The 247,657-nt window shown below is 40.6% G+C and overlaps 7 protein-coding genes and 1 long non-coding RNA gene across 16 annotated transcripts; 4 read left to right on the plus strand and 4 right to left on the minus strand.

Annotated features, from left to right (window-relative positions):
• Positions 1–17,655: 17,655 nt before the first annotated feature.
• Positions 17,656–19,373, minus strand: LOC134208803 (uncharacterized). Of its 2 annotated transcripts, none has more exons than XM_062684756.1 (4): positions 19,139–19,373; positions 18,890–19,071; positions 18,164–18,543; positions 17,656–17,982 (listed from the first exon to the last, which is right to left on the minus strand). In XM_062684756.1, the coding sequence occupies exons 1-4, from the start codon at positions 19,148–19,150 to the stop codon at positions 17,741–17,743; spliced, it is 816 nt and encodes a 271-aa protein (XP_062540740.1). In that variant the 5' UTR covers positions 19,151–19,373; the 3' UTR covers positions 17,656–17,740. The 2 variants fall into 2 exon arrangements, with proteins under 2 accessions (XP_062540740.1, XP_062540735.1); XM_062684751.1 differs by having other exon boundaries at positions 17,657–17,982; positions 19,136–19,372.
• A 29,931-nt stretch (positions 19,374–49,304) lies between these two features.
• On the plus strand, positions 49,305–50,672 carry LOC134208817 (uncharacterized). The gene is made up of 3 exons (XR_009978703.1): positions 49,305–49,567; positions 49,629–49,788; positions 49,870–50,672. It is a non-coding gene; the product is annotated as an uncharacterized LOC134208817 (long non-coding RNA).
• Positions 50,673–64,480: 13,808 nt separating this feature from the next.
• On the minus strand, positions 64,481–66,175 carry LOC134205569 (large ribosomal subunit protein eL8). Its single transcript, XM_062680915.1, has 4 exons — positions 66,069–66,175; positions 65,639–65,759; positions 65,061–65,431; positions 64,481–64,872 (listed from the first exon to the last, which is right to left on the minus strand). The coding sequence occupies exons 1-4, from the start codon at positions 66,081–66,083 to the stop codon at positions 64,567–64,569; spliced, it is 813 nt and encodes a 270-aa protein (XP_062536899.1). The 5' UTR covers positions 66,084–66,175; the 3' UTR covers positions 64,481–64,566.
• Positions 66,176–78,329: 12,154 nt separating this feature from the next.
• On the plus strand, positions 78,330–79,954 carry LOC134205568 (zinc finger protein 595-like). Its single transcript, XM_062680914.1, has 2 exons — positions 78,330–79,030; positions 79,099–79,954. The coding sequence occupies exons 1-2, from the start codon at positions 78,470–78,472 to the stop codon at positions 79,747–79,749; spliced, it is 1,212 nt and encodes a 403-aa protein (XP_062536898.1). The 5' UTR covers positions 78,330–78,469; the 3' UTR covers positions 79,750–79,954.
• A 14,746-nt stretch (positions 79,955–94,700) lies between these two features.
• LOC134205567 (active breakpoint cluster region-related protein) lies at positions 94,701–231,018 on the plus strand. 8 transcript variants are annotated; one of them, XM_062680907.1, is made up of 13 exons: positions 94,701–94,836; positions 95,176–95,336; positions 106,347–107,583; positions 166,601–167,463; positions 225,883–226,384; positions 226,488–226,804; positions 226,867–227,023; positions 227,114–227,725; positions 227,791–228,294; positions 228,363–228,749; positions 228,818–228,987; positions 229,054–229,443; positions 229,645–231,018. In XM_062680907.1, exons 3-13 carry the CDS (start codon positions 107,260–107,262, stop codon positions 229,826–229,828), a joined length of 4,410 nt encoding a protein of 1,469 aa, XP_062536891.1. In that variant the 5' UTR covers positions 94,701–94,836; positions 95,176–95,336; positions 106,347–107,259; the 3' UTR covers positions 229,829–231,018. The 8 variants fall into 8 exon arrangements, with proteins under 8 accessions (XP_062536891.1, XP_062536897.1, XP_062536892.1 ...); XM_062680908.1 differs by having other exon boundaries at positions 94,762–95,336; positions 106,347–106,390; positions 107,146–107,583; XM_062680905.1 differs by having other exon boundaries at positions 94,762–95,336.
• LOC134205566 (protein suppressor of forked) lies at positions 220,560–223,116 on the minus strand. The gene is made up of 2 exons (XM_062680904.1): positions 222,965–223,116; positions 220,560–222,881 (listed from the first exon to the last, which is right to left on the minus strand). Exon 2 carries the CDS (start codon positions 222,855–222,857, stop codon positions 220,695–220,697), a length of 2,163 nt encoding a protein of 720 aa, XP_062536888.1. The 5' UTR covers positions 222,858–222,881; positions 222,965–223,116; the 3' UTR covers positions 220,560–220,694.
• Positions 231,019–240,063: 9,045 nt separating the features above from the next.
• LOC134208824 (prostaglandin reductase 1-like) lies at positions 240,064–244,433 on the minus strand. Its single transcript, XM_062684772.1, has 3 exons — positions 244,400–244,433; positions 242,511–242,753; positions 240,064–241,183 (listed from the first exon to the last, which is right to left on the minus strand). The coding sequence occupies exons 1-3, from the start codon at positions 244,416–244,418 to the stop codon at positions 240,291–240,293; spliced, it is 1,155 nt and encodes a 384-aa protein (XP_062540756.1). The 5' UTR covers positions 244,419–244,433; the 3' UTR covers positions 240,064–240,290.
• Positions 244,434–245,577: 1,144 nt separating this feature from the next.
• On the plus strand, positions 245,578–246,740 carry LOC134208829 (prostaglandin reductase 1-like). The gene has a single exon (XM_062684776.1). The coding sequence runs from the start codon at positions 245,637–245,639 to the stop codon at positions 246,627–246,629; it is 993 nt and encodes a 330-aa protein (XP_062540760.1). The 5' UTR covers positions 245,578–245,636; the 3' UTR covers positions 246,630–246,740.
• The last annotated feature ends 917 nt before the right edge of the window (positions 246,741–247,657 follow it).

Genomic DNA, 247,657 nt, shown 5'->3' on the forward strand with positions numbered 1-247,657 from the left:
ATTGTCTAGCGTTTGCTCCTTTCTTGTGCACCGGCATATGTTAGCGATTTTCCAGCAAGATGGGAATATTCCACTAGACAGTGACAAATGAAAACGATGAAGAAGGTCAACAAACAAGAATTTGTTTTTGAGGAAAGCAGACGGAATCCGTCTGGTCCTGGATATAGGACGACTTGTTTTGTTGCGGCCCAGATATAGCGTCAACGTCGACATCTAACACGCCTAATGTTTGGTTGTAATGGAACGTTGCTAGCTGCGGAGTCTAACTTGGTCAGCACTAATACGCTCATCGCAAGAAGACACTGGCAAATTTTTCGCGGAATAGCCCACGATCTCCGAGGGGTAGACGCTGTTTCACCGTATACTGCATTTAAGATGGCAGACCAGATTCTTTACGCTGTTTGTTGATGTAACTCCAAAAGATTTGAGGCCGCTGCCAGACTTATGCTCAATACTGTGCTGATAACGCAAAAGAGTTCTGACGCTGACACACTGGTATTCATGGTTGAGCCTCAGTACTGATCTCGCAGTGGTAGTGTCCGATACTTGAGTAAATTGCCTCAGAACATCTCTTAATCTTCAGTTTTCGTAATCCTTGTCTGCCAGGGAGTCGGAAATGTTATTCAAACTCTCTTTGGAACGTGCCTCGATGACGTACATTATGACATGTAAAAGAAGGCTAGAGCACCCAAGCAGCACAATTGTTTCACTCATTGTTTCACTTTGTTGCAACTATTCGGAAGAAACAATCTTTGCTAATGAGCCATCAAATATAACGCTCTTGCAATCTAAAAGCGCAAGAGGTGGAGCCTATGGAAACATCCTTTGATTGCAGTAAAATTGCAATAATGTTGCAAATACTACAGCGGAAGAGAAATTAAAAAATATATAAAACTGAATTCGAACTATGAATCTTGTGATTGATAGTCCTTCACTCTACCACAACACCATTCAACACTTCGAAGGATTGCATGTTAACTCACAATAAAAACCATACTATTGGAAGTTTTTACTCAGGTTTCCTGTTACTTGATTGCACCATCACAGGAAAAATGTGAGTTTCAAAACGTTGAAGATGCTAAATTAAACTGAGAGACACATTCAACATCTGCAGCCAATTTAAACAAACAATTAATTTTGATAGACGCATTGAGTTACATGGTAACAAATTGGCAACAATGATTTTGTTTCGTGTCTGCAACATGAGTGCAGTATTCTTGGTTTGTTTGTTTCAAATGTCAAACACGTACTCATTGCAATTTAATGAAACATTGATCCAATTTGAACGTTTTGTCATCTTGATGCAACTTTTTCGTGCTGATGTTTTCAAAGGCCTTTAATAGAAACTGAATAGAAACAAGTGCTTTTGGGAAGATGTTGCAGTGCTACTTGGCAGCTTCATCCACATCGTATGTATTGAGACATTTCCCAATCGATAATCAATATATATGTAATACTTAAGTGGTCGCTTTCTTAAAATCGTATGACTACGGGCGCAGTACGTTCGATGACGTCGTGTACAGACTGTATTCAATGCTGATAAGTAATGGAGGGTGATGAGCAGCATTTTTGACCAGTGCGCAAGGTGCTGGCAAGATGAGCGGTGCATTGTTCTGTCTAGCTACAAGCATAGGTCAAAGTGTGACCGTTTTCATTCTAACCGTTAATTTGGCTAAGAGTGGAGCTGTAGTTATCCAAAAGGCTGCAGCGCCAGCAAGTAGGATCGAATGTTCTGGATCTGGGTAAAGGAAACCGCTGTGGGACTGCTTTCAAGAGACACCAGTCGGTTGAAATCGCCCAGGACAAACGCTATCGATCAGATGTGCCGTTTCTATGACGCTAAGACTGACTGGCAGTGAGTATCGATGAGTTGTATGTCACGGACCAGATCAGGGGGATATACGAGACAGGAACGTCTTCGGTCACCCATCTCGATTGATACCAGACTTGTCGAGACTCCTCCAAGAATCGCTTTCAACTGGTTTGCTTTGATTCCGGAACGACGAAATCAAGACACCGCCACCAGTGAGACTGTTGTTGTTGATTCCGATCACACAAATACTTCGTAATCGTGACCAAACCTTTCTTTGGCTGGAAAGTGTTCTGGCGTCGAGCCATGTCTCTGTTATTATTATAACGTCAAAGCAGGAACTGGAAATAACGAGGCGGTACAGACCACCTACCATTGAATGTCGGAAGCCCCATCTCCGACTCAAACGCAGGGCCAGGACGACTGCTGGTCGCTGGCAGGTGGCTCGACTGCGATGAGTGGGATGGGCTTCCTCACTGAGTGTCAGAATGTGCGTCGGTGCGGAAGGACGGATAAACAGCCGAGGCTTGACGTTGATGTCGAGGAATGGTAGTGGTACTTGCAGGTGCTGCGTGCGCATAGATTTACTGCAAATCGGAGGATTTCAGACAGAAGAAGCTGATGATTGATAATACTTGCCAAAATTGGTTTCCGGAAGAATGCGTATTGGTATACTAGATCAAATAGGACTTGAACTATTTTCGAAAGAGATAACAGTCCTTTGGAGACGATAGACAAGGCCTATACTTCAGATTCTTGATAACGAAACGGAACAGTTATTGAAGGGACTCAATTTGGTTTCCTGGATCAAATAGGAATGAACTGTTTAAAATTATTGTTACCGAATACGATAACAATTTAATAGTTCCACATACTTGCTTGCACGACATTAACCAGATTAAAAAGACTAATTACATAGACCCCAAATTGTGAGACTATGCATGTAGTAGAAAATGGGTAGAATAATTGTATGTCAATTATCGATATGAGATTATTCTACCCTCACCGTGTAAATTGTACTAACGTTACCAAACGACGACTCGCCTTTGTGCGAAATACCGCAGGAACCCGAGATCGGGGCGAAGAAAGAGAAAAAGGAAAATAGGATTGTTGGATCGAGATCAGTCGGCTGGAACCAGGCAAAGCAATCCAGCGATAAAGTTTTGATTTCGAAACCACCGCCAAACCCGTGAGGTAGCATTTTGAGCTGTCAGGTGAAGCCGGAGGTGATTCCTCATCGTCGAGGACAGCCAGGACCGTAGGCATCCGGAAGAGTGTCCATCGTCCAGGGCACCCTGGTTCCCTATTTGGAAGGTTATCGTGAGCCTCGGAAGGCCAACATAAAGTTGCTTTCGACAACACGTGCTGTTACCTACATTCAGAAAGGCCGACGCGAGAACCCACGCCGTCGGTGCTCATAATACTGTACGGTGACCAGCAAGCTCTACCCGTGGAAACTCAGCCCCATTCCGGCGGTCGCCAATCATCGTGGCATCTCTGGTGCATGTTCTTCGGCTGAATCACCCGTGTAGCCCATCAAACCCCGTCGTCGGCGCTCGCCGATACTTTACGGTGACAGCCAATCTACGCCGTGGAAACGCAAGCCCCATTCGGCGGTCCGCCAATCATCGGTGGCATCCTCTAGTGCATGTTCTTCGACTGAATCACCGGTAGCCCATCAAACCCACATCGTCGGCTCGCCGATACTACGTTGACAGCCAAGCTCTACGCCGTGAAACGCAACCACCATTCCCGGCGGTCCGTCAATCATCAGTGGCATCCTCTAGTGCATGTTCTTCGGCGGCTCACCCGGTACGCCCATCAGACCCGTCGTCGGCGCTCGCCGATACCGTACGGGACCAGCCAAAGTCTACGCCGTGGAAACGCAACCACCATTCGCGGCCGCCAATCCTCGGTGGCATCCTCTAGCCGCCAATTCGAGCATTCGCAGGCTCTTTCGGCCGTTAACGAACGCGACACGGAGCCACAGCGACAATCGACAGCCGATAGGATACGAACCGAACCTAGCCACCGCGAAGTCTGACACTGCGATCGGGCGACACCTCCCAAGCGTTCAAGGTATGTTTGGATATGTTCTCCGCATGACACCGTAGGGCTAACTTCTCCGATCGGCCGCAACGTAAACTAGCAATACGTAACTAGGCATCAAAAAGATTGAGTATTGATTTTTGAAAGCTTACTTATTTTTCCTCGTAAATATAAACATGAATATAAATTAGCAGTCAAGATTAAGCTGTCTCTTCTTGGAGTAAGGAAGCATTTACTTACTTACTTACTTGCTTACTTACTTGCTTACTTACTTACTTACCTTGCCGCCCTTGCCTTACTGCCTTGCCTTGCCCTTGCTTGCCTTGCTTGCCTGCCTTGTGCCTGCCTTGCCTTGTGCCTTGCCTTGCCTTGCCTTGCCCTTGGGCCCTTGCCCTTTGCCCTTGCCTATGTGCTTGTGCTGCTGCTGCTTTACCTTGCTTATGCCTTGCCTATGCTTGCCCTTGCCACTTGCCATACTTGCCTTGCTATATGCCTTGCTTATACTTACTTGCTTATTATACTTATGCCTTGCCCTTATATAGCCTTGCCTGCTTATTGCTTGTACTGCACACCCTTGCCTGCCACCCACCCACCGCACCACCACCACCGCACCCACCCACCACCCACCACCCACCACCCCCCCCACAACCACCCGCCACCACCACTGCCCTGCACCTGCCACCTTGCACTTGCCTGCCACTGCCCACCACACACCTGCCACTTGCCCTTGCTGCTGCCACCCTGCCTTGCCCTTGCCTGCCTGCACACACACCTGCTTGCCTGCCTGCACCCACACACACACCACTTACCCACCACCCTGCCACTTGCCTGCCTGCACCTGCCACTTTACTTGCCTGCCTGCCACCCTTGCCACCCACCTGCCTGCCTGCCTGCCACCTGCCACCACCCTGCACTTGCCCCCACCCTGCCTTGCCCTGCCTTGCACCGCTTGCCACCACCTTGCCTGCTGCCCTTGCCTTGCCTGCTGCCTTTGCCTGCCTTGCCTCTTTGCCCTTGCCTTGCCCTATGCCCTTGCCTTGTGCCCTTGCCTTGCCTGCTTGCCTTGCTGCTGCCCTAGCCCCTTGCCTTGCTTGCTGCCCTTGCCTTGCCATGCCTTGCCTGCTGCTGCTGCCTTGCTGCCTTGCCTTGCTGCCTTGCCTTGCCCATGCTGCCCTTGTGTGCCCTTGCTGCCTTGCCTTGTGCTGTGCCTTGTACCCTTGCTGCCTTGCACTTGCTTGCCTTGCCTTGCTAGCACTTGCCTGTATACTTATGCCACTTTTATGCTTACTTGCCTATGCTTACTTACCTTGTACTATATGCTTGTACTTATATACTTATGCTTGTGCCTTGTATGCTGCTTCATAGCCTTATGTACTTGTAGCCTTATTGTACTTATGCTTGCCCTTATATATATAGCCTTAGCTATTACTTATACTTAGCCTCTTGCTTGCCTTGTGCCTTATGCCTTGCCTGTAGCTGCTTGCCTTGCCACCTTGCCACCTTATGCTTGCTTATGCTACCTGTATGTGTATATGCCTTACTTGTAGCACTTGTATGTATATACCCTTGCTTATTATATGCCATGTGTATATATATGCCTTGTACCTAGCGTACCTATATGCCTGCCCTATGCCACCTGCCATACCTACTTGCCCCTGCACACCCACCTGCCCTTGCCGCCTTGCCTTGCCACCACTTGCCTAGCCCCACTTGTACCACCCCTTACCCTTTGCCTGCCACCACCTTGCCACCACCTACCTGCCACCACCACCTGCCCTTGCCTGCCCTTCTTGCCACTTGCACCTTACCTTGCCTGCCACCCCGCCTTACTTACCTGCCTGCCTGCCTGCCCTTGCCTCTGCCCTGCCACTTGCCTGCCCTTGCCTGCCTGCCCTTACCCCCTGCCCTTGCCTACTTGCCCCCTACCCTGCCCACCTGCCACCCTGCACACCCTTGCCTGCCTTGCCCTTGCCTGCCACCACCTACCCCTGCCACCCTGCCTGCCTTGCCTGCCCCCCACCCCTTACCCCACCCCACACCTTACCACTTACTTACCTGCCATGTGGTATTTGAATGAACTGAAAAAGAAAATTGTTGAACGATCATCCAGTTCAATTCTATGGATCACAATCTGCATAAACGTTCAAAAAAGACTAACAGCTCTCAAGTAAGCCTGTACTTCAGGTAATCGTTGGTTGAACTCGGGTGCAACAATAGCTGAAGGTGTATCCATTTTATTCTACGGATCACAAGGGCATCAATCATTTTTACAAAGTTATTAGAGACTTCTGGTTATGCGTGTAGAACTTAAATCATGTGTTCCAGAAAATTCTTGGATGACTCTTTGAATCAGAAAGGCACAAACCATAGTTAAAAGAGAAAACTGTAAATTTGCATGTAGACCTTAAGACCCATACTTCAGGGAATTCCCGGATGACCTAGAACGGTGCAGTTATTAAAGGCGACTCCTAGCGGATTAAAAAGAGCATGACCCATTTAAAAAACAGCCATTAGCTACGCGTGTTGATCCAAGGCCTACCTTCTAGTAATTCTTGGAGTACCTGGCTATTGAAGGCGTATTTAATTTGGTCTAATAGATCAAATAGGGCATACATTATTTTCAAAAAGAGATAACAAATCTTGTGGATTGAAAAGCCTATTTTCAAAAAACTCTCGAATGTCGAAAAATGCGACTCTCCGGCGGCAGCAGGCGGATTCCGTGCCTGAAGATCCTGTGTGGACTATATTGTCATGCTCCGCATCATACTGGAGCAGGTCGACGAATTCAGAGTCCCTTTACTTGGGACTACTTTGCTTATTCATTGACTACGAAAAGCTTTCGACCGTCTCAATCACGAGAATATGTGGGGCGCCCTGAGACGCAAGGGGTTCCTGAGAAAATCATCAGCCTCATCGAGAGCTGGTACGAAGGCCTTCTCGTGTGAGAGTGCTGCACAATGGGGTCTTGTCCGACCCTATCCGGGTCGTAGCTGGTGTGAAACGGGATGCATTCTAACACCGTTACTGTTCCTCATCGCAATCGACGAGATTCTGATAGATGCGATTGGCCGTGAACCAAACCGCGGGCTGTTATGGCAGCCTATAACCATGGAGCACCTAAACGACTTCGAATTGGCTGATGACGTTGCACTCCTGCAGAGTACGCTCAACGACCTTGCCGAGCGCTCCTCTTCGGCAGGTTTAGTCATTAACGTCAACAAAACCAAATCGTTGGATGTAAACACGGTGACTCCTTCCAGTGTCACAGTAGCCGGGCATCCAGTGGAGAATGTTGAAAGCTTCCAATATCTTGGTGGCCAAATGGCGTAAGACGGCGATACCAAGATTGACATAGGCTCACGAATCAAGAAAGCAAGGGCTGCCTTTGCGAGTTTAAGAAATATCTGGAAAAACAGGCAGATAAGTGAACGCACCAAAATACGAATTTTCAACTCTAACGTGAAATCTGTGCTGTTATACGCTACCGAAACATGGTGTGTATCAGTGGAGAACACTCAACGGCTGCAGGTGTTCATCAACAGATGCCTGCGGTATATAATTCGGGCCTGGTGGCCTCACAACTGAATCTCAAACAACGAGCTTCATCGTCGTTGTCACCAGAGGCCGATAGCAACAGAAATTCGGGATCGAAAGTGGGGCTAGGTCGGCCACACTCTGCGTAGGGGCGGAAACGAAATCTGTAAACAAGCATTAAACTGGAATCCAGTGGGACATCGCAGCAGAGGCAGACCCAGAGGCTCTTGGTGGCGAAGCCTCAATAAAGAAATAAAAGAAGTCGACCGAAATCTAACCTGGCAACAGGTTAAAACGATAGCTGGGCATCGCTCAGGATGGAGATCTTTCAAGTCGGAGATGTACAGGATTCATAAGTAAGTGAGTAATTTTCAAAAAAAGAGCTAACAGCCCTTTGGGGGTGTGTGTAGACTTTGAGGCTTATACTTCAGGTATTTCTTGGATAACCTGAACCGAAACAGTTATTTAAGGTGCATTCAATTTCGTTAAATAGATCAAATAGAGCATGAACCATTTTCAAAATGAGCGACAGCCCTTTGGTTACGCCTGTAGACTTCAAGGGCTATACTCCAGGCAATTCTTAGATGACCTAGGAAGGAACAGTTATTGAAGGCATATCCAAATTTGATTCTACGGATTGAAAAGATAACAGATTTTTGGTTGCGCGTGAAGACCTTAAGACCTACACTTCAGTGAATTTTTGGATGACCTGAAACGGAACACTTATTGAAAGTGAATTCAACTTGGTTTCCTGGATCAAATAGGACATTAACCATTTGAGAAAAAGATATGAATCCTATGGTTACGCGTATAGGCCCATACTCCAGGGAATTCTTGGATGAACTGGAAAGAAATAGCTATTGAATGCGTATTGGTTTACTAGATCAAATAAGATTTGAACTATTTTAGAAAAGAGATAACAGTCCTTTGGAAACGCGTATAGACCTTAAGGCCTATACTTCATGGAATTCTTGGATGACTTGAAACGGAACAGTTATTGAAGGGGGCTTCAATTTGGTTTCCTGGATCAAATAGGGAATGAACTATTTAAAAATAAAAGATATCAACCTTCTGGTTACGCGTGTAGACCTCAAGGCCTATACTTCAAAGAATTCTTTGATGCACTGGAAAGGAATAGTTATGCATGTAGACCTTAAGGCATATACTCCAGGGAATTCTTGGATGACCTGAAACGGAACTATTATTGAAGGTGAATCCAATTTGGTTTACTGGATCAAATAGGACATGAGCCTTTAAAAAAATAAAGATGCCAACCCTTTGATTTCGCGTATAGACCTCAAGGCCTATATTCCAGGGAATTCTTGGATGACCTGAAACTGAACAGTGTTGAAAGTATATCCAATTTAGTTTAATAGTTTTGAAAGAGATATAAGCCCTTTGCTTATGTGTGTAGATCTTAAGGTCTTGGTTACGCGTGTAGACTCGTGGAAATTCTTGGCATACCTGGAATGGAACACTTGTTGAAGGCAATTGTTGAAAATGCGAAACAGCTACTTAGTTCTTTGGGTTTCTAGGAGCGTCTTCTTATAGTTTTACTTTTGGATGACAATATTGCTTAAAATTCTTTTTACGTCACGTGCCGTAAAAAGAGGGACGTAAAACGAAGTGACGTATAAAAAAGTGCCATAAAAAGATGGTTGAGTGTATCAAAACTTTTCTTCCAAAATTACTGTATTTTATCTTTGTAATATGCTATGCATTTATTACATTTTCTAATGAACGAAAAAGCCACCGTCAATCAGCCACCAGGTGGATTATTATGTTTTTATTATCTTTGAATTATAAATAATTTGTACTTTGTTTTATGAACCCATGCTCCATCCCTACCTATTGTAGCGAAGATAAAACTAAGCCGCCCTGCAAAACATAACATAACTATGACAGCACCCGGAAACGACGATGATGGCGACTGATGATTACAAATGCGTTGGATATTATTTATGAGCAATTCTAAAAGCAAACAGCCGAATAAATCGCGCTGCGAGCTGGAATCCTTCTGCTGTGTACACAAAGCGGATGTGTAGAATTCGCGCCTGCAAGGCACGAACATTCACATTGTCAACTAGAACTGTACCACAATTCATGATAAATGCAGCGGGGTTAATTCTGAGTAATGGGAAGCGATAGAAGGATACCTATAGGATATGTAAAATTTGGCATGATGATTCAACGCCGCCGCTATCAATCGAGCTTTTGAATTTTGACTAATGTCGTGTCATTCGTTTCGAAATCTAAGGATTTAGAATATCAATCATGCATTGCTGACGATATCAATTAATCTCGTCAGTTCTGTGTAAACCTACTGGATACATATGTTGAAAACAAGCGGTTTTTTGTCGGACAAAATGAATGAACGTCGCTTGCTCAAACTATCCTGACGAGAAAATCCCTACAAGTGAATCACCGTAAGCAGCGTTCGCGGAATAACCACCTGTCTGCCCGGTGAAAGTGAAAATTAAAAATTAAAATTTTCATTTATCAATGCTAACACGTGCAGTAATCCGATTCAGTTGAACCACCAGCAGCATATTTACATCGTCCAACGATAGGTCTAGCACCTGGTCAGATTCCCAGCAAGTTGAACGGAGTCGCAATGGTTAGCTGGGAGGAGAATCTTGTAAAGTAGCCCATCCATTCGCCATTCTTGGCGTGAACAAATAAAAAATATAAAGAAAATTATTCAGAGCTTTTCAGTGGAATTTCTTTACATGTCATAAGACGAGTTAGTACTATCCCGATTCAGGACCGATGTCCACCTCCACGTAGCGGTTTTACAACGCCACGTGCACGTAGCATTAAAATAACGCAGGTGTGCATCGGTGCGACGACGCTGCGTTACCGCTTTTTTCCGGTGCACATCTACGTCTTTTTATCGCCACGTGCACGCAGTGTCAAGAATACGCTACACGGGCATCGAGTCTTAAATCGAGTTAAGACGAGATACTGGAGACGGCCTTACTATTGAGGTCAAAATACTTACACCGGTGGACATAAGTATTCGTCATATTTTCAAAGTTATTTCTATGAAAACAAAACGAATACTATTAACCATCAGTGTATTTGTAAAAGTACATTCAAGTGCTATCAGAGACACTTTTTTGCCAAACTCACCTGTACTTAATCGTACGCTCATGAGAAGCGTTCTGCTATGGTGGAGTTCTAGCAAATGGGATTTTTTTTTCAAATCGAGGGTTTTTGGCCATTTTTGTATATTTTTGTGCTCATTCATCGACCTAAGTTGTTTGTTTTATAATACCGCTCGCGATTGCTCGTGTTTTATATTGGTTCTGCTTTGTGCGGCAGAGCAAATTAATTAGAAAGTAAAGCCTTCAGTTCGCATTAACTCGTGTTTTATATTGGATGCAGAACGATTGCACGATCAAGTAAGAGTTTGGTTCTCCTTTGAGCGGGTGAGTAAATTACTTCGACATAACATCGCACAAAATTATTATTTAGTCGCTCACCTAGGCGACTTCCTTTGCATTACTTTTTCATCTAAACAACTATCCCTTTCCATTGGCGCTCACGGAGATACAGATGGTTCCTTGGTCTCTTGTACCAATAAGTTTCAAACTAATTTTCCTCTCCTAATTCTGAATTGACTGCGCAGTCGTGGCTGCCATCTTCATTGGTCTTGTATTAATGAAACTCCAAAGCATGTACAATGCAAGTGTTTTACTAGCAACTACGAAGTGTACAGTCAATCTAGCTAAGCTAAGTTGATTGGTATATAATACCTTAAGAGACCAGAAGGCATCTTAGCCTTTTAGAGGCTGTAGCATTCGTTTATTTATTTATTTATTATCAGACTAAGGCCGGTGTGGTCTGTGCAGTGCACAGAAGTCTTCTCCATTCAGCTCAGTCCATGGCTGCACATCGCCAACCACGCTGTCTGCGAAGGGTCCGCAAATCCTCCTACTCGATATCGACTCATGGAAACAAATTATGTCACATTAAAAAATACTATCCAATACTCTCCAATAACAGTCCCACTATCAGTCCATCTAACTTTCAAGAATCTGTACAGATCCTATAAAGTAGTTTGGAGCACTTCATGCACATAACATTATCATGTATTCAGAGCAACTACAGCACGGACTTGCTGGTATTTTGGAGGACTCAAAATAGTACTTGGTACAAAACTTGCACAAAGCTCAAATAACTGAATCATATTGAACAGTACTGGTCATGAAGGCTGATTTCAGGACCATTAAATAGCCAAATAAGACCAGTTTTACATATCACTGCCTAAAATAACGATTTTCTGCCAGCTTGTTTTCTTCAGCATGGAAAGAGGAGGGTATGAAGCGGAAGGTTCCCGTGTACATAAAACTACAACTATTCACAAAAATATCTGAAAACCTCCAAAATACGTGGTTTTCATAATTGAACGTTCGTCCTGGTCAGACGTCCAGACAATTTGGAGAACCTAGAACATCTGCGTTGTACTTATTTAAAAGATGAAGCATTCGCATGGGCCCTTTTAACTTATATGGACACACTGGGTTGCTGTCGGTTTGATATCAGGAGTAGTTTGCATGGTTCGCCAATTGAATTCAACTCCCGGACAGTTTGGAGAACCTAGAACATCTGCAATGTACTTATTTGACTGGTGAAGCATTTGCATGACCTCTAAGGACTTCTATGGATACGTTGGGTCGCTGTCGGTTTGATATCAGGCGTAGTTGACATGGTAGACCAATTAAACTCAACTCCCGGATAATTTGGAGAACCTAGAACATCTGAGTTGGACTTATTTGAGTGGTGAAGCATTTTCATGGACTCTTAGGACTTATATGGACACGAAGGGTTGCTATCGTTTTGATGCCAGCCGTAATTGACCTGGTAGACCAATTAAACTCAACTCCCGAACAATTTGGAGAACCTAGAACATCTGCGTTGGACTTATTTGACTGGCCAAGCATTCGCATGGGCTCTTAGGACTTATATGGACACGCTGGGTTGCTATCGGTTTGTTACTAGTTGTAGTTGACCTGGTAGACCAATTGAACTCAACTCTCGGACAATTTGGAAAACCAAGAACATCTGCGTTGGACTTATTTGACTGGGGAAGCATTCGCATGACCTCTAGGGACTTATATGGATACGCTGGGTTACAATCGATTTGATACCAGTCGATGTTGACCTGGTAGACTTGAACTCAACATTTACATGGGCTCTAAGGACTTATATGGACTTGTTGAATCACTATAGGTTTATGCTTCAGGCACATAAAGTTTTAATTTATTTAGAGCAACTTCACCACAATCTGTCAGATGTATTGAAGGCCTTAAGAAAGGTTTTATTACAGTATTTACACAAATCTCATACAAATGAATCATATTGAACAGTTTTGTTTAAGCGGGCTGTTGGCACGGCAAATGCTGGGTAAAGCGTACCATTGGTATTTCTTGTACCTGAAGGAATAAAATAGACCCCGTCTCGCGGTCCTAAGCCTCTTACCCAGCAACTCCTATCCCTAACTCCCAGTGGTGCTGGCCCGGATACGAGCAACTTTAGGAAAAATCGGGTAACCAACCCCGGTAGGAACTATGGTCGTATGCTAACAGGAAAGAGGGAGGGGGGGGTTGCTCCCCTACCGAGGTGCAAATCTTACTGAGCGTCTGTTCTCCATGTCAGGATCGGCTCACAACAGCGTCTGTTCTCCATGTTAGGGGCGGCTGATCATCGTCCGAGTGCCAGCGAGGGACTCTATGTGAAACTGTGCACCATAATATACCGGAAAAAAGGAGGAATTGTCCTCCGGAAATTAAGGGGGTTTGGTGTCAGGCCCTGCAAGCCAGCAAAAAAAACTGACGCAACGAACAATCAGCAAGAGAGTACGGACCGGAACCATCGACAAAGACCACTGCGACGAAAAGGGACTAGCGATTGGAAACTCGGTTCGTGGAACTGCAAATCTCTCAACTTTATCGGGAGCACACGCATACTCGCCGATGTGCTCAAGGACCGTGGATTCGGCATCGTAGCGCTGCAGGAGGTTTGTTGGAAGGGATCAATGGTGCGAACGTTTGGAGGTAATCGTACCATTTACCAGACCTGCGGCAACACACACGAGCTGGGAACACTTTTCATAGTGATGGGCGATATGCAAAGACGCGTGATCGGGTGGTGGCCGATCAATGAAAAAATGTGCAGGTTGAGGATCAAAGGCCTGTTCTTCAACTTCAGCATAATCAACGTCCATAGCCCACACTCCGGAAGCACTGATGATGATAAGGACGCATTCTACGCGCAGCTGTAACGTGAGTACGACAGTTGCCCAAGCCACGACGTCAAAATCATCATAGGAGATTTGAACGCTCAGGTTGGCCAAGAGGAGGATATTAGACCGGCTATTGGAAAGTTCAGCGCTCGCCGGCTGACGAACGAAAACGGCCTACGACTAATTGATTTCGCCGCCTCCAAGAATATGGCCATTCGCATCACCTACTTCCAACACAGCCTTCCGTATCGGTACACCTGGAGATCACCACTGCAGACAGAGTCACAAATCGACCACGTTCTGATTGATGTACGGCACTTCTCCGACATTACCGACGTCAGGACATGTCGTGGCGCTAACATCGACTTTGACCACTATCTGGTAATGGTTAAACAGCGCCCAAAACTATCCGTCATTAACAATGTTCGGTACCAACGACCGCCGCGGTACGACCTAGAGCGACTGAAGCAACCTGATGTCGCCACTGCATACGCGCAGCATCTCGAGGCAGCGTTGCCGGAAGAGACTGAGCTCAATAGGGAACCTCTTTAGGACTGCTGGAATACAGTTAAAGCAGCCATTAACAACACAGCGGAGAACAACGTCGTCAAGGAGTCGCCGAAGAGTGCAAACAGATTCTGGAAGAGAAGGACGCAGCGCGGGCGGTCGCGCTGCAGCAAGGTACCCGGTAGTACGTGGAACGTTATAAACGGAAACGTGCCCACCTTTTTCAGGTGCAGAAACGCCGCCTGGAAGAAGCGGAGTGCGAGGAGATGGAACAGCTGTGCCGTTTTTAAGAAACACACAAATTCTATTAGGAGCTTAACACATCCCCTAAAGGCTTCTTTCCGCGAGTCGAAATGTGCGGGGATAAGAATGGGAGCATCTTGACGGACGAACGTGTGGTAATCGAAAGGTGGAAGCAGCACTACAAGGAACATTTAAATGGCGCTGAGAGTACAGACAGTGAAAGTCAAGGCAGCGGAGGAAATGAAGAAATGAAATTCAGCGGACGATAGACGCCAACCAGCCCCCACCTTGAGGGAAGTTAAAGATGCCATCCAACAGCTCAAGACCAATAAAGCAGCTGGTAAGGATGGTATCGGAGCTGAGCTCATCAAGATGGACCAGGAAAAGCTGGCCACTTGCCTGCACAAACTGATAGTCAGAATCTGGGAAACTGAACAGCTACCGGAGGAGTGGAAGGAAGGGGTTATATGCCCCATCTACAAGAAAGGCGAAAAGCTGGAGTGTGAAACCGGCTTCGTTGACGGCCACTCAACAACGGACCAGATCTTTACAGTACGGCAAATCCTTCAAAAATGTTGTGAATACCAATTCCCAACGCACCATATGTTCATTGATTTCAAGACTGCATACGACAGTTTAGACCGCGTAGGGCTATGGAAAATTATGGACGAGAACAACTTCCCTGACTGATCAAAGCAACGGTGGATGGTGTGCAAACTATGTGAAGATTTCGGGTGAACACTCCAGTTCGTTCGAATCGCGCCGGGGACTAAGATAAGGTGATGGGCTTTCGTGCCTGTTGTCCAACATTACGCAGAAGGTATCATGTGGAGAGCCGGGTGTAACAGCCGGGTACGACATGGACATTGGCAGCCGAACATTTGCAAAGGTGGCAGAACTGTACACCCGCCTGAAACGTGAAGCAACAAAAGTTGGGCTGGTGGTGAATGCATAGAAGACAAAGTACATGATTGTGGGCGGAACCGAGCGCGATAGGGCCCGCCTGGGAAGCAGTGTAACGATAGACGGGGATACCTTCGAGGTGGTCGAGGAATTCGTCTCGGATCCTTGCCAACGGCTGATAACAATGTTAGTAGTGGAATACGAAGGCGCATCATCTGCGGAGTGCAAGAAAACGGTGTGTGGCGGCGAAAAATGAACCACGAGCTCGCCCAGCTCTACGGCGAACCCAGTATCCAGAAGGTAGGTAAGTGATGAACTTCTTATAATTTCGAAAAAATCACTTTAATAAAGAAATTTAAAAAAAATCCAGAAGGTAGCTAAAGCCGGAAGGGTACGATGGGCAGGACATGTTGCAAGAACCGCAGACAGTAACCCTGCAAAGATGACGTTCGCTTCCGATACGAGACGGCGTGGAGCACAGCGAGCAAGGTGAACAGACCAGGTGCAAAACGACTTGGCGAACGTGGGGCGCATTCGAGGATGGAGAGATGCGGGCTCGAACCGTGTATTGTGGCGTCAAATTGTTGATTCAGTGATATCTGTCTAGATGTAAACTAAATAAATGAATGAAATGAAATGAATACGGGCTGTTAGACAGACTATTAAAACGCCAAATATTACCAGTTTCATATATCACTGTCTAAAATTACGCTTTTGGGCCACCTAGTTTTTTTACCATAAAAAGAAGAGAAGGGGAGGATTTGCATGTGCCTAAAAATACAACTATTCCCCTTGATTTTATTGAAAATTTCGAGTAAAAACTTCAGAGATATGGTTTTCAAAATTAAAAGTTCGTCCTGGGCATTTACCGGTTCCCGTAATGTTTGTAACCTCCAGTAAGACAACGACAATCTAAACTAGAACACAAAGATGCGGGATCACAAAAAAAAACCCTTTCTCTAATCATTTCTACACGTAAGTTAAAAAATAGCGTGTCCCCAGCAATTGTATTTTCGTCTATGGAAGAATGCGGGAGACTGCATAACCTGGGAGGGAGAAACAGATTAAAAAAATGTGTGTGTCAAGCCGAGCCGAAATCTAGCTGTCACGACATGTCAGTGCGAGCCGAGAACAAAACTCTCGTCAAGAAAATTTTGTAAGGCAATTTAACAACAATAACACGCAAAACCAAATTTAGTCATTATGGTTGGCGCCTCCGTTGATTGTGTTTTCTTGTTGAAAATTTACTTGTTGCTCGACAACAGTATTTATTTATTTGATGTGTAGTATCGAGAGCTCCCTCCCAGTGCATAACCATTAGTGCTGTACCTGCGACAGGCGGCATGATATGGCAAGCGCCATGGAACGCAGCAATTTAATTTAGATGTCTGCAATTTTAATTCATGTTCCATTAGGCTGATTTAGGGAGAAGCAGATAACCGTTGAGCAATATATGCACCAGTAAAATAGATCGTAACGATGCAATGCTTGTTCACACAATGCAATGTGTGTAGACGTAAAAATGTAACAAAAAATAATCTGCACCAAGAAAGTCTCATTGAAAGAAACTGTTCGCTAAGGTGCCATGAGCATCTTAATGTATGTGCATGGAAAGATGAATGCTCTGTCAAATATTTATGCAATCAGAACGAATTCGCACCACGACGCAACAAAGCCAAAGTATATACTTAAAGATTCCAAACATACAATGCTTTTGTGTTCTCATTAAAGACAAAATACGGTTTCTTCCTCCAACACGAGACGGGATGACTCTTCAGAAAATAATATCACACGGCGCCACCAACAGCGCCAACGACGAAGTCACTGCTGACAAACCATTTTCGCAACTGCATAACTGTCCTATTTTTATCCTCCGTTGTACAATCGTAAAAAGCAAGTGCCGTTCGTCGCTCTAGACTGCTAATATAATGAAGGTACCGCCAATGGTGCCCAGTTTGTTACTATTGCCGTTGTTAGTGGATATTGCCGCCAATGCTTCAGCTTGCATAGAAGGACACACGGGACACTTTACTGCTATCAGACATCTTTAATTAAATAGCAGTGCGATAATAATGTTGCACCAAAATGGCCTCATCTCGAGATAACTATCGTACAAAGTATTATTTTCGGCCACATAAAACGACACACTGCTCTCCTATTAGAACTGATGCTGAAGTCGGGAATGGCGAAGACAGTGTCATGATATCTTCTAAATCATAATGAAGATTTATTATTAACTACGATGAATTAATTCGAAATCGTTAGCAGACAGTCAGTTTTTTATGTAATAACAAACGGTATTTTCTCACAAATTTAGGAAAAAATGTGCCAAATACTTAACCGAATTGTTTTCTCTATATAATTCACGAAAGCTATAATTCGCAATTTTAGATACAGTAATACTAAGTGTTTATTATGAACTAGCTGAGCATTTTGTGTCACATAATCTAACCCCAAATTGGTTTTCCTTGACCGCCTGCGGAGAATCCATTAACCCACGGATTTTGCGCTGATACTGAGGACAGATCGTTCCATGGAGTGGCCAATGCACGATACAGCTGTGTCGTGGGAATCTGATTCCCGCCAAAGGTCAGAGGGGCAAATGATTCATCCTTGATGGCTATGACGTGGTGGTTGAGGGAAGCAGCATCCGAACGATGATGGGCGGCCAATTTTGCAGCTTCAATCTCTGTAATAGAGAGTGTAAATTAGTAAACCGACAGCTTCGGTTATTTTAATTTTAATATTGTTGCACAGGGTACAAACACACCCATTTTTTACACATTACTTTAATATTTACTATACGAATGGGACAGATTGAAAGCCTGTGCAATTTGAAGTTTTGTAGATTTGGATTGAAAATTGTTTACCGGCACGATGAATCTCAGCAGCTGCTGCCTTAGCCGAGCTCTGAATTGCTTGAGCAGCGAGCGATTCCTTGGCGGCAGCGATACGTTGATGGTGCGCTACGTTGGCCTTGGCTGCTGCTAACCGATGTTGAGCTAAAACCACAGATTGGGCTGCAGCGGCGGCTTCCGATCTTTGAACCGCTGCTGTGGCCTCACTCTTCTGCGATGCATAAGCAGCAGAAGCCTCTTTTTCGTTGGCAACCTTCTGTTGATTCAGAACATTGTCTTTGGCTGCTTGAACCTGCTGCTGGGCAATCAACACCTGAGCTGAAGCCTGTTTGGCGGCCGCAATTGTGGCAGCTATCTCCGCCGGTGATGGACCATGTTTCCACCCGGTATTTCTAAAAATGTGTAACAAAACAATCTCATGAGGCATGAAGCGGATCAATGAAGAAACAGCTGAGTGTTGCTTTTCTTAAAATGTGCTTAAGAAATATGAGTCCATAAGTAGCAATGCAGCCATTGCTATAGGTAAGCATGGATGCGATTGCTGGAACCTTACGATGGTTAACGAGACTCGATGAAAAGGGCGCTGACAAGATGTGACAGATATAAACGAGCGCCGTACATAAAAAAGTTCTCCGACAATCAAACATTAATCACTGGCTGGTCAACAACGTAGAACATAAAATAGACACGTTCTTGCATATCTTCAGTTGTTTAAAATTAACGCCATCTAACACTCACTGTATCCATGGTGCTGCACCGAACCTGGAAGATCCACCCCAAAAGTCCGCACCACCTGTATTGTGTCCTCCAAAACTGGAGTGAAAGGAATCCAATCCCCGTTTCACTGTATTTTTTACGGATGGTTCCTCCACTTTGACTTCACTGCTGCTGGCCACTGCAGCAAATGCCACGGATAGAACCTAAAACATCGGAAACCCAAAATCAGTGCCTATAACTAATTTTCCAACAAAACAGCACAATCACCACAATCTTCAACATCTTTCGCAGAAACTTTTCAAAGACTGTTGCTTGCCTCGGGAAAAACTCGATTCGAAACTGACTGAATAGCCTAAAGTGAAAATCAATATATATACCAAAGGACAAATCCCTTCCAAAAAAAACTTTTAGATCGAATCAGTAGCTTGATAACTTTTCATAGCAATTTCCAAACCACTCCAAGGCGAGCACCAATTTCCGTCCTCGTTGTCGGCGTCGTCGCTCAAATCAGCGGTAATCTAATTTGGTCGCGTCTTATCAAAAACGTTCATCATGGGAGAAACTATCCCGTCGTCATCGTGTTTATTTTATCCATCTTGTCTTGTGCAGCGGAGTGCTAGAACGTGCCTTCCGAGAGCTGTATGTCGGGCAGTGGGTGGAGGTTCGCACTTCTTGTTATAACCGATAGCCAACTAGAGTGATTGTATGCCATCAAAAAGCTTTTCCCGCTCTAGCGGAATTGATTGCTCTGCCGCGGCACCGGTCGCGTAGAATCGAGCCTAGTTTCGATTACGACAGGCAGAATTCCAACCATACCTCTGCCACAGCAGTTACGCTGACTATCACTAACTGTTACGGGAATTATCAGGTGATGATAGCAATTCACTATTTATGTATTAGAATATACAGCGCGGTGCTTCCAGGCAGGGGGACATAATTGTGTTAGGATATTGTGTAATGAGCTTTGAAAGGTGGATGGCGAAAAAATTAAAAGCATGCTGTAGTTAGCGGTTTATAATGCCGAAAACTAGGTCATGCTGCTCACTTGCTTACAAAAAAATGAACCAGGTCTTCAAACAAGAGTTTTGAAAAAAGCCACCTGGGGCCTGTAGCATAATCGAAATTTTACTAATAATATTAGTAGAGTAGCTTGTAACTTGTATTTTTACATTGCATAATGAATCTACAATTATCAATTTACAAGTCTAATATTACAAGTAAAACGCACAATTAACTGTTGCATAAAGAAAATACAAGTACAAATTATTAGCGTTGGCTTGTAGTTTCTTTTACAAGTATGAATGGTGCTGTAATTTAATTTACAAGTAGTTTTTATTTTATTATTTCAGCTGTGCAAAGTAAATATAGGGGGAATGACGGCTTTGGCAGGTTTTGTTCTTTTATTGGCAGGGGTTTTTTATGACTGCCTAGGCTCAAATTTGGCCAAAACATTCTTTGCATATCAAAGAATATTGTGGCCAAATTTCATAAAATTTGGTCGACAAAACCCCCTGCCAATAATAGAACAAAACCTGCCAAAGCCGTCTTTCCCCCTACATCGTTTTATAGTTGCCTTTCTCGTACACTAAGTGTACGTAAAGGCTATAATATTGCTCCAAAAACGAAATTTTGATAGGAGGCCCGGAGGGCTGATTCTTATATACCGATCGACTCAGCTCGACGAATTGAGGTGATGTCTGTATGTGTGTATGTATGTATGTGTGTGTGTGTGTGTATGTGTGTATATGTACAAATTTTGTAGACACACTTTTTTGAACTTCCCATTGTCCGATTTGCTCGCAACAAGTTGCAGTCGACGCGGAATTCAGTCTCATTGTTTGCTATTGAAAATTAGATCAATAGCTCATCGCAATCTGGAGTTATGGCCAAAAACTGTTTTGCGAATAAAAAATAGCAAAATGTTCTCAACTGAATACACCTAGATTCGAACTTCTGACCTCTGGGGCGGAAGGCGCTTGCCATACCACAAAACTATCGGAACACACATGGTATGAGTAAACCGAAGTCGTACAGTATTTATCAAATTAGTATGTGTGCATTTCTTTTCAAAGCCACAGAGTTCACTCTGCTAGGGTAACGGTGCCAATATTGGAAGTATTATTGAATCAATGAAAGAAAATATATATTTGATAATTCGAAATTGATAGTTTTAATGCATTAACAAATAGACAAACTTTGAATTTGCTAGAAATGAAATTGGATTCATTTCGTCTTAATAATTAATCTAAATTTCTTGGAGGTAAATGAGTTTGACTATACTGCCGTCGCAAGCATAATCGTCCAATATTGATTTTGCATGGAAGAAAATATGGAACAGTTACGCTTGCGGCGGCAGTATATAGGTAGGAAAGCCAATTTGTTGGAGAAATTATTGTTTTCAATTAATATTCATAATGGCACAATTACAACGTGTCGCTTCAAGTAAAGCAAACGTTAAGTAATGCAATGATGAACAATATTATTAAGACCCCATTGTCTCCACTGAGGCCATGATCGCCTTATAAGTGTTTATTTGGGTAACCTTTAACGAAAAGAAATGTGTTCAATAATTAATAACGTTTCTCTTTACTAAACGTAATCAGGCCCATTTTTTCTATTATTTTGCTATCATGCGCTCGCATACCCTACATTCGATCAGCGGCGTTCAATCAGCGTATGGGAGCGCAGCTGATGTGCGTGAGGACGCTATGCAAGCACATTTCGGCGGGAGCGAACGGCACTGCATTCGCTTCATTCGCTTGCCGTCGGATGAATATCGCAGAAGGAAGCATCACCAACACACCGCATGGCCCTGACGAAAGCGAGTAAACAAAATGGGGATGATGCCTTTTTATTTCACCCGGCAAGGGATATAGGACGTCAATTTTAAAATGGTTGTTAAAACGTTAAAACACATTTTAACCGAAAATAGTTGGATTTTTCAGGTTCGAAATTTAATTTACTTTTAGATTGGCAACACGAAAGCATGGCGGAGGAGAGGATATGTGATTGTACAAATCGTGGGTGGCTATACAATGCTCAATTGAGCAATCTACTGTATATTGTCGCAAATTGGTACTTGGGATTAGTACCTTTTCCTATACAGTAGCAGTTGTATACCTGGCCACGTCCTTACAATCACGGAAGGAAGGGAAGGAATGTTAGTTCAACATCTACTAGTGAAGATGCAGGGAACCCATACTACCTTCATAGATGTCTCAGGAAGGAAAATTTGTGTTAGTGGGAAAGGTGAATAATAGGGAGCTCTATTCGACAATATAGAGCGTTTGTCAATAACAGTATATGCTGTAAAAATAATAAAATATATTCATAAATTTACTTACGAACCGTCCTAAGGAAAACAAAACAAAACACAAAATTTCGGCAAATCGCGCGATCGTTCCGCCGTCCGAAACAAGAGCCAACTCGCACTGCACTAATTAACTTTATTAGCGACCGAGAACGGCAAACAGCAAAATTGCGGCAAACCGCGTGATCGTTCTGCCGTCCGAAACAAGAGCCAACTCGCACTGAACTAATTAACTTTATTACCGGCCGCGCAATGCAAAACACAAAATTTCGGCAAACCGCGCGATCGTTCCGCCGTCCGAAACAAGAGCCAACTCGCACTGCACTAATTAACTTTATTACCGGCCGCGCAATGCAAAACTCAAAATTTCGGCAAACCGCGCGATCGTTCCGCCGTCCGAAACAAGAGCCAACTCGCACTGCACTAATTAACTTTATTACCGGCCGCGCAATGCAAAACACAAAATTTCGGCAAACCGCGCGATCGTTCCGCCGTCCGAAACAAGAGCCAACACGCACTGCACTAATTAACTTTATTACCGGCCGCGCAATGCAAAACACAAAATTTCGGCAAATCGCGCGATTGTTCTGCCGTCCGAAACAAGAGCCAACACGCACTGAACTGGTTAACTTTATTACCGGCCGCGCAATGCAAAACACACAATTTCGGCAAATCGCGCGATCGTCCCGCCGTCCGAAACAAGAGCCAACTCGCACTGCCACTTTTAGATTGGCAACACGAAAGTCTAATTATTTCGATTAAACAACATGTGTAGATATGTAGCCTGATATAAAGGTGTAGACTTCGGCTATCTGTTGGTGGTGTTGGATTGCGTGGAGTGCTCTCGCCTCTTAGATTTGACGAATCGATGTTCTAATCTTTGTTTACAAACGCAGAGAATTCGTTTTAAAAATTTGGTGTTGAGTTATAGAAAATAAAATTGTTTAAAGTTCATTGGTATTATACTAGAAAATATGTTTTTGAAAAAAAAGAATAGAGCCGAACGAGCGTTGATCACAGGACTCTCTGAGTGAGGGCCTAGAACGTTACCCTCAGCTATCTTTACTTCTTGAAAGATTGGTGATCGAAGTATAACAGGTTATACGCAATTTGCACTGATCATCTGCTGCTTGTGCATTCGTGCGGCAACGCACCGGCTGCTGTGTTTAGGTTCCGTGGCATATTTAAATCATCTGACGTTGAAAAACATATACGATTGAGTTTACGTCATGTGCTTTTGTGTCAATTCATTCAGATAAGTCACCTAATATTCATAGTGTTTTGGTGTGCAGGGAAGCAACATCAATTTCAATATTTAATTTGAATCCACCAATCCAATCCATATTGGCACAGTATATGTAAAACATGGATGGTCTAACAATTAGTTTGTAAATAAAACAAATTATTTTAGTAAATGGTTTTGATTTTCTATAAATATTAATTTAGTATTATTCCTACCTTTTCGCTTGCATACCTTCTGTGTGGTTTTTGAAAGTTAATTAATTCATGCTATACATGAGTCCTAAATCTTGGACTTCGCTAGACCAATTAATTGTAACATTCATATAGTGACAACATATCTGTTTGAAGATTTCAAATAGCACTGGGATTATGTGGGAGAATCTGAGTTTCGGAAGGATTCGGAGAAAATTTTTCATTCTTGCAAGTCAATGAAAATGTATCCAAACTTTTCTACAATCCTACAATTTCTACAATGTTTTGGATCATGTAGTAATCTAAATTCGATCATTTAGTTTCTCGATGACTCATTCCAGAGGTTAAATTTCAAAACGTGTTTTATGGTGGACTTCTGGTGCGAATATTTTTCGACAGCTCTGTCCTACAGTTTATTGTATTAATTTAATTAATAACAGAGATGAAACACTAGCTTGTAATAACTTATACTGTTAATAACATTATTTTTTATTAGTTATTATTAGTCAGTATAAGTAAACAAAATGGGGCCGGATGATGCTTTTTTATTTCACCCGGCAAGGGATATAGGGCGTCAATTTTAAAATGATAATTAAAACGTTAAAACACATTTTAGCCGAAAATAGTTTGATTTTTCGGGTTCGAAATTTAATTTTCTTAGATTGGTAACATGGAAGTTTCATTATTTCGATTAAAAGCCATGTAGGCTACATATCTACACTACAAGGATGTTGATCATTTAGTAATCTGCGTTCAATCATTTAGTAGTTTGTCAATAACACATTCCAGAGGTTAGATTTCAAAATGTAGTATGGTGGACTGCTAATTCAAAGGTTTATTCACAACTCTGCCTAACAGTTCGATGTTTCAATTATACTGGTGATAGAGCTATAGAGCTAGTAGCAGTAGCTTATACTGAATGATTGGAATTTTGTTATCATTTGGTATAAGTCACTGCAACTAACACTGTAACTCCTTCAATGGTGGAATTGAAACATCGATATATTAGGCAGATATATAGAAAAACCTTCGCATCAGAAGTCCACCGTTTAACACATTTTGGAATTCAGCCTCTGGAATGAGTTATAGACAAACTACTAAATGATCGAACGCAGATTACTAAATGATCGATAACATCCTTGTGTGTCTAACATATAGGTAAATACTTCGGCTAGCTGTTGGTGGTGTTGGATTGCATGGGAGTGCTCTCGTCTCTCAGACTTGACAAATCGATGTTTTAATCTTTGTTTAAAAAATAAAAATTAAAAAGTCGTTTTAAAAATTTGGTATTGAGCTATGGAAAAAAATGAATAAAATTTATTGGTATTAACTAAAAATGTTTAAATTTAACATTAAACAAAAGAGAGTCAGGATGAGCATCGAACATAGACCCGCTGAGTAACAGCCTAAAGCGTTACCCTTGGCTCTCTCCGCTTCTTGGATATGTGATGATCGAAGTATAACAGGTTATACTCAATTTGCACTGATCATCGGTTGCTTGTACATTCGTGCGGCAACGCACCTGTGCTGTGTTTAGGTTCCGTGGCATATTTAAATCATCTGACGTTGAAAAACATATACGATTGAGTTTACGTCATGTGCTTTTGTGTCATAATGTCAGATGTCAGATATGTCACCTAATATTCATAATGTTTTGGTGTGCATGGAAGCAACTTCAGAATCAATTTCAACATTTGATTTGAATTCACTGTAATGCATTCTTCCTGGCGTTGCAGCAAATAATTCATATTGGCACAGTATATGTAAAACATGGCTGGGCTAACAATTAGTTTGAAAATAAAACAATTTATTTTAGTAAATGGTTTTGATGTTCTATAAATTTTAACTAACTATAATCGTACCTTTTCGTTTGCATACCTTCTGTGTTTTTGATAGTTAATTAATTCATGCTATACATGAATCCTAAATCTTGGACTTCACGAGACCAATTAATTGGAAACCCATTCATAGCGACAACATATCTGTTTGAAGATTTCAAATAGCACTCGGATTATGTGGGAGAAGCTGAGAAATGCCGAAATGCTCTCTATATGAAGAAAAGCAACCCTAGTAGAATTCTTCTAAGACTTTATTAAGTCGGATCAAAATCGTAAATCTTAATTGAAAAGTGGTTAAATGGCATTGACAAAACGGAACTGCTCATCAGCAAAAAATGAATTCTTATCTATATGATGAAGAATCATACTATTTCAGAAGGTGCCAGAAGCCTAAGCTGGATTCTGACTTCAAAACAGAAAAAGTTTGTCAATTGACCAAAATTATGGATCATATCACCGAAGTTATGGATCATAATCACGATAAAAATTGCGCAAAATTGTATTTTTTATTAAATGTAGTTTTCTATGAATAATTTTCCAAACATTTATGGATCATTTGTCATACGTTCATGGGAAAATAGCAGGAATGATATTGTTTTTCTTGATCATGTTTAAAGGTACATACTTATTTTACAATTATTTGATATATTTTTTTAGCTTAGTTATGCTTAGTTATGGATCTTAAAATTATTCTTTATGGATAAGCCTGAGCTATTTTTTGGATTTGAGGTAGCGTTTTATGGAACATTCTGATGTTATTTATGGATTTTTTTGTGCATTTAACGGTACAAAGTAAGGGCTGCCATAAACAAATTTGAAAAATAAGATCTATTTAGTGTTATATTAGACTTTTCTAATATGTTTGTCAACCCATTTGAACGAGCGAGAAAGGCATCATCACCGCTAGGTGGATTAATCAGGTTTTTTAACGACTTCACCGAGAAAGAAACTATTATTCAAAGTGCTTTAAATTACCATACAGTGAAATACTATGCACTAAGAATAAATTTCTCGTTCCAATACAAAACTGAGAATTATGAAATTTTTCAAATAACTCTGGAGAAAACAGAAATACTTCAAGTGCTAACATCAAGTATTCAAATGGTGGGGCGCTAACTCAAAAGTGGGCTGTTTTCGCTTAAACCGTACTTTGGCCCAATAACCCATTTTTGTGTAAAATGACTCTTCTAACACTACGTAGTTTACCTTAATCCACGTAAAAACATATTACCCAAAGCAAAGTTTAGTAACTTTAGTTTACCTAAAGTTGACTTCATTCAACTCAAATGTGAGTTGTTGTACTGAACAATCTCGGGTGGGGCCATGCATCTTGCCCTATTTTTGACAGCAATCATGGAAAAGACAGGAAAAACTACTTATTTTTTAATAAAATTTGATGCGATAATATCATCAATAAGTATTTTGAACTTAAATTTTGAAATGATTTATCTTTCAAGAAATCGCCTAAATTTTATAATAATTTCAACCATTTCAATTATTGGACTAAAAACAAAATCTAAACCCGCATAAGTCCCGCAAAACAAAAAATGCCAATACCACGAAACCGGTATTCAATAATCAATAGTCAATAAATTAAAAAGAGAAGAATAATAAATGCGTGTTCCGTATATACCTATCGCAGTATTCTACGCACAAACTTACAGAAAAACATAAACAAATCATTTATCGCCGCATTGACAGTGAACTGCCGGATGAATTTTGACAGGTAAATGAATCTGATAGACTTGTCATTTCAACCTTACTAATAATACAAGTACTAATATTATTAGTTGGAGAATCATTTTTATGCAACACAAATTACAAGTACTTGTAATTTTTTGACTTATAACTTGTAACTTGTAGCTAATATTATTAGTCTGATTATGCTACAGGGCCCTGGTCAGATTGACGATTGAAAACTGAATTGAGTTGTAATTTCGACGATTGAAAACGCATTCAGTTGTAATTTCTTTTTGTTGAGTGATTTGTGTTTCCGACTCACAGGACAACTTTTCCATGTGTTTCAGTCGCATTATTTTTTGTGCTTTTTGCATCACTTATTTATTAGTGTGCCAGTGAGTGAAAGACGAGAAAAATGTTGCCGGAGTCGAATGCTAGTAGCTCGTACCGAGATATCGGTCGACCTTCTCAAACTTGGAAATGATCTGCTGCATTAATCGATTCACCATATTATTCACAAAATGTGAGAGGATGAAGAACTGCCTACCGGCTGGTTGGATGACCTCATATGTCCAATCCTATCTATAAGAAAGAGCACATACTTACTTGATACTTAATGGGCTACAGCTCTTCGATGAACGGGCTTGGTAATCATATGGCTACTACTTCTGCCTCATACGCAGGAGGTCGTGGGTTCAATTCCAGGTCCGTTCCATTCTCCTACTTTGTATCTTTCTCTTTATCTCTCAGTTACCTTCTCCTATCTATCATATTGGCAGCTCGTTAACCAAGACGGTCCTCTGCCTCTCCAACCTAACCTAGAATTTCCAAAAAATACCGCATGAACTCGTGGCAAGTGCAGAGGTATATTCGGCTTGCAGTGGGCGAGTGATTGCATCATCATTTCCTCCCCCTTCCTAACAAATGAGATCACCAGTACTTGTACATTGAAGATGTGTGCTAGTCCCAAGCAAACATCTGTTGGTTCCCTGTGCAAGAACAGCTGATCTGGTCATAATGGAGTAACAACTACGAGCAGTCAATCAAGCTCAAGCTCAAGCTACAGCTCTTCGATGAACCTACGCCGAATGGAGTATCCTTCTCCACTGGACTCGATCCTGGGCCAATCGCTTCCAGTCCCCTGAACATTAAGCGCCCTCAGCTCCTCTTCAACTGCAAAAAGCCATCGTGTACGCGGCCTTCGACGAAGCCTGCGGCCTCTTCCGGGTTCTCTACTAAATATTATCTTCACTTGACGTTCTTCCGGCATACGAACAACGTGACCAGCCCACCGTAGTCTGCCGTGTTGTATAAGCTTAATAATATCCAGCCCTTTATACACCTGGTACAATTCGTGATTCATGCGACGCCGCCAGATACCGTTCTCCTGTTTACCGCCGAGTATTGTCCGCAGCACCTTACGCTCAAACACTCCTTTAACGTCCATGTTTCATGGCCGTATAAAGCCACCGGAAGAATCAGAGTAGTATACAGCGCGAGTTTTGCTTTCGTTTGCAGACTACGGGACTTAAGCTGGTTACGAAGTCCGTAATAAGCCCTATTTGCAGCTGCAATACGCCTTTTCACCTCGCGGGTAACATCATTATCGCACGTCACTAATGTTCCAAGATACACAAATTCTTCTACCACTTCACATTTTTCACCATCCAGCACTATTTCGCTACCACCACCACTAATGAACCCACGTTGATTGCAGCGACCATGTACTTCGTTTTGCTGGTATTGATCGTGAGTCCAATCCTCGCTGTCTCCCTCTTAAAAGGCGCAAAAGCCTCTTCCACGGCACGGCGATCAATTCCGATAATATCGATATCGTCCGCAAATCCCAGGAGCATATGCGATTTTGTGATAATGGTACCGCTTCTTTGCACCACCCTGCTTTAATCCATCTAAGGTAACAAATGACGTCGATATTTCATCCGCAACACTTACACTTGATTTCGATCCGTCCAACGTTATACGAATCAGCCGTATCAGTTTCGCCGGAAAACCATGTTCAAGCATAATTTGCCATAATTCATTCCGTTTCACTGAATCGTACGCCGCCTTGAAATCAATAAACAGATGATGTGTCTGCAAGTTGTACTCCCGGAATTTATCAAGGATTTGTCTCAGGGTAAACATTTGATCCGTCGTTGATCGGCCCTCACGAAAACCTGCTTGGTATTCGCCGACGAAGGACTCTTCAAGCGGTCTCAATCTGTTGAACAGAATACGGGACATAATTTTGTACGCCGAATTAAGGAGGGTTATTCCTCGGTAATTGGCGCACTCCAGTCTGTGCCCTTTCTTAAAGAGAGGGCAAATGAGGCCGTCCAACCAGCTAGCAGGCATTTCATTGGCATTAATTGGTCTAGCGAAGCTAAATATTTAGGATCTGCTAGATCAAAAATTAACTTTTAAAAATCACATTGAAGGCCTTCAAGCCAAATGTAACAAATATATTAAGTGTCTATATCCACTTATAAACAGAAAATCAAAACTTTGTCTTAAGAACAAACCTTTGATTTACAAACAAATTTTTAGACCAGCCATGTTGTATGCTGTGCCAATATGAACTAGTTGCTGCAATACCAGAAAGAAGGCACCTCAGAGGATTCAAAATAAAATTTTGAAAATGATTCTGAAGTTGCCTCCGTGGTATAGTACCAATGAACTTCATAGAATTTCTAATATTGAGACCAGTACTAAGATTTTCATTTTCATTGAGAGAGGTCACGCGATATTTACATTTTATTCTCTCCCGCTTTCAAAGAAAATATAAACAATGAAAGGAATTCTGCTATATTTTCACGGATTTTTATTTCATGAAAGCGCATCAAACTATTGTAAACAAGCTGTTTCTTCTTGAATAATGTTACTTCTAACTCGAAAATCAAAAACAATACAATCATTTTATCGACTACTCATCGTTATTTGCACAGATCTATTAGAACTATTTGGAAATTTAGATTTTAAAACAAAGTAACATTCCCATCATGACTGCTTGTAATGTGACAGGTGACTGGGTGACGGCTACATTTTCATTTGGTCTCTTGAAAATGAAAATGCAATGTTTTCGCTTTCACATGACAGTCACGAAAACTACCAGTACTGATTGAGACATTGCAACAAATGTCCAACAAAATAATTTCCAATTTTAGATAAAATCGTTGCAATCTTCTATTGCAACGATTAACTCCTTGTACCCTTTAGTATAAAATAGGTTAAGTTTAGTTTAAGTTGAAAACATTGTAATTCCTACATGGTTCAATTCAACCAGAGGAAAAAAAAATCTAACTGCCATAGGCAATTGAAATGTGTATTAATAATAACTAAAAATATGACATAGCAAATAAGGATGATAGTGTTAAGAAATAACGGAACACCTAGTCTAAGAGATGAAGGCATGTATTAGATAATTAGCAAATAAAATTAGTTAAAAAAAATAAAATAAAAAAAAAAAACAAAAAAATAAAAAAAAATAAAATTTTGACATTGCATTGCAACAAATGTCCATTGACATTGTCCAAAAAAATAATTTCCAATTTTAGACCAAAAACGTTGCAATCTTCTATTGCAACGATTAGCTCCTTGTACTCTTAGTATAAATTAGGTTAAGTTTAGTTTAAGTTGAAAACATTGTAATTCCTACATGGTGTGTGGTATGAATCAGTCTATAACATGGATCAGCCTGTGAAAGCCCTTGCGCACCCTATGCATGTTAGGTACAGCCATTACTGCTGGCAGTTGTAAGGAGGATTCTAAAGTGCAAGTACATCGAGCTGTGTTGGGTGATTCTCTGTTGAAGTCAAAGCTACATACAGGGGTTAGGCAAAATGATTGAGATAGGCAAAATTTGGCCCAAATTCAAATCCTTATAACTTTTTGAAAAAATGATGAAATTGGACGAAACCGGAAGCATTCGACGGCAAATTTAGTCAAGATTTAGGAACATGCATGGTCACGGATACTGGCCACCGGACACCGGAGATGTTCCGGATTTTCGGAGGCCATGTCAAAAACACATTTTTTCTGCCGCTCGTATTTTTGTGTGGTTTGAAGTTACATCGATAAACACTATTTTCCTAGAAACTAGATTTTATTGAAAATTGAATGCGGGTGGTTGCGCTAAGATCCGTTGAAAAACATCCGAGATATGGCCATTTCAGTAAACCTGGTTCCGGATACTATGGTCAATTATGTATATCCTTCCAATCACGTATATATTATCCGGTACCATATCAATATTGGTATCAAACTTCAAGATTTTTCTTGGAGATGCTTCAGGAAGCATATTCAGGACGATCAGTTGCCCTGACCACTCTGTAGTAGGTCCCAGGTGCCCCGGGGGAAGTGGCCAATTTGAAAAACGTTCAGAACCCTATCAATATGGGTATCAAACTTCAAGATTTTCCATGGAGATGCTTCAGGAAGCATATTAAGGACGATCCGTTGCTCTGACCGCTCTGTAGTAGGTTCCAGGTAACCCGGGGGAAGTGGCCAATTTGAAAAACGTTCAAAACCCTAACAATATGGGTATCAAACTTCAAGAGTTTTCATGGAGATGCTTCAGGAAGCATATTCAGGACTATCAGTTGCTCTGAGCTCTGTAGTAGGTCTCCAGGTGCCCTGGGGAAGTGGCCAATTTGAAAAACGTTCAGAACCCTATCAATATGGGTATCAAACTTCAGGATTTTTCATGGAGATGCTTCAGAAGCTATTCAGGACGACCTGACCACTCTGTGGTAGGTGCCAGGTGCCCCGGGGGAAGTGGGCAATTTGAAAAACGTTCAGAACCCTATCAATATGGGTATCAAACTTCAAGATTTTTCATGGAGATGCTTCAGGAAGCATATTCAGGACGATCAGTTACCCTGACCGCTCTATAGTAGGTTCAAAATGCCCTGGGGAAGTGGCCAATTTGAAAACGTTTAGAACCCTATCAATATGGGTATCAAATTTCAAGATTTTTCATGGAGATGCTTCAGGAAGCATATTTACGACGATCAGTTACCCTTACCGCTCTGTAGTAGGTTCCAGGTTCCTGGGGAAGTGGCCAATTTGAAAAACGTTCAGAACCCTATCAATATGGGTATCAAACTTCAAGATTTTCATGAAGATGCTTCAGGAAGCATATTCAGGACGATCTGACCACTCTGTGGTAGGTTCCAGGTGCCCCAGGGGAAGTGGCCAATTTGAAACTCGTTCAGAACCCTATCAATATGGGTATCAAACTTCAAGATTTTTCGGTGATACTTCTAAATGCATTTTAGAACCAGCAGCTGTCATGACCACTCTGTAGTAGGTTCCAGGTGTCCTGGGGAAGTAGCCAATTTGCAAAATGTTCGAAACCATATCAAAATGAGTATCAAAGTTCAAGGTTTTTCATGGAGATGCTTTTGGACTCTCCTGTCGAATAGAGTTCGCCGCAGCACGAAGTTGACCATCTACAAAACGCTCAATAAACTGGTCGGCCTCTATGGCCACGAAAGTTGGATGTTGCTTGCGAAGGACTAACGCGCCCTTTGAGTTTCCGAATGGAAGGTGTTACGGACCATCTATGGTGGGGTGCAGATGGAAGACAATGGAGGTGGTGGTGGAGGTCAATGAACCACGAGTTGTAAATGTTAGGAGAACAACCCACACGGTACAATTTTGGCGGTTACAGTCGGCCGGGCAAGAAGCCAGAATGACAGATGATAACCCGATTCAGATGATGCTTCGATAATAATCCGACCGGTACAGGAAGAAGAGATCACGGTGGATCGACCAAGTGGAACGCGACCTGCGGATCTTTCGCAAAAATGAAAAACAGACGTCATTCAGGATTTGTCATCATATCAACAAATACCTTGTCTTCCAAAATAATTTGATAATCGGCAGGCTTCACTTTGCCCTTAAGTGCCATAATAGGACCATGGCACCATGTCAAGATATAGCACCCCACACAATTGCTAAGTCATGCTTGCGACCTGCTGCCATTGATGGCAGGCCATCTTACACTTGGTCGATCCACCGTGACCGCATCGCGCCTCTTCTTCTTGTACCGGTCGGATCATTATCGAGCACCACCTCAATCGGGTTGTCGTCTAACATTCTGGCTACATGCCCGGCCCACTGTAACCGCCAAAATTGTACCGTGTGGTAGTTCTCCTAACAGTTACAACTCGTGGTTCATTGGTCTCCACCACCACCTCCATTGGCTTCCATCTGCACCCCACCATAAATAGTCCGCAACACCTTACATTCGGAAACTCCAAGGGAGCGTTGGTCCTTCGCCAGCAACATCCAACTTTCGTGGCCATAGAGGCCGTCCAGTCTAATGAGCGTTTTGTAGATGGTCAACTTCGTGCGGCGGCGAACTCTATTCGACAGGAGAGTCCAAAAGCATCTCCATGACAAACCTTGAACTTTGATAATGAGTATTGAGTATTTGATATGGTTTCGAACATTTTGCAAATTGGTCACTTCCCCAAGACACCTGGAACCTACTACAGAGTGGTCATGACAGCTGCTGGTTCTAAAATGCATTTAGAAGTATCACCTCGAAAAATCTTGAAGTTTGATACCCATATTGATATGGTTCTGAACGTTTTTCAAATTGGCCACTTCCCCCGGGGCACCTGGAACCTACTACAGAGTGGTCAGGGCAACTGATCATCCTGAATATGCTTCCTGAAGCATCTCCATGAAAAATCTTGAAGTTTGATACCCATATTGATAGGGTTCTGAACGTTTTTCAAATTGGCCACTTCCCCCGGGGCACCTGGAACCTACTACAGAGTGGTCAGGGTAACTGATCGTCCTGAATATGCTTCCTGAAGCATCTTCATGAAAAATCTTGAAGTTTGATACCCATATTGATAGGGTTCTGAACGTTTTTCAAATTGGCTACTTCCCCCGGGGCACCTGGAACCTACTACAGAGTGGTCAGGGCAACTGATCGTCCTGAATATGCTTCCTGAAGCATCTCCATGAAAAATCTTGAAGTTTGACACCCATATTGATAGGGTTCTGAACGTTTTTCAAATTGGCCACTTCCCCCGGGGCACCTGGAACCTACTACAGAGTGGTCAGGGCAACTGATCGTCCTGAATATGCTTCCTGAAGCATCTTCATGAAAAATCTTGAAATTTGATACCCATATTGATAGGGTTCTGAACGTTTTTCAAATTGGCCACTTCCCCCGGGGTACCTGGAACCTACTACAGAGTGGTCAGGGAAATTGATCGTCCTGCATATGCTTCCTGAAGCATCTTCATGAAAAATCTTGAAGTTTGATACCAATATTGATATGGTACCGGATAATATGTACGTGATTGGAAGGATATACATAATTGACCATAGTATCCGGAACCAGGTTTACTGAAATGGCCATATCTCGGATGTTTTTCAACGGATCTTAGCGCAACCGCCCGCATTCAATTTTCAATAAGATCTAGTTTCTAGGAAAATAGTGTTTATCGATGTAACTTCAAACCACACAAAAATACGAGCGGCAGAAAAAATGTGTTTTTGACATGGCCTCCGAAAATCCGGAACATCTCCGGTGTCCGGTGGCCAGTATCCGTGACCATGCATGTTCCTAAATCTTGACTAAATTTGCCGTCGAATGCTTCCGGTTTTGTCCAATTTCATCAATTTTTCAAAAAGTTATAAGGATTTGAATTTGGGCCAAATTTTGCCTATCTCAATCATTTTGCCTAACCCCTGTATTTGGCGATTCTGCCAGGATTTCAATTCTATTTATTGTAGTAAAAATGGAGAATCACCCAGCACAAGCTCGCGGTGATGGTGTAAAAGGGATTTTCCCACTGCTCATCTGAGCACGCAAAGGAGTTGTTGTGTTTTTGTTTTCATAACAGCAGTGCACGCACAGTAGTGAAAATCTAACAAATTGAATATGGTTCATTTTGTTATATTGATCAAGTACATCATTGTTGGTCGATGGATTTGATGCTGAGAATCTTGGATCTAGGAAGCGAATCGGCATAACCGCGCAATTAAATTTTGGAAGCGGATCGGGATGAACGCGCAATGGAATCTATATAGGAAGCGGATCGGGATGACCGCGCAATGAAATTTAGGAAGCGGGTCGCAATGACCGCGCAAAGAAATTTAGAAATCGGATCGGGCTGATCGCGCTATGGAATGTAGGATGCGGATCGGGATGACCGCGAAATGAAATTTAGGAAGCGGATCGGGATGACCGCGCAATGGAATGTAGGAAGCGGATCGGAACGACCACGAAATGAAATTTATGAAGCGGATCAGGATGACCGCCCACTTGAACGTAGAAAGTGGATCGGGATGACCGCGCAAAGAAACTTAGGAAGCGGAGCGGGATGACTGCGCAATGGAATCTAGGAAGTGAATCGAGATGACCGCGCAATGAAATTTAGGAAGCGGATCGGGATGACCGCGCAAAGAAATTTAGAAATCGGATCGGGATGACCGCGCTATGGAATGTAGAAGGCGGATCGGGATGACCGCGCAATGAAATTTAGGAAGCGGATCGGGATGACCGCGCAATGTAATATAGGAAGCGGATCGGGATGACCGTGCAATGAAATGTGGAGATCTGGAAGACCGCGATGTCAATGTGTATTGGGTAACTTGCGATGGCCACACAATGAAGTGTTGAGAACAAAAAATGATTGTGAATGTGGTCGTGAAGAGCCTCGTACTTGGAGTGGCTGGCCGCTCTCAATGTAGGCTAACTAGAGCTGGAGCAATGCAGAGTGTGTGGATAGAATAGTAATTTCTGCGGTGTGCTGCTGTGAGAACTAAGCAGTGATCTGTTTTCAATTTTTGAAATTCGCTCAGATAATTCAAATTACATTTAACTTACTAAGTTATTTGTGTGTCATGTGCACACCAATTGATGCAAAGCACCGACTTGGAAGATCTGCATCCTGGACGATGCCCAGCTATCGCCTTAATATGTGCCAGGTTTCGTTCGACTTCTTTTATTTCCTTATGGAGGCTACTGCCATCTGATAACAAGGACGATGGAGCTCGGTGTTTGAGAACCTATTGTGAGGCTACCAGCACCGTTGATGAATACCTGCAGCTGCTGACTCTCCCCTGATGCACACCACAGATTTCACGCATTACTTAAACTTACAAAACAGTCCCTGCCCTCCTTATCTGTGCGCCTATATCGATCTTGGAACCGCCGTCTGACGCCATTTGGCTTCCAAGAAGCTTTCAACATTTTTCACTAATTTTCCGGTCACTATAAAGTTGGAAGCGGCCATCGTGTTTGCATTCAACGATTTGGTTTTGTTAACGATGATGACTAAGCCTGTCGATTATGAATGTAAGGCTTCGTCGATCTTAATCTGCATATCAGATAGCCGCTAAGCTAGACGTGTAACGGTTTCAGCCAAATCGAAGTCGTTCAGGTGCTGTATGGTGGTTCGTGGTTTAGATCACGAACAATAACACCGTCGTTTACTGTGCAGCATGATGATGATAGAATATATCCTTACCTCACCAGCCAGCTGCGACCCGGTTGAAATCGAACAGGTTCCCGTTGGGCATCACTCTGTATGAGAGGGCCCCTTGCTTTACCTTAATTAGGTTGATGATTTGCTAACAAACCGTTTTGCGTCTCATGAGCATGAGCATGAGCATTATGACCGCACAATTCGTAGTTGCTACTCCGTGATTTACTGAACTTGCGAAATTGTACAGAGAACACAATGAATGGGGCTTGGGATTAGCTACCCATTCTCAATGTACACGTTTCGGGAGCTCAAATATTTAAAGTCAATGACGGCGCCACGTCCTTACGGTCATATAGGAATGGAAGGATTGTTAGTCCGACTCTCGTTGCTACTAGAGACCGAGTATACCTCTGCATCTCCACGATTGTCTTGAGATAGGATATCGTTTTAGTTACAAAGGATAATTTATCTGGATTCACTTCGGTAAGCGATGCGATCTATGGGATGGGAAAGGCACTCTGTACTCACTTGCTCACTTGCTGGCTACAGCAAACTATTGAAGAACGCGCTTTTTTCGACCGCGATCCGCATGAGCCACCGAACAATATAAATTAAATAATAGATATTTTATTTCTTTCCCGACGACTAAAACACGCACTGCACTTACTTGTTTGATAGCTACTCTTATTACCGGCCACGCAATGCAGAACACGATAATTCAGCCGATCACGCGATCGTTCTGATGTCAGAACACAATATTTAGGCCGATCGCGCAATCGTTCTGCTGTCCGAAACAAGAAAAATCACGCATTGAACTGACTAGCTTTATTACCGGCCGCGCAATGCCAACAAACCGTTTTGCTTCTCCTTGTGATTAAGTCGGACAAAAGATTTTTCGAAGTCAATGGGAACAAAATTGAAAGACTGTTGGAATCCGTTGACCGGATCCAGAATGATAAGGAGCGTGACAATATAAACACATAGGCTCTTCCCGCATGCAACCCGACCTGCTGCCCGCGGAGAGTCGGATCGATCTTCTCCTGGATTCGTTCTGGGATCACTTGAAGACAAGCATTATACAGTAGCATGATGCCTCGCCACTTGCCGCATACAGTCGGTCTCAGTTTTGGACGCCTTCACTGAGATACCATGCATCCGGTCGTCCGGGAAACTTGTTATGTCCCAGTTATTGCGGAGTAGACGATACCACAGTTGAGCAAATGTTATGGAATTGGCGTCTCGCCTCTGGGACTTTGTTCGATTTTATGCATTGGATGGTTGTATGGATCGCTAGCAGTGATGAAGCTTCGGAATTAACGCGTGGTATACGCCGGATCATAAGCAGATCATGCCAAGGTGGTGGTGGCTCGGCTGACACTTAGAAAAGCTATTCGAATAACTTGAACTTCCTTTTCAGCAGGCCAATTGAGTCGGTTAGTAGCTGACCAATCGCAGCTTTCACAGGAATCGTTGCATTCATCTTCGCCCCGTTTGCTGTGGCTTTCTCATCTTCGTTCGCAAGAGATTCCGTCCACTATCGCTTGTCCCGTCGACTTGATTGCTTTACATTATTTTCCAGAGCCAAGTGTCGTGATGCTTAGTTTTCTCTGCGTGATGTGAAAATTTGGTAGCAAGCCTCGATAAAATCTACTGCATTGTCGTGTGCGTGTCCATATTTTCTATTGAGAGTAATAAGTTCGATTGTGAATGGTTTCTTGTTTTTTCCCAAAATGCATAATAGTTGGAATTGAAAAGTTACCGAATGAGTATGAGTTTCAGTGCAGTTTGCGAGCGATTTAGTTTTATGCACTGATTATGAGATAAGAGGGAAGATTTTTTTTATTCCTTTATTTCTTTGATAGGCACTCTGTGTTACTTAACCGCTACTGTGCCGAGATCTACTGTGGTATTCTGCAGCCAGAATCCACACAGAATCTATTTTTAGATTTTTCCATTATTCATCGTTGTTGTCGTTGCTGGTCCATCTCGTCGTGAGTCCATTGTGTTCGTTTTTGTCCATGTCGTGTATCCAATGATCGTTGCATTGTCCGGTTGCCATTTATCCGGGTTACGTTGGAGGAATGCCTCCGAGAAGAACAAGTTGTCAGTCGTCATCAGGCAGCCGTGACGGTGAGGCGTCCACCCCAATGCGCCACCGCATATGCAGCGCATCCGGCGACTGACGAGGGTTTTGGTGGAGGGGCTGGGAATCGAACCCATGACCATTCGCTTGAAAGGCGAACGTGTAGCCAACTACACACTTAAAATAAATCGCCGAATTCGGTGAAATTTTACCGAAATCTCAACAGCTGAACTGTTTGGTAAATAATTTTACTGATTTTCGGTGATTTTGACAGTTGAACAATGGAAAAAATCACAGAAAATCTGTAAAATAATTACCGAACAGTTCAGCTGTTGAGATTTCGGTAAAATTTACCGAATACTGTGAAATGAGTTAAGTGTGTACGCTACGGGACCCCCCTTAAAGAGGGAAAATGTGTGGTATGAATCAGTCTATAACATGGATCAGTCTATGAAAGCCCTTGCGCACCATATGCATGTAAGGTACAGCCATTACTGCTGGCAGTTGTAAGGAGGATTCTAAAGGGCAAGGACATCGAGCTGTGCTGGGTGATTCTCTGTTGGAGTCAAAGCTACATTCATGGTTCAATTCAACAAGAGGAAAAATCCTAACTGCCAGAGGCAATTAAAATATCTTCTTCTTTCTATACATAAAAATTAATTTCTTTCTGTCTGAACCTTATTGACTCGGAAACTACTGAACCGATCGGCGTGAAAATGGGGCCGGAGGAGGTTCTTAGGATGGTTCGAGACCCCTCCCCATACAAATAAAACTGAAATTTCTGCATAACTCGAAAACTAATTAGAGAATAAAACAATTTTAGGCGAAACGAAGTTCGTCGGGTCTGCTAGTACTTAAATAAACTTGTTGTGGGTCAACTTAAATTGAGATTGTCCAACTTGACTCGTTCTTTTTTATTTCGGATAAAAACATACGCCTGATCAGTGCTCGTCCATGTGTAAACGTTGTCTGTGCACTCAAATTCTGCAGCTCCACTAACCATGCAGCGATGGTGACTTAGTCCGAATGACGACACGTCCAGTTCCTATGTTAGCCATTATGATGGGTTCGCGTAAAAGTTGAAAGGATAAGTTCACTTCAACTGTCCGTCCATCCGTTGTTGGGTGGTTGGCTTGGATGCCAGTTGTGCCATGACTGCCCATTTCCGGTCTTGTATGCTTCATTTGCATGCTGGCGGCGTTTGAAGGTGCCACGATGTTTGTTTGCTTAGCACTCGGCGCTTCCTGTGGGTGGACCGGGCACTTGTAGGAGTGTTTTTAGTTTCAGTGCAGTTGGTGGCAGCAGTTGGAACCTTACGTACTGGAAACTTTTTCCTTGAGCCACAAAAAACATATCCTCCTCACACACATTACCTGCAACGGCCAAACATCGCCTACATCAGATGCCACTAACAGGCGGTGACAAAACAGGAGTAAAGGGGTCAGAAAGTTTTCCTTTATTATGTCCACATGTCGGTGGAGATTGTTCGTCGGGACACGGCGCGGCAGGATGGAACCTTATTTGACCACCACTCGAGCGGTATGAGCTCTTCACATTGGATTGCATCAAGCACCTAGTGGGGCTAGAACTTATGGGAGGTAGTGCTTGAACTGTGGGATGATTTTTTTGTTTCTCTTCTGTATCATTGCACTGTCGCAGTAAAGTAAATTGGCTAGCACGAGTAACGATCATAAAAACTTTTAATGAATTCGAGCTGTGCCCATAATGAAAAAGTATCCAATTATAAGGTGAGAGTTGAAAGTATTGTTAAAGTGAAACAATGTTTTGAAAGATTTGTTTTACGTTTCTTTTAGGAGAATACTTACACAATAAAATATTCTTAACCCACTTTTTACTTATCCTATTTCTTACTTCTTTCGCCGAGATCTTCGTTTTTGTTTAATTCCAGGGCACTACCAATTTTATGTAAAAATTATTTTTGCAAAGAACTTTAAAAATAAATTCGAGCTTTGAAAGCTTTTGAAATCTAACCTAACCGCTTATTTTCTCTCGTTAATCAATAGTTCTGTTTTATTACAGCAAACATTAAAATTCATTCGAAGCGTGACATCCGATTCTGATGTTTACTCAGCAAGCACACTATTCATTTGTAACAGTGATTACAGCTCAAGTCACTCGGAAATGATTGAATTTCTTGTAATGCAACAAAGCGGAACAAAATCACTTCCTCCCATTTGCTGACAATCCTGGAGTGGAATGGCAGCATATGTGATTCAATCGATGCAACCGTCTATGAGCTTCTCAACCTTCCACTATTTGAATCGTCTCCTTTCCAGTTATACTTATATCCTGTTATTTGTCATAGTTGTTGATATTAGAAGCATCATATCACATTTAGGTATATCATCTGCATAATGCCATTTCTCTACACTCCGTTTATCGCACGGCAATATGCCACTACTCGACTGTTGCTTTTGCTATTTGCTTGCCATCGTCTCGGGAGAATAGGGTGCCTGCCATCTGCGAGGAAAAGCTAAAAACGTAGCTCCATGCGCCACCCCCAAGGGGATCCTCCCACGTTGTATAAATACATGTGTTAGCTCGTGCCCCGTTTGCAGCTGTATATGCAAACGGTGACACACAACTATGCGACGAAAATGATATTATTGTTTGTTGAACGAGTAAATTCTACTTCCGTTAGTTGGGAAAATATTTGCCAATTATGCATTTGTGTAGTGGCACTCGCATCACCGGATATGTGTTTATGGCATATCTGCAGCATTTCTCATGTCTGTCTGAATAGAGTAACCAACCAATAAGAGCAGATAACGTCACCTTCTCTGTCAGCGTTTGCAAGGACAGTGTCAGTCAGGAGTCAGGACAGATCTAGCCAGTGGAAAATGCCTTGCTTACCTATTAGACTGGCCCTGCTTAGTATGGGGAGAAAAAATGTCGTCAAATCCCACGGGGCACCCCCCAGGATTGTGTCACCGAAAGCTCTCCGGTCCGCCTCTATTAATGTCCATGCCTTATGTCCATAAAGGCATAAAGGGCCACTGGTAGCATCAGAGTTTTGTATAGAGCAGATTTCGTTTCCGTGTGCATGTTGCGGGGCCTAAGCTGGTTACGTAATCCATAAAAGGCCCTATTCGCAGCAGCAATACGTCTTTTCACTTCAAGAAAAACGTCATTGTCATATGTCACAGGCGTTCCAAGGTAAATAAATTCATCAACAACTTCAAACACATCCCCATCAAACACTACCTCAGCACCAACACCACTAGGTCTTCCTCTATCTCTACCTTCCACCATGTACTTTGTTAAGCCTATCCTCACCGTCTCCCTCTTTAGTGGGACAAAAGCCTCCACTACTGCTCTGCGATCGATTCAAATGAGGTCGATGTCTTCCATATGTGACCGTGTGATGATAGTGCCGTTCCTCTTCGTCTGCAATCCGGATACTTGATTTCGGGACATCCAGCGTTGCATGTATCAGTCTAATCAGTTTCGCCGGTAAACCATGTTCGGACATTATCTGCCACAGCTCATTTCTTTTCACTAAATCGTACGCTGCTTTGAAATCAATGAACAGATGGTGAGTCTGCAAGTTGTACTCCCAGAATTTATCAAGGATCTTCCGTAGGCTTCCGTTGATCGGCCCTCACGAAAACCTGCTTGGTATTAGCCGACGAAAGACTCCTCAAGCGATCTCAGTCTGTTAAACAGGATACGCGACAGGATACGCCGAGTTCAGAAGGGTAATCCCTCTGTAATTGGCACACTCTAATCTGTGCCCTTTCTTATAGATTGGGCATATGAGGCCAGCAAACCGGCAGGCAGTTCTTCATCCTCCCATATTTTCTGGATAATGTGGTGGATTGATTGATGAAGCTGCTCATTTCCGTGTTTGAGAAGCTCGACCGGGATCTCATCCTTCCCAGCAGCTTTACTGTTCGAGCAGCTGTTTGGGTTCGAGCCACTAGCATTCAACTCCTTGCAACATTTTTCTCGTCTGTCACTCGCTGGCACTCCTCATCAAACCAACCATTTCGTTGGCGTCGCTGTGCAGTGCCTCTTGAAAGGAGGCTTCCAAGCCTCTTGAAAGGAGGCTTCCGAGCTTCTTGAAAGGAGGCTTCCGAGCCTCTTGAAAGGAGGCTTCCGAGCCTCTTGAAAGGAGGCTTCCGAGCCTCTTGAAAGGAGGCTCTTGAGCCTCTTGAAAGGAGGCTTGAGCCTCTTGAAAGGAGGCTAGAGGCCTCTTGAAAGGAGGCTTTGAGCCTCTTGAAAGGGAGGCTTCTGAGCCTCTTGAAAGGAGGCTTCTGAGCCTCTTGAAAGGAGGCTTCTGAGGCCTCTTGAAAGGAGGCTTGAGCCTCTTGAAAGGAGGCTTGAGCCTCTTGAAAGGAGGCTTGAGCCTCTTGAAAGGAGGCTTCTGAGCCTCTTGAAAGGAGGCTTGAGCCTCTTGAAAGGAGGCTTCTGAGCCTCTTGAAAGGAGGCTTCTGAGCCTCTTGAAAGGAGGCTTCTGAGCCTCTTGAAAGGAGGCTTGAGCCTCTTGAAAGGAGGCTTGAGGCCTCTTGAAAGGAGGCTTCTGAGCCTCTTGAAAGGAGGCTTCTGAGCCTCTTGAAAGGAGGCTTCTGAGCCTCTTGAAAGGAGGCTCTGAGCCTCTTGAAAGGAGGCTTCTGAGCCTCTTGAAAGGAGGCTTCTGAGCCTCTTGAAAGGAGGCTTCTGAGCCTCTTGAAAGGAGGCTTCTGAGCCTCTTGAAAGGAGGCTTCTGAGCCTCTTGAAAGGAGGCTTTGAGCCTCTTGAAAGGAGGCTTCCTGAGCCTCTTGAAAGGAGGCTTGAGCCTCTTGAAAGGAGGCCTGAGCCTCTTGAAAGGAGGCTTCTGAGCCTCTTGAAAGGAGGCTTCTGAGCCTCTTGAAAGGAGGCTCTGAGCCTCTTGAAAGGAGGCTTCTGAGGCCTCTTGAAAGGAGGCTTCGAGCCTCTTGAAAGGAGGCTCTGAGCCTCTTGAAAGGAGGCTGAGCCTCTTGAAAGGAGGCTTCTGAGCCTCTTGAAAGGAGGCTTCTGAGCCTCTTGAAAGGAGGCTTCTGAGCCTCTTGAAAGGAGGCTTCTGAGCCTCTTGAAAGGAGGCTTCTGAGCCTCTTGAAAGGAGGCCTGAGCCTCTTGAAAGGAGGCTTCTGAGCCTCTTGAAAGGAGGCTTCTGAGCCTCTTGAAAGGAGGCTCTGAGCCTCTTGAAAGGAGGCTTCTGAGCCTCTTGAAAGGAAGCTCTGAGCCTCTTGAAAGGAGGCCTTGAGCCTCTTGAAAGGAGGCTGAGCCTCTTGAAAGGAGGCCTGAGCCTCTTGAAAGGAGGCCTGAGCCTCTTGAAAGGAGGCTTGAGCCTCTTGAAAGGAGGCTCTGAGCCTCTTGAAAGGAGGCTTCTGAGCCTCTTGAAAGGAGGCCTGAGCCTCTTGAAAGGAGGCTTCTGAGCCTCTTGAAAGGAGGCTTCAAGCCTCTTGAAAGGAGGCTTCTGAGCCTCTTGAAAGGAGGCTTCTGAGCCTCTTGAAAGGAGGCTTCTGAGCCTCTTGAAAGGAGGCTTCTGAGCCTCTTGAAAGGAGGCTTCGAGCCTCTTGAAAGGAGGCTTCTGAGCCTCTTGAAAGGAGGCTTGAGCCTCTTGAAAGGAGGCTTCTGAGCCTCTTGAAAGGAGGCTCTGAGCCTCTTGAAAGGAGGCTTCTGAGCCTCTTGAAAGGAGGCTTCTGAGCCTCTTGAAAGGAGGCTTCCTGAGCCTCTTGAAAGGAGGCTCTGAGCCTCTTGAAAGGAGGCCTGAGCCTCTTGAAAGGAAGCTTCCTGAGCCTCTTGAAAGGAGGCTCTGAGCCTCTTGAAAGGAGGCCTGAGCCTCTTGAAAGGAGGCTTCTGAGCCTCTTGAAAGGAGGCTCTGAGCCTCTTGAAAGGAGGCTTCTGAGCCTCTTGAAAGGAGGCTTCTGAGCCTCTTGAAAGGAGGCTTCTGAGCCTCTTGAAAGGAGGCTTCCTGAGCCTCTTGAAAGGAGGCTTCTGAGCCTCTTGAAAGGAGGCTCTGAGCCTCTTGAAAGGAGGATTCCGAGCCTCTTGAAAGGAGGCTTCTGAGCCTCTTGAAAGGAGGCTTCTGAGCCTCTTGAAAGGAGGCTTCTGAGCCTCTTGAAAGAAGGGTTCCGAGCCCCTTGAAAGGAGGCTTCCGAGCCTCTTGAAAGGAGGCTTCCGAACCATTAGATTCTAAAATTTAGTTTAAAATCATATTATTGAAATATTATTCAACATTTTGCTTCGATCAAATAGATTACATTGAAGGAAATTTTGAAAAATCGTTCATTCGACGTTTCATTCTTTTGATCTTTTTGCCCACAGCCCTTCATGCACTATGCTGTTTGTGGTGGGCAGTATTCAATGGACTTTGATTTACTGATCCCCATGCATATTATATACAATACAATGCTTCGAACTAAAAAAAAATACACAATTACCAAAACTTTATAAATAAGTTTTTATTGGAATCGCAATACATCCGCCATTACGCATTTTTGTCCGAGGTAGCCCCATGGGTACATGTACCCCCATGTACCCCAGGTTGAGAACCGCTGTTCTTAGACGTAATGTGCTTTGGTATGGTGTGTGCTTAGATTGCTTCCATGAAGCGATTAGGAGAGGGAAAGCATCTTAGAATAATAAAAAATTGTGTTACCCCTACTGATGCTGCAACCATATCTTTTACATATGTGTTAACTGGTAAAACATGTATCCAGTACATGTTGATGAGTTTACCGTTCTCATACTCGTTTTATCAACACCCACTTCTGCGAAGAGTTCGAAAAATTCGATGCATAATAATATCAGTTGGACCCGCTCTAGCCTCAATTACCACAGATGCCACATCATTCCAATTTAATTTATCACTCCACGCATCGTCACACCGACCGCCCAAACAAACCACCCGGGGCCGTTGTCGACACATTCTATATTTACAGGACAAAGTTCCAAAGTATGTATTACTTCTCGTTTCGTTTAAAGCCAATCACTTCAGAGCATGATAAATTGTGTTCCGTACATTATTGGATCTGCTCCAAAAGCTTGACAGATCCCATAGTCAACATTTGTCCTCTTCTGCTGACTGCGCGCTGCTTGGGTTCCCTTCCAATCGTTCGGTCTCACAGAGAGGCATGATTCGCCGACTCATGTGGGGCATCTCTATGTTTCGCCATCGAGCGTGGGCTACGTATAGTGTACACACGTTGGGAGTGTGTGAATCGCGCCACCGAAAACTTTTCCCATAAATATTGGAAAATTTCTGTACTTCATCGGGACGAACTTTTGCAGAACAACAAGTTTCGCGACTTGACATTGCTTTGGCAACTGGGCCGGAAGAGAGTTCAGGGTACGTTCTAATATAAAGGAAACAAAACTATCACTCAAGCGGGAAGGCGCCGTCTCATCCCTGTTGTGCGATACTGCGATGTAGATATAGTAAAGTAACCTTTTCAATGTTAAATGGTGGATCACATACATATATGCTATGCGTCTACACTAAAACTATTTCTAAGGAAGTCTTTGATTTACAATTGATTGGTGGGTGGAGTTGCAATTCCTCGTTGTTCATTGTCTGAACTGTTTTTAACTTAACTGTTTTTGACTTAAACTAAACTAATTAAAACTAAGGATACAAGGAACTGATCTTTGCAATAGAATTGGAAATAATTTTATTGGACATTTGTTACAATGTATCGATATTAGTAATTCTATGAATTAATTGCATATTATTCGGCAACTCGGCCGTACGAAAACCATTTTTTTTGCTAAATATCTTGGCTGTGCATATGCACAGCACATGTTTCGAAATGGACAAATTGATATGAAATTTGCGAAAAAGAATCCACGTGTCTTGGAGGGACTCGAACCCTCAACCTCCTACTCTCTAGATAGGCGTGATAACCCCTACACAGTAGGAGGTTGAGGGTTCGAGTCCATCCAAGACACGTGGATTCTTTTTCGCAAATTCCATATCATATCATATCAATATTCAGTATGGGAGAAATGTCACTTTTCCGTACGGAATATTTTTCCATAAGGAAAAATGAAAACGCTTCGAAGATGGATTGTTCAAACCGTGTGCAAGAAATCAATGTTTCTGCCAGCACTACCGGGCAGCCTATGGTTGTTAGAGGGCAAACCCCTTCTTCCTTCTTGTCCGGATTTTTACATTGAGAAATGATTCCGAATAACTCCAATTAGCTCCCCAGCCCTATAAGATCAATAATTTTAAAATAACACTCAGTTAAATTATTGGTCCATGTAGTTGTGTAGTGCTTTTAGAATAAACATCTTTTTGCATATGGTTTGAACTAGAGGCCTTGATAAGAGAAACGCGGTTTGATATGTGCCCCCAATCGAACCCTAAAAAACAGCAGCCAATCGAGCAAGAGCTGTCGCCAAAACTTCGGCTCAAATACTGAAAACGGCTGAATTCGATTTAATAGCATTTATGAATGAAGAAATTTTGAATGCATTATACATTTGTTATTAACACTTTCCCGCCCACGACTTTTTTCAAAGATTTCAATAGGAAGGAATCATCTTTGAGAAAAATGCTAGAACAAAAGTTATTTGGCATAGCTAAAATTAGTGGAAAAAGAAAAAAAAACAGTTTTTGACTGTTTTGATTGTTTTCAATAGTTCAACAATTCGTACTCATAATTAATTATATTTGCATACCGAATAGAGTAGAGTGGGGCAAGAGTGCGCGTGGGGTAAGAGTACGTTTTCGATTTTTTGAAGTAATAAAAAAAGATAAACTAGCAGCACTGCATCAGTTTGACAGGTACTCTGACCAACCATTATCATGTGTAATTGTAAACGATTTGAATAAACAACAAGGGAGATATGGAGTTAGATAACTTTTGGGTCATTTTGCTAAAAATTATTGGATTTCCGCAACTAGTATTTCATTACCATATATACATTCAATCAGATGAACATTATACCATTTCAATAACCTATTGTATAGAGTACTTTATGGTACAGAACACCAATCCGGTTGGTTTTCCAAGAAGTCAAAACCATTAAGGTACCCCGGGGCAAGTGGGACCTAAAAAAACGCTAGTTCAGCAAAATTGTTAACGCATACTTAGAAAACAAGTTATTTCAGAACATTTACCACTGATACACCATTATATGCTTCCATTGTTGTAGTGTAGAGGTGTTGGAGGCCATTTATTCAATTACAAAAATATTGGTAGTGCACGAAATAAATTTACCTTCAGAACCCACTTACCCCTTCAAACGGGGCAAGTGGGACCTATTCTGTTTTCTACTGCCCAACGAAACTAATTTGAGGAATGTAGATATTCTGATCATATTATTTCTGAGTATTAGTATTTTCAGATCATGGATGGAGATTGGTTGCATGACGGACTTTATTTTTGCAACAAGAAAAGGATGAAAGAAATGAAAACAAGACAACAGCCGATTTGCTGTTTATTTGGCTGTTGTCTTGTTCTTCATTAGCTTACTTTTGTACCAAATGTTTCAGGTGGCAAGGATAAGCATTCACTTTTCGTATGAATAAATAATATTTCTCTTTTCAGAACACAAATTATTACATAAATCAATACTTCAGAAGAAACGTTTTTATTCAGCGATGCGCAGTATTTTTAATTTGTAACAAAACAAAATAGCCAATTTATGTGTTAAGCAACTTATATATCTGAAAATCTGATGCGAAGTTTGAAAATAACAAATCACAAAACAAATCCTTTTGACCTATTGTAGAATAAATAGATTATTTGCACTGTAAACGGAAGAATATCGCATAGTTATAGCCATTGCTCTTCTTCACGCGGGAGATAATTTTCAGAATGTAAAATACACATTTGGTAATTAACTGTACAATACTTTTTAACAACGAAATCAAACATATGATATATGAATGACGAAGTTATTTTCGCTAGACAACCATCTAAAAACAATTAAAATAGCTTTATCGAAAATGTTATTCAAATATGTCCCACTTGCCCCATGTATGTTAAAATTCAAGGGCAAATGAAAATGGCAGATTTTGGCTTTAATTAAAAAATTTAAGTCGTTTTCGATGTCACACAATTATTTAGTTGCTCAAAATATTCACTTTCCACATCAATCATAAATGTAGAAACGACTATTTAGTTAGAAATCCATTGAATTAAAATAAAAGTAGTAGATTTTCCCGGTAGTCTAAAGTCATGATCAAGCAATAGCATTAGTATGGTGCCTCAAATGGTTTTGATTCCAAATATTTTTGTGTCGGGTGAATTCGTTTATAGTTCTGCTTCATCTTTCTAGAACATTGTTGCCATTAAAAACGTTCATCGATTCATCTGGAGTCATAGTACCCACTTACCCCGTATTTTCACTTGCCCCGGGGTACCTTACTTGAATAATTTTTGGGGCTGTGGGGTAAAAGTACGCAGGAACCGGTGGGGCAAGAGTACGCATATGAATCTTCAAGTTATGATGTCAAACCCGTATCTCCGGCCGAAATAAGACTTCTTCCAAAGCGTAAAGATTCACAACTTGTAACCGTTCGGTTCCAAATGTATCTTGCTGGCTCTACCGCAAGTCCAAATTCATGTCCCACCCTAATGAAATAAACTGACAGCATCATGACTCTCATTCTTTCCTTTCGTGACAACACTCATTTGCAGTGGTGTGAATGCTCTGTCAAAACAATAGCATGTCAGAATGATGTCAAGCGCGACACATAGAGTACGCCAGTGAGGCGCACGGATGTACATGTGAGGTAAGGAGGAAAATGTTCAATGTAAAATCAATTTATATTATGATTTTTGCATTCCGTTCTTACAAATTAAAATCTTATAAATACTCGGCCATGGCTAAGAAAGCTCTTTTCTGTCTCAACCAGCGGACGAAATAGTAGTGCGCGTCGTGATTAGCGAAATTAATTAAAAAGTATTCAATTTAAATGTTAAAAGTGTTAACTGATTAATTTATGTGTTGTTTCTTTTTGTAGAAGTACGGTTAGTGTTCCTTAAAAGCTATTAGTACGGGCAGTAGTACGTAGAAGCAATATTCGTAAAGAATTAGAAGATATAGTACGTCTATTTCGCCCATAATGTGCCCGATGTAAATGAAAACGGGTCGAAAAGATTAAGTGCTGTGATAAGAGAAAGGTAAAATGCCAAGATTTATTGATATTGTGGAAGATGCTGTATAAGATGGCGTCACAGTAGGGTGCTAATCCATGTGGTTAGGTCCATAAAGGGCCTTTCTCTTTATTTTCTTTTCTTCGGCACAAGTTCCGGCTAGCCGCTGGACCGACAAAGCTTCGCTAGATGCGCACGTCTATCCGCAAAGTCATGGATGAGCAGAAAAGGAAGACATTCGAGAGACCCCCCCCCCCACTTCGGGCAGCATACGTCGGAGAACGGTGAGTCAGCCATCTTGGAAGGCCTTTCTATGCGGGAAGCCGCCTGTCTCCGTGTCGAGTCGGGAAGCATCGATAACTGCCCCGAACTTCCGACGAAAGTATCACCAGGCCACTACGAACCACCCACCGACATCAGAATACGCCACCGGAATCAACAGCAACGCCATCTGTCAACTGCCACCTACAAGCCAAAACCACTACGGATCCGGATCCCAACCAACAATATACGCAAGTACCCTATGTGACGTCAGACGGTAGGAGAAGAGGTGTCCAAAATGGACAATTTGTTAATAAATAGTTTGTAATTGGAACTTAGTGGTGCCGTCTACTTTTATTAGAGCGCAGCCCTGAATTATTTAGTTTGCACTTCTTATTGTTTTTCGTTGTCCGTGTTCAAAAGGGAACATTCAAGCCTCGTCTTCCTCTGGTGAATATAAAATTGCTTTCTTACGGCTTTTGAGCACCCTTGTTGTAAGGCTTTATTTGTATGTCCGTCGTTCTCGTGCAAACTCCTCAAGCAAGTGTTGTTTTATCATTGTGTTCCCCGTGCCAATGAGCCTCACCAAGGAACTGAATGAGATTGGAAAGATGCTGCTCAAACGACCCTGTGATTCCTTCCCATCCGGTGAGCCGGCGGGTTTCAAACTAAGAAAAAGGGACAGAATTCGAAATTATCACAAGTTTTCAGGATAAGTTGAAGTAATTCGGTGTTAGAAAGGACTTAGCGAACAAAGCACTGAAGCGAAATAATGAAATTGTATTAGGACTTGTTGTACACCTAAACATAGTACGAAAACACAACTTCATCGAAATGATAATTTCATTCAATCAACAGAAACATTCATAAATTACGCAACGTTTAGCTGGGAGGGGCTACGAGATGTGTGACAATCCATATATTTTTTAGAGGATTCATACAAATAGTGTAAGATAGGGGGAGAGGGGTGATGAAATAACCTAAATTTACGTTACGTGATTGGTGGACTTTCTTTAAGGAAAATGCCTTTGTATATGCCACGCGAAATATGATATATATTTTTACCTTCGTAGTTTTTGTATACATAAAACAGATCAATCCACCTAGCGTTGGTGGTGCCTTTCTCACGAATTAAAAAATAAGAAATCACATAAGAGAGGTTGAAATAGCACTTTTGGGGGATAGATTTTACTTTTTTCATCAATTCATATGCATTTGCGGTAATTTAAATGCATAGCCGCAATCCTTAAAAATAAAAATTTGGCAGAAAAACAATGTTTTTTCAATAACTTTGGAACGCAATGACCGATCGGGCCAATTTTCAATAGGAAACAACTAGACCGCAATCCGCGTCGAATAATGCTAAGTACCAAAAAGTGTGTCTCACATTTTTTTACACACACACACACACATATATATACACACATACAGACATCACCTCAATTCGTCGAGCTGAGTCGATTGGTATATAACACTATGGGTCTCCGAGCCTTCTATCAAAAATTTGGTTTTTGAGTGATCCTATAGCCTTTACGTATACTTTGTATACGAGAAAGGCAAAAACAATGATTTTTCGTATGAAAGTGCACATTTTCAGGATCCCCTCCCCCTTTAGGAGTTACGTAATCTTTAAACATTCACTAATATACGCTCATTAAACATCAATTAGTTGTATTAACTCTTATTTGTGTTAATATATACTTAAAGCACATGATTGGATAAATGCGTACTCTTACCCCACCCGATGCGCACTTTTACCCCACCGGTGGGGTAAGAGTGCGTTTTTCACTTGTCTTGCCATAAAGGTTCTACTAAAAAGAATCTCAATAATTTCAATATTTTTTTCACTGAGTAACATAAAAGAGAAGAGTATATGAATCATCGACACTGATTTGATATGCAGACGCTTGCTTCATAGGGGCCACATGATCGATTGAAAACTAAGTGCGTACTCTTGCCCCACTCTACTCTATTGCTTTTTGTTGTTGAAACAATTCGATGAAGGTAAGAAGGTGCAAAATTTGATGGTGCTCCACAGACACCATGGGCGGGAGAGGGTTAATAATACACTGGATTCTGTTTTTACACGATTTAAATTTTCTCAATTTTCCACTCATCCTAAATGTTAATCGTATATTAATTATCATGTGATTTTTCTTTGATTTATTCTGGATTTTTTGGAACCTGTTGCAAAGAAATTGGTGGCAAATTGAAGTCACACGATCAAAAATACGAGCGAAAAAAAATCGTGTAAAAACAAAATCCTGTGTATATGCAAATCATAGATATATTTATAGATTATGAAATGCAATTGCTTTGTTTATTGGATTCTATTGTCATGTGATGTGAACACATGAAATAGCGGTACATATGTGAAATTTTACCTGGATAAACCATTTCTTCCTTTTCATGTGTTGTTCTTATCAAGGCCTCTAGTTTGAACAATCAAACTTTGAAGCTTTATAATTTTTTTGCGGACGTTCCCCAAGCAACCAAAAGTTCAGATTGTACTTAAATTTGTTCCTAACCGAACCAATTGATTCACTTTTGGTTCACATTCAGTTCCAAGCACCTTAACGGAACTTCAAAGTTTTCTTTTGCGCTCCCACCACACAAAAATAATACTTAAAATGCGAGCTGATTAAGCCAAAACAAAATATTGTGATATACTACGTATCTACCAGTCACTGTCACCAGTAGCTCATCCTAGTTTTCTGCTTGCGAAACTCACTAAAGGGAATTGGCCATTATAACTGTATTGTTTATGATGATTTTATTCATTTTAATTTAAAGTTGTGCTCTAGCTTCATTGCACAGTGGTTGACGCTAGAATAAATGTTGGACAAGATCTATAAAATGCATGGGGAAGTGAGCCTATCATCCACAAACAAAGCAAGTTTAAATTAAAGGCACTATAACACTTTATGGGCCCTCCTTAGCCGTGCGGCTACAAAGCAAGACCATGCTGAACTTTTCGTAAATTTCCGAAGTTTTTCCTGTAGAAGTTAAGAACATTTTTTTGTGAATATTCTGAAGTTTCCCATGTAAATTGCGACGATTTTTCTGCTGAAATTTCAAACAATTTTATTTGGGAAGAGCTTCTATTGGTAATTCTAAAAATTTCTTGAAAATATTTTCCAAATTTAGAAAAACTTATAGATTTTTCTGGATGCGAAATTCAAAATATTCTTCTTTAAATGTCTTGAAAATATTCCGAAAAAATGCAAAAACAAAATCTTTGAAGAACGTAAAAAAACGCCACGCCGATCACGCCACCGCCGACCAAAATTCTGACAAACGCCGCCGCCGACGAATATCGGACCGGCGCACACCTCTACTTGTACTTAGTTTTACAATGGTAGGTGCACTTTAATTGAATGACATTTTTTGTCAAATCCGGCTAAATGTATTCAAGAGTTTTGGTTTATGGTCAAACGAATCAAAAACTTACTAATAATTTAGGTCTTAGCCTGTTTTTACAAACTAATTTGGGAACAAGACAAAATTGATTTGGCGTCGCTTGTTTTTTAAGTTTGCGTAACACATCCACTTCAGATAGTTATTTCCACTCAAATGGCGAAATAATCCGACCAACAGGATAATTGTTCTAAAGAACAATAGCTGCAGTATAACGATTTTCATCAGCCGCAATGGAAAATTACTCGGTTTTCCTAGAACAAAAAGTTTCGTTTTTAAATTTGAGTAAGGGATTCGATGCAACAATGCAACATACACTCCGATGTGCTCGAGTACAATCGAACTGCGACGAAATAGATGATCGAGATCAGAAAGATGAACAAAAGATATTTTAGTTACAACACGAGTGGAACTCAACACAACTACGCGAATGATGAGCTATCAGAGTTTCCCGGTCCGGGCGAAGAAGATATCTGTGTGCTTAGTGGGCCAAGTTTTGATAAGCAGAACTGGTGCTGTGGGATGAACCAAATGTTACGGCGCCTAAATAAACGACGCATCATAGATACCATGAAAGGTGTTGATTGCTACAGACAGCAGGACGGTGGACATGGAAGTTATCATCCACTAAGGAGTGTGTAACAACTCAGTATCCCTGGTTCAACTCACCTGCCGAAGCCATTAGTCCTTAAAATGGCGCTTAAGTCGTTTGCCTGCACATTACCGCTATACATTCTACAAGTATTCTAAGTTTTTATAACATCGATCTATTCATGACGGTATTCTGCATAATATTATTAATAAATTCAGCAATCAGCACGAAATAATCATTCGCCATACTGATTGCAACAAGTTTAGGTATTCCTATTGTACAACCAAAAGCACGAGTAATTCATTGAAACCAAATAAAACGTAGCTATCTCAATTTTTGAAGTTTTGACCGCCTTGCAACTTTTATGCGATGTGCGGAAAAGGCTACTCATACTCAGCTACACCTAGTCGAGGAAAATTTAATTCTAAAATAAATTTCTAGTAGCAAAATCAGAGAGGAGAAAAAGGCACTCTAGAGTAGAGTTCGTATACAAAGCAGCACGTGTTGTTCCACCAAGGATAAACTTTATCGTTTTGAAGCCAACACGATAATTCGCTAGAGATGGTTATCATTGCCATCCTTGGCTATGTGGTTATTTGTTAAAGACGGTGTGAGGTTTGCAAAAAACAATACGGTAATGGCACAGCAGGCGTATAGGATTGGTAGCCCAGTGGTGCTCAGCTTTCGTTCAAGTTGTAACTTGTAAGGTGAAGGCTCATTTTTATTGTGTGACAAGCAAATCAAGGAAAAAACGCCCAAAATGCTGAGCTAACCCAGTGGTCATGAAAAGAAAATTTTGAGTAGTTGAGAAATACTATAAAATTTAGCCTGCCTTTACAAATTAGGGATAATAAAATTATGAAATTTACAACATATTGAATGATTTAAAAGCTATACTGCCGTCATACGCATATTTGTCCCATGTTTGCTAGGATTTCCTATATATGTACATGGGAAAGTTATGCATATAACGGCAATATAGTTTTTCCTTAATAATTGTCGATTAATCATCAGAATATACCCACCGATGTGAATCTAATTGAGTGTCTAGTATACCGGATACAAAATTTACAATAAAAATTTATTCATTCATTATGAATAATAATGCATTATAACATTATAATGCATCAATAGGACAATTCATGATTCGTATATTGTACTAATAAAAATTATAAGTTGTGGTTCAAAAATATGGTGCATGCTCTTTGTGGTACATAGAATAGAATGTGTGTGAAAAATAACTTCTTGGCCATCCAATAAATTCCTGAAGTAAGGCCTTTTGATCTACACGCGTAATCCAAGGTCTGTCGGCCTGTTTTAAATATGGTGCATGCTCCTTGTGCTACATAAAATAGAATATGTAAAAAACACAACTTCTTGGCCATCCAAGACATTCCTCGAGTAAGGCCTTTTGATCTACACGCGTAACCAAAGGTCTGACGACCTGTTTCAAATATGGTTGTGCGCCGGTCCGATATTCGTCGGCGGCGGCGTTTGTCAAAATTTTGGTCGGCGGCGGCGGCGTTTTCGGCGTCACGCCGAAAGCCATTTTAGCCAGCGGCGGCGACGACGTGAATCGGCGTGGCGATTTTTTCATTACGATTTTCTACGATTTTTTTTGCATTTTTTCGGGATATTTTCAAGACATTTAAAAAAAAAATCTTTTGAATTCGGCATGAAAAATCTAATGAACTTCTCCAGAAAAATCTATAAGTATTTCCATGATTTTTAAAATATTTTCGAGCAATCTTTGGAATTACCAAGAGAAGGTCTTTGTAATTCCCAAATAAAATTGATTGGAGTTTCAGCAGAAAAATCGTCGCAATTTGCATGAGAAACATCAGAATTTTCACAAAAAAATGTCATTAACATCTACAGGAAAAACTTCAGAAAATTACGAAAAGTTACTGTTGAATTTCTGTTGAGTATTCTTTAAAATTTTCACATAAAATTCTTGATAATTGTAGGAGAGTGCGGTTGGTAGAATGGGTGTTTAACCGTTGGCTTTCTCAGCCTAGAATAATAAAGATGGCTATCTTGGCATGGCCAACAATAAAACAGTAAATTCTCAAGAAATTCCGCGGGAGACTAAAGAGATTTCAAGGAAAAATCTCTGGAATGTTCACGAGAAATTGTCCGTAAGTTTAACGGAAACTTCTTTAGAATTTCCGCGGAGGATTGTTCAAAATGTCTCCACGAAAAATTGTTCGAAATTATTGGGTTTCTACGGAAAATTCTTTGTACATTAGACGTTCGATAACTGAAAGTAATTTAACTGCAATGCTTTTAACAGTATGTAACTATTTACATCAGTTTTGCAGTTATCGGACAGCTGAGCATCAAAACTATGTCAATATCGATGATAGCTGCATAGCGCTGAACAATCAGGTGCACTTCTATTCTGACGCCGTCTGACAATTGTTTTCCGTCTTGAATGCGTCGCAGTTATCGAACGCCATTGGCTAACTGAAACGAAAACATGTTGCAGTTATCGAACGACTAATGTATTGTCCATAAGAAATTGTTGGAAAATCCCATTGGCCGCAAGCGACACACGGCAGAACTGGTAATTTGGCCCAAATAGTCGTTTGCCCTAACAGGTCGTTTGGCCGAATAGGTCATCAGCCCAAAAATGCTGTTTGGCCGAAATGGTCGTTTGGCAGAATGGAATATTTGTCCGAAAATATAGTTTAGGCCAACAGGTTATACGGCCAAATGTCAATAACTGAACGGGTAATTTAATCCAAAATATCCATCCATTCGGCCTAATAACATTTACGTTGAAAAGGCTAATTTTCAAACGACCCTTTTACTTTTTAAGTTGATACTGGCCTTTAAGTCAAAAGCCATCTAACCAAACCCCATTAAGCGGAATTGATATTCGGATAAACGTCTTTTTGGCAAAATTATCAATTCAGCCGAACAACACTTTTCAAATAAGGTTGCAGAAAGTACATTTTTGGGCCAAATAGCTCTTTCTACAGAATGCCATTTTTGACCAAACGGCATTTTTGGTCAAATGATCTATATTCGGTCAAACGACTTTTTCATTACTATGTCTGAGACTCGATTTTGCATATGCACAACATGTGATAGATTTAGTTCGGAAAAGGTATTGGAGGGTAACCGCCCCTTCGGTGGGCTTTGACAGGTGCTTTCCCTGCCGAGTTTTGTGACAACAAACCACGTTGTGGCAAATGTTCTGAAAGGCATCGGGAGGAGTCCTGCCAGCAACAGGCAACAAAATGTGCTTATTGTGGTTTGAATCCTCCCAATGGTTTGCAGGAATGCCCGGTGTACAAAAGCGCACCCAAAAAGTGAAGCGCTCGTTGGTACAGCGCTCCAAGCAGTCGTATGCGGAAATGGTTAAGTCGCAAGACACATCCGCCACAGCCACTGCATCGACTGCTATTTCAGCCACCGTTAGTGTAAGTGATTATTATGATTCCATATCTATTGATGAATTGGACTCTGACGCAGCCGATATGGATGATTCTGCAGAGGTACACGTGCCCGAAAAGAGGAAGCAACCGTCTTCCCCGGGATCGCGCCGCAAGAGAACAAAATCATCCATAAAAGCTTGGCAAAATCTGAAGGTAATGGGGTTTATTTAAAATCCCGAAGCAACCTGTTCCTACTGCTTCTTTTGATCCTAGTTGCAGTAAGACATTCCTGCCATTGTTAAAATCCGATGTTTCGAAGAAACATCCGGCTAGAAGAATCAACGAAAGAAAAAAGTAATTCGCACTTCTAGTAAAAGTATTCCGTCCAAGCGAGGATTGATCTCCTTTAAGGACCTTGTGGACCGTTTTTTGAATTTATTTAATATTCCGAATTCATTGAGGCCTATCATTGACCTTTTTATACCAACAGTGGAAAGTTATCTGAGGCAATTGACTGTTTCATGGCCCCTTCTTGCAGGAATTGTATCTTTCGATGGATAATACGGCCAATACCCAAGATACAATCACTGTGCTGCAGTGGAACTGTCATAGTCTGAAAAATAAATTAGACGTGTTCAAGTTTTTGATTCGCAATTCCGATTGCGATGTATTTGCACTCTGTGAAACATGGCTTTCTTCTGAAGATGAAATCAACTTCCACGATTTTAATATTATTCGCCAAGATCGGAATGATCATTATGGTGGCGTTCTTTTGGGGATCAAAAAATGCTACTTCTTCTACAGAATTCCCATTCCGACTGTTCCCGGCTTAGAAATCGTCGCATGCCAAGTAAATGTGAAGAATAAAGATCTTTGCATAGCTTCAGTGTACATTCCTCCAAATGCCTCTATTAATCGTCGACATTTTTGGAGCGCAGTCTCCCTCCTATCATCTCCAGTATTGATATTGGGTGATATGAACGCACATGGTATTGGATGGGGCGAAACGTATGACGATTATAGAGCGCCTATTTTCTATGATTTGTGTGACGATTTCAATTTGAATATTTTGAACACTGGTGAAGTAACTCGAATAGGACCAATGTTCTTTATGTTCAAATTCACTATGATTAGATTGCACGTGGAAGGTAATTCAAGATCCCCATGGTAGTGACCATATGCCGATAGTCACCACAATTAAGAGTGGCTATCAACAATCTGAGCCAGTTAATGTTCCTTTCGATCTCACGAAAAACATTGACTGGCAAAAATTTGCATCGGCGGTAAAAATTGGTATTGACTCAACTGATACTCTTCCACCTTTGGATGAATATCGATTCCTTATTGAGTTGATTCAAAAAAGCGCACTAGAAGCTCAGAAACGACGCGTTCCAAGTACATCTGTCATAAGAAGACCAGCCACTCCTGGATGGGATGATGAATGTACTAAGTTGTATTCTGAGAAATCTGATGTTTTCAAGGCCTTCCGTAAACACGGAAGGTCAGAGCTTTGAAGAGTATTTGAGGATCGTAAGAAAACTCAAAAATCTTGTCAAGGCAAAAAAACGTAGCTACTGGCGACGATTTGTCGAGGGACTATCACGAGAAACCTCAATGACAACACTTTGGAAAACGGCTCGCAACATGCGGAACCGCATTTCCACCAATGAGAGTGAAGAATACTCCAATCGATGGATATTCAACTTCGCAAAAAAGGTCTGCCCAGATTCCGTACCAGCAGAACCGCTATTTCGAGAATCAGTCACTGATCCCGGTTCTTTGGGTGGACCATTCACAATGCTGGAACTTTCTATGTCTTTTCTTTCATCGAATAACTCTGCTCCGGGATGCGATAACATCAAATTCAATCTTCTTAAAAACCTCCCAGATATCGCAAAATTACTTGACCTGTACAACTGTTTCATGGAGAACAACATTGTGCCACCTGAATGGCGACAGGTCAAAGTAATAGCTATTCAAAAGCCTGGGAAACCAGCGTCTAATCACAATTCATACCGACCGATTGCCATGCTATCATGCATGAGAAAGTTATTGGAGAAAATGATCCTTTCAAGAGTCGACCATTGGGTAGAACAAAATGCATTACTCTCAAATACTCAGTTTGGTTTTCGAAAAGGTAAAGGAACAAACGATTGTCTAGCGTTGCTCTCTTCAGATATTCAGCTGGCCTTTGCCCACAAGGAGCAATTGGCTTCAGTATTCTTGGATATTAAGGGCGCTTTTGATTCAGTTTCCATAGAAGTACTGTCAGACAATCTGCACAGTAGTGGATTACCCGTTATTTTGAACAATTTCTTGTGCAATTTGTTGTCAGAAAAACAAATGAACTTCACACTCGGCACTCTGACAACTTCCAGAAAAAGCTACATGGGCCTTCCCCAAGGATCATGTTTAAGTCCCTTGCTTTATAATTTCTATGTTAAAGATATTGACAATTGTTTGGAAGGACAATGCACGCTCAGACAACTTGCAGATGATGCCGTGGTCTCTCTAAGAGGTCCATGTGCAGATGTCTTGCAAGGACCATTGCAAAGTACCCTAGATAATCTGACTGTTTGGGCCAGACATCTAGGGATCGAGTTTTCACCGCAAAAAACTCAGTTGGTTGTGTTTACTAGGAAGCGGTACCCAGCTCAACTGAAACTAAAACTGTTGAATGATGACATCAACCAATCTTTATCTTCTAAATACCTTGGGGTCGTGTTTGATTCTAAATGTAACTCCATTTTGAGTATTTGATACAAAAATGCCGGAAAAGGATCCATTTTCTACGTTCTATCTCCGGAACCTGGTGGGGTGCTCACCCGGAAGACCTCATCAAACTCTATAGAACGACTATTCTCTCTGTTTTAGAGTATGGCTCTTTCTGCTTCCTCTCAGCAGCTGATTGCCACCTGATCAAATTGGAACGAATTCAGTATCGTTGTTTGCGTATTGCCCTTGGCTGCATGCATTCAGCGCATAACATGAGCCTGGAGGTGCTTGCTGGAGTCACTCCTTTAAAGCACCGTTACTGGGAGCTCTCACTTAGAATACTCATCAAATGTGGAACAAGTAACACACTTGTTTTAGATAACTTCGATAAAATGCTTGAACTGACTTGTCGTTCAAAATTCCTTAGAGTCTATCTCAACTACATTTCTTCAGATCTTTGTCTTCCGTGTTATAATCCACCTCGAGTTCACTTCACCAACGACAGTTCCACAATTGAATACGATCTGTCCATGAAACATGCTATTCAAGGAATACCAGATCATCTTCGAAATATTTCTATTCCCTCCATTTTTTCTGAAAAATATGAACATGTCAATTGCAACAGCAGATATTTCACTGATGGTTCTCGCATTAACGGATCCACTGGCTTCGGTGTTTTCAATGTAACTTCAACCACCTTCCGAAAACTTCAGGAACCGTGTTCGGTTTATGTTGCTGAGCTGGCAGCAATTAACTTCGCTTTGGGGATAATTTCCAATCAGCCCGTAGACCATTATTTCATCTTCTCGGATAGTCTTAGTTCTATCGAGGCACTCCGGTCGATGAAACCTGTTAAGCACGCATCTTACTTTCTTACAAACATAAGAGAGCAGATGCGTGTTTTGGTCGAAAGATCATTCAAGATTACCTTTGTTTGCGTCCCATCTCACTGCTCAATCTACGGCAATGAGAAGGCAGACTCGCTGGCAAAGGTGGGCGCACAGGAAGGTGAGGTTTATGATAGACAATACTCGAGCAACGAGTTTTTCCCATTAGTCCGTCAGAGTACTCTTCAAAGTTGGCAAAGAAATTGGACACACAACGAACTTGGACGGTGGCTATTTTCCATAGTTCCAAAAGTTTCTGGGCGAGCGTGGTTCAGAGGTGAGGACTTAAGTCGAGGCTTCATTCGCACGATGTCGAGGCTTATGTCCAATCACTATTCACTAAACGCACATCTGTACAGAATAAACCTTGTCGATAGCAACTTATGTAGGTGCGGAGCCGATTATGATGACATCGATCACGTAGTTTGGTCCTGCTCGGAAAATGACGCCTCCAGAGAGCAATTATTGGATACCCTTGTGGCCTGAGGTAAACAACCCTTCAGGGAAGTTCGCGGTGTTTTGGGAGATCGTGATGTTGTCTATATGCAGGCCATTTATAGTTTTCTTTGTGCTTCTGACATAAATATCTAACATTTTGTTTTTTTTTTTTCTTTAAAGTTTTTTTGTTCTGTCTCTGTCTTTTTGTTCCATAGAGCTCCATAGCTCTTTCCATCCGGAAGATGCTCCCAGTCGAACCATTCCTCGAGCACGACGACACGCCACATCGTCGCTGACGCCAAATGCCCGGATGAGAAACTGAAATTTGAGAAGCTGATCTCAAATCCTAAGCCCCATCCATCCTTAAACATTGTAAACTAACCTCGAGTCGCCACGAGTACGCTGGCTTCTACCCCTCTTACTAACCGTATAATAAAATGATATTGATTGTATATATCACAAAGAACAATGGCTCCGTAAAGTGTTATACACGCCTGAGCCTACCAAATAAACGAAATTGGAAAAAAATATTCTATCTATCTCAAATGAAAAAAAAAAGTGCAACTGTCCATGGATTCCGCCGAGAATCTTCCAAGAATTCTGATGAGAATCCTTTAGTGATCCTGACTGGGACTGGGACCGGGAATCTCTAGATATTTCGACGAGAATACCGATGGGAGCCTCCATGGATCATGAAGGGAATCCACCAGAGATTTCGGAGGGAATGTTTCAGGAATTCCAATGGAAAAATTTCAAGGATTCCGACGAGAATGTACCAGGGATCCTTCACCCTCCAGGAATTTCGACGGAAATATTTCAAGGAATTTGAAGGGGAATATTCCAGGGATTTCGTCGAAAACCCTCCAGGAATTCAATATGATGGTTCCAGGTATTTCATGAGCAATGATCCAGGGATTCAGTTATTTCGAAAAGAATCCTCCAGCACTCCCGAAGGGAATCCTCCAAGGATGTTGAAGCAAATCGTTGAGGGAATTCGATGCAAATCATCAAAGGATTTCGAAGCAAATCGTCGAATGGTTTCAAAAAAAAAATACGTTAAGGGACTCTGAACAAAATCTATGAGAAATTCTGAAGCAAACCGTCGATGTATTCCGAAACGAAACGTCGAATGATTCTGAAGCAATTCTTCGCGGGATTCCGAAGCTAATCGTCAGCCGGATTCCTTATCGTCTAGAGATCCCAACGCAGATCATTTGCAAAACGTCGAGAGACTCCGAATTAAATCTTCAAAGGATTACGAAGCAAATCGCCGAAGGATTCTGATTTGTCAAGGTATTCCTAAACTAATCTTAAAACGAATCTGGAGATATTCCGGAGCAAATCAACAAGAGATTCTAAAGCAAATCCTCCATGGATTTCAAAGGGTATTTTTCACAGATTCCCAAGGGTATTGCTTAACAATACTGGAAAGAATTTTTTAGAGATTGAAGTGAGAATTCTTCTCGGATTCTGATGAGAATCCTTCTCGGATGCTGATGGGAATATTTCTCAGAATTCAGAAACAAGCTAATTTTTCTTCCACTCATTTCATTAAGTATGATAGAATGAATATGAGAGATAACTCTTTAGTCTTCAAACTTTTTCGGTAATTCATTATGCAATATGTTGAAAACTGATATCACTGCTAACTAACTTATCAAATCCTAGGGGGGCTAATTTTTTTCTAGGGAGGGCCCCCTAGCCCCCCCTTATTTACGCCAATGATTATAATCCAAGAAAAACACGATTATACGTGAACATTTTTACATGCACATTTGCGATTAAACTAACATCTACATTATGGTGATGTTTTGACAGGCAGCATTGCTTACAAGTACACAATATTGTTTCAAAAATCCTATAACAAATTAGTATTACTATTACAAAAATGAAAAATAATTTTGAAATTAAAGAAAATGTTTTTGATTTTTGGCCAGGATTTGGCTGAAATACTCCTCAGTATGATGTAGAGAAACATCAAATCTGATTGTCATGTGATAAAACTGAGGCAGTATCTTGGCAACGGAGGGTATTAACGCTCACCATCAGACGTGGTTCTGGTTCCATAATTCCTCATTTCTAGTACTCTATACTCGAGGTCAGCCTTTCGCATTTTAACAAATTCCATTCGTGAAGAAGGAGATCATAGTTGACATGAATCGGAAATAACATACTTTGGAATTTTTTTGGTGCATATTTCCCAAATTTAATATATTGCTACCGGATTTACATTTGATTTGGCACATAATAATAGTAGGCTGGGCCTTCCTTAGCCGTGCGGTAAGACGCGCGGCTACAAGGCAAGACCATGCTGAGGGTGGCTGGGTTCGATTCCCTGTGTCGGTCTAGACAATGTTCGGATTGGAAATTGTCTCGACTTCCCTGGGCATAAAAGTATCATCGTGTTAGCCTCATGATATACGAATGCAAAAATGGTAACTTGGCTTAGAAACCTCGCAGTTAATAACTGTGGAAGTGCTTAATGAACACTAAGCTGCGAGGCGGCTCTGTCCCAGTGTGGGGATGTAATGCCAATAAGAAGAAGAATAGTAGGTACAAATGATTTTTATTTTGAGCTTCATTACAAGGCAATGCAAAAATAGTGACTTTAGTGACCATTTTCCGAAAAATAGTGACTTTTGGATGCAAATAATGACTTGACTCAGAATAGTGACCAAATCACTAAAAAGAGACTTGCTACCAGGCCTGTAATAGATATACCTATGAATATTTAAATAAATACTTAGAATGCTTGTAGAATAGATTGAGCGATGTTCCATTCTCACCCTCGATGGCGGTTGCAAAAATAATAACAGACATTGCTCACTAATTTTGCCGATATAACAAACCAATTGCAAAGAAAAAAATCAAAATCAGTTATGCATATGACTGATTTTTTATTAATTATTGGTTTGTCCTCTACCCGGTGTTAGGCTGGAATGGTTACCCTATCAATAACATGACTTATGTGATATAATAAACAATCATAATTCAAATGAATAGTATTTAAAATAAACTAACAAAACTTACTTTTAGTTGTTTTATTCTTCTCTCATCAATGAAAGAAAACCTTACACAAGATTATACACCTAGCAGGTATATGCGACTCCTTTTACAACGTCTTCTGGGTAAGCTCACGAGCCTTGGCCTTCTCGAGCTTGGCGATACGGGCCATGCTCTTGGGTCCCAGCAGACCACCGCCCCAGTGCTTGCGGATCTCCTCGTACCGATCGTTGAAGTTCGTCTTGATGGTTTCCACCAGCTTGGATAGATTGGCGCGGTCCGAGTTATCAACCTGGGTCAGGGCAACACAGGTGCAGGTCTTACGGTACACCAACGTTCCCAGACGAGACTTGCTCTTGATGATGCAGTAGGGGATGCCCATCTTACGGCACAAGGCAGGCAAGTAAACGACCAGCTGAAATGATGGAAAGCTTAATTAGCTTCTATAGCTTAATGACTCGATTTTTCACTATTGATTTGGTTATTTCAGACTAATTGTCAACGTGAAAATATTTCGACATAGAAATTCAGGTGAAGAAATTCTTATCATCATTATAATAGCATTTGCAAAAACATAACAAAATGCCGATTTTTAAAACTCACCTCAATTGGATCAACATCGTGAGAGATGACAACCAGTTGTGCCTTCTTTTGCTCAACTAGCTTGACCACGGTGTTGATACCCTGACGCAGTTGGTTGCCCTTCTTGCTGGGCGGCACTTCCTTACCAGCAGCCTTGGCTTCGGCCTTGGCCTTCAGACGCTGGATCTTCGCAATCGGGTTCTCCGGGCGATATTTCTCCAGAAGCTTGAACAGCTGCTGGGCGGTGTGCTTATCCAGTGCCTGTGAAAACTGGTTGATTGGCGGCGGGATTTTCAAACGCTTCTGCAGCACAGCCTTGTGGCGCTGGATACGAATGTACTTTGGCCAGCGAACAAAGCGGGACAAATCACGCTTGGGTTGGACATTCTGACCTTAAATGAAGGAATTATAACATTAGTAGATGTTACTGAATATTCGAACACTGATTATAGAATCATTCGATAATCAGATCCACATATTCTACAGTATCGAAGCTGTCAAACTTCTGTCAGATTAAGCAAGCGTTGGGTATTTCAAATGATCATCATGGTTAAGATCCCTCACCTATTTACAGAAATTCATAACAGTTCTATACATACCAATTCCGTAGTTCTTGACGCGCTTCTCGAACAGAGGGTTTACTACTTTCTTAACCTCAACCTTCTTGACTGCCAGAGGAGCTGCGGCAACTTTCTTGCCCGCGACCTTTTTCTTGGTTGGCTGAAACAAAAAACAAATGCAACGTTAAGAACTTACGCTTTTCTTGATTTATGTTGAAAAATAGCAGAGGACGGAATGGATTTACGAAGCAACCTTCCAAACGACAACACTTCCATGCATTCACTGACAGTTCGGTAAGCAGACATTCTCCACACTAAACACAAACCGATGAATGTAAACTAAGATGTTTTTTCTTAGAATATCGCCAAAACACAGGAGAAAATCTTAACAAACTTCGTACCATCCGGTTGCCACGGTAAACCTATTTCATTCCACAGTCATCACAACTAATTCGACGGCCAAAATTACCTTCTTATTCACCATTTTAACGGTGCCGACTTTGAATATGCTCTTGTGTTTCGTGAAACCAAGATGGAAAAGAGCTAAATATGACGTCACGTCCTCACTAGTCAGTTCTGCCAACATACAAAAATGAAAACTCCATTATTTTGACAGCTAACAGGCGAAAGTTGAACTGAAATTTGTAAACAAACGGCGAAACGCACCATTATCCAGGGGTGATCAACAAATAGGCCTTTTCATGTGACACTGCCGAGACTGCACTTCAAGACAAAATTTTCAAAACGACTTATCTGCTTTTGTAAACAAAGATTCAAACGGCGATTTGACGAATCTGATAGCTCTCCAACGCAAACCAACACCACCAACAGATAGGTGAAGATTTCCGCTTTGTTTACAAAAGCAGATAAGTCGTTTTGAAAATTTTGTCTTGACTTGTTTACAACCGCTGAACAGGCCTGCAAGTCCGAAGCTGTCACTTTCATAGAAGAACTGTCAATTGACGATAAAATCAGCTGTTTTTAAACGTCTCGTGAAAAGGCCCATTACACGATTGGTGGTTAAAATAGGCCTTTTCATGTGACACTGCCGAGACTGCACTTGTTTACAACCGCTGAACAGGCCTGCAAGTCCGAAGCTGTCACTTTCATAGAAGAACTGTCAATTGACGATAAAATCAGCTGTTTTTAAACGTCTCGTGAAAAGGCCCATTCATTTTTACTGCGTACTACACTGAAAACCAAAACTACCCAAAAGTGGGTTGTTTGCACTCAAAATCGTGGTTTGGCCCAATAACCCAAATTTGAGTAAAATGACTTTTCTGGCACTAGGTAGTTTGCCTTTAATCACGCATGTAAACAATTTACCCAAAGCTGAGTTTAATTTATCCAAAGCGGACCTTAATCAACCCAAAATAAAGAATATTGAATTTACTCAAATTTGGGTTATTGGGCTGAGCAACCTCGGTGAGGTGTTTGCATCTTGCTCTAGTTTTTCTTATAGATAGTGGAATATATAGATGAGCGAAGATAAATCCTCTGTCTCCAAACGAACTGTCAAACGTGTTTCCAAACGAGCATGACGTCACGATTTCAATGGAAACGTTAAGGGCTGTGACGTCATATGCGCGTGTGCACGGGCAAAAAAATCGACTCAGCCGTGCTTTCGCTCATCTATAGATTCTACTATCTATAGTTTTTCTGCTCTATTTTTTTCTGCGATATTCTCATCAGTGCGTATATTGAACTCAAAGTTTGGGTTGATTTATCTGTCCGTGTACACATGCTTAGGTTAATAAGCCTTTTCATGTAACACTGGCGAGACTGAACTTCCCAAGTAACCATTAAGCCGTTAAAATCGACTTTATTTCAGCTCTATTGTCGCACTGAAACCCTGTCAACACTGTTTACAACCGCTAAACAAGCCGCGAAAACCCGAAGCTGTCACTTTCATAGCAGAACTGTCAATTGACGATAAAACCAGCTGATTTTAAACATCTCGTGAAAAAAGCCGATAACTATTATGCATCCCAAGATAAACACTCAGATCGTGATCATGTAAATCAGCCTCCGTTGAATTGCGCTGGAGCGCGCCCATTTACTTTACACACGGCGGCTACTCAACTATGGCAACCCCATTCGGCGGCCTATTAAATTAAACAGCGCAGACTCACACTCTGTGTAAAAGCTTATAGGCGCGCAATCTTTGCTTGCGCGTTCCCGCATAATAAAAAACAACATGTTATATGGTCAGAATCATTATGACGATGTAAGATATAGCTTCACAGTTTACGTTGCGGTTATCGAATACTTTTCGATCGATTCAACCATAACTGCTCGACATCATCACTAAATGTCAACATATAACATGTTGTCTCAGAAATGTTCTTTATTTCCTGCATTATATGTCAACATTTTATCATACTGTTGATCGAAAATTTTGCACGCGAAAACAGACGATTTTTATGGTGACATAACTTAACAACCCATTCAACATATTGTTATTTGTCAAATAACCGTACCACAAACTGTTAAAACTTTATATGAGATTGTTCATTTACAGTTGTCAACAGTAAAGGATACTGTTGTCGACCGCACGGGAAAATATCCATGTACAGTTTGTAATTATGCGGGTTATCACCGCGAAAAGTTGAGCATTAAAGAAGAACGCGACAATATTGACTTACACTTTAATCACAGACAAACAGACGTAACACTATAGAAAATACCATCAATCATTACTTAAACGACCAATTTGAATCCAGCATTTTACGAGCGCTAATGGCCGCCTCAATCCAACTCAGTTTTTGGTAGGGTGGAAACAGTTTGAAGTTTGGCTTGTGTCATGACACAAAACGATAAGTTTTCATCATCATAATGATGAACTCATGATGATGATGATCGCTGCGGTGTCATACGACACAAGCCAAACGTCAAATCGAATGCATCCTACCAAAAGGAGTGAAATTGTGGCTGCCATTCATTCATTTATTTAGTTAACATCTAAACAGATAACACTGAATCAACAATTTGACGCCACAATGCACGGTTCGAGGCCGCATCTCTCCATCCTCGGATACGCCCCACGCTCGCCAAGTCGTTCTGCACCTGGTCTGCCCATCTCGCTCGCTGCGCTCCACGCCGTCTCGTACCTGCCGGATCGGAAGCGAACACCATCTTTGCAGGGTTGCTGTCCGGCATTCTTGCAACATGTCCTGCCCATCGTGCCCTTCCGGCTTTAGCTACCTTCTGGATACTGGGTTCGCCGTAGAGTTGGGCGAGCTCATGGTTCATTCTTCGCCGCCACACACCGTCTTCTTTGCACACCGCCAAATATGGTCCTAAGCACCCGTCTCTCGAATACCTGAGTGCTTGCAAGTCCTCCTCGAGCATTGTCCATGTTTCATGTCCGTAGAGGACTACCGGCCTTATTAACGTCTTGTACATGACACATTTGGTGCGGTGGCGAATCTTTTCGACCGCAGTTTCTTCTGGAGCCCGTAGTAGGCCCGACTTCCACAGATGATGCGCCTTCGTATTTCACGACTAACGTTGTTGTCAGCCGTTAGCAAGGATCCGAGGTAGACGAATTCCTCGACCACCTCGAAGGTATCCCCTGTCTATCGTAACACTGCTTCCCAGGCGGGCCCTGTCGCGCTCGGTTCCGCCCACAAGCATGTACTTTGTCTTTGACGCATTCACCACCAGTCCAACTTTTGTTGCTTCACGTTTCAGGCGGGTGTACAGTTCTGCCACCTTTGCAAATGTTCGGCCGACAATGTCCATGTCATCCGCGAAGCAAATAAATTGACTGGATCTGTTGAAAATCGTACCCCGGCTGTTACACCCGGCTCTCCGCATGACACCTTCTAGCGCAATGTTGAACAACAGGCACGAAAGTCCATCACCTTGTCTTAGTCCCCGGCGCGATTCGAACGAACTGGAGTGTTCGCCCGAAATCTTCACACAGTTTTGCACACCATCCACCGTTGCTTTGATCAGTCTGGTAAGCTTCCCAGGGAAGCTGTTGTCGTCCATAATTTTCCATAGCTCTACGCGGTCTATACTGTCGTATGCCGCCTTGAAATCTACGAACAGATGGTGCGTTGGGACCTGGTATTCACGGCATTTTTGAAGGATTTGCCGTACAGTAAAGATCTGGTCCATTGTCGAGCGGCCGTCAACGAAGCCGGCTTGATAACTTCCCACGAACTCGTTCACTAATGGTGACAGACGACGGAAGATGATCTGGGATATCACTTTGTAGGCGGCATTAAGGATGGTGATCGCTCGAAAGTTCTCACACTCCAGTTTGTCGCCTTTCTTGTAGATGGGGCATATAACCCCTTCCTTCCACTCCTCCGGTAGCTGTTCGGTTTCCCAGATTCTGACTATCAGTTTGTGCAGGCAAGTGGCCAGCTTTTCCGGGCCCATCTTGATGAGCTCAGCTCCGATACCATCCTTACCAGCTGCTTTGTTGGTCTTTAGCTGTTGAATGGCATCCTTAACTTCCCTCAAGGTGGGGGCTGGTTGGCTTCCATCGTCCGCTGAACTGACGTAGTCATCTCCTCCGCTGCCTTGACTTTCACTGCCTGTACTCTCAGCGCCATTCAGATGTTCCTCGTAGTGCTTCTTCCACCTTTCGATCACCACACGTTCGTCCGTCAAGATGCTCCCATCCTTATCCCGGCACATTTCGGCTCGCGGCACGAAGCCTTTGCGGGATGCGTTGAGCTTCTGGTAGAACTTGCGTGTTTCTTGAGAACGGCACAGCTGTTCCATCTCCTCGCACTCCGCTTCTTCCAGGCGGTGTTTCTTCTCCTGAAAAAGGCGGGTCTGCTCCGCTTCCGTCTATAACGTTCCACGTTCTGCCGGTCACTTGCTGCAGCGCGACCGCCCGCGCTGCAACCTTCTCCTCCAGAATCTGTCTGCACTCTTCGTCGAACCAATCGTTCCGTCGACTTCGTCCCATATACACGACGTTGTTTTCTGCTGCGTCGTTAATGGCTGCTTTGACTGTATTCCAGCAGTCCTCAAGAGGGGCCCCATCGAGCTCACCCTCTTCCGGCAACGCTGCCTCGAGATGCTGCGCGTATGCAGTGGCGACATCAGGTTGCTTCAGTCGCTCTAGGTCGTACCGCGGCGGTCGTCGGTACCGAACATTGTTGATGACGGATAGTTTTGGGCGCAGTTTAACCATCACCAGATAGTGGTCAGAGTCGATGTTAGCGCCACGATATGTCCTGACGTCGATAATGTCGGAGAAGTGCCGTCCATCAATCAGAACGTGGTCGATTTGTGATTCTGTCTGCAGTGGTGATCTCCAGGTGTACCGATACGGGAGGCTGTGTTGGAAGTAGGTGCTACGAATGGCCATATTCTTGGAGGCGGCGAAATCAATTAGTCGTAGGCCGTTTTCGTTCGTCAGCCGGTGAGCGCTGAACTTTCCAATAGTCGGTCTAAACTCCTCCTCTTGGCCAACCTGAGCGTTCAAATCTCCTATGATGATTTTAACGTCGTGTCTTGGGCAGCTATCGTACTCACGTTCCAGCTGCGCGTAGAATGCGTCCTTATCATCATCAGTGCTTCCGGAGTGTGGGCTATGGACGTTGATTATGCTGAAGTTGAAGAACCGGCCTTTGATCCTCAACCTGCACATTCTTTCATTGATCGGCCACCATCCGATCACGCGCCTTTGCATATCGCCCATCACTATGAAAGCTGTTCCCAGCTCGTGTGTGTTGCCGCAGCTCTGGTAGATGGTATGATTACCTCTAAACGTTCGCACCATTGATCCCTTCCAACAAACCTCCTGCAGCGCTACGATGCCGAATCCACGGTCCTTGAGCACATCGGCGAGTATGCGTGTCTCCCGATGAAGTTGAGAGATTTGCAATTCCACGAACTGAGTTTCCAATCGCTAGTCCTTTTCGTCGCAGTGGTCTTCGCCGATGGTTCCGGTCCGTACTCTCTTGTTGATTGTTCGTTGCTTATGATTTTTAAAGGCTGGCTTGGTAGGGCCTGACACCAAACCCCTAAATTTCCGGAGGACCATTCCTCCTTATTTCCGGTGGACCATGGTGCACAGTTTCACTTTAGAGTCCCTCGCTGGCACTCGGACGATGATCAGCCGCCCCTAACATGGAGAACAGACGCTGTTGTGAGCCGATCCTGACATGGAGAACAGACGCTCAGTAAGATTTGCACCTCCGGAGAGGAGCAAACCCCCTTCCCTGTCAGCATACGACCATAGTTCCCACTGGGGTTGGTTACCCGATCTTCCCTAAGGTTGCTCGTATCCCGGCCAGCACCGCGGGGAGGTAGGGATAGGAGTTGCTGGGTAAGAGGCTAAGGACCGCGAGATGGGGTCTATTTTATTCCTTCAGGTACGCGAAGTACCAATGGTACGCTTTACCCAGCATTTGCCGTGCCGTGGCTGCCATTACCGCACGTAAAATGCTGGATTTGATTGATTGAGCGTTTCACAACTAGAGGCGCTAGCATCGGAATCCTTCGAGTTTGACATTTGACTCTAGCGCCTTCTGGTGACAATGTCATACGAAACATTGTTTCGTATAACATGCTCGCAAGATGGTGGTAGAGGAATTGAGCGATGGATTTTTCAGAAAAATGTTCAAGCTGTTACGTCTGTTTGTCTGTGCTTTAATGTAATTTAACGGGCTCGATGAACGAATTACCGATTCCTCAACAGCTGAGCTCTCGGCAGTCTGCTCAGTAAAAAGTTGAACTATTTACCGAGTGCTCGGTTTGCATTCTCAATGATGAACTCGCTTAACTTTTCAAAAGGACCTAAGTAACATTTTTTTCATGAATTAATTTGAGTACTGCAATCAAAAAAAATGTCAAAAAATACCGTGTGGATCTTTAACAGCTACTGAGCACTCGGTAAAAAAATGCGAATGAATTTGTAAAAAGAATTCCGACCTCTGTTAAGAATATTACCGACCAAATGTTATTGAGCATTCGTTTTTCTTAGGATAAGCAAAATAGAAGAAACAAATTTTTGATCGAATTGTGTTAATTTATTTATAAAATAGTAAATTTTCCAATGGTTTTAAACAAAACCGATCGACCCGGTGAAGATTGCTCTTAAACGTATTCTGATATGTATCTCGAAAAAAATCTTCGCCGGTATTTCTTCCATGTACATATTTATTTAAATGGGTCGAAATTTTCGATGTCCGATGTGTCAGGCTACCTTAATGGAGTGTTTTCTGTGCTCAGGTGGATCCATCAGAAGGAAGTTGATTAACAATAAACCATACGTGTACTGCGTGGTTGGCGACTTCAGCTTCAGACCTAGCTGAATGCTGGCTTCCTCTGTCAGGTACTCAAACGCAACAACCCCGATGAATGCAGTTCTGGCAGCATTTGTTTACGAAAGTAACAGCGTTGCTAAAATCGTCTGGGAAAGTAGTCGCACATCTCTTATTAACGCATTTGCCCAAAATTACACGCGGTGCTCCCTTTGGGAAACGACGCACCGCACTTTGTGCTGTCTGTATACTCGATTCTTATGGAGAGATAACATTGCGGCGTTTCCTAAGGTGCGGTTGTTCCTTTCGACTATGGAACGCCGCGTGGAATTTTGTGCAAATGCGCTTTTGGAAACATTAGAGCAAGATTACCGGTGGTGAGTTTAAGCCGTTTGGCAGCGCAGTATCATTACTTGACACTTTACCGGTCGCTACTAAACGCGCTTAGTAGTAGCGCGACTGACAGGTGACCAAATTTGGTAGCGCAATAAGAGCGCTGCTATTTGATGAACTGTCAACTGTCAAACGTCACCGGTACGGAACACAGCAACCAAATTGAGAGCCGAAAATAGTGACCGATACGGAAACGAGTGACGAAACTAAAATGAAAGCGCTGCGCGAGTGATTAAAATGCTCGCGACCGATAATGATGCTCTTACAACAGCCGTGCGATGTGTCGTATTGACAGCACCCTACAATAAGGATGTGTAGGATCCCTACACGTAAAAAAATAACCTTATATGTTATGGCAAAAAACCATTCGAAAATACTTATACTCTTCATTATGCCACCTAATGAGTGATCCCATATCAAAAAGCTAATAACATTCATAAGTTAATGAAAAGTATAAGTTTCCGAATGTATGTGACTAATGCGATGTATAAGTTTTTTCTTATACATGTCATTAAACGCTTGCTTTGGCAAAAAAGTATTAGAAATATTAATAACAAACAACATTAAATTTTTTTACGTGTACTCGCAGCTAATCGAATCTTCACCCGGCTTCACCATCAATAAGCCTTTTCATGTGACACTGCCGAGACTGTACTTGTTTACAACCGCTGAACAGGGGGGCAGCAGGGACTTTGTCCAAGGGCTTGACGACCCCTCCCCATGGCCACTGCGAGTTAGACCGGGACCATCGTCCCTAACCCCTAATCCCAAGGCGTCAAGCGACCCGTGCCGAGGGGATGCATGGCCAGGGGGGTGAAATAATAAGCTAGGCCTTTAACGGAGCCTGTGGGGTACCTGGGCACCCTCCACAGTAATTGTCCCTTACCGCGTTATGCTGGGCTCTGGCGTGGTGGACCTCTTTTCTCGAGCAACTCGTGGGACCAAAATGGAAAACCAAGTCAATTCTTCAATTAGTGGTAGTAGTGTAGGCGACAACCCCTTCGCAAGAGGTGGGTTGTTCAGGTCTCCGCCTAGGAGGCCAGAGGCAATAGTCGGCAGCTCAGTGCGCAGCGCCAGCAGGGGTCACTCAACCTTCCTCTCGGCTATAAAAACGCCGGTAGAAGTTATTGACGGCCCATGGCTTGTGAAGGCGATGAACCGCAAACGCGATGGGCTTTCGGCCTTCGAGGTGGCGACGGAACAGCTGGACGCCATCATCGACTTTGCGTCATCGAAGCGTAATATCAGCAAGGACCTCAAGAGGAGCTTGCAGAAACTTCGAAAGTCGATGCTGGACGCCAAGCTGGAGAGGGCGGTCGGGACGGCCAAGTGTAAACCCGTGAAATCGGTGGAGTCGAGGTCTACCCAGACTGAGGCCCAAGGATTCGAGGACTCGGGCAAGGTCGAATCGACCGAAGGCGTGCCAGCTAAGACGGTGGTGCCAAAGTCTACCCAGACTGAGGCTCAAGTATTTGCGGGTACGTCAGGGGTGACTGCTCCAACGGAGCAGACACAAAAACGGGGAGACAGTCTCCAGGGGATGAGCTCCCTGGGGCCGCTCCAAAACGCGGAGGTTACTACCCCGAACAAGGGTAGTGGGGCTGGGAAGCTGAACCCCGGTCAGGTACCTCCAAAACCGGGGGAGGATGGACCTGGAAAGGTCCGTCCACTCAGGCAAGACGGTGGTAAGGGGTTACGGCAGGCTGAAAGTTCTCAGCCGCACCAGACCAGGGAAATAGAGGGGAATGACGCCTCCTGGACCCTGGTCAAGAACAAGAGGAAACCGAAGACGTCAAGGGCCGAAAAGAAGGCCCAGGCGAATGAGGGTAGCAAGAAGTCTAGGGTAGGCGCCAATCGCTCCAGGGGCGATGCCCTAGTCATCACGGCGGACGAGGCTAAGTACTCGGATGTTTTGAAGGCGATGAGGAGTGACGTCAAGCTCGGTGAACTCGGTGCCGACGTACGTCGAATAAGACGTACCCGAATGGGCGAGATGATACTCGAGCTGAAGCGGGGCGTCTCGCAAAAGGCGCCGCCTACAAGAAGTTGGCGGAGGAGGTCCCAGGCGAGACGGTCAAGGTGAGGGCACTCACGACGGAGGTGAATCTAAGGGTTAAAGACCTGGACGAGATCACTGAAGTCGAAGAGCTCGTCACGGCACTGCGGCGACAGTGTGAAGTGGAGACGCCCACCGCAGCCGTTCGGCTACGGAAAGGTCCGGCAGGGACGCAGGTAGCATTGGTTCGGCTATCTGCAGCGGACGCCTCCAAGGTAGTCAAGTTAGGGAGCGTCAAGGTGGGATGGTCGGTATGCCCTGTGCGCATATACGAGCAACCTGAAGTTTGCTTCAAGTGCCTGGAACCGGGGCACAAGCAATGGGACTGCAAAGGCCCTGACAGAAGCAATCTCTGCCGACGCTGCGGATTGAGGGACATAAGGCACAATGCTGCACGAACCCTCCCAATTGTTTGATTTGTTCCAGCAAAGCTGTGAACAGCAAGCACCCCATGGGGGTTCGATGTGCCCGGCGTTTAAGCGTGCTGCAAAATCAAAGTGCAGGTAAAGCAGCTGGCTTGCTCGGCTTCGCCTGAGTGTTTGGTGCGCAGGTTTAGAGGAAACGGCGGAACATGTGTTGTTCGTGTGCTTACGTTTTCGCGCAATGCGTGACCACATGCTTGCCACATGTGGTCTGGACACTACCCGGACAACCTAGTTCGGAGGATGTGTAAAGACGAAGTTGGCTGGAACGCCGTTTTATCGGCTATCGCCCAAATCGTCTCGGAGCTACACAGAAGGTGGCGCGTGGACTCAAGCGATGGCTAGTTCAGGCGCAAATAAGAGGTGGTCAAGGGATCGGAGTCGGCTTCATGGGTCATTCCGGTGCCCTGTGGTCGAACTCGATCCTTTTTATCAAACAAGTGGCCGCGCGAAGAACAACATGGTATCGCCGCTTTCGCGGCGTCGGTCAACCAGGCGGGTTCCGAACCCGAGGACGAAAAGGGGTCCTCGTCAAGGCTGGGGCAGGCGTAGGCACCGCGTCGGCAAGTCCCTTTGTGTGATGGGCGAATAGGCCCTATCGCAGAAAGGTCAATTTTGGGGTGCACGCGGCATCATCATTCTTGATACCAGTCGTGCAGAGGGAAGCAGGCGCGAAGTCGACCCTTCCCACCTTCCGAGGACATAGGGCGTGGTAAGGCCACCTGGAAAGCCGGCAACGCGCTGGCACGATACCATGGTGTTCTTCTAAAAAAGCGAGTTACGATGTTCGGTGCTGCAAGGACACGCAGCTAACCTCGAGGGTGCGTTGTGCACTGCCCCCCCTTTGAAGCATTACTTTCTGGTTGTACCGAAGGGACTATGGGCTTGGCGGCAATGGAAACGCCCGGATAAAAGTGTACCATAGGCTCAACAGTGTAAACAATTGAATAACCATGCGCTCTACGGTATACAATAGGATATATAGTTTCTTGATGGTTGTCCATATTGTATCAACACCGTGTATATAATATGTCAACATAGTTCTCTAATGTAACAATACTTCCAATTGTTTTTAGAACATTTAGTGCATAAATTTTAATCATTGATAACTTCTGAAAATTTTGTTCAAATTGCATATAAGCCATATAATAATATTTATCCAATTGTCGCAAATATGCATTATTTTTCTTAAAATTTCATTGTTGAACGGTAAAACCGTCATAATTAAGAAATCCAATATCGTATTGTTTTAGTATAAAAATACAATTCAATCTAATGTAATTTGAACGGTTTTCTTCGGATATTTCAACAATATATTTAGGATACACTCTATTGTTTGACAAAAGAAAGTGTATGAAAAAATCTCAGATTTTGTATAGTTACGATACTTAACAACCCGTACGTTCTAATGCGAAAACTTCATTTACAATTTAATGAATGTTTCATAACAATGCATTCTATTGTATTTCTATTATTGAATCTACAATAAAATCTATTGTAAATTTATTGTGTTTTATAGTGATGTTACAATAAATTGTATTGTTTTTCTATAATATTTTTTATTCGGGTGGTTTAGCTGGTCGGGGATGCAGTCCTGCCTCCCTCATTGGAGGTGGCCCCTAACCCAGCACTTCCTGGTCAACCCAGGATGTCTGTTGAGCAGATTCCTCCTCCATTGTTTAGGAAGAAAAAAAAAAAACAACCGCTGAACAGGCAACGCAAACTGTCACTTTTGTCAATTATTGACGGTAAAATCAGCTGATTTTAGGGTCTGTCTCAATTGGATAATTAAACTGAAATTAAACTTAAAAGTGACATTTCAATAATTATCAAATAACCCTGCTCGCAGAGCAAGATTACTTTTGACAGATATCGAATCATTTTCCATCGATGTCCTATTGGAATTGCTGGGTAGCACCAGCCATTCTTATAACGGGGTGATTTTTTAATTTTCGAACTGTCATGCTACGTTTTGACAAGGCAAGTGAATTGAACAACTCAGTTGAATTCAATTGACTTGCCAAAAGTTGAACATGTTCAACTTTCTTTTCGTTCAAGTGAATTGAATTAAGGTGTTTACACGTTCAGTTCGCGTTCGATTCAAGCGATTTGCTCAATTCACTTGCCTTGTCTAAACGTAGCATTAGGCTCTGTCTCATTTGGAGAATTAAACTGAAATTAAACTTAAAAGTGACATTTCAATAATTATCAAATAACCCTGCTCGCAGAGCAAGATTACTTTTGACAGATATCGAATCATTTTGCATCGATGTCTTATTGGAATTGCTGGGTAGCACCAGCCATTTTTATGACTGGGTTATGTGCTAATTTTCGAACTGTCACTTTTAAGTTTAATTCTCCAAATGAGACAGAGCCTTAATGCTACGTTTTGACAGGGCAAGTGAGTTGAACAACTCAGTTGAATTCAATTGACTTGCCAAAAGTTGAACATGTTCAACTTTCTTTTCGTTCAAGTGAATTGAATTAAGGTGTTTACACGTTCAGTTCGCGTTCGATTCAAGCGACTTGCTCAATTCACTTGCCTTGTCTAAACGTAGCATAAACGTCTCGTGAAAAGGCCTATTTTTTCGTAGACTTTTTTAACCGTGTGTTGCATTGATTGTCAAAAAAACAAAATAAACAAAATTTGTGTTATTAAACAAAACGCAGTTGCTGGCAAGGCAAAAGTTTCAATTTAAAATAGGTATTTAAATAAATTATTAAATTATAAAATTATAATCAAACCAGCAATGTAATTTACAAAATGTCTAAAACAGTAGATCAGACTAAACAAAAACAGATATCCAGTAGAAATCTTTCCATTCTGACTGGAGTTTCCAAATCGAAAGTCACTCCAAAGTCGATAGTTTTGGAACAAAACGGGGAGAAAAAAATTCTGAAGAAAATAAAACTCAAAACTCCACTTAAAGTATCACCAGACTTGCGGCAAGGTAAACAATCAAAGCCACAAAACAATGAAGCTTCTAAACGAACATTGCACTGCACTTTCTGCAAAGCTACTTTTGATGACCAGGAAGCGCTGAAAAAACATTTTGTGAAACATGGCAGTGAATCTGCGATGGATAAAAACCCAGATCTTGCTACAGCCGGTTCGAGTACGAGCGACCAGCGCATTGATCTGATCGAATGTGAATGGTGTCCGGAAACGTTCACCCGACTGTCAAAAGCGATCGAACACAAATACCGCAAGCACAGCTACGAGAGCAAAAACTATTTCTGCACTTTGTGCGGAAGACTGTTTCCGCTCAAAGTTGCCCTGGACCAGCATCGGAACATTGCCCACAAGGATGATAAAAAGATGAAGGTAATCGATAAAACGCTTACAATAGTAATAGTAGTTATTTAATGAGGAAAATATTAAAAATTTTCTAGGTACCCCGATTGGATTTCATTTGCGGGTTCTGTGGAACTGCTTTCATATCTGAGTCAGCTTTAGATCTCCACGTTAAAACCGCTCACAATTTGGAAAAACGAATGATGGCTCATCCTTTTATCCCAAATCCATCAAAGAAAGTTCGGCTTAATCAGGCTGGCGAGATAATTTCCATATACTATTGCCATCTATGCGGTTCGGAATATATGCTTAAATTTAATCTGCTGAAGCACATCGAAGATCACCATTCCTACGAAGAACGATGTGCCATGCCGGAGGATATGCTAAAGTGTAGCACCTGTGATTCGATGTTCTACACGAAAAAAGCGTTCGACGCGCACAATGTGCATCACAAGCCCGAAGACCTGTACGTCACGAGTGAAGAGCAGAGGTTGAACATTGTGGCGAGGGTGGATCAGGACTTTGATTTCCGAAGAGTTCCGACGGCTTTGGACAAAGCTTTGGGATCGATTGGCACTAGTTCAGATTCCGCAGTCGTTCTGGCAAGAAAGCACGGAAACAAAGCTAAACGCGATAGAACCGCCTCATCCAGCACGGTAACGAGCGGGTCGAGACAGGACATGGCACCAATTCCCGAGGTGCAAGGTATCGACGTTCTCAAATTTTTACTGGAAGAAGCCGAAAAGTGAGTATTTTTTTAAAATAATTTCATATTTCTGATATGCGTTATATGCAATAACAATAGGTATAGGGCACTGCATAGACGAGCTGTATTTTTTGTCACTGCAAAGAAATTAGGAAACAACAAGGCTTCCACGATGAACAAAAACGAAATAGAATCGTTCGTGCAATGCTCTATTAGAACTAGTTTGCGAATAAAAATCAGAGAAAGTATTATATCGCAAAATGATTGATCCGAACTTAATAATCCCTTCCTGTTTGTAGAATAGACCTAATTGTTAAGGGAATCTTCACCAGTGGTCTACTCTTGGTCCAAATGTATACCACATTTGGATCAGGTCCAAATGAAAAAACCCAACTTAATCTACAGTGAATGGAACCCTTCGTACACTTTTAAAAGGTTGTGTGTAGGGGGAGATCCGCCAATGCCGGACATAAACGAATAAATCAGTATACCTATGGATAGCACTTCTTCTAGGCTTTGTGCTACAGGTAATTATACTCGATTCTGTGCTGTTTGAGTTGCGCACGAGCCGAAAAATCTCATGCAAATGCTGACCGCACGCCGACACTACTCTAACGTAGCAGCAAACAGTTTGCTTCATCGGCAAAAAATGACCAATGCTATTGTACATTTTTTTTGGCAATCTGTTTCGGATTGTTTGGTGCATGATATTTGACTGGATAAAATGTAAATATTCTCATTATCAGAGTGTTTTAATGTACATTTCCCAACACTGACCCGATTTACTTGTAACAAGTTGCACTTGACGAAGAATTCCATTGTTATTAAAAATCCCTATTCAAAATCATTCATTGTTTCCCTCTCCCCCTTTGGAAAATAGATTGCAAAATCGGAAGATTTTTTTTTTTTTCAAGGATGGTGGCAATGCCTAGAAATTAATGCAAAATGATAAAATCATCGCCACTACGTGACCAATTATTTTTGGACTAAACAGGACTCCAAACAAACTTTTCTTTTGGATTTCAATGCCGCGATCCAATTTTTCGCAACATTTTTTTCACTACCGATATTAAGGGATCCAGTGGTGTAGCCAGAAATTTTGCTGGGGGGGTTTGAACAATTTTTTTTTCGAAAAAAAAAATTCTTCTAAAAATGTTGTCTCTGGGGGGGAGGTTTATGCCCAAAACCACCCCGTGGCTACGCCACTGAAGGGATCCCAAACTTCAGTTAGTTCTTGGGATTCTATAACATTCCCCAGAAAACCACTCCTCAGAATATACGATTCACCAGAAAACCATTTCCCAGAATGAAACATTCCCCCGAAAACCATTCCCCAGAATGCACCATATCCCAGAATTTTTTTTCATGCCTTTAAAAAGATTCCTGCAATGACGAAAAAAGATTTTGGCAACTAAAAAAGAATGGCTCGGAAAAAACTACAAAGAAGTACAGTTCAATCTGATATAATATATTATGTTATACAAAGAGTTGTCCTTAGTCTTCAAACTTAGACTAATGAATATGAGCATACGGTCCATGGTTCGCCGTGCGGCGCAGCTTGCTGGTATGACATGACCGCTGGAAGGCTCTGCCACATCGATTTTCGGAATACTGCTTATGAATTGATTCGTGATTTTGGCCTTACAGTCACCTTTGCATACAATGGAGCTTAGTTGACCAAAAATGCTATAACAGTTTTCGAATCATTTTCACGCTTAAAATGTTCGACCGTGTACTCTTCCCATGGTCTTGGTTCGCTTGATGCGCAATGCGCGCCGCAATACTTCCTGTTTCGGCGGCATATTGTAAGGATACATTCACACTGTGAAAGCATTATTATTGTGATAGAAAAGTATTGAAGTCATTCCAATGTTTTAGTTGCCACCCGTTATAAGCTTAAATCAGTCATTGACAATGGGTGCTTTTCTAGAAGCGTTCAATTATGATTCACCTTATTCCCGGCTAATGCTTATAGTAACCTCCCTGGGATTCCTATGTACATGAGACAGTTATGACAGTCATAAATAACTCATTTTGCTATTATAATAACAAACCAATAGCAAAATATTTAAAGAAAATAAAATATCAAAATAAGTTATTATTGATATGTTGAAAATGCAAATGATAAATGAATAACAAACTTTGCTATTATTGCAAAATTTGTTCTTTATTTGTTATTCTGTTCCTTTTTACAATAGCATATAAATCAAGCTCTATCTGGAATAAGGGCGAATGTCGCAAGAGAGAATTCTCTTCGCCGACTTCCCCTCTTTTAAATTAAAGTGACAAGCAGATGATTTCGTTGCGGTTTTTTTTCCTCAGAACGAAAGAAAACAATGAAAACTTGCATTCTGAGGTGATAAACCGCGATGAAATCCTCTGCTTGTCACTTTTATTTAAAAGAGGGGAAGTCGACGAAGATTATCACCTGCGACATTCGCCCGTTTACCAGATAGAGCTTGAAATAACTAATTTTACTATTATAACAAAATTTGTTGTTGGGATGCTATTTTATGTTATTTATAAATAAAATAGGAATAACTAAATCTGATATCATAGCAAAATTTGTTATTATTATGTTATTTGTTTGTTATTAACCTCTACCCGGGTTGCCTTTTTCCTAGCAAATGCGCATTTTAAAAGAAGGAATTATTCGTTAACCTTATTTCGGGAAAATTCGTGCCTTTCAAGAAGGAATTATTTACTCATTTTTAAATTCTTGTGCCTTATTATGGACAAACGCGTGCGTAACACAAACATATTAAAGACTCCCTATACAGGAAAATGCGCGTTTTAAAAGAAGGAATCATTGACTTAATTGCATTACTCCGGGCAAATGCGTGGGTCCCTATATCAGAAAAACGAAGTACACCCAAGTAACATTTTAAGTTTTATTCCGCTCTAAGAATGGTTTTCAAGATCAATTTATAAGATCTAACAATAAAACCGAGTAATACACGGCAACCTTCTGATGAGCACTATAAGAGTAAGATATTGCCAAGTGGACCTCTCCAGATAACCACTATAAACCTATTATAAGAGCATTTAGAAACCCTTTTTAAACCACCCGCAAAAAAGGGAATTTGGCTGCGGCAGCTGTCAAAATGTTGCTTTTAAGGTTCAAATGTCATACAGCAAATCGACTTCTTTTTCTTGCTGTTCGCTTCTTTTTTTTGCGGAGAGCCTACTCATTCGCTCAGATCTGATTTTGAACAAAGTACACAAACATTTCATAAGGTATCAAACTCTATATATTTCCACAAAATATTAACGTCCTTTTCAATACCTGTACAGCGCATAGATTATGGCGATATGCATAAACAACCTCAAAAATGCATCTGAGATTGATTTGATGTGCATCCTTCTCCTAATTACACAATTTTCTACATGCATTTTACATGAATGTAAAATTATGATGCAGTTGACTACCTTCTCAAATGTTCGTCAAGATTCAATGGATTGTTTACATGACCATTAGAGTCCTATAAGAAGAGTAACGTCATGTGCCACGTTTGACAGGTCTCCTGCTCGTTTGGAACGCGCATTTGTATGGAACTGACAGACGATTCTGTTCCAATTCTGACACTTGACGACACTGTTATTATAGTCACTGTAATGACCATAATGATCGGTCTTCTCTCTGTGTACATGAAAAGTGATGCCGTTTTAGCCAGCACTACATTATCAACACTTGAATTATGAAAAAATAAATAACCTGCGTTGCTTATGAATGCTTGCGTTTTCACAGTTCTAGCTCACATCCAATATTTAGTGTCAATATATAGCATGAAAAGCAACATTTTCATAGATTATTGCTTGATGTTTACGTAATTCTTCGAGAAAACAAGCATAATAAGGGTTGCTGACGTTTAATCATCTTTCGCTTTCAAGCGCATGGGAAGGATAGGATTTGTTTTCATCGGGAAACGTTTCCCGATGAAAACAAATCCTATTCTGCCTATGCACTTGAAAGAGAAAGATGATTAAACGTCAACAAGCTCTAGAACAAATCAACACGCAACACTGCACTGTGCCACCAAAGTACTCTTTAATGGGTGAAAAAGTACCCATTATGAAGTTAACTAGTTCAACTCATTAAAAGAGTAAACACCGTTTACTCATTAATGAGTAAACGAGCTGTACGTCAGTTTAAGGTGTAATTTTTACCCATTATTCGCAAAACTTTTTTTTCGATAATGGGTAAATATTACGCTTTATTGCTCTAAGAAATCATTTGTAATTTTGAAATTTATTCTAAAATAAGCATGCAGTTTCATACTGGGGTATATAAAACAAAATAATACTCATCTATATAATCTTTATTATAAATATTAACATACAAGGTGGAAACATAGATTTTATTTGTCTTTTGAAGCATTATCCATATGAGCCTCAAATTCAATGTTCTCGTCTCGGTGCTTGCTTTTTAAAATTTCTCCAATTTTCCTACAGCAGCTGTTGATGATGCACCACTCTCGACTCACTTAAAACACTCTGCCAGATTCTCCGTAAGGGCACCATATTGACATGTCTAACGCCAGGAGAACCTGTCCCGGAACAGCTCGACCTTGCGGAACCTATTGTTGTCCTCATATGCAGCGCGCAAAGTGCACAACGCGAAATGGCTTCCTATAGTTGGTGCAAGACGGAAGTACAAGATTTAGACGTTGTTACGCAAGTGGACCAAGGAGATGTTCTTACCACAGAAAACGTTTTTCTTGTGTGCCGACATGCAGCAGAGGTAGAGGTCATCAATTTGAGTTCCGGCGACACCTAATTGTTTCCACCAAGAATCAGAATGTTCTGCGGAAATGCCGGACAGCTTGGAGCAAACAAAGTCACTTCCAGCTTCCGACTGTTATGTGCACCTTTACCACCATTTCCGAAACTCCGAAGTGCTGGCTGGCAGAGATATGGATATACCCGAATAATTACAAACTGTACATGGATATTTTCCCGTGCGGTCGACAACAGTATCCTTTACTGCTGACAACTGTAAATGAACAATCTCATATAAAGTTTTAACAGTTTGTGGTACGGTTATTTGACAAATAACAATATGTTGAATAGGTTGTTAAGTTATGTCACCATAAAAAATCGTCTGTTTTTGCGTGCAAAATTTTCGATCAACAGTATGATAAAATGTTGACATATAATGCAGGAAATAAAGAACATTTCTGAGACAACATGTTATATGTTGACATTTAGTGATGATGTCGAGCAGTTATGGTTGAATCGATCGAAAAGTATTCGATAACCGCAACGTAAACTGTGAAGCTATATCTTACATCGTCATAATGATTCTGACCATATAACATGTTGTTTTTATTATGCGGGTAGTGCAGAACACATATTTTAGATGTTGGTAAAATTTGGCTTTTCGGCGTCTCCCGAGAATACCGTGGCCAGGATTGCGTAGCTTTATTAACAACAGCTTATTTAGCAATAGCTGTGTACTAAAAACAAATAACTGTCAGAAGGTATTATAAAAATTTTAAAAGAAAAACACTTACGCGATACTTTCACTAAACCAATTTTCATCTCAGAAGAAGGGTTGATCTTTGACAGTGGCAGACTAAGGAATTTTTCACCCATTAATGTGTAGTCTCTCGGAACATTGAAATGGGCACAAAACACTCATTATCAGAAAAATAAAAACACCCATTATTTTGACAGTTTCATATGTTGTTAAATAATGAGTGTTTTTTACTCTTTAATGAGTAATGTCAGGTTTACAGTGTGAACGATGATTTTCGAGTATCTGCAAAGTATGGTCCAATGCACCGAATGAACACAATGACGTTTGAGACGGGCGCTGTTTACTAAAAATGAACACTTGCATGAACTCGATGAATGAAAAAGCATTCATTCTTAGTAAACAGCGCCCGTCTCAAACGTCAATGATGAACTCGGTGCATTGGACCATAAGAGAGCGTGAGAGTAAATCGACGGTTTCCCCTCCTGGAAAAATATTTTTACAACTTTGCAATATTTTCTGCAAAAGGCAGTTTTTTCAAATAATATTACGAAATTGATCCAAATAAAGCATCCCACGGATGTATTGAAGTCACCACTATGTGTTGATGTAGTTTTAACACGAGAATGCTTCCCCGATTCAGCTGGGGAATGCATTTTCTCCTCGGTGGGCGGATTTTTTCCTGGGGGTGGTACAAGCACGTGGCTGGTTTTCTTGTCAATGACTGGATTACGGTAATTTGGGCCTTAAAAAAAGAGAAACAAATCTATGCAGAAAAATAATAACTAAATGGATTGTTGATGAAAATTATGATGATGACAACAAAATAATATTTTATTTCAGGTTGTTTTTTCGATTCAGTACCATTGAAAAGAAGTGCGCTTCTGATTTTATGGTCAAATGTTGTGAAAAAAATTAGGTTGAACACCACGCGCCGGCCATATAACGTAGTTCAGGGAAATAAATCGAAAATATTGATTACCACCTGGGTGCTGCGAATAGAGCCGCTTTTCTGCGCTCAAGCGAGTAGAGGGATATTTTGAAATCACTCCCATGAACAAAATTATTTTGCAGTTACTTGGCTGTCAAACATTTTCCGCTCTTCGAATTTCTCTTTCCACGCTGCATGAGGGCGCACAAATGCGCTAGACTCTGCATGACTTTACGATTGTTTACATACAGTCATGCTCCAATCAGCTGCTGAATCTTGTGAAATTTCGCTACGAGTGCTTTTTAGTTGCATTCCTACTAATTTACACTCGAAACATAATGTAAGAATATTAGTTACAAAGAATAAAAAACTAATAAAGTTTATTTTTATTTTTCCCCAATATAAAATAACAATACTTCTCAATATTAGATCAGAAACGAACATAACCACAATCTTCAATGTTTGGCTCCGGCACAATAGAAAATTTTGGCTTCAGTTTGACAACCAAATCGATTCCCAGATTACCACAACATCTATGTCCACTAAATCGATTAATATTTTTGCCCAAATTATTAATTAATAAAATTATTTATCGGAATAAGTGTGATAAGCGGTGAAAATTTCGTTCAATCATGCATTTCAGTGATATATTTCACTGATTGCGAAATGCTTTTCCGTTTTCAATATGGCCATTATGGTATTTGATTTTGCTTTTATAAAACACCGTCATAAACTCTTCGCAATACAAACATTCTTATTCGTCAACCCATTATTCAAGCAATATATGGCGTACAATGTTTTTGTTTTTATTTAGTTTAATTCATGATAACAAAACTTCAGACGTATTGACGTGCTATATTTTGACACAAAATTGGTATACAAACACAACATTCTCAGTACACACTTAAATCATTTCACAGATTTCGGTGAATTTTGCTTCAATTCACCGAAATCTCAACAGCAGATTTGTTCGGTAATTATTTCACCTATTTTTCTGCGGTATTTTCCTTTGTTCAACTGTCAAAAACACTAAAAACTCTGTAATATTTTTACCGAACAGTTCTGCTGTTGAGATTTCGGTGTAATGTCACAGAAATCTGCGATTTATTTTAAGTGGGTACATTCAAAGTTAATTGCCTATATGCCGGGTATTAAGCCACCCGGTGTGGAAATTAATTACTATGTCTGAAACTTGATTATGCATATGTACAACATGTGATAGATTTATTTCGGAAAAGGTATTGGAGGGTAACCGCCCCTTCGGTGGGGTTTGATCCCACGACCCCAGTTCGCATGACAGGTGCTTTCCCTTTGGTTTCATCAGTACCCGCTAAGCTGCGGTGGACGACGGAGGTCCTTCGTAGCTTAGTAGGGAAAGCACCTGTCATGCGAACTGGGGTCGTGGGATCAAACCCCACCAAAGGGGCGGTTACCCTCCAATACCTTTTCTGAACTAAATCTATCAGATGTTGTACATATGCATAATCAAGTTTCAGGCACAAAATTCTCGGTAAATCTCAAATAATACCAAGTTTTCGCCAGGAAATGTTGCAGGAAATACGACGAGAATCTCCAGAGATTTCGACGGGAATCCTCCAAGCACACCAAAAGAAACCTCGAATGTTCAAGGGATTCCAAATCATCCCGGGATATCGACCGAAATTTTCTAGAAATTCCGACGGGAATATTTCATGGATTCCAACGAGAATGTTCTAGGGTTTCCAATGAAAATCTTCAAGTGATCCTCCATCCTCCAGGAATTCCAACGGGAATATTCCAGGAATGTTCCAGGGATTTCGACGGGAATGTTCCAGAAAATCCGACTGATCCGATGTTTCAGGGAATCCAAAGAGAATCTTCTAGAGATTACGGATGGAATCCTCCAGGAATTCCAACAGGAATGTTCCAGAAGCTCCAACGAAAATGTTCTAGAGAATTCTCCATAAATTCAAACGTGAATGTTTCAGGGATTTTGTAGGCAATGTTCCAGAAATTGTTAAAATAAAATTATTTTACAAACATTGCCCCGAGAGAAACGTCCGATATGTTGACCATTGCGAATTATGACGAGGTTTCATTAGAGGTTTTTGTTCCATCAGTCAAAATAGCGCAAATGTGTTTTCATTGCGTTTTGTCTACAACAGTCAAGGCTTTGAATACATAGCTCTATTTGGTGTAGGATTCAGATCCTATTTGGGCACCCTGAATTAATTTGTGCCATGTGGCACCAGCAATATCAAGTCTGTGTCTGGGAATTCCTCTATTTATAATTTTAATTGCCTATCTTCAGGCCCAAACACAGAACATTCAAGAGTGGGACATACACAAATCCACTCAAACATTTGTCACTAACATACAAGATAAAATAAACCGTAACACAACCTTCAACCAACGGGAACGAAATTTTTGTGGATGGTCTAGAAGCATCCACAAAAATTTCGTCAATTTGGTTGGAGGAAAGGTGTCAAGGAGGACGATTACTTCCAATCTGACTTAAATTACGCAATCTCAAACAAATACTCCATACAACGATGGAACTTCGAGCATTGCTAACGGTAACGGTAACGATAAAGATAACGAAAACGGTAAACGAAAAATAATTCCTGACGCATCACACATTGATGCCAGAAAACAGGAAGATATACATAATACATCCACATCTAATCATTGAAGCCCCATATAAATAAAATTTATTTTGGATTGATTACGATTTGAAAATATGATTAAAGAACTAGTCGTCCTTTTTTTCTAACAGTGTACACTTGCGCCCTTCAGAAATGCGCCATAATGTTTTTGACAACATTCTTTTCGCCCAAATTTCACGCCCGGCTGTCAACCTATTTGTCAATATCGCCTTTTTGCATCGCCACGTTGTGTTTTCAAAGTACCGTTTAGCCCTTTTGCTCACATGTGTTGGTGCAAGAACGAAGTGTCATAATGCAGAAATGAAGCACAGTTTAGCCCCTTTGCTGCCATGGAGGGAACGGAGCGCAATCGCACCAAGAAAAAAATTTCAACGGAAATGTAATATCGTTCTTTTGTATTTTTCTGGTTTTACAGCAAAAAAACAACATTTTGTACTATTTTTAGGCTGTGAACCATTCCACCGATTCGTTTAACTTTTAGTTAAAATTTGACAGTTCGATGGTTATTTCGCCGTGGTTAAAAATAACCCTGCTCCGGAGCATGGTTAGATTTGACAGTTCGATAGTTAAACTTTGTTCGCGAGAAAATTGGCGCCAAATCCATTTCGTTCCGAATAACTATCAATCTGTCAGAACTCAAATGGGTCGGCTTCGGAGTAAAATTTTAACCACGATGGGAAAATAACCATCGAAGTGTCAAATTTTAACTAAAAGTTAAACGAATCGGTGGAATGGTTCACAGCCTTAATATGCTACATATAGTACATTTCCAGGAGGTTCGAGCTATGTCAAACTCGATTTGTTTACATTTGCGACTTCGGCCCTTATGAAACAATTATGTCGAAATTTTCGTCGGGGAGCCATGTTACAATAAAAATTTCACAAACATACAATTATAAACAGTTTACAATACATTCAACAAATTAAAATGATTGACGATCTCTCTGTGCCCCGAGAGAAACATCCAATTTGTTACCCATTGCGAGATATGGCGAGGTTTCCTTATAAGATTTTGGTCCATCAGTCAAATCCCGCAAATGTGTTTTCATTGCGTTTTGCATTTTGTCTACAACAGCCCATTGTATACATAGCTCTATTTGTGTAGGATTCCGATCCTACATCCTAATGCAAATCGTCAGAAGGGACTTCGAATTAATCCTCCAAGGATTCAGGCCCAAACACAGAACATTCAGAAATAGTACGAACACAATTCCATGGTCCAATGCACCGAGTTCATCATTGACGTTTGAGACGGGCGCTGTTTACTAAGAATGAATACTTTTTCATTCATCGAGTTCATGCAAGTGTTCATTTTTAGTAAACAGCGCCCGTCTCAAACGTCATTGTGTTCATTCGGTGCATTGGACCATTAGCATACGCTAAGAGAAGAATGAATTCTGTCATCAAAAGAAAAAGTAGAATCATGAAAAAAATTTCACAGCGAGGTATGGAATGCAGCTTTTAAAATAATTTTCAAAATTTCAAAATAAAATTTATTTATAAATAATTTATAGCATGAGGTTAGAATTTGTATTATATACATTATACATATATTAATTTGATTGTTAATGACAATAAAGTTTTTTCTTGAAATGATTCCGGAGATGGTACTACTTTTAATCTTAATTGAATTTCTAATCCCGCCTAATAAATCATTTTCAAAAAAATCTCTGTTTATAATTTTTAAAATTATTTTCAATTCCATTGGCTATACCTTGCCGTGTCAAATTTCAATGATTCTACTTTTCCTCTGATGACAGCGTTCATCCACTTCTCCTCGCGTATTTGTTATTTACAGGTAAGGGGTCGTACACTAATTACGTAAGCACTTATGGGGGGAGGGGGATCGGTCATTTTCTTACGCTCCATATAAATAAAAATTGATTTGTACAAAAAAAATCTTACATGGCGGGGTCGAAAAACCCAGAAAAATTGCTTACGTAATAAGTGTACGGCCCTAAGATAAAATAAACCGTAACAAAATGTAGAAGCAAATCGTAGAAGGATTCCAAAGCAATCTGTCGAGGGATCCTGATGCAAACCGTCGGAAGGGACTTCGAATCAATCCACCAAGGATTCCGAAAAGAATCATCCCGCGAATCTGAAGGGAATCCTCCAGGGATGTTGAAGCAAGTCGTTGAGGGACTCCGGAGCGAATCATCGAAGAATTTTGAAGCGAATTGTCGAGGGAGTCCGAAACAAATCTTCGAGGACTTCCGAAGCAAACCGTCGATGTATTCCGAAGCGAATCGTCGAATGATTCCGAAGCAATTCGTCGAGGAATTCCGAAGCAAATCTCCGAACGATTTCGAAACAAGTTCTCGGACGATTCCGAAAAAAATCCGAAGCAGATCAACGAGAAATTCTGATTCAGAAATTCAAATCCTTCTTGGCTTATGAACGGTATCCCCCACAGATTTCCAAGGGTATCGACTCAACGAAACTGAAAAGCATACAGTGCGAATTCTTCCAGTTGGAATGATCCGATGATTCTGAAAGGAATTATTCAGAGATTCCAATGAGAATTCTTCTCGGATTCTGTTAGGAATTCCTCTCGAATTCTAAGGAGAATCCTTCTCGGATCGGGTACCACGATTGCTTTGATTGATATTTTGGTGGCTCTCCGTTTTTGTTCATATCAAGCTTACTTTGATGCTTTCAAATCAATTAGATATTATAGCCTTTTCATAATTATTTGATATTCATTGACTAAGAAAAAGCTTTCGTCCATCTCAATCACGAGAATATGTGGGGCGCTCTGAGACGCAAGGGGGTTCCTGAGAAAATCATCGGCCTTATCGCGGCACAGTACGAGGGCTTCTCGTGTAGAGTGCTGTACAATGGGGTTTTGTCCGACCCTATCCGGGTCGTAGCTGGAATGAGGCAAGGATGTATTCTATAACTGTTACTGTTCCTCATCGTAATCGACGGGATTCTAGTAGTAGCGATTGACCGTGAACCAAACCGCGGGCTGCTATGGCAGCCTATAACCATGGAGCACCTAAACGACTTCGAATTGGCTGATGACGTTGCACTCCTCGCTCAACGACCTTGCCGAGCGCTCCTCTTCGGCAGGTTTAGTCATCAACGTCAACAAAACCAAATCGTTGGATGTAAACACGGTGACCCCTTCCAGTTTCACATTAGCCGGGCAACCAGTGGAGAATGTTGAAAGCTTCCAATATCTTGGAAGCAAAATGGCATCAGACGGCGGTACCAAGATCGACATAGGCGCACGGATCAAGAAAGCAAGGGCTGCCTTTACGAGTTTAAAAAATATCTGGAAAAACAGGCAGATAAGTGAACGCACCAAAACACGAATATTCAACTCTAACGTGAAATCTGTGCTGTTATACGCTAGCGAAACTTGGTGTGTATCAGTGGAGAACACTCAACGGCTGCAGGTGTTCATCAACAGATGCCTGCGGTATATAATTCGGGCATGGTGGCCTCACAACTGGATCCCAAACAATGAGCTCCATCGTCGTTGTCACCAGAGGCTGATAGCAACAGAAATTCGGGATCGGAAGTAGGGCTGGGTCGGCGGCGAAGCCTCAGGATCCATAAGTAAGTAAGTAAATAGTTAAAACCAGACTAAGTCACATAACGTATAGGCGTCTTGGCCATGGAATGTGGTCCTTCCATGATTTTGAAACGCTAGCGAACCTAGCAGTGGAAGTCAAGCTTTACTGAACAACGCGCACAAGACAGAGCAGCATAGCAAGCATTGCTTCCTTTTCCTTTCGCCTGGGATATACGGATGAGCCGTTCATCTATTGTTGATACAAAGAGCCTACTTTAAAACTTGCAGTTTGTTCTACGGTGCCTATCTGCTTTCCGACCAAGTGCAATTTCACTGACACACAGGATTCTTTCTGGAAGTGGAAGAAGCTCATTTGTCTTCCACTCATTTCATTATGATAGGATGATTATAGGAGAAAACAGTTTTGTCTTCCAACTCTTTCAGTAATTCCACAGAAAACCCAAATTTATCCCCCAGTGGTGATTATGCCTTTCTCGATTCAATGTGTTGAATTCGAATTAGTATGGTAAATGCAACGTAAATTGCCTACATTTAGGCGGTTAATAGCATTGATGCGATTATATCACGCTGCTTAAAAATAACTCAACTATGAGAGTAATGGATTGCGTCACGGCTAAATTGATTAATGATTTAAAATGTGCATGTACACAGCGTATTTGATAAAAGAAAAATAGAAATATTATTCAAACCGCATGAGATATTAGCAAACAAAACAATAGTGTCCAACTAGGAAAGTTTCTCCGTCGAATGAAACTAGTTGCACTCGAATCAGTCAAGTCCTTCTATAAGAAACGTGTTTAACAATAAAAATTCCCGGAGCCACACACACACACACACAGTCAGACATGTGCTCAGTTTTCGAGCTGAGTCGATTGGTATATAACACTATGGGTCTCCGAGCCTTCTATCAAAATTTGGCTTTTGGGTGAAATTATAGCCTTCTGGTACAACTTTGTTGTACGAGAAAACAAAAAGGCGTAACAGATTGAACATTTTTCTGAAAGCATGTTACATGAAACAATGTTTCGTACGACATTGTCACTAGAAGGCGCTGTAGTAAAATGTCAAACTCGAAGGATTACGACGCTAGCGCCTCTAATTATGAAACGCGCAATCAATTAAATTCAAATGGATCGTTGAAGTCATCGTCGATGCTAATATCTCCAGCGTTACTTCTGTTTGTCTGTGGCAATTCTTTACGCTACATATTTAATGTATTATAAATATTAAAAACTAGTCGACCCGGCAGACATTGTTCTGCATAGTAGGCGAAAAAGCCCATGTGAAATTTTCATACGAATCTTAATTTTAGTATATCACGATTTGCACAACCTTACTCGTATTTTTCACATAAGAAAATAAATATCATATAAACCCGTCGGAAACGGTAACGAACATAACTGTTGAAGAAATGAAGGAAATCCATCCAGCCGTTTTCGAGTTATGCGGATACGAACACAGACCATTTCATTTTTATATATATAGATAGATTGATATCATTGCTCACCAATTTTTCAAATCCTACGGGGCTATTTTTTCTCTAAGGAGAGCTAAAACCCTCCCCCTTCTTCCCTAGCCACCTTATCTACGCCAATGGCCATAGGTTCGCCAATCCGGAGATAGCGAGTTCGATTCTGGGTCCGGTCTAGGATGTTTTCGGGAGGGAAATATTCTCGATTCCCTAGGCATAGTGTATCCATTGTATTTGCCACTCATGTAATGGCGGGCATAGAAAAGCTTTCAATTAAGAACTGCGGAAATGCTAATTATGCTACGTTTAGACAAGGCAAGTGAATTGAGCAAGTCGCTTGAATCGGACGCGAATGGAACGTGTAAACACCTTAATTCATTTCACTTGAATGAAAAGAAAGTTGAACATGTTCAACTTTTGGCAAGTCAATTGAATTCAACTGAGTTGTTCAATTCACTTGCCCTGTCAAAACGTAACATTAATGTAATACTAAGGGCCAATTTCTTCACCTCCGCTTAAAGCAGACCAAGTTCCAATTGGAATGTACAGCCATAGAAGAAGCAGAATGTGAGAAAATCAGAGGTAGACAATAATCTGGAAATTAAAATTTGGTGTGTACTGATGATAGATTTCCCATTATGCAAATAACGTGCTTGACACGTGCGTTACATGCGTTAGCTTCCTATTTTCCCGAGAAAAACGCTATCCACCCACACGCACACCTGCACGATACGTGACGGGATCGCCGGCGAGGCGACACGACGCCACATAGGTGGTGGTGCTTCTGTTTTGCTTGTGCTCTTTGCGTGCGTGTTGTTGCTTTTGGGAGGACAAGGTTTCCTCGCCCTTTTGATGACTGCTCGTTTCTTCTGCGGATTCGTTCCGTCGTTGTGTCTCCTCACCTTCTTCTGTGGGCCACCGCGCCGTCGTCACCGTCGCGTCGTCGTCGGCCTACGTCGTAGTTTTGGTGAGGCTTTTAGTCATCCGTCGTCGTTCGTTCGTGACTGTTGGTTTGGAAGATTTTCTCAAGAGGAGAAGAGATCAATCTGCGTTCGCGTTTTGGGTGTGTTTTATATTGAAGAAGTTTATTGCCAATCTGCTAGTGATATCGGGAATGGAAACATAAAGTGACATATTTTGTGATTTGTTCGTGCTTAGGTGCAATCATATCGAGGAAAGCTCCTTTATTTCTTGTAAAAATTGATAGGGATCGAGCTGTATCCTTTTGAAGATCGAAAATAAACAACAGGAAATCATTTGTGGATTGTCTCGTCATCAAAATCAATTTTAAAAAGTTACTGTGTAAAATCCCATTTTATGAATTAGATCAATAAAATGGTTTTGGATTCATTTTATATTGATTCGTGAACATAAACAAAGTTTATATGGTGCAAATTTTCAGTGAAAATGACAGTGAAAAAGTTTGATTTTCTGACCAACTTGGAGAGAATACTCAGATACATTCAAGTCTGCTGTTGCTGATGCTGTTTGTTGCCATCGCCGTGGCGTGAAAGTGGGGAGCCACAGCCAATCCAGTTTCTGACATCGTCGCCGCACAGAAAGGTATTCTTTGAATCTAACTGGCCAAAATAGTGTTTCTTAATGCAGATATGTTCCGATTTTATCACGTTCCAATTTTGTCATGCTCCGATTTCGTCAACAAAATTATTCCGTTTTTATCAACAAAGAAAAATTCAAGCATTTTTTTTAGAGATTTAGCTTTTTAAATAAAATACCTTAGGTTAGTTTTTGGCCAAGTGTTGTATTAAATACTAAATGTATTAAATAATAAATAATAAATTTTATAATATTTCAAGCACTAGCAGTTATAAAGCCGTAACTAACAAAAGAGGATTATCTTCACCGACATCCCCTTATCGAAATAAAAGTGACAAGATGCGGATTTGTTTGCACTTTATTACTTCAAAACGAATGATTACATTGTTATCTGGCGTTCTGATATAGCTGAAAAATCGTTGAAAAACTTTCTCGGTTGTTCTAGGCCGTCCAAACTTTTCTGGAGTACTTATCCTCGAATGTATTAGGAAATATGTCTACAAACAAAGATAATATCCACCACCACCAACAGGTAGCCGAAGCCTCCCCTATCTGTCTATGGTGATGGTTTGCGTGGGAAGGCTATCAGATCGGACTAATCGACGTTTGAATCTTTGTTTCCAATTTCACATACGTCCTTTTGAATAAGTACCTGAGAAATATATGTTCAAAAATATAAATGGGATCATAAGACATAAATTGATCGAGTTTTGAATAAACGTCAACTATTTCAGGGTCTCCAAAACGCCCTTGAGTTCAGAACATGTGATATACCCGATCAACAAAGCACTGAACGACGTATTCGTGCATCGTTGAACATCTTAGCAGGTCTATTGAGCCGATAGTATTTTACTCATTATTTTCACAAGCTACTACACTGCCCATGATTTCGGAACGCCACTTAACAAACTGCAACACTCGCATTTTTGTTCATTTGGTAAAAAGCCTGTGAATCGTTTAGAAAGCTCAATTTACTGCATCTAATCCCACAACAGTAAAATACTTAGGATTTGCTATCTTGCTTATCTGTGGTAAGCTGGAAATAATTGAGTTTATGGGGACCAAAATGCATATGTTATAAATATGCGATCATGGGCAGTGCAGGCCTTTTCGGTTCTTCAAAACGTTTTTGAGTTCAGAACATGTGATCTAGTTGATCAACCAAGTCCTGAATGATGTACCTTTGTATCGCTAAGCAATGATACAATTTATGAATGATGTAAGGGCCTTGGGCATCTTTCCTTTTTCTTCTTTTTCAATGGCTCTACATTCCAACTGGAACTTGGCCGGCTTTTCAATTTAGTATTCCATTAGTATTTCCTCAGTTATTAATTGAAAGTTTTTCTATGCCCGCCATTGCATGAGTATGTATCTTGTGAGGCAAGTACAAAGGGAACGCTATACTCAGGGAATCTAGAATGTTTTCCATCCGAAAACATCCAATACCGGACCGGATCTAACTTACCATCTCCGGATTGTCAAGCCTACGCCTATGCTCGCTAGGCTTACTTGCGATCCCTTGGACATCTTATGCTCATGGAAATCAGGATCCTATGCTTTTAGAATTGGATTTGGTACATACTAACGGATGAGGCCATTGCAAAAGTCATGATTGATCTAGTCGATACTTTGAACTGAACTCTAATACGTTTTGGAGTAACATTAACACCTCGTATTCCAAAAAAATGGGTTTACATTACACTATTGACCCCATTTTGTCACTCCCTGATTTTGTCTGCCCCGATTTTGTCTATCACCGATTTATCACGTTTTCTACCCGATTTTGTCACCCAAAAAAAAATTAAAAGTCGTTCTTTTTATTTTCGTAAATAATACCGCAAACAACGTTGATTGCCATAAAATAGCTTTCATCGCATGTAATGTAGTTTAATATGAAAGATTTTTGAGTACCTGGGAAGGATTCTGTTAGCATTTTCGACTAGAAATAACGGGTACCGTTCACGCATTTTGTCTTTCCAAGGCTAAAATTATTCATATTTGTGAAATGAACTAAAAATTTAAAATAAAGACGAGCTCGGTGGTCTAGTGGCTACCGTTTCTGCCTTATAAGCAGGAGGCTGTGGGTTCAATTACAGGCTTCTCCCTCTCCTACTTTGTATTTCTTTCTTAGTTCTTTCTGTGTTTTCACGTTCTACCAAAACGATTTCTACTGTTATAACCTTCCACAATAAGAGTCCCAAAACCTCCCGTTGCACCTATGAGAGGTCGTACAGTTCTCTGCATCTTTCTTAAGTACGTATCCTACGAACCATTTTTTCCCTCCCTCAGCATTCGCAAGGACGTGGCCAGGACAGATCTCGATTATTGGAGAGTGCATTGCCTCCTTCTAAGAGATAGTGATAAGTCCCAAACCAATGTCTGTGGTAACGGATAAAAGTGATGCTACTCTTATACAATAGTCCAGGCTTGTACCACCTACGAATTTGTGCGAATTGACTGGCGATCTTTGACTGGCCTCCATCTAAGGATTCGACGCTGTTGGTCCCCAAGAACAACGAAACCAACTACATGCTCCGCATTCTCGCCGCCAGATGTAATACTTGAAGGAGGTACCCCCAATTGAGTCAAATACGCGAAATTCCCGGTCTACTGTTCTTCGCCATTCTGTTGCAACCTCCACCATCACCTTTTATAGTTCTTGTGGTGTGGCAAGCAGGGCAACTCGTGCAGGTTCCTACACTGATACTCTTTCCTCCTTCTTAATACAGGAGCTTGGTAGAAGGAAGGTCGTGAGATTTATACCATCACAAATATTGCCCTCTTTCAAATCGACTTCTATAAAACATGCCTATATAATTTCGACTCTAATTATATCATGCACATGTACGTCTAAGTTTGGAAGATGTTAGCATTTCCATATCATCAAAATTTGGTTGGGCAAAAGAGGTTGGGGTTGCAAAGGTTAAACAAAAGTATAAAAAATCAAAAAATAATCAAGGCTATTTTTCAATATCTAGGTATAGATAACAATTTGATTTTATAAACGATTCGTTACCTTTCATATAGGTGTTGTAGTGCTCAACAATTTTGACCATCAATTGTCCCACCGTGTGTTGTCGTCTTCGTTTTTCGTAAGTGGAACAATTGAATGAAAATGACGAGAAAACAGAAAGAGAACCGAAAGAGCCACCAGCACTGAAGGCTCTATAAACCGTAATCAATTTGATGATGAAGATGATTTTGTTCTCATTCGCACTAATACTAATGCAATTTTAGCCAAAATTCAATATTTCACTGCTATTCACCAACTTACCTCTGTCAACGTATATTCATGGTATTTTCATATGAATTTTTCACTCACCTAGCTAATTAATTATCAATTAATTGGCTGGAAAGCGCTTAAAACTGCTTTTTTCCTAGACAAATTTTCGTATACTAATTATACACACACTAACTCCGAACGATCGAGACACACACATACACATGCACTCAGTTTTTCACTTGTTCTTTTCTCGCCGCTTTCTTGATTTTATCACAACTAAACACAATTCACTACCTAACTTTCACTTTTGTCTTTGATGTTGAACACCAATTTCTTCACTTCATGTCGAAAAACCAACGAAAACTGCTTTAAAAAATTTGAAGTGAGAGACAAATTTGACGGCCGTATTGTGAATGTTGCAAAATTCGGAACACCCAAATTCACTACCGCATTAGGTGAAATAGTGCGCTCAAAATCTCGGCAAAGCAACTTAGAAATATCAAAACAATACATCGAATATGCTAGTCGACACGCAAACAACTTTATGCATATACAAGAAAAGAATCATCATTTCATCGTTGCCAGATTTATTTGATCAAATAATTATTGCGGTTTGTTTGCGAATTAATCAAATCAACCAGAAAAAAAGAAAAGATTATGCAAGCTTCTGTTGGCAGGGTGGAGAATGGTTGACATTTAATTTTACCGTACCATTCATCCTACCATGCAGTCAAAAAAAAACAAAACTACGGCAGCCGCAGCAGCAGCCACGACCAAGCAGACAACAGCACATACTTTTACTATTTTCTCCCCCCACAATCAATGTTTTCGTAGAATAATTTCTCAACGTATAGGTTTTGGTGGCAAATATACATTTCATTATTCCTTACTCATTTTACAGATTAGAACTAATAAATCAGTATCTGTGGCTAGCAATTTTTCAAGGCTGTGTGTCACAGCCTAATTCAACTCGATTCTGTTCTATTTGCACTGCGCACAAGAAAGTGAGGATGGATGGCACGAGACTCACGCAGCAGCAAACAAACAGTCTGCGGATGAAGAATAAAAAAGACTTAATTTCGTCTTACATTTATTTGGGAAACTGTCTCAGTGTACGAAATTCTACCGGATAAAATGTAAATATTCGGAGAATCAAAGTGTTTTACTGTACTTTCCCCAACACTGTATGCTGAAAGCCCAGTGGTGTACGAAGAAATTTAAAATAAGTTTCCATATAATAAATATTTCATAAATGCTCAAAAGTAAACATTTTGTTGCATCTGGCAACAATATGTAGCAGCTGACAAGCTTTTACCACCCCATTTTCACCCACCTCAAATTTTCGTCACTTTTTCTACAAGTTGCCTCACCAATACTAACAAGAAATAACGTCATTAATTTTCAAAACAGAGTTACGGAGTCTTGAGCCTGAATGACTGTGTCTGCTGCTATGCTAAACACCGATGAAGCCAAAGCTGTGGTGGTCTGTTATGATGAAGCAACAACAACCTCCCCGTCCCGAGCAGAAAGATTGTGAAAATTTTAATTATCAATAAGTGTTTCTAAATGATCGATCTCTTGCGACGAACGCGAGATTGAGCAGTATGAAATCGAATTTGAATTTGATTCGATTGGCCTGGTTTCCTGCTTGTTGTTCTATTGCCACATTTGATCGAACAGCATTGAAATTTGTTGACAATTTGCTTGCAGTTCAGCGGTGATATTCGAAACGATACTGGAGTGAATGCCGGTTTTTACGTTTTCTCACAACTCTATTTCTGAAAATGCGCATATATTATATTTAATCTTATGAATCCATAGGTGCATAAATTTGGAAAAATATGTGAAGAATCGTTCGGTAATTTTCATCCTTACAACAACAAACATCATTATTTTATAATTTTTAACTAAAGAATTTGCATTGGACAAAAATTAAGGAATTTTTTATTCAATCATTTCTTCATAAACTTAAATTCAACATGGGAAGTTCATACTCTTGTACATATTTAGCATTTTACTCCAAAACGATTGCAGTGGGAAAAAAGCTAATCCATTGAATATTCAACCTTCCGGGACTCGCTAAGTCCTGAACCACTCATGAATTCTTGCCTCCGTTGTGTATGACAATCATGTATTTTTCAGTAGTGTTGCACTATTTACAATAGGCAGGGATTATATCAATTTGATTTTTTTTCCATGGACCTTCAACAAATAAAACTTTTAACGGGGGTGTGTAATTGAAATGATAGCACATATCTAACGGTTTTGCCAAAAAGAAGCACCTGCATCGAGGAATTTCGGTAACTAAATATTTGACCAAATCCATGTTTTGTCATTGCAGTTGTTATTGAATTATGAGATGTGTTGTCGAATGCTCCTTCAATATCCACGAAGCTGGAAGTGAAATTTCTTTTGCATAATAAATGATAAACTTATTGGCCTAAAGGATCTCGGGGTTTTATCCTTTATATTTACCTTAGGGATAAATGTGACCCTAACTTGATGCCATACAGGTTAGCCTGAGTTATTTGTTTTTGTTAAAATGGGTGTTAAGGTTTCTTTTTCTTACTGTAGTAGCACAGGAAGAATAATTCCAACTACTTATTGAGTTCAAAGGAATCAATCGCCCATTCAACTTTTTTTCATAGTAAAAATGTGTTTGGCCAAAGCACGAGCATCATACCTGGTTCTTTTCAATCCAGACGTTTCATTCGTTGGATTGCGAATATTCGTTCTCAGTATCCAACACAGAAGTATATGTTTGTACTTTGGTCTCCACTCACTATGGCTGATAATAGAACTTGGATAGTGTGTTCTCAGCATTAGCTTCAACGTTTTTGTTGCAGAAGTAGAAGAATCATTCTCTTTCTTTAGGATGCCCACATAATTTGAGCACTGGCGGAGTGTAGCTGGGGCACGATGGAGCACGTTACCCACCAAATCGGATATTTTCCCTGAAATTTAATTCTATACGCCAAAATTGCTCTGGAAAAAATGATTTTCTGCCAATTTTTATAATCACTGCCGCTTCAGATTTTGCTTTGGATTTTTTTCGCGAATTCATTTTGGAATTTCTCCACGAATTTCTTCGATATTTTCTTTTGAATATCCTTCAGAAATTCTTTCCATTCCAGGAATAATTTTGAAAATTACGCCATTAACTCCTTTTACCATTCCTTCAAAGATTCCTTCGGAAAATCCTCTGAAGAGTCCTTTGTAAATTCATCCGGATATTTCTTCAGAGATTTTTTTTGCTTTTAGTAAAACCATACAAAATTCCTTCCAAAATTGCTGTAGAAATTATTCCGATTTTTTTTTCGGGAATTTAATAAAGAATGAAATAGAAAATCCTAAAGGAATTATAGGAAGGGTTTTTAACGGAAATGTCAATGGAATTTCCGACGGAACTCTTGAATTAATTTCTGAAAGAATGTCTGAATGAATTTCTGTCCGTTCCTGAAAGAATTTTCGCAAGAACTCCTGAGTGAAATTCTGAAGATGTATGAGGAATTTTGAAGGAATTCCAAAAATTTCTTCCTAGAGTTTCGGAAGGGGTTTCTTAAGGAATTACTGGAAGAATTTGTTTGAGAAATTCTGAAATAATTGCAATTCATAAAAAATGAAGGAATTCCTGATTCAATTCCGACAGGAGTTACAGAAGCATTTTCCAAAGAACTTCATAAAGAAATTCACAAAAGAAATTATCTCAAAGGAATTTTAGAAGGTTTTCTTGAAAAAAATTCCGTAGGTATTCTTCAAGGAATTTCTGAAGGGTTTTCCGTAGGAATTCCAAATAAATTTCCAATGGAATATACAAAGGAATTCCTACAGGATTTACCGAAGGAATTTCTAAAAGAAATTCTTAAATGAATTTGTAAAGGAATCTCTAGGCGATTTTCCGATGGAATTTCTGAAGGAATTTTCGAAAGGTATTTCCGAAAATAATTTGGACTGAAGAAATAATTTCTGGAGGTATTCCTGAAACAATTTCCGTAGGTGCTCCTGAAGGATTTCCCAAAGTGAATTTGCAAAAGAATTTCTAAAATAATTCGTATAGGAATTTCCGAACGGAATTTTCAAATTAAATTCTGAAGGAATCTCCGACATTCTTAAATTTCTTTGGATATTCCTCCAAGAATTCTTTCGGAATTTCTTGGGATTTGTTCTGAAAATCCTTCGGAAATTACTTCGAAGATAAATCCAGAAATTTCTTTGAAAATTCCTCATAATATTCCTTCAAAAATTCAAAGAAAGATCCTTCTTTAAGGATTACTTTCTCAAGAAATTTCTCATTTACAGTACTTTCTTAAGAAATCCCATTAAGAAATTCTCGAAATTCCTTCTAAAATTCCATCAGGAATTTCTTCAGAACTTCCTCCAGAAATTCTTTTAGGCATTCCTTCGGTCAGACCACCGGATGTTATTTAACAATTCTTACAGAATTTCCTTTAGACCTTCGGAGATTGCTTTTGGAATTCCTTTGAGCATTCTTTCGGGAATCTGTTCGGAAAATCCTATACAATTTCTTTTCGTAAATTTTATTTGTAAATTATGTCTTTATGAAATTATTTGAAGTTTCCTTTAGAAACTTCTTCGAAAATTCTTTTAGGATTTCCCATTTCATTCTTCCATAATTTTCCGGAAGACTTTTTTCAAATAAATTTCTGGAATAATTTGTGCAGGAATTTTATATTGGAACTTCTGGAGAAATTTACAAAGGTCTTTTGGGAGGTTTTACTAAAGAATCCCCACAGAGGGATTCCTAGAGGAGTTCCCAAATAAATTCCTGGAGGAATTTCCGAAGAACAACCTGAATAGATTTGGGACTAGAATTTCTGAAGGAATTGTTGAAGGAATTTCCTAATGAATTATTAAAAGAATCCTCGAAAGAATCTCCAATGGAATTTCCAAACAAACATCTGAAGAGATTCTTTTGGGAATTCTGCCAGGAATTTCTCCGGGAAACCGAACTGAGCTCTCGCGACAATCGCATTTGCTCATATTTCTGAATGTCGCAAATGCATCGCGAGTGGTGCGCACGGCTATGGCATAGATGCGCACTACTCGCGATGCAGTTGCGACATTCGGAAATGGGAGAAAATGCGATTGTCGTGAGAGCTCAGTTCGGTTTTCAACTGAATCTACAATATCTGGATTGCAGTCGATATACCATCATACTTCCTCGGATATTCTCGAGGATTCCTGAGGAACTTACTTCAGGAGTTTCTTCGGAAATGTCTACAGTGTGATATTTCATGATTTTGAAAATTCTCTCAAGCATACCTTCGAAAATTCCTTCAGGAATTCCATCGTGAATTTCTTCTACCGTCCTCAAGGAATTTCTTTAAAAATCCTCTGCAAATTAATCTGGAAATAACTTCAAAAATTCCTTAAGGAATTCTTTCGAAAATTCCTTAAAAATTTGTCTAAGAATTCCTTTAGAAACCGTTCGGGAATTTTTTAGCACTTACCCTCAGCCAATTTCAGGTTGCATTCAACGCAAAAACCTATCCCATTGTTTCCTAAAAGATCGGACTATGGGCTCGGTAGATATGCCCAAAATATTTTTTTTTCATACCAAAAGTGCGAAGAAATTACTCACTCGAAAAAAAACGAGAAAAGCACCATCACCGCTAGGTGGATTAATCTGGGTTTTTTGTACTTAACCTTCACCGATTTCTTTGCAACAGGTTGCATTCGACGCAGTATACTGCCCCATTGTTTCCTATTGAAAATGACCGGATCGGACTATAGGCTTGGAAGTTATGGTCAAAATCTCATAAAATAACGTGTGAAAAAGTCTAGCTCACTTTTAATGCACTTACCCTAAACCGAATTCCTCGCAACAGGTTGCATTCGACTCAGAATCTTGTCTCATTATTTCCTATTGAAAATTGGCCGGATCGGACAATGGGCCAGAAATTTCGCCCAAAATACTATTTTTTACCGCACGAGAAAGGCATCATCACCGCTAGGTGGATTAATCTGTTTTTTTAATTGGTTTACCGATTGACTGATAAACAAACCTCCAATTGTACTTCTTACTACTGGCACCAAATTATGAATAAATCAATAACTCCAAAAATGCTGGTGCCCCACCGTTACCAGAGCTCTGGCGCGAGGATTTTTGTAACCTTGCTGTTTCAGGAGTATTTTCAATGTTTTCTCACATATGCCTAATGCCTCCAATGTATCCTCTTCGATCTCCTGAATTCTACATTATAATCAGTGAAGGATTTTTATTATAAAAATTTCACTGCTATGTTCGCTTAATACAATTCAACATGTTTGTTTTTTTTTGCGAAGATTTTGTAGCATCTCTGATAGAAGATCGATCCCTCGCTTTACAACTTTACAACAAGTGGTTGAGTTAATTGTTTAAGTTTTCCTCAAACTGTTAGTTCTAGGTTATATAGCTCCCAGTTCATTTTTCTGGGATCTCTTATATTTTGAATGAGCCTCATAGTTAAATAGAATTTGCTTGTGATACAAGCCAATTGTTAATTTTTTCTCAGATTCTTGGACTACAAAGTGTTAAATCCAGAAACTCTTTTCTAATTGCAGCTGCTTTCTTTGCATAATGAAGATACATTTGCACGAACTTTGTTTCATTGATGTTGAACTGGAGGTTGTGTTTTGCCATTTATCTTCTTCTTCTTCAGCGACTCAATATTCCAACTGGAAATTCAACTTTACTTGGACTTTTTTCCAGTTGGATTCTCAAAGCTCTGTATCCTAGTTTCGATCCTTTTTCTGTCGGTGTATCAGTGCAAATCTAATTCCCGACTGTATTGGGACCAAAGGTTTCTTGGGTTGTGTTTGCACTCTTAACTCCACTAGATCCTGGGATCTCATCAATTTGATCTAAAGTTGTTGAAATTGAGCGGCCGTAGTGTATTTGACGGCATTAAATTTCCATAAAATTCCCAATTTTTATCAGAAATTTTGTGAATTTTAATTAAATCCTTGAAATTCAAATTTGCTTTTTGAAATAGTATAATTTTCAACAATCACAATATTTTATTCAAAAATTGTGCTTATTTAAATTTATTTTATTGTTTACAAATATTTGAAGGAAACTTTATTGTGAGATAACAATCATTAAATTATGACTTCAGAATGCAACGATTGATCTGGCCAATTCTTAATATCAATAAATAAACCGAATTCCTCATCTTCGAATAAATTGGGTAGTGCAACGCACCAACATTTGTGTCCATATTAGCTCAATTCATCGAGCTGAGTCGATTGCTATTTAACACAACGGGCCTTCTATCAAAATTTGATGCAGGTTTCCAAAATTTTCTCTAGAATTGGGACATATTCCTATGTTGTTAAATTGGCCATGGGAATGAAATATTCACTATGATTATATGAGTGTACAATGTACATTCATATGCTACGGAACCTCTCTTGCTTTTACTCGGGTCTTCCGTAGACTGGAGCCAGCTCTATACATGATTATGCATCAAACTGCAGCAGCCGTGTGCCGTCGTACGTATGTACACCGAGCATCCTCCCACCCACTCATCTCAGGGGGTGGCAGAGCACACCAGAATGCACCAGCATCATCAACAAAACACGGGACGGGTCTTATGAAAGGCAGTTGAAAAATCGATTCCGTGTGTCTGGCAAATTGGCCTACGGGAAAAAAAGAGAGCTCTCTGGTGACTGACTGACTGACTGACTAACTGCACGCGCTCGGGTTTATTTTGCTTAGATTTCACATTACTAGTTAGTACCACTCGGTTTTTTTTTTCTCAAGTACCGTTTTCTTTTCCGTCTACTTGCAGGCAACTATAGCAGCAGCAACTGTAAAGGGAGTGTTCGAGAGAAGGTGAATCTCTCGTTGCTCAACTTGGCGAACCAGACGAGAATCATACCTAACTAGCCTGCAGCAGTGCTTTGTGTGCTTCTATGAAGAGTAGTGGCCGTGTTCGCGAATTCGTGTTGCATCTACTCTACATCTATAGCCTTTGAAGCGAAGTGTCAAGGAAAACATATGAATTGCGTTGAATTACTCAGCTCTGAAGGAAGCGAAGAAAACCCATAAAAACGAAAATCGTTGCTCAATTGAAGTGCTCTTGAATGATATCATTCGCCTATCAGAAAGCCGCCTTCGTGGTTGTCGTACTGGGCAGATTTGCTGTCAATAGTATCGCGTCGTGGTGTCGATTTGAGGCGTGGGCCATTTTTGTGTGTTTAATTGTGGAAAAGAGTGTGTCTGTCCCGCGTTAAATGATTAGTAGTCACTTCAGGAGTATGTCCAAGTACTAGTGTGGAGTGTTGACATCTTTCCTGCGCAGTAAGTGACACGAAAACGGAGCAGTAGCCCAAGAGGAAGGTGTATCAGCGTTCGGTGGAATTTGCATTTAAACGCTTTTGTTGTATCGAACGTATTCCCGGAAACCAGGTTGCGTCGACAGTCTGACGGCACCAGGCCCATTCATTCCAACTAGTGTGATGCTGATGTTTGCGTGTTTTAAGTTTCCAAACAAAATTTGAATGTATACGTGTCGCGAATCGTGTGATACGAGCCAAAGTGCCCAGTTTGGAGTGATTTGTTTACAATTTGGTAACATGTCTTATTAGTGTTGCACCCAGCAAACTGGTTCGAAGATCAAAGTTATTCTGTGTGCGATTGTTTGCTATGCTGGAATAGATATTCAAGTAAACGCGTGATCAGTGAAAGTCAGGAAATAAATCATGAGTGTGTTTAGTGATTTCCAGCGAATGTGGGTGCAGCGTTTCCCACAGAGTTCGCTCTCGGATGCCTGGGAACAGGATGTTAGAGCCAGCTTAGCGCGGCACAAACAGAAGATTGCTGAGTTGAGCAAGGAGTTGGAGCAGGAAACCCTGTACGTGGAATATTTGGAGCGATTGCTGAGCGATGTGGAAAAATTCCGCGATGCTGGTGGTGACCCGTCGGCGCTATTTGAAGCCAATACACCGGCTTCCGCTGCCAATCTTCTTGGTAGTAGCAAAGATGACGATAAAGATAAGACAAGTGGCGATGGAGATTCCGATCAGGTAAGAAATTTCATCTTTAACATGAATCACTGCCACTATACTTGAATATTCCATCTAAAAAATGGCACAGTGAGTGTACCGGTTTCGGTCACTTCAGTTCCTATTTTACAAGATATATTATTGATTGAAAAATAGAAAGTGATGGAGCTAAAAAAAGGTAATACATAGTTGCGAATATCAAGCCAAGTCATGTTTTTTTGTGCAAGTCGATATCTGGTTTATGCATAATATTAACTCTGTACTTTAGGTTTGATTGAGAGTTCAATGTGGATCTTATTTCCCAGACATGAATATCATCTATTGAGTCTTATTTCTCATATTTGTTGATATTTTTTATTTCGTCATCCACTTGAATTCCTATTGTTACAACTGTTGCATTGTTTGAATCAATTTGGTTTGTTCATCCATTCAGATGTATAACTTGTTCTCTTATTGTATAAGGGTTTTTTTTTCACAAATTACGTCACGCTGCAGCGCGCTGTAGGGGGAGGGTGGGGGTCCAAAATCATCAAATTTCGCGTTACGTAATTTGTGAAACATATTCCTCCACATTCCCTCAACTTTGCATTATTCCACATAACTGAGATTTTGACTGGGACCTTTTTATTCATTTGTGTCGAAAAGAATAATCTGAATGCCATAGTCATTATTGACTAGCATTGCTTTTTTCCTTCAAGACAGTCTTCTTGTTCTCTTTTGTACGTATATATAGTGAACGCGGCATAAATCAATAATTATTTCCGTCCACAGCTAAAACGACTTTGTGAGTCAAGTCCAGCATATGAACTCAAATTACATAACGTGACGATATCCTCAGATCCTTACGGCACTTAACTTGCTTATTAAAGCTATTCGATTTCCGCCGCAGTGCTACCGGTTATATATGCATAAACATACAACGCAATCATCCCTGCCTGTCTTGTAGCACTTGGCCGACAAACCTACTCCACCAACTGGTTGTTGTCGCTACCCATCCAGAACGGCCTAAAAACGTTACCACCACCTCATAGGCGACCAGCAAATCTAGAAAACCGTTATTGATAAAGGTGCAAAAGAGGAAGCCATGAAACCATAAAAAGCCAATAGACGACGATGATCTGTTCTATCGTTCGTTATTGTTGTTACTTCAGTCGGACTTTTGTGTTTTAGCAGCTTACCATTTGGATGTGGGAATATGGTAGGTACCGAGGAATAGGTTCATTCATGTAAAAACTCAGCTGCGAAAATATCACCTTTTTCGGTGTCAGAAGGTTACACACAGAAAACGTATTCTCTGCATGGTCAATGTGCCTTTCTCGTGCTATAGAAATGCATAATTTTTACAATACAGGTTTTAAAATGAGTATTTTGACTATCGATAGTAGAACTTATAGATGAGGAAAAGCGAAAGTCGTTTTTTTACCGTGCACATGCGCGTATGACGTCACAGCCTTTAACATTTCCATTGAAATCGTGACGTTTGGAGACACGTTTGACATTTCGTTTCAATTTTTCAGAAACGACGTTTTCAAATTTTGACTTATAGAAAAAAAACTTCTGTATAGGGTAACTGCTACTGGAATTCATCTCATGACTCCGATATTCATCCCGTTTAAAACAAAGCAATGGAAAGCAATTTGTTTCTTATTTTTGTAATTTTTCATCAGTGAGCACGCGTGGTGATAAAAAGAAGCGAAGAAATTGGTGCTGTATTTCTTTGTTTCACGATGAGATAAATATATGATCAGTGAGATGGAGATAGGAACAATTCCCCTACATACATCTTTGTGATTTTTTAAAACTCCATCGATCTTTCTAAATGTGTTGTTGCAGATAGATTAGTTTTTTTTTATGTTAAACTATCTCAAACAGAAGTGGACATCATATTTGAATTGCCCCTAACTTTATTGGTTTTGTTAATACCTATCTTTGGTGAAGAATACACGACACAATACCCAAAGTTGGGGGGGCCTTCCTTAGCCGTGCGCGGCTACAAATGAAGACCATGCTGAGGGTAGCTGGGTTCGGTAACTTCGCGCTTAGAAACCTCGCATTTAATAACTGTGGAAATGCTGAATGAACACTAACCTGCGAAGCGGCAATGTCCCAGTGGGGTATGTAATGCCAAACAAAGAAAGAAAAGAAGAATACCCAAAGTTACCACAACTGTATGGAATACATATGCAGGTCTGAGCTGCAGTAAGCCGATTTCAACTGTTTTGTATTCACATCACAGCTTTTCCCTGTTGATGGTAAACCGGTGTGGTACCGTGGTATAGATTTCCCAGGTTTTTATTTCTTTGTCATGGATCAAGGTCCTCAATGTGAGCTGCATATTTCCGTGTGTATTTTTGTAGTATTACGAACAGCAAGCAAATGCAAATTGGCTACTGAGCGAATCAGCCTTATCAGTGACATAGATTACCCAAAAGCCTATGGAGCTTAAAGTCAAAGTAGCTTACAAGGGCTGGGATTGTTAAATAAAACCATTGAGTCACATTGGATAAATCCAGCTTACGACAAAGTGTCATGGAAACAAATTGTTCAATCAGCTTTACGCATAATTTTATACGAAATAACATTTTTTGATAGTTGGAAGCATGTTATGCGATTAAATATCATAACATCTTTTAGTAATGTGAAATAAATGCGTGGCATCTTCCAGTTGGCGTGTTTTGAACCGTTCATCAATTTTCCTTATATCAACAATTGCACTTACCCCACTGTACCTTACGTTAGATTGCCATTTTGAATCTTGACACTGGTTTAAAGGCTAGCGTGTAAATTATGTAACTCTCATCAAATTCGGCATCAACTTTCCAAAAGGGCGAAACTGCTTTTGTACACAAAAGCTTCTCACGTCGCTGTTGAGCTAATTTGAGCCACCCACGCATAAAACATACAGTTTAAGACCCATAAGAATAATATAGAAATGTACAAAAATTATAGCATCTATTGCAGACTTGCCATTGTATTCAATAAAAACCCTTACCTCTCAACGTCGAAGGACACATCATAAAATAGTATGGTCGTGTGAATGGCCCAGTCAAGGAGGACCGAAGTTGGAAAACATCCATCCGTATTTAAAGATTAAAAAAAAGATAGTGTTCAATTCATTCACGGCACATATTGCGTAAGTAATAAGTGTCAAAAACTGTATCGACGAAAGCATATACTGAGCTGAGCTAGTCTCCATCCCAAAGACGATCAACTACACTTGGACACTCCTAGTGCTCCAGCAGCTCAGCGAGCCGGGAACCTACTCGCCTTCGTCCGGAATTTCCTCGTCGAACGCTCGTTTAAAGACCTTGTCGGAAATATAGCCTCCAGATCGAAAAGTGAATAAGAAGGGTGCAAAACATTTTTTGATGTAAAATTACGTCTGTGTTTTCTATAGCGGGGTACACTTTGCGAAAATCGATAGATTTTGAACGTCAATATCTCCGCCGTTTCTCGTTGGATTTTTCAAATTTATTGGACCTTTTTTATCAAAAAAGAGTCAACGCTTTTAACGACTTAAAAAATATAGCTTTTTAATGTTTATCAACATTTTATAATTAAATAGTTTAGAATTAGGTAAACTAACCAATCACGTTCGTACATCGCAAGCACAGACATCAAAATTGAGCAACTTGCGGGTTTGGCTCTAATCTTTAGTACGAATATAATTTCTCGCAGTGCGGACACAGTAGCGCAGCAATCAAGGCGCCAATTGCGGTCCCAACGGAATACGATTATGATCGGTGGTGGTCGTCGGGGTGGTAGCTGCGATGAATCAACCTAAACGATGGCGTCTATCGCAGTATAGCCGTAGATCATCGAGTGGTCGAGAGTCACCCCTCACAGCCGCCGGCCGTTGCCGTTACCGACGCCATTATTTCCATCAGATTTTATGCCACTTTGAAGAAAACTTATTTCAAACACCTTTCTTTTGTTTATAAAATTGTTCTTGAAGAGAACCGGTTTACGCGTTGAAGTGCCTTTCCAATAACTAATAGCAGCTCAACGATTGTCCAAATCTTGCTAGAATATTTCACTTGCTTCCGACAGTGGTCACTCGATGATTTATCACAATTATCAGAAAAATTGTGTGCTGATGGTGCTGACGATGACCACACGATGATACACAGCAAATCCACAACAATCATCACCATTGAGGTACAATTCTGTCTAGCGACCACACCGACTTCCACCTGAATGAAATGGCTCTCGTGTGCGGAAAACAAGCTTTCTTGTATCCAATAATGTAAGCTTATTAGCCCCGTCCCTTTGTTAATCGCTATAGGTGCAAAAATTATATACGAGTTTTTTTAGATCGAATTTTTGCGTAAAGCGGACTTAACAGTAAATCATCCAGAGGAATGTTTGCTGCAGAAAATTCAACCTCAACGATGGCAGTCTTTTACAGTTAAGCGATAAATTATCGAATTGTTGGCCAGCAGCAAAACTACCAATTTATCAGCGATCCCAGCGGCATCAGCGATTACAGTCTTGTTTCTGCGAATAAGTTATTCGTCGCGGTAGCGTCTGTAGCCATTCAGCGGTATGAAGTGAAATTTTGTCGCAAATTTTGGACAATTGTTTGGTTGCTGTTAATTGTTTTAAAGGCGCACCAAGAAGCGTAAACTAAAACAAACGGCACTTATGAGGGCCACCCTTCTATGATGAGAGAGGGAGTTGATAATATAAATTTTTGAAACGCAACCATATACCTCGGCTTGCTGGATGTTATTGAACAGAAAATTATTTAAATTCAATGATATGGAAATGCTAATTCTCATCTTTCAAACTTAGACGTAGGGTTGGGTATTCTTCCATCTCCCTTCATATGGGAGTTTGGCAGAAGGAAGGTCGTGCAATATGTGCCATCTCAAATATTGCTCTCCGCTCGCTTTCAAATCGACTTCTATAAAAACATTCTTCATGCCTGCCGTATCCTACGGATCAATTCTATACTTTCGCCTCTAATTCTATCATGAGCATGTACGTCTAAGTTTGGAAGATGATATTTAGCATTTTAATATCATTGTAAATCGTTTAACTTCACGTAGAAGTAATACACTCTAATCATTAATTATTATTTAAATTCGTTCAATGAAATGTCTTTACTTGTCGTAAGACGAGTTAGTATACATACTATTCCATTTAATTCCACCACTTTGTAATGCGTAATACAGATACGTATTTTGACCTCCATAGTAAGGCCCTTTTCAGTGTCTCGAACTTGACACAATTTAATCTATGCAGAGAACTCTACGACCTCTCATAAATACCACGTGAGGTTTTTGATTTGTTAGTGTGAAAAGTTTAACAGTAGGAATCGTTTTGGTACAACGTGAACCACAGAAATAATACATCATGGAAATGAAAAAAAAAGTGAAGCACAAAAATAACTAATATTGATACAATATAGTAATGGGATGACCCAGAGCCGGAAATAAATATATGATTCAATTGTTTATGTAGGGTTAGGCGGGGCAAGATGGGTCACGGGGTAAGATGGGTCAGGGTCGTTTTTAAGCATCGTATACATTTTAATGTGAAGATTATGACTTTGTAGGAGGAATAATTTGGTTCTACTTTATTGTCACTCGATTTGATGATAAAATTTCATTTTGGTAGAGTATGGCAAGGTAAAATATTTTTCAGCATTGTTTCTTACGCGAAACAACACTTGTTTCTTATGCAACACACTTTCTATAAATGTGTAATCTCGTCGAGCAATCTAAAATAAAAAAACATTTTTTAGTAATATAGTGAAAGTATCATAAGTAATGTAGGCGATGTTGTATTTGATCGAAAATTAGACATTCTAACATGAACTTGCAAATGGGGCAAGATGGGTCAGCACATACTGAAGAACATATTTCGTGTTCAAAATATGTTTTCTATTGCTGATTTAATCATTTTAAGGTTACTGTTGCGAACTGGGTGCACTGCTTTTTAAGTTGATGTTCACTTACTACCTGTCAACGAGATATGTCATCCAAAGTGTCACCCATCGGCGTAAATGATATTGACGGACTGTGCTGTTTATCACATCGAAGTGCTCGGTTCGTCCAAAAACGTGTAATGAACTAGAATTTAGTAAACTTAATACTGAACTTATTATTCTATATTCTATCTCTACAGTGCAAACTACCTTAATCGAAATCTATTATACTACCTATTCTTATGTAAAACTATTCCTTATACTACCTATTCTTATGTAAAACTATTCCTAACTTCTAAATATGATCACAGCTAGCAGCTTACGTGCATTAATTTGAACTACAACGAAGAATCATTGTAAAGCTCTAAACCGAATTATGTACGTCATCCCATCATCTAATGTGAAAACATAATTTAAGGAAATACATTATTCCAGCTTGAAGCTGTATCAGCATAAAGCTGTCTTTGCTATCAGCTCGTAGACTCGGTGATGGGGCTCTTGTTCTTCGGAACAGTTACTTTTGAGCATAATGATGTTAATTTGTTAATTAAAAATGTATATTTTTTGTCTTTAAGAAAGCAATACACGGACGGCTTGTTTTCATAAGAAATTGCAGACATTTTTAAATGTAGTGCCATTTCTTAATCCAAAGCTTTAAAATCCTTTTTTATTCAATAAAATCATTGGCAATAAACTTTTCTATCTGTGTGTAATTTAATTTTGTGAATAAAAACAATATTAATGTCAGAATTTAAAGGTGACCCATCTTGCCCCGCTGTTTGACCCATCTTGCCCCGGCATTTTTTGATTGACAGAAAAATAGACTTCTACTTTAATGACTCAAAATGAAATAAAAAAAATTATACAATGAAGCCCGTGGTGAATTTCAAATTCACCACACGTTTATCTACATACATTTCAAAAGCCCAAATCAGGCGTAATAGTTTTCGTACAGTGCCGAAACTCAAATTATGATTGTACAGCATAACTAAGCAAACGATCTACCCTTATTTCAGCCCCATACGCGGTATGGTTCTTTCATCTCGTGCTCTTGAACAAAATATTGGAAAAGCACGTGGTTTACAAAATGGCCGATTTCTGGCTTTATTGTATAATCACCTTAAGATACGCTACAAACAGGAGGAAAGAGATTACAGAGAGGAAAAAGATAATTTCTTTCTTGTTTCTAGTTCCAATAGACTCCATGATTGAAGCGTGTTTTTTTCTTATTAAACTATGTATGAAATGCTAGGGGAAATGTATATGGCTTTGTTGTATAGTCGCATAATCAACCTATACAATTATACATCTATCTTAAGTTTTTTCATAAACTTTATAGAGCTTTGAAATAATTAAATTAATCCAGTCAGCCACATTTTCGCTGACTTGTTCGTCCTACATTATTTCCCCAGGATGAGATCTTCATCGCAATCTTCAATCGCTTTGCTCGCCCACCAAACCCCCGCATAACCGTTATTCATTCGTGTTTCATGACATTAGCACAATCGGCCACCTCTCTATTACTTAATCCGCAGACGACCGTGCATTTCCTAGACCATAACACATCGCTACGCTTGCTGACTGCCATGCCAGCAGCTAAGGTTACTTCTACGATCTAGCAGCCGGCACACCGTCGTCGTGGTTCGCATTGTAGAAAGTTGTTTCACAACTTCTCTGCACCGAAAAACAAGAATGGGTACAACTCGAAACAACTGATTTAATGCACAACTGACTTAGATCGCATAATGTAAGCTCCATCAATAGCATTGATGTGTAGTGTAATTTGGGGCCTGGAATGTAGTTCGACAAACATAACTGATCGGGCGTACTCATATTTATTGAACTCTTAATCGATTTTGTTTGATAAATTGCTTCACCGTTGATCAGCAAGTCAGTGTATATTTTCTGAAGGAACAGTTTTAACTATCATGTATACTCATCTGAACTGTATTTGCCTTATTTGACTCTACTGTTGTCATCGGTAAAAGTATACGCTTCTCGTAGTTTTTTTTACACAATCTTCCTTCGTTGTCCTCGGTATCGTCGCGTTTTGCTTGTTTTAACCTTTCAAGTATAACAGAGCTGGTCTGAAAGACTATATTTTCACTTCAAGAACAAACTATAGTAAGTCATCAGGCTCATAGTGTTATCTCAGATAAACAGAAGTAACACTCAGATGGATGGATCAGGGTTTTTGTGTTTTCTAAAATATTAAGTAACCATTAGTGCATTAAATTATAGAACATATCTAATTACTGATATCCTGTAGAAAATGCCTCCAGAAGCATTACTGTCCTATATGGATATGAAATCCAAATCAATATGGGACAGTTATGGTTGCGGTGCTGGTACAGTGGAATGAACACATATGTGAACGTAATTACGTATGTACTCATGTAGTCAGGTGTTGTTGTGAATATACAGACAGCAAAATGCGATTGTCATAATTGTGACGATTTTTCACACTCGTGCCCCAAGTTTTTAATTCCAAATGCTGTTGAAGTTTTTTGCTATGCCACTTGAACTGGTTGGTAGTTGGCGGGCTTTTTGGTCTCAGACTTTTGCTGAATAGTATATATAAAGAGCTCTTTGTTTCTTTTTTTGCGAGCAGAGAATCGGAGATCTAATGTTTGTATGCTTTGCTTGTATTCCTTCGAGTTGTCGTGCGTACAGATTTCTGGCCAGCATAAATTGCTGTTTCACTGCCTGTCAAAATCTGTATACAATTTTATCTCTTGACTGCTAAACGAAATCAATGCATGTGTTCATGTCAGCAATTGGGTCCACTGCGCGGAATTTAAGTTCTCCTGTTTCCCGATGTCGGCAACTTCCAACCATTTCATGCAGGTTCCAGCAGAGTCCTGACATTCTTATGTTCATGATTAATATCGAGTTTCCAACCAGTTGTCATTGAACATTACCGAGTCCTTTAACGATTGTTTGATCCTGTTTTCTCGATATCATGGTTCAGTTCACCTAATAAACAATTCAGGGCTATGAGTTATTTAAGCTTTAAAATGACTTAGAATCTTACCACCTAAACATTTGTATGACATATTTACTACTTACAAAATCGTCTAACTAAGTTCTTCTCGTTGAAATATACTTTGGACATTTTATCTGAAAACCGTTTTCAATTCTCGTGCATAAAAAAATATTAGCGAGTTCAAATTAAAAACATGGGTATTATTTTATTATTTTTACTTTTGATATCATTCGATTAAAATTTGCTCAGATTTAAAACGAATTTGGAATACTATTGTCAAAACTTTCATCCGTTACCACAGATAACGATTTGGACTAATGACTATCTCTTAGAAATGGAAGCAAGGCATTCTCTTCCTACAGTGCATATTTGTCTTGGCCACATCCTTTCGAATGTTGAGGAAGGGAAAAGATGGCTAATTTGACGTCTACTTGATAATTTATTTTTGAGCAAAAAAATCTGAGGGGAGGGGGTACATTTTTTCCAATACATATGTGGTTCTGGTTTGTGGCGTAGGATTGCTAATCCGGAGATGACGAATTCGATTTACGGTCAGGTCTAGGATGTTTTCTGGTGGGAAACATTATTGAGTCCCTGGCCAATGTTCCAGTTGGAAAGTTGTTAGGCAAGTGAAGAAAATGAATCGTTAAGTGTAGTATATGAAAGATTATTGTTGATTTTATTGTCGGTTTTTATCAGACAGACAAACAAATATTATTTGTTAAAGGCGTTCCCGTAAGCCTTGCGAGTAAAGTCGGTTTCTCGGTTCGGTCTCCGGTGAGAAACATTGTGTGCCTATGTGCTTGTCACACAAGATTAAAATACTTGTAATAGAAGGTAGAAATACCAATAAAACAAAACTGGAAAACAATTCCTGTAGTAATTAAGATTCATGGAAGAAATAATGTTTATTTATTCCTAGCAATTTTAGTCATTTGATTTCACGTAGTTTTTACTTCGTAACATCATCAAGTATTTTTTTTTAATATTTATTTGTGATGTTACGCAAAAAACGCAAAATACAAAATGAATCTTACATTCACATATTCTCAAAACGGAAGGGTTGCTTATTTGTCATTGCTAATGATTCGGAACGAACGGTTTTAATGAGATTAGTGGATGAATGATTGCACTGCACAGGAGGTTTTCGCTTGTTGAAAAGGGAGGGTTGGAAAATCTGAAACCTAAACAATAAATGTTTGCCTACACACTCATGGCTCGGCTGACTACGATAGAGACCACATTACGTAGTAAATGAGCTCCCCTATTGTAAAGATCGTCATCATGTTTCCCTTCGTGGTGCCGGCGTGCAACCATTTCCTACCCGCAGTCCTACGAACGAAAATGTGCTCTACACTTTTCGCTTACAAACAAGACATTGTGGCGAAACGAGAAACTTATATTCCGTCGATGTGGGTTAGAATATGTACCATTGTGCGGTCGCAGAGATAAGATAAAAATGTAAACTTTGGAGTTACATGTCACTTACACTGGTGCACCACGATATTTTACGTTTCCGAATCGAGTAAGGTACCATACCATCTGTGAACATCACGTGTGTCTAACCGTGTTGTCTTTCACTATATCTCACACGAGTAAAAACGGGGCGATTTTTATAATAGTCAAGTGCAAGTCTTTCGAAAATTTTACATCAATGAATGTTAACAATAATCGATTCATAATCTTATTTATGTAATTATTTTTAGAATTTGGGTTTGTAACAAAACTTTGAAAGAAAATAGTGTAGAAATATTTATTTTTGTATGTACAGGGGTAGGGGCCCTCCTTAGCATAGCGGCAAGATGCGCGGCTGTAAAACAAAACCATGCTGAGGGTGGCTGGGTTCGATGTCATATACCAATCGACTCAGTTCTAGAGCTTAGCAAATATCTTTATGTGCGTGTGTAGTAGGGGAACGGTTCGCCACTCCATCTCATAGCTCCTATTTCCATCCCATCAAAAACAAAGCAATGGTAAGGAATTTGGTTTGTTTATTATTTTTTTGATTTTTTTCAGCAGTGAGCACGCATGTTGACAAAAAGAAGCGACGAAATGGAGATCGGAACATTTCCCCTATATTCAATTTTTATTCTTCAACCCATTTTGTACAGAAGGACATATTACTTACTTACTTATGGATCCTGTACACCTCTGGTGGTGCAAAGGGCCGACTTTAAAGATCTCCATCCTGAGCGTTGCCCGGCTATCGCTTAAAACCTGTTGCCAGGTTAGATTTCGGTCGACTTCTTTTATTTCTTTGTTGAGGCTTCGCCGCCATGAGCCTCTGGGTCGGACATATTCGAGTGCAATATATTTCAGGCAACGGAGAAACCTTCCTATTTTGACTTTATTATTTTTGTCTTTCTCGTATAAACGGACATGGTGTTAATATGGCTACCGCTTCTGCCTCATACCCAGGAGGTTGTGGGTTCAATCCCAGGCCCGTTCCATTTCTCCTACTTTCATATATTTCTCATGTTCTAGCAATCGCTAGAACTGGAAATGAGAATTCATACCGTTTCCATCTTCTATCACTACTATATCTACAACTTGATTAGTTCTAGCAGACAACTGTTAGAATTCGAAATTAGCGAAAAAAAGCTTGTTTCGACATTCAAATAAGAATATTTCATCCTATCATTTCTATCACATTGGCAATCTGGTGGCGAGTGGCGAGTGCAGACTGCAGAGGTGTTCTCGGCTTGCAGTTGCAGTAAGCGAGTGGTTGCATCATCAATTCCTTCCCATCCCCGATAGACCGTGAGGAAGTGGCCAGCGCCGTTATCGACCATTCCAAATACTAGAGCTCTCGGATTGTGCTCATTGAGGTTGGACAGTAAATCCCATGCTTCCATCCATTGGTTCCCTGTGCAATTCGACATTGTTGTTTCATAAGAGCGAAAGTCGTAAACATAGACTTCTTCTGCTGATTTCAGGAAGATTAGAGACTTCTTTCGGTATTTGCCACTTCCGTTCGATAGAAGGCGCGGAGCGCCACCTGTTCCAAGTGGTTGTTAGCTGGGAGCGGTTCTAGCCCAGGTGGAAAAGTGAGAGGAAGTCAAGTATTAATTAGACACAGTCCTTTTCAGGACTTAAACTTATCCAAGAAGAGGTATTGACCGTTAGGAAAAATCTTCACCCAGACTAACAGACTATTCGGCATAAGTTTTCGAATTTATCCGTTTAAACAACAATGACGATTCTGAAGAGATCCTTTATTTTTAACTAGCTGTATGTACCCGGCCTTGCTCGGAGTTGTCAGTTTGATTCGCAGTTTTTTCTCAATCGGAAAATGAATGAACCAATTGGTCAACAGGATAATTGTTTTTTTTCTATTGATACTTCATCATTTGATTAAAAGAAGGCAGATTTCATTTGAAAACATTGAAAAAGGAATCAAACCCAAAATCACCGTATTCCAGGCAAACGTCTATTTCTAAAGAAGGAAAAACATTCACTGATGTCTTATGTCGGGCAAACGTCTGTTTTTAAAGAAGGGATCACATTCACCATCCAGAAGGAAACACATTAATCATTGCTTTTTAATAACCCAATTTGGAATAAAGGTTACTTGATTATTGATCACTATGCAAATCATTCAATTTGATCATTCATAATCATTAATCATATCGATCGTTAATCATTAATCATACACATAGTGTGTCAACATTTAATCACGATCGGTAATCGTTAATCATACTCCAACGGTTTTTTTTTTCATTTTTCATAATCATTGGTGAAAATAAATTTAATCATTAATCATTATCAGTTATCATTGTAAAAATGAATAAATCATTAATCACAATCTTCAATCATAGAGTTGGATGATTTAATCATAACAAATTAAATCATTCGTTGACTTTATTCATTAACGCTCTGATATGAAGATTTCTATGGCCCTTCTACCTTTTCAATAACATATTTCAAAAATAGAGAATATGTGTACCAAATCTGGTTGGAATTGGTCCTGGGGGTTGGGAGTTACACTGAATTGCTCGTTTTCCAAAGACAACCCCTTCCTCCTTACCCTCCCACTTTTCCCAATGACCCCGTAACGTATTTACATCTAACTTCCAACTTTTGGATCGATGGAGTTTGATTATAGGTATTAATATTGGAAACGACAACTTCCATGCTGTGTAGAATTATTAGCAATTTGTTTATTCGAAACTTCTAGAAATAAAACTAATAATACAGAATGACAAAAAACAATGCGCCCATTTCTGTCATGCATATTCGCAGATACACCGGCAGTTCTATCGCAGGCGACTGCATTCTGTGTAGGTAAACACAGAGAACGAACGAAACGAAAAATTCGCGAGCAAAAAGCACGTCATGACGCGCTGCTGTCACAAAATGTAATGACTCGCACACGGCAGGCACTGCTTCTTTTATACACAAAAAAAATCTTCCGGTAGATAGAGGTGTGCGCCGCCGCGCCACGCCGCCGCCGCCGGCAGTTTTGGCACGCCGCCGCCGCCGACATTTTTGCATCGGCGCGCCGCCGTTTAAAAATTGTCACGCCGCTTATCTATAATTTTCCACGCCGATACAAATTTGAAGATGTCCGCAGAATTTTGGAAGTGGAAGTGGACATTCTGAACATTCAATGGATTTCCTGTATAATTTCCAGATCCATCACGTTGATACACCAGAGATTTTTCCGTGAAGATACCAATGATTTCCATGTAAATCCCATACAATTTCTACTTGAATTTTTGAAAATCACTCCGTAAAAACTAAGAAAAACTTTGTGTGTAAATTGCGAATGATTTCTCTTAGAAAACAAAAGAACTCACAATTGAAATTAATGTTTGAATGGAAAAGAGGTGTTCAGCAGAAAGACATATGGAAGGAACTCTCCAGGCTGAAAGTTGGTTCGCCGAATATGTCGTTTAACCGAAAAGACTATTTGGTAGAAGCCTATCCGTGCAAAGATTGAGAGCAAATCGATAACTTGTTTTCAATGTTGTGAAATAATGGATTATTATTACTTAACTTGATATCTTTTTGGTCGTTTTAACGGTTGAGTAACAAAATGTATAGCAGAAAAGTCTTATTGTGACATCAAATCGAAAGCTATTCCTGCTGTCATTGAGAGCAAATAGAAAACTAATTTTGATATTGGTTTCCGATAACAAAACAAGTACACAGTTTGATGTCATATCATGCAGTTTAGTAATCTACAGCAAAATTAGATCAAAATACGTAATCAATCATGATTATTCATATTTGAAAACAAATTATGAATCAATTTTAAGTCAAAATCAAAATATGTTTTATATATGCACTCATTACATTTTCAGACTTTGCTAGGGTATCTAGCATAGAATGTCATTTGGTCGGATAGTTTCTTTGGCTGAAAGAAATGGTTAGATGAATAGCTTAATAGGCCGAAATAGTCATTTGGTCGAAAGGGCCATTTGACCGAAATAAACATTCGATCGAAAGTTCGGCTGAATCGGTCATTTTGGATATTTTCAACACATTAACGGGAGAATCTTTTGAATTTCGTCAGAAAATTCTTCAAGTTTTTCAAGAATATTCATTTGGAAATTATTTTCAGAGTTTTCACGGGAAGTTGTTCAAAATTTCCTTAGGAAAATATTCAGAATATGCACGGAAAGTTCTGTTGAGAATTTTTCGAAATTTACACTTCCTCAATCTAGATCATTTAAGATGGTTGGTTTTTTATTCTTTATTAGATTGATTTTTTTCGCAGGGAGAAGTTCATCACTAGATGGCTAGATTGGCATATCCAACTTTAAAACAGTTTTTTTTGCAATTTCCAATATCTGTAGAATTTTCACGAGAAAAACTCCGGCATTTCCAATTCTTCAAAGTTTCTGCAGAAGATGGTTCAAAATGTAGATTTCAACGAAAAATTCTTTGGAAAATTGCTCGGAATTTTCAAGAAATGTTTTGGATTACTTCAAAACATTCTTTCTATTTTCGATAAGAAATTCTTGGGAAATTCCATTGACGTAAGGCGACAGTAATTTGGTAATTTGGCCGAGAAAGCCGTTTGTCCTAACAGGTCGTCTGGCCGAAAATGCTGTTTGGCCGAAAAGGTTTTTGACAGAATGGGCCATTCAGCGGAAAATGTCATTTGACCATTGAACAAAATTTCGTAGCCTCTCTACTTTTAAGTCGATACTGGCTTTTAGGCCAAAAGTAATCTAGCCGAGTACCATTAGCAGAACTAAGCGTTTAACGGTAACTGTTATCTGGTCGAAACAGGTTTGACAGAAAATGTAGTTGAGTCGTAAGCGACGTACAGGAACATTTGGCCGGATTTTGACCGTAACAGTTTGTCCTAACAGGCTGAAAAAGTCGTTTGACTGAATACCCAACAAACAATTAGGGCTGAATAAGCTAGTTTTTTTATTGTAGAAGACCATTTTTGGTTGAATAAGTGCTCTATCAGCTCACAATGTTTATTACAAAAAATGCCGGTTGATTGTCATTTGGGAAAAAGAGCCATTTGGCCCAAAAATGTCCTGTCTGCAAGACAACCTTCTTCAAAAAGTGTCGTTTGACGGAATTGAATAAAAAACAAGTTCGGCCGAATAGGTCATTTGACAGAAATTGCCATTTGGCCGGAAGGGTATTTTGCAGAAAGGATATTTTCGTGTCAAATGACCATTCCTACCACACGGCATTTTCCGTCTAATGATTTATTTGGTTAAATTATTTTTCGGCCTAATTACCAGTTCGGCCGAATGTTCCTTTGGCTGTATGTCGCTTTCGACCAAACTACATTTTTTGTCAAACCATTTTCGACCTGATAATAGTTGCGGATAAACGTTAAGTTCAGCTTAATAGGATTTGATTAGATGACCTATTCGGCCAAACGACCTGTTAGGGTAAACGATTTTTTTCGGCCAAATTATCAGTTCGGCCGCTTGACGCTTTCGGCCAACTGAATTTCCCAAGAATGTCTTATGGACAATACACTAGTCGTTCGATAACTGCAACATGTTTTCGTTTTAGTTAGCGAATGCAGTTCTAAACGTTCTAAACGTCCAACTATTGTCACGTCCGACAACTTCAGATGCAATATAAGTACATTTGATTGTTCAGCGCAATGCAGCTATCATCGAATTTAAAATCGTTTCGAAGTTTAGCGGTCCGATAACTACAAAACTGATGTAACTATTAAATTGCAGTTAGAAAGCATTGCAGTTGAATAAGTTTCAGTTGTCAAACATCTATTGTACAAAGAATTTCCTAAAATTCCTTAAAAATTCCGAACAATTTTCCGTTTAAATGCAAAGATTTTTCATATTAAAATCTACATTTTGAACAATCATTCGCGGAAATTCTATTAAAGCTCCGTCAAATTCCGGAGACTAATTATTTTAGTCTGAGCAAGCCAACGTTAAAACACCCATCAGTCGCACTTTCCTACAATTATGAAGTAAATTTCGAAGAATACTCAACAGAAACTCGACAAGAACTTTCCGTGTATATTCCGAGGATTTTCCTGTAGAAATTTAGAACAATTTCTCGTGAAAATTCTGACGAGTTTCTCATGACGATTTTTTGCTGAAAGCTTCCTATGGTAATTCCATAGATTTGTCTAAACTTCAGAGTAGTTCCCAAGGAAAATTACAATTAACTGCATATTATTCGGCAACTCGAAAACCTTTTTTTTGTTGAATATCTTGGCTGTGCATATGCACAGCACATGTTTCAAAATGGACAAGTTGATATGAAATTTGCGGAAAAGAATCCACGTGTCTTGGAGGGACTGGAACTCTCAACCTCCTACTCACTAGATAGGCGTGATAACCCCTACACAACAAGACCACTTAAAGGTCACATTTGCGGAAAAGCCATCAGAGTACAAACCTCCATCGCGGTTAGATTTTTCTTGCAAATTGAATATGTTTTGGATGCTTGATTTGTCCTAAATAATTTCCAAATAAATATTTAGGAAAAGGCAAAAAATTAAGGGACGTGATAAAAAAAACGCCACGCCGATGCACGCCGCCGCCGCCGCCGGCTAAAATGGCTATCGGCGTGACGCCGAAAACGCCGCCGCCGCCGACCAAAATTCTGACAAACGCCGCCGCCGATGAATATTGGACCGGCGCACACCTCTAGGTAGACCCGAAGGCCCGTAACATACCGCATTCTGATGTCCGTGTTAGGAGTGCACGAGATTGGTTACATATGAAATTTTTACTGCCTTTGACAAGAATTGAAATTTTCAATAGTTTATCGTTAATAATCTTAAGTTTCAATGAAATAGGCAAAATGGTGGAGAGTATCCGAGTCGATTGATATATAAATCTTCAAAATCCATCGAAAGATAAAGGCGCTAGCAACGTTCGAAATCTTCCCTTCCAGCGTAACGCTCTCGATTTCCAAAAATCTAAATGACACCCAGTTTAGTAAAGAAAGACGTAAGTCCTACGTCAAAAATTAACATGATTTTTTAACGCAAACCTTTTTTACCTTTCGCTTAGGGACGATTCAAATATGACGTCCACTACTTTTTGCGATTTTCAGACCTCCTCCCCCCCTCTGTCACGCTTTTTTGTATACCTAGTACATGTACTGTCACAAAATCTTAGACCCCCCCCCCTAAAACTTGTGACATCATTTTTGAACGACCCCTTATACTATGTATACGTAAAAGCTATATAGGATCACTCCAAAAACGGAACTTTTGATAGAAGGCTCAGAGACCCATAGTGTCATATACCAATCGACTCAGCTCGACTAATTGAGGTGATGTCTGTATGCGTGTTCTTTTTTTTTTTCTTCCTAAGCAATGGAGGGGGAATCTGCTCAACAGACATCCTGGGTTGTCCAGGAAGTGCGGGGTTAGGGACCACCTCCAACAGCAAACGAGGGAGGCAGGACTACATCCCCGACCCGCTAAACAGTTTCCATTGCCGCCAAGCCCATAGTCCCTTCGGTACAACCAGAAAGTAATGCTTCAAAGGGGGGCCAGTGCACAACGCACCCTCGAGGTTAGCTGCGTGTCCTTGCAGCATCGAACATCGTGACTTGCTTTTTTAGAAGAACACCATGGTATCGTGCCAGCGCATTGCCGGCTTTCCAGGTGGCCTTACTACGCCCTATGTCCTCGGAAGGTGGGAAGGGTCGACTTCGCTCCTGCTTCCCTCTGCACGACTGGTATAAAGAATGATTATGCCGCGTGCACCCCAAATTGACCTCTCTACGACAGGGCCTAATCGCCAACACATAGAGGGACTTGCCGACGTGGTGCGTACGCCTGCCCCAGCCTTGACGAGGACCCCTTTCCGTCCTCGGCCTCGGAACCCGCCCGGTTGACCGACGCCGCGAAAGTGACGATACCATGTTCAGAAAAATATATTAAGCTCGTTTAGTGGAATGTATTAAACCGTCTAAGACGAATTAAGTACTGTCCATTTAATTCCACCAGTTAATTTTCGTTATCTTTGCAGATACGTATTTTGACCACAACTGTGTGGTCGTCTTCAGTGTCTTGTACGAGTCGAGTCAAGTACAAGACACTGAAGACGACCACAGTTGTGGTCGAAATACGTATCTGCAAAGATAACGAAAATTAACTGGTGGAATTAAATGGACAGTACTTAATTCGTCTTAGATACCATGTTGTTCTTCGCGCGGCCACTTGTTCGATAAAAGGATCGAGTTCGACCACAGGGCATGACCACCGGTATGACCCATGAAGCCGACTCCGATCCCTTGGACCACCTCTTATTTGCGCCTGAACTAGCCATCCTTGAGACCACGCGCCACCTTTTGTGTAGCCTCGAGACGATTTGGCGATAGCCGATAAAACGGCGTTCCAGCCAACTTCATCTTTGCACATCCTCCGAACTAGGTTGTCCGGGGTAGTGACCAGACCACATGTGACAAGCATGTGGTCACGCATTGCGCGAAAACGTGGGCACACGAACAATACGTGTTCCGCCGTTTCCTCTAATCCAGCGCACACCAAACACTCGAGGCCGAGCAAGCCAGCTGCGTTACCTGCACTGTGATTTTGCAGCACCCTTAAACGCCGGGCACATCGAACCCCCCATGGGGTGCTTGCTGTTCACAGCTTTGCTGGAACAAATCAAACAATTGGGAGGGTTTGTGCAGCATTATGCCTTATGTCCCTCCAATCCGCAGCGTCGGCAGAGATTGCTTCTGTCAGGGCCTTTGCAGTCCCATTGCTTGTGCCCCGACAACTTCGGGTTGCTCGTATATGCCCACAGGGCACACCGACCATCCCACCTTGACGCTTCCTAACTTGACTACCTTGGAGGCGTCCGCTGCAGATAGCCGAACCAATGCTACCTGTGTCCCTGCCGGACCTTTCCGTAGCCGAACGGCTGCGCTGGGCGTCTCCACTTCACATTGTCGCCGCAGTGCCGTGACGAGCTCTTCGACTTCAGTGATCTCGTCCAAGTCTTTAACCCTTAGATTCACCTCCGACGTGAGTGCCCTAACCTTGACCGTCTCGCCCAGGACCTCCTCCGCCAACTTCTTGTAGGCGGCGCCCTTTTGCGAGACGCCCCGCTTCAGCTCGAGGATCATCTCGCCCATCCGGATACGTCTTAATCGACGTACGTCGGCGCCGAGTTCACCGTGCTTGACGTCACTCCTCATCGCCTTCAAGACGTCCGAGTACCTAGCCTCGTCCGTTTTGATGACTAGGGCATCGCCCCTGGAGCGGTTGGCGCCTACCCTAGACTTCTTGCCACCCTCATTCGCCTGGGCCTCTTCTTCGGCCCTTGACGTCTTCGGTTTCCTCTTGTTCTTGACCAGGGTTCAGGAGGCGTCATCCCTCTCTATTTCCCTGGTCTGGTGCGGCTGAGAGCTCTGCCGTAGCCCCTTACCACCGTCTTTCCTGGGTGGACGGACCTTTCCAGGTCCTTCCTCTCCCGGTTTGGGAGGTACCTGGCCGGGGTTCAGCTTCCCAGCCCCACTAACCTTGTTTGGAGTAGTAACACTCCGCGTTTTGGAGCGGCCCCCAGGGAGCTCATCCCCTGGAGACTGTCTCCCCCGTTTTTGTGTCTGCTCCGTTGGAGCAGTCACCCCCGAAGTGCCCGCGAATACTTGAGCCTCAGTCTGGGTAGACTTTGGCACCATCGTCTTCGCTGGCACGCCCTCGGTCGATTCGACCTTGCCCGAGTCCGCGAATCCTTGGGCCTCAGTCTGGGTAGACCTCGACTCCACGGATTTCACGGGTTTAGACTTGGCCGTCCCGACCGGACGTCGAACGTCGACTTTCGAAGTTTCAGCAAGCTCCTCTTGAGGTCCTTACTGATATTATGCTTCGATGACGCAAAGTCGATGATGGCGTCCAACTGTTCCGTCGCCACCTCGAAGGCCGAAAGCCCATCGCGTTTGCGGTTCATCGCCTCCACAAGCCATGGGCCGTCAATAACCTCTACCGGCGTTTTTTTAGCCGAGATGAAGGTTAAGTGACCCACGCTGGCGCTGCGCACTGAGTTGCCGACTATTGCCTCTGGCCTCCTAGGCGGAGACCTGAACAACCCACCTCTTGCGAGGGGGTTGTCGCCTACACTACTACCACTAGTTGAAGAATTGCCTTGGTTTTCCATTTTGGTCCCAAGAGTTGCTCGGGAAAAGAGGTCCACCACGCCAGAGCCCAGAATGACGCGGCAAGGGACAATTACTGTGGAGGGTGCCCAGGTACCCCACAGGCTCCGTTAAAGGCCTAGCTTATTATTTCACCCCCCTGGCCATGCATCCCCTCGGCATGGGTCGCTTGACGCCTTGGGATTAGGGGTTAGGGACGATGGTCCCGGTCTAACTCGCAGTGGCCATGGGGAGGGGTCGTCAAGCCCTTGGACAAAGTCCCTGCTGCCCCATGTTCAAGTGTATGTGTATATGTTTGTATGTATGTGTGTGTACAAAAAATGTGAGACACACTTTTTTGCACTCAAATCTTATCCGATTTGCTTGCAACAGGTTGCATTTGACACGGAATCCTTCCTAATTTTTCGCTATTGAAAATTTTCCCAATCGGCCATTGCGTTCTATAGTTATTAAGGTGATTATAGAATGAAGCCCGTGGTGAATTTCAAATTCATCACACGTTTATCTACATACATTTCCAAAACCCCAAATCTGGCGTAATAGTTTTCGTACAGTGCCGAAACTCAAATTATGATTGTTCAGCATAACTAAGCAAACGATCTACCATTATTTCAGCCCCATACGCGTTATAGTTCTTTTATCTCGTGGTCTTGTAAAAAATATTGGGAAAGCACGTGGTTTACAAAATGGCCGATTTCTGGCTTCATTCTATAATCACCTTAAAAAACATTGTTTTTTCCCCATTTTTCCCAAGGGGCCCCCCTTCGAAAAAAAATTAAAATTGTTTTTCAAAACCGCTGCAATGCTGGAAATAACTGAATCTATCTCCCTGAAGTGCAATTTTGACCTCTCTTATGTGCTTTTTTGTTTACGTGAAAGGCATCATCACCGCTAGGTGGATTATACTGAGTTTTGTATAAACAAATTGCAACCTCCGAGTGCTCTTTGACGCACAAAATGCAATTCGATGTATGCTTACTCGAGGCAAACCTCAAAATGCGTTTGAATATTTTTTCGCTATTTATATTTTTCCAACTGTTTTCAATCAGATAACTACGACATCAATAATGAAAATTCATTATTTTGTAAATATATTTATTTGATTAAAAAGCTCAATGAAAATTATTTCAGATAAAAAGCAGTTGAATGCAAATGTACGTTTTATTAACGAATGTTGTCAGGAAGAGTAAGAAAAACCATCCTCTGAAATTGACGTACAGCACTTTTTTTCGAATTTTCTAAAAGGAGGAGGAACATTGTCGCTGCGGTTCCCTTTGTTCTCGTTTCCAAACATGTTGGGAACACAACTGTCAAAACGTACTGATTTTTCCTTAGTTGACAGTTAGTGCCTTATCCCCGCCAGCAAAAGATGTTTCGCCAGTGACGACAGCGACAATCTTCCTCTATAGTTTATTACCTCTATTATTTAAGCGCAAAAGGAACACGTCTGATTTTTATTGAAAAAGAATGGTATTTTAGAATGTGGATAAAGCTATGTGTTTCCTATTCTCATTATAGGCAAGGAAGCACACATATTTTAAAATATATTGCTACAGTTGGAAAATAAGCCAAATCAGTTCACAGTTATATCATTTCATTCATCTTTCCTCCCTCAATAAACTCACCCTATTAACTGTGATTTACGCTTTATCAGACATGCGTTAACTGTTTACGTTGCACAAAATTATGTATCTACACTTGTCTACACTCCGTTGAAAAAAGGGTCTTTCGCGTAAATGTGCTGCGCTAACTGTGCATCTACCGTCCGACTGTCTGGTTCTAATAAACCACCAGGATGAGCGATGTGTGCCGCCTACGGTAACGGGTGCGCGAAATAATGCGATGGATGATGATGAACCGTACTTTGCTCCACCATTCACAAATACAACTCTACAATTGGCTGCAATGGGGATGGTATGTATACGATGGCCCGATATCATTCCAGCTTTTCTCTACACCTATAATATAAGACTTGGATGCGGATAGCCACAGCAGGTGTTCTCAATTGTTAATTCGCAACCCAGGTTAATTCCTTTGATATTGTTGAGTGTTATCCACTGATACCTCAAATTCTCGTTGGAATTTGAAATTCACATTTTGATGCGATGACTAATCTGCCGCTAGGTCGCAATATTCACATCCGACGATTTGGGTTTGTTTACGTTACTGAGTAAACCTACCAAAGAGGGGCCTGCCTAGGGTGAAAGGGTTTGATAGTGGGGTTTGTTAAACTTTTGTGATAAGCTGCATGTATCCGCAAGCGGGCCCCATCAAAACGACCATGTGCCCTAACCCAAGACTATTCGAGCATCTGTTTACTAAGGAGGTGCGACTCAAACAGCGTGTGTCCTGGCATCCAGCAGCTGCTATTTCCCGAAAGCTGTACCTAAGATAGCAGCCCATCCCGGTGGATAGAGAAGCTTGGGCTAACAACCTACTGTTCCTAAAACTTTACATACGTCCGATTTAACGGCAACTTCCTTTAGAGTGAATCTGCTAAAAAAATGGTTTGATTGTCTTGTTCAACTTTAACATTTCCAGGGTACATACTTAGCATGTACGACAAATCAGATCTTTTGGTTTAATTGTCTTGAAACGATTGTTTTAAAATTTTACTTTTTCTATCTGGCTAAAATGTAATCGCCATTACAAATCCTGAAAATATTATTATGAAAATAATATTATTGATGCTGCCTTCCTTTTGTTTTATGGTTTAACAAACCATGTTCTTTATAATTTTGTAACGCAATAATCTAATCTAAATTGATAAAGATCACCAGAGATAAGAAAAGACAAATAAAAAATTAAAAAAAAACGAGGTTTAGCAACATACACTGTCTTACTTTCAAATTATAAATTGTAAAAAAAATCATCAGCGAATAAGGATCGATTGAAAATCGTATCATTATTGCATGCGTTACGCGTTAGGAATTGAACTTTTTATTCTCCATTTCAATAAATAGTGGCTGAACAAAAGCTTGAACGGGACTGTTGATATTCAGCTAGTATTGGCAAGGTTTATATTCACGCAATAGCGTTGTATTTATTATCGATTGGTTCCAAAATTTGAAAGCTACTGCCGAGTGCCGACAGCTCTGCGGGTGGGTTGCGGCCCACCAGTGGGGAACCCTCGAGCTGCACACATTCCACAAGAGCTATGTTGTGCTAGCGCGCACAGGCGACGTATCAATTCACCTCCACCTCGAATGGTTCGGCAATTGCACCGTGCACTACGACCATTCCAATATTCAATTTTAGTCGAGTTCGAAGCTGTCGCCGGTGTCGGGTTTTTCTGTGACAGGTCTCCACCTGAATGGTATTTCGGAAATAATAACTATAACGTCTATAAGGTGCTAATGGGATATCTCTGTCTAATAATGACAAAGTTTCGATATCCAACAGGTTGATAGAGCAGTTTTATGAAGAACGTGCAATTGTGTGTGTTTGACTTTTACTAAGCTATCAGCAACTTCCAGGTGACAGGTGCTCATTGTAGAAAAGTTAGTTCGCCGAGTGTTTTGATAAAAAAAATCAGTTTAACCTACCTCGCAGTTCAAGAAAATTATATGGTATAACTCGATTGTTTATTCTAGTGGTGTTTTTAATTGATTATGTGTCGATTACATATAAACCTAAAAGTGTTTTCCAGAGAGCTCCAAATTATTGCCGAAACGTATGTGGTCGCGAAGTTGTGTTTTGTGAAAATCGACTCTCTGGGTAGTGAAAATACGGAAAATGTTGATATTCAGCTCAATTAAAATCGTTATGAAAGTGCACAAAAATCTGAACCACATCACCACTGATATGAGGGGAAAATTCGAACCAATCGTGAAGCTCAACGATGCGTAAATAGTGCACTGAAAATAAAAGTAAAAATGAAAACACTAAGCTTTCTCATCCGTGATGACTCAACCGTCGAATTGAGCTCGGTTGGTGATTTTCTCAACGTGAACCATATTGATTAAAGTGGGAGGTTGTTGGGCCAGAGGTCAGGCCTCGAAAATTGTCTCGCAAATGAGAAAGCTAAACAACACACGTATCACACTCTGTGGGAAAACGATGGATTCTAGAAGATTTTCGACGGAATAAATATCTACCTTATCAGATAATCGTATCTTTATAATATTGATAACGCGTGGTCTCGGTGAATGGTGATGTAGACGGTGACTTATTGTTTAATAAAAAAGGAGCATTTTCAATAACTTTCAACCGAGGGGTCCGCCTCAAAGTATTCTACGTATTTCATGTAAAGAATTCTTGAAATTTGGTTACTTTTTAAGGGCGAACTTTTCGGAATCCATCCTTGTTCTACATCGCGTTTTCAAGGGCACCACTTTTAATATTGAAGCTACGAGCTGCTGTTATCTTTTTTTGATTTTCGCGGTGTGAACGATGGATGGTTCTCCCAACAGCTGATGCAACTCGCGGTTCATTCGCCTCCTCCACGTACCGTCTGCCATCTGCACTCCACCATAGATGATACGTAGCACTTTCCTTTCGAAAACTCCCAGTGCGCGTTGATCCTACACGAGCATCGTCCAGGTCTCGTGTCCGTAGAGAACTACCGGTCTAATAAGCGTTTTGTAGATAGTCAGTTTGGTACGGCAGCGAACGCTATTCGATTGGAGCGTTTTGCGGAGTCCAAAGTACGTACGATTCCCTGCCATGTAGCGTCTCCGAATTTCTCTGCTGGTATCGTTATCGGTGGTCATCAGTGAGCCCAAGTACACGAATTCTTCAACCACCTCGATTTCGTCACCACCCATAGAAACTCGTGGTGGGTGGCTTACACTGACCTCTCTTAAGCCTCTTCCTATCATGTACTTCGTCTTCGACGTTATTCTTGTTATCATCAGACTAGTCCAATTCGTTTAGCTTCCCTTTTCAGTTTGATAAAGGCTTCCTCTATCCTCTCAAAGTTACGTGCCATGATATCAATGTCGTCGGCGAAACCAAATAACTGGACGGACTTCGTAGAAATCGTACCACTCGTATCAATCCCTGCCCTTCGTATTATTCCCTCCAAAGCGATGTTGAATAGCAGACACGAAAGACCATCACCTTGCCGTAACCCTCTGCGCGTTTAGAAGGGACGTGCTACGTGATCTTTAGTGCACTGTGTTAACTATGCCACTTTTAAAATCGAGAAACAAATTATACCTGCTGTGACATAGCATTCGCAACATTTGTTTCACGAAAGAATTTTCGCCCATGAATCCCACTTAGTACTACCCTACACAGAGAGATAACTAGAGGCAACAAAATAAAACAATATTTTTTCCTCTAGTGTTGCTAGAAGAAAACAATACAATTCGAAATCTGATGCAAGTGTCCTGACAGCTTTGGGACATTTCGTCGAAAGGGCGTTTAAGCGAACGGACATTTGGTCGAGCTTCTGCTTAACCGCACCAAGCGTCTTTTTGATTGGCTTGTGATACTTTCATTAAAAAAAAACAAAAAGCAATAATCATATCTATTTGTATGCTTAATGTACTTGAATATCCTTGATCAGGGTTTGCAGCAATGGCTCTCAGATAACAAACAACAATAAAAAAACAAAAACTGTTCCGAATCATAACAAGCCATGATAACAAATTTATCAAACTTACAAGTGCGAAAAACAGAATCGGATAGACAGCCCCCCCAGAGCAGTGATGATTCTCGCTTTGTTATCCCTCATTTTGTGTTGGGGACCGCTCAGCTATGTAGAACAAGTTGAAATGCATTATCAGAACCAGTGCTCCCCGCGTTTGGAGCTTTTTAAAGAAATTTATCATGAGGTATAGCCTCCCGAATCTGTTCTTTATTGACAGAGCTTGCGAAAAAAATCTCGCGGAATGCTACATATCGTATATGTAGGGGAACTGTTACGATCTCCATCTCACTGAACATGTATTCATCTCATCGCGCTCACTGCTGAAAAAAATCGCAAAAATGAAAAACAAATAAAAAATGAAAAACAAACCTTTTCATTGCTTTGTTTTTGATGGAATGGAAATGGAAGCTATGAGATGAAGTGCCGAACCGTTCCCCTATACAGGGATGATAAGTGAAAGACTTTTTCATTTTATTTTGGATTTAATCCCTTGATTACTGATTCGAGGACCGTTCAATATGATTTGTTAATAATTAGAATCGCTACACGTTGTTTTGTTTGTAAAATTGAGTGATTTTTCATTGGCAGAACCTCGACTATTTGGTCGAAGAAATTCCGTTCAAAGTGAATTGGAGCATTATTTTTTATATGCTTTTCGTGAATACTCTTTCTTTTTATTAAATATTATTTCTTTCATTCAATATTCACCCTGTAAGTAATTCGTTCAGTATGAAATTCACTTCAAACCATAATTCGTTAATGTATAAACGAAAAAAAAACGTATATTCGAACAGATGGTCATTCGACCAAATGTTATTGATATTGTGTGTAGATTCTATCATAGTGCAGTGCGTGGGTGATTCCGTAAAGGATTATATTTTCAAATGCGTAGACTGTTAATCGTCCAAGCCCCATCTACGTCACTACTTTGCAATAGGTAGCTGTTCCCGAGCACACGAGCAAACGATAACAGAAACTTAATCAATTTCTCCACCAATAACTAAGCAAGCTGGTTTACCAGACATATATTCTTCAAAGTCAACGCTAGTGGCCAACTGGTCAACCTTCGAGCAACAAGCGATAATATCAGTCACTTATGATTCTTCAATCTGTCTCAACGTCTATTCCAGCGATTTACGTAAGGGTACCTACCTTGTGGTAGATCATGACAGCATGTAGCCTTATGCTTCTGTTAAAAGTATTCCGAGTTGTTATCCCAATCCGATTCCGCATTGTTCCAGCAAGTAGTCCAAACGCTCAGCAACTTACAACCCGACACGGTATACCGGAAGATCTTACGATAAAAATCCATTGAGTTGGCCACTCTTCTTCAGCTACAGGAACTCCACCCAGACGTGTGTTTATACTGATGCAGAAAATCTCATGCGACAACAACGCTGCTTGAAAGAGACTGCTCTTAACACGGTCGATTATCAACTCTTGCATCCTTTCTCCTAAGTCTCCTAAATACTGAGCACCTTACAAATATTACGTGGTCATCTAGAGCTGATCGGGAAGTCTTCTTAATAAGGTGCGGCCTGTACCTGCGGCAAAAGTCGACAAATTAAAAGGTATCAACAGCTTTGGACTTGTTTGTGAAACTGAGATGGGTTCCGTATAAACTACAAGCGCTCGTAATGGATCGACGAACGTTCGGAACTTACCTGTTCTCCATTAGCCATCTCCATAGGGCACCGCACGGAAACATCTCTTTCTCTTTCGGCCCTTATAAATTTTGACCTCTACTAGCCTTGTTGTCTTCTAATTTCTTTGCAGCGAGAAAGAGAAATTAGAAAACAACAAGGCCAGTAAACGTCAAAATTTATGAAGACCGAAAGAGAAAGATGTTTCCGTACAGTGCCCTATAGGCTAGATGTACCAGTCGTGGCTATAGCACCAGTTGTCGTACTAGTGCTTTATATGCCAAATGGCCAATCAAATCATCGCAAACCAAGTTTATATCGATAAAGCATATTCATATGATAAGATAACACCTTTGATCTCCTCCAAAACAAGCAAAGCATAAACGTAAAAATTGATGTTGCTTAATTATTGACGTCTTTTGCACCAGTTGTCGCACTAGTGGTCCCAATTTGGCCAATCCAATAAGAAAACAATGGGATTTGCCAAATAAGGAACCAAATTTAAGAATTAATAATTCGTTAATGTATAAACGAAAAAAAAACGTATATTCGAACAGATGGTCATTCGACCAAATGTCCTTTCAACCAAATGTTATTGATATTGTATGTAGATCTTATCATAGTGCAGTGCGTGGGTGATTCCGTAAAGGATTATAGTTTCAAATGCGTAGACTGTCAATCGCCCAAGCCCCATCTACGTCACTGCTTTTCAATAGGTAGCTGTTCCCGAGGACACGAGCAAACGATAACAGAAACTTAATTAATTTCTCCACCAATAACTAAGCAAGCTGGTTTACCAGACATATATTCTTCAAAGTCAACGCTAGTGGCCAACTGGTCAACCTTCGAGCAACAAGCGATAATACCAGTCACTAATGATTCTTCAATCTGTCTCAACGTCTATTCCAGCGATTTACGTAAGGGTACCTACCTTGTGGTAGATCATGACAGCATGTAGCCTTATGCTTCTGTTAAAAGTATCCCGAGTTATTATCCCAATCCGATTCCGCATTGTTCCAGCAAGTAGTCCCAACGCTCAACAACTTACATCCTGACACGGTGTACCGAAAGATCTTCTTACGATAAAAATCCATTGAGTTGGCCACTCTTCTTCAGCTACAGGAACTCTACCCAGACGTGTGGTTATACTGATGCAAAAAATCTTATGCGACTACAACGCTACTTGAAAAGACTGCTTTTAACACGGTCGATTATCAACTCTTGCATACTTTCTCCCAAGTCCCCTGAATACTGAGCACCCTACAAATATTTCGCGGTCATCCAGAGCTGATCGGGAAGTCTTCTAAATAAGGTGCGGCCTGTACCTGCGGCAAAAGCCGATAAATTAAAAGGTATCAACAGCTTTGGACTTGTTTATGAAACTGAGATGGGTTCCGTATAAACTACAAGCGCTCGTAATGGATCGACGAACGTTTGGAACTTACCTGTTCTCCATTAGCCATCTCCATAGGGCACTGCACGGAAACATCTCTTTCTCTTTCGGTCCTCATAAATTTTGACGTTTACTGGCCTTGTTGTTTTCTAATTTCTTTGCAGCGAGAAAGAGAAATTAGAAAACAACAAGGCCAGTAAACGTCAAAATTTATGAAGACCGAAAGAGAAAGATGTTTCCGTGCAGTGCCCTATAGGCTAGATGTACCAGTCGTGGCTATAGCACCAGTTGTCGTACTAGTGCTTTATATGCCAAATGGCCAATCAAATCATCGCAAACCAAGTTTATATCGATAAAGCATATTCATATGATAAGATAACACCTTTGATCTCCTCCAAAACAAGCAAAGCATAAACGTAAAAATTGATGTTGCTTAATTATTGTTGTTCTTTTGCACCAGTTGTCGCACTAGTGGTCCCAATTTGGCCAATCCAATAAGAAAACAATGGGATTTACCAAATAAGGAACCAAATTTAAGAATTAATAATTCGTTAATGTATAAACGAAAAAAAAAACGTATATTCGAACAGATGGTCATTCGACCAAATGTCCTTTCAACCAAATGTTATTGATATTGTATGTAGATCTTATCATAGTGCAGTGCGTGGGTGATTCCGTAAAGGATTATAGTTTCAAATGCGTAGACTGTCAATCGCCCAAGCCCCATCTACGTCACTGCTTTTCAATAGGTAGCTGTTCCCGAGGACACGAGCAAACGATAACAGAAGCTTAATTAATTTCTCCACCAATAACTAAGCAAGCTGGTTTACCAGACATACCTATATGCTTCAAAGTCAACGCTAGTGGCCAACTGGTCAACCTTCGAGCAACAAGCGATAATATCAGTCACTAATGATTCTTCAATCTGTCTCAACGTCTATTCCAGCGATTTACGTAAGGGTACCTACCTTGTGGTAGATCATGGCAGCATGTAGCCTTATGCTTCTGTTAAAAGTATCGAGTTATTATCCCAATCCGATTCCGCATTGTTCCAGCAAGTAGTCCCAACGCTCAACAACTTACATCCTGACACGGTGTAACGAAAGATCTTCTTACGATAAAAATCCATTGGGCCGTATGAATAAAAAGTAGTAAGTTCAATTTTACTACATTTTCAGTAGTAAACGTCACTTGTGGAACATGTTCGTATGAATAAAAGAGACTTTACTACACTACACATTTCGAACATACTACAAACAACTGATTCGGTATGAATAAAACAAAAGTTTACTAGTGATTTCTTGTAGTCTGCTCAAGACGATGCTACTCATGTTTCAAATGCAGATTATTCATCAGAATCGAAACGAATCGGCTTTGTTCTTGAAAATAGAAGTCCTATTTAGGGAAAACAAACAAAACAGACATGTCTTTTGTTGATTAGCCGCAAAAAATGATGAAATCATCATCGTCATCATGGGGTCTATTTTGTTTTGACGTTTCTCCGTGTAGTAAATGGTAGTAAACTGTAGTAAAGGCTAAGTTCGAATGTAGCATATGCCATAAGTTCGAAAATGTTTTTATTCATATCAAACATGTAGTTTTCTCTGTGGACTTTATTTTTGAGTAGATACTACAAGCGCTGAGTTTTGCTACTTTTTATTCATACGACCCATTGAGTTGGCCACTCTTCTTCAGCTACAGGAACTCTACCCAGACGTGTGGTTATACTGATGCAAACAAATCTTATGCGACTACAACGCTACTTGAAAAGACTGCTTTTAACACGGTCGATTATCAACTCTTGCATACTTTCCCTAAGTCCCCTAAATACTGAGCACCCTACAAATATTTCGTGGTCATTCAGAGCTGATCAGGAAGTCTTCTCAATAAGGTGCAGCCTGTACCTGCGGCAAAAGCCGATAAATTAAAAAGGTATCAACAGCTTTGGACTTGTTTGTGAAACTGAGATGGGTTCCGTATAAACTACAAGCGCTCGTAATGGATCGACGAACGTTTGGAACTTACCTGTTCTCCATTAGCCATCTCCATAGGGCACTGCACGGAAACATCTCTTTCTCTTTCGGTCCTCATAAATTTTGACGTTTACTGGCCTTGTTGTTTTCTAATTTCTTTGCAGCGAGAAAGAGAAATTAGAAAATAACAAGGCCAGTAAACGTCAAAATTTATGAAGACCGAAAGAGAAAGATGTTTCCGTACAGTGCCCTATAGGCTAGATGTACCAGTCGTGGCTATAGCACCAGTTGTCGTACTAGTGCTTTATATGCCAAATGGCCAATCAAATCATCGCAAACCAAGTTTATATCGATAAAGCATATTCATATGATAAGATAACACCTTTGATCTCCTCCAAAACAAGCAAAGCATAAACGTAAAAATTGATGTTGCTTAATTATTGTTGTTCTTTTGCACCAGTTGTCGCACTAGTGGTCCCAATTTGGCCAATCCAATAAGAAAACAATGGGATTTACCAAATAAGGAACCAAATTTAAGAATAGTGTCACAACTGGTGCATGCGTTGCTATTATGGATTAATCAATTCAATTTCGAGGATGATAACAAATTATATTGTGGTTTTCACAGCTGTTCTAAGGAGCAGGAAGTAAAACCTTTCGCTTGGTATATAAAGTTTACCCACATGCCTTTTACTTATTTGTAAAAAAAATAGTTGTTCTTATGTATGGCGACAATTGGTACACCCACCCTATATAACAATGATTGTAAATTGAAGTTTGAAAAAATAAAGGGAAAGGAAAAAGAGGTTTCTGAATGCACTCGATGATGGTTAAAGGCAGCAGGTTTGGGCTTTAATTTAATTGACTTGAAACATCACAATCTGTTGCATTCTGGGAATTCGGATCCATTCGAAGCCTCTCGCAAATCACAGTCAAGATAAACACAAATCAGGGGCAGCAGGGACTATGTCCAAGGGCTTGACGATCCCTCCCCAGGCCATCTGCGAGTTGTGGCGCCTGCCTAGGATGTGGTGGGGTTTGACAGTGGGCCCTGTTAAACCTCTATAAAAAGCTGCATGTATCCGCAAGTAGGCTCCGCCAAAGTGACCGTGTGCCGCTCAAAGCGCACAAGCCCAAGTCCTGGTTTTAAATGGGACGCTAAACAGCCATGACACGACGGCCCTCCGCGAGACAGGAGGTTTGCGCAGGCCCAATAAGCCGCCTTTAAAAACAACTATTACGAACGACATAGAAGATAATACGACTCGACACAATCGGCAACGACCTGGGCGACGAATAAAGGATCACGATTGGAAACTTGGAACATGGAACTGCAAGTCGCTAGGCTCCGCAGGTTACGTCAGGATAATCTGCCATGAATGACATCCCCGCAATTTCGACGTCGTAGCGCTGCAGGAAATCTGCTGGACAGTACAGACAGTGTGGAAAAGCAAGCATCGAGCGGCTACCTTCTACCAAAGCTGTGGCACCACCAACGAGCTGGGAACCGGCTTCATAGTGCTGGGAAAGATATGCCAACGCGTGATTAGGTGGCAGTCAATCAACGCAAGGATGTGCAACCTAAGGGTAAAAGGCCGATACTTCAACTATAGCATCATCAACTTGCACAACCCACACGAAGGGAGATCGTGTGAACGGTTTAACTTCTCATAGAACTTTCGTGTGTTATTAGCGCGGTACAGTTGCTCCTTCTCTTTGCGGTCTCGATCTTCCTTCTGGCGCATTTTCCTCCGAAAAATCGAGTGTTGTCTGTTCCGCGCCCGTTTGTATCGTGCCACCGTTCGCCCTCGTGCGGTGTTACAGTAATCTCGACCATGCTTCATTTTTCTCCTCAACTAACTGCTCACATTCGCCGTCATACCAGTCGTTTCTTCTGATCCGGAGCCACCGTGCCTAGTGCAGCGGTTTGCGGTGCTTCAATGGCGGATCGAATATCTCTCCAGCCATCTTCAAGAGATGCTGCGCCTAGCTGCTCTTCCGTTGGGAGTGCCACTTCCAGCTGCTGCGCGTAGTCTTGGGCTGATCGACCGTCTTGTAGCCGCCCAATGTTAAGCCGCGACGGACGACTCCGACGCGTGTTGATCACCGTCGAGAGTTTTGAGCGCAGACATACTGCGACGAGGTAGTGGTCGGATTCAATATTCGCACTGCGGTAAGTGCGTACGTTCGTGATGTCGGAGAAGAATTTACCGTCGATTAGAACGTGGTCGATTTGGTTTTCCGTTACTTGATTAGGTGATTTCCATGTGGCCTTGTGGATTTTCTTGCGGGGGAAGAAAGTGCTTCGTACTACTATTCTGCGGGGAGCTGCAAAGTTTATGCATCATTGGCCTTTGTCGTTCGATACGGTATGCAGACTATCCGATGACCGGTCTATACATTTCCTCCCTTCCAACCTGAGCGTTCATGTCTCCGATGACGATTTTTCATCCATCGTATGTCTGCTCCAGCTGTGAATAGAACGCTTCTTTTTCGTCGTCGGGTCTCCCTTCGTGTGAGCAGTGCACGTTGATGATACTATAGTCGAAGAAACTGCCTTTAATCCTCAGCTCCTCAGCTACATCCTTGCGTTGATTGGCTGCCACCCAATCACGCGTTGGCGCATCTTACCCAGCACTATGAAGCCGGTTCCCAGCTCGTTGGTGGTGCCACAGCTTTGGTAGAAGGTAGCCGCTCGATGCCCGCTTTTCCACACTTTCTGTCCTGTCCAGCAAATCTCCTGCAGCGCCACGACGTCGAAGTTGCGGGGATGTAATTCATCGTAGATCATCCTGTCGCAACCTGCGAAACCCTAGCGACTTGCAATTCCATGTTCCAAGCTTCCAATCGTGATCCTGTATTCGTCGCCTAGGTCTTTTGCCGATTATATCGAGTCGCATTATCTCTTATATTGTTCGTAATGATTGGTTTTCTAGGCGGCTTATTGGGCCTGCGCAAACCTCCTGTCTCGTCGGAGGGCCGTCGTGTCAGGGGCTGTTTAGCGTCCCACCTAACACCAGGACTTGGGCTTGTGCGCTTTGAGCGGCACACGGTCGCTTTGGTGGGGCCTACTTGCGGATACATGCAGCTTTTATAGAGGTTTAACAGGGCCCACTGTCAAACCCCACCACATCCTAGGCAAGCCCCACAACTCGCAGATGGCCTGGGAGGGATCGTCAAGCCCTTGGACATAGTCCCTGCTGTCCGGAGGAACTGTACCGCGCTAATATCACACGAAAGTTCTATAAGAAGTTTAACCGTTCACGTAAGGGCCACGTGCCACAGTCCGATATGTGTAAGGACATAAACGGGAACCTTCTTACAAACGAGCATGAGGTGATCCAAAGGTGGCGGCAGCACTACGAAGGGCACCTGAATGGCGATATGGCAGACAACGGTGGCGGTATGGTAATGAACCTAAGAGCACGCGCGCAGGACATGCAACTTCCGGCTCCGATTCTCCAGGAAATCCAGGAGGATATCGGCCGGCTGAAAAACAACAAAGCCCCTGGGGTTGACCAACTACCAGGAAAGCTGTTTAAACACGGTGGTGAGGCACTGGCTAGAGCGCTGCACTGGGTGATTACCAAGGTTTGGGAGGATGAGGTTCTGCCGCAGGAGTGGATGGAAGGTGTCGTGTGTCCCATCTACAAAAAGGGCGATAAGCTGGATTGTAGCAACTACCGCGCAATCACATTGCTGAACGCCGCCTACAAGGTACTCTCCCAAATTTTATGCCGTCGACTAACACCAATTGCAAGAGAGTTCGTGGGGCAGTACCAGGCGGGATTTATGGGTGAACGCTCTACCACAGACCAGGTGTTCGCCATACGTCAGGTATTGCAGAAATACCGCGAATACAACGTGCCCACACATCATCTATTTATCGACTTCAAAGCCGCATATGATACAATCGATCGGGACCAGCTATGGCAGCTAATGCACGAAAACGGATTTCCGGATAAACTGATACGGTTGGTCAAGGCGACGATGGATCGGGTGATGTGCGTAGTTCGAGTTTCAGGGCATTCTCGAGTCCCTTCGAAACCCGTAGAGGGTTACGGCAAGGTGATGGTCTTTCGTGTCTGCTATTCAACATCGCTTTGGAGGGAGTAATACGAAGGGCAGGGATTGACACGAGTGGTACGATTTTCACGAAGTCCGTCCAGTTATTTGGTTTCGCCGACGACATTGATATCATGGCACGTAACTTTGAGAGGATGGAGGAAGCCTACATCAGACTGAAAAGCGAAGTTAAACGGATTGGACTAGTCATCAACACGTCGAAGACGAAGTACATGATAGGAAGAGGCTCAAGAGAGGTCAATGTGAGCCACCCACCACGAGTTTCTATCGGTGGTGACGAAATCGAGGTGGTTGAAGAATTCGTGTACTTGGGCTCACTGGTGACCGCCGATAACGATACCAGCAGAGAAATTCGGAGACGCATAGTGGCTGGAAATCGTACGTACTTTGGACTCCGCAAAGACGCTTCGATCGAATAGAGTTCGCCGCCGTACCAAACTGACTATCTACAAAACGCTTATAAGACCGGTAGTTCTCTACGGACACGAGACCTGGACGATGCTCGTGGAGGACCAACGCGCACTGGGAGTTTTCGAAAGGAAAGTGTTGCGTACCATCTATGGTGGGTTGCAGATGGCGGATGGTACGTGGAGGAGGCGAATGAACCACGAGTTGCATCAGCTGTTGGGAGAACCATCCATCGTTCACACCGCGAAAATCGGAAGACTGCGGTGGGCCGGGCACGTAGCCAGAATGTCGGACAGTAATCCGGTGAAAATGGTTCTCGACAACGATCCGACGGGAACAAGAAGGCGAGGTGCACAGCGGGCAAGGTGGATCGATCAGGTGGAGGACGACTTGCGGACCCTCCGCAGACTGCGTGGTTGGCGAAGTGCAGCCATGAACCGAGCTGAATGGAGAAGTCTTTTATGTGCAGCACAGGCCACTCCGGCCTTAATCTGATGATAAATAAAAAATAATAAACACAAATCGCCAAGAGTCACGGACAACGCTTTCTAGTATTCTTCCGGTTTGTTTGTATAGCAAATGCACCACAATCGAATCGTGTTTGCATCGTCGAAAAAGGTGTGGTTCGTTGTGCCTCGGTATCTACAAGGTCCAAAACAGCCCTTTGTAGACACTGTCAGTCCCCAGATTGGAACTTCAGTCAGTCGTGATAGGAAGCCGTCTCGTGAAATCTATACAAGAAAGCCCCACTTCACCAATCTGGCGTCGTTAAATTTGGAGTAATTCGGGTTTATCCTCCATCAACACCACTCTATCAACAGACTCTTGTACACTAGCAGTGAGACTATTCATTGCTAGAAGGGGTGCTCTGCAAAAAAAAAACTGTGATTAAGGTCCCAACTATGTCAAGTATCTTTACCAATCGACAAAATGCGTGGCGAATCAACCCTCCTGCTGCGCCTCGTGTGAGAGATTCGTAGGAACGTTTGATTCAGTCCGTTAAGCTTTGCTTGAACATACTTTTTACTTGCAGAAACGTCAATGAGTAAAGCTTCTTATACAATACTGGTCGAGGTTACATCAATGGTCAATTCAAGATCAGTGACTTATATTTCTGTAACAGTTGAGAACGAAGAAGCTCGAACGCCCAATCACATCTTCCCGACCAGTAGATAGTAACAGATTTATATCAGAGCTTGTTATTCTGTTACAGCATTTTTTTTATAACAGCGGTTGTTATAAAACATGTACCATTAGTAGTTAAAATAACAAAAATTGTAACAAAATCTCTTCTAGTTTTAACAAAAATATTACTAAATGTGTTATTTATTGAACAAAAATATAACTCGTTGTGTTACATAAATAGAGGTGAAAATCGCCTATACTGTAACAAATTATGTTCTTGAAAAGATTATGATTATCCATAATGTAGGCAATTAACTTTGTCCAGCTATTTTAATTTGGATGTAGGTTTAAGTTATACTGAAGGTGGTACCTTCGTTTTTTCCAATTCCTATCTACCAAAAATGTAGGCAATTTTTTTTTCAGCGAAAATAAACAGAACACATTATGTTATAATCATGTTATGACGATCTTGAAACTCTCTTTCCTCCATCTTGGACAGAGAATTTATAACAAAATTATTGCAAGTTTTGTTATTTATAACACATATTGATATAATTGTGATAAAATTTTGTTATGACTAACTGGTCGGGTTGATGTGTTGAGCGGAGTTGTTCAACTAGCGAAAGCAACTGCCTGCACTACAATCGCTCTATGAACCAATGGAGGACATGTTCAACAGACAGACAACTTTTGGACGCGGTGGATACAGACGAGCATTTGCCGACTATTTGTTGACGTAGTGGTTCAACGATGTGAAGACATGACAATCTGGAGATCTTGTAATCATCATTGAGAACGGAATACCGAAATGACTGGATTCGGAGTAAGATACTCCAAGCATATGTTGTAGGTATACTGTATCTTTGTCGAACTATTTAACTTCTCCTCCCGATGAGTTCGTGTAATGCGCAGGCATGTTTCGTCGCTAGGACATGATGATCGGCACTACATACCTTTATTACGCATATCAAGAAGACTACAATTTCCGGCTGACGCAATTGTTGTCGGTTTGATTTTCGTGGACAGAGAATCATGTAACTTTTGACGTAAACTACGTCTAAGGGGAAGACTGGGATACAGGGTGTAAAACGAAAATTTCAAAATTGGGGACCGTCACGAAATCATGTAAGATTTGTAGCATTAATAGGTCCTTAATCTTTCAATGGATTTTCAAGATTTATATATCAATCGATTCATAAACTTTCCACCAATTTGCCAGTACTATTGAAACTTTTGAGTTCAACGCTAAACTATTGAAAATTTCAGTTCTATGTTCCCTATGCAGCGCGTTCCAATCCTTGGTAATTGCCTACTTTTAGGGTATTAACAATTGGGTTGTTTAGGGGTATCAATGTTTTTACATATTCTGAATCTGCATAAAAAACTGAGCATAACCCCAATTTTTCAGAATTTTTGGAGCCCTGGAACTATTTTTAATTTGCATTTTAAATTTATATGGGACTAAAAATTTGTTCTTGTGCTGCATGGGCCAACTGTCATTCCATGAATGTTAGTGTCATTCTATCGATTGAAATGGCTTATTGTTTGCTGTATAAACATGTAAATAAAAGGTTTAAAATCAAAATAAAAATATGTTGGAGATCAGCAAAGCATGCTTTTTATGTTAAACTATAAAAAACCTCATATTTTTCTTTGCTAAACAACCCAATTGTTGAACTGGGGTGTATGAATGGGGTGGCCCAGCTACTAGACAGTGGGATCCCTACTCCCTCCGAAGTGGGAGATGCTGTTAAAACTGGGTAGTAGGGTCGGTGGAATAGTTCCTTTTCTTCTATATAGAGCGGAATAACTGGTTCAATGTACTATATTTGGTTATACGTAGTTTACGTTGAGCGGTCGTGTCTTGTATACAACCCCAAATTTTTTGAACCGATCGATGGAAGAAGAGAAGAAGAGCGATCTCCCGATCACCATATCGTTGTTATCATGAAAATCTAGAAAATCTTATAGTTCGAATTTTATGGAAAAAAATTTCGCTCGTAGATCTTGGAATATATCATTTTTCGGAATTCTGTTTATGTCTTTTTACCATATAGTTAATGGAATTGGTGTAACAAATGATCATTAGGTTTCAGTCACTCAACGAACAAAAACAACATCAGTTTTCGCGTTACATTGGATTATGACAAGGTTCCGAAATCATGCACTAAATCTGGCATTGATTATCCTTTTATTCCGGTAGAATCTCATTCTCCCTAATATTGCTAATTACGCAGTATAACTTTGAAGTGGAATTTTAACCCTTTAGTAGTACTTTGTTGCACAAGAAAGTCTAAAAGTGCATGGTGGACCCCTTGATGCTTTCTGGAGAAAAACAAAAAGTACGTTGCTTTGAATCACGTCATCCGCCCTGATGCTGATAAATGCTAACCTCCGGGGCTACTTCAGTCACCGACAGGGCGAGAGAAAGAGCACCTTTTTTATCATTGAGCCGCGAGCAGTTTTATCCGCATGTAGGAATAGGAATACCGTTATCAGTGCTCACTAACATCTACCATCTCGTGACCACATGTACATATTAAATAGATGCGAAGTTTTTTTTATCTATGAACAACAAACCTGCCGCGAGCGTCAGAGCATGTGGAATCAGCAATGGTTTGGTATATATTCGGTTTAACAAGCTTAAAGTTCGAAAGTTTGTACATTCCTGCGTGTCGGAGGCAATTACTCTAAAATTTGCCATTGGAATTAAACCAGTTATATTTTCAGCGTTTCATGTTTGTCAAAACAATAATAAAAACTTTTCATTACCAACAACGGAACGGCATCGAAGTGTTAGTGGATTCAGTGACTTTGAATTGCCTCTGCCCAACTGCTCTCAGCTGATATTTATTTACTCAACGAGCTGGAAGTGTGTGTTCCTGTGTGAACATCATCACAATGAATTATTTATCGATTCTCATTTATACATGGACTCAGCTGTGATGTATTCATGACGCGTGCTAACTGGTGTTTTATGTAAAAGATATGAATCGCTGAAAGTGCATTGTGAAGATTCCCCATAGCCTCCTCCAGAGAAACGCAAAGTATAATCAAAACCAATTGAGCGAAAACTGTGCAGTGCTGTGTACGACCGAGCTGAGTTCATTCGAGAGAAGAAGTGCGCAGCATATAGCGAACAAACTAAGGAAAGCACGAGACGAGAAAGAAAAGGTGTGATTAGCTTGCAACTTTACTTATTGCTTGATTTGTTTGCGGCCTCCTCATTCATGCAATTATCTACACGGAAGACTGTGTGCATACATTCGTGAAGCGAACGCCATCGAATCGGAGTAGTGCCAGTGCATGTGTTCAAGCCCAAAGTGCTGATCATTTCAACCGTACATAGAATAATACAACAAATCAAAAGCTTCCCAGCGGTTTGACCTACTGTAACTGACGATTGTTTATGAAATATTGGCTGTTGGAGACCCAGCAAGCTACTTGTACGGTACCAAATGAAGTCCTCGAATAAATTCTCCGTGTCGGATAAAATTAAAATATGGACCACAAGGGTAAGAGTTTTAAGAAGTTTTTCTTTATTTTTAAACATGTGTCAAATTTCATTTACCATAAGATATGTTACTATTGTCTGTCTCATTAGCTTTTGATTAAAGAATAGCAAACAATATCCAATTCTAAATGTTTTCACTGTTTACTGCTTCCTTCGACGTGTTCGCTAAGTATCATTTAAATCCAACCGAAAAAGCTTTTCTCAGTAAATCTGGAAGTCTACGACATGCACTAAGTAAATAAATAAACAACCGTAGACGTGACGCAAACTTCCCTCTGTGATATACACACGTGAGAGCTACCAACTCTAATAGCATAGAAAATGTCATTATACACGGTACATTAACACTTGTACTGAACGCGGAATTGCTTGTCTTCTCGGAAGATGGAAAAAAAAACTTTTGCTCTCAAGTTGAGTGCGATTATATACCTACATGTGATACCGTAGTGGCGTGCTCAGAACAGAAATTTCCAAACAAATTTTGTATAAAGTATAAAGGATACTGTTCCGCCTTCACGAGGGACATCTGATGCATGTTTTGTACATTTCTCAATCAGATCGAATTTAAATCTACAGGGTGCGCAACGAATTTTTACAATATACCTCCGGAAATAAGTATAAATACTCCATCATCTTTGAGGATCGATCTCTCGATTCGAAGCGATTCGATTTGGCTCAAATTTGGCTGTTTTCAACTTGAACTTTTGATCTTTGAGTTAATTGTACACATCTTTATTGATTTTAATCACCGAATCTTTATTTATTTATCATCAGACTAAGGCCGGAGTGGCCTGTGCTGCACATAAAAGACTTCTCCATTCAGCTCGGTCCATGGCTGCACTTCGCCAACCACGCAGTCTACGGAGGGTCCGCAAGTCGTCCTCCACCTGATCGATCCACCTTGCCCGCTGTGCACCTCGCCTTCTTGTTCCCGTCGGATCGTTGTCGAGAACCATTTTCACCGGATTACTGTCCGACATTCTGGCTACGTGCCCGGCCCACCGCAGTCTTCCGATTTTCGCGGTGTGAACGATGGATGGTTCTCCCAACAGCTGATGCAACTCGTGGTTCATTCGCCTCCTCCACGTACCGTCCGCCATCTGCACCCCACCATAGATGGTACGCAACACTTTCCTTTCGAAAACTCCCAGTGCGCGTTGGTCCTCCACGAGCATCGTCCAGGTCTCGTGTCCGTAGAGAACTACCGGTCTTATAAGCGTTTTGTAGATAGTCAGTTTGGTACGGCGGCGAACTCTATTCGATCGGAGCGTCTTGCGGAGTCCAAAGTACGTACGATTTCCAGCCATTATGCGTCTCCGAATTTCTCTGCTGGTATCGTTATCGGCGGTCACCAGGGAGCCCAAGTACACGAATTCTTCAACCACCTCGATTTCGTCACCACCGATGCAAACTCGTGGTGGGTGGCTCACATTGACCTCTCTTGAGCCTCTTCCTATCATGTACTTCGTCTTCGACGTGTTGATGACTAGTCCAATCCGTTTAGCTTCGCTTTTCAGTCTGATGTAAGCTTCCTCCATCCTCTCAAAGTTACGTGCCATGATATCAATGTCGTCGGCGAAACCAAATAACTGGACGGATTTCGTGAAAATCGTACCACTCGTGTCAATCCCTGCCCTTCGTATTACTCCCTCCAAAGCGATGTTGAATAGCAGACACGAAAGACCATCACCTTGCCGTAACCCTCTACGCGTTTCGAAGGGATTCGAGAATGCCCCTGAAACTCGAACTACGCACATCACCCGATCCATCGTCCCCTTGATCAACCACCGAATCTGGAAATTATTATAAAGACACCATTTTTATATGGGGCTCCATACAACAGACATGTCTTTATAATTATTTTCAACAAAAACGCGTATATGCAGAAATATATGCATAAATGTAACATTCATTGAATAAAAATTCAAGTCATTTTAGGCCTGCTGGAAAAAAATCAGCACAATCGAATCGATAAGAATCGAGATATTGACCTTCCAACATGGTCATTTTGTATGGAAACCGAGCTTGTCTTTATACAGGCTGGACTCGATTATCCGGAGGCTCGATTATCCGGAGTAATATTTTTACCCATCTTACAAAAATAGAAGTACGTATTATCAGTGTGTATCCGTAACGTATCAAATATGTGGAAGACACCTAGTAATGATAGTGCCTTTCTCGTTTTCCTTTCCTGTGCACATATTACGTAACGCTTTACTGGGAGGGAGGAAGTCAGACCAAGCGTTACGGCCCGTACAAAAAAATTAAACCTTCCATAAAAAAAGGGTTGCGAGAGGGAGAGGGGGGTATCAGAATTTTCAAGTTCTCGAATTTTGTGAAAGAACCCTAAGGAAACAGAAATCAAGAACATTCATAAAAATGGTCAATTTATGAATTTCAATTCAAAGCATCGATATTTTTTTAAGCATTCGTATGTATATTCTGAGTACAGCATTCACATTGTGACTCATGCTACCAAATGGTCCTCTGGAATATCCGGAATGGATTCGTTCACAAATTACGTAACGCTAAATTTGAGGATTTTGAACCTCCATCCTCTCCCTCGTAACGCTTTTTGCATGGAAGGTTTAATTGGTTTGTATGATTCGTAACGCACGGTCTGACCGGCTGCATTTTCTTACAGCGTTTCGTAATTTGTGAACAGCCTCAATATTTATATGAAAAAATGGTTATTTCGCCAACGGTGGTCAATGTATAGATTCAAACACTGGAACTGGTGTACGCATAGTAACAACAAAAAATACTTGTGTTTAGAAAACATCCATTAATTACGTAACGCTTAGTGGTTCCCTGCAGTGTGATAATCCATACATATTTTTAGATACCTCATACAAAAAGTGTGTCATAGTGGGAGGGGGATTAAAAATGGTCATTTTTTGCGCTACGTAATCAATGGATCTTCCCTTAATTATGAAATGAATATTTTAATTTTCTAAAGAATCACTCGATGGCCAAGGTGATCCATACACAATGTCATGCTCAAAATGTCGGACAATAACCCGGAGAAAATGGTTCCTGATAGGGATCCGCAGGGGCCAAGAAGGCGAGGTGCGCAGAGAGCAAGGTGGTTTGATTTGAGGTCCTCCGTGGACTACAAAGTTGGCGACGTGCAAATACTGACCGAGCTGAATGTAGACGAGTTTTATGTACTGCAGATGCCTGAGTTTGAATAAATCAAATGAAATAAATTCCGTTGTTAGAATGCCAAATGGTGCTATGCAATTAAATTCATTATGTTTTGTTTTATTTCACGGATGTTTCGGAATTTTCGGAAGTCCACAGCATGTATAAGCCACAACAAGTGCATACTCATAATACAAAAACAAATGCATCAGAAAAATCTTGGTGTTTTCATTTTTTCAAGACCCTCCAGATTTCCCGAAGGAGCACACGGTGGTTAGAGGTGTGCGCCGTCGCCGCCGACAGTTTATGGCAATCCTGTTGAAACTCCAGAGGATTTCTCGTGAAAAGGTTATTTTCTTGAAAACTCCTTACATTTTTTCGTAAAAAATCGAAAAAACTAAGATTTTTTATGAAAATTCTGAAGAATATTCTTCGATATCTCGAAAACTCTGCCGTTAAATTCTGAGTAAATTTCCTTAAAAATTAGGAAGATCTTTTTATAGAATTTAAAAGAATGAAAGGCAGGATCACCATCTTTGACCAGAGCTCGCACAGACTTAACACTTAGCATTAAGGTGATTATAGAATGAAGCCAGAAATCGGCCATTTTGTAAACCACGTGCTTTTCCAATATTTTTTTCAAGAGCACCAGATGAAAGAACCATAACGCGTATGGGGTTGAAATAATGGTAGATCGTTTGCTTAGTTATGCTGAACAATCATAATTTGATTTTCGGCACTGTACGAAAACTATTACGCCAGATTTGGGGTTTTGGAAATGTATGTAGATAAACATGTGGTGAATTTGAAATTCACCACGGGCTTCATTCTATAATCACCTTAAGGTGATTATACAATCAAGCCATGTGGTGAATTTCAAATTCACCACACGGTTTTTTAATTTTATTACCAAAAGTTCAAATCTACCGTAATAGTTTTCGTACAATGCTGAAATTAAAGTCGATTGTTCAGCTTAAGTAAGCGAACGATCTACGGATGTTTCATCCCCATGAGCGTTGAGGTTCTCTCAATTCGTGCTCTTGAAAAATCACTAGAAAAAGCACGTGGTTTCCAAGATGGCCCACTTGTGGCTTTGTTGTATAACCACCTTAAACAACGAACAGGACATTAACACAGCACCTAGTGAATAAGTGGAGCGTTTTCCGCTTCACAAAATGTTTTCTTCTTACTAGGCCGGGAATCAAACTCACACTTCATGGCTTTCAAATACGCTTAGAAAACTGACGCCACTAACAATGCAAATTCCAGAAATTTCCCTGGTAAATTATAAAGAATTTCCTTTGGGATTCTCGAAGATATGTCTGCGTAAATTTCCAAGGATTTCCGGTTGAAATCAATTTCACGTTGAAATGAAAGTTTTGATGGGGAAGGGCCGTTTGTTGTTTGGCCGAATATGCCATCAATCCGAAACTCGACTGGCATGTAAACGGCCGACTTGAAAGATCGCCATCCTGAGCGTTGCCCGGCTATCGCTTTAACCTGTTGCCAGGTTAGATTTCAGTCGACTTCTTTGATTTCTTTATTGAGGCTTTGCCGCCATGAGCCTCTGGGTCTGCCTCTGCTGCGATGTCCCGCTGGGTTCCAGTCTAATGCTTGTTTACAGATTCAGAGTGTGACCGACGCAGCCCACTTCCGATCCCGAATTTCTGTTGCTATCGGCCTCTGGTGACAACGACGATGGAGCTAGTTGTTTGAGATCCAGTTGTAAGGCCACCAGGCCCGAATTATATACCGCAGGCATCTGTTAATGAACACCTGCAGCCGTTGAGTGTTCTCCACTGATACACACCATGTTTCGCTAGCGTATAACAGCATAGATTTCACGTTAGAGTTGAAGATTCGTATTTTGTTGCGTTCACTTATCTGCTTGTTTTTCTAGATATTTCTTAAACTCGCAAAGGCAGCCCTTGCTTTCTTGATCCGTGCGCCTATGTCGATCTTGGTACCGCCGTCTGACGCCATTTGGCTACCAAGATATTGGAAGCTTTCAACATTCTCCACTGGTTGCCCGGCTACTGTGAAACTGGAAGGAGTCACCGTGTTTACATCCAACGATTTGGTTTTGTTGACGTTGATGACTAAACCTGCCGAAGAGGAGCGCTCGGCAAGGTCGTTGAGCTTACTTTGCATATCAGAGCGCCGTTGCGCGAGGAGTGCAACGTCATCAGCCAATTTGAAGTCGTTTAGGTGCTCTATGGTTATAGGCTGCCATAACAGCCCGCGGTTTGGTTCACGGTCAATCGCATCTACCAGAATCTCGTCGATTACGATGAGGAACAGTAACGGTGATATAATACATCCTTGCCTCACACCAGCTACGACCCGGATAGGGTCGGACAGGACCCCATTGTGCAGCACTCTACACGAAAAGGTCTCGTACTGTGCTTCGATGAGGCCGATGATTTTCTCAGGAACCCCCTTGCGTCTCAGGGCGCCCCACATATTCTGGTGATTGAGACGGTCGGAAGCTTTTTCGTAGTTAATGAGTACCAAGTAAAAGGGACTCTTGGAATTCGTTGACCTGATTCCAGAATGATACGGAGCGTGACAATATGGTCCACACAGGATCACACAGGATCTTTACCCGGCAGGGAATCCGGGCTGCTGCCGCCGGACAGTCGCATCGACTTTCTCCTGAATCCGGACTAGGATAACTTTGCGTAGAACTTTGAGAACGGTACACAGCAACATAATGCCTCGCCAGTTATCGCATACAGTCCTTGCCAGTTACCTCGCATCCAGTCGACCGGGAAAGTTGCGGTGTCCCAGATATTACGAAATAAACGATGCAGTAGTTGAGCGGATGTCATGGTGTCATCTTTGAGCATCTCGGCTGATATGCGATCGACCCCTGGGGCTTTATTCGATTCCATGCTTTGGATGGCTGTTTGAATCTCTAGCAGTGATGGAGCTTCGGTATTGACGCGTGTTATACGTCGGATCCGCAGATCATGCCGAGGTGGTGATGGCCTGGCTGGCACTTGAAAAAGTTGTTCGAAGTGCTCGAACCAGCGTTTCAGCTGGTCAGTTGGGTCGGTCAATAACTGATCATTCACGTCTTTCACAGGCATCGTTGTATTCATTCGTCTCGCTTAAGCCTCGTGAGATATCGTAGAGGAGGCGAATGTCCCCGGTTGCGGCGGCTCTCTCTCCTTCGTCGGCCAGAGAGTCTGCCCACGCTCGCTTGTCCCGTCGACATGAGCGTTTTACTTCCTTCTCAAGAGCCGCGTATCGTTGACGGGCTAAGACCTTGGCTCCTCTGGTTTTTGATCGCTCTATCGCGGCTTTGGCTTCTCTTCGCTCCTCTATCTTCCTCCAGGTCTCATCGGTGATCCATTGTTTTCTCTGGGTGCGCAGTTCGCCCAGATTGTTCTCGCTGGTGGCGATGAAGGCATTCTTGACGGCGGTCCATTGGTCTTCCACGCTGCAACCTTCCGGAATATCTGCAGCACGCGTCTCCAGTTCTTCAGCGAAGGACCGTTTCACCGTGGCATCTTCCAGTCGGCGTGTGTAGAATCGTCGTCCAACTCTTTCCTCCTGGCGACGAATCCGCGCAATGCGCAAGCGTATTTCGCCGATGAGGAGGTGATGATCAGGCGCGATATCGGCACTACGTTTATTCCGTACATCATGAAGGCTCCGTTTCCATTTCCGGCTGATGCAGATGTGGTCGATTTGATTTTCTGTAAAGCCATCACGGGAGACCCACGTGACCTTGTGAACCGGTCGATGAGGGAAGAGCGATCCCCCGATCACCAAGTCGTTATTACCACAAAATTCTGCAAACAGCTCTTCGTTTTCGCTCATTTCTCCGAGACCATGGCGTCCCATAATGCGCTCATGGTTCGAGTTGTCGGATCCGATTTTCGCATTGAAGTTGCCCAAACAGATCTTGATATCACCCTTCGGAATTCTATCTACGACGGCATTGAGTTGCCTGTAGAAGTTCTCTTTGTCTTGCAGTTCGGCAGCATCGGTCCTCCTTGAGCATGGTCCAAATTTCATGTCCGTTGAGGACTACCGGTCTTATGAGCATTTTGTACATGACCAAGGAATGTAATTGTCGCTGAAAAATGCAAAAAAAAACAAGCAACAAAAGAGAATAGTGATAACTCTTTGTCCGCATCTGCAGAGGATAAAGACAATGTTGAACAAACATGGAGAAGAAATTGTTGTGAACTTTTCAAACTGCGATAACTTGTATATTTCAGTAGTAAATCACAAATCGTGTCAACAGATGGTTATGTTTATATCTAAACATTGATAACTGATACTTTTTTAAACAAAAACATCATCAAAAACCGACTACTTCTCAAAATGCGCGGGAGGCGATCATTGTCCTATTCTGTTACAGTTTGGGACAAACGCTTATTGCGAGTTGAGTTTGTCCCAACATTTACAAGAGAGGACAATGTTGTTGTCATTGGCAATGTTGTTATTTTACATTCCATGTACATGACACATTTGGTGCGCATGTAAATATTTTTTGACCGCAGTTTCATCTGCTGGTGAGATACTCTGTCAGGGCATTCTGCAGGCCTCGTTGAAGTTTTGCCAATAGCGCTCTGATCACTCTACCTTGGTAGACGATGGAGGTGTCATCTGCGAACAGAGACACAGTTCCGCCCAAGATGAATACACCGCTAGGTGTTCCAATCTGCCAAATTCATGATTCAGTCATCTTGGATTTTAGTATGAGAGCCGGTTTGTTTATGTTTTGCACCGAAAATGAATTTTTCACCCCCGCTTTCTTCTCGTCCATAAACTTGGCAGATTGAAACACCTAGCTGTGTATTCATCTTAGTTCCGCCTTCTGAAGGTTCTGGCATGTCGGACTTGAATAAGTTAAACAGCAGGATCCCGAGGATACTACCCTTAAGTGCAGGCAGTCCAGTACGTTGGTCCTGTCTGCGAGTGACATTTCCTGAACGGATCAAATCATTGATGAGTGTATTAATGGCTAGAGTGTTGCTCACCTGCGGTGTACAAGACGGTGACAAAGTGTAACGTTTTGTTGAAACTACTGTACCCTTTGATCAATCAAAAGTCGTCATTCTTCACTTCATTCTTCAATCGAATACGGCATGCCGGTCTGGAAGAGTCCAAAACAATTGTTCATGCGGATAATCCTCAACACTCCTCCCAGGACCAGAGTCTCTTAATTCTCGTGTATACGAATGTTAATGTGAGGTACACAAGCTTCGTGAGACTCGCGTGCGCTAAGTTTTATGTGCGTTTTTACGCGTGCATGATGTCTGTCCAGGAAAAGAACATCTTAAGTTCACCGTCTGGCCGGGGTAAATAAAAACCTTACATGAACGCTTCGGTGAGTGTAAATAAAAGTTTAGGGTCCGTTGCTTGCACTCCGACCCGCCAACAATTGGGGCGTTAGTCCCCAACTAGGTTATCATTTTTTTTGTAAATACTGTAGTGTAAATAGTAGTTAGGTTATCAAATTTAAAAAAAACTAGCGCCGCTCGTGGCTATTACTACTACTGCCACTACATCAAACTTCCGGGAACACAATTCATAGTAGAATATCCTGTCGTATCCTAGCGACTTGCAGTTCTATGTTCCAAGCTACCAATCGTGATCCTATATCGTCGCCTACGTCGTTGCTCATTGTATTGAGTTGTATTATCTCTCATGTTGTTCGTAATGATTGGTATTGAGCCTGGGTTCCCAGTCGGCACCGTTCACATTTTCTAAGATGAAAAATGTTAAAGTTCAGGTAGAAGTCGTTTTCCTTGTGTCGGTGGATGTCATTCGCGAGGAATTAAAAATAACCACAAATAAAAAAAATAATTACTTGCTGTCATCGGGGGTGAGAATGGGTCAGCGCCCTCACCGACAGTCTGGAGGTCTGACATCAAAATCATCCAAAAAGGTGTCTTGTAATTTAGTTCTCTTGCCCTCAGGTATATCAAATCTATCATACAAGCATTCTATGATTCTATGTAGTTGAAACAGTAACCCACTTCCACCCCCATTTGACCCATTGTCGCCCCCCGACAAAGGTACTAGTAATAATTGAAATATGTGCAATTGGGTGAAAATCATTCTTCGTCCCACTATAGCATTGACATATTTTCATTGTGTGAGCTAAGCAGTTCTTCATTATCATTATCGTATTCACTACATATAAGGTTTCTGGGAACAGAAGTACTACTGTTTTGTTTTTAGTATTATTTCGCCTACTCTCGAATTCAACCCCCTATGTAGGCTGATTCATCTGCAAGGGGATTCCATTGAATGCGGGATTGCTTTTTATTACATTTTCCTCTATTATGTTGATCCACATGCGAGGGAGAGATCGTGCTGTCGTTGTTGTCGGTATTGCTCGTATAAACAGATTTGAAACTGTCCGCACAGATACAGCAAGGCAAAGTAGGAATTCCCAACGAAGCGCTTCCATTGAATTGGTTAGCACAATTAGCGATTAAACTTTGATGAAAAACAACGTTAGTGAGTCAGGCTTTCATGTTTGGCACTACTGCTCTTCTTATTAAAAATCGTTTGTTAGAATAAATGTTGTATAGTTAAATTGAAAATAGAATTAGTATCAACTTTCAATTCGACATTTGGATCTAATTTACTTATACAAACAGAATGCTATGATTGAAGAAAGCAGTAAAGCTAAAACATGACAGCTTGGCACCACGTATAACAAATTGTCGTATGGTAGATAGATTGCTTTAGAAAGCTGAATAGTAATAATTGGTTGGAAACCTACAGGCATTCCCGGTAGACTAATGCAATCGGTTCGCGACAAAAAGACAATTTTTAAAATAGGTTCAGTTTAAATTAGCTACATCGTAAACTCTCAATTGCGTAAAAGGAGTAATAATGGAGTTTTGGCTAAAATCATACTTCTATCATTGTTTTATGAACCTATGTTGGGATGGGAACTCCTACCGCCAATCTCACCTTTATTTTCTACATAAAAATATGTTATACGTTCAGCTATTGCTCGAAATTTGCTCAAATTCGTTTATTTTGAATTTGTAGATTGCCTATTATGTATGACGATCGTTTGTAGTAATGATCGTCTCAATTCATAATCACCGAACTGCTTGGCAGAGCACTTTTACCAATTTATACACGCATGAAATTTAAATCTGAACAACCGCCACAGTGCTCCAGATTCGTTTTCTCCACCAGAAGAAATCTCGTTCGATTGCGTGTACAATGCAAGCCGTGCAATGCAAACCCATTTTCAATTCGCCAGGCAGAGCAACAGAAGACAGCGGCGCGGCGGCAAGTTGAATTATTTTAAGGGAACGTCCACAAATTACGTAACGCTTTGAGGGGGGAGGGGGGGTTGGCCAAACTGTGACGATCCATACAAAATTTTCAGACGTTTCATACAAAAAGTGTGACATAGGGGGGAGGGGGGGTTGAAAATACCCAATTTTCGCGTTACGTAATTAATGGATCTTCCCTAACGCGCTCGCATATTCCGTGGATTTTGGCTAATAGTAACAAAAACATCGAACAGAAATACGAGGAGGATGCAAAATTTCACTTTCTTTCGATGGATAAATGATGATGCGCGATGGTAATTGGGATGGGTGGAAAAAAATCCAACCAAATCGGTTCAATGGGTAAACTTTCGATTTTTATCATGTATAAATTGTTTACCTTTTGTAAAGGAGATCGAATTTTATTACGTTGCGTTATAAATCAATAATTTTAGTATTGTGTTACCAGAAAAAAAAATGTGAGGATAAACAACACATATGTATCGAAAAGAAAGAAAAGCGTTTATTTTTTTTTGTAAAAGCTAGGATAGCAATTTTCAATTCCAAATCATCTGATATCTCGTAAGTAGACGTTTTAAAATAAGACTGGAATCTAATAAAAGATTTGGCAACAACAATGTACAGTAATAGCAAAATTCAACATTTTTGATTTCTCCACATGTACCTGACTGTCTGACTGTCACTGCTTGAAGCATTATTTAAGCAGCGCATTTTGTTCAAAATACGCACCGAAACCTTCCCTGTTATCGTATGTTTGCTTTTCTTAATTTCTGAGCCAGAAGAACTTCACACTTCACGATCGCGGAACGGGTAATTATCGTTGTCGCTATATACAGTAGTACAGTAGCGAATAGAATTGTTTTCAACGTTTTCAGTATCGAGGGAAGTGTGGGTGAGGTATCATTTTTCGCAGCCGGTATGTAGACAATTTCAGAGATATGTATAACAGGAAGGTCAGTTCGCGGTGGCCTTTTGTATCACGTTCGGTATATGCGAATAGAACGACCACAGTCAGCACACTCCGTTGATTGTTATCTAGCTGGGTGAGGTGATGATTAATCTTGATGTTGTCGCTTTCGGTGAGATAGTGATGGCTGTTACAAATACTAACGAGCGAATGGAGGTTCCATTCCGGTACCGTGTGAAGTTTGGAAATTGATTACATTGACAGACTGAAAGATTACCGTTCATTAACTATAGTAATTTTATTGATTCGTTGTTTGAATTTTCCTACAACGGTAGGTCAGTTCCGCGTAAAATTCACGTTTATCAATCTTTTCATATTTTCAAACAAATTATAAGAATGATTCATTGCGTATCTTTCTTCTACCAATTGATACTACATTTCTCGCTTAACTTTTCAAAAGGACTTAAGTAACATTTTTTTCATGAATTAATTTAAGCATTGCAATCAACAGACCAACATGAAAGCTTTCGATTGTAGCACTCAAATAATATCATGAAAAAATGTTACTTAAGTCCTTTTGAAAAGATAAGCGAGATTTGTCATAATGGTAAATAAATATCTTCTTCACATTTTACGAGCAAATGCGTGCCTCAGAATAAGGAGACGGGCTGCGAATGGTCTAGTGATTACAGTGGCGGTAGCCTTATAAACCCTTCTATACTTTGTACATATCTCAATCTCAAACTGCGTTTCATTTCACGAATTAAAATCAAATTAAACTCAAAAGTGGCAGTTCGAAAATAAACAAATACCCTGCCATAATAAACGCAGATGTTTTTCAATAAGATCATTAAGGTGTCTTGTTGATTTTTGACCACAATTTTACAAAAAGGTTCTATGTTTTATTATGAAAGGCAGATTTGTCTTCTACAGGCATACCTCGACACCAACGTTTTGCCTTTCTCGTACAACAAAGTTGTACCGAAAGGCTATCATTTCACTCCAAGAACGAACTTTTTATAGAAGGCCCGGTGACCCATAGTGTTATGAACCAATCGACTCAGCTCAACAAACTGAGCACATGTCCGTCTGTCCGTGTGTATGTGTGTGTGTGTGTGTATGTGTGTGCGTATGTGTGTGCACAAAAGCTAAGAAAAACATTAGACAACTTTTCATATAGTAATCCTTGACCGATTTTCTCGCAACAAGTTTTATTCGACAGAGGGCAGAGCCACTATTGAATTTGAAAAAGATCGAGCGTTGCGTTTGAAAGTTATAAAGAAAATGGTACACCGAACCGAACTATATAAGCGCCATATAAGGTTGGTGTCTTGACTAAAAACGAGAAAGGCAGTATCACTACTCGGTGAATTAGGTTGGGTTTTTTTAGTGTACGTACTATCGAAGCAAAAAAAAAAATCAACAGAAATAAATTGCTTTGTCTTTTTGTTTATTGTGGAGTAGCAGAATGTTTATAAATCCACCCGGAAGCCAAAATTTTGATAGAAGGCTCTGTCCTCTAAGCATATTTGTATTTGATATGGTACACAAAGAATCAACAGGACCCAGATTGGTCTTGAAATGGTGTCTACATGTAGCATTGAGGAATGTCATCGTCTTTGTAAATCCAAGGCTATTTTTACGAAATATTGTAGTTTAATGCTACGGAACATCCATAAATTACGTGACATTTGTAGGAATAATGTTTTAAAGATATGTTACACATCGTACATACTTATGCATGTTACTACAAAAAGCGACGACTGAGGATGGTTGATAGATCACTACATTTGTACGTGACGTATTTTATGGATTTCTCCTATAGATTTTATGGAAATGAAAAGATTTAAGGTTGCCCTGAGCTGTCACTGTCGTTGCGATTCTACTGGCTCTATTGACGCCTTCTTACCAAAGCGACAAACTGTCAGCTATAGAAGCAGTCACATCGCATTGGCTTGGAAGAAAATCTATTATGATTCGTTATTATATGAGTACATTTAACATTATGATGTATATAAAGATAACAAGAAAACTTTCTTTTCCCTAGAAAATATTATTCGAAAGTTTTTGCGCCCCCGTAGATTTTGAAATTTATCCTCTGCCGGACCTTCTCCTCCCAATACGTAATCCACTAACTGTTTTGCGCCTCCTTAGATTTTTAAATTTGCACTCTGCAGGATCTCCACCCTCCCATACGTATTCCTCTAGTTGTTCTGCGCTTCCTTCTTCTTCTTCTTCTTCTTCTTCTTATTGGCATTACATCCCCACACTGGGACAGAGCCGCCTCGCAGCTTAGTGTTCATTAAGCACTTCCACAGTTATTAACTGAGAGGTTTCTATGCCAGTTTACCATTTTTGCATTCGTATATCATGAGGCTAACACGATGATACTTTTATGCCCAGGGAAGTCGAGACAATTTCCAATCCGAAAATTGCCTAGACCGGCACCGGGAATCGAACCCAGTCACCCTCAGCATGGTCTTGCTTTGTAGCCGCGCGTCTTACCTCACGGCTAAGGAGGGCCCCTTCTGCGCTTCCTTAGATTTTTAAATTTGCAGTCTGTTGGATCTCCACCTTCCTATACGTATTCCTCTAACTGTTTTGCGCTCCCTTACATTTCGAAATTTACCCTCTCCAGGATCTCCACTCTCCTATACGTAATCCACTATCTGTTTTGCGCCCCTTAGATTTTGAAATTTGTTCTCTGCAGGATCTCCGCGCTCCTATACGTATTCCCTTGACTGTTCGCGCCTTCTTGGATCTCCGCCCTTCTTTACGTATTCCTCCTACTGTTTTGCGTCCCCTCAGATTTTTAAATTTGCACTCTGCAGGATTTCCGCCCTCCTATACGTAGTCCTCTAACTCTTTTGCGCGCCTGTAAATTTTGATACTTGTTCTCTGCAGGATTTCCTCCCTTTTATACGTATTCCTCTAATTCGTTTGCGACCCCTTAGATTTTGAAATTTGTCATCTGCAGGATCTCCGCGCTCCTACATGTATTCGTTTAATTGTTTTGCGTTTCCTTAGCTCCCTTACATTTCGAAATTTGCCCTCTACAGGATCTCCGCCCTTCTATACGTAATCCACTAACTGTTTTGCGCCCCCTCAGATTTTTAAATTTGCAAGATTTCCGCCCTCCTGTACGTATTCCTCTATCTGTTTTGCGCCCCCTTAGATTTTAAAATCTGCACTCTGCAGGATTTCCGCCCTCCTATACGTAGTCCTCTAACTCTTTTGCGCCCTTGTAAATTTTGATACTTGTTCTCTGCTGAATTTCCCCCCTTTTATACGTATGCCTCTAATCGTTTTGCGCCCCCTTAGATTTTTAAATTTGTCCTCTGCAGGATCTCCGCGCTTCTATGCGTATTCCTCTGATTGTTTTGCGCCCCCTTAGATTTTGAAATTTGTCCTCTGCAGGATCTCCGCCCTCCTATACGTATTCCTTCGGCTGTTTTGCAACTCCTTAGATTTTGAAATTTGACCTCTGCAAGACTCCTCCTTCCTTTACGTTTTTATCCAACTTTGCGCCCCCTTAGATTTTAAAATTTACCCTCTGCAGGATATTCGCCCTCCTTTACGTATTCCTCTTACTGTTTTGCGCCCCCTTAGATTTTAATATATGTGCTCTACGGGATTTCCGCTCCCCTAGAACATATTATTCGAAGGTTTTTGCGCTCTCTTAGATTTTGAAATTCGCCCTTTGCAGGATCTCCTCCTTCCTCTACGTGTTTGCGCCCCCTTAGATTTTAAAATTCACTTTCTGCAGGATATCCGTTCCCCTATACGTAATCCACTAACTGTTTTGCGCCTTCTTAGATTTTGGAATTTGTCCTCTGCAGGATCTTCCCCCTCCTTCCTCTTACTGTTTTGCGCCCCCTTAGATTTTGAAATATGTCCTCTACCAGATTTCCGCTCTTCATAGAACATATTATTCGTACCTTTTTGCGCCCCCGTATATTTTGAAATTTGCCCTCCGCAGGATCGCCGCCCTCCTAGACATATTTCTCTAAATGTTTTGCGCTCCCGTAGATTTTGAAATTTGTCCTCTGCAAGATCTCCGCCCTCCTATACGTATTCCTCTAACTGTTTTGCCCATCCTTACTTTTCGAATTTCGCCCTCTGCATGATTTGCGCCCTCCTTGATATATTCCTTTAACTGTTTTGCACCGCCTTAGATTTTGAAAATTTTCCTCTGCAGGATTTCCGCCCTCCTAGACATATTCTATTAACAGTTTTGCGCCCCCTTAGATTTTGAAAATTACCCTCTGCAGGATCTCCGCCCTCCTATACGTATTCCTCAAACTGTTTGCGCCTCCTTACATTTATAAATTTGCCCTTTGCAGGTTTTCCGTCCTCTTTTACATATTTCTTTAACTGTTGTGTAAAAAGATGTAAAAAAGGGACAACTTTCTTAGTTAGTTTTAGAATCGTTTTTGTCTTTCGCATACATCAAGCTGTAACGAAAAGGCTATATGTTCTATATTGTTTATTTGTTTGTTTGTTTACGATCAACAAGCTTAATGTAGCCCCAATGATCAAATTTACTTAATCTAAATTACAGTGTATGTATAAACATTCAACGGAACGAATAATCTATTATTATAGAATGATTGAACAATATGCAAATGGCATTAGCATTAGCATTGTTACGGTGTAATTCGTAGATTGGACACTAGTGATACTCATGTTTTACTTTTGAGATCCTTATCTAGAATGCTATCAGAAATCAAGAAGGGGAGTGGTCCTTGATTCCAGTCTTAAACAAAAATAACAAAAGAATGAGGATTACTACTTCTGGCCACGCCCATCTTCACCGTAACTAGGGACAGGAAGGAAGTGTTGATGTGGTACTTACTTTACGAGAGACCACCGACTTTGCGACACCCTCATAAGTACCACGGAGTTGGATAATGAGGAAGGTATTCGTTGGGTCAGGATTTGCCTGTAGCTGGCAATGTAACCGTGGTAGATCTTACCCCGTAACACACCACGTAAAGGTGTCTACCCAGCGTTACGGGTCGATTGAACAATATGCAAATGGGTCACACAAAATAAATGACATTTTTTTTTTTAGAAAATTCAACAATATAAAATAAAACTAATAACTAATGGAATAAACGACTACTTTAAGTGCCTTCTGTCTTCTCCTTTAACTTCCAATGAACACCAATTTTGAAGGAAACATATCGCAGGTTTTCAGAATGTATCTAAAGCGGAACCAGCTTTATCACGTCGATTTGATCTGTCGAATGCAAAAGTTTGATACTATTTCGCGCATTGCATCCGTCGAGACATGCTTTGCAACTCTTGCAAAACATATATAGAATCTCCTAGGTCCAACAGGCATAATTTCGGAGTTAGAACCGCTTGACAATTTAGACGAATCGTTGAAGTCACTCCAAAATCGAATTTGGGATAGAAGGCCCGGAGAGTCGACTTTCATATACCGATCAATTAGCTCGACGAATTGAGGTGATGTTTATCGAGAAAGTTTCATTACTAAATCATTGGTTGGCGATCTTCTAACAACTGTAATTAGCGTGGCCACTAGACCACCAAGACTGATCTCGACTATTGGAGAGTGCATTGCTTTCATCTAAGAGATAGTGATTAGTCCGAAATCAATATCTGTGGTAACGGATGAAAATGATGCTAATCTCATACAATAGTCCAGGCTTGTACCACCTACGAATTTGTGCGAATTGCTCAATGGTAATGCAAAATGGCCACTAGATCCCTCTCTATTCAACACATTCTCGGCCAAACATAAAGATACTTTTATCTGAAAACGTGGGAATTGTTTTTCAGAAAACTAAGGAATTACACCTAGAACGCCCCATAAATTCTTACTAGAATTTTTCGCATTTCATCCTGAAATTATATCAAAAATTTACTTGAAATTTGTATAGAGAATCTGAAATCTTTTCCTCTGAAAATTCCTTATAAACTTCATTCGAAAAAACTTCTTATTTCAGAATTTCTCCTAGATTTGTTTCAGATGCTCTTCTACTAATTCCTCTAAGAAATCCTTCAGGAAATCCATCAAGAATTTACCCTAAAAATCCTCCTGGGATTCAAACAAAATACTTCAGGAATTCTTTGGGAAATTTCTTCCTTTCCTTTGGGAACTCCTTCGGATACTCCCACAAAAACTCCATTGGAAATTCTTCCTGAAAAAGGAACATCCCGCAGCAGTTCTTAGAGGAATTATCTGCAGAATACCTTGGGAAACTTCTGTGGAAATTACGAAACGAATTCCCGGGGAATTCTTGGAGAAATTTTCAGGGGAACTTATAAAGGGATTCCTGGATGAATTCTTGAAGTATTTTCCGGAGAATAAATTCTCAACGGAATTTTTGGAATAAATCATGGAGAAATTTCGGGAAGAAAAAGTAGAAGAGTTTCTAGAAGAATTTCCTGTGTTATTGCTTTGATAAATTGCTGCGAATTCCTGGAAAAAATCCTCTAAAAATCTTGAAGGGCTTTCTGGATGATTTTTTGTTGAAGTTGAATTTTGAGAATTCTGGCAGGATCTTCCGGAAAAAATCCTTAATTAATTTCCAGAGGTATTTCAAGGGGAATGTTTGAAGGTAATTCCGAAAGAGTTTTGACGAATTTTTTAGAAGAATATCTGGAGAAATAGCCAGATGAATTGCTCAAAGAATTTTCGGGAGAATTCCCGTAGAAAAAATCCCTAAACAATTTTCCGGGAAAGTTGTTGGAGGCCTGGCTGGGAGGTGGCTTTTGAGGGCTTCCACGTGAGTTTCTGTTGAAATTCAAAGGGAATTTCTGGAAAGACCTCGAGTAACTCCAGAGAGAATTCCAAGAGAGCTTTACATGGAAAACTCTGAATGATTTCTTCCGGAGGAACTTCCGGAGAAATTCCTGAATGATCTTGCGGTGGAAATATTGGTGGAACTTCCGGAGGAAATCCTGGAGGAACTTCCAGAGGAAATCCTGAAGGAACTTCCGGAGGAATTCTTTGATGAACTGCCGGAGGAATTCCTTGAGAAACTTCCAGAGGAATTCCTTAAAGAACTTCCAGAGGTATTCCTTGAAGAACTACCAGAGGAATTCCTTGGGGAACTTTCAAAGGAATTCTTTGTGGAACTTCCAGAGGAATTTCTTGAGGAACTTGCGGAGGAGGAACTGGAGGAACTTCCGGTGTAATTCTTGGAGGAACTTCGGGAAGAATTCTTGGAGGAACATCCGGATAAATTCCAAAAAGATGATTATGCGCGAAATAGATTCAAACGCCGCCGCCAATCACCAGCGTCGGCACCGACAAATGGATAGAATGGAACTAAACTTAGTGTAAACTGAATTAAACAATTGGACATCCTGTTCAATTGTTTCATATTCCATTCTAAGAAACACTATTCCCACTATTCAATGTATTGTATTTTGATCAATATTGTTCATGTACTTTCCAATAAATTAAATTTCTATTCTTATATCTCCATTCTTATAGGGGTCAATCATCAAAACAGCTGCCACGAGTAATGACAAAGGCACCAATGGTGCCAGCACCGCCGAGGAAGATGCCTCTGGCGAAAAAGACAACAGCGCGTCTGCTGGCCTGGTGGCTTTGCGCAGGGACAATCAGCATAAAGACAGTGCACTGAATCAGTGTATTAATGAGCTTACTTCGAATCTGCATCAGCGCCGCTGTGTCAGCAGTGACGTTTCATCACCCACCAAATCCTTGTCGATGTCCTCCTCTTCCTCGCCAACGTCGACAATGGTCACATCGACCTCAGAAAAGACTGGTGTACCAAATAGTGCCAACCCTAACAATCATTCACAAGACAACGTTTCCGAGAGCGAACCATCCCGCTCGCGTCGATCCAGCCAAAGCGATACGCTCCTATCGTCGCCCAGTCATTTTGTAACCGTAATTGAAGTTAAGGAATCTTCCGAAAATACTTCCAAATCGGAAGAATCAAACCGTAGCTCAAGCATTGCCGCAACCCCGGCACTGCCGGCCAAAGCCAGTAGTGACAATAGCAATAACAATCCAACCACAATTATACAATCCACAACCACTGCCTCCGGCAGGCCCAACAATTACGAGAATGTGTTGATTAACACAAACCGAGGTAGTTGTGAGAATCTAAATAATAATAGCGTGCACCATGGGCATATGTTGCACCACCAAACGTCGCAGCAGAACAACAACAATAACGCCGTGAGCGAGCACAGTACATTCCTGACAGACGCGGTGCCCAAGCATCCGAAACCATCAGCACCGCCCCTGGTGGGCTCGTCAATTGCTGAACGAACGTCACAGCTAATTTCCGGCAGCCAGGATGTCAAAAAGAAGGTTCCACCTCGGTGAGTACCCAACTGTTTGGTAGAGGATCATTACATATCGGGTTTTACAGCGCATGGTGGTTTAATTTGTACGTGTTTGTATTATTGTGTCTTTTTAATAGATGTTTTTGGATAAAATTCAATCTTTTGTGATTATTTAAATACCCACAAATTGTCATTTTTTTTCGATGGGAAGAAATATTGAGTATTTTTAATTCTTAAGGATATATAGATATATCAATAGCCGAACACATAAAAAGTACAGACAAAATTCCTTAAAAGCTCTATATTATGCGTTAACGACATCTCCGCCATTGCACAATTTGAAATTGCTTCTGATCACTGTTTCAACCTGAATATGAGCCACCCGTTAACGAATGACCAGACCACTAAATGTGTTGACCCATTTGTCGTCATGGTAAAATTTATGAATGAAACACATGCACAAAAACTGGGGAGATTCGGAGGCCAACATATTCAAGCAGGGACGACTTGGTTTATGTATCCTATCCTGCTCCTGTTTTTTTTTAACTCAAAACAACTGAACGGATACAAAAGCAATGATTCATTCATCTGAAGATTTTTATTATTTTATTACACAAATTTACTAGGCTTTTCGTGTAATCTTACAAGCCACTATTTTGAACTTAATTCAATATGTAATACACCGTTGAATCCAAATTTAAAATTATTCGAAAGTTAGTGTGAATTGTGTGATTATAATAGCAGTCTAGACGAATAACGAATTTATAGCCTTTCAATAGAACTTGTTCAATATTCGAATGAGACAAAACATAATGTCAATCTGAAAACGTTACTTACATGACCGGTTTTCGGTGCCGTTCTCTTTCAATACGACGATTGGCTGTTATTGTTCCTCTTTTGGCTTATCGTAAAAGTGTTCCTTTCAATTTATGGATTCAGTAGGGTAGAATGTAGGAGATACGATATAGCTTCTGAAAAAAAGTTCATACTTCGTACAGCTTCCCTAGCCTGCTGATAACTGAATCATTAAATTTTCGCTTTTCTTTTCACGTTGACATGGTTGGTATAAGTGGGCATGAATTGTGGGCTTTATTGCAAAAACAAAAGAGCTCGTGCGACGAGTTGCTTCGGCAGACGAAGAAACTGGTTTGGCATCATGACTGCTATCTCGTCGCCGCCACTACTATGCGAGAACTGGCATTTCGAGGGCGCTAGGAAAACTATGCCAGGATGTGCACTGTGTTGATACCTACGTTCATGCGACAAGCGCTGGCGAAGTGTACCATTGCTGGAGTTTGCTTAAGTAGGTCGCGGAACGATGAACCTGTTCTCTTGACTTCAAGTACTTGTCGCACTAAGTTTGGGAAAAGTTGTAGTAGGTACGGTTTTTTCTCTACGATTTTTTTCGTTTTCGGTGTAGAACAAATGAGGTACTTGTTGCCGTGATGTCTCTTTAACATTATAACCATTAGTAACTTTGAACTAGGACTACAATCTTTTTGGTTTTAAACTATGAAATTAACTTTGAATAGGAAACGTCAGACTATATCACATGATAAACAAAAACTTAAGGTGTTTACAATCTAACTTTTAACGTAAATAATGAATATTGCGTTTTATATTGAGATAATCAATAATATCAAGTTCGCAGTCCGATAACCCTACGCAAAGGCGTAGGTTTGCTAATCCGGAGATGGCGAGTTCGATTCTCGGTCTGGTCTAGGATGTTTTTGGGTTGGAAACTTTCTCGACCCCTGGGCATAGTGTATCCATTGTGCTTGCCACGTGAGATACATACTCATGCAATGGCGGGCATAGAAAAGCTTTCAATTATTAACTGAAGGAATGATAATAGAAGTTTGAAAATCAGTTCCAGTTGGAATGTAGAGCAATTGTAAGAGAAGAAGTTCTAATATTAGCAACATTATAAATTCTCGTTTTTAGTAATACGACAGAGGTGAAGTAATTCCACTTAAATGAAACTCTAATGAAACGGCGGTAGGAATTTGCCATTTCCAGAAACCGACCCTCCTTAGCCGTGCGGTAAGACGCGCGGCTACAAAGCAAGACCATGCTGAGGGTGGCTAGGTTCGATTCCCGGTGCCGGTCTAGGCAATTCTCGGATTGGAAATTGTCTCGACTTCCCTGGGCATAAAAGTATCATCGTGTTAGCCTCATGATATACGAATGCAAAAATGTTAACTTGTCTTAGAAACCTCGCAGTTAATAACTGTGAAAGTGCTTAAGGGGACTTGCGGTGGCACTTTAATCTGTTTGTAGTTGTACCATATAAATCATCAACTTAATATTAGTAGTCGTGAGAAACTTGACACAAACAAACTTGAGGCAGACAAAAATATCCTCTTTCTTGTTAACATCCGATCACTGTAAACATTGCATTATTGTGATCGATTTCAGTCTGAGTTGAACTCAGAATTACGTAATATGGTTTAACTATGTCATGAACTATCGTAATGTGTTACGGTGTCATTCAGAATGGCTACCTTGCGGCTCACCAACACAATCTTACAATTACCCACCTTCTCACTCCGATTAGCATTAAGCAGTTAATTTCCGTTACACCTGATTATCCTTTTACTAGAAAAAGTATCAGAACTAAGTTAGAATCTCAATCTACATATTGGTAAATTATTGAATCATTCAGCGCTCATTTAGCGTCGATTCAATAAAAATAAAACTAAGTGAAAAAAAAATTCCTCCTCCCACCGCGCATGCGTTGTTGTCGTCGGTTGCACGACGCCGGCAGCGTCGTATACAAGCAATCATTGCGATCATTCCCTATCGCAGCAGCCAGTGCTGTCAACATAAAATACTGTGAAATCATAGTGAAAACATGTAAAATATCTAAAAAATAATAAATCTCCTTCCAACCTGTTATCCATTAATGTCGTAATTACATCATTATTATTCTACTTTGGAACGTCTTGAAAAATGAAAGAGAAAACGCAGTAAATTTCAATTATACTATTTGTGTGTTTGAACAGCTGGCAACAATGTCGCAAGATGTGAACATAAACAGTTAGCACAATGAAAACATAACACATAAATATCAACGTAAATCAAAGCAAATCTGTTGATTTTCGGACACATTACGATAGTTTATGACATAGTTAAACCATATTACGTAATTCTGAGTTCAACTCAGACTGAAATCGATCACATTAATGCAATGTTTACGGTGATCGGATGTTAACAAAAAAGAGGATATTTTTGTCTGCCTCAAGTTTGTTTGTGTCAAGTTTCTCACGACTACTAATATTGAGTTGATGATTTATATGGTACAACTACAAACAGATTAGAGTGCCACCGCAAGTCCCCTTAATGAACACTAAGCTGCGAGGCGGCTCTGTCCCAGTGTGGGGATGTAATACCAATAAGAAGAAGAAGGAATCGACATAGTTCAAAACAGTGTTCAAAAGATTCAACAACAGCCTGGATTTTATCTGGGTTAGCCCTTAGATCGTTTCTTGACAAAAAATAGAGGGTTTTGATTTTAATGTCAATAATATGCATTTTTTTTTAATTTGACAATTTCAAACAAAAATCGAAAAAATGTTGTTTTTTAAGGTTGGTCCGATTTTGAACGAAAATTGGGCGAATTTTTCAGGCCGGTTCACACGTGCTTAAAAAATGGGTTCTTTGGAAAAGCTGACTTTAAATAAGCCAAAGAATCGACTTAGACAATAAACAAAGATAATTTTTTTGACGGGAAAGGTGAACTGTGGGGATTACCGGTTCTTATATTTTATTTTATTTCAATTTTCTACAAATAGTATTCTAGGTTTTTTACACTGAAATACGGATTACAACAGTTTTATTGGGCATTACATAAGCTTATTACAATAAAGACAAAACAATAATTTTCGAGTGGGAAAAAAAAATACAAAACAACCTTAGGAATTATTTGAAGAAAGGAAACATAGAAGAAAAAGCTTATTACAGCGGTTCTCAACCTTTATAATGAGAGGAACGCCTTCGAACTTTTTTATTAATTGAGGGTACCTAACGGGTAAAACTAACGGCATATAGCCCATAGCTAAGTTACAGCGTATATCCCTAACGAAGTGGGCTGAAATTTTTATTATTCCAGACCTGGTAGCAGGTCACTTTTTTCGGGTCAGTCACTATAAAGTCTCTTTTTTCGACCTCATGTCACTAAAGTCACTTTTTCTCGGAAAAAGTCACTATTTTTAGTACATTCAAAGTGAATTGCCTATATGCCGGGTTTTAAGCCATCCGGAGTGGAAATTAATTACTATGTCTGTAACTTGATTATGCATATGTACAACATGTGATAGATTTAGTTCGGCAAAGGTGTAGCATACTAGCATATCATGTCAGGAAAATCCAACAATCAGCAATAAGGATAAACCCATTAGCATAAATTATCGAATACCTAATTAGCTACCATTATCTTGTCATTGTCATTTGTCTACGAAAAGTACTCTTTACGGTTTTACCTAAAACAAACCCACTAACGGGTTTTGCCCAAAACATCACATTATAAACATCAACAATAAACGCCTTAACCTTAAGCACACTTCCAATGTCAGACACCACACCGTTATATTATTACTTTACCTACTCACGTGTTTGGGTCACGTACCTGAACGCAAGAAGACAATTGTAAACTAGTATTTAAGAAAGATACAATAAAGAAACGACGTTCATTCTTACTCAAGTCAAATCCAGACGGACATGCTGTCCGATGTGTTGTGAATCTGTTCAAGTTATCACCACCCGTGCAGGAGCACACTTAATGGCGACCGTGACTCTAATCGGCGATCTAGCCTTTGCTGTTTGTACAAAGTGTCTAAGTAGCTCAGTGCGATCCGGACTTATAATCGGCAACCTATAGTTATCAGCGGAAAATTAGTGAAATCAAAGCCTGAAAATGTGGTTCGGTGACACGATAATCAACCATAATGAGAACACCATCGAAGTGCGAGTGATAGCGGGCACGTTTGTTATTATGCTAGGCGTACTGGTCGCTTACATGTGTATACGCGCCCACAATAAGTTCACAAGTGCGAAAATCCGACAAGCCGCCCAGGCGGAGATCAATTAAATAACATACGCACACAGTGAGAACAAAGTGCACACGCAGAAAAACGAACTAATGATAAAACTCGCGTGCGGCGTAAGGGGCTGTTGGCCCATAATAGTGACGACGACAACAGAGGGCAGTACGTCCACTCATTTAGTGGAAACTACCGAAAGTGAGGAATACTTACAAGTGCCAATGGAACAATTTAACATCAATGAAAACGTTATGTACTTAGCAATAATCGCCACGTTAGCGATAGCGGTGATAGTGCTTACAATCATCATTGCGCTATACAAACACAAACAACAAAAGAAGAAAAGTGAACAAGCAAAACTGATCAAAATAATCATAGCGACAGCGCAAGCCAGCGCGGTGAAGGATAGTGAAATGCAATAAGTCAGCCGTAGTTAGCAACATCCAATCATCACAACAAGGGGCGAACGGTCGAAGCCAGACCACCCTACGAGACGCTACAACGAGTGCGGAGACATCACACATTGTCAGGGGCGAACGGTCAAACCTGACCACCCTGAAGACTGCCGGTGCCAGCAACCGTGGTAGCAGTAATACCGTTATACGAAGTAGTGAAAAAACATACAGGTATGAAAAAAAAAAAAAGTGCTAGAATATATTTATAATTCATATGATAAGCAATGATGGACTAGTGTGATGTGGAAAAACAATACTAAAATTCTTTCAACGACAATTAAAAATTTGTTATAAATGTAAAATCCTTTTATTTGAAACTAAATGAATAGACTGAGAACGATCGATGAGTACGTTAGAAGGAACATACAAATTTGTTGAAGAATATAAAACGTCCTCGGTCTCTACAGGAATACTAGAAAAGGGCGAAATACTCAAAGATTTTTTAAATGAATATAAATCGGTCTTAAACAAAAACAGGCGTTGTCTTTCGGATACACAGTGGAACGACGAAGTGAAAATTTACCAAGCGTTAAAGGCTCGATACATGGAATGTACTAAAATCTTAGAAAATACACAAATTTTGAAAAATACGCAAATTTCCACTCCGTCCAAACCTACTCTAAAGTCTGTAGCAAACTCGATAATTTTTTGTAAAAGGTTAAGTGGAAACTTCAGAACGTGGGAAAATTCCCCACCGTTTCCATCACGTCTAATCCAACCCCAATTAGCAAGCAGAACCCTACCACCATTTCAATCATGCCTTCCGAGACACCTAACGAAACTTTTGACATCAAAACTGCTACAGCACTCGTGCAGCCGTACGACGGCTCTGCCGAGGGGCTGGACGCATTTTTGGATGCCACTAACTTGTTAGAGGAGATAACAGCAAACAATATGGTACCCAGGGCCATAAAATTCTTGAAAACACGTCTTACTGGCAAAGCCAGGCTGGGATTACCAGAAAACCTCAACACAATTGACGAACTAGCGCAAAACGTCAAACAACGATGCGCTAGCAAAATCACACCAGAACAATGTGGTGGCAAAACTGAGAGCGGTTAAGCAGAAAGGATCTGTAGAAAATTTTTGCGACGAAGTAGACACGCTTACAAACAAACTGAAGGCGGTCTACATCGAGCAGGGTATTCCCCGTGCAATTAGCAAACAGCATGGCAACAAAAACGGGCGTTGAAACCCTAATTAATGGTACCAACTCCCAGGATAATAAAATTATATTGAAAGCAAGGGACTTTCAATGACATAAAAGATGCGACACAAAAATGTTGGAAAATTCAAACAATAACAACCAACATGCTCAGGTACTCTCGTTCAACACACGCGATGCCAATACACATAGTAATCAAGGACAACACTCTAGGAACTACCGCGGAAACTACAGAAACCAAAGTTCCAGCAATAGAGATTCAAATTACTACCCTAGAAATTATTCGAACAACCGTTTCAGAGGCGGTCGGCCACAACAACACCGCTCACAATTTAATCAATCACAAATCAATCAACCGCCACAACGACGGTATTACGGGGATAATAATAACCGTTTCCAGCGCGGAAGATCAAATTTCAATACGAGAAACATTTTCACAGCGAGCGCGCAGGAGCAAGCAATGCAAGTGCCAATGCCATTCAATACTCCGATGGCAGTGGTAGGAAACCAACAACAAGGAATGTTGACGATGCCACCAGGAGGCCCGGTTATGCAACCAGGTGGCTCGATGCAAAATAACGCTTTTTAGGGCACCGGGTCAGTTCATGACCCCACAAAATTAGTATACACAATCAACACCAGTGCAGCCAATTTTGTGACACTGTTTGTCCAATCGTCCAAATGTACATTTATAGTAGACTCAGGGGCAGAAATTTCCATCATTAAACAAAGAAAATTAAGCCCCACGCAACCATTTGATTTTGCAAAATATTTAAAGTGACAGGCATTACAGAAGGTTTTACCAATACAGTGGGCGAGGCTCAAACCTGTATAACCTTCGCTAATGGTTTAACGTTAGAACATACACTTCAGATAGTCAGGAACGACTTTCCGATATTAACCGACGGTATATTAGGTCAAGATTTTTTCATTAAGTATAGATGCACCCTAGACTACGAGAACTGGTTGCTCAACTTTAGTTTCAATAATTGTTTGGTATCAGTACCAATCGAAGATAAATTTAACAACAGCATCATCATTCCAGCGAGATGCGAAGTGGTCAGAAAATTTCCAAATCTTAATGTTACAGCCGAATCAATAGTATTATCACAGGAAATCCTCCCTGGAGTGTTCTGTGCAAACACTATTGTTTCACAAAGTGCTCCATATGTAAAAATTGTAAATACCACCTTCAAACAAGTGGCTATTACACACTTTGAACCAAAAATCGACTTGTTAGATGATTACATTAAACCTAAAAACAGGAGCAATGTTCCTCAGAAGGACCGGGACACACGATTGAGTAAAATCTTTTCAGAAATTAACATGGACCAAGTCTTACCCAGCGTAAAACCAAAACTTAAAAACTTAATTAATGAATTCTCTGATGTATTTTGCTTACCTGGAGAAAAGTTGCCGACCAACAATTTTATTCACAGCATATCCCATTACAGGATACTTCACCCGTGTACATACCAAATTATAAATCCATACATTCGCAACAAGAAGAAATTCAAAGTCAGGTGAAAAAACTTCTGGATGAAGACATTATTGAACCTTCAGTGTCTTCTTACAATTCCCCAATTCTCCTAGTACCGAAAAAGTCTGATGATAGTTCAAAAAATGGAGACTTGTAGTGGACTTCAGGCAATTAAACAAAAAGGTATTAGCAGATAAATTTCCACTACCACGCATAGACACAATTTTGGACCAATTGGGAAGAGCAAAGTACTTCAGTACTCTTGATCTTATGTCAGGATTCCATCAAATCCCACTAGACCAAGAATCCAGGAAGTACACCGCATTCTCTACTTCCTCAGGTCATTTCCAGTTTAAACGATTACCTTTTGGTTTAAATATCAGTCCCAACAGTTTTCAGAGAATGATGAACATAGCAATGGCTGGACTTACTCCAGAATGTGCGTTCATCTACATTGATGATATTGTAGTTACAGGATGTTCTGCTGATCATCACCTTGATAACTTACGAAAAACATTTGAGCGTTTAAGGCATTACAATTTAAAACTTAATGCCAGCAAATGTAAATTTTTTCGGACTGAGGTTACCTATCTCGGTCATAAAATTACCGATAAAGGAATACTTCCAGATGACTCCAAATTCGATGTATTGAAAAATTTTCCTAGACCCACGAATGCTGAAGAGGCACGCAGATTTGTAGCATTCTGCAATTACTACAGGAAGTTTGTGCCAAACTTCGCGCACATTGCCAAACCATTAAACGAATTACAAAAGAAAGGTTCAACATTTCAATGGACCAAGGCCCATGAAGAAGGTTTCCAGAAACTCAAACAATATCTAATGTCACCCCAAATTTTACGCTACCCAGATTTTTCAAAGAAATTTATTGTCACTACAGACGCGTCAGATATAGCATGTGGTGCAGTACTCTCCCAAATGTACGAAGATGGAGATTTCCCAGTTGCTTTTGCAAGCAAAAGTTTCACACCCAGTGAACGTAATAAACCAATAATCGAAAAAGAGTTAACAGCAATCCATTGGGCAGTTAACTATTTCACACCATATTTGTACGGAAGAAGGTTCTTGGTTAGAACAGACCATAGGCCTCTGGTATACCTATTCAATATGAAAAATCCTACGTCAAAACTCACTAGGATGAGAGTTGATTTAGAAGATTTTAATTTCGATATCGAGTTCGTAGCGGGAAAAGCAAACGTTTGTGCGGACGCGCTCTCACGTATTGTAATTCCTACTACTTCAGAACAACTTAAAAGTCTAAGTGTTCTTGTGGTTAACACAAGAGCCATGACAAAGAAGAAAGAAACATTAAAAATACCCACGGATTCACAGGAAGCTAGCAGTGAGACTGATCACCTCACAGCTTGGCAAACTGAGAACCCTTCTCAGACCAATAAACTCCTTAAACTCGATGGTAGCGTGCACAACAATCGGTTAAGGATGTCCATTTTAATCATAATTATAGAAAGATGCTAGGAACAGTTAACGTAACATTCACGCGCGAAAATGGAAGTCAAGCTTTAGAGTTTGCTCTTCTAGAAATATCGAAATATATGAAGCATTACAAGAGAGATAAGCTAGCACTCTCAACGGAAAACGAAATATTTAATTTTATCTCGCTCCATACACTCAAGGAAATCGCAAACAATGCCATTTCCACGTACGAGATAATACTTTATAAACCCCAGACGTTTATAGAAAATGAAGAGGATATCAATGAAATACTAACACATTATCACATGACACCTACAGGAGGTCATATAGGCCAACATCGGCTATATTTAAAATTGAGAGAAATATATAAGTTCAAAAACATGAAAAATTTAATATCAAACTTTGTCAGAAATTGCCTTGAAAAATGTAAGGTGAATAAAGTAACCAGACATACTAAGCAGCCAGAAGTAGTCACTACGACTCCTTCTAGACCATTTGAAGTCCTTTCAGTAGACACTGCAGGTCCACTGACAAGAACTGATAAAGGGAACAGGTATATTTTGACAATACAATGTAATTTAACTAAATATGTGGTACTTGTACCAGTACCTACAAAGGAAGCTGCAATATTAGCCAGAGCACTAGTATACAATTTTATCCTGATCTATGGATCATTCTTGGAAATTAGAACTGACCAAGGATCAGAGTATAATAATGAGGTTATGGAACGAATTTGTAAACTATTGGAAATAAAACAAAATTTTTCGACAGCATACCACCCACAGTCAATTGGAGCACTGGAGAGAAATCACAGATGTTTAAACGAATATCTGAGATGTTTCACCAATGCTCATCAAACAGATTGGGATGATTGGGTAAAATTTTATGAATTCACATTCAATACTACACCACACACCGAACATGGCTACACTCCTTATGAGTTAGTATTCGGCAAGAAAGCTAGGCTACCGCAAGATTCTAAAAATTTAAACTCAACAATTGAACCAATTTATAATCTTGAGCAGTATGATGCCGAACTAAAATTTAGACTCCAAAACTCCAACCAAATAGCTAGAGATAGCTTGATTCAGAGTAAACAAAACCGACAAATTGCAGCAAATACAAATACAAACCCTATTTTATTAAGCGTAGGAGATAAAGTTTATATCACAAACGAAAATAGGAAGAAATTAGACCCTTTTACATCGGCCCATACGTAATAATTAAATCAGAAGAACCAAATTGTATAATCAAACATACGGTCACAAATAAACAGTCCAAAGTTCACAAAAAATAGATTGATTAAAGCGTAAAAAGTTAGGAGCGTACATCACTTCATATTGAAATTATATATAATTTTTATTCTTTTCGAATGGTTACACCATTCTCCTAAAGGGGAGGTGTAGCATACTAGCATATCATGTCAGGAAAATCCAACAATCAGCAATAAGGATAAACCCATTAGCATAAATTATCGAATACCTAATTAGCTACCATTATCTTGTCATTGTCATTTGTCTACGAAAAGTACTCTTTACGGTTTTACCTAAAACAAACCCACTAACGGGTTTTGCCCAAAACATCACATTATAAACATCAACAATAAACGCCTTAACCTTAAGCACACTTCCAATGTCAGACACCACACCGTTATATTATTACTTTACCTACTCACGTGTTTGGGTCACGTACCTGAACGCAAGAAGACAATTGTAAACTAGTATTTAAGAAAGATACAATAAAGAAACGACGTTCATTCTTACTCAAGTCAAATCCAGACGGACATGCTGTCCGATGTGTTGTGAATCTGTTCAAGTTATCACCACCCGTGCAGGAGCCCACTTAAAAGGTATTGGAGGGTAACCGCCCCTTCGGTGGGCTTTGATCCCACGACCCCAGTTTGCATGACAGGTGCTTTCCCTACTAAGCTACGAAGGACCTCCGTCGTCCACCGCAGCTTAGCGGGTACTGATGAAACCAAATTCCCAGCACCAGGTACCAGCCGATCTCTCGCAATACATTTTCAGAACTAACTTCCTCATATGTATTTTTGTACACATGCCACCCACTATTTTTAACTATTTTGAAACTTTTGACTATGTTTCATGAGTATCCGACGAAAGATGCTTTATTCACGACGGACATGAAATGACGAATTTATAAAAATGACCACATAGTACTTTTTGGCCCGAACGCTGTTCGGAACTTCATCGTGACTCCAGATTCGTTGTGAATCTCAGTGTTGTCATTAGATTTTCAACAGCGATTAATTGAAGAGGTTTTGTGTCACACTCACAGTTTATGATTGGGTATATAGTAATGAAAGCAGGATGGGCACAGTGGATTGAGGATCTAAATATATTCACAAAGCCAATAGCTGATTCGGGTTAGTTTTAGAAACCTCTTTTAAAAACTGTTAAACTCCACACTTTATTAATTGATAAAGTGTAGAGTTTAACAGATTTTAATAGAGGTTTTAAGCTGTTGAATATTCAGATTTATCTTTTTAATTTTAGATACGTTTCATGTTGTTTCGGGGAAATCATTAGTGAGCGAGGGCTTGCTCTAATGCTCATTAGTGCATACCCAAAACAAACAAGCTTTTCAGCTTTTTTTAATAACAAACATTTATCTATTTTGATAAATAAAATTCAAATATTCATTTTTGGATCAAAATGGAGAAATTTGCCCCTTCGATACTGCAATGGACTTGCTTAGATTTCAGTCAAACTTGCTGAAAATCACATCATTTTGGCCGGGATATCATTTTGATGTTATTATGCTGGGCACACGGCTGTGCGGATTTTTGCCGAGCTGCAGAAATAAAAACTTAGTTTGTAAGGGATCCCCATAGAAAGATTAATGTTTCCGTAAGGAGCAAAATGAATGGTCTCTCGACATCTGCTAAGATAAATACTTAAGAATTTTTCAAAATATATTTTGATTTATCCATTTGAAACTGCATAAACTTTGGATATTCCATCGAGGAAAATCGGTAATTTTAATGGTTGGTAGTTCGAACTTCTTGTTTATGCTTTTTAAAGTCCTGAAAAAAATCTTTAGGTTTTGAAATAATTCTTGGGTTTCAAATTTATAAACTATGTGAGCTGAATTAAATCTATGTCTAAAAATTAATTATATAAATTACTAGTCGACCCGGCAGACGTTGTCCTGCATAGTAGGCGAGAAAGGGCGTTCTGAACCAGCATACAAATTGCCCAAACGATTCCTTCTTTTAGTTTTTCATGGTTTAGTCAGCTTTACCCGTGATTTCCGCATGAGAAAATATCATATAAACCCGTCGAAAAGGATTACGAACATATTTGCTGAAGAAATGAAAAAAATCCATCCAACTGTTTTTGAGTTATGCGGATACGAACACAGACCATTTCATTTTTATTTTATAGATAGATTTATAATTTTTTGCCATAAAAAAATGCTATTTTGAACACAAGCGAAGATTTTCCGAATAAGTTCGAATCCATAATAAACATTATTGTACATTATTCTGTATGACTTGCCTCAAAGTCTTTCCAGAGGTGAAGAGGGTGGAAAATTTAAAAAAATATTAAAAACAAATCAAATTAAACAAACTTATCAAATTTCACTTGTCAATTTCCTTTTCATCGGATTTGTTGAATAATATTTTGGCAATTTATATTTTTTTTGGAATTTATTGCCCATGCAAATTGAAATTTCCGACCAAAAGATAAAGCCCGTACACGTTAAATTTCGGACACTGAGACAATGTCCAATTGATTTTTGGCTATTTCATCTCTTTGGAGAAGAATAAAAACCCGCTGAAAGAATAACATAAAGCGAAGAAATTCAACTGTCATGTAAATTGATCTCCTCAGTGGTTTGTAAATTTTTTGAAAAATCGCGGTGGATGATGGGTGTCCGAAATTTAACGTGGACAGGCTTTATTAGGGGGAGACATAATTTTTGAAAATTATTTGTTTCAGCCTCATTAACTTCAAATAAAAGTCTATTTCTGTCACTGCAAATGAAATCAAAAGTCACTATTTGGTCGATTGTACGACAATTCCCCGAAAACCAATTCCCCGAATGCAATTTCCCCGAATGTAACAATTCCCCGAATGCAACATTTTCCCGAATGTAACAATTCCCCGAATGTAACATTTTCCCGAATGGAACTATTCCCCGAAAATAAAGTATCTTAAAGTACTTCTTTATAATACACCTTCGCAATCACCTGTATGCGTCCGATAGAAGCAGCGTTCAAATATACGTTCAAGAGTGTCTAATTTTATATTATCAGCTCAATATCCTTTGGTAGTATTAGACGCCCTTGATCCTCCAAGATGTGTGTGTTAAATTATAAAGATATCAGAGTACAGTGTTTTCCAAGGTAGTTTTTTTTTAAATAGTCGAACAAAGGCTGTATTTAAAAAAAAGTAAAATCTCAAACGGCAATTCCGATTGAAAGCGTTTTGGTAAATATTTTTTCCATCTTCGAAATTAAACTCCTGTCCTGTATAAACCTTCTTAAGAAATGTAAGGTAATGGTGGATTTGAATCCTTGTGAAAAAAAAATAATGCGTTTGCCCGGAATGAGGCAATGGTGAATGTGATTCCTTCTTTGAAAAGAATACATCTGCTTGGAATAATGCAATCGTAAATGTATCCCTTCTTCAGTATGTGTTTCCCCAGATAATGAATGTTATTATTCTTTCTTTATCAACATGTAGGGGGAATGACGGCTTTGGCAGGTTTTGTTCATATCAAAGAATATTGTGGCCAAATTTCATAAAATTTGGTCGACAAAACCCCCCCTGCCAATAATAGAACATAACCTGGCAAAGCCGTCTTTCCCCATATATGCCCGGCATAATATAATTATCCATTCTTTAAAAGAATGCATTTTCACGAAGTAAGGAAATGGTAGATGCGATCCATTCTTCAGAATCAGGCTTAGCTCAAAATAAGGCATTTTGCCGAATCCATTTTCTCAGAATAGCATTACGCGGTATGACATTTAATGGATTATAACTTTTTCAGTATGACCTTTGGCGGAATACCGTTTTTTAGAATGTTATATTAAACAAATTGACATTTTCTTAGATAAGTGTGGTGTATCAGCGGTTTTGAAACATATAAATGCTCCATATCTATCTTTTATTATACCTGGCAAGCGTGCTCTTTTACTGAACGAATTATCTCCTCTTCTTACCTTATCTTAAAGAAAACATTATCTCCTCCATTCGCATTACACCGGCAGACGCCCCCATTTGAAGAAGGCATTGTCTCATTTTTTCACTTTATTTCAGACAAACGAGCTCATTTGAAGAAGGGACTATCTATCCTCTTTGCCTTATACCGGGTAAATATATACATTTGAGGAAGACATTATCAATTCCTTTCCCCTAACACCGGGCGATGCTATCACCTAAAGAAGGCATTATCTCCTACAACCATCGTCTTACACCGGGCAAACGCGTTCGTTTTAAGAGGACATTATCTTTTCCCTTTGCTTAAAACCGGGCAACTGCGTTCATCATACCGAGCAAACTTATTCTTTGAAGAAAGGATTATCTTCTCACTTCGCCTTATACCGACCAAATGATTTAATTCTAAGAAAGCATTGCCTTCTTTCAGCGCATTGTCTTCATCATTAATGCCTCTACATTCTACATATCTGAAACCTGGGCTGCTCTACAACTTTCTACGCCTTTGCTCGCCACCACCACTGCTACCCATCGCTTTGTGCTGCATTCAAAATTAAAAGAGAAGCATTCGGGGAAATGTTACATTCGGGGAGTTGTTACTTTCGGGGAATTGTTACATTCGGGGAAATGTTGCATTCGGGGAATTGTTATTCGGGGAAATTGCATTCGGGGAATTGGTTTTCGGGGAATTGTCGTACAATCTATTTGGTCACTTTTTCTGCAGATGAAAGTCACTGTTTGGTCCATTTTTTCGCCAGTGTTGGTCACTCTTGAACTGAAGCCTCCGATCCACTTGAAAGAAGGTTTCCGAGCTTCTGGAAACGACGCTTCCGTGCCTCTTGGAAGGAAGCTTCTGAGCTTCTTCAAAGGAGCTTTCCGAGCCTCTTGGAAGGAGACTTCCGAGCCTTTTGAAAGGAGGCTTCCAAGCCCCTTGAAATGAGGTTTCCAAGCCTTAAAAGGAGGCTCCCAAGCCTCTTGAAAGAAAACGGCCATTCCACTTAAAACGAGGATTCCGGGCCTCTTGAAAAAAGACTTCCGGGCTTCTGAAAGGAGGCTTCCAGGCCACTTGAAGAAGGCTTCCGAACCTCTTGAAGGGAGGATCCTAAGGCTCTTGAAGGAAGCATTCCGAGCATCTTCAATAGGAGGCTTCCTAGCCTCTTGAAAGAAGCTTTTGGGCCTCTGGAAAGAAGGCTTCCGGGCCTCTTGAAATTAGGCTTTTGGGCCTCTTGGAAGGAGGATTTCGGGCCTCTTGAAAGGAGGTTCCCGGGCCTGTTGAAAGGAGGCTCTTAGAAGTAGGCTCACGAGCCCCTAAAGGGAGCCTTCCGAGCCTTTTGAAAGGAACTTTCTGAACTTGAACTTCCGAACTTGAAAGGAGGCCTCTTAAAACGAAGCTTCTAGAATCTAGACCTCTTGAAAGGAGTCGTCCAAGCCTCTTGAAAGGCGACTTTCGAGCAGCTTGGAAGAACGCTTCCGAGAAGCGTAGAAAGATGCTTCTCATCCTCTTGCAACGAATCAAACAAGCTTTTCGAAAAAAAAGCCTTCATGGCTCTCAAACGAAAGCTTCCGAACCATTGAATTTTAAATTTCAGCTAAGAAACATTTCTTTAACATTTTATATCGTTTTTTTTTGTAACCGTAGCCCTTGGTTGTGGAGGTCAGGATTCAGTTGGCTTTGATTTACTGATCGCTATGCATATTATGTACAAGACAAAGTTTTGATATAAAAAAATACACAATTATCAAAGCATTATCAATTGTCCGCCATTACGCATTTTTGTCCGAGGTTCCCCCTGCGGCTAGCAAAGGTACCCCCAGGGGTACATGTACCCCAGGTTGAGAACTGCTGGCTTAATACAATATCACAGTAACGAAGAGGAGAAGCAACTTGTGCAAAATTTCGGCATCAGTCTCAAAAACCAATCTTCTATCTTTTAGATTTCTGTTAGTTGATGCACTTCAACTGTTGGGTGACAGTGTTCCAGGTTTAGCATCATTTTTATAAGCCGGTTTTGCTTCACTTGGATTTTCTTTCGAAGGGTACGAGCATAGTCATGCCACGCAGGGAATTCGTAAGCAAAAGCCACTGGATCCAATCATGAATGTTGGGTCACAACCGAGTGTAGTGTTCGGTGACGTTATCGCACTTCTTGATGGATAACGAAACATGTTTTTCAAAGTTTAGCTTCTGATCCAGCGTTACTCCAAGATATCCTGCATTCGGTGACCAAGGAATGTCTAGGTCCAACAGCTGACCTGTTTGCGTGCAAAGTTTCTAGCACTTCTCCTGCTGGTGGAGAAAATTGCCTGCGTCTTCAGCGGATTTACTTTCATCATCCATTTCTGATTTAATTGTGAGATGCAATGGGTATGCGTCTCGTACACTCCACTGATCTATTTTTCGAACGTCCCGTAGGTTGTATAACCAGTACAAATGAGGAATTGCGTTGTTCTGAAAATAATTCCATGATTTTCTATGGAAAATCGTTCAAGAATTCTTAGAGAAAATCTTACAATGTTTTCTTTGATAATTTTTCAGGAATTTGGAATCCCTCCAGTTATCTATCTGGGAATTCTTACGAACATTTCGTCAGAAATTCCATTGGGCATTTCTTTACAATTTCCAATGGTTATTCCTTATGGAATTTCTCCGTATATTGCTTCAGATAGATAACTCCTCCTCCTTACATAACGAAACACTTTTCCCGAAAATAAAACAAAATGATGATTTCAATTATGTTGCTACATGTTACTGTTGCAAATTGACATGTGTTAGAGTGTTTGGTGAGTATTTTCCGGAGCAATTCATCGCGAGCCGTGACATGTGCATAGCGCACCCGCTGACATCAGATGAAAAGTTCAAATGCATTTCAAATCCGCAGCGCGTCAGGAAACGGTGTGAATAACCGCTTCTAGCATATAAAGTGGAACTGCAAATGCAGCACAAATAATGGTAGTCAGCATGTTCTCAATATTAAACAAACACTGTCAGCATGTCAGTCAGAATTCTGAGATGATGAAAGAATTACTTTTTTTACATTTCCTAAAAATAGAACGTCGCACTGAGGAGTATTTCAGCCCAAATCCTGGCCAAAAGTCAAAAACAAAATTTTTAGAAATTTCCATATTATTTTTCGATTTTGAATTCTCAAATAGTGATACTAATTTGCCATGGGACTGTTAAAACAATATTGTTTACTTGTAAGCGATGCTGGCTCTGCCGTAATCTGGAAAAGTGACGTTTTAACCATTTTCCAAAAATGGTGTTAACGATGTATTCATCGAGCTCTTTAACATAAAAATGGAAAACATGCATGTTGTAAAATGGCGCATACGTCACTTTTTCAGATTACGGCAGGGCTGTCCAAACTTCACCAGAGCTTCAATGCTAGTTTTATCACAATTGTGCAATAAAAATGTTCACGTTTTATCCAGTTTTTCTTGATTTTTAGTGAATTTCAAGATGAAAATCAATATAGGTATCAATAAAGAGGGTATTTAAAACTTTTCCAAGCATGATTCGATCTGAAACCTTTTTCAGGTGATCCATAATCATGATATTAATTGCTAGCTTTTTTCTACCTTTTTACAATAATATGTTTTACAAAGTAAAACTTTTAATTAGGTTCCAAACCAGTCCAAGCAACAAAATTGTCAGCGTTGGAAAGATTGGAGTTTCCTGAATAAGCTCCTTAAAAAACATTTCACGCATACTCACGCAATCGTGACTTATTTTTATTTTTATTTAGTGAAGTTTGCATATAAATGTTCGAAAAAAAATCATGGTTTTGAGTGCCAAACCTCACATAAATTACGTTTCGCTTCCAAGAGACTTTGAGTGAGCCTTGAAGAACACACGATCCATAAAAGCATACGTATTTTCCGGATGTTAAGATTATTAAGAAACATAGCGGTTGATTTGCATTTTGGATGTATAAGATCAGCTCCATTTGATATTACAAAATATTATCCAGGGATTTTAACATGATTCGATGACAAATTTATGTTGTTGAAGTAAACAACAAAAGTACATCTTTTTGGAAAATATATTAAGTAATAATCAAATAATGAAGATTAACATAAGGAAAATCATACTCACTGGCGGAGCCAGATGTGGGCACCACTCGTTGCATGCACGCTGTAGTTCTCAAAGACAGCGTTCTTGCGCCAAGTGGTGCTCTATCAAAAAACAATAACTGACGCCGCCTGTGGTCATACTTCACTGATAGATGAATGTAAACAACATAAAAACACAGATATACTTTACTGTTTCTATTGAATGCACTTACAGACGACACAATGATTGACATACTTTTAACCACGCTTTTACACTGCGTACTCCTATGTGCGTCGGTTGTTTACTCCGGTAACAATGTTAGATGGAAAGTTCAACTTTTATTTGAATATGCTTAACTATTGTAACAATTTATTATTAGCGAGGTGTCTTGTTATGTTCGAAAAACCATTTAAAAATATGGTCGACGCTATGATTTTTCAATCCCGGTGTGCATAAACAGTTTTTTATATCACCCCTCTAGCACAAACCTCGAGCCTATTTTTTATCGCCCACAAAATCGTTAAGCTTCACAAGCCCCCTCTGTTGTATCCATCTACATTCTACATATTATAACGTGTAGCGCTGGAAGAAAAAAAAACACCTGGATGGAAGTACGCCACCAACATCGGTACCTTAAACTATATTGACTATGTCATGTTGACAAGGCTTCACCCGGTAACCACAAAATGACAGCAGCTTGTAGCGTCCGGAAATTTGAATGCGGCGGATGTCCTTATGATTGTGCTGGAATCGGTTGAAGTGGAAATATTGACACGATCTATACCCAATAAGTGATAGGACATTTCCAATCAGCCTATGGAAATTGAATCACTTCATATTACGATGTGTTTGCCTTTCTCGTACATTTTTTTTCTACTTGCAATGCGTTTTCTTGGCTTACTGTTTATAAGGCGCAGCTATAAAGTTGGCTTTAACATGATGTATGAGTCTGATTTTACTCTTTGGACAACATTGACCCCATGCGTAAGATGACTGCACTTCTAATTAAATTTATCTTGAATACACTTATTGCAATGAACAAAAAAAATATGGTTAGGCCCCATAGATGTTGGGGAATTTATGGCATTATTATTGAAGTGTGTTCAAGATGAGGAAGCCTTCACAACTACTAAACTATCACGATTATTCAGGCAACATATAGATATTGGATAACCACAGGGACCGAGAGGGGCCTGCCGGTTGAAACACCCACTATCAAAATTTGATGCGACCCATCGCCAGTATATGTCTGATACAACGTTGAATAATAAAATATAAATAATAAAGCACCTTCGTCTACGTCCTGTGACGTTGTTACACGTTCTCAAAATTTCAAAATCTCAATCAAAACTTTTTAGGTTACGTGTCTCAATTAAAAGTTCAGAGTTCAGCCCCTAGCAGGAATAATTTTGTGAAACATTGGTGGAGCAACAGCAAACCGAATGCAGCTTTGCAGTAACCTAGATGTATATATGCACAAAACTACACATGAAACCACAAAAACTTGCTCCCGCTCCGAAACAAACTGGTTCTGAAAAAAAGTATATCGCGCGCATGAATTTATTATGATGGTGCAGTCAGGGAGCCCTGCAGCTATTGGTAACATTGGCTGAAACCTGAACCTGATGCATGTAGTATGAATGGATGGCATCAACCGGCCGGGTGGGATTTCACCCGGAGTCGGGATATCTGCAACTCAATCGAGTTTGAAAAGTAATGTCTGCTAAACTTATTTGCTATGAAGTTGGGATACGGAACTAATGCTGCATCTTTCTTTCGTTTGGCACACGCCACAAGTTTAAGTAGACTTTCCGAGTCCGGTTGACTGGTGTAAAATAGTACTACCCACTCGTGTGTGTTAGGTTTCACGCCTATTCTCCCCGCATTAGTTAGGTTTGTATGACATGCATACGGTGTGCAACTCTTGTCCCTAAGGCAGTACCGAATAATGTATTTGGAAACATTATTTATGAAATTACTGTCACGGAATGATGTTTGTTTTACGCGACAAACATAGTGGTACACTACACCATAACGTGAAAATCAAGAAAATGTGTCATCCGAAAAATTGAACTCATCGAATTGATCATTAATACAGCAGTTAGTTAACTCAAAGACTATCTGGAGGTTCATCACTTGTTTTTAATCGATTTATTGCAAAATAAACTGTAACGGGCACCAATGTTCCATTCGATCATAACTAGCCGACGTTTTTAAAACAAGAAAGCGTTTTTTTTTGTTTTATTTCATTTAGGCTCCAAACAAACAATTCCATCCCATATAAACAACCAAGGCTATAAAGTGGAATAACTTGGCTCTGTCTAGCAGAGCATTCATATGTATGAGTATAGTGTGCATGATGGCTAGCGCCCGAAAGTGGTCCTGGAAGTGAAATTCTCTTTGTAAAACATGAGAAGCTGTTCAATGGTGCACAATAATTCCACCTGAGTGTATGCGACGCCTTTGGAATTAATTATGTATTACCCTTTCAATGTGTATAAATTTTCCGCTGTACTGACAACGTATCTAGCAATAAACCAAGCGTGGCTTGCGTAAGATACTAAAAGGGCATGCAATGGTCATTCAACGTTTTGTTATCGTTGAAAATCAACAAAAATATATGTTTAGGATTTAGTTGTTTCAGAACCGATTTCTTAAATAACGTTGTTTTAAACGTTATTTAAACTTTAATTCATTAGAATAAAATTCTTTTCGTTCTTCGTATAATTTTACCTGTGAACAGTTCAACATATCTGTCTTTTCTTCCATGAAATCAACGGATTTTGATTCGTGGTTATATGCTGCCATAGCAATCTACGGGTCTCCAGTTAGCCTTGCGTTCAAAAACGTAGGATAGCCAATCCGGAGATGGCGAGTTCGATTTTCGGTCCGGTCCAGGTTGTTTTCGGGTGGGAAACATTCTTGACTCCCTGAGCATAATGTATTCATTATTATATCTTTTATTTGGTGTTATGGTTTCATGATGGTAAGGAAAAAGAGTTCAAAATGTAACGGTAAATGCTTCAAATCAAGATAGGATTTTTAATCGCTGGCGAGTTTTGTCACTTGATAATTTAAAAGTAAGATCGCGGGTGAGTTTTGATCACCTTCGATTTTTTGAAAATTTGATTTTTCTCATCCCTATATTACCACCAGTGTTGTAAAATGTCATTTGCATTCGTTTGTATAATTTTCCCAGAACTTTTTCCAGAAGGTAGCTATCAATGCATGATGTATGACGAACTTATAGCGCTTAAATGTGCCTACAACTTTGTCTAACAAGACATTGCTGTAAATATGTAATCTGGGGCGTGGGAGGCAAAATGTCATTCAAATGACATTATGTCAAATGACACGTGACATTTTGGACAGTTTTCACTCTCCAGCCTCAGATGTTATATTTAGAGCAATGTACCCTTGGACAAAAATATAGCCCTACTCAAGCGTTATGAGTACATCTAAAATTATGGAATAAATTTGGCCTCTAAAGAATGTTATGAACAAATTAGTCAAATGACATGCAGATGACATTTTACAAGCCTGATTACCACATAACATATAGAAATGTTATCTGTGGAAAGTGTCCTTCCATGACAACGAGCTCAGGACGAAGCAACAGCGCTTGCTTTCCTGTCTTTTTCTTCTGCCTTGGATATACGGGAGGGCCGTTCGTCGATTGTTTATAGGGGAAGAGGTGGTAAAATGAACATTTGGCTATATTTATATTAAAACACTATTATAACCATACCATACACACGTTTTCCTCGAAATAAAATAAGGTACCTGAGCAAATATTTTGGTTTTGAGACCGAACGATTAGCTATTACTATCCAAAATATCAAACGAGGCCGTAAAAATAGGGTCTGATGTAATTTTCAATCATTTTTCCGTAAGCTTTAATTCTTAATAAATTCATCATAACATTGGTTCAAAATACAATTTTCAATGCAATTTGATGAGGGACATCCTTTATTTTTTTAAATGCAAATTTTCCAAACATAAACAGCAACAAATCTAAAATCATAAACTTGCGAGAAAATTTTACATGATTGCTACTGACGCCAACATCAGCAACTCAATAAAATGCATAGGACGCGATCCGTGCGAATATTTTTATGCAGCATCTGCTAGCGGTGGAAACATTCTACCGTCGCCAAGCGATTATGTTTTGTACTTTGAAGATAATTCGTCTTGGCTTCACTTTCACTTGTATGAAATAATGGTCCTGAAAAGACTCGATTTATTTTCAATAATATGTTTTCAGAATCATGCAAGAAAATTTTACTTGATTGCTACTGATGCTAACATTAGTCACTTGATGATTTACCGCTGCAATACTAAAGACGCCATCCACGAATGTATATCTGTAGCGCCGACGCGCGTTACGGGAGAATGGGACTACCCACAAAATGATGCATAAAAGCTTAGTTTTTACACATTTTTGATTTTTCCTATTTTATTGTGAATAAGAGAGTAATTATTGTGCAGAATATTTATTGCTTCTTGTGTGTTGTCTCGATCTCCCACGAATAAGTATACTTTTTATATTTTTTTTTCTTGAGCAAGGAGCGTACACTAATTACGTAAGCCATTTTCCTGCGGTTTCCCCCCATAAGTGCTTACGTGATTAGTGTACGACCCCCAAGGATAACCATAAATCTGCAAACAGACACTGCGGAGGTTAACACAAGTAGTGTGGGAATGGGCTCACCCGACCCACTAAAACCAAAACCCTTTCCCCAGCCCGTATCTCCCGGCCGGAAATTAAACAATACACCAGGGGAGGACTATTGAGAAAGCTCACGCCTATGCTAAAGGACTCGACGTTATTACACATCGACTTCAAGAGTGGTAACCACACCATCCGTCGACCATAAGCTATGATAGTAAACTACCCCAGTAACATTTTGGTTTTATAATGGTTTTGAGGCACTCTTGTAGAGTAAATTATGGTTTTGAAGAGCGTCATAAAACTAAAAATGTTACTTGGGTATCGACCTGCATAATAAACTAGCGTATGAGACGAGCACCCCAACAACAAACACCGCGTGGTAACCGCAATGACCTCTATATCTACATACGGAGGTCACCGCAGCCCACCTGCAACGTTTTTGTTGTCGGGGTGAGCATGATGTTCACTGCATCACGGCAGTCTCTACTCCAGCTGGTGGTTTTGTTCAAGACGTCAAGAGCGCTGTTGTTTCGACAAAATCTGTTGTGACGCTGTGTTCACCGCATTCCATATAGCCTCTTCCCGACACATCCTCTCAACGAGGTTGTCTGGGATTGTATCCATGCCGCTGACAAGCAGCATGGTATTGCATTCAACATCGAATCGCGGGCATGGGGCATGCAAACATCACATGCACTGCCGATTCTACCTTACCTACTCCTTACACCTTGATTATATCAAGCGTAATCAATGCGCATTACCTAACACCTCGCCTATTCAAACCACGCGCTACCTCTGCCGTATCCGTTACCGACCGAATTGCTTCGATGGTAGAACGGCCTTTACGGAAACCATACTGGTTGCTAGATTAGCCACCAGCACACATATAGTCGGATAATCTACTCAGGATCACCTAGCAACTTCCCAGCTGTGTCGAGTAGGCAAATTGGTCGGTATGCCGAAGGTCTCCCAGCGGTTTGCCGGGCTTCGGCAATAGCCCCAATTTCTGCCGTTTCCTTCATCCAGGCATCGTTGGAAGCAGCTCCTAAACATATCTGAATCAGCAAGAATGGCGTGTTTACGGACCAGTACGGTGTAGCGGGCCAGTTAGATGATTAATGTTTCAAAAATAACCCTTCTACTATTCTGGCTAACATCTCTGGGGATATCTCAGGAGGCGTGATGTTGGTCCTAGCCACCCCCCATGGGGTGTCATTGGTCATCCTGCACAGCTGTTTAAAGCAGGCTTTCTCGTAGTTTCATCTCGTAGTTCAGGTTCAGGAGACAGGTTCTACGGAGATCTGCGATTGTGTTCGACCACCAGTACACTGGTTGTCGACTACCGGGAGGTTTGGTCTTTCTTGGCATCGTTATGTCGCAGGCAGGTGTTAGTACCTCGGTTAATTCGTCGCCGCTTAGCCTGTAGTCCGACTTTCCCATCGTAGTGTCTCCTCTCGCAGCTCCGGGTTCAACTGTGAGGTGCGCCATCCTGGATCAGTAGCGCCGACCCGACTTGTGATTCCTTTGGGGTATAACCGACTATAAAACGTACTTCCTGAAGGTCACTGGAAGAATGCCCCTCATGAACCTTCCAGTGTAGTTCCACCGACCATCCGGCGCTGCAGAAGGTCACATCGATACACGAATCACCGTTCGATCCTCAGCAGTTGAGTTGCCTTGTGCTGGTTTAAGTTTAGCTGTGTTACTTGCATATCTAGACCCTTCTAGATGCCGGACAGGCCTGAGCACCGGTAAGATGCCTGTTTGTACCCGGGGGACAGATCAGACATCTTGGTGCAGCCTGACAGGTGAGAGCTTGGTGGTTTCAGCTCCACTCCACACCTACGGCATAGCTTACTGTGGTAAGGCCCCTTGCAGTAACAGGCCAGAATTAGTTGGCTTGTTTTCAACGAGCACAACGACCAACCCACTTTCAGTATTGCCAGCACCTTCTTGGCCTCAGTTACAGGTACTTTAAATGAGGCAACCTGCATTCCACATAGTCTTTGCGTAACCGAATCGCGGATTCCTGGATCTCGACATTGCACTGATCTCTCAGTTCGTCTACCAGGTCTCCAGCCTTGGTTATCTCATCCAGGCCCTTGCACTGGATGTTAGAAACTGGGCATATGGCTCTAACTTGAATCCCATTTTCCAGGACTTCCTCTGTCAATTTTTTATACTCAGAACTCTTCTGAACAGCACCCCGCTTCAAGACGAGAATCATTTCGTCTTTCCGCGTTCGACGGATGCAGTTAACATCTGTTCCTAGACTAGAGAGCTTTTCGTTGCATCTCATAGACTGCAAGACGTCGCCGTAGCTTTTATCGTCAGTCTTGACGATAAACGCCTCACCTCTGTCTTTTCGCTTGCCACTCCCATGGGAAGGCGCACCCTTTTTCTCGCGGGCTCTACCCATACTAGCAGTGGCCTGCTCAGCTCCATTTGCCGCACTCCTTGCGGCTTGTTGACGACTCCGCTTCGTCTTTTTGGGATTCACGACCTCCGTCCACGGTAGGTCCTCCTCCCGGCGATCCTCAGTTGCCCTCTTTGGTGGAGGCACTGTTTTCCGTTGATCCTTAGGGCCAACTGTCCGCTCAATCCTTTCCGCGTTTCGGCATTCCTTCTTTTAGGCGGTACTCCCCAGTAACATTATAGTTTTATGCTGGTTTTATGGAAGTCATGAAGATTAAATTATGGTTTTGAAGACCGTTATAAAACTAAAAATGTTACTTGCTGTAACCCTTTTAGCTACATTCAGGCCAGCCATCTGCGTGACCTTACTTATCTTCGGAGTTGAACCGCTGATGGCCATCTGCTTTTGTAGTTCCGCAGTGTAGTTCTCCTCCAGCCGCTTCTCCTCAGTAAGGAGACGAATCTCCGATTCGGCACCAAGTTCATGACCTTGGTCCGAGTGGGGCCGTCCATTTTTACGTCGACTTGCACCTCATCTGACCCACCACGGCCTCCACCTACGGCTCCCCCCCGGCGTCCTTTGGGGTGACCGATTAAGACCACTTCGTCTAGCGAAAGGGTCCTCCTTACCGCCAGACAACGCTCCTTCGTCTACTTTTTTTGATTTTTTTTAAGGGACCATTACTGTTGGGTCCCCCTTGCGGTTGCTGTTGAATCTTGCTGGTGTAGTCGCCTTACTGATCCCATGGTTATCTATGCATACCTTCCGACATACAGGGAGGCCATGCGAGGGTTGACACTCTCGTGTTCAGAGCCAGATCAGCGCTAGTCAGAAAAGAGCATCTGAGCCTACCCCACGCAGTTTGACAATTGTTTAATAGGATTTTTCTGCGTGCTACAAGGCTCGCCACGGTTTCATGGGACGGAAGACAGCCTGATCATTAGCCCATTTGCCATTTCAGGTCGGTGCCACCAAGCCTTACTACCAGCCCTCGCTTCACAATATTGCAATATTCAAAAACATAGTCAAATAACATCCATCCAGTATACCATAATCAGGATCTTACTGGAATCAACGCTTGTGCTTTGTAAGCGGCACACAGTCGCTTTGAAAGGGTCTGCTTACGGACACTTGTGGTTTTTTGGGAGGGATTTAGCAGAGCTCACTGCTAAACCCCACCACGCCCTTGGCAGACCCCCTTACTCGCAGTTACTTGGGGAGGGGTCGTAAAGCCCTTGGACACAGTCCCTGTTGCCCCATGCATGCTGTTCTATTGAAGTAGAAAATGTACATCAATAAAAAATCCACCTGTTTTATTCACATGCAGCCAACAGCAGTGAAACCGTCCGACCTTGATTTTATTATTATTGTCCTCGACGACGACGGCGGCGATGACGACAGTAAATAATGGATGCGATACAGAGCGACCGATGACGATAGACTTCGAATACGCGTTGTTACTTCGATATCTCTTCCGTGAAAGCACCTCTGCACCACCACTTCACAACTACACCTAATCAAAGATCAAGGCCGCATTTGCTGAAACCGGTACCGGTATCGGTGCCATGTTTCGTTTCTCGTCTCATGTCGTCGTCGAGTTAAACAGGTCGAGAGGATGATTAATTAAAAACCCGTCAGTATGCCATCAATGCGTGTGTTTCAATTAATTTAGTAAAAAGTATGTTTTCATTGCAAAACGGGAATTTTATTTAAATAGACGAGATAGGTTCTATTCGATTTCAATAAAAATATGCGTTATTTATAATGTCCGAAATAAGGCATTTCCATACAAAATATATTAGAACAAAACTGTAATAAGGAAAACCGGGACCCCTCAATTATTTATGGGGAGGATGTAATCGTGTTTAACAGGCAGATGCAGGCTCGGGGGTGTTTTTCACTGGCGTTGTATTTTACACCAGTGCGAGTCCTTTTCGATGGTTAAGTTTCTGCATTTCATACCATATAGAGACGTGACCCCATAAAACGCACGAAATGACATATCATACTCCTCCCAGGGATCGAACCGAAACCGCAACATTACATCCCGTCGCTATCCGCTGGTTGCGCTCCTCCCGGTTTATTTTCATCATTGTCGCCGATTTTGTCATCGTTGTCGTCATCTTCGAGACTTGTGTTACGTTATGTCAGCAAAATCGATTGCTTCCCATTTCCGCTCCAGTTCCAAGGCAACGCAGCCCAATCAGTGGAAAAAGTGTCCCCTGTGGCAAGTGAACGGCTATACCTACTGCAGAGTGCAGAACGCTATATATCAGACACACATTGTACATACTTTGCTCCCGTGCAACCTTGCTCACTTATGATCCACCCCTAAGAGGCGTTATTCCGTCAAACCATTCGGGTCCCCTCTGAAAACACAGCGAATGCCGTTTGTTACTCGGACCGTTCCATACAGATTAAGCACATTTTTAGTTGAATAATTTCTCAATTTTGCGAACATTTATCTTTCGTATTGGGTAATTTTTAAATATTTGAAAGCACGAATTGACCCGACGATGGTGACAGGTACAGGGCTGTTACAATAGTCGCGGATTTCGCGATTTTCGCGTTTTTCGCGAATTTCGCGGATTTACCCTTCCAATCGCGAAAATCGCGGATCCGTCAAATATTGTCGCGAAAATCGCGGATTTATAATTACACTCTCGCGAAAATCGCGATTTCCCTCAATTTAATTTTAGGAATAATTGAACATGTCATTTAGGTGGGCGTTTGCAAAATAGGCAACCCGTCGAAATTAAAACACATGGTATTTGAATAATCTTTCAATAGTCGTATGGATGTTGGTTTAAGTGGACACATAGAAAGTCTGTCGAATTGTCAGATCGATCATATTGCATTTCTGGATTACCGAAATGCCGAGAGCTATTTATTTTATTGCTTACAACTTTTGTGCTGCTAATTGCGGAATTACAATTATGATAGCTTGCGCTGCATAAAGGGTCGACGATAAAGTCGGATCAAACGCAGCAAAATTCACACCTGCTACTGCCGGGACGGAACTGATAGCTGATCGAAGCTGTCTTTATTTAGGTGATTTGAATTTTTATAATTTTAGGTTCAACGCCAATACGGAAAGGAATTAGAAGGATTTAGCAATTTTAATTAAGAGAAAGGCCGGACCAGAAGGACCGTCTTGCGAGTCAACCAAGGGCTTCGCCAGTTATTTGAATTAAAATTAACCACATTAAAATGATTGTAAGGATAAAATTTGGTAGAAAAAAACACAAAAACACTAATAAAATAGACAAAAATTGCGATGATAGGGTCCGACGGCTCCGGCTTTTCCCTGAGGAATTGTGGGATTCCTGCCGCTTTGTATAGCTTTTCTTTCTAAGGGTGGTGCAAATATGGTTCATCTGCATCCTCAAGTGTCTCGCAGTAATCTTTTCTTGCACGCTGTTCTCCGGTGGTATGTCAACTTGCTGCTGAAGCTGAAGGATTTATGTCTAGGTTGGGAATGCCACATTTTGACCATTCTCGCCAATATTAGCTGCCAAACAGAAAATCCTTGTGGATTGCTCGACCTTTCTTTTTGTGAGAAAGGATCAGATTGCTTTTCAATGGTTGAGGCGATATTCAGAAATCCGAATATCGTCGGTTGAACGAGATTTTTTTAATTGCCCGACTATTAGTTGCATCTAGTTTTGTACCATGCTCAATGACTATTGCAGGCATCTCATATTCAAACCAATATTCATCCTTTTCCAAATTCAGTATTCATGCTTTGTTCTATTATGCATTCCAATTGCTTTTTGGTAGGCTAGTTTTTGTTCCATTACCGGCGCTTCAAAATTCCTTGCTGTTCTTATATCCATTGAGAGTCGTTCCATCGTTCGTGATTACTCAGTTGCAGCAAACTGTCTGACTGACTCTTCTGGGATGTCTAGTGCATGTTATCTTCGCTGGACACTCTTCCGTGAAATGAACAACGTGTCGAGTCTGCCGTGTTGTATAAGCTTAGTAATACCCATCCTTTATCTCTTACGTAGTGATAATGACATCATTTTTCAAATCGTGAATATTATCCAAGTTCTTAAAAATTCGCAGGCCTTAGAACCGTTTCTGTCCACCTCTGGTTTCATTTCGCCTGAGTGCTTTTAAATCAGATTCGTCAGGCTTTGCTCGGGCTTCTGCAGAGTTCCGTAGAGAATCGCTTGCTTAAAAAAAATAGTCTTATATTATTTCCTAATTGGCGGATTTATGGAAGTACACAATACAATGACTGATCAATAAATAGCTTGATGCGTCCAAGGCGTTGTAAAACGATAGTAGAGATTAGAAGAATACTATATAGCGTACTAAAAAGTATAATTCAAATATAGCCCTTGGTCTAACTGGTATTTACCTATGACAACAGACTGCCATCTGCACAACTTACTTATAAAGAAATGCAATGATACGACATCGATTCAAATGGGGAGTTTCCTGGCAACATTGAAAATTGAATTACTTCCGGGCATAGTTCAACTCTGCACATATATTTTCTGTGGCTCATGATATGGTTAAAGCGTTAACTATGCAGTTTCAGATATTACATAAATTAGTGAATGTTCTTTCAATTTTGTTTTCTATTGACGAATATGCCAATAGATTAAAAGCAAAAATATTGAAAAAAAAAAAATTAAAATTATAAAACGTGTTATTATAATTATAAACCATATTTTTGTTTGTCGCGGATTTGTTTTTACAGTCGCGGTTTTCAATTTGCTAGTCGCGGATTTCGCGGATTGGAATTCGACTAGTTTGTAACAGCCCTGCAGGTACTGGGATCTCCCTTCATGGATACATAAATAAAAAGTACTGTGATTAACTTTACTATGATTTTGAAAATGGCATTGAAAAGCCTTTTTTGAAGCGCGTGTCATGGCTTCATAAGCGGAGAGTAATAGGAGGAGACAGTTATCCGTCTTGAAAAGGCCGCAAATATTTGTGCTCAATCCGTTTGGCCGGATCCCGTTGTCCATTGTGTACTATTTATTGCCAACGGAAGTGCGATATTCCCTTTAGCAGCTTCGTCAGCGGTGGCTACTGCATCTGTTGGTTGACTCGAGGTTGGCTGGGGATGGTGATGAGCTATCATCATTCGCTCTTCCACCCGGCTGAATCGATTCCGCGAGTTTTCCCATTGTAAAATGTGGGAGGATATGGATTGAGTGCCAGTGAATTGGCACCATCGAGACATGGTGCTTCACTGGAAGGCGACTTTTAGACTTTTTTATGCTTCATGAGGGTTGTCTATTATAGTAGGACACGTAGGTAAGCAGATGTAATCGCATTGACCAGAAACAAGGTTGCTTATTTTTAATCGGCTATTATTTCTACGGAAGCTATTCCAAAACGCTTCACCGAGAGGAAACCTACCTGATTAGCAGTAATTTGCTAAAAACTACTGTGTGACGAGTTTAAATGATGTTTTTGTATGCTCCCGCGTATGATGTCTGCATGTGTATGCGTAAAAGTTGTTTTTTTAACAAAATTTTGCTCTCAACTGGTTGTTATTCAACTGGGAATTTGTTCCCCTTATCTGCAAATTGACCCAATAGGTAATTACACTGGCGCCGCGAGTGGGTGGAACAAGCAGGACATGTCCTACGCATAGAAATACCTGGGTAGAACAGTCGAAGCATGTTCCTACCAATGATTATGGTAAAACATACCATATGAATAATCAGAGGATGTAATGCATACTATCAATACTATTTAAATTTTTTAGATAAAAACAATATCATTCAAACGTCCAAAATCCAAATGTGAATGGTGTAGGTAGATATTTTTAACCCTTAACCCGTGTTCCCATTATTTGATATTCTCATAACTTCAAAAATTTTCAACCGATTTGGATAATTTTGACATTTTTGGAAACAGAAACTCATATACTTTTTGCCCATTGTCAAGGTTTACAGCTTATGCCCATGGTTATACAAGAAATCTTTGAAGTAAGGCTTAAGAGTCTACACGCGTAACCAAAGGCCATTCAATTAGTTTCAAATATGCTACAAGCTCTTTGCGCTTCTTAGAATTGAAGGTGTTCACAGTATATGCTTCGGGTAATGCAAAAATCCCTGAAATGAGGTCTTAGTCATCCGAGAAATCTCTGGAGTAAAGCCTAAAAATCTACTCGCGTAACCAAAGGCCTATTATGCAAATTCAAATACGGTACATGCTCTTTGTGGTACTTAGCATAGAATGCGTTCACAGTATATGTTCCGAGTCATCCAAGAAATCTCTGGAGTAAGGCCTTAAGGTCTACACTCGTAACCATGGGTCTATGGACTTGTCTCAAAAGTGGTACATGCTCTTTGCGCATCTTGAAATCAAATGTGATCGCTACATATGTGCTGCGCTATCGAAGAAATCTCTCGGATAAGTCCTCTGGCGCCTTCATTGCATATGTTCATGGTCATCCAAGAAAACCATGGAAAATGCCTTCAGGTCTACACGCGTAACCAGAGATCTTTTAGATTGTTTCAAAAGTGGTGCATGCCCTTTGCGGTACATAGAGAAAAAAAAACGCTTTCATTGCATATGTTGATGGTAATCCAAGAAAATCCTGGAAAAGGCCTTAAGATCTACACGCGTAACCAGAGATCTTTTAGATTGTTTCAAAACTGGTACATGCCCTTTGTGGTACATAGAATAGAACGCCTTTATTGCATATGTTCATGGTCATCCAAGAAAACCCTGGAAAAGGCCTTAAGATCTACACGCGTAACCAAAGATCTTTCAGATTTTTTCAAAAGTGTTACATGCCCTTTGTGGTACATAGAATAGATTGCGTCCATTGCATATGTTTATGGTCTTCCAAGAAAATGCTAGAATAGGCCTCAGGATCTTCACACGTAACCAGATACCTTTCGGATTGTTTCAAAAGTGGCATATGCCCTTTGTGATACATAGAATAAACCGCTTTCATTGCATATGTTCATGGGTATCCAAGAAAACCCTTGAACAATCCGCAAGAACTTCACGCGTAACCAGAGTTCTTTCGGCCTGGTTGAATAGTTATACATGCCTTTTATTGTACGCAGAATAGAATTCAACCATTTAAAATGTTCATGGTCATCCAAGAGAACCCTGAAGTAAGGCATTAGGATCTACACCAGAGATATATCAGCCTGTTTTAAATTTGGTACATGCCTTTGGGGCCCATGAATAAAATGCGTTCATGGCATATGCTAATGGTCATCCTAGAAATTTATGGAGTAAGACTTCTAGGCTTACACGAATATCTAGAGGGTCTTTAAGGTCACTCCTTACGGAATCCAAATTTCAAAGTGCTCGCGTTTTCGGGGGCACACCATCCGATACGGAAGCAACGCACAACTGTCATTTTTATTATTTCACGCATGCTGCGACGCAGCAAAGCTAAATCAACAAAAATGACAGTTGTGCGCCGCCTCCGTATCGATTGGTGTGCCCCGAAAACGCGAGCACTTTGAAACTTGGATTCCGTGAGGAGTGTCCTTAATCTAATTTTAATATGGTACAGGATCTTTGTTATATTAGCTCGTTTTCTCCCTCACGTTCTCGGCGTGAAGTTGTATCGTTCCCATTTATTTACATTTTGCACTTCCAAAGCATAGACCACTTCATATTAGTGATATGAGTGGAGTTTGTATACTACCTGGAACCAACAACAGCAAGACAACAATAACTACTTGGAATGCTAATATATCAAGATGAGGTTTAACATCTTGTTTATTCTTCAATAACTGCCCAGAGCTAATGACAACAACTTGAACTACTTGAAATGCAAACATATACCAATAGCCTTCCGTTCGTGGGTTGATCTGCAGATCATTCCTATATGGAGTTCATAGACTACCTAGTACCATGGCAAAAACAAAAACTACAGTAGACGTTCGATAACTGCAAGTCATTTAACTGCAATTCGATAGTTATCGGACCGCTTAACTTTAAACCGATGTCAGACTCAATGACAGCTGCATTGCGCTGCAAATTTAGATGCACTTTAATTGAATTTGACGTCGATTGCAACTGTTTGACGTCTAGAGTGCGTTGCAGTTATCAAACGGCGTTCGATAACTGAAAAGTAAACATTTTGCAGTTAACGAACGGCTACTGTACTAGGAATGCGTACATTCACTCAGATGAGGTTGACCCGATTTTGTCACTCCCAGATTTTGTCTACCCCTGATTTTGCCTAAACCGATTTTATCACGTTTTCGACCCAATTTGCCGCAAACAATAAAGATTTTCATGAAACAACTTTCACTGCCTGTAGCTTATTATGAATCAGGAAGTCTCTTCGACAAAAAATACGGATTCCATTCACGTATTTTGCCTTGCTTTCATTACGGAGCCCACGACAATGAAAATAACTACTTAAAATACAAACATATACCAAGAAGGGGTCTCACAACTTGTTTATTTTCAAATAACTGCCTCCATTAAGGAGGTTGATCCATCGACCTTGACTCTATTTCATAGACTACCTGGAGCTCAAGACAACAACAAGAACTACTTGGAATACAAACATATACCAAGATGGGGTCACAAAACTTGTTTATTCTTCGATAACTGCCTCCATTACGGAGATTGATCTACAGAACTTCGGTGGGGTTTGATCCCACGAAACCAGTACGCTAGACAGGTGTTTTCCCTACTAAGCTACGAAGGACCTCCGTCGTCCTCCGCAGCTTAGCGGGTATTGATGAAACCAAATTCACAGCACCGGGCATGTAGTCGAACTCTCGCAATACATTCTCAGAACTAACTCTCTCATATATGTTTTTGTACAATGCCAACCAAGTAGGATGAGTATTTAGTATTATCTGGCTCCTACACACATGCTTCATCACCAACGGCGCTCGATGAAGTAGGGTTGTGTGAGATTGTGCCAGTTGGTCGTCAGATCCCAACCCGACCACATAAGCGATAAGAGATCGCCTTTCGAGTTCAGTACATTCAAAGTTAATTGCCTATGTTCCGGGTATTGAGCCACTCGGAGTGGAAATTAATTACTATGTCTGAAACTCGATTATGCATATGCACAACATGTGATAGATTAAGTTCGGAAAAGGTATTGGAGGAAAACCGCTACCTTCTGTCCCTCCCAATTGTTCATCAGTAACTGCATCCGTTACGGAGGTTGATCCACCGACCTTGACTCTATGAAGTTCGTAAACTACCTGGAGCCCATGACAACAACAAGAACTACTTGGAATACAATCATATACCAAGAAAGGGTCACGCTACTTGTTTGTTCTTCAATAACTGCCTCCATTACGGAGATTGATCCGAAGATCTTGACTGTGGCTGTTCGTAGACTACCTGGAACCAATGACAACAACAAGAACTACTTAGAATACAAACAAATACCATGAAGGCGTCACACAACTTGTTTATTCTTCAATAACTGCCTCCGTTACTGAGGTTGATCCACAGATCTTGACTCTATGGAGTTCGTAGACTACCTGGAGCCCACGACAACAACAAGAACTACTTAGAATACAAACATATACCAAGAAAAGGTCACGTAACTTGTTTGTTCTTCGTTAATTGCCTCCATTACGGAGATTGATCCGAAGATCTTGACTGTATGGAGTTTGTAGACTACCTGTAACTCACGACAACAACAAGAACTACATGAAATACAAACATATACCAGGAAGGGGTCACGCAACCTGTTTATTCTTCGATAAACACCTCCATTACGGAGATTGTTCCGAAGACCTTGACTATATGGAGTTCGAAGACTACCTGGAATTCACAACAACAACAAGAACTGCATGAAAAACAAACATATGCCAAGAAGGGGTCACACAACTTGTTTATTCTTCATTAACTGCCTCCATTACGGAGGTTGATCCACAGACCTTGATTTTATGGAGTTTGTAGACTACCTGGAACCAATGACAATAACAAGAATTACTTGTAATACAAACAAATACCAAGAAGGGGTCACACAACTTGTTTATTCTTCAATAACTGCCTCCGTTACTGAGGTTGATCCACAGATCTTGACTCTATGGAGTTCGTAGACTACCTGGAGCCCACGACAACAACAAGAACTACTTAGAATACAAACATATACCAAGAAGGGGTCACGCAACTTGTTTATTCTTCGTTAACTGCCTCCATTATGGAGGATCTCCACAGATTGATTTGGAGACCTTGATCGTATGGAGTTCGTAGACTACCTGGAATCAATGACAGCAACAAGAACTACTTGGAATGCAAACATGTCATTGAAAAGGTCATTGGAGGACCCGGAACATATACTGTGAAAGCATTACATGCTAAGCACCATAAAGAGCATGTACCGTTTTTGAATTCACACGGTAGACCTTTAGTTACGTTAGCAGACCATAAGATCTTATTCCAGGGATTTTTGGGATGACTTAGGCCTTACTCCAGGGGTTATTGGAGACCCACAATATATACTGTGAACACTGACTATTCTAAGAAGCACAATGAGCATGTAATATATCTGAAACTGGTTGATAGTCCTTCGGTTACGTGTGTAGACTCTTAAGCCTTACTGCAAAGATTTCTGTTTCTGTTTCCAAAACTGTCAAAATTATCTAAATCGGTTGAAAATTGTTAAAGTTATGAAAATATCAATTTAGTGGAACACGGGTACCCTGTCGGCCATCCACGTGGTAAAAAAAATCAGATGCCCCTCTCCACGTCCCTCCTCTCTGTTTCAACGTGATTTTCTCACAGATGCTACATTTTATGGAGTTCTTAGATGTCACCGAATTTCAGCTTTCAGCTATAAAAATTCATTGAAATATCACCACTTGAATTTGAAAAAGGAACACGGGTACCCCGTCGGCCGCATAAGGGTTAATAAACTAGAGCAAACAAGAATATGTTTTATATTCCACATCACCATGTCATGATTTGGTTTCGGGTTTGACCACTACTTTTGCTTCACTAGGACTTCCGGAACCTGGAAGGGTCCTATTGCTCTAATGGTTTAAATAAGGAAGTAGTGATAATAGAGAGTAGAGAGATTTCGGTAACTAAATATTTGTTTTGTTAAAATTATTGGTTGGAGATAAATCCCCCAGAAATTTTTCCTTGATTTCCTGAAATAATAATCCAGATAAGTTCAGATTGGTCTTGAGTTGGATTTTGAACTCCCTGCATCTAATGAAGATTCCGACCACTTTGGAGTTGGATTTCATTGATCCTACAAAGCACAACGGTGACAGACCTACTCTAGTGCTTATTTAATTTTTAAGCGCGGCAAAAATCCACGGGCCAGCAAAATAAAAAAACTGATATTCCGGCAAAAAATTCGTTTGTTAACTAATTTTCGGCAAATATTTGCTGAAGCTGAACCTCGGTAAAAGTTAAACATTTTGCTGAAATCCCGGTAAGAAATATTAAGCATTTGGGTTGTTTTTTCATCCGAATAGGTCTGATGCTATTCCGACCATCAACTTTGCCCTCAAACGACTAACTTCAGAGTCTAATTCAAGATCTAATAGCCCGTGAAACCATGATTTTTTTTTAATTTTTCAAAAATTGGGTAGAATTTCAATAGTTTTTGCTTCTACCTACTGCTTTTTAAAATAATATTCAAACATAAGTTACAGGTGCTCATAGAAATCAAAAAGAAAGTATTCATATGACCGGAGATTTTGAACTGTTCTCTCATCGTCAAGTTTTTCACGTTGGACTACGGCTATGTTTTTGATGATAGGTTTTGGAGGCTAATAAGCCAATCATATTAATTGATTCAAAAGTAAAAGATTGTTAATTTCGTTCCTGTGCGCGTGACTAACACCTAGGTTACTTCGACCTGGCAGCCAAAGTACCGGTACTACAAGTGTCAAACCGATGTTGGTGATGAAACCAAATATGCACTACATCATGATGCATAAATTATAACCAATTGAAGCTTGTTGAAGCATAATTTGGCAAAATAATTCAAATGACTACAGCGCCACTAGCGTTCTACGACTTATGTTTCTACTATCATATCAACGGAATTTCATGATCTTGTCATCAATTGATCAAATTTATCTTTAAGGACAATCCCCAAGGAATCCAAAACTAATTGCACTCGCGTCTTCAAGGGCACCTCCTTCAAAACGGGAGCCACGCACAACTGTCACCATGCTGCGACGCAGCAAAGCTGGAATAATAAAAATTACAGTTGTGCGTGGCTCCCGTTTTAAATGGGGTGCTCTTGAAAACGAGTGTTCGGATAGAGTCCAGAAACACGCTAACTTTCACCTACTCTTTGACTGAGTAAAATTGTATTGCCCTCTCTTTTATTCCCACAGAAATTTTACTCAATTTCCATCAAAAACGGGACTACTCAAAACTGAGTAGTCCTGCTTTTGACGGAAATTGAGTAAAATTCCCGTGGGAAGAAAAAAGAAGGCAATACAATTTTACTCAGTCACTGAGTAGATGAAAATTAGAGTGAATAGTCCTTAAGATCAATTTTAGCAACAGATCAAAGCCATAATAAATTTATCTTATGTCCACATTAATTGACATGATTAATACTCACTAACTCACAGGACTAATCCTGACTTCCTCGTGCAGATAACCAGTGCCCTTTTTCTGTGCTATAATATGCAACGAGTTCGACCTACGAATATTTGGTCGGGGTTCAGCCAAACCGCACCAAGCGGCTTTTTGACTGACTTGTGATATTTTGTTCGCAAAAGGTAAACGGAATGTATTTTATGTCAATTCATGCATACATTTGTTGTAGGATATCCTCAGTTATGATGTTGAACGATGTCCGATGTGATTTGTGATTAATTAAATATGTTACACGAAAAATTTGGCCAACAATTTGGAAATTATTCATTGGCGCTTGGTGTGATTTGGCAGAACCCCGACCATTTATGATTTTTACCTTAAATTTTATGTTTAATTTATAGGTTTCATAGGATAATCAGTTTTTTTACGTGTATAGATTTGACTCACTTCGTTACCGAAAATTGGTTCTCTTGGTTATTTTGACCCTTAGCAGAATCGATGGCTGTTCTAATGTATAAAAACCCAGATTAATGCACCTAGCACCTAGTGATGGAGCCTTTGCTCTTGTGTTATAAAAATAGTATTTTGGCCATAAGTTTTGAGACCATTGTCCGATATGGCCTATTTTAAATATGAAACAATGGGAAAGGATTCCACGTCGGGCAATCGGTTGCAAATCGGTTAAGGATAAATGCCAAAAAAAAGTTAGAAAATTTGACGCGCTCGTTATTAGTATGAAAAAATCTATTTTTGTTATAACTTCTGATCTTAACTAATTCAAATAGGAAACAATGGGACAGTATGCTGCGTCGAATGCAACTTGCTGCGAGGAACTCGGATAAGGATAAAATAAAAAATAGGTGTAATTTGCTTGCGCACACACATACATACACACCAGAGGCGTCGCGTCCGCATGTGCAACCTGTGCACTGCACATGTTGCAATTTTATCCCCAACATTTAAACTCTAGATAGATTTCTTGTCTTTCTAAGCCAAGCAATACATGTGCATTTGAAAGATGTTTCATGCAAATTTGACTATTAGATACATAAACGGAAAATATGCTTGTTTTTTTTATAGGCGGTATGTGATGTGAGGTAACCAAATGCTGCGATGGGAACGCGTTATATTTTTCTCTACGATACCGAACCGACCCACCGACACCACATGTTGTATCAACACGGAACTTTCAGCCGAGAACGTTTTGTCATGCATCATACACGCATTATTTTGTATGTGTGGATCATCTGCTCTAACCGCAATCGGCGATGTATAGGTAGCCAAAGCGTTCCTCGCAGGCAGTGCACGGTTTGGTGCCTATCGAGAACTGCTTCAAACAGCGCATGCGCGATTCGGTGAAGAGAGCGCGATTGGAACAAAATCGAAAGAGAAAAGAGAGCGAGCATTTCTGCTTCCTCAATGCGTTCCATGACGAAAGTTCCGCTTTGTATAAGCAACGCGAAGCAAAAGCGCTTTTGAAATTTGATGTTAAATGGGATGGCCCTTTTATACATCCACTAATCCTGACGACAATGTACTGAAATAATTAATTATTATAGTGAAGTAAATGGAAGTTTGAAATTTTTTAACCTTGTGACAATGCACTGTCCGATAATACTAACACAACATTAGCTCAATTTAAACAGAAATTGTCATCTGCTAATAAGCGCGGTAAGCCTGTTTACAAATACGCCTATTATATTAGACATTGCAGTATCCGACAATATTAACATGTTGTAAACAGACATTTCATCTTCTGATGAAAATCTATATTGTCGAAGAGTTAGCGAATATGAAACGGGTCAACATTTAAAAAGAAATTTATTTTTTAAGGTTTTTTTTTTCGAGAAATCCAATATATTTACTTAGGGAGGGGGTAAGTCAAATGTCAATGGTCCACACAAATTTATGAAATTTTTTATGAGCAGGTTTCCATGCTGATGGACGGAAAACTTCTCGACATCTGTCCAGTCCAAAATATTGATCAAAGATATAAATTTTAAATAGAATAATTATTAATTGAGAAGAGTAAGGGCTATGAACTTCATTGTTCTTTTTATCATACAGACTTTGTTTTTCTGATATGACATGCTAATTACAAATTATTATTAGAGCCTTTGCATGATTGATATACCTATTCCAATTTCCTTTTCTGTATTTAAAACTTCCTCTCATTTTACGAATAACTCAAAATAGAATTGAAAGTGCCAGCTCAATAATTTCCGAATAGATATATTGCTTATTTGTCACATTGGAAACAATTCTGATGATAGTAATTTTTAATTTTACTTAAATCACTTTGAAGCTTAGTTAAGTTTGAGTTAATTCAGAAAATAAGAAGTAGCTAAGAACCAGTTAGATGCAACAAAATAAGCAAACATAGGGGAGGACGGGGCAAGATCGCCACCCGGGACAAGAAGAGCACCCCTCAATTTTACCGCAATTAAGTCTTTTACGCTCTAAATAACCCCACACACTGTTAAACTATAGTCCAACAAAAGGATTGACACTGAAAAAATATTATAAAAATATAATGAATCTGAAATACAGATGAATTATCAAAAGTTTGTGAAAACTTGGTTTTTCTTATAAGAAATCAGCATTAGAAAATAAAGTTTTGAAAAACATAAGCATTTTTTAATGAAAATCTTAACCAACTAAACATTGTATATGACTTTCAAGCATATTTTAGGGCCATTTAAAATATTGTCAGTGAAATGTTTGACCATGCTTAGTAAGATTTGAATAATTTATCTCAAATGGGGCAAGATGAGCACCCCATTTTGAGACAATCGAATAATATACAAAATACTAAAACTCTTTTCGACAACCTACAATCATGATTTATTATGCGCTGAATCTGTTGAGTAACGTACATGATCAAATTTACTGAAATTTTAAACTGATTTTTGTTATTCAATGTAGTTTTGATGGTATCAATGAAAAATAATAACTTATCGATAAACAGTTTTATTGTTTTAATATGGCCAATGCGCATTAAAAGCTATTATTTTTTGTTAATATTGGTGCTCTAATACATTTCATTTAGAAAAATCGATTTTTAGAAAGGTGCCTTTCTTGCCCGTAGGGACGCTCATCTTGCCTCGTAGTATATTTGAACCAGTCAAAAACAGAATTTTTGTTAGGTCATATTTATCTAGATAACCGTTCTTTTTTAAATTCGCGTTGTTGTTTAAATGTTAGATAAGATGCAACCAAAAAGAACTACTGTATTGTAATATAGAAAGACATGCTTGCTGAGAAGGTATGAGGTATCATTCTTAGGGTGCTCATCTTGCCCCGGCGTACTATTGAGAAACGCACTGGAAAATTATTTGTTTATCATTTCATATCCCTTTTATGTTTTTTTCTCGAACTATTAAAATAGTGCACAGGTTGAAAAATTGATCACGCGACGCCTCTGATACACACACAGACATCACTTCAAGCTAGCGAATATATAGCCTTTACGTATACTTTGTATACGAGATAGGCAAAAGTAGTAAAGTTTTTAATTTATTTTAACACTTTTCCGAGAGCCAAAGATATCTACCTACCTACAACTAATTTCACTCTGAATACAATTTCTGATCGAATTTCACTCACTTCAAATCCAATTAAAATAATACAACAAACTAATCTCTATTGAACTTTCGCTACTAGCCGATATCAAAACTATCCAAATGTGCTTGACATTCCAACTGACAGTTCTCTGCCTCGTCTCCGTAAATCATGACAACCTGATTGTCAGTTCTGACGACTCATTATTGCTTTCTGGTGGGGCATACATTCGTTCCCAGCGGTGTTGACCATAACAACGCAAGTGCATTTAGTTTTGGATGAGGATTGTCCTTAAGATCAAGCCGCTTTGTAAATTCTCGAGTAAGCACTCACGATCACGAAGGAGTTTTTGCCGGGAATATGACCCTGAAAAAAAAAATCACAAAATCTCAATTTATTGAAGCTGTAATCTACACATCGCCGAGTATTGACTGTTATTCGAAGCATCTTTAATCCATTAAACCTACTTACACGTTTAAGTGAGATTGTAATTGTGCTCTAGGGTAGATGTACCAGATGTGTGGATGGCAATTGGTTTCTCAATTTTCAAAATTACATCACAATGTCGTATTCAAACCTATCATCTGCCATTTATCTTACATATTTTGTTATAATATAACGTGTTTCAAAATTCTTAATTTTCCATCGACTTTATTTCAAACGACTATTGTATTCATGTTGCATACTACTTTGAGACGAACACCATACTTCCGATACTCTTCTGGAATTGTAACTGCTCAATTACTAAACCAAATATCATTCCACTTCGTCATACGCCTGTCTGTCGGCATGTGACCACCGTAACCGAAAAGAGCTTTAAATTTAAACACATCAGTAGGAAGTATCGCACAACGGAACGAAGGAAAAATATGAGGTGCGAAACCAGAGTTATATGCTATCTCCATCATTGTCGTCGTTTTCACATAACTCATCTTCCAACTCAAGCCCCCAAGATCGCACTTGGGTGGATTTTCATTCATTAACAACAACCCACTGTTCCGTTTTGGTCTGGTCCGCCGGGCGTGCTCGCATCAATGGTAAGGCCTGAATTTTATTTATACATAGTGAAAATTACGTTTGCAAGATTGCATAAAGCCTCTTTTTCCATTGTACACACTTCTCATCTCAGAGAAAAAAGCAATTGGAAGAGTTTCTCCTTTTGTTTAGATGTGTGTTATTTTTGCCTTTTTTCGTCACGGCATATTATGCTCCCGCAAAGTGCAGTTACGCATCAGCTCTAAAAACTCAAATATGAACATGGTCTACGCTACGGATGTTCATGTTTTGGTGACGGTAGTTGAATGTAACAATAATAATGTTGTTTCTCTGTTAAAATTAACTGTTGATCAGAATAAATTTTGATCACAGATGAGTTATTGAGTATTTATTTTTCATATATATATATATATATATATATATATATATATATATATATATATTAGGGTGGCTCAAATTAGTATGGAAAAAACTTTTTTCAATTTTTTTTTATGGGCCGCCCTCTTATTCGGTTCTATTTGATGCCCTGATGCTCTGGACAAAATTTCAGCCAAATCGGTCAACGTTTGGGCGGTGCTAAACTCGTTGGAAGTTTATATGCAAAAATGTATGCAGAAACATCCAAAAACAGTGATTTGAAGTTGAACGGCACAATTCACGATCAAGAACCATGACACTCATTCAGTTCTTGTAAAATTTAATACAGAATATTATGCACAAAACCCGGAGAAGATTAGAGTTTTCCCGGCGAAGTTATTGGCATTTCTCTGAAGTGGGGTTTAGGCAAATTTCGTTTCTTTTACCTTTGAAAAGAAATAAATTCACCCCTACAACACTCCAGTAAAATGCTAATATCTTTGCCTAATAAACTCTAATCTTCTCGCGATTTTCAGCATAACATTCTGTATTTAATTCTACAAGAATTGAATGAGTGTCATGGTTCTTGATCGTAAATTGTGCCGTCCAACTGCAAATCACTGTTTTTGAATGTTTCTGCATACATTTTACCATATAAACTTCCAACGAGTTTAGCACCACCCAAACGTTGACCGATTTGGCTGAAATTTTGTCCAGAGCATCAGGGCATCAAATAGAACCAAATAAGAGAGCGACCCATCAAAAAATTTGACAAAGTGTTTTTTGAGCCACCTTAATATATATATATGAAAAGTTGGTTCATTTTGCAGGGAAAGATGGACAAATGTAAAAATACTACATTTTTATTAGTTCTGAAGAAAACCATTAACCTTAAACTGAAATCGATCTAGAGTTCGGCGCTGCAAACGATTGACAGGTCGAAAAACCCGAGCAAGATCGGGCAGACTAGTTTCATATAATTCCACCACGTTTTACAACTAGCTCGTCTTAAGACAGGTAAAGCCATTCTACTAAAAGATCTTAATAATTTTCTTTTAAGATAAATGGAGCTCATTTTTAGTAATTTTTGGATAATGCACATGTTCCGGATGCTCCTAAAATTGTTGTCCTCTGGGAAAAATGGCCGTTTTTGAAACTCACTTGCAGCACATCAAATCTGATTTAGCAAAACCATGTCAATGGAGTTTATTTTGAGGGTTTTTGGACTATGTAGTTGGACATGTGGGCAGCAGGGACTATGTCCAAGGGCTTGACAATCCCTCCCCAGGCCATCTGCGAGTTGTGGCGCCTGCCTAGGATGTGGTGGGATTTGACAGGGGGCCCTGTTAAACCGCTATACAAAGCTGCATGTATCCGCAAGTAGGCTCCGCCAAAGCGACCGTGTGCCGCTCAAAGCGCACAAGCCCAATTCCTGGTGTTAGGTGGGACGCTAAACAGCCCTGACACGACGAACCTCCGATGAGACAGGAGGTTTGCGCAGGCCCAATAAGCTGCCTTTAAAAACAATTATTACGAACGACATAGAAGATAAAAAAGTTGGACATGTTTTTAAAAAAAAGTTGAATTCAAATTTTAATTATGATGGTTGTCAGCAGTTTTGCATCGGAATTTGGTTCTGTTTTCTAAAATCGTTCCCAAAATGCATATAGGTAATGGGACACTGGTAATCGTTTTGAAAATTGCCATGGTTCCGGAGATATTGATGGGAGTACTGTGGTAACTTCGCGGCCAGGTTAACGGTCACTTCCAGATCGAACTTCGGCGTATCAAACTTAAATGATTTTGCTAAATAAGTTCAATACAACATACTATGTCTGAAACTCGATTTGTACAATTGCACAACTCGTGAAAGATTTAGTTCGAAAAAATGGATTGGAGGGTAACCACTTCCTTCGGTGGGGTTTGATCCCACGAAACCAGTACGCTAGACAGGTGCTTTCCCAACGGTTGACATTGCACAAAACAATGCGTGCGAATGAGTTGGTTTAAAAAATAGATTGCAATAATTCGGTTAGTTCTGAAACCTGGCTTGCCATTTCTAAAGTTTCATATTTTTTGTAAAACAAGTTTAAAACAATGTGTTCTAAGAGCATTTGGTTCATCTGTTCACTACAGAGTGCTTGTTCATTGGGAGAAGCATTCCTTGTTAACTCATAATCAGGGAATCAATTTTTTTGAAATGCGCCTGCGAAACAAGCGACAAAAGAGAACCAACGACAAAGCTTTGTTTTTGTCGGAGATAATAATGACAAAGATCCGAAAAATTTTGTCAGCAACAAAAAAGAAGACAATCTTGTTGCTAACTTTTCATCCCGTTATTTTGCATTATTTCAAGTGAAAATTTCGGTTTTATGCTATCATAGTTTCTACTCTTATGGAAATATTCGAGAATCGAACAATGATTACAAAATTAGCAGCGTATTTTCGGAGATATCAGAGCATGCAAGGCAAATGATTCTTGTCATATTGTGTTCAGGTTCTGATAAAGGTTTGTCGCTAGGTGCGTTTGTCAGTAACAAACTCTGTTGATGACAAAGAGTATATTGTTAGGCGTTGCTCGAATATTGATTCCCTGCTCATAATGTAACCAAATCCTCAGAAGACTGATGTGGAACAAGAAGCCAAAATCCACCAATACGAAGGTATTCTGGAATGTGACCAGTTGGATCAAATGCCTTCAAGACACAATCCTTGGATTTTGCTTTGCGAAATTATGAAGTTTTAGCCGTTGCAAGACAGTATGCAGTGATGGAAAAAATATGGCCACTTCTCCCAGGGGAACAGCATTCCATGGTGTTGCATTAGGTGACCAAAAAGACCAAATGCTCTCAGAATACATCTCTATTAACTTGTTCGCGACAAAATCTGGACACAAAACTTTAAGAATAAAAATAAACTGCTGTTGGTTTATTTCGGTACGTTTTTTACTTCAAATGGCTTCATTCCTTATCGATGCTTCGATGTATGCACGAAACTTGGTGACATTTGAATTTTCAAAGAAATAATACGTGCCGAAAGATCTGGCATCCTCAGTAGAATTTGTTTCGAGCTCGTATCCTTCTGGTGGCTCATAAAATCCGTTTTTGTTCTACTCTCTAACGTTTTAGATGTTGTCAAACAAGCATCGACAAATTTTAAAACGCTTTGAACAGTGTTCACACGAAAACAAAATGTTTTTAGTCAGTTTCTGGATCGAGAGACCCGAATTTCAATTGCGACTGCACACATTTTTTTCCGAACCTGCAATTCCTCCGACGCCATCTTTCACTACGTACTTGTAACACTTATGAGAAATATATTTTCAGAAAGTACAGACATACATTCATCAATCTACGAAATAATTCACTTGTTGATGAGCTATTTCAAAAGTTATACGTGTTTAAAGGTGTCCAGATTTTGTCGCGTACAAGCCTTAACTTGTTTTGCAAAATCATGAAATTTGTTATGGAACGTACATACGGTCAAGCAGTTTGACCAACATTGACTCCACCTCTCGTTTATTCAAACATCCATCAAGTTTTACCAACAGCAACACGAACAATCAATTTATTCGACCAACAATATCTCTCACGAACGACCGAAGCGCCAACTTGAGCACCAACCATCAAAAAATATATGTTATATATATTTATAATAAAGTTATATATATTTATATAAATATAAATATATATAACTTCACTACAAATGCTCAAACATGTTCGGCGAACCTTGACTCCACCCCCGACAACCCAAACCAAAATCAAACCGTTTTAATTTTTCCAACCAAGCCGCCAACTGTCAAATGGTTGTTCGAACAACTTCACACACGTTCAAACAAAGCAGCAACCGAAGCGTTTTCTTGAGGGCGGAGTCAATGTTCGTCAAACTGCTTGACTGGTGTGTACGTTGCATTACGTCGAAAACTAGGTTCAAAAACTGATAAAACTGATGACCTATGCGACGCCGTGCCACGCCGCCGCTGCCGGTGAATTTCTCACGCCGCCGCCGTCGTCAAAAATGAATCGGCGTGCCACTGGGTGAATTTTTATTTTTGAACTGTCACTTTCAAGTTTAATTTGATTTCAAATCAGGAAATGAGACGCAGCCCAAGATGAATACACCACTAGGTGTTCCAATCTGCCAAATTCATGATTCAGCCATCTTGGATTTTAATATGGGAGAGCCAGCCGGTTTGTTTTCGTTTTGCACTGAAAATGAATTTTTCACCCCCGCCGTCTTCTCTTCCACAAACTTGGCAGGTTGGAGCACCTACTACTGTATTCATCTTGACGCAGCCTAAGAAGTTCATTGTTTTCAGGAATTTAAGAAATTACTGCTAGATTTCTTCGACTTTTTGGTCCATAATTATTTCAGAATTTCATTTAAAACTTCAATAATTTAATTTGGAAAATTTTTTTTTAAATCTGTGTGTATAAAAATGAAATGGTGTGTGTTCGTATCCGCATAACTCGAAAACGGCTGGATGGATTTTCTTCATTTCTTCAACAGATATGTTCATTACAGTTTCCGAGGTGTTAAATATGGTTGAATTCTACAGTTATTCAACCAGGATTTCCTTTCCAAATGTCTCCTAGATTTTCTTCAACTCTTTCAGATTTTTTTCGAGAGTGACTCCAAGGAGTCCATTGAGAAATTAATCAGAAATTTCATCAAAAATTTCCTCATGAATTTATCCAAAAGTTCATGAAATTTATAGGGATTTCAATCAGAAATTCCTTCACGAGTTTCTTCAAGAACTTCTTCAAGAAATCTCCCAGGACGGACTTGATTCGTAAAATCTTTAAAGAACTCTTTCGAATAATATACCGGAGCAGTTCCTGGAGGATTTTTTGGGGAATACTTTAAGCAAATTTTGGGGGAATTTGTAAAAGTATTCTTGAAGTAATTTCCGCGAAAACTCCTGGAGAAACTCGAGGAAGAGAAGGCAGAAGTATTTGTGGAGAAATTTTCTGGGTGCAATTTGGGTGGAAGTACCGGGGAAAAAAAATTAGGGAACTTTCTGAAGGCTCCAGGGGCTTCTCGGAGGAATGTTTTGAGAAATACCTGGAGGGATTTCCGGATTATTTTGTGAAGGAATTCGCAATTGAATTTCCATAAGTTTGCCTAGGAATTTTCTCCCAGAGATATTTCCGGAAGAATTCCCGGGGTGGATGTAAGTTGCGTTAGTAATTCTGTGTGGGATTCGAAAGGAGTTCAGTGGAATTTTCTGGAGAGTTAGAGGAATATACGTTAAAAATCTAAATAATCCGCAGGTAAGTTGCTGGAGGAATTTACTATGGAATTTCGTAATAGCTCCTAGGGAATATCTGATTACTTCAAGAACTTCCGGTAGAATTCCTGTATGAATCTACAAAGGAATTATATGAGGGGCTTCCGGATCTTTAAAAGTAGGTGCTTGCCCGGATTAAGGCAATGGTGGATGTAATGTCTTCTTTAAAAGTAGGCGCTTGTCCGGATTAAGGCAATGGTGGATGAGGTCCCTTTTTTGAACATAGGCGTTTCTCAGAAATGAAGCAATGGTGGATATGATCCATTTTTTTTAAAGAAGTTGCTTGTTCCGATTAAGGCAATGATAGATGTTATCCCTTCTTTCAAATTCGGTGTTTGCTCGTGCCCGTGTTTGTATATCTCAACTGTGGATATGATTCCTTCTTTAGAAATAGATATTTCGTAATAGCTCCTAGGGAATATCTGATTACTTCAAGCACTTCGGGTAGAATTTCTGTATGAATCTACAAAGGAGTTATATGAGGGGCTTCTGGACGAACTCCCTGAAGAACTTATGGAGGAATTCCTGGCGAAACTGACATCCTGGAGAAATTTTGATGAAAATTTTGTAGAAATTCTGGAAAGAATTCTTAGAGGAACTTCGTAAGAAATTTCCAGAGAAATTCCTGCAGGAACTTCCGGACGAAATCCTGGAGGAACTTTGGGACGACATTCTGAATGAGCTTCCGGACGAGTTCCAAAGGTACTTTCGGACGAAATCCTGAAGGAACTTCCAGAGGAATTCCTGGATGAACTTCCGGATGAAAACCTGAGGAACCTTCGAACGACATCTTGGAGGAACTTCTGAGCGAAAACGTGTCGGAACTTCCGGATGACATCTGTGAGGAGCTTCCGGTCGAAATCCTGGAGGAACTTCCAGATGAAACCCTGTAGGAACTTCTATATGACATCCTGAAGGAACTTCCGTACGAAATTCTGGAGGAACTTCCGGACAAAATCTTCCTGGAGGAAGTTTCGGAAGAATTCCTGGAGGAACTTCTGGATGAAATCCTGGAGAAATTTCTGCACGAAATCCTGGAGGAACTTCCGGACGACATCTTGGAGGAACTTCCGGATGAAATCCTGGAGGAACTTCCGAACGACAACCTGGAGGAACTTCCGGACGAAATTCTGGAGGAACTTCCGGACGAAATTCTGGAGGAACTTCCAGACGACATCCTGGAGGAAGTTCCGGACGAAATCCTGAAGAAACTTCTGGACGAAGTCCTGGAGGAATTTCCGGACGAAATCCCGGGGGAACTTCCGGACGATATCCTGAAGGAACTTCCGGACGAAATCCTGGAGGAACTTGTAGACGACATTCTGGATGAACTTCCGGACGACATCCTGGTGGAACGTCCGGATGAAATCCTGGTGCAACTTTCGGAGAACAACCTAGAGGAACTTTCGGACGAAATTCTGGAGGATCTTCAACACGAAATCCTGGAGGAACTTCCGAACGAATTCCTGTAGATACTCCCGGATGACATCCTGGAGGAACTTCCAGACGAAGTCCTGAATAAACTTCTGAACGAAATCCTGGAGCAACTTAGGGAAGAATTCCTGGAGATACTTCCGTAGAAATTATACATATCTGGAGGAATTTTTTGATGCACTTCCCATCGAACTTGGGGAAATCTGACTAATTCGGTGAGGTACTTCTGAAGAACTTATGGAGAATTTTTGACGCTTCAAATTAGTCCACGCCGATCATCAACGGCATGACGCCGCCGCTAGCTGGAAAAGATCTATAACTCCACCACCGGTTAAATTTCGATCGGCGCACAAATCTTGTCTCCAGTTCTATCAGAAATTGGCATTTTTTAAGGATGGAAGGTTACCCCAGTAGTCAATATTTCCGGAAGCATACCAATTTTCAAAACGATTACGTCAAAAACTGTATGAATTTTGTGATCGGTTTTCCGATGCAAGACTGCTGAGAACTATCATTTTGAAAATTTTGTTTTCCTTGAAATTGAGGGTCAGGCACGTGCTAAGCATTCTTCCGAAATAGTATACATACATACACTAAAGTTTACTCCAGAGCAATTCTCTGTGAAATCACGATTTTTTTCAAGATTTCAATTTTGTATTTTTTGATTACCCTGAAATTTTGAATATACATCCTTTATGGCCAAAAAACATTATCTGCATCATTGGTTTGCCATTTTAACTCTGGTGTAACTTTTGACAAGGTGTTTAGGCCTTGAACACTTCCAAAAAAATATAACTTGAAAACGGCTTGTCCGATCATTCTGGTGTCTTTGGCTTAATTTTTAAGTTTTAGTTAATCAATGGGGCTACGTGAAAAAAAATATACTGTGAATAAAAAATATTAAAAAAAATGAAAATAAAACTAAAAAACGATTTTCTGAAAAACGAATTTTTTCTATTCAATTTTTTTTAAATTTTTTTTAGTTCAGTATTTTTTTATTTTTTGATATTTTGTAGCAGATAATATATGTATTATTTTGCACTATGGGCCATGATGGAGACATGATGGACAAAAAAGTTAAAAAAATTGAATGAGTTGGTTTTTCAAAAATGGTTGAAATATTATTTTTACGTTTTTATAAATTCGATTTTATGAAAGTACGTCAATTTTTTTCTAAGTGCAGCCGTTTCTGAGATACAACGGTTTGAACATAAAACATACCGATTTTTTAAATTTTCAATCTTTTTCAAATGTTTTATAAATCTATTTAACATAGAATCAAATGTTACTGAAATCGTCGATATGTATTGTCCAAGATGCTAGTAATGGGGCAGTGGTTGGTCATTCGTCAAAAGTTACACCAGAGTTAAAATGGCAAACCAATGATGCAGATAATGTTTTTTGGCCATAAAGAAATTATATTCAAAATTCCAGGGAAATCAAAAAATACAAATATAAATCGACCTTCGATTCCACAGAGAATTTCTCTCCAGATTTCTTGGCAGATTTCTAGCTTTGTCTTCCTTCATCCTTCTTCCTTTTTCCTTATCTCTTCGTCCTTTTTCTGTCTTATTTTTTACTTCTTCCATATTATTCCTCTTTTTCATACATTTTTATAAAATTGTTCGATTTTTGCTAAAATCTGTCGAATAACTTAATTTAAATCCAGTCGGCCTAAAAACTCAGCATCCTTTTTGCCTTTCTCGTACAACTAAGTTGTACCGAAAGGCTATCATTTCACTCCGAAAACGAACTTTTTATAGAAGCCTCTGAGACCTATAGTATTATATACCAATCGACTCAGCTGTCGTCTGTCCGTGTGTATGTATGTGTGTATGTGTGTGTATGTGTGTGCACAAAAGCTACAAAAACATTAGACAACTTTTCGTATAGTAATCCTTAACCGATTTTCTCGCAATAAGTTTCATTCGACAGGGCCTTGTTGATCACTATTGAATTTTATAACGATCGGTCATTGCGTTCAAAAGTTATGAAAAAAAATGGTACATCGAACTATGAAGCGCCATATAAGGTTGGTGTCTTAACTAAATGCGAGAAAGGCACCTTCAACGCTAGGTGGATTAATCTGGGTTTTTAATATGATGCATAATCATACACTTCCGTGGACACAAATAGTGTATGTTTATCACATGTACGGGTTTTCCAAGCATTTTGCTTAGTTTAGGCTCTCAGGCCTCCACACGGAATCTAACATCCATCGGACTTCGGTACCATCGGTACATGCTCCTAGCATTCCACATGTTAATATTCCTAGCGATTTATGAAACAAATTGCCAACGTGCCTTCAACATGTGTCCCATTCCTAGTCATGCATGAGCAATCGGGAGTATGGATATTAAGGTCTATACGCATAAAGAAGGATCTATCAGCAACTAAAGTGAAGTCATGTTTTGAAAAATTTGAAAACTGGAAAATGATATTTACGCTCTCTTGTTAATTTTTCTGCTTGAAATTAAATTGCATCTGAACACATTTTCTTCCATGTTCACCCAAAGAAACTTTACTTTGGATGCGTAAATCATCATTTTATTGAAGGATGATCCTACGTTTTTAACCTCACTTTTTTTACTACTTTAGGCCTTAACTAGGCCTTAAGTTATATTCCAGTGGTATGGCCTGCAGTAATAGTTGAAGGCAAACGCGCAGATGCAGAACAACTACTTAGTTCTCGGTCGGGCGCTATTTATTTTTTAACTCGCGCTTTCAATCTAATATACAGACAACACGAACAATTATCAAATCATCATTTCTACCTCGATGTCAACCTTTTTTCTTACAACAGCTATGACTTTGAAAAAGTAATACGACACGTGCTTACTCACAATATGCATGTTGATGCATTAGTTACATCAAACAACAGAAAAACCGAAATGAATTTCCAAAATAACGAGGTGATGAATTGAAATGAAACGAGATAGGAAAAATAACACGGTGCATAGTGCCTTACTCTCGTATACTCGGCAAGGGTGCCCAACACATGCTTGAAAAAATAGGCTTTGGGTAAACAAAAAAGGATGTCATTCTTCAACACTTCAACACTAACAAATGCAAGATAGTTATTCTCTTGACTATAGTCAATTTATTTTATTCGTTCATCATTCTTTCCCATTTACAATGTTGTGTTGTAAAAAAAAGTTTTATTTCTACCAATAATATTGTTGATTTTTTTCTTCTGGATCCCACGATTCCTATCGGTTGAATCTCTTCTGCTGTCGCAAACGATATACATCATTTGCCGGGGGCGCTGGAACGGCAGCTTCTTCGTCGCTGTCGTCTCCACCGGGTGCCATGCGTCGTCTTTTCAGTCCCCCCTCGCCCGCGTACGTGCTATCATCTACAATCCAGTGGACCGCTTTGGCCAAGTCGAAAAGTTTGATGCTACTTCCGTTTTCTCCTTGGATCGGAGTCGGTGCCACATCCGGAAGAACAATACGACTAAACAAGTCCTGAAGTTTGTCGACGGACACGAACGGTCCGTGGAAGCAAATTGGCGGTGGAAGCATCGAGCAGAGGGCTGCTAGGGCAGGTGGTTGCGGGAAGGCACCTCCATCCAATGGATGTTCTCCCGGGTATGCATTGGGTTTCGGTTTATATGGAATCATTTGAGCAAAATCAGGCCGTGGAATCCTGTGAGGTTGCTCTGGAGCTTCAACTGGAGCTGGGTTTTTTGTAGATATTGGGTTTAGTATTCCATCTGTTTCCGTGTAGCCGATAGATTTAAGCTCTGCTGCTGAACATGGGTAGAGATTGAGGAACTTGTAGCGATCTACCAGTTGAGCAGTTTCCTTGCCTTCAAATTCTTTGAGTTTTTCCAAAACTGCACTTCTTCTGCGTTCCACTTTCACAATGCTGGACAAGTCGCCGATGTTGGACTCGAATTCCAAGAACCGGTTCCACACTTCAACTGACAACTGTGGCGTTAAGCCACCCGACGAAAGAACCCGTTCAAATAATACTCTCGTGTTGTTATCTTCATTTAAATGCGATAGATAATCGATATAGCACATGACGTATTCAGGACTACCGCCGAATCTTTTGAGACCTAGCTCAAAAATGCGGAATGCTATGTCCTTGTCTTTAGTGCAGTAATACTCCATTAGGGCTGCAGCAACGAAGACATGATAAGTGGAACGCACATCCTCTCGTGCTTTCTTGAAGATGGCTCTGGCGGAAATAATACCTTCAGCGCGTCGGGCAAACTTCATATATTGAATATAAGCTAGTGTTGGGTCAATCTCCGAAATGGATAAAAACTTATTGTACATTTGATGAACTTTTTCATACTTCAATCTTCCTTCCTCAAAGTCCGCATACGCAAAATATAAAAGCGCATTACGACTTAGTACGCTGTTAATGGCCCTTTCAAGAATGTTGGCAGCTTCATCAGCGAACACTTTTGCTGCGTTCAAATCACCCTTATCAATAAGTTGCTTGGAACTTTGATCCAAATACTGGGCGGCTTGATGCCACACCGCTGGATGATGAGTTAATACCAGCAAGCACTGTTCTGTTGCAAACATCACTCGCCGCGTCACCAATGCCGTGTCCTCACTTCTCAAGGGGTTCGATTTTTCAAAATTTATGTACTTCTTCCATAGTTCCACCTGCTTCAGTTCTTCCTTCGTCCCTGTAGGTGGGACTGCCGGCAAATTACGATTCAATCCCTTCGTCACTATTTCCAGTTCTTTCGCAACACGTCTGGCATTCATGTAATCCCTCGACCGCTCTAAGCTCATTTTTTCCGAAATTATCGGATTGATATTCTGCTCAAATGAAATATATTCCTTCCACAAGTGTTCTATTCCGATTATTGGTGTTATCACCGCTTTCTGATAAACTTTGCGCACCGCCGTAATCTTCTGATTCTCGGCATAGCTTCCCACTGCTTCGACACTTTTCAAAAACGAAATATAATCCTGCCAGATGGAGTACGAATGCAAATCCATTCCAATTTTCTCCAGCGCAAAATCGTATGCCTGCGCTAATTTCTCTTTGTGCGTAATCAATCCCGCTTTGGTCTCCTTGACATAGGTAAGATAAAGCTTCCACAAATCAATGTTCAAAATTTTCACCAAGCACCGCTGGAACAACTTTTCCACCCGCTCGTAGTTCCGGTACTTCATTTCCTGCTCGATGTAAATCTTCCAATACCGTGCGGTGGTGGGGAAAACGCTCACCAGCGCCTCGTACAGCGTTCGCACTTCATTAATGTGTCGGCTCTGACCCTCCCGGATCATCACCGACCAGGATTCCACATCGAATGGCCGTACTTCCACGGTTTGCTGCGCTCGCACCAGCCTCTCGTGACCCCACTCGATGTCGAATTTCAGCTGGTCTTTCCATTGTGCCATTTCACTCCAGCTTGGGCGTTTTCACTGTAAGGAAATTCAGCACTAATTAATTACTCGTATTTTAATAAAATATCTGTATTTCTAGGCGTATATCCACTAAAAATTACCAATTTTTAATGTCGATATCAAAATTTAATCCGGCGTAAGCACTTCGACAACTCGTCTAAATTTTTGACGTTCGCACTGACAGCGTCTGGTATAAAAGACAAGAAAATTGGGGGCCATTTTGCTTTCAAAGTCAGGCTGTCATGTGGCATGCTTGTATGGGTTTATGATGAAAATAAACCGAGAAACGAAAGGAGAACAAAACCGAAACAAACGTGCGGGTGACTGATTTCAAAGGCACGGCAAAAATTCACAGATGCATTTTTATTTGGCAGTATGGGTTGGTGCTCACCTCGCTGTGCTTTGTTTACTAACCACCGCATCGAGCTCTCACTCGCATCATCGCTTCGTTGGACGAAACAAAAAACGTAACGTATGTAACCATTCGTCGCAGTGAAGTGATTGCAGAGATTTATTTTAATAAGTCGATTGGTTTCCGAGATGAGCCAAAGGCTGGAGAATCTCAAACATAAAGCTAATATGTATCCATAATAAATCGATTGATATTTTTAAGCATTTTGTTTAAAGTAACGCAAACGCTTTTGGTATATTGTTTTGGTAAAATTTGATTCATGTCCAACCAAAAATCCAAAATCTAAAACAATATAGCCGAACCATAATTAACGGTCTATAATACAATGTTGCAACAGAAAGATGTTATTCGAAAAACTAACTACGTACATACTGTTAAATCTAACTGTTCTGCCTTTCTCACAACAACGAAACTGTACCGAAAGGCTATATGATTGCTCCAGAAAAGAACTTTTGATAGGCCCGGAGACCCATAGTGTTATATGCCGCTACTCAGCTCGACGAACTGAGGTGATGTCTGTATGTGTGTATGTGTACAAAACGGTCCCATTGTTAGCTATTGAAAATTGGCTTGATCGGACATGCATTTCAGAATTATTGTTTTATTTTTCAAAGATGGTGGCGATGCATTTTAATCTGTGCATTGCAAAATGATCGAAGAAATGTGATCTATTCCCCTGAAGAGCTTGTTTGACCTTTCTGATGTGGTGGATTAATCTGTTTTTGCCTTTCTCGTATACTAAGTATACGTAAAGGCTATATGATTACTCCAAAACCAAACTTTTGATAGAAGACTCGGAGACCCATAGTGTTATATACCAACCGACTCAGCTCGACGAATTGAGGTGATGTCTGTTTGTGTGTATGTATGTATGTGTGTGTATGTGTATAAAATTTTGTAGACACACTTTTTGGAGCATTGTCCGAATTACTCGGAACTGAATTACATTCGACTGAGAATCCTGTCCCATTGTTTGCTATTGAAAATTGGTCAAATTGGACTATGGAATCAGATGTTATGGCCAAAATACTATTTTCTATGCGTTAATTACTATTAAAATACTATTTTCTAATACGCTAAGAAAAACTCACTTATATGTTAAATTGCTTTTAGAGGTTTTGAGGCACAAACAATAGTTACGGTCGTAACTACCATTCCGAGGGTTATTTCAAGAACATGCACCGACGATGTTAAGCAGATAACAAACTAGCAAAATGTTGATACATGAACTGAGTCAGTGGTGAATTTCTCTGAAACCTTGGTGAATTTAACCCTTTAAAGACCGGGAGGACAGTCACCTCCTTCAAAGTAAGTGCTCGTTCTCAGTAAAGCGTTGACCAAATTTCATGACCACGGACTTTTCTCAAAAGGGATTAGTAGAGCCATCTTTTGACCTAGGTGCCGCCCGCTAAACTCCTCTCCGCGTTCATGAGTTTCGGAAATGTCTGTGTTTTCCTTATTTTTTGCCATCATGGCCAAATTTCTTCATATGCCTGATCTTATGGTCATATTTCTTAAAATATTAAAATATATCTTATGATCATATTTCTTAAAATCTGATCACGAAATAAACCAAATTGTGCCAGACAGGAAGAACATCACAAGAAACTGTAGACATATATGCAATCAATTTTATGTATTGAAGATACTACTTTGGGATAGTCCAGTTCATCCAAAATATTCGTGAGTTCAGGTCTTGAATTCTACCATAGAAGCGTAAGGTAATGTGCACATAAAAATACTCAGAGTACATCCTACTCAGTTCAAAGATATCAAATGATTCATGGGAAATTTATCTGCGTGTCCCATAGTGACATTCTAGAATGCGCGAAATGTTCTTAAGTTCGGCTAGTAGAACCTACGCAACAACGGCCTCCAAAATGTTTTGGCCAGCTATCAAAACCCTTCCCAACAGATCCTTGGATACCTACCAAGAATTGTTATACCGATCTATCTGCATTTCAATACACTGAAAGCCATCCAAAACGTCCTTGAGTTCAGGTTGTCAGATCTACAATCAAGTAGAAGCGCAATGCTTGTTTAAAATCAAGCTCAGGTCATCCTGCTCAGTTCAAAGAAATAAAATGACTTATGGGAAATTTCTCTGCGTACCCCATAATGACATTCTAGAATACGCGAAATGTTCTAAAGTGATTCTTGGATACCTGCCAGGAAACGTTATACCGATCTTTCTGCATTTCAATACACCGAAGGACATCCGAAACGTTATTGAGTTCAGGTCGTCAGATTCTAGAATGCGCGAAATGTTCTGAAGTTCGGCTCGTAATCGTAGAACCTACGTAACCAGTACCAGTTGCTTCTTCTGTTCTACCAGCTCATTATTAGACACTTGTCGATCCTCAACGTTTATATTCTTCTTCTTCGGCTAGGTGATCCAATTATTGGCGAAGATATTATAGAGATGTGAGTAGTGTCGGGAAAGTTGCAGAAAGGGAAGTGTTAGGGATGGGTGTTGTATCCATAATTAAAATAATTCTCTCTTAAATTATTTGTTTGTAATACTCAATTATTTTTTTATGACTAAATTCTATTCCATTCCTCTATATTGGACCTAATTTGAATCATGTTTTCTGACATTATTTTCAGACCTCCTCCGAAATATCCTCGGAGAGCGGCGCCGGTTGAACCTCCCGTTATCCCAGCCGCTGCCATGCAAAACCTACGGAAGGATCAGTCATCAGACGGCACCCCGGACAGTCCTGGAAGTTCCCTGGAACGGAATATCAAGCCATCGGAAATATACCGACAGAAATCGTCCGACTCATTGGACGTGAAACTAGGTTCCCGATCATCCAAAGCATCGGCTGAACTGGCGGAAGAGTTCGGCAAGAAACTACTACCAAAGTCTGATAGTCTCAAGTCAAAGGCATCTAGCACCGACAGCCCGACTGGATCGCTAGGCAAGAATGTGGGAGCTTCACCGACTGGAAGTCTCGGAAAGTTGGCTCACACCACCGGCAGTAGCGACAGCCCGACGGGAAGTTTAGGCAAAATGAGTCATCGAGCCAACGACAGTCTACAGTCGGTGGGCTCAAAAGAATCGTTAGCGTCTGGCGGTGGTGGTGGCGGAGGCGCCATAACCGAAAGGGTAAGTACATCGACCCAACATAAAGCCCATTATTAAAAAATCCTAATGATTAGTAATCATGTGTTGAGTGGTTGAATAATTTTCCATATAAAATCCCTTACAGATAAAAAGTTACGAATCTATTTCGTCACTCAGTTCGGATAGCATGCGATTGGGGCCAAATGCAACGCAAGCCGAAACGGAACACTATTACGATACGGTTCCATTGGAAAATGGCGATGGGGATTATGTTTACATTCAAGCCGGTGGTACCGGAACCGGCTCCACATCTAGTCGAGATGATATCTCAACGGCGGGTAGCACTTTACCTTTGCCGGCATCACACCCACGGAGTCACAACAGCAGTCAAACCAGCGTGCAGCTAGAACCAGAATCTCCCGGACGAAGTTCCAACTATGTCAATATTGACTACTTCATCCAGTGAGTGAAATTATATTTTATCGATTTTTCTTTTATACTGATTTACATCGTTCTAACGCAAGTTCCATTTGTGCCGATAGCAGTCAGAATCACGAACACCGGACCAGCTCAATCGATAGTGATGGAGAGGTTGACGGTGGCCCACCTGTACTATTGCGTGCAATCTCTAATGAAACGGATTCCGGTCAATCGGGACTTGGGATATTTCGAAAGATTTCTGTAAGTAATTATTCGCCACAGTGTCTATATTTTTTTACCAAGATGTTGGTATATCTATACAGCGCAATAATGCTTTTTTATATGTTGCAGAATGCCAACCGTAACACGATTATCCGGCACATTGTGACCAGTATTATTACCAGCGAAACACTGTACGTCGAGTGTCTAAACAAAATGAAGCAATACATGAAGGCGATTCGGGCCACTCTGACTACGTCTCAACCTGTGATATCTGAAGAGGAATTTCAGACGATATTTTTTAAGATTGAAGAATTGCACGAAGTTCATTCGAATTTTCTAAATGAAATCAAAATTAAACAGCAACCGCTTCCTGACGGCGAAGAACTTTGTGTCGGAGAAGTATTCCGACGCCTGGCGAGCCATACACACCTCTATGGAGCCTTTCTGCACAACTATGGCCGGGCAATCGATACGGTGAAGAAGTGCAGTACCCATAGTCAACAGTTCAAAGAGATAGTCTCCAACATAGTGTTCAAAAATCAAAACGAACAATCACTTTCACTCGAAGAGCTCCTCCACAAACCAGTTGCCCGTTTGCAGAAAAATGCTCTGGTGTTAGAGGATTTGGTCAATCAAACGCCGGAGCAGCACCCGGATTACCATCCTTTACGACAAGCATCCAAAAGTATTCGTAATTTTCTGTCGGAATTTAACGTAGTGCAAACCAAATCTATGTTTCCAGTAAGACTCGATTAACTATATTTCTTATTACAACAATCACATAATATTTGAACTATCTTTTTCAGAGTGATGACAAGGCTCTTCGTCGTCTAGTGAAGAACTCCTTTATCGTTGAACTGGCCGATGGTCACAGGAAGTTGAGACATTTGTTCTTGTTTAACGACGTCATCGCTTGTGCCAAATATAAAGCTGCCGGACGCGATCGTAACGGGTTCGAGTTTGAGCTGAAGTGGTTTATTCCGCTGAAAGATATCGTTATTTGCGAAGAATCCGCCAACGATCCGAAGGAAACTAGTCCGATCAATATTGTTCATCTGAAGTCGCAAGCCTGCACCGTACGGGATCAAATTATGCTCGACGAAAAAGACGAAAAGAAACAACGTGCCAGTGGTTCGAGGGCAGGCGACAAGCACAGGAAGAAGTTAGCCGATTTGGAAGCACAGCTGGTCCTGGCTTCGCCGAATTTGGTGTTTAAAATAGGAAACAAGGCCACCGGCAAGACTATGACGTTTTTCCTCAGTTCCGACTTTGAGAGGACCCAGTGGATCGAGTCGATTCTAACGTTACAGGTATTTATCTATTTATTTATTCATTTTACAGATGTGCAATAAAAATGTCCTTTGTTTTTATCAAACAGCAATCTTGCAACCTGCCAGGACAAGTCCCAGTGCAAATTTACGATCTCCAAGCGTGGATTACGGCGTGTCAGGCGCTCATCAAAACCGAAATGGGTTCCTATCTGATGCGAAACGCCCGCGACGAGAGTTTATTGGTGGGAGATTTGCATCTAACGATACAGAGCTTAAGTGGCTTCGAACAGTCATGCGATCTATTTATTTGCGTCGAAATCGACTCCTATGGACACTACTTCCGTAAGGCAAAAACGAAACTAGTTTGTCGAAGTGCTTCACCCAATTGGAATGAATCTTTCGTGCTGGAGCTGGAAGGGAGTCAGAACCTACGGATATTGCTGTACCAGGATGATGTTCAGCGACCTATTCTAAGGGCAAAGCAAATCTTAAAGGTAAATCGGAAATATGAACTATATAGCAAAGATTAAAATACCTATACTTAAACTTATTGGATTTGCAGCTAAGCCGACAATGGCTCCAGGAAGCACCAATGACTAAGATTTTGAAGCTGTCAGAAACTCTCGCGCTTAGTACCGTTATCCGATTTGTCCCAGGAGAAGTAACTTTGCGACGAGTGCCTACTTCAAAGCCGGGGGCGCTATTTGGGGCCAAATTACAACAGGTTATTAAGTAAGTGTCATATAAAATCTCTTCTCACATGCATCCTGATGAATAATGTAATTAATTTTCAACTAGACGAGAGAAACGCGACATTCCTTTCATTGTGAGTGCATGTGTGCGAGAAGTTGAACGCCGAGGTATGTCTGAAGTTGGCATTTATCGAGTATCGGGTTCAGCATCGGATGTAGCCAAGCTGAAGAAATCGTTCGAAACAAATGCCTACGAAGCAGAGCAGCTACTCAAAGAAGTGGACATTCATTCGGTAACCGGTATCCTCAAATCGTACTTGCGAGATTTGCCTGAAGCCCTGTTCACCGATCAGTATTACCCAAAGTTCTTCGAGACGTTCAATAGACACTCGAATCTGAATGAGGCACTTCGAATAGACGCACTGCAGAAGATTTTCGTTGAACTGCCAGCAGCGAACAAGGCGACTATCAACTTACTGCTGGACCATTTGATGAGGTACGTTACGGGACAGTTTATTTAAAGTTGTTTATTAGGAGGTGAACAGTAGGGGAACGGTCATTACCTATTATCGCCAAATTATATACTATACAGCGAAACAGATTACCGCGAAATGTCTACCAACCCATCGTATCCATTTATGAACATCGATCATGTTTACATCCCTAGTACAAATTTTCAATGTTTCCTCAACTACAGGGTCCATCAGCAAGAAATAGAGAACAAGATGTCGTTGCATAACCTAGCAATGGTGTTCGGGCCGACCCTTTTACGACCCGGCCCAACCACGACAAAGCAGAAGGATCTGCTCGAGTCCAGCACGGCTGATGTGATGACACAAGCCGGCATACTTTACAGCTTTCTCCAAGCCAGACTGAAGTGAATGAACACATTTCTATTGCAACTAATATGATACTGCTGATGACTACTGAATGGATAAATAAGGGTATGTACGTATATAAAATTTACTTTTTCTATCGTATTGCTGATAGTAGTGATAATATTTATTAAGTATCGTGTGGTAGAAAAACAATATCGAAGAAAGAGAAGGTTAACCTGGCCTCAGTTGGGATACTTTGGTTCAATTTAGCAAGTACCTAATCAGTTTGAGAAATCAGTGCTGCTAAACATTGTTAGTATTTTTGTAACGCCGATTTTTCTTACTTCAGACAGCTCGTGTCTTTCTCTGCTGAAAGCAAAATTTGTTTTAGGATACTATGGTAGCAATATTTTTTGCTATTTCATTAAGACGTTATATGTTCTTTCTTAGAATACTGAACTGTTTAATTTTAAAAGCTATTAAAAATAGTAAGTAACCAAAATTTAGTCATTTCATCTATTCTCTTTATCTATGTAAATTTTTATTTCCTTATATAGGTATTTGTTGTGTTGTACATATTAATGGTTTGAATTAGTTTATGTGTGAATAAAAGAGTCATTATTATTTCTTGGCAGTTATTTGAACAGATAGCCTTATGTGCAGATAATATGTAGATGTGTTATTCAGCAAGCTTTGAATAAGTTTATCTAAAAATATTATATTTGTTCGAAATCGCGAGACAACAAATCCAAATACATTCGCATTATCCTGTATCGTTAAAAGTATAGATATATTAATCATGTGTATTTAATTAATACAATTTATAAAAAAAAAACAACTGAGTTATTTAGATTCTGCCATTATATGCCAGAATAGCTACAGACCTTGAAGTTAAAGATGGCAGTACAATCAAGTATCTTCTAATTGGCAGCCAAAACAGATTAGGTCTTCGATCAAACAAACACATACTTATAGATATATACAATATTCGCTTCTAATGCGGAATAAGTAAGATTAAAAAGATATTTCTTGGACAAGACTTTTTTTTCGCAAAAGTATCATTAATATCGGTATTTACCAGAGGCAACACTGTATATAAGTGTGCGATCCAATAAGAACAAAACGTATTATTATGTCACTTAGAGACATTACACCCACATACACACGGCAGAATAGTGCTGTATTTATATTGTAGGTCCTTTCCCTTGAAATATAGAGGAAATTGCAAAAATAAAACGTTTTCGTATTGTCAACCATTGCACCATGAAATTTAGTTCAGAAGTAGTTACGGAAAGAAAGCCCAAGCTGTTATAATAATAAAGGATGAAAACCTCACGCAAGTGTGACATACAATTTAAGAATTTTCCATTTTTACGAATGTTCCGGATCTTCTAGGGCAGCGGTTCTCAACTTTTTTCTTGAGAGGTACCCCTTCAAACTTCTTCTTCTTCGTCTTCTGATTGGTATTACATCCCCACACTGGGACAGAGCCGCCTCGCAGCTTAGTGTTCATTAAGCACTTCCACAGTTATTGACTGCGACGTTTCTAAGCCAGGTTACCATTTTTGCATTCGTATATCATGATGCTAGCATGATGATACTTTTATGCCCAGGGAAGTCGAGACAATTTACAATCCGAAAATTACCTAGACCGGCACCGGGAATCGAACCCAGCCACTCTCAGCATGGTTTTGCTTTGTAGCCGCGCGTCTTACCGCACGGCTAAGGAGGCCCCCCCTTCAAACTTATATATACATTAAGGTACCCCCTACTTTTAACGCTAAAAATGAAAATAAGCATAAATCATCAGATATATGAAAAACGAGTTAGAAAACTAGCGGTATATGTATATGACTCTTCAAAAAGTTGGCTTTTTTTTGTTCCATGAAAATTTCCAATTCACATTTAGTATGTATAAGCTTGATGTATAGCTTCTTATATGACTTTGAGGACTTCCGAGCCACTTGAAAGTAGGCTTCCGAGCCTCATGAAAGTCTTTTAAAATTAGGCTTCTAAACCTCTTGAAAGGAGGCTTCCGAACTTTTTGAAATAAGGCTTCCGAAGAAGATTTCCAATACCCTTGAAAGTAGGCTTCCGAGCCTCATGGAAGGAAGCTTCCGAGCTTTTTAAAATTAGGCTTCTGAGCCTCTTGAAAGGAGGCTGCTAAGCCCCATCAAAGAAGGCTTCTAAGCCTGATGGAAGGAGATTTCGAAGCCTCTTGAAGGGAGACTTCCGAGCCTCATGAAAGGAAGCTTCCTAACCTTTTAAGGTCACTCCTGACGGAATCCAAGTTTAAAAGTGCTCGCGTTTTCGGGGGCACATCACTCGATAAGGAAGCAACGCACAACTGTCATTTTTATTATTTCACGCATGACGCAGCAAAGCTAAATCAACAAAAATGACAGTTGTCCGCCGCATCTGAATCGAGTGGAGTGCCCCCGAAAACGCGAGCACTTTGGAGCATGGATTCCGTCAGGAGTGACCTTAAAATTAAACTTCAGAGTCTCTTGAAAGGAGACTTCCGAGCCTCTTGAAAGGAAGCTTCCGAGCCTCTTGCAAGGAGGCTTCCGAGCCTGTTGAAAGATACTTCCGAGTCTCTCGAAGGAGACTTTCGAGCCTCTTGAAAGGATGCTTCCAAACTTCCGAGTCTCTTGAAAGAAAGCCTCTTTAAAGGAGGGAGGCTTCCGAGCATTTTAAAACTAAACTTCTTAGCCTCTCGAAAGGAGGCTTCAGAGCCTCTTGAAAGGAGGCTTCTGAACCTCTTGAAAGGAGGCTTCTGAGCCTCTAGAAAGGAGGCTTCTGAGCCTCTAGAAAGGAGGCTTCTGAGCCTCTAGAAAGGAGGCTTCTGAGCCTCTAGAAAGGAGGCTTCTGAGCCTCTAGAAAGGAGGCTTCTGAGCCTCTAGAAAGGAGGCTTCTGAGCATCTAGAAAGGAGGCTTCTGAGCCTCTAGAAAGGAGGCTTCTGAGCCTCTAGAAAGGAGGCTTCTGAGCCTCTAGAAAGGAGGCTTCTGAGCCTCTAGAAAGGAGGCTTCCGAGCCTGTTGAATTATACAGGATTCTTTAGATTTTCATAATATCAGTATATTATACTGATCGCCCTGCATATTATGTACAATACAAAGTTTTGAAATAAAAAACTACATAATTATCAAAACTTTATCAATAAGTTTTTATTGGAATTTTAATACATCCGCCATTACGCATTTTTATCCAAGGTACCCCCTGGAATCAGCAAAGGTACCCCAGCTTGAGAACCGCTGTTCTAGAGTCCGTGTTTAAATCACAACATCAATTACATACTCAAAATTCAACAACAAATGGTCCGGAAAAATCACAACGCTCTACGATGAAACTACGAAATTTCCATTATACTGTTTATAGTGCTTCCCCATCAGGCGCCGGCGAAAAGAAAATAAGCATAGCTAAAAAGAATACTCAAGAACTTTCACTCAACGGAAACTGCATCTTGATTATTCGCCCCAATAATTAGTAATCGGTTTAAAGGTTGCGAATCTTTTGTCTTGATCATTAAATTTCTGCAGTGCAGTGCAGCATAGTAGCCTGAATTGGTTTGTACTTTTTTTTGTGCCAGGAGCAGCAATGTTGCCTGTTGAGTAGTTACGCAATTAGCTCAAGAAAATTACGATATATATTAAGCATAGCATAGTTACGGTGTACGGTAGGTAGATTGGTTAAATTGGGCACTAGTGATACTCATGTTTGTCTTTTGAAATCTCCATTCAGATTACTATCAGAAATCGAGGTGGGTGTGGTCCTAATACAAAAATCACAAAAGCATGAAGATTACTACTCCGAGCTACGCCCATCTTTACCGTAACTTGGGAGGGGAAGAAAATGTTGATGTAGTACTTACTTTATTAGAGACCTCCGAGTACCAGGCCATCATGCCATACGTTGTTGAACGCCTTCTCGACATTGAGTAATGCCGTGGCTGATGTTTTAGAGACAGACGTGTTCCGTCTGAGGACGTTGGTAACTCTAGTCAGTTGGTGCACGGTGGATCGAGCGCGTGGTAAACCAAACTGCACCTCGAGTAAGATGTTGTGGTGTTCGGCAGACTCGAGTAGCCGGCTGTGAATTGCCTTTTCAAATAGCTTGGATAATCCGGAGAGAGGGCTGATGGGACGATAACTTTGGGGATGACTTTCGCTGACTTCCAGGACAATGGGAAGTAGCTAAGACGGAGACACTGAATAAGGAGCAGCGAACAGTGCTCGAAAACGGAATACTCATGTGTTTGAGCTCGAGATTCAGGATGTTGTCGAAACTTGGAACCTCCATGTTTTTCGATGATTTGATATAGGCCATCAATTCGCCAGCTGAGATCTCCAACTCCTCCGAAAAGTCGTTGGGAGTCAAATGGATATTGATATCATGCTCGTTGACGGCTGCTTCGTGTAGACTGACGAGGTGACGATGTTCTGACCAAGATTGTGCGAACCGACGAAGTGACGACCAATTCCGGTCAGGAGTTATCAATTTCCAGAATGGCTGAGCACAGTCTGAAAGAGCGCGGATCTTGATCTTAAAGAAATCACTATTCCTAAGGTCCGCTATTGATTTTTGTCAAGCGATTGCTACGTGCCTTGCGCAGGCAGCCAAGTACGCTAGTACTGCCTGCGAGTGACATTTCGTAAACGGATCAAATCTTTGGTGAGTGAATCAATGGTTAGGGTATTGCTAACCTGACGAGTTGTTGGAACATGTTGCTCCCGGGCCACGGAAATCGCCTGTTCGATTGAGCGTAACTGCATGTCGATGTTCTTCGAAGTTACGAGATGCGCCTCATAGTTGATGTTGGAATCGACGACCTGCTAGAACCGTTCCCAGTTTGCTCGGTGGTAATTTCGCCAGCACTGCTGATGCCGATTGACCAAGGAGCCCACTTCCACCACCACTGGATAGTGGTCCGAGCTGAAGTCCTGGACCCTGGTAGACAACCGGCTGGGAAATGTAATTGTGTATATTTGTGATAAACAGGTCGAAGCATGAACTCCGGACCGGCTCAGCTGAGTGGGGGAATCCGGACTCCGGACAGTGTAGTGGCCTTCCTCCATATCGTTGCTTCAGATGGAGCCGTTTCGATTGCCGCGATTCTTGCCCCAGGCTTGATGTTTAGCATTCGAATCGCCGGCAATTATGTACTGACCTTGTCTCCGAGCTTGACGATGTCCCTCCGCAGGGCGGCCGAAGAAGCATCCCCGGCTTTGGCTTGAGTTGAGCATGATTGTGCCGATAGAAGTACCTATAATAACTTCGACACCGATGGCCTCGATGACACTCAGCTGAAGGCTTGGTAGCGACAGATGATGTTGTATTGAACTGCGATGGCCACACCACCTACTCTGAAGGGCCGTTCGAGTCGTATGATGCGAAAGTCCGAGATGCTGACGTTCACCTCCGGGTTCAGGTGCGTTTCAGTGATGAACGCCACGTATATTTCCTTCTCTTCAAGGAATAAACCTTCAGCTCGATGGTTTTGCTCTTCAGCGAGCAAGCATTCCAGTTGACCAGGCACAAGGAGCTAGACTTTACTAAGGTAGCGCAGATCAGCGTAGCGTGCCACTAGTTCTCTCTTTTACTTTCTCGCTGATCTTATGCAATGCAAATAATGACGTCATTATTTGCGCTGCATAAGAACAGCGGGAGAGTGAAGAAGACAACTAGTGGCATGCAGCGTTGATTTGCTCATTGGGCCAGGCCCAACCTAGCAGCCATTTTCAATGATGAACATGCCAAGAGTGAAGACCTGGTCGAAACGGGTTTTACATCCGCGCAACCGAGTGGCGAGCTGCGCGAAGATCAGCATTAGTTGCTCCGGGCTGTACAGCAGAGCATATTCTGATAAGAAAGTTATTTTGAGCTTCCTATTGGAATGTGTTCACTTGTCATAAGACGAGTTAATACAACCCCATTGAAGTCAATGGGGTTGTATTAACTCGTCTTATGACAAGAGAGCATATTCTTCCAGTGCGATATTTTCGTTCTCCTGTTGCCGGAGTCGGCGGTGCTGGAGCTTGAAACGACGCAGCTGCTGCTGCCCGTCACTTTTTTTCCAGACATTTATTTAAAAGGCTCATTTATTTAATTAAAAACTCTACGGAGCCGCAAATCTTTTGAAATATTATTATAATCTAATATTCTATTCAAAATCAAAAATTCAATTTACGTCGAATTTTCTTCCTAGGGCGGGAACTAGAACTGCCACCTGAAGACGCAAACTGGGCTCTTCGTTGGTTCGCATGTGGGTTCCTCATCGCTTGAAGGTCGGCATCTGTCACATCTTCGTAGTTTTCCGAGTCAGTCAAGTAACCAGCTGACGGTATCCTTTTTTCTTCATCTTCCACTTCACTCGCCTTATCTTCCAATTGTCGTTCGTTCTCAAGATCTTCTCTTTCGATCGGGTCCAAGTGCTCTGTAGCTGCTTCATTCATTTGCTCCAAAAATTTTTCTTGCACCAGATCTACAATGATTTCCTCTGTGCATTCTGAGTCTTCATCAGGTACAATTCCAGATACAATCCCAGCATACCACTCGGATGGGATTGGTCTTTAGGCTTGTCTTTCCTACGATTTCCAGAGGGTCGTTGTGGGCAAGAATTCTTCCGATGACCCGCAGCCCGACAAAGAAAACACACATCCTGAAGACCGTCGTAATATATTCTTCCTTTACGGCCACCGAAATTAAGCGATGGCGGTATTTCCTCTTTCAGGTCAATGTATACACCATGGCCCAAGCCAGATATTGTGGAAAATTTTTCCCTTGTTAAACATTCCACATTTCCAAATCGCCCAAGTGCCATCGACAAGCTTTTATTCACTTGTCATAAGACGAGTTTGTACAATCCCATTTAATTCCACCACTTAATTGTACCTTGACAGATACGTATTTCGACTTAAGGTCGTCCTCGCAAGGCCGATAACGCTCGCAATCAACGAGGGTGTAATTTATAACGCCGACCAGCTTCAGGTCCTTCCAGGTGGTTCTTTATGTCATGTCGTGAAATCCTCGTAGCAAAGCCATGAGCGGCTCTGCCGGGGTTGTCATGAGTGTAGTACTAATATTTGTGGTTTATTATGATGCAGGGTAATTAGGCTGACGGTCATTAGGCCGAAAGTCGTTAAGCCGAATGGTCATTTGGCCGAAGGCCATTAGGCCAAATGGCCATTAGGCCGAATGGCCATTAGGCCGAATAAGAACTGGGGAGTGAAAAGTGAGGAAGAAGTAGAAAGAAAGAAGCAGGAATAAGGAAGAAGGAATAAAGAAGAAGGGAGAAGGAGGAAAGAAGAAGGAAAAAGGAAAAAGAAGAAGGAAAAGGAAGAAAAACGAAGTAGAAACGAAGAGGGAAGAAGGAAGAAGAAAGAAGGAAGAAAGAAGAAGAAAGAAGGAGGAAGAAGGAAAACGAAAAAGAAAGAAGGAATAAAGAAGAAGGAAGACGCAAGAAGGAAGAATAAATAATAAAGAAGAAAAAAGTAAGAAGGAAGAAGGAAGAAAGAAGAAAGAAGAATGAAAAAGGAAGAAATTAGAAGGAAGAAAGAAGAAAGAAGACGAAGGAACAAAGAAGAAGGAAAAAGGTAGAAAAGAAGAAGGAAGAAGTAAGAAGGAAGAAAGAAAGTAAAAGAATAAATGAAGACGGGAGTACTAATAGTAGTACTAATATTTGTGGCTTATTATGATGCTGGGTCATTAAGCCGAATGGTCATTAGGCCGAATACGAACTGGGGAGTGACAAGTGAGGAATAAGTAGAACGGAAGAAAGAAGAAGGAAGAAAGAAGAAGGAAGAAGGAGGAAGGAAGAAAGAAGAAGGAAGAAGTAAAAAGGAAGAAAGAAGAAGGAAAACGAAGAAAGAAGAAGGAAGAAGAACCAAGGAAGAAAGTAAAAAGAAGAAAGAAGTAGGAAGAAGGTAGAAAGAAGAAGGAAGAAGTAACAACGAAGAAGAAAGAAGGAATAAGGTAGACAGAAGAAGGAAGAAGTAACAACGAAGAAGAAAGAAGGAATAAGGAAGAAGCAAGAAGAAAGAAAGAAGAAAGAAGAAGGATGAAGGAAGAAGGACGAAGGAACAAAGAAGAAGGAAGAAGTAAGAACGAATAAGGAAGAAGGAAAAAGGAAGAAGGAAGAAGAAAGATGGAAGAAGAAAGAAAGTAAGTAAAAGAACAAATGAAGACGGGAGAAAGAAGGAAGAAAACGAAGAATGAAGAAGGAAGAAGGAATAAGATAGAAGGAAGGAGGAAGAAGGAAGAAGAAGAAGGAAAAATTAAGAAGGAAAGAGAAGAAGCAAAAATTATGAAGGAAGGACAAGAAGGAAGGAGAAGAAGGAAAAATTAGGAAGGAAGAAGGAAGGGGAAGAATGAAAAATTAAGAATGAAAAAAATAAGTATGAAGAATGAAGAAGGAAGAAGGAAGGAGGAAGAAAAAAGGAAAAAGGAAGAAGGAAGAAGAAAACAGGAAGAAGGAAGAAGGAAGAAAGAAGAAGGAAGAAGACAGATTGAAGAAGAAAGATGAAAGAAGGGAGAAGGAAGAAGGGGTAAGGTGAAGAAATAACTTCTCATTTTTCACTTTTTCTTCTTTTTGCTAATTCGGCCTAATGGCCATTCGGCCTTACGGCCTTCGGCCTAATGGCCTGACACCGCTTATTATATAGGCGTGCATGATGCTGATGATTATTATGGCGATGTCCATCATCGTGTCGTTTCCTTCGCTCTCTCATCGCTGATTGCTGTCGGTGTGCGATGCGGATGTCTTTGTTGTCGCTGTTTGCATTCAAGGAGCGCGAAAAATTCGTGCTATCCACGTTGGATATGAATTCACACCCTTTCTTTCTGAATAACCTGCGTAAATCCCAAAATCCGCGTAAAAATAGCCGCGTCAAAAATGACTCGAAAAGTCGACTCCAGTATACAATTTTACTCAGTACTTAGCGACTGAGTAAAATTGTACACTAGGGTCGCTTTTTTCAGGCATTTTACAGGCGGATTTTGGGATTTACGCAGGTTCTTCAGAAAGAAAGGGAGTGAATTCATGTCCAACGTGGAAAATTAGAGAGTATAATAACTCTGTGCAGTGCTGCAATTTTCAGTAGATCTTTTGAAAGTGTACCTTGCTGCCAGTTCAAGCCAGCGACAAGCTAAAAGTTTTGGATTAAATGCGTAATATTATGAACAAGATTGTTTGTAAATAATTGTATTTATTGAAATATCATATAACTATTATAGAAAAAACAAATCATTTATTATGTTAACACTCCTGAGCTGTTAATCCTGAGTTGTTTTGATACGATTTGAAAATATCTCACTTGTTATAGCTGTTCGGACCAAGGATGTTATAGATCATTTAGTAATTTGCGTTAGATCATTTCGACAAACGTAAACAATGCCTTTACCTGCAAATTCCTCAACAACAAGGACCGTTCCCAGCTAACAACCACTTGGAACTGGAGGCACTCCGCGCCTTCTATCGAACGGAAGTGGAAAATACTGCCAAAAGTCTCTAATTTTCCTGAAATCAGCAGAAGAAGTCAATGTTTACGTTTGCGACTTTCGCCCTTATGAAACAACAATGTCGATTTAGTAGTTTGCCAATAACTCATTACAAAGGCTGAATTTCAAAATGTGTTGTATGGTGGACTTATAGTACGAAGGTTGTTCTACAACTCTGCCCAATGGTTCGTTGTTTGAATTCAACTATTAACTGAGTTATAGCGCTAGTTGCAGTAACTTAAACTAAATGATTGTAATTTTGATATCATTTAGTCTAAGTACTGAAACTATAACCATAACTCCGTTACTAGTGGAATTAAAACAACGAACCATTAGGCACAGTTGTAGAAATACCTTCACACTAGAAGTCTACCATACAACACATTTTGAAATTCAGCTTCTGGAATGAGTTATTGACAAACTACTTAATGATCGAACGCAAATTACTAAATGATCAATAACATCCTTGGTTCGGACGACGTCATAAAACATATGAAATTAACAATAAAAAAAGCATTGAATTTATTATAATTACTAATGTTGTTCAACTGATAAATCAAAAAGACTTGTACCTACTCGTTTATGTAACAACGTCAAGGTACCTCAAAGAAGAAAAATGCAAATAAATCAAAGCGAGGTCAGCGGTTACAACTGTAAGTTACTAAGTTTTCGAGAAATGTTTTAATAGCAACTGTCAACAATTTCAGAAGCATTTGCTTCTGTTTGTTACCAGTTACCAATTTTATGAAATCGTTCTTTAAAAATCTAAAGGGCATGGCTAATAGTTTTCTCAAACATACAAGTACAAGTATTGTATATCAAAAAGTGTTATTTTTTCCAAACTTAATGATAGGGAACATATACATAATATCAGCCATTAGCGAAAAAGAAGTTTTCTGTGGATGATTTCATTCTTATAATCTTGCGGCAAAATTGAAAAAAACAAAAAAAATATCAATTACCATATTTTTAGTGTGAAATATTGTTTCAGGTAGATTATTTTGATCCTTAACCGCAATTTTACAATCAATTATGTATTGATGATTTTTACAACCGCTTTTCCTGTATTTCCTCCTTTAAGCATATCCATAAATGCGACTGGTAAATTCTCAAAGCCTTCTGTTACGGTTTCATGCCACTTAAGTTTACCCTCATTTATCCACCTCAAGTTGGCTTCAATTCCTTCCAACCATCTGTCGTTCCAGCGCCATACTACAAAACCTTCCATTTTAAGTTGCTTAAAAACCATTTGTCTTAGCGGGTCAGTAACTTTATCTATAGAAGTATTGTAATTAGATATTGTTCCACAAACTGCGATGCGACCATATAAGTTCATTAGCTTGATGACCGATTCCGATATTTGGCCTCCCACGTTATCGAAATACACATCTACTCCCTTTGGGGCAGCCTTCTTCAGCTCGGCATATACATTGGCAGTTTTGTAGTTGATGGTTTCATCAAATCCCAAATCTTTCAACCATTGGCACTTGGCATCGGATCCAGCAATGCCAACCACTCTGCATCCTAAGTTTTTGGCAATTTGTCCAACATGGTTTCCTACGGCTCCTGCTGCACCGCTCACAACCACGGTCTCTCCTTTCTTCGGTGAGCACACTTCCTGCAGTCCGAAATACGCTGTATTCCCCGGCATTCCCAGGACGCCAAGTCCCAAACTGATAGGTAGATTCCCAAAGCTCGGTAGCACGTAAGGTATGTCCGTTTTCATGGTGTTCGGATTGCAAACAGTATGTGAGCGCCACCCGAATTGACCGAAAATCGAAGCTCCCACAGGAAAGGAAGCGTTCTTACTGTCGATCACCTTTCCAACCTGGCCGCCGATCATGAGTGATCCTGCTGGGTAGGCCATCATGTAAGGTCGCATATAGGGATCCACACTAATGTATTCAGCCTGGGCGATGATTTCTGAAAATCAAAAATCAAATTTGTTGTATGATACTTTTTATTTGAAAATAATATATAGGATGATCAGAAAAACAGGAACAGGTAACACGAAAAAAGAAAGGAAAAACTTGTTTGAAACTTTTCAGATACGTACTTCGACCATAGTTGTGTGGCCTACAACAATCAATTAAAAGGAATAATGACTAACTCGTCTCATTACAAATTATATTCATCATCGTCATGCTAAATATGACCACAAGCGTAATCGTTGAGAATATGAAAAATCCACAATGGTCGGGCGCCACACAAAGCGACGGTCAAAACTATCAAACATGATTACGCAAATTTAATATTTTTAAATACACTGATTCACAACTAATTTGATTTTTTTTTTCATTGTTTTTAGAGGTGCCAAAGTGGCACTTGCGCCTGAGAAAAATTGTATTCCAAAAATGCATAAAGGAAACAAATCTAACTGTATGATATGTTCTCTATGTTCTATATTAGCAACACTTAAAAAGTCATACTAACACCTTGCCAAGGCAACCCTTACAGTCATAAAAATTGGATTTGATTTTCTTAGCCACGTGCCACGTGATTGAAATTTTTTAAAAATTTGTCTATTTTATCAATAGAAAAAGTCTCTCGTCAGGCACCCAGTGGCTAAAATGAAAAAATCCGTGAGATGAATCTTAAATTTTACCCGTCGCTTCATCTACTAGATGTCAGGAAGTTTCATAATATATTTGAAATTACCTACAACCAGTTATTACAGTTTCAATATTAGATTGGGTACCCGAGTACCCCTTCACCCACATAATTACAAAATTTCAAAACAGACTGTAACACTTTTCTTGATCAACCCATATTTGTATAAAGATTGTTTTTCGGAAAATTTCAACATTTTTATTTTATTTTATATTTTGTTTAAAGATCAATCTACTGATTGAACTCTACCGATATTAGCTATATAAAGATAATGGAATTGAAAGCGCTATTCTACATTTTTTTATGAAATCCATATTTCCAAAACTATCCCACAAATCAACTATAGATGATCAATAAAGCTGCATATTGCCTACTGAACATATTCACTTTTGAGAAAGTAATGTCGTGATTTCTCTTCTCAACCCCATACATTTTAAATTACTCATCTCATGTTATACTATTTTTTGTTATTGTCTTGAGATTTAGCCCTGCGACATTCATGATTTTTTGTTTATTTTTAAACGATCATCTGCTTCGCGACGTATGTTGCTATTCCATTTATCATCCTTATAAATATACACCAGGGTATGTATGTGTTATCAACTCATATGATTGTGCGAAATGGAAACCGAAAACTCACCTCCATCTTTCAAAGCCGGCAAATTTTCATCCACTAATTGAAAGTTTTGCTGCGTTGGTTCTCCTTTGAACACTTTTGCGTAGATCCATTTTTTAGCAGCTATTGCTGATGACGAGTAGCAACGACGATTGGCAGTCAGTCCTCTTCGTATCATTTTAATGCTGTAAACTGCAACAGCAGAACGTTTCCTCTTCCAGATGCTAGACGAACTAGTTGAACATCGGTGCCTAGTATAGCTATAGCCTGTGTTTCGAATATTTGTGCGTTTCAAACATTGCATATACAGTCGCTCGCAGAATTGAGTATACACCTTGGATTAGATGAGTGTGTAAAAAAATTCAAATACAACCAATTTGTTCTCTAGCGTTCTTTTAATTCATTGCAATAGTTTATTTTTTATTCTGTTATCAACATGTGTCTAAAAATTTGAAAATTTTCTCCAATGCCTGTTTATTTGAAAATTATCGACAAAAAGGCCTAGGCCTTTAAATTTTCTTCTTATGACCATGATCAATGTAATTTAAAGTTCTCTTTTATGGCAAAGCTTGAAATGGTAATTACTAATGTGACCAACAAGCGTCCTGCGAAACGCGGGATGCCTATCTGGATTGCGTCACTGGCTTGAAAATGGATCCTCCAAAAGTGCATTTCGCACAGGCCCAAAAAAATGGAAAAATATTTGTCAAGCTGTATGAATTGTAATAAAGTCTGGTAACATTAGTAATAATTACACATCCGCTAGTTTGACATCTATTGTTGTTTTAAAGCTGTAACATGTAACAATTTTTTTTATTGAATTGCAGCTAATGAAAAGTAAAAATATTGCTTTGTTTCAATGCAGTTAGGCAAAATAGTTGCAGTTGCAGATATCTTCGGAATACTGTCTTAGATATATCAAATAATCGAAAACGAGTTGAAATATGAAGATATTGAGAAAACCCAGCAAATGTTGGAGATGCTGTAAAAAATGTAGTAAAACTTTTCAAATACACATTGGAAAAAATTTTCAATCTTTTTATTTTTATAACAGAACAAAAAAATAGTTAAAATTATTTACAAGAGTCCTAGAATTAATTCGTTGTTTTTGAAATTTTAATACATCTAATCCTATCTAAGGTGTATACTCAATTTTGCGAGTGACTGTACAAGAAACCTCAAGTAATCCACCTAGTCTCAATAATGGCACATGTTGTAATGCGATATTGTTGAAAAAATAAAAATTGTGTGCAATAAAATATTACAGAAATATCTGTATGATTGCGATGGAAAACACATTTCAAGCAGGATTATAATAAAATAAAATAATATAAAGCATTTTTAACTAATAATTACTGCGACAAGGTGCATAAATAAACGTTTACATTCAAAATCAATTACTTGTATTTAAAAAAAATCAGTAATTAAGACATTAAGATGGAAATGTAATGCTGTTGAAATTTTTTTTTTATTTGTATAATATATTTTAAAAACGAAACTGCGTGTAATGCTTTCAGTAAGCTCTTTCAAGGAAGCCCACATTAGAGAACATCACGAAAAGTTTTACCTTTTCTTTCAAAACACAGGCTTTTTTCAGAACTCATAAAACCGTTGCCTTTTTTGGCAATTTTCCATCTTTCAACGTCAAATTGATCAGCTCTTAGTGTATATAAACACAGTTGATCCCAAGACGAATCGTTTAGTGGGGAAATGTTGAAAATTGATCCATCCGTTCGTGAGTTATAATGCCCCAAAGGAAAAGCAAATTCATGTTTATGTATGGAGATGAAGGGGCCCTCCTCAGCCTAGCAGTAAGATTTGCGGCTATAAAGCAAGACCATGCTGAAGGTGACTGGGTTCTATTCCCGGTGCCAGTCTATACAATTTTCGGTTTGGAAACTGTCTCGACCTACCTGTACATAAAAGTATCATCGTGTTAGCCTGATATACGAATGCAAAAATGGTAACATGGCTTAGAAACCTTGCGAGGCGGCAATGTCCCAGTGGGGGATGTAATCCCAATAAGAAGAAGAATATATATAGAGATGAATCCACACATATGTACATTTCTTTTGGTTTTAGATTCTATTTCTACTTTACGTGGAGAGCGGTATACTAATAAGCTTCATTAGGAAAATTATTCGATTTTTATTAATCAAAATTTGTGGATTTTTTGCAGTGTAGTTTGTCCTTTTCATACAATAAACAATACGCAAGGACTGTACTGCCTGTAATCACATATTTGTCCCATCTATGCTGGGCTTCCTATTCATATGGGACAAATATGCGATTACATGCAGTGTATGTGGCTGTGTTTTGGCCATAACTTCAAGATGCAATTTCAAAATTTAACCAACACATGAAGACATCATTCCAATTCATATTACGAGTTTAGTAGACTCGTAAGGTAAGATACCCAAAAATCATCCTAAAACCAGTTTTCGCCCACCAACTTTGAAATATTCATTTCTCGAAAACTAGTTGTTGGAAACAGATAAGATTGAAGTATCCTCATAACTGTTCACGAAAAATAGGTGGACGAAAACTGTGGTCAGGGTGATTTCTTAGTAACAGTGATGAACTTGAAATTAAATCTAAAAAATAACTCCAATAAAGTAAAAAAAGATTTCTGGTTGTCTTACTCTATATGGTTGGGGCTCTCGCTCTGTAGTGAGCCACTCCAACAGTCATTCCGACTGGCCTGTAATGTTTTGTTCGCTGAAGGAACTTGGAAAATTATTCATATTGTGACAAGGGTGATCTTAGAGCCTGTCGATACACCGAAATGTGAACAAATCACATCAAGCGTTTTCGAGTTATTATCATTTCAATAAACACTTGTCTAGGGTAGAAGAGACGATTTTGTCGATCATTAATATGATTCAACGCACAAAAAATGCGTATGCTTTTATGCATCGTTATACACAATATATTGAAAACAAACGGTGTTTGATTTTTCTTTCCAATAATAGGAACAAACCACCTACATTTGTAGAATTACTTCACCTGAGCTTAACTGCATCATAGTAGGAATGACTTGCATGTTCGATCGCTGATAAGCATTGGTATATATATTACATGCTGATAACATTCATTATCATATCATTACTCAACTTTACGCCGGTGAAATTGGAGTGGTAAGTCGCAAACATGGTCGTCGTCTCACGAAACTGGCTGTACGTGAAAGAGTTCAAAGGAGAACCCAAGGAGGAAAATTTCGAATTGGTTGACGAAGAGCTGCCAACCCTTCAGGATGGAGAATTTCTGGCCGAAGCTGAGTATCTCAGTGTGGATCCCTATATGCGCCCATACATGGGAAGATATCCGGTTGGAAGTCTTATGATTGGTGGCCAGATCGCGAAAATATTGCAAAGTAAAAACAAGGCATTCCCTGAAGGAGTCCGAATTTTCGGTCAGTTCGGTTGGCGCACCCATACCATTTTCAATCCTAACAAAACCCAAGGCGAAAAACCATATGTTTTGCCGGACTTTGGATCACTTCCAGCGAGTTTGGGTCTCGGTATTTTGGGTATGCCTGGTAATACGGCATATTTTGGATTTCTGGAAATTTGTGACCCAAAAGAAGGAGAAACTGTTGTGGTTAGTGGAGCTGCAGGTGCCGTTGGTAGCGTAGTTGGTCAGATTGCAAAACTGAAAGGTTGTCAAGTAATTGGAATCGCTGGATCGGACGATAAGTGCGAGTGGCTTAAAAAGCTTGGTTTTGAACACGCCATTAATTATAAAACACAGAATATTCTCGAAGAACTGAAGAAAGCTGCTCCTAAGGGTATTGATTGTTATTTTGACAACGTTGGTGGAACTATTACCGAAACAGTGATTCGACTGATGAATTTAAATGGGAGAATCTCAGTATGTGGCACTATTTCGAACTACAATAGTGTTCCAGTCCAAGTAGCTGATCCCCAGAGAGATTTTGTTTTCAAGCAGTTGAAGATGCAAGGATTCATTGTCAGCCGATGGGGCCATCGTTGGTTAGAAGGCATCAATGCAAATCTTAATTGGATTAGACAAGGAAAACTTCAGTACGAAGAAACAGTCACAGAGGGATTTGAAAATATGCCGAAAGCTTTCATGGATATGTTAAAAGGAGGCAATACTGGTAAAGCAATTGTTAAAGTGTAGATAATTATAAATAATAATAAAAATATGTATTCGCTATTTATATTAAAAAATGTTTCATGTACGACCGCTTTTGCATTTTCCCTCCCACCATTAAAATTATCTCGATCTCCACTTCTCCATCAAAAAAAAAAAAATACGTGTGCGAGGCCGTATTATATGTACTATCGTTGAAAGGGATGAGCGTAATCGCTGGAATGGTTCCCACCAGATCAGCTGCCGGAGAAATCTTCCCGTGGGAGTATGATAGATCCGTTGCCGAGAACGAGCAGTAACCGATCTTGAGATGAACTAATCCGGAACTCTGCACCCTTGCGGTCGATATCGGACGTAGAAGTGACACGAATCAATAGGGGACCGGTTGTGGAAAACAATCCCCTATCAATTCTACGGAAAAAAATTATTAGAGCATTCCGCATGCGTACAAAATAATGGGAAGATTGAGCAATAGACTAGCCCTGGGAACAAAAAGTAGTCTTTTTTACCGGGGCATCCAGGATGTTGCCTTCGGGTGATTCTCCGAAAATTTCACCACCATCATTCTTTCTTCTAAGGTTCAAAAAGTCTGATTGAGCGTATAATCGCTGAAAGGGAAACTGGTTAAAGAACAATCCTATAGAACCATGATTAAATACATTTTTAATTAGTTTTAGATTTAGACTTCGTTTTATTCGGAGTTGGGTTGTACATGTTGGATCTCATTTAATTGTATTTTTCTTGATAAACATTCATATGTACACTATTAATGAGTGTATCACTTTTACGTGTAGTAAGGCGATTTACAATGATAAGGAAATGCTAACATCATCTTCCAAACTTAGACGTACATGTTCATGATAGAATTAGAGGCAAAAGTATAGATCAGCTGATATCGCTCTACTGGCTTCCAGACTGATACTCTTCCCTCCCTCTTCATACGGGAGCTTGGCAGAAGGAAGGTCGTGCTATTTATACCATCACAAATATTGCCCTCCGCTCGCTTTCAAATCGACTTCTATAAAAAAAAAACATTCTTCATGCCTACCGTATCC

Source organism: Armigeres subalbatus, chromosome 1 (assembly GCF_024139115.2).
Source record: "Armigeres subalbatus isolate Guangzhou_Male chromosome 1, GZ_Asu_2, whole genome shotgun sequence".
Taxonomy (NCBI): domain Eukaryota; kingdom Metazoa; phylum Arthropoda; class Insecta; order Diptera; family Culicidae; genus Armigeres; species Armigeres subalbatus.

Excerpts from the sequence above, each read along its gene's own strand:
- LOC134208829 (XM_062684776.1), top strand. The coding sequence starts at position 245,637 with ATGGTCGTCGTCTCACGAAACTGGCTGTACGTGAAAGAGTTCAAAGGA.
- LOC134205568 (XM_062680914.1), top strand. The coding sequence starts at position 78,470 with ATGTCTAAAACAGTAGATCAGACTAAACAAAAACAGATATCCAGTAGA. Across the intron at positions 79,031-79,098 it reads AGGATGATAAAAAGATGAAG|GTACCCCGATTGGATTTCAT; the intron begins GTAATCGATAAA and ends AAAATTTTCTAG.
- LOC134205569 (XM_062680915.1), bottom strand. Across the intron at positions 65,432-65,638 it reads CGTCAAGAACTACGGAATTG|GTCAGAATGTCCAACCCAAG; the intron begins GTATGTATAGAA and ends CCTTCATTTAAG. Across the intron at positions 64,873-65,060 it reads ACGATGTTGATCCAATTGAG|CTGGTCGTTTACTTGCCTGC; the intron begins GTGAGTTTTAAA and ends CCATCATTTCAG.
- LOC134205567 (XM_062680907.1), top strand. The coding sequence starts at position 107,260 with ATGAGTGTGTTTAGTGATTTCCAGCGAATGTGGGTGCAGCGTTTCCCA. Across the intron at positions 107,584-166,600 it reads GCGATGGAGATTCCGATCAG|GGGTCAATCATCAAAACAGC; the intron begins GTAAGAAATTTC and ends CCATTCTTATAG. Across the intron at positions 226,385-226,487 it reads GAGGCGCCATAACCGAAAGG|ATAAAAAGTTACGAATCTAT; the intron begins GTAAGTACATCG and ends AATCCCTTACAG.
- LOC134205566 (XM_062680904.1), bottom strand. The coding sequence starts at position 222,857 with ATGGCACAATGGAAAGACCAGCTGAAATTCGACATCGAGTGGGGTCAC.
- LOC134208803 (XM_062684751.1), bottom strand. Across the intron at positions 18,544-18,889 it reads GGTGCAGCACCATGGATACA|AAATACCGGGTGGAAACATG; the intron begins GTGAGTGTTAGA and ends ACACATTTTTAG. Across the intron at positions 17,983-18,163 it reads TGCTGAGATTCATCGTGCCG|AGATTGAAGCTGCAAAATTG; the intron begins GTAAACAATTTT and ends TCTCTATTACAG.
- LOC134208824 (XM_062684772.1), bottom strand. Across the intron at positions 241,184-242,510 it reads GCCGGCTTTGAAAGATGGAG|AAATCATCGCCCAGGCTGAA; the intron begins GTGAGTTTTCGG and ends TTTGATTTTCAG.